Source organism: Harpia harpyja, chromosome 23 (genome assembly GCF_026419915.1).
Source record: "Harpia harpyja isolate bHarHar1 chromosome 23, bHarHar1 primary haplotype, whole genome shotgun sequence".
Lineage (NCBI taxonomy): Eukaryota > Metazoa > Chordata > Aves > Accipitriformes > Accipitridae > Harpia > Harpia harpyja.
Window position 1 is genome coordinate 7,626,534 of NC_068962.1, and position 288,358 is coordinate 7,914,891.

The 288,358-nt window shown below is 37.5% G+C and overlaps 1 protein-coding gene and 1 pseudogene across 1 annotated transcript; one reads left to right on the plus strand and one right to left on the minus strand.

The window, feature by feature from the left end:
- Window positions 1-381: 381 nt before the first annotated feature.
- Window positions 382-9,494, minus strand: LOC128135366 (uncharacterized protein C12orf29 homolog). Its single transcript, XM_052774195.1, has 6 exons — window positions 9,381-9,494; window positions 7,391-7,508; window positions 6,660-6,755; window positions 3,240-3,356; window positions 2,766-2,960; window positions 382-413 (listed from the first exon to the last, which is right to left on the minus strand). The coding sequence occupies exons 1-6, from the start codon at window positions 9,468-9,470 to the stop codon at window positions 382-384; spliced, it is 648 nt and encodes a 215-aa protein (XP_052630155.1). The 5' UTR covers window positions 9,471-9,494.
- A 3,469-nt stretch (window positions 9,495-12,963) lies between these two features.
- LOC128135367 (uncharacterized protein C12orf50-like) lies at window positions 12,964-189,865 on the plus strand (annotated as a pseudogene).
- The last annotated feature ends 98,493 nt before the right edge of the window (window positions 189,866-288,358 follow it).

Genomic DNA, 288,358 nt, shown 5'->3' on the forward strand with positions numbered 1-288,358 from the left:
AGCACTGCACAAAGGACAGCAGAGACTACAGGAGTGTGATCTATTTGTCTTGCTGGTTGACTGCTCGCGAAGCATCTGCAATCGCTGAACGACGATCAGCCGAGGTCCAAATTCATAAAAGGACTCGGGCTACCAAACGTTCACAAGACACCCTAAGGACCATTAATACATTTTACAGCTGTCTTGAAAGCAGAGATTAGAACCCGTATCTCGTGTTCCTCAGATGAATGGCCAAACCTTTAGTCTGCAGTCCGTGCTTCAGTGTGACATTTCCTTATCTCCAGTCTCTCTGTGTCACCCACGGACCTAACAGGTTGTTTGCTCTGCGGTTGCACAGTTCGAAATGTGAACTAGCAGAGCATCCTCATAGTTCTGGCAAGCTTAGCCTTCTAGCTTGCTATGAAAGTGCTTCCCTGAAAGGGCAAAGAGATAAGTTTGAACCCTGTTGAGCACTGCCTTTTCTTGGATGAATGCTTTTACTGCTACTTTATTTTATAGAAGATTGTCAGTAACACTTTTTCCAAGTGGTCTTGTTGGTTTTTGGAGAGTATGAGTCTGCTCCAGGAGACTAGTCCAAAGCGGGTGGCTCAGAAAAGTGCAACTTTGTAATTTTGTGTTTCAAAGCTCTCCAGATGGCCCAGTTGTCAGTATTCCTATGAGTTTACCCAGGGCACTTCCAAACACAGCATTAGGCCATTTTGATTCCAGTCTGAGATGCAAATTCTGTTGAGGCACCACATAGATGAAAAGCACCTAAAACCACCTTCTGTAATCCCTCACCAGGCTTGCTACCATATTTGGTTTCTTTGTGCAAGTACCACATGGTTCTCAAACATCTGCTTGGGAAGGTTTTAGAGGGAAAATACTTGAACAGAACATTTTGAAACATGGGTGAATTATATTAGGATGAAATATTTTTATTTCTGTTGCTTCTAGAAGTGTTGAAAGTTTACTTCTTAAAATGTTTCTGAAAGAGCAGATAGTTTTACTCTAATAAATTATGCACAAAATGTTCTTCATATTTCTTTTGACAACAGAGCCAAGAAGACATAGACGTGAATAGAAGAGGAGAACGGTATATAGACAGAAGAAAGAGAGGAAGCAAGTAATTCAATTATTTCAATTTAAATTTTATTGGTAAAGGATATTATCAACTGGAAAATCTAAAGATGATAAAATTACAAATTCCAAAAATAAGGTGCAGCAAGTACACAGTAACATTTCAAAACTGATAAAAATGGAAATTAAAAAAGTGTGCTCTTGTGGTGGGTTGACCCTGGCTGGACGCCAGGTGCCCACCAAAGCCGCTGTATCACTCCCCTCTCAGCTAGACAGGGAAGAGAAGATATAACAAAAAGCTTCTGGGTCGAGATAAGGACAAGGAGACACCACTCAACCAATTACCGTCATGGGCAAAACAGACTTGATTTAGGGAAAATTAATTTAATTTATTGACAATCAAACCAGGGTAGGGTAATGAGAAATTAAACTAAAACTGAAAACACCTTCCCTCCACCCCTCCCTTCTTCCCAGGCATAACTCCACTCCTGAATTCTCTACCTATCCACCCCAGTGGTGCAGGGGGACAGGGAATGGGGGTTATGATCAGTTCAGCACATGTTGTCTCTGCCGCTCCTTCCTCCTCTGGGGGAAGGCTCCTCACACTCTTCCCTGCGCCAGCGTGGGGTCCCTCCCACGGGAGATGGTCCTCCACAAACTTCTCCAATGTGGGTCCTTCCCACAGGCTGCAGTCCTTCAGGAGCACACTGCTCCAGTGTGGGGGGTCACAAGTCCTGCCAGCAAACCTGCTCCAGCGTGGGCTCTCCACGGGGTCACAGCCTCCTTCGGGCGTCCCCCTGCTCCGGCATGAGGTCCTCCACAGGCTGCAGGTGGAGATCTGCTCCACCGTGGACCTCCAGGGGCTGCGTGAGGAGGACAGCCTGCCTCACCGTGGTCTTCCCCACGGGCTGCAGGAGAATCTCTGCTCCGGCGCCTGGAGCACCTCCTCCCCCTCCTTCTGCACTGACCTGCGGGTCTGCACGCTTGTTTCGTCTAAGAATACAGCTATTAGATTTTTTTTTATGCAGTTCCTTTACATTCTGTGAAAATGCTTAGACCTGGAACTACTATTTTTCCTATCCATCCTTGCAAGTTATCCTAACAGCAAAGCTCAGAAGCTAGAACTCACTTGTGCTCACACCTCATTTTTCTTTTGTTGTAAGGCTTTTAAAGGGAGAAGCCATAACCAAAATTTAGCTTAAATTACATTTCCTTAAAAAATATACATAATATTTAATAATTTAAAAACTGCACCTTATGACTAACTCCAATGATGCAAAAAAAGAAAAAAAGACTGAATAAAATTTTCTACTTTAATGTACTAAACAGCATCAGAAGAGCAAATAAAAAAAAGTCAAGAAAAGGTACCAACAGTCAATCTTAAAAAATATTTTAACAGTAGTATTTGAAACAACTTTTCCAGTCAAAATATTTTTTGAAAGACTAAAGCAAAGCATTTTTATAGTAACTGGTAAAGAACAGGTGCAAAGAGGTTTAATAGACATAAACACTCTCATGACAGCTCGGCTTTCTGAGGTGAGTATTTTTGGTAAGTGTTTTTTGAGCTAGCCCTTTCTCTCCTTTCTAAAAGGTTACATTGCTACCTTAGAACTTTTTTTTCAAACTTATACAAAGAAAATGCATCATTTTCACTCAAAAGTATCACTAAATAAAAAAGTATTTAAGAACAGATCATACAAACTTACCATATGGATTTGCATTAATATTAGTCCCAATAAGCTCCAATGTTTGTTCTAAAATTTCCGATAACGGCACTGGACTGATTTCCAGAAGCCCTGGGTCAGCATGGTGTTTCAATAGCAGCGCTATTTCAGCCTCGTAATTTACAACAGATGAGTGCCAGCAATACTGCTTACTATTTTTCTCCACAGGCACCCAACCTATGAGAAAACATTGCATTTACCAAAGTAAATTTCTGAAGTTATCAAATGTGTACTAGAACTGTACATGCATTAAAAAAACCCACAGTTAACTACAAACAGAAAGAGTAACAAGAAAAACCGTGTCGTACCTCAGAGGAATGCAAGTGTGACAACTATGCCTTCAGTTGAAGCCCTTTAAGTAGATTAACTACTACTTTTAACATTGGAACTAATTCTATTTCACTTCAAAAATTGAAGCGCCCCCCCCCCATTTTACCTGTGCTGCATCATAGGTACCTGGCATATGTCCATTCTCATCGGGCAAAGGATCGCCATTACAGAACTCTATGTCCTTTGCTGGAATCCAGGTATCTGGAACAGGCTTGAAATCCTCTTCAACATTCCAAACAAATTCTAGACATATAAATGTAACATTAAGTTTTTGGCAAACTGTTAGCCAATTTTATGTTTTGATCATCTTTCAATGCAAGTATTAAAATACCATTGATCTAAACCTTGTTTTACAGACAGTAGTCCCAGTTACTTTGTACAAGCACCAAGATCTGGCACACTCAAGCACTCTACAGTTAGGGGGTTTAAAGAAGCATAGTAGCCTTTGAGTAGTTTAAAAGTTCAAAAGTAACTACGCTCAAAACATAGCTACCTAAATAGCTAACCTTATATTTAAACCAGAGCCAGAGAAGTAGAATAGAATAGACTATTTCAGTTGGAAGGGACCTACAACAATCACCTAGTCCAACTCCCTGACCAATTTAGGACTGACCAAAAGTTAAAGCATGTTCTTAAGGGCATTGTCCAAATGCCTCTTAAACACTGTCAGGCTTCTTTCTCTGTAAAGAAATGCTTCCTAATGCCTAGTCTAAACCTCCCCTGGCGCAGGTTTGAACCATTCCCATGTGTCCCATCCCTGGACCCCAGGGAGAAGAGCTCAGCACCTCCCTCCCCATGTCCCCTCCTCGGGAAGCTGCAGAGAGCAAGGAGGTCGCCCCTCAGCCTCCTTCTCTCCAAACTAGACAAACCCAACGTCCTCAGCCGCTCCTCACAGGACATGCCTTCCAGCCCTGCCACCAGCTTTCTTGCCCTCCTCTGGACGCATTCAAGGACCTGACCATCCTTCTTAAACTGTGGGACCCAGAACTGCACACAGTACTCAGGGTGAGACCGCACCGACGCTGAATACAGCGGCTGGTCATGCTGTGTTTGATGCACCCCAGGATGGGGTCTGCCCTCTCGGCTGCCAGGGCACACTGCTGGCTCCTGTTGTGCCTGCTGTCGACCAGCACCCAGATCCCTTTCTGCAGGGCTGCTCTTCAGCCTCTCCTCTCCCAATTTATACTTGTGCCTAGCCTTACTCTGTCCCAGGTGCAGAATCCAGCATTCGGACTTGTTAAATTCCATCCCATTAATCATAGCCCAATGCTCCAATCTATCTAGATCCCTCTGCAAGGCCTCCTGTCCCTCAAGAGAGTCAACAGCACCTCCCAGTTTGGTATCATCATCACACTTGCCAATGCATTCAACTACTGCACCCAGATCGTTGATAAATGTAGCGAACAGAACTGGCCCTAGAACTGAACCCTGAGGAACACCGCTGGTGACCAGTCACCAGCCAGACGTAGGCCCACGTACTACAACCCTTTGAGCTCTGCCCTTCAGCCAGTTCTTCACTCAGTGCACCATGAACCCCCTTATCCCACAGCTGGACAACTTGTCCAGAAGGATGCTGTGAGGGGACAGTATCAAAAGCCTTACTAAAATCCAGAAAAACTACATCCACCACCTTCCCTTCATCCATGAGGTGGGTGACCTCATCACAGAAGGATATCAAATTGGTTAAAACAGGACTTTCCCTTTGTGAACCCATGCTGACTGTGCCTGATGATTGCATTAATCTTAAATGCCTTTCAATAGTACCCAGTATTATCCTCTGCATATATTTTCCAGGAACTGAGGTTAGACTAACAGGTCTGTAGTTCCCTGGGTCCTCTCTCACGCCCTTTTTGTAGACTGGCGCAACACCGGCTAGCTTCCAGTCAGCAGGGACCTCCCCAGACTCCCAAGACCTTTGGTAGATGATGAGAGGGGTCCTGCCGTAACATCCGATGACTCCTTCAGTGCTCTGGGATGAATCCCATCAGGCCCCATGGACCTGTGAACATGCAGCTGAAACAGCTGGTCCCTTAGAATTTCAGCACCCACAAATGGAAAGTCACTGTTCCCACACTCGTGGTCTTCCAACTCAGGGGGTATCAGTATTATTAAAGACTGAGGCAAAAAAAGCACTGAATGCCTCCGCTTTTTCTTCGTCCCTTTTAGTCAGATGACCATCTTCAACAAGTATCGGTCCAATGTTTCCTTTAGACCTCCTCTTGCTGTTATAAAAGGGCCTAAAAAAGCCCTTGTTATCTGAAACAACACTGGCCAGTTTCAACTCTAACTGAGCTTTGCCCTTTCATGTCTTCTCCCTGCATATACGAATCACAGCTCTGTAATCATCCTGCGAAGCTTGACCTTGCTTCCAGAGATCATACAGTTTCTTTTTCCTCTTGAGCTCCGCGAGGAGTTCCCTGTTCAGCCAAAGTGGTGTTCTGCCCTGCTTACTTGATTTACAACACAGTGGAATTGCCTGCTCCTGTGCTTCTAAAAGGTGGTTCTTAAAGACTGACCAGCACCCGGGGACTCCTAAGCCCTCAAAAGCAGATTCCCAGGGTACTCTGCTAAACAGCTCCCTGAAGAGCTTAAAGTTTGCTCTCCTGAAGTCCAGGGCAGCAACTCTACTGTCCTTTTTTCTTATTACACTGAAAATTTTAAACTCAACCATTTCACGATCACTGTGACCAAGGCAGCCACCTCCCATCACACCCCTCCCCGAGTCCTTCTCTATTCACAAACAGCAAGTCTAGGAGGGCATCTTTCCTAGTTGGCTCACTGACTACCTGTGTCAAGAAGTTATCTCCTACAAACTTCAAGAATTTCCAAGATCTGCTCGTCACAGCCATATGATATTACCAGTTGATGTCTGGGAAGTTGAAATCTCCCGTAAGGACAAGGGCTACTGATCCAGAAATTTATCCTAAGTGCCTATAGAGTAACTCATCAGCGCTTACCTCCCAGCTGGGCGATTGGTAGTAGATACTGACTACACCATCTCCTTTGTTTTCCATTCCCCTAATCCTCAACCACACCATCGCTAACTCTAAGGGCTGTACAACCAAACCTCTCCCTTACGCATAGTGCAAGGCCTCCACCTTGCCTGCCCTGCTTATCCCTCCTGAACAGCCTGTAGCCCTCCAACCACAGGACTCAATCCACCAAGTCTCACTAATACCAATGATATTGTAGCTCTGGGAGGTGACCAATGCTTCCAGTTCATCCTGTTTTTTTCTCATACTGCGTGTGGTGGTGCACAAGCATTTCAGATATGCTCCGGAGCCCTCAATGCTCCCCGGAGGGTTGCAAATGTTCCCACTAGCACCACCACCCTCCAGTGATGCCATGCCAACCCTTACCTACTGCAGTGCTGTTGGTATCCCCTTCCCCAACTGATTCTAGTTTAAAGCTCTCTTGAAGTAAAGTTAAGACTGACATTAAGAAAAATTGAAGCAGGATCACTGACATTTCCTGTGTTAGACTATAGGTGTTTTTCCAACTGGATAACTTACATTGACAAAAAGAAGGAAAGAAATCTTCACTAACCTTTGCAATCTTCCAATGAATACAAGAATCGTTTAAACCTTTTTTCAGCTTGCTTGTTGGGTTTTCGATCCATCCTGGCCCATAGATAGGGTTGCCCTAGAGTTTCCAGAGGGATAAAAACCAGCAGTTTACTGAGGCAACCACACCCTGCAGAGTACCGAAATCAACCATGTAAAAGGCACGATAGGCCTTCTCATTTGCCACTACAGAAATCTTATATCCAAAGACACTACTTAAATTCATAAGTTAACTGCCGTATATGAATCTAAAAATCTATTCGTAGAATCGTGGCTAGTGTAATACAAAGCTTCCTTACAATTGCAGGTAAAGGCATGAACCCCAGTGATGCAACGAACCACCACAGTCTTCTCCTTTCCTCCCCACTTTCATACTTCTTTTCATCCTCCCCAAGGAAATTAGACACCCCTTATTATACAAGTTCTAGTGCGCAAGGAAGATTTTACCAATAGGAAATTTTAGAACTGGAATAGGTCCCCGATTGGCATGTTCGCTGCAACCAGACTTCCATGTATTTTAGAGAGTAAAATCTGTAACAACTTTATAAAACACCTCCTACGTTTATGGTAAGTCTTACTTTGTGGTCAAGGTGGTTAATGACACAGGAATTCACAACAGCTGTGATCCAATGGATCATACAATAAAAGTGAAAACAAAGTAAAACAAGGCTTCTAGCCAACATAAGAAATCTGCATACGGATCTTCTTTATTACCTGTATAGGTAGTTACGTAACAGCAGGTTCCGTCCACCTTTTCAGTAGGGATTGCATTGTATATATCTGCCTCTAACGCCTTCCCGGTTATAGCTTCAGTTGCCAAAACTTTAAAGGGCTGAAAAGAAGACAGGTATTTTAAACCCTCATCATGGCTGTTTCTCACATGGATCCTTGCTCCTCACAGCCGGCCTCTGTAAGTCCAGTACTACACATTATGTTGCTGATTTCTAATGCCATTGAAATACACCATTGTTTCTTCAAGACACGACAGCCTGGGAAATGCTCTAAGACAAAAGAACAAAGGCAATCTGTTTGCAAACTCTCTCCCTCTTCTCCGTTCTCAATTAGTATTTACAGATGACTTTGCCTTCCGCTGCAAATAGTGCACATAAACTAGAAGGGTCCCAGTCCAACGCTACGAAAGTTTGAGACGTGCCTTCCTCTGTTACGATGGCAATAGCGATTCACCGTGACTAGCTGCTCCAAGCTTGCAGTTTGGAGCTGAAAGTCAATAGCACCATGTTAGTGCAATACACAGACCCGTGCGATGCAAGGTGGCAAAAGCATCCTGGCATTAAATACGTAGTATCGGTGCTGCCAACTAAACACGCTTCCGCTTAAGAAGAGCAAGGAAAGAAGTGATCCAGGGGTCCGAGACAAATATCCAGCCACAACTAGCCCCCATTTCCAGGAGGGCTTCTCTAACAGTTTCCCTGCAAACATGGAATCAGTTGCGGCTGGATTCCAGTGTTTTCCTGGATAATCAGCACCCCTCCCTCCTCTCTTCCCAGCCAGCTTTGACTTGTGAGCTGGGCACTGTCTCTTTCTGCTAGCAAAACACAAAGCAGGTCCTTGTCTGAGGCAAAAAAGCCTCAAAACAGAATTCAGAAGTCACAAAGTGGGAACCTTCTACGTGCTGTCGTTGCGTTACAGGGCTGTTTTCTATTTCAGTAATCAGATGCGGCATACGTGAAGATTTTAGGAAGATTACACGAAAAAGAAAACGTTCAGGGGGGAGAGAAAACGTTCCTGTTGCTTTTCCCACCACCACCACCACCGTTGCCACCGCCGCCCCCCTTCTTCCCTAGCAGTCATCGCCCCCTGTATTACCCTTGCCTGCCCTTGAAAACCACAGAAAATAGCGTAGGCCACTTCCAGACCTAACCCCCTGTCGGCTTTTTCTGTGTGAAGGAACAACAGGGTAGGGAAGGTACCCTTACGTGACCATTACCGAGATGCTGTTGGTACCGGCGGTCAAACAATTAAGTTACCGACGTTTTGGCAACCGTTTCAGCTCTGCCACCCAGAGGGCAAACACCAGCGAGACAAAGTCACCCAGATGCAGCCGACAGACAGCATTAGGAGCCACTACTCAAACCGGGAAAGGCAAGCTGGAGGTCTACAGCTAGGCAGGGGAACGGCACCCCAGCCTGTCCCAACACTGCCTTCTGCATCTCGGGAAGAAACAGCTCTGACTGGGCTCCGCTGCTTTCACCTCGGCACGCACTCCACGTCTCGCAGCCTCCAACCAGTCCTTCCCTCAGAAGCCGGAGGTGCCAAAACAGCAGCAAAAAAAAAAAAAAAAAAAAAGAGAGGCGCGCTTGGCTTCGCCCCACGAGGCTCACAGGCCCGCGGGGACGGCAGGGCGGTTTCACACCAGCTCCCAGGGCGGTCCCCTCGCAGCGGCCTCACCCCTCGCCGTGCGTGACCGCTGCCGACACTCGGGAAAAGCACACGCCGCACCGGGCTCAGCACCCCGGACGCCCCTTGCCAGCAGAAGAGCGGGACGGAGCCGAAATGGCTCCCACGCGGCCTCTCCTTCCCGCGCGGAAGGCGGGGAGCTCTGCCGTGCATGTCGCTCAGACGCGGCCCAGCGACTCCCCCCCCCGAGCCCGAGCCCGAGCCCGAGCCCTGGCCCTGGCCCTGGCCCTGGCCCTGGCCCGGCCCAGCGACTCCCCCCGCCCGGCCCCGTGCCGCCCCGGGCCACCTGGCGCTCCCGCTTGGCCGACGGCTCCTCCTTCACCTCGGTCACGAACAGACACGGCACCTTCCGCTGCACCGCGCCCCGCCGCCTCATCGCCCCGGCCGCCCGCCCGCCACAGCGCCCAGCCGCGACTGCGCCTGCGCCTGCGCTCGCGGGGCGCGGCGGGAAATGGAGTCCGTCCCCGCCCGCCCGCGACGCATGTGTGCGCCGGGGCGCGGCGCGGCGTCGGCCGCCTCTCTCCGGCAGCCTCCGGCCAGGCCGTGGCTCCGTCGCTCCCCGTCGCTCCCCGCCGCTCCCCGCCGCTCCCCGCCGTCCAGCCCGAGCCCGAACGCGACCCCGAGCCCGAGCCCGGGCCCGGGCCCGGGCCCGGGACAGCTCCGCTCTCGGCAGCGGCGGCTCCCGCCGTGGCGCGGCCGCGCCGCGCCAGCTGTGCTCTGAGGCGCCGGCCTGAGGCGGCAGCTCGCTCCCGCGCCGCGGCCGTTGGCCGTCGTCGACCTTTGGCCGTCGACCCTCGGCCGTTCCCCGGGCCGGGCAGCCCAAGTTCCCCGGGGCTGTCTTCTCTGCTTCCCGGGGTGCCACACGCCCAGGCCGGGCACAGGGATGCCCTGTCCCCAGGGCGCCGGCACCTCTCCGGCTTCGCCTGTGCCTCCCCCGGTTCCCCAGTACACCTCGGTGTCTGTGGTGGCTTGACCCGGCGGGACGCCAGGCGCCTGCTCGCTCGCTCGCTCCCCTCCTGGGCTGGGCAGCTCCTCAGAGGGCTCCTGGGCCGAGATCCCTCGCCCGCCACCGGCACGGGCAGAGCAGACTCCGCTCGCTCGGGGACGGCCGTTCCGTTTATTGCCGATGGAAGCCCGGCAGGGCAATGAGAAGGCCAAACGCAGTCTGAAAACGCCTTCCCCCGAGCCCCGTCTGCTTCCCGGGCTCGGATTTGCTCCCGACTTCTCTCCCTCCTCCCCCCGAGCGGCGCAGGGGAATGGGGGTTGCCGTCAGCTCCTCACGCGTTGTCCGGGCCGCTCCTTCCTCCTCACGCTCTTCCCCTGCACCAGCGTAGGGTCCCTGCCACGGGAGACGGTCCTCCTGCCACGGGAGACGGTCCTCCTGCCACGGGAGACGGTCCTCCACGAACCCCTCCAGCATGGGGTCCTTCCTGCGGGCTGCAGTTCTTCGCAAGCTGCTCCAGCGTGGGTCCCTTCCATGGGCTGCAGTCCTTCAGGCACAGACTGCTCCAGCGTGGGGGGTCACAAGTCCTGCCAGCAAACCTGCTCCAGCGTGGGCTCCTCTCTCCACGGGGCCGCAGGTCCTGCCAGGAGCCTGCTCCAGCGTGGGCTCTCCACGGGGTCACAGCCTCCTTCAGGGTACATCCACCTGCTCCAGTCCTCCACAGGCTGCAGGTGGAGATCTGCTCCACCGTGGACCTCCGTGGGCTGCGTGAGGAGGACAGCCTGCCTCACCGTGGTCTTCCCCACGGGCTGCAGGAGAATCTCTGCTCCGGCGCCTGGAGCACCTCCTCCCCCTCCTTCTGCACTGACCTGCGGGTCTGCACGCTTGTTTCTCTCCCATACCCTCACTCTGCTCTCCGGCCGCAGTTTCTGAGTCCCGGCAACTTTTTTTCCCTTCTTAAACATGTTATCAAAGAGGTGCCGCGACCGTTGCTGACGGGCTCGGCCTTGGCCAGCGGCGGGTCCGTCCTGGAGCTGGCTGGCATGGGCTGCGTCGGACGTGGGGAAGCTTCTAGCGGCTTCTCTCAGAAGCCACCCCTGTGGCCCCCCACCGCGCTACCGAAACCTTGCCACGCAAACCCAATAGAGAATTAATTCTTCCTGACCGTACCTTCTTCTGTGCCTCCTTCAGGCAGGGCCATGCAGCTACAAAGAGCCCCTGTTTGGATAGCTCTTGGCAGTGTTAACACTGCCTGCCGATGGCTGCTCCTGCCCCCAACAGTGCATTATTCATGGCCCTCATCTGCTCTCCTGAATTTTCCTTCCCCTACGCCCCCCAGTCAGTTGCAGGGGTTACAGAACTGTGGGAGCCTTTTCACATCGCTTCTCCGCTCGCAGGTCTCGCCAGTACTCCCCACCTCCATCCCAGTCAGCAGTTTCATTCGGTACTGTGGTGACGTCATTCCTGTCGAAATCCCCTTCTTCCAGTGACAAAGTCCCGGTGGCCAGGCATGCGGTATTTCCCTTCGCAGTTAGTCTTCAAGGGGCCACCCGCTGATACTCGAGTTACAAACAAGTTGATAGGCTCCTTAGAGAGACGAGGAGGCTTCCAGTCGTCTCAACGGCTTCGTACTTCTTCCCCAGCTTGGCTGAGCCAGCCTTGTACCGCTTGTGCCCACGGGGTCACTGGCGCCCGCTTCTCACGTACGCATCGGTCACCATGCCCACCGGCAGACCAATGGCGTACAGTACAGGTGTGCTCCGGGGATGAGTCCGTCCAGTCCAGTGGTGCTGGTTTTTCCCAAGGAACCACCAGTCACGTGCACTTCTGGCGGTGCTAGGAACCACTACTCCTCTTTCTTGAATTCTGCCTTGTGTCTACCTCCCTTCTCTTTGGCTTCATCTGTATCCTGATGATCTTCAAGCGATGGCATCCTTCTCTCCTGAGCTTGCGGCTCCTTATCCTTTCTGCGCTGCCTTTGATGTTTCACTTGAAACGTTCCCAGGCTTTGATCTAACAGTGCTCTGAAGCGTTCACCTGCGAGTCACTGGTGTCTCTCAGTGTTGCAAATCTGACCCCCTGTCCTGGGGATGACCGTATGCCTTACCATTTGCCGGGACTGAAACTTTCTTTCCCCCGCGAGGTATTTTTTGGTCAGAGGCAGCCTAGGACCTGCGTGGGAACAGAGGTGTTAATTAGGGACACAAGTGTACGCTGCTCTTTCTGCTTTAGCCGTGGCAGTGGCCATCGTGGAAGCAAGAAAAAGCAATGAACCCCAACAGTGGAAGCAGTTAACAGCCAACAGTGTACTGGCAGGAAGGAGCAAGCTCCTCCGTCCAACAGTAAGAAAAAACACATTGGGCACCAGGATTTTGGTTTAAAAAGTAGTCAAAGAGTAAGATTTGTCTTTGTGGTATCAAAGATTTGTTTCCAAGACCACAGTTCCTGCGGCAAGGAGTTGGGCATTATTTAAACCCTGACAGATGGCTTTGCTCCGTTTTACATTAAAGAGGCACCGGGAGACTCTTTGAAAGGGTCCAATCTTCCCTATTTTACTCTGAAGCAATGGAGATAAACGAAGATGTTCAAGCCGGACAGGTCCCAGAGCACCACCATGCTGATGTCATGAGCTGGAGGAGCCCTTGGCAACAGCGGAACGCTAACATTCTATACCGGACAACAACTGCCTTCGTAGGTTCCACAAGCCAGGAGAAGGCAGCAGCTCCTTCGTTCAAGTGTCTTTTGGCGTCTGGTGGAGTTTTGTTTCAAAGAAGCAGCTCGGCTAAGGTTCTGAAGGCCCAGATTTCGAAAGAAAACTACCGCTTTCAGGCTAAGATTACGATTTGCCTGGATGTTGACAGCTTTAACGGTTTGACGTATGTTCCGCCAGTACTAAGAGAGTGGAGGAGAAGCACCAGAGGTGAAAATGGCTGCAGTTGGGAATGACCGTTATTCCCATTTTCACTCCCCCTATGCACAGGTAAATGCTGTAGATTTTAGAGTGGTTTGTGTCCTTGATTTTCTCGATATACCCATGCTGAAAGGGAGGCTCATTATGTAATATTTGCGTCCATTACTGCATCCATTTCAGCACCGGGGATTTAGGTGTCAGTGCCTGGGAGGTGGGCTTTGGCTCCAGACCCCAGCGTGTCTCAGGGGATGGCCCACTTGTACTGACTCCAGTCCAAAAGTGGCACGCTTTGGAGATGCTGCTCCTAGACCCAGCTGTTAATGTCTGGAACTGGGTGAAACTTACCTTCAAGTATTCAAATAGTTCCCAGCGTGACTTTGTTTTCCTTTAAAAGACCGCACACAAACTCCTGCGGAAATGACCAGCAACCTGGCATTTCCAGCTCTCGGCTGGGATGGAGTTCATATCCAGGACATAAACCTGAGTTCACATGTTCAGGGTAATGGCCATGAGCACTTGCCTCTTTGGGATTATGAGTTTATCATGTGCTTGAGGAAGATACCTCAGGTTATAAGGAGAAGTGAATTCCATAGTCGGAGATGACGCTAATATCTGTAAACTTCAATAAGGCAGAGATACAGAAAAATAATTTTAAGTATGACTAACGAAAGTGACTCTCATTGTGAAAGTGCTTTCTCTCCAATATTGTGCAGACTTTTTAGCTGGCCACATATTGAGCGATAGAGGGAGAGCAGCAGTGGGAGTGTATCTATGAGGAAAGCAGCAATAATTAAACAAATAATTAAACAAATCCTGTAGATATTCTTTTGCTGCCATGAGGCTTCTGTTTGTCTTGTATAAAAACAGCTGGGAGATGCTGTGAGCAGAGAGTAATGACAGTTGTCTCACAACATCAAATCCTGAGTATTTGCAGTAACTTGCAAATGCTTGTCACCGTAGTACCGTTACATGTGGACTACTGCATCATCTCCCCCATGAATCAAAACCAAAATGTTTCAAAAGAGGAGATTCACGTTTAAGGCAACCGCTAGGTTATGGGAATCTCGTGTGACTTACCCACAAAGTCATTTTCCTCATGAGGGTTCCAGGTGCAGGTTCTGCCACTGTGAAAAACCTCTTGGCTGTGATTCTGAGGGCTCCTTACGGAGACAGGGGAGATGTTCACATCTGTTTGGCAGATTGAGAGATATTGAAATAAAGGTAGAAAGGAGCAAGTCTCTTCAAGCACGGTTTTTAAGTCTGAAAACAAAAGTGACTTTCTTCTGCCGAGTTGACGTTCCCAATGGGAACTGGAACAAAAGATTTTCTCCCGTGTTTTGAAATCCAAGTCTGACAAGTCTGTACGAGGCTTGCAAGTTCCCAACTTTTTAGTTTTTCAGGTTTTGTTGGGAATCTTTCTGGGTTTTGTTTCTTACTCTTTATTTTCCCAAGGACCCGGGTCCTTTAACGGCAGGAGAGCACTAGTGTTAAGATTGGCACTTGTACAGCAGATTTCATCTTGAGATTGACCTGATTATCCCATTGTGCAGGAAAGGAAACTCCGCCACGTGTCCATTAAGTGACTAATAGATTTTTTTTCTTCCCAGCATCTCAGGAAAAGTCTGCGGTGCAGTAAGCACACTGCTTTACTCCTGTTCTTGTCTGGGAACAGTTGTACCTCATGAAAGCTCCACTGACCTAACTCAAGACAGCTTTATAGCTACCTGGAGCTTAAGATAACTTTAGAGATAACTTTAGATCTTCTAAAATGTCAGAACGTGGTCCCACAAAATCATAGTCAGGTGTTCACAGCGGTACACCATGTACGAAGCCATTTAGTCCATTTTTATTGTTATATTTACAGTATCTGAAAACTGTTTTCTCCTGCAGCGAACGTACAGCAACGTCCCCTGCTTCTGGGAAACACAACCCGTAGGCTGTGTGAGGTTCAACTGTGCCTTCCATCATAGCAAGCCTCGTAATATAAATGGACTTTTTTTGCCACCTACCAACAGTGAGTAAAAATATTTTCTCAACAATTTGTGCATTAGAGCAAGTAAATACACAAAAATGTCCTTCCGGTGCTTACGTAATATATATTAAGGCCCAGAAATGTACCGTGGCAAATCAATCAGGTACGACCTGCTCTCCCAGCAAGTTGAAGGCCAAGAAAGGAATTGTATTGGCATTTGAATAGGGTTGCCACGTGAATTTTTTTAGCTCTCATGTTGCGGATCTTCGGAACTATCAGGGACGTAAAAGATGAAGTCACAAGTGGCAATTTAGGTTGCTGAGACCCGTGGAGTAAAAATATTGCTTTCCTTGGGTATTTGCTAGATGAAATCCCTCTAGCAGTGAAAACGGTTAGTAGGCAGGTAATCATTTAAGAGAAATGAAAAGTAGTGTGTGTGGTGGGGGGAGGAGGTTGGTAGGGCCACTAGCAGCAACATCTGTTGATAGAGCACAACATGTTACATGGATGAGACACCCGTTCTATAGATAACATAAGATTACAGTGCCGTGTGCGCAGATGTATTTCCAGTTCATCGTTCTGAATAAGCCTTTCGGGCTTGAACACTGGGTGCAGGCTACTGAAGTACGGTAATAGTGTGTAACGCAGCACAACTCTTTAGGGAAAAACCCGCCATTTGAAGTTGTTTTTTTTCCTCAGTCCTTTCAAAAAGGAGCTCTTGTCTGCCAGGAGTCCTGGTAGACAGCTGGAGCCTGGAACAGGGTAAGAGTCCAGGGCAGGGAACCAAGACAGCTGTCAGAAATCAGGCGGAAAGAGGAGTGAGAGCAAGGCAGCATGACTTGTCATGGATGCACGAACAAGTGGACTAAACCAGAGTTGTTCGTGGGCCTTATCTCCAGAGCTGGAGACAGGTGTCATAAGAGAAGTCCACAAAGACCTCTAGTCAGAAGCAAACACCTTCTGTTCCTGAAAATCGCCCAGGAAAAGGTAGCCTGTCATACCTGGGCATGTGGAGCCTAACTAACCACACAGGACCAAGGCAAGAACTTGAGTGCTGTTTCTATGAGTGCCCTTATGGCTTTTAGTAGAGTTCCCACAGCCACAGCATCAGTCCCTGGCACCTAGTGCTGTCGTAAACATCACATAGGCACGCTTTTGGGTGCGGTGTGAGTCAGAGACCGTGCCCAAGAGGCACTGTGGACGAGGGTATCCTGCATAAGAGCAACATTCAACAATCCGAACGAGAAAATGGACCCAAGCCTTTTACTTTGTACTGCAGTACGTATAAATTCAAAGTCCGTGTGCTGCACAATAACATTGCAAACATTAAAACTGCATTTATTCGTTTCAATACTTACAAATCTTGTTAAACTAATTCAAGCCTGATTTGGCTTACCCTCCCCAGAGCTAATAATATCCTGTTCTGGACAGTGAAAAAGGCTCTATCAGGTTAAAATGTTGTATCTTACTTTCTCTTGCAGGAGATAGGACAAATCTGATCTGCAGTAGCGTTATTAAAACGGGTCTAATACGATATGCATGCTGCTCATAGGCAAGCAAGAGATGCACAAGAATAACAACAACTGGACTAAAAGAAAATGCCCATGCTTCATCTTTTTCTTTAAAAGTGGAAAAAATACCCAACTTCAATCCTGATTGTATTTATAGTTGCAAACTGGTCGGCTTGAACAGTACAAACAGGCTCACCATTTTTCATCATTTTTATTTTCAGTCTGTTGCATTTCCTGGCTCTCCCAAAATGCTATCCCAGTACTGAAATACTTTTGTGGCAAACATTATGGGTAAATTCCTAAGGAAAAGAGTATCTCTCCCGATTGTCTTCTAATTAAGTGTACATTATTTTCATGAACTTCATATTCCTTCTCAAAATCTACATTTTGGACTGAGTAAGAAAGAGAGCTGTCATTCAGAAAATTCTGATAGAAAAAAAATGTCTACAAGCCAAAAATAGGTAATCCCGTGCTTAGCGCTGCTAAATTCCTCACAATTGATGCCATGGGGAGGGATACAGGCCTGCCTATTACTCGGCATGTTTAAAATATTTTCACAGGTGGGGTCCTAAACTGCCTTACTCACTTCAGCCCAGGTATTACTAATCGCATGTTTCCCCATGCTGTAAATATCTACCTGTTTTTTCACACCTTCTGTAGTGGGAAGATGCTCTTTTGCCAGCCTCTGCAGAAGATTTTTCCTAAAAGGCACAATCTGTCTATTTAACGACTCCTCCAGCATGATAATGATTTCAAAACTATACCTGCTGGTCTGAGCCTGGATTTGATATTCTAGTTCCCCGCCTAACAAAATAAATATAATGCTCTTTTCTGCAGGTGCCCCACTGCAACAGGGTGTCCAAGGAGGGATTCTGCATCCAGCGCATCGTCAAGAATTACTCAGAACTCAAAAGAATATTGTACTACCAATTCATCCTCCAGTGATTATAAACATCAACGACGATGACGATGATGAAGAGGACGATGAAGAGGAAGAGAATTGTAAGCGGGTTTTTTCTTCCTTTGACACAATTGAGACGACCATCAAATACTCTTCAAATTTCTCAAAATTCAGGGGCCAAATTACAGGTTTAGGAGGCACTGCTTTTCTGGGAAACAAAAGCAGGGGCTGTACACACTCGTCACTGAAGGTGAAGTCACAGGTTTGTTTACAAAAGACAGTTGCGTGACTTCAACTTAAGTAATTTGTTCGACTGACTTCCTAAACCCTGTAGGCAGTCTCATTTTACTACAGGAAGTTTGTCTTAAAACTAGCAAAGAGAACCCATACAAAACTCTTCACTAGTTTAACTGAATGTGAATGTGTATATATTTATTTTCTTTTCTTTTTCCATTTTTTTTCCATGTCATTAAACCGTTGCCTGAGAGACCAGAGATGCATAGGGAAGGAATGAATTGCACATTCCCAGAGACTGAAAGTGAGAGACGAACCTACTCTCACGCGTGCACGCTGCACATTACTGTGCTAGTTCTCAGGCAGCCCCAAGCTGCTTTTCACTTTCCCCCTGCCCTTCAGGTTGGCTGGCAGGGCTGCCCGTTAGTGCTTCCTAACTCGGCTTCAGTCTGAGTAAGCCACGTCAACTTAAATGGTATCAAAAGCAGGGCTCTGCTAGCCTTAGGAGCCTTCACTGAGACAGGTAAGGAGTGCTCGCTTCAGCAGCTCCGCCGGCAGACATTACACAGCAGTAACTTTGGGCAGAGGTTTTGCGACAAGCACTCCCTGGTGACATGTTTAATCGGAAGATTTCCTTTTGGGTGTAAATGAAGGATCATTTTCCAAATGAGCACTAAAGGTGGTTTGGAATCCTTTTAAATCAACAAACATTAGCTTCTTAGTATGGGTTGTAACTGCAGTTCCATTGCACTTGGAAATACCCAGTATTAAGGAATCATTTTTCTGTCCAGAAGCAGAGGTCACAGTCAGAAAAAAACCCAACCGTGACCAAAATGAAAGTCACTATGGTCCTTGATTATCAAGAATTGTTGAAGGTCTTTGTAAAGCTACCTGGTAATCTTTTAAAAATATTTCCTACAGGTGTTCCTGAGTGGGTGCCTAGGACTGCTGCAGATCTTGAAGAGGAAAGAGCAATAAAGGAAATATGCTATAAGTCTGGTAAATATGAAACTAGTCACTCTTTCCTAAACAGCAATGCTGCCAATATAGTAAACTTTGGGTTTTTTTTTTTCCCCTCTTGGGGTATGTTTAGGAGAGTATTACGGGATTCAGTACCCCCACAAACACCAATCAACAAAAACTGTGTCTGCACCTCGGGAAAATGAGCTATTGCCCTTGGAAGCTACTGAGCAACACTTGCAGAAAGGCAAGTACTTTTCATCTTCTTGGACAATGTTTACCACTTTTAAAATTACTGTCACAGGGAGAAACTATTACATAGCTTGCCCCTCCTCCTCGCTTCTTTAATTTAGTGACAATAAAAGACAGCCTATTACAAAGAGGATAAAAAAACTTACTTAATTTTCCCCCATACAGATATACATAAATAGTGTCACACATGTGGTGACTACCTGCATCGACTGTAGATGGAAAAGGTAGAAATGGGCTATTAACCCTATGTGTACTTTCCTGAGATACACAACATAGGTCTTTCATGTAATTTTTCTTCACGGTCAAGATTTATGTAGTCTAACTTTAACCACCCTAAGGCGAGGTGTGTAGCTGAAATGTCTCATCCGGGATCTCTGTTGTTAAATGGAGAGACAGGCACTCTTACGGGGCTGTTTATTGCATCGTAAGATAGTGCCACAGGAAGGTGAGATGAGTCACTTGCCCAGAGGTGTTCGCGCTCTCTGCGGGCTGTCTTGGGTGTCTAGATGATGAAATGTAGTGACACCGCAAACTTTTCTATAACTAAATTGAGATTAAGTAAATACCCCCTTTAAGTGTCTTCTAAAAGACAGTAACAAGAGAGTTCCATTTTGTTTTGACTGTTGGGCTTGATCCAACATAATTAAGGTCAAAGGAATACAAATTAATACATATTCACCCCCTTCATTAGGTTTCGCCTTCGTTCTTGAGCAAGTGACAGGACTGAAAGAAATCTGTATTCGTTTTTTTTACTGAATAAGTAATATATGACGCCATATTAGGAGAGAGTTATGTTCTTAAGGTAACAAGACACCAGAGCAATCAGTAGATCAGTCATCAAAAATCGCTGGGCAGAAATAAGACCTGCTACTTTTAATCAAAAAAATAATAGTTGTTGTGTATTTCGTGTAAATTTCAGGGATAAAATCTTGATAATACTGTTTTATGTAAAACAGATTTGAATAGGATGATGTGCTAATACAAAAAAGGGAATGGAAAAATTGTCTCCATGTCATGCACTTTTAACTGACGCTTTTTCCAGCCTAAATTGCTCAATAGAACTGGGCAGAATTATTTCTTTCTTACTTCTACACCTAAAATGTTTCATATTAAAATAGCTTTGATAAGCTATTTCTGAAAAAGTATTTAGATATATTTAGACTACGGATGAGGGATCAGTAACAAATACATGAATACACCTTGTAATATATGTCTTTATTTATCATTAGCTACATTCAGGAAAAAGCAGAGAGTACAGTATTCATGAAGATTTTCTAATTCATAATGAGAAGAATTCTGAGCCAGCACTGGTCAAAGCCATTGTACGAGTTCAAAGTAGCATTAGTCTTTGTGTTTACAGTCACTTTTTGACTTTGCTTTCAAGATTTTGTGACCATGAACTCTGTGAGAGGAAATATATCATTGCATTTTTTGATATGAAAATTTTGCGTGCTTTTTAAAGCAGTAAATACGTGCTATTTTAATCCCGCAGAAACCAACCACACTGAGCTGGTAAAAAGCCATCACTATCAAGAAGTACAGGAAGAGAAAGGGATATCTGAGGAGCCAAGAAATTCACCTAATACAGGAACAGGCAAAGGTATTTTGAGAAAATAGTTGCCTTCCTCATTGTTGCTTTTTAAACTGTTAGATGATTTAGCACTACCTACTAAATTTCTGTTCTTGGTGTCCAATATGGACAATCCATATTTCAACTGGACTATCTCATCTTCCAGCCCCCAGTCTCCTGCAATAGGTCAAATCTGGAGTAGTAGCACAACATTATTGCTTAAGTTTGTTCTTTCACTTTTAGGAATTCGCACTTCAGACCCCAAAGCCAAACCAAGGTACCGACCAAGGGGTCAAAGGAAGGATGATCAAACTGCTTCTTCTTATATTCCTTATGAGAGAGAAACTGGAAGAAAGACTGACTTTAATTCTTCAGAACCTCGAAGATCAGCATATGTAGTCTACCGTACTGTCACCCGCCACCCAAGAACCAAAGTTCAGTGGATCTACAGGTGGGTTCCTGCTCACAGAGGAGTCTTAAAATGCCTCAGACGTACCTGTCTGTATCACACTGCTTTTGATTTTGTTCCTGCAGGTGAATATGAACTGATTTATGGCTAAAAATGGGCAAGAGTAAATTTGATCCAGCATAATTTTCATAAATAGATTGCAGCACTATCCACAGACAGAAATGTAAAGCTTCATAAAGCTTTACAATTAGTCCGACAGAATATTCACAAACAATAATAGAGCCACCTTCATAGCAGGAATTCACTTCTCTGCCCAGCAAAGAGGGATGAATGCAACGATGTGCCGACGGGCACAAATACACTGATCCCCACTTTTTACAGCATCTTTTATGTGCTTTATTCTTTGGAAATATTTAAGAAGCCTCACAATAGTCCACCTTTAACTTCTCAGCCTACTGCAAATATTGATAGTAGTAGCAGTAATTGTGCAGTAGAATTTCAGTTTCCTTTCAAGAAGGGCTTCTCGTTCAACTTTTTTCCTCCCAGCAGGGGATGAAAGAACGGTCTTGCTTTGCATGGTATTTTTCCACACCTGGGATTTCACTGGAGTTTGGATTGGGCTGGATTTATGATTGTTTGGGCTTTAAACCAGCCCCCAAACTGAAGCAGAAGTACAGAATTTCTGCTGCATTCTGGCCTGAACTGAGGGGAACCAAAAGCGCTTATTTACATTAGCAGGAGAAAGGGAAGAACAGGCAAAGCCACGTCTTCCTGCAGAGTAGCAGGGGCCAGGTGAAGAGCACTGTGGTTGCTTCATACTGCAGCTCCCCTTGTGAAGTTCTGTTTGTAGTTTGAAGCGGGCTTACCTGCGCGACCAAGGCTCTTCCAAGTTTAGCCGCATCATTTGTAGTATTTTGTTACGTTCACAAACCGCCCGTGTCCAGGATGCACCTAGATGCTACAGACAGAAGAGGTAATTCGTCGTTCAGCCAGAAGGTGTCCTTCGGAGTGCATTGGTCTCCATGGGCTCAACCGTGGATGTTGCAGGGGTCCATGTACCACCTATGCAGTGCAGAGAAAGGATGTATATGGGCAGGTAGTCAGCACTCAGAGGACAGTAGTGCATGAGGGGATTGTGTTCAGGGCTGCATTTAAGACAGTCTGAAAAGACAGATACATTCAGAGATGTTTCCCCAAAGCATTGCCTCAGCTGAGTTCTCAGAGGCTTTAGGTACTATGATGACATGCATCTTGAAAACACCATAAACTCAATTGGATAGGGCTCATAAATATCATTCATGAAAAGTGAGGGACTAAAGAATGAGCAGGTAATTTGTAGCTGGCTCTTTACTTTGCACCCACAGTCTTCTTCAACCTGTGCATTATGGTATTTTCTTAGAAAGCGTGAGAGTTAAGCGTCAGGTGCTCAGTTACAAAACTGCACTGAACCAATCGCTAGCTCGTCGAGGTGGGGGGAAAGAGAATGGCAGTGCCATTCCGTGTGCTGCTTACACACAAGCAGCTAAAACCTTCTTTCTGTTGCCTTTCCAGGTGATGGTAATGCAATTCCTACAAAATTGAATAATACAAAGAGAGAAGGACAGACTATAGGAAGGAGAGGACCAACAGAGAGTATTCCCAGAACAGATTGCAGATCCTCTGAAAACGGAGGTAATATACTTTAGCATCAGCTTCTCATTGCTGAACATCACATGGTCGATAAAATAACTGATTGTATTTGGATTTGGCTGTCCACAAAGACCATTTTTTGAATCTTGTCTTCCAACCTCCTGCAATAGGTCAAATTTTGAGTAGTAGCACAACATTATTGCTTAAGTTTGTTCTTTCACTTTCAGGAATTCGCACTTCAGACCCCAAAGCCAAACCAAGGTACCAACCAAGGGGTCAAAGGAAGGATGATCAAACTGCTTCTTCTTATATTCCTTATGAGAGAGAAACTGGAAGAAAGACTGACTTTAATTCTTCAGAACCTCGAAGATCAGCATATGTAGTCTACCGTACTGTCACCGCCACCCAAGAACCAAAGTTCAACGGGTCTACAGGTGGGTTCCTGCTCACAGAGGAGTCTTAAAATGCCTCAAATACACCTGTCTGTATCGCGCTGCTTTCCATTTGTCCCTGCATGTGAATATGAACTGATTTATGGCTAAATATGGGCAAGAGTAAATTTGATCCAGTCTAATTTGATCCAATCTAGGTAGACTGCAGCACTATCCACAGACAGACATGTAAAGCTTTATAAAGCTTTACAGTTGGTCAGACAGAATATTCACAAACAATAATTTAGGTACCTTCATAGCAGGAATTCACTTCTCTGCCCAACAAAGAGGGATGCATGCAACGTTTTTCCGATGGGCACAAATATACCAATACTCTCACCTCTGGATGATTGGGGTTTATTTTCATCTGTCACTTCATCAAAAAATTTAGTGGTAAATAATTTCAGTGATCATAAGTTAAGAAATTGATTTCACCTTGCCAGTTTCCGTCATCTCCCTTGAGCTGGGTTGAATCTCCACCTTGAGGTGCCTCCCTGTCTTAATTTCCAATAAAAGGAACCTCCTTCACACAGAGTAACTCCTACTTTCAGATGAACAAAGGTAAGCGAAATGAGTCCCAACATCACTGCTTCGTCTTGGGCAGGAATGGTTGCGGTTTTTTTCTTTTAATGGTTGCTTTGATTAAATGTGGACAGATTGGCATAGAGGTTACAGAGAGAACATTCTTAATGCGAACAATACATCTTACCACATTTCCAGGTTAAAAAAAAGCATAGAGCATTTAAAAAAAAAAAAGATGACCAGCATTTTTGTCATAAGAACAGCTGTTACCATTTTCGCTACCTTTCTTTCCAGCAGTACCTGAGCCACGTGGTTGGAAAGGCTCCAAGCAAAAGAATCAGTTTGACACTAATAGAAGATTTTGGACCCAAATGGAAAACTATGGTAATACTTACTTGTTCGGCATGAACTGAAAATTTTAGGATTATTGTGGAATTAATAATTTGAATGAATGGAATTAAGCTGGAATTAACAGAAACCCAGAGCATTAATAACATTATTTTTTAATCAAATTTTACAGAAAATGGTTAGTCATTAGGCAGCTTACTCTCCTGCACAATCAGCTGTCTAGCACAAAAAACATAATATTGCCTTGCATCTAGGGCTTTCCCAAGCAGGGATAAAACAGGAGATTAGTTTACAGATTAGTTTAATGTAAAAGCAACTGATGCCTTTGGGAAGATTTTCAACACAGGACCATTCACTTTGTTAAAGTCAAGGGTGTCCGTGGCAGAATCGCCTCATTTGGAAGATCCTGTGAGCCTCACGCAAATGCCGCAAGGTGACAAATGATCTCTAAAGTACTAGAGAGAGAGTCCGTATTTAATACTAGCTGGTATTTCAGCGGTGAATACAATTCACCCGATGCATTCATTGATACTTCAGCTAATGTAATATTTAATTCACATACTGGACCAAGAGAGTCTTTCCTGAGATCGTAGCTGAAATTAAGAAACGACGTCTATGTTTTTTCTACAGACAAATATACTTCAGGATCTTACAATGCACCAACTCAAAGGAAAAGAAATCCACATGCAAAAACGTTCTCTAAGTCTAAAACAACCATTCAGGTAACTGTTTGATAGAAATTGTTACAGTTCAGTCTTTTTAGCAAAAGGGACGTGTCTCTCCCCGCCTAGAACATGTAAAAGTGCTCTTAAAACTTCCCCAACCAAAACCCGCAAGAGTCTAAGCAATGCTGAGTAGTCTGAAAGAGCAGTTAATGGTTTCGTTTGTTTGCAGACATGTACTTTTGCCCGGTTAACTAAACTGTGGTTTCTCATTTTTTACAATATTACTGACGAGAAAGCAAAATAGGTACCTGCCGTTAAAGCGAGGAACTACAAGAAGTGGGTTTTGGCCTGTAGCACTGCACAAAGGACAGCAGAGACTACAGGAGTGTGATCTATTTGTCTTGCTGGTTGACTGCTCGCGAAGCATCTGCAATCGCTGAACGACGATCAGCCGAGGTCCAAATTCATAAAAGGACTCGGGCTACCAAACGTTCACAAGACACCCTAAGGACCATTAATACATTTTACAGCTGTCTTGAAAGCAGAGATTAGAACCCGTATCTCGTGTTCCTCAGATGAATGGCCAAACCTTTAGTCTGCAGTCCGTGCTTCAGTGTGACATTTCCTTATCTCCAGTCTCTCTGTGTCACCCACGGACCTAACAGGTTGTTTGCTCTGCGGTTGCACAGTTCGAAATGTGAACTAGCAGAGCATCCTCATAGTTCTGGCAAGCTTAGCCTTCTAGCTTGCTATGAAAGTGCTTCCCTGAAAGGGCAAAGAGATAAGTTTGAACCCTGTTGAGCACTGCCTTTTCTTGGATGAATGCTTTTACTGCTACTTTATTTTATAGAAGATTGTCAGTAACACTTTTTCCAAGTGGTCTTGTTGGTTTTTGGAGAGTATGAGTCTGCTCCAGGAGACTAGTCCAAAGCGGGTGGCTCAGAAAAGTGCAACTTTGTAATTTTGTGTTTCAAAGCTCTCCAGATGGCCCAGTTGTCAGTATTCCTATGAGTTTACCCAGGGCACTTCCAAACACAGCATTAGGCCATTTTGATTCCAGTCTGAGATGCAAATTCTGTTGAGGCACCACATAGATGAAAAGCACCTAAAACCACCTTCTGTAATCCCTCACCAGGCTTGCTACCATATTTGGTTTCTTTGTGCAAGTACCACATGGTTCTCAAACATCTGCTTGGGAAGGTTTTAGAGGGAAAATACTTGAACAGAACATTTTGAAACATGGGTGAATTATATTAGGATGAAATATTTTTATTTCTGTTGCTTCTAGAAGTGTTGAAAGTTTACTTCTTAAAATGTTTCTGAAAGAGCAGATAGTTTTACTCTAATAAATTATGCACAAAATGTTCTTCATATTTCTTTTGACAACAGAGCCAAGAAGACATAGACGTGAATAGAAGAGGAGAACGGTATATAGACAGAAGAAAGAGAGGAAGCAAGTAATTCAATTATTTCAATTTAAATTTTATTGGTAAAGGATATTATCAACTGGAAAATCTAAAGATGATAAAATTACAAATTCCAAAAATAAGGTGCAGCAAGTACACAGTAACATTTCAAAACTGATAAAAATGGAAATTAAAAAAGTGTGCTCTTGTGGTGGGTTGACCCTGGCTGGACGCCAGGTGCCCACCAAAGCCGCTGTATCACTCCCCTCTCAGCTAGACAGGGAAGAGAAGATATAACAAAAAGCTTCTGGGTCGAGATAAGGACAAGGAGACACCACTCAACCAATTACCGTCATGGGCAAAACAGACTTGATTTAGGGAAAATTAATTTAGTTTATTGACAATCAAACCAGGGTAGGGTAATGAGAAATTAAACTAAAACTGAAAACACCTTCCCTCCACCCCTCCCTTCTTCCCAGGCATAACTCCACTCCTGAATTCTCTACCTATCCACCCCAGTGGTGCAGGGGGACAGGGAATGGGGGTTATGATCAGTTCAGCACATGTTGTCTCTGCCGCTCCTTCCTCCTCTGGGGGAAGGCTCCTCACACTCTTCCCTGCGCCAGCGTGGGGTCCCTCCCACGGGAGATGGTCCTCCACAAACTTCTCCAATGTGGGTCCTTCCCACAGGCTGCAGTCCTTCAGGAGCACACTGCTCCAGTGTGGGGGGTCACAAGTCCTGCCAGCAAACCTGCTCCAGCGTGGGCTCTCCACGGGGTCACAGCCTCCTTCGGGCGTCCCCCTGCTCCGGCATGAGGTCCTCCACAGGCTGCAGGTGGAGATCTGCTCCACCGTGGACCTCCAGGGGCTGCGTGAGGAGGACAGCCTGCCTCACCGTGGTCTTCCCCACGGGCTGCAGGAGAATCTCTGCTCCGGCGCCTGGAGCACCTCCTCCCCCTCCTTCTGCACTGACCTGCGGGTCTGCAGGGCTGTTCCTCTCCCATACCCTCACTCTGCTCTCCGGCTGCAGTTTCTGAGTCCCGGCAACTTTTTTTCCCTTCTTAAATATGTTATCAAAGGGGTGCCACGACCGTTGCTGACGGGCTCGGCCTTGGCCAGCGGCGGGTCCGTCCTGGAGCTGGCTGGCATGGGCTCTGTCGGACATGGGGAAGCTTCTAGCGGCTTCTCTCAGAAGCCACCCCTGTGCTCCCCCACCGCGCTACCGAAACCTTGCCATGCAAACCCAATACAGCTCTGTATGGTCACATATAAAGGTCTTCAGTATATTCACTAAGTTTAATCTGCTACTAAAATTTGAGAGTTGAAATTATTTTTACAGGCTGTTTTAAGGCATAATTCCTAGTATGAATAAATACTATTCATTTTACTTAGCAGTTTCAGAGGACTTTTAATGTAAACAGCAATACTAATGCATTCTAAAAAGTTGATGGGTTTTTGTGAAAGCCAGATTCTTAGATGGTTCAGCTGTTTGCCAGATGTTTGGGGTCTCAGTCTGAGTTTGATCTTGAGATTTTGACATTTTAGCAGGGCAGCAGAACTCTGTTATTAACTAAATGAACTTCACAACAAAACTCTCAGAATTAACTATGTTTTTACATACATTTTAAACTAAAGTATAGAAGATTCGGTAAAGACTGAGCGGAAGACTGATGAGAAGGATATTTTAATATTGCTTTCTGAAGAAACAAACCTTATACTAAATTGTTACATATATGTGACTTTATACCTTTGTCTCAGACATTCTTCCATTTTTGCATTTACCTGACGTTTGGTCATTCTTAGAACATAATCAGTTTTGGAGGAGAGTCCTTCAAACTTCTTTCTGTAACACTGGGATCCAGTAATTATCTTGGTGGCACCCGTAACTGTGAATATAAAACTGTTTTGCTTCCTTGGAGCCTTTTCTTCATTGTGACTGTTTAGAATGTAAGGATGGATCAGGTACCTTCCAGGGTGCCTTCTAGGTGAAATGATGCTATCATTCTATGAGAAATATAGTCATACATTTCTCTATCCTTTTTTATTGAGAATATCTTGCATAAACCTTGGGTGGTAATGGTGTAATTTTCACTCTGTTTTGAAATTTAATTTTTAATAATTTAAACTTTGTTGTGGTTTAACCCCAGCCGGCAACTCAGCCCCACACAGCCGCTTGCTCCCCCCCCCCCCCCCCCCCCCCGAGGGATGGGTGAGAGAATCGGAAGGGTAGAAGTAAGAAAACTCGTGGGTTGAGATAAAGACAGTTCAACAGGGAAAGCAAAAGCCATGCACGCAAGCAAAGCAAAACAAGGAATCCATTCCCCACCTCCCATGGGCAGGCAGGTGTTCAGCCATCTCCAGGACAGCAGGGCTCCATCACGCAAAGCGGTCACTTGGGAAGACAAACACCATCACTCCCAGCGTCCCCCCCCCCAGCCTGCTTGCTGGTGGGGTGGGGTGAGAAGCAGAAAAGGCCTCGACGCTGTGTGAGCGCTGCTCAGCAATAACTAAAACATCCCTGGGTTATCATCAGCACTGTTTTCAGCACAAAGCCAAAGCAGAGCCCCGTACCAGCTACCGTGGAGAAAATAACTCTATCCCAGCAAAAAACCAGCACAGACTTAAAAACCACTGTGGTGATTGTAAACATGCATGCAGTTAGGCATCACTGCCCTTAACTGAGAGAAAAATAGAAAAATCTAGAGTATCTGGTATAGCTGAGAGTTAGAAAATGTAAAAAAAAAGACAAGAAATATCTTTTTAAAATAAGGACTATGTAGATTCAAAATGTTCCTCCCCCCTCTAATTAGACATTGGAGTTTCAAATTGTAGCACATGATGCCTTGCGGCAACATTTTATATGTTGTCTGCCTGAGGTAATTTAAAATCTTAATTCAGAGGGATATTGTGTCCAGTTATATAAGGCTTCCTGCCTGGGCTCACCTTTAAATAACAGTGCAGCGAGAAGTTCTCATGGGAACATCCTTTATTTTGACCATAGAAATGAGGAATAGAGCTGGCTTATTTGGGAAAATCCTGTAAGAGCTCAAATGATCAAAATGGGGTAACTTCTTCATGGACAGGATCTGCAGGGTGTGCTGGGCTGTGGTCAGACACCCATTCAATGCTGCAGAACTTGGGGCTCCCAGCATCTGGAGGGTATGATTATCTATACTATCCTCCTTTTCAGTGTGATCTCAAAAAACCTGCATCTTAAGAGGTGATTTATAGAATCTGAGTGCCTTTCTGACTGGGATCATAAAGAACTAGCATGTCCTGGGGCAATTTAACCCACCTCCCCACTCTGAAAAGCCAACCCAACAAGGCAAAGCCAGAAGAAAATTGTTTTCTAGCATCTTAACATGCCAATATTCCCGGCAGAGGACTGGGCTAAGTGTCAGGCCCAGCTCAAGGGAAAGACAAAGGAATGCAGGAGAAGGACGTGGCCATGCCAGCAATACCTGTCTGATCCCGGACTGTTGTGGAGCCACAGCCTCTGCACATTACCTCTTCCCTTTTCACTGGAGTTCCTGCAGAGACATTACAAATACTGTTCTCTTAGTCATCATTTGCTCAACCTAGCAAGTCACAGATACTAAGAAATACCTCATGTAAAATAAATACAAGGCTCAACGAGATATTAACAGTTCCTGTGAGGTGTTAACTACTCCTGACTGAAATCAGAGGAACAGAAAGGCATCAGTGCTCCGTGTGATCAAATCCTTATTAAATAAGATTTCCCTTTCACAGCTTCAAAGGCACCAACATCCACTAAAATCATAAACACACATGTGTGTTTCCCAGGTGCATCCCCCATTACATCACTTCACCCCTTCCACCTGGTTGTCTCTGTCTTCAGGGCCCCAAAGAGGGGTCAAAGGAAATGGAGGATACTCAGCATTTCATGCAGTGAGGCCCTAAAAACTGCATTTCTGTGTTTTCACATACTCGCTGCATGACAGATCCCCCACCCTGGTTTAAACTAACACTATGTGAAAATAAGTCCTGAGATAACAAGCCAAAGATCAGAGGCAGAGGGGTACTGAAGGAGACTTAAACTTGCCCTGGTATTATGTATGCGTGTACATAATCTGCTGCTGAATTGAAAGGCCCAGGGGAAAGAAATGATGTGTTGTTTTCACTTTATACATGTTAAAATATGCTAATGTTTTTCCAGATGGTACTTCTAAAAGCACATCAGACATCTAGTGTAGGTGAATCATATTAGACAGTAAACAAATTAACAGTGGTATCACCTGTATTTTATTAAAAGTTTGCAAAGCTTCCAGCCTGAGATCCTGCATTCCTGAACAAACTTATATGGCTAAATTAAAACCACTATCTCCCAGCATCTTAGCAGCACTGGTATTTTAAATAAGCTGGTTTTTAATTAAGGTAGCAAAGTCCATCTCAAGTCAACACCTGAATGAGAAAAAAATTGGTTGTTATAAAATGAAAACTGAATGAAACTTCCCTGGGAATTGTAAAGATTGCTTAAAAAAGAAGCATTTTGACAATTTGCTCCTAATGAAGACATTTTCTGATAAAAGCTCCCTTGTATAGCAATACTTTATGTAAGTATATATATTTATCTAAAAAAAAAAAAAGTCTGCAAATTATTTACCTGGCTCTGCAGTCACTAGGGGTCAGTGCAGCCACAGGAATGGGCTCGAACAACGCCCAGAGTGAACTTTCATTGGAATGTGCTTGACTCCAGCTCTCTAGAGCTAAAGCTTCTCTGCAGCGTTCTGCAATGACTTTAAATTAAGAGAAAAGGGCCCAATAGGCTTGTTATGCTTCCTAACGGCCAACTCGGGAACGAGGTACAACAACCTATATTCAAAATCGCTAAATAGCTATTTTTTTGTCTCTTAAAACACAGTGATGATGTAACCCTACGTCTCCCTCATTCTACGCGCTTTCCAAAAGGCATTTCTGTTATCCCCTGATCTGGACAGCCCTCGCCACCAGGTTCTTCTCAGGGAAACCGTCTGTGAAAAGAGGTGTTTCCAGGCTGAGAATCTCCGTTAACCTTTCCAGTCTGGAAACCTTTTACATAATTTTAAATGTCTTTGCTTTTCATATTCTGTTTTTTTTAACAGGTGAAAATAATGATAGAAACATGCTACTGTGGTATGTAATATTTGAGGCACCTGAGAGTACAACTATTATGCTTAAAATACAAGGGAAGTCCTGCTGCTTCTTTCCTCTTTTTATTTCCTAAGAAAAAGGCAGTTAGGCAGAACTAAATATTAAAATTTACAGGACCTTTTGAGAAGGTAATGTGAACACACAAGACTCTTTACTTGGTTTAAGAACTCATATACAAAGGACACTTTTGGGGTTTTTTATGACACATTTTGCTTCCCCTGGACAAAAGCAATGTCTTTCAAATGTTGGTATCCTTGTTGTTGCTGTTCATGCATGATGAAGGCTTATTAATGAATTTCCACTGTAAGGATAGAATGTTCTTCTTACATCTTCACAACAAATTCTGTCCCCCAGGAGAATTTTCAGAGCAGATTTTGAAGATTACACTGCCTTGTAGGAACGTGCACTAAACACAACATACTCTGACATGACCCATGGTAATTCTATTGACTTCAACACAATTATTCATATTCTTAAATTCAAGTGTATTTTGACTGGTCACAGCAGAGTGTCTTCCAAGGTTTTCATTGCAGTATGCATTGCAGCCTGCCAAATTGACATTGTTCTTGGAGATGAATGAGGATGTAAAATCCAGCAAAACTTGAACTTCTGAAGCGAAATCTGCAAACTGGGCAAATATAGTAGAGAATTGTACGAGGAACAATAAATTATGGAAACATGACAATCAATTGCAAGTTAGATCAAATGTGCCTCGTACCAGCTGTTTCAGTTGGCCAGTGCCAATCAAAACCTTTCTTCTGTTTGCATAGGGAATACATGATGGTGAAGGGGAGACAGAAGTCTTGAATAGCTTGTGCTAAGTACCAGACCATTAACATTCAGAAATGAAATATTTGTTTTGGGAGATTATTTGGTTTATGCCATTATGTTTACATTTGTAGGTCTTTCTCATAGGCCAAAGCACACATCAGCAGGAATAGTGCCATTACAGCTTGGACGGGTGGATTGCTGAAGTAGACACTGATATGACTTCTCATGTCACTGCCAGCTGTCAAGAGAAGTCTTGAGGCTGTTAAAGAACTCAAACTGAATAGTTTGTGGCTGTAATTTTGTGGCCAGTATAAGGAATTGAAAAATATGATAACCAAAATATTTTGCAAATTAAAATTGGATCTTTGGGAGAGGGAGTTGTTCAGTGTTTTGTGAAGTAACAGTCATGTATTCCTTACTGAAAATGCCACATGACAGTAGCACTGAGATTCCTGGTACACTAACAGTAAAATTTCCTTCAGGTAAGGCAGCTGCAATGTTTCAAGTCTGGAAACTGGCAGATGTTTAGCATTTCTTACCTTGAGGCCACAGATACCTGCTGTTTGATTTAAGGCATTAGAAAAACTATCAGCATGGCTTGAACTGAAGTTGCTGTAGAATAAATAGCCGCAACAGTTGAACTCTCCTGATTTCCTATTGTTTTATTTGCCCTAGACTGCACAGCACTATTTTAAAGTGACACACCTCAGCGATTCACAGCAGACTCTCCTCCCCTTATTCCAGCATGACTGATCCAACATTTGGTTTGCTAGAAAAAGCGGTTTTAAAAGCTATTATTTTAAATTCTCTAGGATGGTACACACTAATGTTATTTAAAAGCCAAGGAATAGCACTGCATAAGATCTACTCTAATAGACTAGCAACCACTTTTTATTTGGGTACATAATGGAAATAGGTTTTAGCTTGCCAGATCGTATCATTCATCTCTCAAGAATTTGAAACATGACTCTCATCAGAGCTGCTCTAGAGAAAACCAATCTCTTAATTCCCACGTAAACTCCAGGTGAAGAGTAGCAAAGAGCTAACGTCCTGAAAAGAAGGTTTCCTGATTTTTTTATATATATATATATACTTTTTAAAAAAAAAATGTACACTATTTTACTGTTGCTAACAGTACTATTTTCCATGTTACATGGGTTATTTCAGTGACCTCCTTATACTCTAAATTCATAACTTGTACCTCCTTTTTCTTAGAATCTACAAGTTGCAATGCCTGCAATTTGTAGTCCCTGCATGCATAGGTTATCTGTGCTGACTGAAACTCTAAAGGATAATAAACTATGATTTCTTCAGGCAGAGTACCAATCCAGATATCCCAATAATCCGTTTCCAAGAGTGACCAAAGGAGGGTGCTTCAGGGAAACTGCAGGCATTTTCAAAGCAGGGAAATAATCAGCAGTACATGCATTGGAAAGTTTCTTTGTTTAGTAGTGATCTTATGGCTTGAAGTGAGAGATTTTTATTTTCTTTCCAAATTTATTTTCCTCCTGCCTAATTGTCACAGTTTAACCCCAGCCGGCAACTAAGCACCACGCAGCCACTCACTCACTTCCCCCCCACCCAGTGGGATGGGGGAGAGAATCGGAAAAAAAAAGTAAAACTCGTGGGTTGAGATAAGAACAGTTTAATAGAACAGAAAAGAAGAAACTAATAATGATAATGATAACACTAATAAAATGACAATAGTAAGAATAAAAGGATTGGAATATACAAAACAAGCAATGCACAATGCAATTGCTCACCACCCGCCGATCGACGCCCAGTTAGTACCCAAGCAGCGATTCCCCCACCCCCACTCCCCCCAGTTTATATACTGGGCATGACGTCACATGGTATGGAATATCCCTTTGGCCAGTTTGGGTCAGCTGTCCTGGCTGTGTCCCCTCCCAACTTCTTGTGCCCCTCCAGTCTTCTTGCTGGCTGGGCATGAGAAGCTGAAAAATCCTTGACTTTAGACTAAACATTACTTAGCAACAACTGAAAACATCAGTGTGTTATCAACATTCTTCTCATACCTAACTCAAAAACACAGCACCGTACCAGATACTAGGAAGACAATTAACTCTATCCCAGCTGAAACCAGGACACTAATATAATTGGAATGGTGGGTTCCACAGCTTTTTTTTTTGTGTTGTACTAAATAAATTCTTTTTTAAAATCAAGTTTCAACTTCTTGACTTTCCTCTCCATTAAATGACGTGCCCCTTTTCTATAAACAAGTAACTACACTGAAGAAAGACAATTGGTATTTTTATTCTGTTAAAAATTCTGACATTTCAAAAATGTTATAATTCAATATTTCATTTTGTACAAGTTGTGTGCCCCTTCCCCTTTGTCATTTTTGTGAAATGAGAGCAGTTCGCTATCTCAGTTCTCAGGAATTTTATGATGCCACTATGCCTGTGTTCCCCTGAATCCTGCAAGGATAGCTTTCCACAGGCTGTTGTCAGAGAACTGGGAAATTGTAAAAATTTCTTGGATTTAAGGATAAAGTAGGGAGTTCCCCAGATTAGGGGTAGAAAGTCATAATTGTGCATACTAAAATGCTCTGGGGAAAAGATGCATTCCCGAGCACTCCGAAAGGAAATTTTTTCCTACAAACTTTTGCCATCAGGACAGTGGGCCTCATGAGGGTACGCTACTGTGTCTTTTCGCCCGCCCCACAGAGATGATGACTGCACATCCCCGTCCCTATGACCACCACCCCCAATGAAGTGTGACTCCTGTTCCTCCTCCTCCATTTCCAGCTTTCTTATACATGACATTGCAGTGCCTGCTGCCTGAATCGCTGCTGACCCCTGCAAAGGCCCACTGAAGGGTGAGGGAATGGACAGGCTTACTGACCCAGCCGCAGCATACCTCTGAGAGGACACCTTGATGGCCTGTTCCCAACCCTCAGATCGGGAAGATGGGTTAATAACATCCTCAGAGTCTCTGCAGTTGCTCTGCCCCTTGTTGGTCAGAGATTGCGTCTAGACATGAGGCAACTTCCAGCTTGTAGGGCAACATTGTCCCCAGGACAGGGGATGACCAGCAATGGATGCAGGAAGACCTTTGGATGTGGAGGGGCACAGTGGAGACCTTCTGCCAAGAACCAGCGCCATGACTTTGTCATTGCTCAGCAGCGTTTCAGGAGCGACAGTTCAAGATGGTGGCTGTCACCCTGCATAGCCTTATTACACCCAACGTGGCTACTCAGCAACTCACCATTTTGAGGTAGCTAAATGCAAATGAAGACAGCAAAAGCTATCATCAAGGTAGCCATTCTCCAACCCTATTCTTATGGATAGCGTTAATGGGAAACGTGAATGAGGTCATCCATACCTTTTCTCACTGGGAATGCCCGAACTATTTGGATTCTGCAGATATCATGCACTCCCAGTCCAGCACCTAAGCCACAGGAGCAGACCTAAACTGAGGTCTACCACTAAGTTGCTCTTTGGGCTTTGGAGGACTATCAGTGCAGATTCACTGTTGTCTTAGAAGGCTTCTTGGGAAAGACACAGTGCCTGCAACATTTGGTTCACCGTGGATTCGGGTCTGTGTGTGCCTACTCATTTCCTTTATGAAGAGGAGTATGCTAAATGAACAGCAAAGAATGGTATGTGCTCAAGCCATACTCGTGAAATCCTGAGAGACCCAGCTTGGGGGGATTTAAGATTTCCTGCCTTTCTATGAGCACAGTGCTATTGGATCCAAAGCTCCCAGAGCACTGGAAATTTTGAGTTTCAAATTCTTGGTTGTCCCTAGAGTGGCTTTGCCCTGGAGTTTTGAACCTAAATAATTTCTTGTCCTATGTCTGAGGAGGCCCATGACACAGATCTGCCACAGCAAGCTGGAATCCCAGATAGATAGCCTGCTCGGAGGAAATAAGGCATGTTTCAATGGGAGAAAAGTCCTTGACAGGTAGAAGCCTTGGCTGCAATTCCTTTGAAATCATTTTTTTTAAATGATACGTTCCCACAAAATACATCTGTTTTGACAAATTCACATTTTCTACTGGAGCTAGGCAGTTAGAAAATTCCCAGCTCTCCCTAAGTTCCATTTAGTGAATGTATTATTCATGCAACCCTAAACAGTACCTCTCAAAGCTGAACTGTCCCAGTCATTTCATTCTCCACATAATCGATGTTTTCCCAAGCCTCTCTTCATTTTTGTTGTCTGTCTGTAAACCTTCTGCCACGTCCTTTTTTGATGAAGTGATCAGCGCAGAGCAGTGGTTCACAGGAAGTTCTCTCATTGATTTATATGACGGTGTTCGCTTTCAATATCGTTTTCAACATCGCGCCGTTTGCATCCTAACATTGTTTGCTCTTTTGATCGATGCTGTGTATTGAACAGAGACTGTTATTGAGTTTTTCACAGAAGTATCCGAGTCCTTTTTTTCCCCTCTGTGGTTGCAGGTAATTTAGAGCCCTGTAAGGTGCATTAGTAGGTCAGATTATTCTTCCCAGTGTCTATCATTATCTTTTCTTTCTGAGCCCTGCGAGGCAGGCAGGCAGTGGTACCGCAATCAGGCTTCCCCCGAAGGAGCACAGCTTGAAATTTGGTCTGGGACTCTGTGAGCACACTGCACCAGCAGCCGTCCGGGAGAGGCACAGAAGTAATGTCTTCCCCACAGAGACCTGTCCTCTTCGTCGTCAGCGTGACCCCCCTTGCTCTCACAATTACACACTCCAGCTGCAAGGTACCAGAGGAGCAAATACTAAGGAGAAGGTGACACGTCCTTAGGTTTTCCAAAGAACTGTGCCTCAGAAGCCTAGGTTTTACTGCAGACTGTATGATGTATGAAGAAATTATTTCCTAGTATTACCCCAAAAATCATCTGATACATAACTGGTCAGCGCTATGGCTTAGAACAAGAACTGGCAATATAATTTCCTTCATTTAAATTGCTAATCCCAGTCCTATAAAACTGACTGTGGCCTTTGCTTAAATGTTCCGTTTTTAAGGGACCTGAAGGCTTCCTGAAAAACTAACCTCTTGGCTGCTGTGGAAATGCTCAATGTTTTGGGCTTTTGTTATATTTTTATTATGCGCTTTTAATTAGTCTTTCTACCACCTGTCTGCAGACTATGCTGTGAGTTGAGCACACCAACAAAACAACACAGGCTCTCTCCTACACGCAAATACAAAGAGCAAATAACACACAGGGGAAAAAATTACAAAATACATTGTAACATGGGAAATTCTTTTTTAAAGTTTTTTACCACAAAAAAAAAGTTTAATATTAGAGTGGTTAGCATGGAAAGACATTTAAATGGATAAATGATCTAGATTTCATGGATGAAGATTTTCGACATCTGTAGGCAACTGCTGCGAGATCGTTTAGCCTCTTGGGCTTTTGCAGCATAACAGTTTGCTGCTTGTAAAACAAATAACGTGGATTAAACTAGATTCATTTTTCTGGCAGATTAAGCAGCTGTCTTCTGTCAGGTTCCCTGCTCAATCCTTCTTGCCAGTGCTCACTCATAAAAGAAATTTGTCAGCTACTAAAGCATTGAAGTAGGAATGATTCTTTGCATACATTTATAGCTCAATAGCAACACAAGTTATATTTCCAATTTACCTTTCAATTACTTCCTGGAGGAGTACTGTCCAGGAGAGAGCCTGCTCATCGTAACTTGCTCAGTCGTGTCCTGGAAGTATGATTAAAAGCAAGTGTCAGAAGGAACTCTTCCTCCTAAAGGAGGGGCATTACACATCCTACTGAATATTGCTCTTGCAAAGGGATGTAAATACAGCATAACTGTGTGTTACCTCTGAATAATCTCCTAATATTAACAGTCAACCCACTAAACCCCCCCCCCAGTCTTATGAGCTGCTAACGCTAAAATCTCAACAAGGCCTCCAGAAATACAAAATTTTTGGTTTTATTTTTCTTTCCCAAGGAACCATCAATATTGAAAATAAGGAGGAATCAAATTAACTTCTCTATGACTCCTGTGCAATCTCCACTCTTCTGATTAATTTATTAGTAGTGCGCTGGCAAACGCAGGGCCTGCAGTCAGGATTGCTGAGGTATAGCTTAGCAGAGTTTAACAGATAAGCTTGTTAATGAAGCATGAGAAGTGGCAGCATCCTGCTCAGCCTCTCTGCTGTGTTGGCAGGGGAGTGCATAAGCATTGCTTATTTTGCAGAGGTTTTTTCTGTAGCTGAATGGAATTTAACTGCAGAAGTGTGAAAGCGACCAGGTAAATGGTGCCTTTCCTGTAAGGTGACATTTCTGTTATCATTAGGTGAGACAGTGCTTTTCTGCTCTCTGGTTTCTCCCTTCTCACCTGCCCCCAGGATTTTCACTTACAAATGTAGAACAGCTACACCATTCCCGGGGACATCAGGGAGGGCAGTTTTGGTCCGGGTCTTAAGAGGAGAGTTTTCTTTGCAGTGTGAGCCGTAAATTAGACAAAGAGAAAACTCTGGGCAGGGTAAGCGGCTGCAGCAGTTTACAGTCGCTCTCCGAGGCACCACCTGGGGCCCGGGGTGTGGAGGTACCGACACGACCGTTTAGGCTGATGGGAAAGAAGTTGTCACGGAGACACGCGCAATCAAATCAAACAGGTGTTAAAACCAGATTTTATTCTTCAATAAAAGGGTCGGTTACAACTCACATAACATTAGTGAACCGCAGGCTTAATGATATAAGGGGAAGTTAGTACTACACAGCCCACTTAAGAATTCTTAAGGCGTAGAAACGATGACTCCAAACGCCCATACCACTCCCCTAAAAGTCGAGGGCTCTCAACCTCGAGGACTTACCTACAGCGGCGTCCCGACCCAAGGGGAGAGCCCCCGACTGCAGACCCGTTGCTCCGAGGAGGACTGGCTCAAAACGGCCTCCGGCGGGGCCCCATTTACACCCTCGCCCAACCTGACCCGTGGTCGTAGATGGTCATGGTCATTCCCACTGACCGAGCGTCAGCCGTTCCGTGTTCCTGACGCGCGTCCCCGCTGACCGTACCGCTGCACCGCTGCGCGGCCTGGGCAGCTCAGCTTCCGACCAGCGGCCCCTTGGGTTATTTCTCTCTTCCACGGCCAGAGAAGTTTCAATTTCTGTCAGGGCGGGTGTACCTGCCACAGAGGTGAGGTCTCAGTGTAAGCTCCCACCAACCATGAGGAGTGAGAAGAGATGAAGATTTAGCCTCATTTCTGGAATAAAAAACCAAGGTAGCCACGTTAATCGAAGTGTAACCAAGATAACCGAAGTGCTAGGTGCGGGCCAGGTAGAGACAAAGCATGAATCACAGAAGTTATTCGGGAGATGTTGGAGGCCAAATAGCTGAGGAAGATTCGTCTTGGGGGAAAAAATCCACTGGATAACTCGAATGATGTACTGCCTGACCCTTTGGCAACTTCTGCTTTATGCAGTCCCCAAGCATAAATAGACACCTGGGCTGCCGGGTAGATACAGTGAAAATGCATCAGGGAGAGTCCTCAGGAGAAGCCAGATGGGAAGCTGGTCAGACATGAAATGTGAGAAAAGCAGCAGAGCTTCTGTACTATTACAGAAGGTGGAGGTACGTCTTCTTTCTTAGTACTCTGGAATGCCTTTTGTATTTAGCTTTCTGTTTGTAAAGGATGGGAGCATCCTTCCTTCTCCGTCCTTCCTTATTGCATGGTACATTGCAGGTGCTCATTCTAATGGTAACTTCTGTGATTATCAACCCAAATCCAGTCCTGCCTACCTAGTGTGTGTCACCTGTTTGCACCCAGGGGTTTATTAACCCATTTAGATTATGTTCCTACTGCTCTTGTTAAAATAATATTTAAGACTTGCTGCTTTAATAGAGTTTATGAAACTGTAAGTGTTTGGTTAAACAGACAGGCAGAAAAACATTGCAAATGGATGGAGGGAAAAGTCTAAAATAAGATCAAGAAACAAATAAATGAAAATATGTGCATGATTGAGATGTACAAGACAAGTACTAACAGGTGAAGGAGTTGTAGGAGAACAAGTCAAGGGGAGGAGGAAAAAGTGTTACGAATTTGATGCAAATAGGTGTTATTTTATGGCCATTGAGTTTGGACTAGATGCTTACAACTGCAGCATCTAGCCTACAAGTGGCTTTTATATGTTAGAAAGTTAAAAGTTAGCAAAAGAAAAGGAGGAACAACTTGAGGTTTTTAAAGAGATTTTTCTGGAAATGCATCCTGACATTGAGGACTTCTGTGGTTCTTTGACACTTAATAATAACTGAGTACTTATTGTGACTTGGGAAGGAGAGGCAGAATTAGGCAAAGGAAGTTTGGTTTTGTTGTTTTCCCCTTGTAGTTGGCTGCCTACTTTTTCATAGCATTTATGGGAACTTTGATATTTTGTTATACTTTTGTTCTTCTTTTGTTCTACAAGTTTCTTGGCACTCAAAACATTATTTTGCACAAAATAATTGAACCAAGAATACAAAAATATGAAGCTTATGTGGCCATTTCTTTTGGGAGCTGGTTTCTTTCTGAAAGAAGATTAAAAACTAGAACAAATCATAAAGTGTAGCTATAAAATAAAACAGAAGGTAACTGTTTATTTACACTTCTGGGTCTTTGAATTAAAATAAATCCTGCTATCATAATCACTTCATTTGAGCTGCTAAGTAGTGATCAAAGTCTTATTCTTTCTCAGTATCCTCTGCCCTTGATACTCTGTACTGACGTAGAGAAAAAAGCGCTATTGTACTTTACCCAGCTTTTCATAAATGTCTGCTGTCACCATTGTGTCAGTACTTAATAAATAAGAAATCATTTTCATTTTGCCAAAAGAAAACAGTTTAACAACAATCAAGCCATTTCTTTTGTGGCCAGTCTTCTCTGGCCTTGCCTGATCTTTTCCTGTGAGACTCTGCTATATCTTTTATGAGGTTAAACTCTCAGGTCTTGCAAGGTTCTGCCTTTTGAGGTCTCACAGGCAATCATTGTAATTATATTACTTTCTGTCCAACCTTCGCTCTACGAATGAATCACTCATGAGCTGAATGCCGTTATATAACCTCAACTTCAGAGTTTAAGAAGATTAAGACTTTAATTTTCATTGCATGATATCCACTGTGGGCAAAAGGATGTGCTGGAAATGGAAGTGTTAGCATTGGTGAATTATGGAGAAAAAAAAAAAGTAGGATGCTTGTATTTGAGCTGTTGTAAAATACAGATTGAGAGAAAATAGAAGTGTAAATCTGTCAGAATGAGGAAAATGAAAACTATTTAGTGAAGAGGTAATCAACACAATACAGCCTCTTTGGGGAAGTACAGACAGATACAGCATAGGATTTAGTTCATGTTATACCAGGTAGGCACAACCCACATATTCCTGTAAACCAGGGAGTAACTCTACAACAGAGTGATCTTTCTTCACCAAGAAATAGTAGCTGCGTGGGGGCTCCAGCAGGAATTCCACTGGCAAGTGCTGCCTCTTAAATGCATTGATGTACTGGACCTCTTAGTTTGCTCTTTTCTCTTTCATTGGTGTCGATGATGTTCCAGGGTGGGCCACAGACTGTGGCTCTTCTGAATAATCAGTTAGAACCATCCTATATTACTGCTGCAGTTACAACCAGGATTGATTTTTTTTTCTGTCCAATTGCTTTAGTCTAGTTCTATTTTTATTTCTTCTTCTTTCTCCTAATAAATATCCAGAACGAATCTTTGCCTATACTAGAGTTAATTGCATTCACTTCTTAACTAAAAAGGGTGGACTACAGCATAAGATCTAAATTATACATGTCTATTTATTAACACTGTGCAATTTTTGCATGAAGAAATGTAGATAAATTCCAAATATTAGGTGCAAATTCAAACAAGTGAGGTGTAATGGAATGTGGGAGAGAGAAATGCTTTTGCTTTCTCCTCTTGCAAGCAAAGAAGCAACATATAATTGCATACCTTTGTGACAAGGTATGCTTTGACAATAAAGAGATTTTGGCAACTGAATAAAGTGACAAATAGACTCAACTGTTGAGGTTAGAATAAATGCCCAGACTTCTGTATCTCTGCATCTCAGTGCAGGATCATGGACTTGTTACCAGCCCCCTTCTGTTCCCCCAGCTATTTTAATCCTTTTGGTTACTGACTGTGGTACTGATTGGAGGTGTTCATAGGTTGGGATGAATATACTACGCAGTTTCTGAGAGATTCTTTACTGCATGCTGAGTATGTCTGATGAGTCAGGTTTGCTAAGTATGCACAGATCAAAGGTAAACTTAACACTGAACTTACTACCATGTATGATTTATCTGAGGAATACCTGCCTTTTCAGAAGCCTGATAGCTTATGCCGTTGGATGTCTGAAAAAAATGCAAGTACCACAAAAACACAAGGAAAGTTATACCCTTGTGTTTTGTTTTACTTGAGCTGGAACACAGGATTTTGATGTCTTCTGTGGGGTAGCTGATGATAATGCCTTTGACTGATGGACTTTGGGGAGGAGAGGAGGGAGAGGAAAACCAGAGAGAAAGAGGCCTTTCCAAATATGTTATCATAGAAATGCAGTTTTGTTTCCTAAACTGAAAGAAGAATGGGAGGAGAGAGTGACAAATACAGCTTTCAAATTAAGGTCATTGTAGCCTACTCTTTGTCTGAATAGCTGTATTTAAATATCTTTGGTTTGGGTGAAGATGACCTTAGAGAAATCCTTTCCAAAACTCTCTCTTGCTCTCCCTGGCAAATTCCTGTGGCAGTTGACTTACTGATTGGTATTTCAGTATGGTGTTTCAGTAGCAGTTAGGCTCTTATTTACCAAGATTAGACAAAAATCTGTGTAACTTCGCTCAAGGCCAGTAAAATGGATGGTTAAAATATAAAAGTGCCAATGTTTTAGTGTGTGCGCATGATAGAAAAGAAGAGTTTGCAAAGTTCTTCAGATTAATCTTAGAAGGAATATAGTGCATAAATTTAGGAGAGGAAATAACATGAGTTGTTTGTAACACCTCCTAGGTTCTGCAACCTGGTGCTGCAGAAGTCTCAATTGTAAGGCTTGCAAAAGAAGCTGGGTTTTGGGTACCTTCCACTCTTTAGAAATAGATCCTCTTACTCCTCTTGTTTATTTGCATTGTAATACTTGTGAGCAGAATGCAACATGCACAAGTCGTAGTTAACAGTATATGGATATATTCCAGTTGTATCAACACACACACACAAATATTTGACTTCAAAAAATAGCTTTTTTCCCCTCAACCAGAAGTATAATTTTTTTAAAAAGAAAAAATGCTTAATATGAATAGTCTTGATATGAAAGGATACAAGCATATAACTAAACAGGGTTTAATTAAGTGTGAAGGCGAATACTGAGTATAGTATTGCCAGTGAGGATGGATTCATTAGTGAATAAACTATTAGTTTCTGGGGGATTAGCAGCTGTTAGAGATGAGCTGAACAGATCCTTCCTTAAATAATTATAAGGCTGCTGAAAATGATGCAGGATTTATGATGTTAGATAGCAGGGATATGGTGAAGTGGATAAGGTATTTATTCAGGAACGCAAATGCACAATGGATTTGTTTCTCCCCCATATATTCTTCAGAACTCCCTCTTCTCTCTTCACCTTTTAAACAGTCCTAGCCTGCCAGCCTTACTAAAACATTCTATTTTTAAAATTTTAGATTTAACAGTATTAACCATTTAAGATGTTAATAACATCTGTTGCCCAATAAACACTGCAAGTATTTTAGTGGAATTTGTTCTTTCATGTTAAGATAGGAAAGCCCTGTTTTAAAGGGTCTTTAATTGATAACATAAATGGTGTCAAGTGCTTTTTTCAGTTCAGCTCTGGGTTTAGCCTGGCTAACATTATGAACCTCTGTATTTGTGCTTGGGTTCCAAGAGTTGGAATTAACTGTGTTCATGTTACTGACAAACACTCACAGAGTAGTAAATGGAAAGAGGAGGAAATTTCAGATGCACAGGTTTAAGATGATAGAAATACATGAACGTATGTTCAAGCACAGTCTATAAACATAAAGACATTGGGATTATGTAATTATTAACTTCCATTAAATATAAACTGGCAATCTCCTAGTTAAAAAAAAAAAAAAGCCAACACACACAAATGAAAAATGATTGTTTAATTAAACTATGCTGACTTTTACTGTGGTTATTGTACTGACACTATTTTTGTAGAATGAAGTAGAGGGATGATAGATTTGTCGCTATTCTCTCCTTCAAGGAATCCTTCACCGTCTTTTAGTATCTTGGTCTTGCCTTAGTTGTTCAGCATCTGTTTGTCCTCTGGTTTTTGTGCAAATCAATGTATATTATAGATTCCTGCTTTTACAGCTTCACAGGATTTTTTTTCTTATCTATATTATACAAGAAATAGCATAGTAGACAATGAACTGTTTAGTTATTTGCAATTTATTGTCTGTCCTCTACCAATGGGAGAGTAATGGGACTTACATCTGCTTATGTTTAATAAAACCACTGAAGCTTGGACAAGATTTTCTACTCTAAATTTTTTTTGTTGTGTTTTTCTTTATGAAAATATTGGTTTCAAGAACCATTCCAGAAAATTTCATGGCATTTATACAGCAATTGAATGAATTAAGAGGAAAAGTCCAACTTTTTGCATACAGTTAAAAAGACTCTTCATGGTTATCCTGCCCTTGCAGGACAACTGTCAGAACTAGGTTTTAAGTAATATTGTCTAATTTAAAGGCGCTTCTTATGCTTTTTTTCGTAACTAGTAATGGTCAACATTGATGCTCCAGTTGAAACAATTTGTTTTTCTTTAAGAATACATGGTGAGGTCTTTATTTTTGGGGCTTTTTTCAGTCTCTGGGGTGGGGGAAGGTGGTTTTTTTTACATTTGAACTTAGTTCTCTAGAGTTTTACTCATTTGCTCTCATGAAATGGTACTTCAGAAGCCTTTAATGTGTTTTTTATAAGATTCAAAAGTAAGTTTACTTTCTAACGGCAACTGCTAGCTCACTTACATGAACTGTGTATCATCGATACTGTGACCTTTCTATATGCCTGGTTCTGGATCATTAAAGCTGTGAAAAGCTTTGCTGTTAACTGCAGTGAGCATCAGAAGATCCATGCTACATCATGCTTATAGTATTAATCTCCTTCATAACAAGGCAGTATAGGATCAAAACATATTTGATTCATCTTTTATAAATTTTATAGTTCTCAACTTCTTAGCTTGTTTCCACCTCCCACAGTGTTTAAAGCCTTCATGACTTGTGCTGATCTGGATTTGTAAAGTAATTATTAAAAGCCTTTGATATTTATAAGAGATCTGAAACATTTCTACTAATTAATTATTGATTCCCCAAGTGATTCAATCCTACCAATTTGTAATAAATATTAAAGATTTCCGTGGAATAAAGAGGGTTGTTTTGTTGGTTGTTTTGGTTTGTTTTTTTTTTTTTTAATTTTGCCTTCATGGTTTTGAAGTGTGAAACAAGAGGACTTTTAATAAGACTCAACGTGGTTTTATCTATGTGGATTTTAATGTGTGCTGTCTATATTTGTGTTGGTGTTGATGGCTTGTCCTTGAAACAAATCAGTTGTTCTATTTCCAAAAATATGCATTAGGCCAGACTCCAATCCTGCAACAGCTTGCTTGTGTCCATAATTTCACACACTCAAAATCCTAAACTGGAGGTGAATGGTCTCAGAGAGGATTATGAAGGCTGATGAGGATCTTTATACAGTGTGTTGGGAGAACTAGAACTTCAGAAAGTGAATAAAAAACCATCCCAATCTTGGTTGGAGGCCACCTAGAGCTGGTGGGAAAGAGTAAGTACAACATCTAATCTCTGTGGAGCTTTGGTGCTGAAGTCAGACCGTTCTTCAGCAAAAGACGTGATTCTGCTTGAAATTCAGAAAGCAGAATCTTATCCTGAGAGTAGTCCCCTAACTTTTTCAGCACTCTCTGAAAGGACTGGTAAGACCTAATCACTGAATTCTCAAAGCATGACTGCTGTAGAGGGAGAAGGTAGTGACAGTGTGGTAGTGCCTTCCTCTTAGATTATTTCCTGACAGTTAAAATAATAAGACGTGGAAAATATGGCTTTTTTATCTATCATCTCATCTTCTTTTAAATAACTCAGGGTTAACTTAGCTGGAGAGAAAATAAGATATAGCCAGAACACCAGCACACTCTGCTGAGAGCTCTCTTTCCACCCACTTTGGGCCACTTTGGGATCTTTTACCAGTCACAGAGCAGCTCTGCAGCAATTGCTTATTGGTGACTGCACACAATAGATAGCTAAGATTAATTAGCTAGGAGGCTAAGTATTAATATACTCACCAGGTCCAGTGAAAGGACTGTCTGACAACCCAACAGTTGCCCATCAAGTGGGGAGGTATTAGCCTCTGTTGCTCTTTAGTATAGGCTAATCCTTCATGCTGTTGAGTTGCTGTCTTATTCTTTGCTTTTCTTCCCTGCATCCCCCTTGAAGCTTCTTACCCTATTATGTTAGTATTTTTACTCTTAAATCATTGAGTTCCTTACTGTCCCAACAATATTTGCACTTCTGAAAATGCCTTCATATGACATTTTGTCTAGCTCACTTCTAAGTCACTTTTTGAATTCAAAGGTTTGAGACTTGTGATTTGTACGTTGCTCATTTGCACTTTCAAAGCTTCTTGATGCAATCAAATATGTCAACAAGGAAGGTTTTTTGGCCAAAATATGAAATATTTTGCCCTCTTTGATCCTTCCATGTGGGGGCCACCTAAGCATTGGCTAGGCTGTTATCTTTGTGGGCTGAATCTGCTGGCATGGTCTTTCTGCTTTTGGAAAATAATATACAGGCATATTTTAAACATGACTAAAAAAATCCTCTTTATTTCAAACATTCAAGGCATTATACAGTGTAATTTTCTTTCATACCACTGTCAAGCACAATCATGTATTGTCATGGCAGCTATTCACAAAGCTATTCTGGGTCCTCTGCTTACAAGGTCCTTGCCAGCCTGGGCAAGACGCTGCTGTTAGCATTGAAGCATTCTAATGTTATTACTGCTTCTCTTTAAAAATCAAAGCTATATTTTCCTTGAGAGAGACTTAAATTCATGAAGCTAAGCTCAAAAAAGATGTCTAAATCTTGTAGTCTTACCTCCTCAGTATGACAGGCTATCAAATTTTACACTGCTGGCTTACATCAAACCCAAAGACTTGTTAAGGCTTGAAGTCCTACCTACACTGCTTGCGGTAGGATGTTATCTGTAATCCAGCTCACTAGGTCACTTCTGTTTGAGTCTTTTACTATGCACAATGAAAACAGGATATACACAGCTTGAGAGCTTTATATCCTTTCATGTCAGTACTTTTCCTCCTGAATCCTTGAGCTACTCACTATCTCAATAACTACGCTCTGTTTTTACTTTTATTATCTGGAGTGGCTTTAGCTTACTAACTTATTTTGAGCTTGGCAACAATGTTCTTAGCAGATCTGAGCCTTGGCCACGTAGCTGTGCTGTATCAGCTGAAGCCCTGTGCAGAGAGTTGCAGTATCAGTGTCCCTGTAGGAGGAACTGATTATGTGAGACATGGTAGACAATCCAAGTAGTGTCTGATGTTGCAGAAAGATGACTTCATTTCTCACATAAACTCAATATTCCTGTTTTAGATGTTTTAAGGTTATTGCGACCTCTTTTAGAAGATGTTTTGAAGACTCGTGAGGCAATTACAAGATTGTTGAAACACTTCTTAGTCAATAGACTTGCATCCTAAGGATGTAACCTGCACCTGAGTTCTTGGACACAGGTCTCTGGTATTTGACTGTATTGTAACAAACATTGTAGCACTGTCATCATTTATTCAATGATTCATGTTCCTGTTTAACAGTATCTTTCTAATTATTTACTGTTCTTTTGTGAGGTTCCAATGTGATTTACATCTGTTTCTGGGACAGTATTGAATACATTTGCTGTATAATTATTTGTATATACCCTCTTTTGATCCATACTTTCCATAAAGACACATCCATAATTAATGTCACAGGTCTGTATTTATTTCCAGAGATAAAGAAAGTATTAATTCCCATAGCTCATTTGGACCTGCAGGGGAATAGCAATTCTTAGACCTAAATAAGCTATTCAGCATTCCCCTTTGGTATTAATATATTTTTTTTTTCAGAGCAACTACTTGAATGTGTACCAAATGAACATATTTAGCACTAAAATTAACTACATTCAGATAACTCATCTGTTTAAAAAAACCCTGAGAAACACATGCACATAGATCTTTGCAACTCTGAATGTAAGCAAAAACAAGGGAAATACAATCACTGAGTATAATATTGTAATAAAACATCAAAACACATGAAAACCTCAGTCACTAAGGTATTGGCTTCGTATGGACTCATAATTAATTCATAGTCTGCTTCAACTGCGGCTGGGGGAAAAGACATAAACAAGGAATCTGGGGTTATGTTGTTTTCCCCTCTGTGACTTCTTTTCTGCTGGATTCCAAATGAAATGAAACCAAAGCTGGCACTACACAAAATTTGATTCAGATGAAACTTCAGACACTAAAGCCATTAAGCATACATTTCCTAAATAAAAAATGAGTTGTCTGCAAGATGCCTTGACGTGGTCTGCAAAGTCTAGTACATAAAAAACCAGCCCAGTGAATCGTCAAATGTAACAGAAGTAAATAAAAAGAAAACAAACCTCCTCTGCCTCCTCCTCCTTTATTCTCTTACAATTTCTGTGTGGATATAATACTCCAGATAAAATAGACAGTTATAAGCCTGAATGCAGAAGCAGAATGATTTTCTGTATCACCAAGTCATTGCAATACAATTTGAAAAAATGAGATGTAATCATTCACTATTTAAAAAAGTGTTTACACTTTTTTACATTTCAACTTTTCATCCAGCAAATGAAGAACTAGGACTCTTGCCTCTTCCCTGCAGATGTTAGCTGTAGTCATACTTCCTTAGAGGTTAAGTCTCTTTAGCGTATCCTAGATGTCCAAACTATGGTACTGAGAAAGTGACAATGAGTTTTTTGGATGTCTTCCTGTCTAGGCACTAGTAGTGCTTTCTAACTGGTATCACAGACCATGTTCAAAGATATAATGGGCAACTTATAGAGCAAAGCAACTGTTAATTGGTTTCAATTTGCTATACTTAAGCCTGCATGACCACTGAAAATAATTAGACGTCTATAAATCAAAGCTCTTGGGAACTACTGGTATGACTGTTAACTACTGCTACTATGACTCTGCTCATCTTGATGGAGTCAGCCAGTGAATTTCATCTGTTCTCAATCAGCTGTAGTTTTATGCTCACATCCCACAGTGTGTATGTGGGGCTAGTGATTAAAATAAACATCTAGTTATTATCGTGTTGTAACCTGAGCTCAGCTGACTCACTGCAGCTGTGTAAATTCCTACAAATTTGTTTAACTGATACTGTCATGAGACCCATTGCAGTGGCTGACAATAGTTGCAATAAGGTCCATGATTCTGTCTGACAATTTCCTCATCTATAAATAACCCACAAAGAACGTTAGTAAAACAAATGGCGAGTGAAGAGACCTTCCCCTCTTAAAAAGCTTTCACTGGCACAAATGACACAGTTATGATATCACTTCTGTCTCAAAAGAAGATGACGTGCACCAGAAATCAATCAAACAGCTTGAATGAAGTAAAATATAATATAAAAATAAAAAAGAAATAAATGTCTTTACATAAGAAGAAGACAAATCCAACCATTTCTGTGGATCTTTAGGGAAGTGCTATTATTGTTACGTAGAAGAAGTTTGGATCATGAGAAGATAAGCTACAGAATGATACCTTGAGTAGCAAAGAATACAAGATGTGCTATACTATGATATCTATTTTTATTTTCAACTACTTGTGCTTTTATACTGTACAGTTAAAAACTTTTCAAAGACAGGCTTCTCAATATGGAAGTGGTGAAAAGTCTTTAAATGGAACTTTAGTAAGGAAGAGTCTTTAAAAAGTGTTAATGTTCTTACAATCTTATAATTTTGATCTTGTACATTTAAAGGGAGAATCTTTTATCTGTATTTTATGTTTCATATGAGAGTTCTGTGTACTATGCGTAACACATAAGGAATTCGCATGTCAGACCAAGAATTAGAAAAAATAGAAATGTAATCCAATCTTAAAATGAAATTTTAGTTCCTCTCATGTTTTTAGTCTCAACTTGAAGCTTTTTTCCAAATGTTTGCATGTTCTTTTTTTTTACTTTTATGTGATATGATGTCTCTCATTTGTACAACCTGAGAACAAACCATAAAACAAACTGAGATCAGCAGTGGCTAAAGAGGAAATCTAACAGAGGACTGTTTTATAAGACATAAGTCATATGACAGTGAAGGATTCTGAATTAAAGCCTAACCGTGAAAAATTCAATAAGTTATAAGAAAAGGTTGGTTATCAGTTCCTTCTTTAATGATAAACTATATGAATGAAGAATGTACTAAGATAAAGTGTCTGTAACTCCTTGCATAAGTTATGAACCTTACTGTATCTTGTGTTCTTTCTTTTTTTTGCTGAGTGAAGGAATCTTGCCAAAAATGTGTTTAAGTGGGTAAATGGGATATTATTAAAACGCCGGGGTTTTTTTCTGGAAATCAGCACACTAGTTATTTTGTTACTCACAAATGCCATGTGAGTTACATGAAATCAACTTTTTAAAGAAAGCTAACATATATCTGAAATATAAGGCAGAAACTAACTTTCTTAGATCCATAGTTTACTGCAAAAGCAAGGACAAAAATCTCTGTGTTTGGTTTTCTGTTTGTTTTGTAAATAACTAAGGAGGCTGCAGCTTTAGGTCTGAGACAGAATGATTAGCCTGCTGAATTTACTCACAAAGGCATTGTTTAATCCTACTGGTATTGCTAATAGTAGTATTCTTAGATCATCGTCAGTGTTAGAGAAATTATCTTTTGTTTCCCAGCTACTTCTTTGATTTACATAAGGTCTTCTGGAAATGTTTTATGGGGGAGAAACGAAGTGAAGCATAGACTTAACCAGCTTCAGAATTGGAAAGATCAATGTTGGAGAGAAGCAGCATATTTAAATATGTAAGAAGAGGAAGTTTACACACACACACTGAAATGTATATTCTGCGTAGACACAGAAAATCTTGGATATTGAAAAGGTTTATCAAAGTCAATGAGAAAAGCCAAATGTTGTAACTGTAAACATGTGCATAAATCTTTGCAGGATCCAGGCCTTTGTTAATAAGACTTGTGACAGTTTTGTTTCATGATGAAATGATATTTTTGAACAAAATAAAACATGTCACTTTGAGAATTTCTTTATTTCAAAATGAGTTGAAAACAAAAACCACCCTAATCTGTTGATATACCCATACTTTTCTTTGAAAATGTAATATTTACTGGAAAAAAATCACCACTTATTTTTCCTCAGCTCCTGCCTCCCTCTTCACCTAAATTAGTGTAAAAAGTATCCTTAATAAGACACCTTTTTTTCTAAGGCACTTTTAAGTTAAGGTTATGTGTTCCTCTTTTAACATCTATGAATAATATAATTCCATTTAGACCTTATAGGTTTCACACAATGGCATAAATTCTAATATTGCATGCACATATACAAGTTTAACCATACCATTTTGAATAGTTCTCAGTACTACAGTTAGGAAAACATGTAGGGGTGCAGTTAAATGTCAGAAAATTAAAGACCTAGTGGTTAACATTTTACCTTTACTCTCTTGTAACAGATCATTTCCCAACCTGTACCTTTTCAGTGAGGCGGGAAAGTTTAATGGCAGATTTAGTTAAGAGAAATCCTCACATTAATTTTATAAAATGTGTCCTGGGAACATGTCAGCTAGTTTCAAATTTAGGTAACTCTTGTCCTTTTGTCTTCATCTGCAACCCAGTAACTATCCCTCTGGGTGTCTAAGTTTTTGACAGAAACACATTATAAGCAAGAAATTGGAAGTATGTTCTTCCTCTGTCAGACACATACACACCTTTTTCATGACTGCAGACTTTTCTCCTCTGGATATGAATATGTGCTTTGGCCAACCTGATACTTCTAATCCTCTTTTGGTAAAACATGTCTGTGGCCATTTCATAATCTTCCCTTGGTCTGCATTTACAGAAAACTTTCTTGGGATAGCATCTTTTGTTAGGAGTTTTTTTTTTTTTCTGGTCCCAGGTTGCACTGTTGACAGTAGTTTTCTGTGATTTTACCTATCCTCCCACAATGTGCTTAAATCAAAGGGATCTTAGATCACATTCCCTACTTCTTCCCTGAAATAATACTTTTCAATTTTTGCACATTTGCTTTCTGCATCTTAGATCCTGGCCTTTTCCATGCATGCACAGTGCCAGAAGGAAAAGGTGCTATAAGGAGAAGACAATGTGGTACGCAGGCACATAGACTTATAGGCTGGTGGACTTCGGATATTTGCTGAATAGAAAAGGTCTGTGTTGGTGGGAGAAGGGAAACAAAAGAAAGTCTGAAGGCTTGCCCCTGGTTGACATCAACCCTGAGGAAACTCTCAACACTTATTTTAAAATCGCATAGACAACCCCTGCAGCGTCAACTGTGTTAGTCTGAAAGACATTTCAGAATGGGGCAGGCTGTTTGTGGGCGATGCTTAACTCAGCCCAGAAAGGAAAGTATGGAAGCTGAAATGTCAGCTCTTCTTCTGGCTGTAGATTGCTTGTATCTCTGTTAATTATGTTAACTGTTAAATGATAATTAATTTAAATGGGAGAACTGTGATCATTTTTTGGCAGATGTTTAGGTAAGATGAGTGATAGCTGGAACTAGGCTCCCCTGTCTCTGAGTTAATGAACCCTCTAAGGGGAAATATAAAGCTTGTTCAGGCAATGATAAAAAGCAGTGGCTGAGTGATGATGAGACCACAGCTAAGAGGGCAGTCTGCACAGCAGCTTTGCTCAGGAAGGACTCAAGTAAGAACTCCTTGGAGGGAGGGGAAGCTCAGGGAGTGTTTAGCTCCTGGGAGCAGAGGATGTTTCTTTGGTAGCAGTTGGCAAGTTTGCTAGAGGCAAATAGCTGAAGGCTTGCTGTGTGCCTACCTCTCAAGGCTATGTGAAAAGGGTGTGAACAGGCTTAGAAAGACCCTTTTAAAGGGATGAAGATTTACCATGCCCAGGTGAGGATAAAGGCCAGTAGCTTAATGACATGCAGGCAACCAAAAGGGCAGTTTGCACTGTGAGTATGTATTGACGAAGGTGCAGAGCACCTCAGGTCAACCTATTCCTGTTGTCTTGATACGCTTGGATATTTCTCATGTATTGGTAGCTAGCCTAATAAGTGTACAGCTGGGTAAGAGAAGAGCAATGCTAAGCATTGCTTCAAAAGAGAAATTAAATTAATATAAACTTCCAAAACCCAATAAATTTTTAGCTCAATATGCAGGTAGAAGTCCCCCAGCAGAATGAATGCTGCTGGATTTATTGCACAAGGTGCAATAGATACTGTGTTGGGCAGCCAAATGCCATGCCAGTGGCAAGGGCTTCAAGTAGAATGTTATAGAAGCGAGACAAAAAGTGGCAACTGAGTTTCAGTTTTGACTAGTTTAAGGCAAGGCATATAAGGCAGGCATCCAGGTTGACACAATGTTAAATTTAGAATTGGTGTTTACAATTCAGGAAAGAGATCTTAGAGTTATTTTTGACAGTCCTCTGAAATCAGTGCCTTAATGTGCAGCAGCAACCAATATAGTGAACAAGGTGTTGGACATCATCAAGAAGGACATGAAGACCAAGACAGAATTTAAGTGCTGTAAGGAGACAAGAAGAGTTAGAAAAAGGCAACTGGAACCATCAGTGGGGTAGAACAGCTGCCTAATGAGGAAAGACTGGGACCTCTCGGCTTAGAGAAGGCTGAGGAGGAAGTTGTCTTTGGAACTGTTATTCACTAAGTCCCATAATACAAGAATTAGAGGGCACTTGAAATTAGAAAAGGTTGAATTGAACAGGTAGAAGAAAGTAATTCTTTATACATTAGGCAGAGAAGCTCTGAATGTTGCTACCACAGGTTGTAGAAGCAGAGGGTATCATCAGGTTCAAAAAAGAATTAAGCAGATTCATAGAAAAGAGTTCTGCTAATGGAAAATAAGAGAATAGGCAAGGATGCACCCTCTAGTATCACAAATATAGTAGTTGCAGGTGCTGGGAAAGTAGAGGGGAAGCAGATGTAAAAAAACCATTCAGGCTTGTCTCCTGAAGTAGCATCTCCTGTTGGCACTGTCTGAGGCAGAGTACTGTGCTAGGTGGACAAGTTGCCTGACCCTGGAGGGTATTTATTGTGTACTGATATGGGTGATCTTAAGCTGGAGTTTCTGGATGGACAATAAATACAGACGAGTATTCATGAGAGAAAACTGTGAAGTTCTAACATCTGTTTGAGGCCATTTTAGGGCTTGACCTGATCCACGTGTGAATGAATGCACCAGAATAGCTCCTCAGTGCTGAAAACAAGTCTTAATAGGACTCCTTCTTGCTCTGTGGTCTTCATAAATCATGGTATCCTACTTCTGGATGATGAAAGTCAACTTTGCCTTGTATGCTTTCTGTACTGCAATGATAAGACCATAGCATGTGTATAATACAGAGGGTATACAGGAGATATGTCACTTAAACAGAGAAAAGATATCTAGATATGGGCAAGGAAGGATGAAAAGGTAACAATGACAAAATACTCCTTAGCAATACTGGAAAGAGGTCCTGCAGATACATTTGAAATTTCTGTAGTATGTCACTAAATTTTCTAAGTTTGTTCATCTGTTTTATACTTCTCATTTCCTGTGATTTTCCACACTTGTGCCTCATTGTAGATAGAAATGATCCTTCCCTTTTCTGTTGGCATTGTGAAAAGATATCACCTCTGATGCAAATAATCTGGGAAAAAGTTAATTCCAATACTTAAATTGTACAGCAAGTATTTTTCAGGTCACTTTGACAATAGTACTATCTTTTCAGCACTACAATAGTGGTACAATAAAACCAGTTTAATTGCCACAGATGAGGCAATGCAGTGTCTTTATACATATGAACTAAAGTAAAATCTTCGCACAAATATTTGTATTTTGTACATTTATGGCTGTCCCTCTCTGGCTGAGCATATCTTAGTTATTTCATCCATGCATGGAAATTATTGCCTTCCAGCTGTATAAGCAGTGAAAATCAGGTTGACTAATTGACTAATCTCTTCCTGTGTTTGTTTATGTTAATAGGTTTACTCAATTATGCTATCCTAATGTGGGCTGGAAAAGACTGACTTTGTGATTTCAAGCAATCTTGAGGGTAGTTAGTTTTTCTAGAAATGTCCTAGATAAAGCTGCAAGACCACACCAGAGATTCAGAGGGCAGTTCACTCCTTATTGTTTTATAGCTACACCATAATGCTTCATTATAATTGTGAGAGATGGTTTTGATAGAATAATTTGGACAAAAGAATCAATGATTTCTATACATAGATAAATGATGCTAGCTCTTTAATGAGAAGGCTTCTCTGATAAAGCTTAAGAGACACATGTGAAAACGTGCAGTTCTACAGAGAGAGAAACTTAGGATGCAACAACATAGTTGCACAAAATTTCTGTATCCTGACATAAAGGTGAACAAGTGATTTCTATCTGCTCTCTGTAATGAGTTCAGTGAACTTTCTATGTAGCTGATGATGAGATACAGCTGATAAGAGTTAGTCAAAATGACGTTGGTGACTGAGCACATGAGGTAATTGAGGAGAGTAGGATCAGTGTTCCTTCTTGCTTGTGAGGAGAAGGTTGAGTGGTCAGAGCTCTGTAGCTGCTGGGAGGTGGTTACTGGGTTCTCGGGAGGCCTCTGGCTTTTGAAAGTGGACTCTGGAGGTGTTAGTACAGGATCATATGATAGGTATGTGTTTGTTTTTAGACTGTAAGTTTATCTTGTCTTTTCTGTTCCTAAGAATGATAAAACTGTGCTGTATTCGCATAGAAAAATCTGCTTTTTTGGTTTGTGTGGGGTTTTTTTTGTTTGTTTGTTTTTCCCTCTGATTACCTAGGCAGCAAGAATACTGCTTCATCACAGGGGAATACCAAAAGCAGTTTATGCTGAAAATCCATTTTTTTTATTGTTATAGCCAAGGTGTTCAATTTTAGGAAACTTTTGCAAATGAAAAACTTTTCTCCTGACCTTTGTAGCTATTGCATATATTATGTTGCACAGCTTGGGATGAAGGAGAGGAAACTGTTTTCCAGATGGTCTCCGCCTCACTATATCTAGGCATAGCTTTGATATAATTGGCAACGTGTCCCTGCATGGTCCCTCTGTGATGGAGGCAAGGAAAAAGAGATGGTGGTGACTAGTCAACAACCCCACCACTGTGGAAGAGTGCTCAGAGGAGGTGAGCGCAGGAAACTGGCTCACGTAGCTCAGGGAAGAAAGCAAAGAATGACCGCAGCTATTGCAAAGCAAGCTGATTTTAGGTCAACACAAAGGGGACCGGAGGGTGGGCTTTGTTTTAGATCAGCTGGCTGGTGAGTGGATCAACTTGTTGTGTACTTGACATTTTTTATTTTATTTTTTTTTCTTCCCAAGTTAATCAAGAGTGTGAATGTTTTCCTGAGCTAGCCAGACCAGCATGGAGGACATATATAAGTTGTTCAATATAGTACAAAACCTGAATAGCCAACAGAATGAACTTTGAAGATAGCAGTGGGCTTGAGCTGGATTCAACTTAAGTGTTCCCTCCTGGTGACTGGGGATACCCAGTGCCATGATAGTGAACATATAAAAAGCAGTCATAGAAATCATATTTGTATTGTGATCCAACTGTATGTTGAATCGTTGTGTTCAGCTTGTATTGTAATTTTGCTACATTGTCATATCCCTCTGCTAAATCAAAATCCAGTGTAACATGAAATATCTTCAAGTAAGTTTAGTATCAAACATCAAACCCTTCTCATGTGGAATGTCTCAAAGAAGCTGCTCAGAGAGTCATGGGCCCTGACAGGGCATATGGGATAAAAAGGGGGTTTATTTTGAAGGCTATTTTTCAGCTCCCGTAGACACATGTCGGTCTGGGGAGGGGGGAGAGGAGGGGGCAGTTAGTGGAATTGCCAGTGTGTTATGTTCAGTTGTTATTTCTTGTTGCTTTCTGTTGAAATTCATCTTGCACAGATGAGTGTTTGTTATGCAAGTAAGAGAATAGTTCTCTGAAAGTGGAAGAATACAGATTTCTGATGATTGACAATCAGCTACTTTATACATAAACATGTTTAGTTTGCCACTAGGTGCCCCCACAACCATAGGAATGTTAATTTTAAAAGACTGATACAACAAAATGTTTTGAAGAAAGTGTAGGCAGTTAGAAATTTTTCTGACAAGTATTATTTACGCTATAGCCTATATCGAAGATCCAATAATGCCATAAAATTGTTGGGTTTTACAAGTTATGTAGCTTTAAAGTGCTTTCTAAATGCAGTTAAACTAAGTGTTCTTTTTTTTTCCTTCATCTTGAAATAGTCCATTATCACCATATTTTTTTTTTTTAAATGAAAACTGAGTAGTGTGTATAAATGGTTCTGCGATTAGGTTGGTATGTCAGTCATAGCTCTGTATGGGATCAATTACCAAGAAGAATCATTCTTCCAAAACAGAAACTTCTATCTGAATACTAATTCAAGGTCATATATATGTAATTTTTTGGCTGGGACAGGATAGCTGAAGACCTGGGATATGCAAGTTTTGGCTCCTATGCAGCCAGCTGTACTTACGACAGCTTAGAAGGGTTCAAATCGCTACTGAATGTATTTTTAGAGGTCTAAATAAAATGACATGTTGGCTCATTAGAAACACTTGTTACTTATTATATTTGGCTGAGTGTAGGACTACATTAAAGCGTAGCAGAAAAAGGTTTTGGAGAGGGAAATATAATTTGGATTTGTCCCTGTGTTTATGCTTTGACATGCCTCTTATTAAATGGATATGACCAGTTAAAACTGCATTGATTCTTTTACGGGGATGTTCATGTGTTAGCTAGGGCTCTGTTCTTTCTGTCAATTTTAAACCTTATGTTTGATAGTGACACTAAAAACAATAAACTATTGAGGAGAGCCCTATGTGAAATCTCTAAAGCTGTGGTAAGCACTGAACACTTACATATGAATACTTACATTATTTGGGAGTAATCTTTATTATTTATCTTGCATCTTGCTATGTATAATTAATTTAATCAATATTTTGCCATTATCTTGCCTTAACATGGCAGAGAATAATAAAGATTTACAGAATCATAAGATGAGAAATTTGAGGGGAAGAAAAGGACACATTTGATTTGGGGCAAGTGTTACTCTAAGTCTTCGGCTGTGAGGGCTAGAAACCACATTTCTACTTCCAGATACAGAGAATAGGCTGTTAATCCATGTAGTCCATCAATCAAGAGCACAGCTCAAGAAAACAGCTACTTAACTATTCTTTGTGTTTGAAAATGAGAATGGTTAAGATGGTGGCTGCACTTTGATTTGTATGCCTTAGCTTTTCACTTCACTTGGTGCTCTATACAAGCAGTGTATATCAACTAAGGAATTAATTTGACAACAGCGAACCTGGAATATGACCTCTTTAATACTTTCTTGTGTGATTAGTATATCTCTCTCCAGAGTGAAGTGGTTCCTGACCTTCTCACAATTGTACTTTGATCTTTCATTCTCCTTGTCTCCAATCCCACTAAGCAGCTGCATCCTTCTTCCTTGAGATCCTGCTGTAGTCATCTCTCTCTGGCCCCTCCGAGGCGGGGGACTAAGCAGGGGAATGGTGTTGGGTGGTGGGGTGGAGTGGTGGTAGGAGGAAGGGCTGTGGATGGAGCCAGTGGCAGGGAAGGAGGTGGACTGTAGAAGACAGTGGTGGTGTGGGGCTTGCAAGCTTGGTCATACAGCGTTACTCAGACTAGCTGAACTGTTCCTGTCTTCTCCCTCCAGCCACCCATTTTGTTACCATCTTCAAAGAATGGAAAATGACCACAGGTTGGGAGGTCCAGGAGATGTAACCTGGCTGGCTGTATGGAATAGCCAGAGTGGGCATGGGTATGGCGTTATTCCGCTACCTTTGTGCCCTTTAGGTACGTGTGTGTGTGCCGGGTGCCTGTCTTGAAGTGGCAGGGGAAGTAGCGAGTGGAGCTGCTGGAGTTGAGCTCAACCCCCTCACTAATGCAGGCAGAATTGTGTTGAAACCTCTCACCTCAGTTCGCTGTTCAACTCCTTTCTCCCTTCTACTTTGTAATGCTATTTTTTCTTTTTTTTTTTTTAAAGTAGAAAATTAAAAATAGTTAACCTAGTTCCAAGGAAACTGGATGTTCTTTTCCTACCTCAAGAAACATTCCTGTAGACCTTATCTTGACTAGTCAATGTTGCTTCTCCTTCCACAAGCACCGGAAAATTGGAAGGCACTATTAAGAAGTAAACTTTTAAACTAAATAACTATTATTTTAAACTTGTTCTCACTGAATATGAATTTATATATTTAGGACTAAAAGTGAAAACTAATGTAATTTCCCCAAGCCTACTTGTGCATTCTTTAAAGATTTTTTTTTTTCCCCCTCCTGAAATGAAAATAACAACTTGTGTTAGGACTGTGACAGTCAGAGAGCTTGGAGATCACCTTTCAGAAAATTATTCCTCTTTCAGGAGATTCAGAAATGCAGATTATCTTAGTATATGAATTTAATGACTTCTATCCTCTAACTCATAATGTATAAAAGAAGTGAAAATATCAGTGGGGGAAAGGCAAAGTGTGCCTTGTCACGTGTGGGTCATGTAACCTTCATATGTGTGGGGTGAAGAGGTGGAAGGCATCTATTGTTGACTTTGTATTTCCTTTCTAATGGCATGGAAATGCCACAAATGAAATATTTAACAGCTGGGTAGTAGGTTCACAAAATAATATTGAGGACTATAAATAATTACCTAAGTTTCAAAAATTTATGCAAATTAGCTGATATTAGCAGATCTTAGTGGAAAAACCAGACAGTTGGATAATTGGAACAGACAGATGATCATCTGCAGTGTCATTACAGTTTGAATTTTCTGTGTAATATTTGTTGTAATGCAACTCTAGTTTGTGGTTGTCTTCTGTGACTTATATTTCCTCGCTGTGAGGGTTATGGAAGATTTTGCGATGAGAAGATTGATAAGACAGGTCACCTCTGTGAAATTTTTCATTCATATCCTAAAATCACATCTGTTATATATTTATAAAGAATTAATGAACTAAGTGTTACCATTTCAATTTTTCATGCTGCTTAGAAACGGACTGTGTGCGTTCAGACATGGCTTGAAATATTTAATCCAGCTGTAGTGCAACTACAGTCTAATGTGGTGAAATCTCTAGAATAGTTTTTTTTATTTGTATCTCAAGGGCAGAGATTGCTTGTTTACTTTGTGACATCTAAAATTACCCCCTTTAGACTGACTGGTGAGAGGCTTTATAGGGCAAGAATACCTAATTCCAGAATCTTTAAAAATGTAGCTATTGCTTGTACTTATCTCCCACCTCTCCCACACCTAGCTTTCTATGAAGGAAGGCGCTGACTCCTGCATCTGTACTCGTATCTCTTTCCTACCAGGTAATTGTTTAAACTGGAAATCACTGAAAGCATGGAATATACTTTTCTAAATGTTTGTATTGGAAACATAATAAAGGAATCTGATCTTTAAGGCTGTACTGCTATAATGATTTCTAGATAAATAGTATTTGTCTGCGCCCAGTAGAGAGGGAAGTAAAACTGGGATAAACATCAAAACAAACAACAGGTGAACTGCTCTGTTACTTAATATTGCTTTTCTTGTAAAATGTTCTGTATTTTGCCCAAAAGGCTTATTGGCCACTTCAGCTGGGGTGGGTACTAAAATTGAATGAGAATGTCTCAGTGTGTATCAAGCTGGCATACGACAATATCCATACAGGTAGATATTGTATCTCATGATACTTTGTAGTGTGGAAACGTCAGCATATATTAAGCAGAATAAAATCATTGCATTAGTAGTCAGACCAAAATATTTATTTATATGAAATCCATTCAATTTCCCTAAACTATACAGTAAATGGCAAAAGAGAAAATTTTAAAATCCTCATCCTGCAAGAGCCTTTTCTGGACAAGAGAGTCCTCTCCTGAAGAGTTTCTGTTGTGTTTCAGGCTTTGGTTCAATAACTTATCTCCCTGGCTATATCAAAATGATGACTATTTTAGAACTGAAAGCCTTTTCTTTATTCCCTTTGCTTATTTAATTTCAGTTTTTGTAGGCTTTGTTCTTTGAGTCACTGCTGACCTACATGTTAGGACTTTTAAAGAAAGCTGCATCTTACCTTGGGACCACGAGTGAACTAATTTTCCACCTAATGTTAAAGTAATATAAATTACCTTTTACTAAGTATTCCCTGTTGTTTTGATTTCCGTGAAACATCATGGGGAAATCATGAATACAATTTCTTGTGTAACAGGTCTGATACCCTTAATCAATACAGAAAATATATGGAATAAAAAGGAGCCAGAGTCCATCAGATCGTTTTATACTAAATATCACTAAAGAGTATATATGTTGAGAGGCTGATAGCAATTTCCTGTGAGCTGTTCTTCATTCTTTGCCCAACATCCTATAATTTAGACCTAAAGAGCTAAATTAAATTAGCTTACAGAAGATCTGCCTGTTGCACAAAACAGCAACATCAGTTCAAAGGGAATTTTTTTCTACTCTCATCAGACTATCAATGGACTGTGGTACTGCAGGATCTTGCATGTTTAAGAACAGGAAAATAAGGGAGGAGAAGCAGGTGAGGTTTTTTGCAGCAATTTCAACTGTCTCAGAACCTGCAACTGAGAGGAGCCCAGGGGAGCAGTGCCAGCCCTTCCAGCACAACTTCTCTGGCTACCATGGGACTTTGTAAACAGGCACTTCTCCTGACTCTGCCTCGTAGCTGACTCATGTTCCTCCACACAGTGAGCACCTGCAGATCTGAGTAGTTGCTCTGAGACTGTTCTTCCAACGGGGAAAAGTATGTAACAAATTCATAAGCACTGCAGAAACAATCCAGTGGTGAAAAAAGCACTTAGCATCCTTCTAAGGGCATAATATCTGCCCTGTGAAGGGAGAAGAAGAAATCATTGCTTTCTATTTCAGTTCTTGATTATTTCCATTCTTATTTCAATTTAGAGTTTGCCCTGTTAGTATCTGTCCTGGTTTCAGCTGGGATAGAGTTAACTGTCTTCCTAGTAGCTGGTACAGTGCTATGTTTTGAGTTCAGAGCGAAGAATGTTGATAACACTGATGTTTTCAGTTGTTGCTCAGTAGTGTTTAGACTAATGTCAAGGATTTTTCAGCTTCTCATGCCCAGCCAGTGAGAAAGCTGGAGGGGCACAAGAAGTTGGCACAGGACACAGCCAGGGCACCTGACCCAAACTGGCCAACGGTGTATTCCATACCATGGGACGTCCCATCCAGTACAGAAACGGGGAAGTGGGGGGCAGGGATTCGCCGCTCGGGGGACTGGCTGGGTGTCGGTCGGCGGGTGGTGAGCAATTGCACTGCGTATCATTTGTACATTCCAATCCTTTCATTATTGCTGTTGTCATTTTATTAGTGTTATCATGATCATTATTAGTTTCTTCTTTTCTGTTCTATTAAACCGTTCTTATCTCAACCCACGGGTTTTGCTTCTTTTCCCGATTTTCTCCCCCATCCCACTGGGTGGGGGGGAGTGAGTGAGCGGCTGCGTGGTGTTTAGTTGCTGGCTGGGGTTAAACCACGACATATCTCTTACTACCTGTGTCTGATTTCTGGGTATTCGTACCAGCCTGATTTGAATTCCAAGTGGGGGCTGTTTTATTGGAACGTGCATTAAGGGAAGCTAAACCAGTAACTCTGGTTTCTGTGGAGCTGGAATGGAAAAGAAATCTAGCTTTGATAGCTGAACAGAAACGTCTCAGTCTTAAAAGTGGCTAGTCTCTCTAATGTTTGCCTGACCTAAGGATGTGTTATTGTTCATAAGGGATAGCAAATGATAAAACCTAAACATACTGCATGTTACAGCTCTCTTGGATTTAGGAAAACGAGCAGTCTGAATCATCCAGTGAAGTGTAAACAGAAATATTGTAAATGGCAAGTTTACAGGAAACTACATGAATTTTCTGATTTTCCTGTGAATTAATTCTGTTTCATCTAGAATTGGTCTTAATAAGTCATCATATTTTATCATGAAAAGTGTATTTATAAGAAGTTAAAGCACCTCTGTTCAATTAACACACTCCTCTTCATGGTGCATTATGTGGTTTTTGTTTGAGTCTAATAATAGTGAAAAGAGTTATTCAAATCCTGGATCTAGCTATTACTTTTCCTAGGTGCAAAACTTTATCTGTGGTAGTGTCTTTAGTATTTTGTAGGAAAGTAGTAATTAAAGAAAACTTCTGTTATGTATTTGAGAGGGAAACTTTGAGAAAGTTCAGACAAGATGGTCAAACAGGAGCCCTCATGTGTGAAGACAAGATCAAAGAGGAAACTAAGGTTTCAAGTCCTGAAGATCCACTAATAGAGCATATCTTCTAGTATGGCTTCAGACAGAAAGACTACTGTGTGTATTCTTCGATGTACAATGCAAACTGATGTGTTGCGGGTAGTGATGACTGGGAGACCCCCTTCAAAAGCTCACTCCTAATCTGAGCTAACCACTCAAGTTTGGGCACCTGTTGTTTGTCATCTGGGTAAGATACTGAAGGAGATGAGCTCCAGCACCAGTTCTTGGTGTCTTCAAATTAAGTTTCAAAGCTTTTGGCTAAAATGTTCCTTCCAAAAAGGCAAAAAACAAAAAGGTTAATAGAGGGGAATGTAAGGTGAAACTTGATTACTTAATGAACATATAGGAGACCAGATCTTTGAAGCAGAGTTGGAATAGTCAGGGCAAAGCAAAATAGATATTGTAATTCTAATGGCTGAAGAATTTGGATGCCAGGGAGGTGATGTTGACATGTTGTGGGAGAAAACCTGATTGCTGGTAATGGTGACCCAGTTCAATGGAAATCTTTAAACTTTCATTTAATAGAGTTGCAGTCTGGGCAGCTTGTTGAGACAGCGTTGTTATCTTCAATTGCAGTAGCTACAATGGTATGGTAGTAACATGTGAAAAGAATTGCAGCCCCAATTCTTATAAGCACAGGTTACAAAACTGTTATTTTTTTTTTTCCATCTTTTCTTGACCGGCTTTTGCCATTATATATGGAAGATGGAAGTGAGAGCACATGGCTGCAGCTATGGCTCTAACAAAAAAGGGGCCAGCACTGAAAGCTTTTGGCAGCCCTTTTGCAGCCCCACAAACACTGGGACTCTGTGCTTTCTCTCTCCAAACCCTAACTGTAACCCTAGACAGAGCCCTGGTCCAACACAGACCTCCATCTATGGCTCCTACACAAAAGGGGCCAGGACTGAAAGCTTTTGACAGCCCTCACCTTCCCTTGGCAGGCCCTTTGCAGCCCTACAACCACTCGGGGTCTGTGCTTTTTCTCTTGCCAAACCCTTACACTAACCCTGAAGGCATACATGCTCTTCTATGTCATGTGGGCTCTCAAGGACAGGCAGGATTGTTAAACTTTACTTTGGAAACATGTCATGTTGCTGTTTGTCCACCCCAAGAACATACATTGCTAGCAAATCCTTTTTCCAGAGGGGAGATTTAGGTTGGAAGTACTGAGCACTCTCCCTGTGGCTTCTTACTTCAATAACAGCTAGGCTCTGACTGGAGCTTGTCAGGTTTTGTGGCTTCTAAAATTTGTCTGATTTGTCTCTTTCTCTCCTAATATGATTCTTGCAGTTTCTGCTCCTATTTTGCTGGTTGAGAACATGCTAGTCTATGCTTCATCTTGAAAATTAAGTTCACGCTTCCAAATAAACCTCTTTTCTTTTTCAGTATTACCCATTGTTAGATCTTTATCTGTTTAATGAATCCTATGTGGAACTTCCAACTGACTATACAAGTATTTAAAAAATAAATTCTCTTTCTGTTGAACTTAAACGTTCATGACTTTGCCAGATGAGTTTATTTGTGGGCTGATGACGGCTGATGGTATTGTTTTCCCCTCCTTCCCAAGAGCGATTAAGTTCCAGAACCTTACAAGTCGGTGCCAGAATCAAGCTGCCTACTTAGTTACAGCTGAAAACATGCCTCTGCTCAGTATCAGAGGCACAGAACAAGGTAAACACTTGCATAGGTATGCCGAGCTATACATGTGACTTATTAAAATTGCATTCGCTTACATTTCATAGCTTTGATCATTTTTTTGTAATTATTCACAGTGATTTTTGTAACATCTCTTGTTACTATATTATGCTTTGCTGTTTTATCTTACCATTTTGCTTCATTTTGTAAGTAAATGTGTTGTAATATAACAAGATTTGCTACACACAAATCTGTTAATTTGGCAACTTTTTAATTGCTTATAAGCCAGTCATAGACATGTTGCTAATAGATGTATCCAGATGGATTTCTAAGGAAGCAACAGAAAAGGTATGGAAAGGAAATAAACCAAAAAAGCTTAGACTGTGTCTCATGGTGCATCCTCACTGTACAAAACTGCTTGATGAAAGAAACATTTATTAAGGAGCTGCCACTTCTCATTTCTTGATATAGGTTTATAAAAATTCTTGACAGTGCCCTTCAGACTATTAGAATTTGTCTTAATTTTCTGGGGGAAATTTCAAGTTTGATTAATTTGTTTAACATTTATTTGTCCCAGTGCTCAATCTTCTGTGAACTGGAAAGTTTCTTACTGTTTTTTGTTGCAGTCCATTTAGATTTAGTGTGTTTTACGAAGGAATAGAATTTGGTGCTTCATGTCTAGCATGATTCTGTGGTTTAGTTATATTTTTTTAATACCTTCTAGCTCAATATGACTTCTAAGGACTACTCAGAGCAAGCATGTAAAAAATCCTGAGATGAAGTCATGTAGTTACAATTCTTTTTCTGTTCATTATAAAGAAATACATAAGTGTAGCTGAAGCAACATGTAGATGGGTTTTTCTTTCTGTCAAATTCCTCAGCATTTCTTTAACAAATTGTTATTTTGCCTTCTGCTGTAACTTAAGCCTCAGAGGGATCTAAGTTTTGCTTGTTCTCTTGTTTACCTCATCAGATGTTTACAAAATGTTAGTTGGGGAATCTTTAATTTTGGAGCTGATGGAAGCCTGCTCCCCTTCTGGAAGTAGGCTTACTATCCATGATTCATTTGGCTTTACATCAGCATTTTACTAGATAGGCAGATCTAGTTCCTCTTTGATGTGTGAAGGGTGTTTGTTCCCTCATGGTTTCATCTGAATTTAGAGGCAAGCAGGCAAAGAAGCAGCAAGAAACAGTGGCCATAAGTTTGTAATACTCTGTAGCAACTTTTTTTTTTCCTTCCCTTTAGCTCTTCATTTTCAGTAGCTAATAAAGAAAATAATCTGGAAAACTTGCTTTTACTTACTAGGAGAACTAATTATTCCTTCCATGTCTTCTGTTGGATACCTGTAGTGGTTGTGAAATAGTAAGCAGATCCATCTTGCAGTTGACTGAGAAACTTTGTTAGTCCCTAGATCCTACAGTGTTGAAGAGCAGTAGGTGTGAAGCTGGAGTTGATTGAATCCTTACAGATAGTTTGAGAGTCTGTAGTGGGGACGGATTGTTTGTTTGGGTTTTTATGAGGATCAACATAAGCAATTGCCCCTTTATGGGCATTTTAAGGTAGAAAAGAATATTTCTGGTTGAAGTACAAGCTTTCTGGCAACTGTCATTTCTGTAGAAGCTATAGAAACTAACACAAGATGTGGGGTAACAGCACAGGATATGGAAAAGGGATGTTTGTTCAGAAAGGGAGGGGAAAAAAGTAATCCAAAACCAGACTCTATCTTCTGAAAGTCAGGAGATGGGGATTAATAAAGGTCTTCATCTCTGGGTTGTTTGAAAACACCTGAAAAAATTTTGGTTTTTTTTTTTACATAACTATTTACAGGCAGTTAAGTATTTCAAGGGAGAGTTAATGTTAGATCTAAAACATCTTGAAAGCTCCAGGGGAGGGGTCATAAACCATCTTGGCTGTGGAGCCAGTTGAACTGGACAATAGGACACTTGGAGGCACCTTAAGAGAGAGCCTTGAAGGAATGTGGGAGCAGGCTATGGACAGGTTGAGGGGTATATTTGTGATTTCAAAGGGATTACTTTAGATTTTCTGGTTTTGGACTGACTAAAAAAAGACTGAGGAGATTTTTGAACCCTTTGACAATTACATGGCGTTCTTGACTGTCCAGTAGGCTAAAATTATTTTCTGTCTTCAGTGAACAGGAAGACTAACATCATGAGAGAGGTTCTGAAGTGATCTCAGATCTGAAGGATAAGTCATGTTGTCAGTGTTTTGACTCTTCTTTGGCATTCTGCTTGCCTTCTCTGAAAATTATTGATCTTTAATAATAGCTAAGAGAGAAAAGATGAACAGTATGCTATAAAGTACACATAACTAACTTTCCATTTATATACCAATTCACACACTGAATAATAGAGTGCTGAAGAAGAACAGAAGATTAATGTGGATCCATAGAAAACTATGGGATATGACTGGTTTTTAGACATGCTTTCCAAAAAAATTATTGCTGCATCCAGTAGCAAAGCTTTAGTTTGCTTTTCTGTAGAGTGTTTTTATTACCATTTAGAAAAAGCCTAATTACAGTTTTTCCCACATAGTTACAGCTATAACTATTAATTCTGACCTTTTACAGAATAATTCAAAATTCCAACTGTTCTCAGGGGTTACAAACACAGGTCATGTAGTAAATAATATTTTTTTTTCTGGCTAGAATGTCTTGTGAATTCTAAGTACTGAACAAAACAACATACTTATGGTCTGTGTATGCATGCGTATTATACCTTTCCAAGCAATCGTTTTAAAACGCTGCTCCACAATATTTCATAATACAGAGACAATATTGCTCATAAGTATCAGTTTAAAGACTTCAATTCTGTGAAGGCTTTCAAAAGCAATATGGCAAGTTTGAGGAGGATGTAGTTCAGGCAGTCTTCGCTTAAATACTTGGTGCATGCCATTGTCTTTGGACAAAACCTGACTATACACCTTCAGTAACAAGTTCTGGTATCCAAGACCCCTCGCAGGGCACAGCTGAGTCCCTTGGCTAAGATGGTGGTGCCCCTGGGAAAACGCGTTTAAGAAAGAGCAAAAACACTGGACAGAGAGGGAGGAGTGAGGAAAAAAATGCCTGAACATAGTTCCAGTGTTTCCCTTTGGTATTTTACTTCAAATATAGGTCTCTGATTTTGCTGCCTGAGATCCCAAACCGACCTTTTTTAATATTCCACTAGCTACAGAACATCAGATTGATGGAAATTTCAGCTTACCCATTACTGACCATATAATTTGCTAAGGTTAAGTTTTTGAACCTCTGTGTTTTGCAAAAGGAGCACATTAAATGAACAATGATATAAAACCATGTTTCAGCTCTATGGGAGAAACAACATGCTTCTGAATTTTCCACTGTTTTCCTCTCTCCTATTGCATCTCTGTAATATTTTCTGACAAAATAGCATCTCCAACTAATGTTTCTTATCATCATGTGTCTTTAAAAAGAGCGTTTCTTTTTAAATCCATCCTTTGTTCTTATTCTGTACTGAGATTTGTTCAGTTTCTGACAGGTGGTGCTGGCAGAGGTTCGTTATCTGCTGCCCAGAGCTTGCCCCACTGAACTGGTAAGAAAAGGTTCGTCAGAATTTGACCACCCCCTCAGCTGGGCAGAAATCTCGGACAGCAGCTCCTGGCCCTTGTTTTCACTAACATAGCAGGGGAATCTGTTATCCCTGTATGCAGCAGAACAGTTGAGGTGAAAAGGCTAAATTGATGTCCTACTTTTGATCTTCTGAGAAAAGACAAACTTTCCAGTTTGTCACACACTTGTGGAAACCAGCAGGTTTGTCAACTGGGTAACATGAAATGTTTATTTTAAAACATTTGATGCAGCAGATGTATGGGTGATAAAGCAGTGTCACAAATTCAGGTCATTCATTATTAACTGGATGTGAACAATTAAAGATAGATCAAGCTAGTTAGCTGCATATTGTTTTTTATTTACTATTGTTACTGTAATATTGTGTCTAATCTTGCATAAATTTGAATTTTACTGGCAGCTGTGTTTGATCATAAAAAACCCCAAACCAAAACAAAAACCTGCTATACATCAAAGTCTTGTGCAAGTTTAAAATACATATCTGTTTGGCGAGAAAGAGCAATAAAATGCGTGACGCTGACCAAAGAGAGCTTAGTCAATAAAGTACAACTTTCTTGTTCATAAAGAATTTGACTTTATGTCTGTGAATTAAGTTTCAGCTTACACATTTAAGGATATGTCTTTTCTTTTAGACTACTTTCACTTTGCTATACATATTTTAAAAACAATTTTGTCTACGTCAAGACCTTGATGAATGCCATTTGCAATTTTTTACAAATGTGAACTGTAGAGGTTGTGCACTTTAAAAGCAAGGAAGTAACTTTGGAAAGAAAACCTTGGAAATAGTGCCCTCAACAGTGAGGATGCTGAAAATGGAAAGGAACCAGTAAAGGATGGGCCATAAATTAATTTTATTGAACAAGGTATTTTGATTCCCCATCTTTGTTAAATCTAATGCTCTCTGGGATACTCTGAGTGAGTTTCAGGACAGTAGCAAGTATATATGGTTATGCTGGCCCTTTTTGTTAAACTCTGGCAATTCCTTCTCTGCACAGGACAAATCTTACTCTAAGTATTTCCTTCTGTTAGCTGTGTGGGTTTTTTCCTCAAGGATGACTGATGGTACTTAAGGTGTTTAACGAGTAATGACCTGGCTGAGATTTACAGCTTCAGAGTATATATCTTAGGTTGTTCTCTTCAGGGAGAAATTGGAGCACATCGTTTCATCATATCCACGAGAGGGGTTAGAATTATCTCACAACCACCACATGCACCATGGAGTAATTATCTGTTCCTGGTCTAGTCATTGCAATAGCATAAACCACCAAATTAGTTCGTGCATTTTAAAGAAGCTGAAAATTAGCATGTTTGAGCAACAGACAAATCTGACTACAAGGAGAGGCCTCCCCTCGTGTTGCCTCAATTGCCTTTTTTTTTAAAGACATTAAGCTCCCTTTTTAACAAATAGTTTGTTGTGCCTTCTTACTTTTTTTAGCAACTTCATACTTAGACTTGCTAACAGTTTAAGGGGCACAGTAATTATGTCTACCAAAGACAGGATCGTCCTGCTACGCTCTCTGTTTGAAACCAAGCCCTAAAGAGGTGGGGATGGGGGAGAGGAAGTTGATTGAGTCTCTTTAGAAAGGATGCTGTTATTGTCCTAACATCTATAGTAATTGCTTTGTAATTGCCTTACTTATTGGGTATGTTGTTGGGTGCTGTTGTCTGTATATGTTATTCCTGTGAAGTCCTCACCAAATGCTTAAGGACTTCATTTCTTTTTCCACTCTGAAGAGCACTGATCTTGTGCTGACACTAAGCAGCGATGTCCAGTCGGACTCTGTTCAATACACTTGAGCCTTCTAGAAAGTGAAAACTCTAGAACAGTTTCAGAAATTACTCCTAATGTAAGGGTCATTTTCTATCAGAGTTTATTCTAGTATTCAAGTCCAGCTTTACTAATTGCATTGTTGATTTTGGCAGAGGTAATTGCTTAAAGAAATGATCCATCCAGAGTGCAATACCTTCCAAAGTGAATGACTTGGCCTTTCAGATGGGATGTACTGGTGTTTTCAGGGAAATGAAATTCTTTTTCTCTTTTTTTACTGAGCACAGCTTGTTCCCTTTATGATCACAAGATAACTTCAAGTATAAATCTGTTCCCTTTGCCTTTACTTGAGAAAACTTGAGGAAAATAAAGCAAAGGTCAGCAAGTCGATCCTATTCTGTAAAGAGGTACAAATAGGAAGAAGTCTCCTTGTTCCCTGGTTTAAAGACTGCCCTAATTTATCTGGGCTCTTGTTTTTTAACAGTTCCCTTGGCACCAGCAATTAACTGCATGGGACGAGGGTGTGTATGTGTGGCTGCAGTCCCAGTGCTGCCTGAGGCTTGTGTGCCTGTTGCTGAAGCATACGTAGTCTTCTTTCAGTCATCTGTCTCTTGGGCTGCCTTTCTCTGCCTCTCTGTTGCCCCTCTGCCTCCATCTCTCTGTCTCTAACTTGTTCTCTTACTATGTCTCTGTCATTCTCTGTTGCTCTGCTTCTTTCTCTCTTTTTAATAGCACCTCAAAAATATTTAATCAAATTCGACCTAGAGATTTATACGTGAAGCAGTTTTGATCTGGGAAACTGTATTTTTTGTTCCTTGTGAATACTATATGCATGCTGTGTATGAACAGATACCTTGAATATGTTCCCCTGATGCATCTGAGCTCAAAGGAGAGCTTGGGGACCTGAGGTAACTATACATTTGCTCTGTGACTGTGGCACAGCTGAGATGTGGTCTCTGTTTTATAAGCTGTGCAAACAATTGGTTGCAGGTTTGTATGTGTGCATGGCTATTTTTTTTAAGTGCTGAAGTAATTAGAAATCTGGAAGATTTGCTTGTAACTTTTTAGACTCAAATAAATAAGTTAACTCTCATTTCCAAAGTCTGTTTCAGTATGAACTTTAGTTTTGTTTCCATGCTTGCTGATTGTAATCTGAACTGGGGAGACATTAAATGTTCTTTATAAATGTACTTTATCTCTCTCTAGCTCCCTCTTTCTCTGTCTCCATCCTTCCCTTCATTTGCATTATGTAGTAGTGAAATGTCTGTAAACTAAGAGTCAGTTACCTATGGGTTTGAATTTCAGATATGACAGACTTGTTCCAGTTCCCCAGTTTCTTAGAATGTGCAGAGCCGAGCAGTAGTTGCTGTCTTGTGGAAGAGCTGTGAGCTGGGAATTGAAGGTGGTTAGCAGCATGAAGGAGGCAGAAATGTTTGAGCAGCTTGTTGTTAACATTAGTTATTCTCCTAAGGACTACTTGTTAAGGACCATGAGTCAATAGCCTTATGAATTACTATAGTGTCCAGAAAAAGTATAGATCTGAATTGTGTCCAAACACTCTTAATATTAATCTGTAAGATCAGGGAGTGTAATCTGTGTAACAGCTTGAGCTGTGTGAAGTAGACACCAAAGCGAAATAATATATATATATTTTCTTCTACATGTACATCACCTTCCCAGCCATGCACTGCAGTCTTTCCTCTTTGAGAAGATCATACGTAGGTGAGCTCTCAATAGTAGAGTTCATTGCATATTGCATATTTGACAAATGTAGCTGTACCTTCATTTTAGAGATACTGTCATTGTAAGATACTGAATGATTAGAAAAATTTTTAATCTAATTTTTTTTTTACTATCTAGTCTAGCATCAGTGCATCAGAAATACAGATTTTTTAAAAATTTTTTTTTTTTACTTTTTAAGGGCCTGAATAAGATGGCTTATATTTATCGTTGCAGTTGCTTTAATGGTGTGTATGATTTGGTGATCAGTACTTCTGAATATCAACTAATTATTAATTAAACTGGGTATGTCACGAATTATATTAGACTGTTTCTGATTCTAAATTAATTGAACTTAAAGAACTATGAATTCTGGATAATAGACTTTCTATATGAACATACAAAAGATAGCTATGCATCTATTAATTTACCTGAATAGCTATTCAAAGAGCTCTGTAGTGAAGGATGAACTCAACAGCTAACTATTTTTTTTTTTGATTGAATATTCACAAATATCTTGGAGTAGTAGTCAAAATAAGTGATGTTTTTTTTGAAGAAAATAACCAGATGTGTTGCTGCTGCTTGTCTGCAAGTTCTGTTTAAATCAAAGAGCCAAAGAGGGTAAATAAAATATATTTGCAATTTTCAGAAACATGGATTCTGTGACTAGAGTTTCAGTAAGCAAAAACATCATTCTATCAAATACACAGTATCAAAAAGCACTAAAAAAATTACTTGGAAAAGGGACAGAAGAAATTCAAGTAGTTGAAAGTGGTTTTGTGTCAATTCTGGAGTTTTAGAAAGCAAGTGAATAAATAACACCTCACCCATGGTCCATTAACTTGGGTCCATTAAGGGAAAAACTGAAAAAGATCAGATACTGAGAATATTGAACTGTAGTCTTGATTTTAAGATATGATCCTAGACGAAGTTAAATATTTAATTGCCTGTTGCTAAGATCCTAATATAAAATACAGGCTTACTAATTGAAGCACTGGAAAAGATGTGTTCACTTGATTGACTGCTGCGTGATCCAAAGGATTTGGAACATGTAGAAGCTGAATAATTATGGAAAACTGATAGCAAAAAAAAATTTCAAGGATTTTCTTGATGGACGTGATCCTTGGAGTATTGGTAGCACAGAGGGACTGATCATTCTCAGTATTTCTGGTGAGCCCTGTAAGAATTATGTGTGTATATATATATTTTTTTTTTAAACCAAGTCTTAGATGAACTGAATATGCTAAAGGTCAGGATTTAAAAAATGATTTATTACTTATTCTTCTGTATTGCTTTCTAATTAGCTCCCTAAACACTATTTGTATATATATTATCACTGTTAAAAAATATTTTAAAGCATGAGATTTTTTTCTTAGGGATATACAACTCATACATAAACTTTCTTGTTATAAATCAAAATAACAACTTGTAATTATTTGAACTAAAAAAAAATCTACATATCTTCCAGTGTCTTTCCTATGATTTAATATTTAATTTCTAATATTTTACCTGCTTTAAATATTTTTATTATTTATTCATCACTAATGCTTCTTCTCTGACATTCTCTGAAATCAATGAAGTTCACTGAGTTTTGCAGATGTTTGATTCAGGTCTCCAAATGCTATAGGACATACAGGGTTATACCTGGTGAAATTTGAAATCTAGTTTTAAGTTTGCAGTAAGTTTCAGGAAAAAAATAGAGGAAAAGCTTACATTTTATGTGAAATTTATCCTAGCCCTGAAGTGGTGAAGTATATATATTAAAAAGCAATTGTAAGACAATAAATTTGGGTGATGTCTATACTTCCTTTTTTTCTTGAGACTTCACATACATACTTAGAATGGTTCATCCTAGTACTCAGAAAAATGCACATATGTATATTGGGAAGCTAGCCTGGCTGAACAGGAAGCTCACGACCAAGCTCCAACACATAAAGGTCATATACTGGAGATTCAAATGAGGACAGGCTGCAAAGGGGGAACTTAGAAACATTGCCTGGGCCTGCAGGGATGGCATCAGAAAAGCCAGAGCTTAGTTAGAATTGAAACGGCAAGGGATGTTGCAGGCAGTAAGAAGACCTCTTACTGCTACCTGAGCAATAAAAGAATAAATGAAAATGTGGGTCCCTGATGAAATGGGCCAGTCATTTAGTGATGTAGAGAATGCAGATAAGGTAGAGACATTTGCTGCCTTCCTTGCCTCTATATTCACTATAAATTCTCCCAAAGTTTTGTGCCTAGACACAGACCTCAAACAGAGGAACAACCAGCAGTGGCAGTTGTTCAAGTCAGAGATTTCTGTAACTTTTAAAATGCTGTACAGACTAAGGGAATTCCGAAAGGCTGCAAAAAACCAAATGTTGGACTCATTTTTTCAAAAAGGAAAATGATGGAGGGAACTACAAGCCAGTCAGCTTCACTCTTTGTCCATGAAAGGGCCTTAAAAATTACTTAAGGGAAGCTTAAAGTTCTTTGTAAGAAAAGTGGTATATATCTATGTGTATGTTTTGTTAGTGCAATGTTAGTACAGTTTCTTTGCATCTTTAAATAAGTCTTGATGTCTTGTACTTTAACACCCTAGTTTGAAATATTTGAGAATAGTGGATAGAAGTAGCTTTGATAAGACTTTTTTAAAGCAAATGGCTTTATCAACTTGGAGATTTCCACACTTGCCTCATCATAAACTGAATGTCAAGCTATTTGTAGAATATGCCATAAGTTAATTTTTTCTTTAATGTGTCTGAAAAATGTAATATGGGAGAAGAAAGTTGGGCAAGAATTACTTTAATTTTTCTCGTGGGTAGAGAAGAGTCGCAGTTTAACCCCAGCCGGCAACTCAGCCCCACGCAGCCGCTTGCTCACTGCCCCCCCCCCCCCCCCCCAAGGGATGGGGGAGAGAATCGGAAGGGTAAAAGTAAGAAAACTGGTGGGCTGAGATAAAGACAGTTCAACAGGGAAAGCAAAAACCGCGCGCAGAAGCAAAGCAAAACCAGGAATCCATCCACCCCTTCCCACAGGCAGGCGGGTGTTCAGCCATCTCCAGGACAGCAGGGCTCCATCACGCAAAGCGGTCACTTGGGAAGACAAACGCCATCACTCCCAGCGTCCCCCCTTCCTTCGTCTTCCCCCATGACGTCCTGTGGGCTGGAATATCCCTTGGGGCAGCTGGGGGCAGCTGTCCCGGCTCTGTCCCCTCCCGACTCCTCGTGCCCCCCTCGCTGGTGGGGGGAGAAGCAGAAAAGGCCTCGGCTCTGCGTGAGCACTGCTCAGCAGGAATGAAAACATCCCTGGGTTATCAGCACTGCTTCAGCACAAATCCAGAACACAGCCCCATACCAGCTACTGTGAAGAAAATTAACTCTATCCCACCCAAAGTCAGCACAAGAAAATATTTTAATAGAATCTGTGGAATCTGCTAATTGCATCATTTCAGAGCTGCTCAAACTCTTGTGAAATAGGATCAAAGATCATATTAATTGTGAAATGCAGTACATTATATCCATTTAGAGCAGCCGACGTGTATTCCATGCAGAAAACTATTGTTGTCCCTTGCCAGGAATTTGCAGATTAGAACAGGGAGGAAATAAAACATAAAAGTAGATATGTAAAGGCTGCGAACTGTATCTTCAGAAAGGTCCTATAACGTTTCTGAACTTGCTCATGTCAGCATTGCATTCTATTCAAAAGAAATAATTAACCCAGAGGACATTCTTATGCATTGTGAGTCCTCTGGGGGAAATAAGTGAGAAAGGGCAGGCATGTCCCTGAATGTGAGACTTGTGCTTGACTTCTAATGCTTCTGTGGTACTGTAAAAACGTGTCTCGTAGTCCTTCAATCTGCAAAATGATATTGCTTATGATACCAGTTGTTGGATCACATCTGGAGTACTGCATCCAGTTCTGGGCCACCCAATATGGGGAAAATATTGATAAACTGAGGAAAGCTCCAGCTAAGTATAAGGTGGGTGGTTGTAAACTTTTGAATTCCGAGTTCCCTTAGATAGACTCCTGGAACTGGTCCCCAACTTGTGTGGACAGATACACTTTTCTCTCACTTATGTACATTAAAGTAGCCTGATAGCAGGTTTTACTTGAGAAACATGAGAGATCCGCAGTAGGAGTATAAGTTTCTTTGAATAGACCTTAGTTGTCAGGCATTAAAGATTATATTTACAGAGAAATGATAACCAGTGTTAATAGAAAAATAGAGATGTAATAGCTAATTAATACAAAGCTGATAACAATTTCCAAGTGTTTAGTAAGTCAAGTCTTTTCAGGTATGATCTTCCTTCATATCCTTCATATCAATGAATTGTTGGCTGACTTATTATTTTTTACATAATAAATTAATAAATGGGTAGATACTGAGACAAGGCAAGAAGAATGACTCATGGTATAAGAACAGCAAATGTAACTTGGCTATTGCAGAGGAAAGGCTTCAGAGTAACTGTATATTCTGGTGAATAGCATATCTCATAACAGTACTTCATTTCTTTCCCTCTACAAACCTTATTTTACTTTGTTGTTGTTTTTTCCTTCTCTGAGAATTACTGTTTTTCACTATCCTAGGCGACCAGTTTTTTTTTCCACCCTACTCTGATGTTTTTACCTTCAACCTAAATTAGCTGCAATAAATCAAGTAACTCAATGTGACTCCTAATGTTGGATGAGATGAGCAAGCCTCCATAGGGACTACAAAAAGGTGTTGTGGGGGTGTGCTTTAACAGATCTGTTGACAGACTTTTTTTAATATCCATTTAAATATCTGATATCTTCAAAAAAAGCTTACCTAGTTGACATCTGCGTATACTAAGAAACTACTGTTTATTTGTTTCAATCAGATGTTTAAACTTTTAATCAGAAAAATGGTCAGGCTGTTTCTGGCATTTCCATGCCGTGTATAACAAGGAACAAAAAGCAAAAGGACAACTTCTGTTGTAACAACCTCAAGAAAGAATGCGCTTCTGAAATGATCAGATTTCAGAAATTAAATAGGACAGCTAGATATACTTAACAGACTGATACTAGTAATGTGATGTAACATTGCAGTCACATGGAAGTCATTTCCAGAAATTAGAAAAAGAAGTGAGTGGGAACAGGCCAGTATGGATTTACCAAGAATAAATCAAACCTGACCAATTTGATTGCTTTCTGTGACAAGATGTCTAGGTCTGTGGAAACAAGGGTGAGCAGTGAATGCATGATAGCATCAATTATTTCAACGATATGCAAAAGTCAGTGTTTTATTTGTCTCTATATGAATTTCTAAATCCATGGTCTTTATCTCTCTCCTCACCTACATCACAGTTACTCTTACGATTTCTACTTTTCAAAGATTTCATAGTACAAAAAAGCGTGTGTATTTACACACATGAGTATAAATTCACATGGCAGTGAATAATGGGTGATTGTATTTTCTGTGCAGTTTATTGTGCTCTCTGTAATGTCAGTCATTATTCTATCTGACATGGATAGCATTTTCAGATTGATGTGTTTAAAATTAATGAGGCATTTCTTTTCTCAGTGAAGAAGCTAATAAAGAACATTTTTTCCTATGAGTTATGTAGATGAATTAATACAAATCAACTTAATTTTCAAAGTTTTGTGATTTTTCTTTTTTTTTTTCTTTTTTTTCTAGCAATGCATCCTAACATTTAGAGGTTGAAAGAGCTGCAGTGACTGGAATACTAAATTTCCATGAAAAAAGTTTTTTATAAAAATAAATGAAATGGTGTCATTCTTCAAGGAAGAAAAAGGAAGAGCTTAATGAGATGCATCAGCTTTTCAGTGTAGAAAAGCAAGTTTAAAGTTACAGAGATTTTTTTAACAGGGAAGAATTTAGGAGTTCAGTTATCCACAGAATTGAACCTGGCTTTGAAAGCTAACAATGTTTGGGTGGGTTTGGATTTCTTTTTTTTTTTTTTAATTTTTCTTTTTCTTTTATTTTTATAAGATTACTGGTATAGTGAGAGGTATTTTTGGTAGGTGGAGGACATAACCTTGTACGTCAGAACTGTGGTGCATTGTCCAATCATATGTATTTTTCTTATCTTCATATGTGTGTGTTGGATAAAGAGGCATATGTATGACAGCTGCTGATTGCAGAGAATCACATAAAACATGAATATGACTGAGAACTTACAGGTTCTGGAATAATGTGAGATGAAACTTGGTATTCACCCTGAACTGTAAATTGTTTCAAGTGCAGCTCTCGTTAAAAAGATCACAAGAGAAGAGGGGAAGAATTGGAGACAGAAAAGCCTTGAATACAAAAAGGTACAGGCTATTATGTATCTTTTTGTTTGCAAATAATTTTACCGACTTGCTGCTCATTATAGTAACATTTTGAGATAAAAAGGGGAAAGAGTCTTCAAATCCTGTCTCTAAATATCAATCTTGGAACTAAAAACTCACCCTACTATCTCCTAGTGAGGTCTATGTATGTAATAGATATACTAGAATATTGTAAATTTGTAAAGTCTTTACATATAAACAGAATGTTTTAATGCAATGATGCTTAGCAGTTTTAAGCTTTTTTTTTTAGTTTATTTTTCCTAACAAAATTATTCTCTGAACAGATGAGAACTGATTTACTCCATTATATTTGCACTTGGGAAAATCTATTATTTTCCAACTTTTGGTTTTTTTATCTGGTGACGCTTTTAATGAAGAATGTGTGTCGCTCTCCCAGTTTCTTGATTTCAGTAAAGCATGGCTGTTCACACCAGATTAACCTGTGGGTATTCTTTGGTATTTTGGGGAGATTAGGTTCAATTATATGCCAGTGTGTGGCACTGGTTTTGAGCGTAGCATCTTCCCTCTTCAAGAGTGTCTACAAAATTATTTCCAGGAAATAAAACAAGCTCAGTCTGACCATGCTGCAAATTAGCCTGCTCTTAACTGCAAGGACTCAGTGGGCTCGTTAGCTTGGATACAGTACTATGTTAGATACAGCTTGAGGTCTCTGGCTAGGTGCTGGCTTACAGCAATAGTGTGCCCAACAGGTATGTCTGTATTTAATCACATAAATATTCTTATGCTTACAGTCTTTATAAAAATAGTTGGTTTAAAATAGTTCCAGTCTTGTAAAATATTTCATTCACTATACACATGTCTATGTGTATCTAGATACACTTGCAAGCATTTATTTGAATGTTCTGATCTGGATGATAAGGTTTTGTTTTTAATGATTTATGCAATAATGTCACTGCTCTGAAGTGAAAGGGTGAACTGTTTAGCCAATACTATATTTGCATGTTAAATTATTTGCACATGTAATGCCACAGTATAGACTGGAACACATACTAGTCTATGAAAAGGCAAGTAAATAATGTGTTTTTTGACACACAAATTCCAGAAGATATGTGTAGGGTAACTAACACTTGGTTGAATGTTTTACACACGTGGGTAACTCGGTCTTGCTAGTGATAAAGCAAGCTAAATTACTTCAGTTCTCATCTTCTTCCATCACCTTCCAAAGTGTCCAGAAATACTGACAAGTTATTTCACAGTTTATTGGGAAGGAACTGGAATAATTCATGCAAAAAGAATCATAGGGTATGTTTCTAGAAGACTCTGCAACAGCAAAGTGCAGTATTTGTGAGGAAATGGTTGCGCTCAGATATGGCTTTTCATTTTGATGGCCTACACTAAGTAACCTTGAGCACTCTAATCCTCTGAGCTGACTTTGTGATTAATTAACATCCAAAAAGGATTACACGTGTAACTCCCATCAGGTGTCTGACTGAATTTCTTTGCAAACTTGTAAACTTCAGAAAGCAACATTATAAAAGTCTTTATAAAAGTTAGCTGCTTTTAGATCATCCCCTGAATTACTTAAGGATTTTGAACCCTTACACTACTTAGGACCTACATACCATCTTTTGTTTTCTCATCTTTTTTTGTTCCTTAAAGCCTGCCATTCCTTTCTAAATGTCATCTTGTACAGCTGCCAGCTATACAAGCATAAATGCAGAATAACTCCTATAACTGTTGCCTATTACATTTACACTGAATTTAGATGATCCTGTCATCGAAACAACATCTGGGCTACTACATTCCTATTTAGTTCTGCCAAACAGTTTAGAGCAACGGTGTGAATAGAGAATACTTTTCTGCTAGATATGCAGTAATTTATCTTTGTTGCTCTGCATGTGTAGTTATGCAAATATCACCTTTGGAAACTTATTACATTGATTATGGAAGAGAATACAGGTGATACAATGCTCTCACTAACTTAAATATACAAAAGACAACTGTGGAAGTGAGAGTAGAATTTATGATGATAATTTTCCTACATATCTCTAATCTTCCTAGGAATATACCAAATAAGCAAAACATAACAAAATCAGCTGGAAGCATCCTCTGCTTTTATTATAAGCTTCATCATTCCCTTCCACCTTTTTTCTGTCTTTTAGCATTCTTTAACCATTTTGAGTTCAAATTATGAACAGTTTGAAAGAGGGGGCTGTCTCCTCCAGATTAGAAAATCTTCCTGTTTAGGATCTCCTAAAGCTTCTTAAGAAGTATAATTTATTATACAGCATTAAAAATTTCAGCTCCAGTACTTTAATCAATCTGTTATAGAAATTAGAATATTTAGGAGTACTGCCCTCATCTCAGAAAGTAGCAGAGAAGCAGCTTCTAGAAATCTATTCAATATTAAGCTACTCAAATCACACTTTTAAATTTGCAGAACAGTTGGCGTCGATAAGAATTTGGCCTCTTGTACAACAAGATGCAGCAAGCTGGATTACACTTCCAATGACATTATGATCTCAGCTGCAACACTGGTGTAAATCTTCAGTGTTTGCAGTAATTAACAAAAGACAATGTAGAGGACACCATTTTCTAAAATGTAGACTGTTAGAGGACTAAGAGCAAATTTAGATGACTGTTTAGTTTTAGAAACAGATGTTTATTGGCTCTGCTCCGTATATGTAAGAATCATGGAATCTTAATTTGAATTGGAAGGGTTTAGAGCATACTTTTGCTCTAAACAGGTCTATTTAGACCAGGTTGTTCAGGGCTGTGTCTAATGCCTCTCCTCCTATTGCTGTGCACTCCCAAGAAGGGTCTGGCTCTGCCTTCACTGTATGCTCCAATTACGTAGTTGTAGACAGAAGTGAGCCCTCTCATTGCCTGAGCCTTCTCTTGTTCAGGATGAAAAGGCAGAACTGTCTCAATATTTCTTCATAGGTCATGTTCTCCCCGGTTGGCTATGCTCTTGCCAATACAGCCCAGGATGCTTTCGGGCTTCTTTGCTGTGAAGGCACACTGCTGCTTTGCGTTCAGATTGTCTTCTGCTACGACCTCCAGATCCTTTTCTGCAGAGTTGCTTTCTACACAGTCAGACCCCAGCCTTTGAGTCTGGAAGTCCAGCAAATTTTCTGTTCACTTCATTGCTTATCAAGCCTGTAGCTCATGGATGTGGTGATAAGAAGACTATGGGAGACTCTCAGAGGCCTTGCTAAAATCAAGTTGGAAAACATCCACTGTCCTCCCCTCGCTCACAGCACCAGTCGCTTCATCACAGAAGACAATGAAGTTGATCCGGCATGACTTGCCCATGATAAACGCATGCTGGCTGCTCTCAGTCACCTTGTCTTTCACGTGTTAAAAAACATCTTAGAAGAGGATTTGCTCCATAGCCTTCCCAGAGACCGAGGTAAGGCTCCTTCTTGCTTTTCTTGAAGATGGGTGTGGCCTTTGAGTCTTTCCAGTCAACAGGAACCTCCCCAACTGCTGTCACCTTTCAAAGATAGTAGAGGGTAGACTTGCAATGACATCAGCCAGCTGTTTCAGCACCCTTGGATGTATCCCATCTGGTACCTGGGACTTGTGCGTGTCCAGGTGGGTTAAGTGATACTGAACTCTCTTCTTCTACTACACCCTCCTTACCTTTCCTTTTGCTACTGATGCACGCACCCCTCATTTTGCTTTTCTCGTTTTCTCTTGGTGATTTCAGTTCCAGCTGACCTTTGGCTTTCCTGACTCTGTTCCTACACATGCAGGCAATGTCTTTGTGCTGCTGCTTCCACCTGATGTCCCACCCACTGTTCTCCATCTGAGCTCAGACAGGAGCTCCATGTTCACCCACGCTGGCCTTCTGCCATGCTTGCTTGTCTTCCTGCATGTTGGAAAGGACCGTTCCTCTGCTCTGAGGAGACTGTCCTTGAAAATCAGCCAGATCTCCTGCACCCCTTTGCTCCCTGAGGCAGTTTCCCATGGGATGCTGCCAAACAGGTCCACGAAGAGGCTAAAGCTTGCTTTTCTGAAGTGCAGGATTATAATTTTGCTGTCAGCCTTGGTCACTTCCCTTAAACTCCGCAGTCTCAGGGTCACTGCAGGTCATATTCTAAGGATATTGTGAGTGGAAATACCCATAATAAGATTAGCTGTTGCTGAGAGCTATAGCTGTGAAAGTATTGCAGATAATGTAAATTAGTTTACTAGAGAAATATCTCCTATAAAAATATTGAGAAAGATGACCTCCAGATGGCACAAGAAGGAAAGCTGTAATGATTGTCTTAGTCTACATATTATATCGGTTTAATGTACAGTGCTAATTTTACTCCCCTGAAATTGCGTGAGCAAGCCAAATAACTAGAAACTGGGTTTAATTGATGGCAAAATGGTCTCTGCTTCCAGAAATGAGAAAGCAAGAAGTACTTAGGTTAAATTATTTTAAGGGAGACAGATCACACACTAGGAGCTTATAAGGGTGAGTAAGTGTGCTACAAAGATATAGTCTTTCCCATGCTAGAAGATTAATTTTAGTTCCAAGTTTTAGAAATGAGTGTCTAGAATGGTGTAGGATAGTTGATCCAGGTTTGGACTATGGAGATGAAATACTCTATTTTTTTAAAAAATGTTCTTATGATTAATGACTTGGCTTTCCCCTCCAACCCCCCTTTTTCTAGCACACAATAGAAATGATTAGATCTTCCTGGTTTTATCCACTCTTTCAGTTGTGGAATATATTAATGCATTTATCAGGATTACTATTTTTTTAAAATGTACATTCAAAACACCTTTCTCATTGTTATGTATTTTGTGCTATTTTCTTCTTGTGTCCCTATGCCTACCTTACCAATTTTCTTCAATTTGTAGTTTTTGATTTGCATTCATTAACATTGTTATCCTTTCTGACATTCATTGTAAGCTTTTAATTTGGCTGCACTTTTAATCCAGTGTGATTTTTTTTTTTTTCCTAATCCAGTGTGATCTCTTCTTTGCATATCTTGTAAAAAAAAAAAAAAAATCTAAGTGATTTCTATGTATCAGAGCATGTTTCTTTCAGATGATGCTGAATTTGTGAAAGCACTAGTTCTTAAAGCACCATGTCTGTGTATTTCAGCAAGAGACTTTTTTTTGTTTCTTGACTGAGTTTAAATTATGATCGCTTGTTTCTGAAATCTCACAAATTATCCTAAGGGATGGAGTTTCTCCAAACTCTGTGAAAATAGAAAAGGCAGTTTTCAGTGTTTTACCTCTTGCTGAATGTCAGATGTGAGAGAGATACTGCAAACATTTCAGCTATGAAAAAGTTCAGTCGGATCTTGCATCATTTTATATGCTAGAGAACTCGCCATGAGACATAAATCCATAGAAAAACACAGTTTTGGTCCTGCCACTCCCAGATTCACTTGTCAGCGCTGTGATGAATTCCTATTCTTAGTAAAGAAAGGTCTGGGATGTAGAATGCTACATTGAACAAGAGGGAAATTTGAGATGAGAGGATCTGTCTCTGTCAGAGTTCTGAGAATTTTATTCCAGAACTAACATTAACATCGATTAAGAAGAGTTAGCAAATCACTATTGATCATACTGAAGTTCCTTGTGACGGCATACGCACTTTTTACTCGTTACAGATAAATGTTAAAGCACAGTGTATTTCCTGACTTCCATCCTGCCCTGGTAGCTGCAAAGGACACCAGCAATTCTGAATTGCACTAACTTTATAATGGCACTGCAAGGTAAAATGGCATATGGGGTGAGGGAATCCGCTTGCCAAAGAGCTGATACCTGCAGAGTTGATGAGACAGGTGAAGTCAAGTTTAAATTGATCCTAAATGTTACAGCAGAAGGAAGTTTCCTTCCCTGCCATATTTCAGATGCTGACTGCTCAGGCCTGAAGTTTTGATTCAAGCACAGATGTGGGCTGACAATTACTGTCTGTAGGAGGCCTGTCTTTAGGAGGAGGAGTATTATGTCTTCAATGGGTACTGGTTATCCTTAGGATAAATTGCCAGAATTGCTTTCAAACCACTAGTTGAGGCCTAAGCTCTTTCTGAATTTTCTAAAGAATGTTAATGTTTATAAACAAACTAAAATATTTCTCATATATACTTCTTCCCATTTTTTTCCCCACACTTTCATTCTCAAACTGTGATAAAATGTGTATTTTGTCAGTATAATATATATGGAATTTTATGTGCAAGTTTGCATAATTTATAGTAAATGTAGAAATTGAATTTTATGAAATGCAAGACACATTGGAATGTACATTATCTCTTCCCTACCTTTGGAACTTTTAATGTCATCTATTGTGCTGTCAAACCTCAAGGTAAATGCTTCAGTACCTTTTCTCATAACCCAAAGAATTACTGTTGCAGCTGACTTACGTATTCCTTCAATACTGAGTCTTAAAGGGAAGGAAAAAGTTATCTTTTTCTTTTTGATATTTGCATACTATTTTCAATGGTTTCCCTACTCAGCAATGGCAGATAACACAAACTTGAATAAAATTATGCTGAATAAACCCTCCTTCTACAAAAAGTGGTGTGAAATAATAATAATTAAATATGAAGTTTGCATGTAAAATGAGCTTAAGAAAAATAGAAAAAATATCTAAATTTTTTTTCCCCAGTGTGGAGTGAGGTGTAACTGCTTTTAATTGTTATTTAAGCATGTGTTTAATATAATCTGTTTCATAGTATGTTTTATTTTTGTACCTATCCAGTCGTAAGTTTAGTAACATATTAAATATTACATAAGAAAGACCTTTGTCTTTTAACTTCACTGTTTTTTCCTCGTATTCTTTCCTTTTTGTTGTCATCTCCTTCTTATATGGAATAACACAGATTCAAGCTAGAATTATTATTATTTTTTAAATTATAATTCTGTGAGACATAAGAAGAATGCTTTTGGTAGAAAACTTTCTCTTTCCCCCTCATTCCCTTTGAAGAAGGTATGGGGGTTTCTATTGATTTGTACCAATGTAATTATTGAGAAAGAAATTTGTTTAACCACTACCAAGTCGCCTAAAGATAACAGTTGTAGTGCAGACAGGGATGAAGTACTGTCTGTTTTTCAGCTGGTTATGCAATTACTTTGGTTCTTTCAGACTGATTTTGAAAATAGTTATGAAGTAGAAATCCACCATTTAAAGTATGTAGTCTGGTCTATTAAAAAAACATAACTAATATTTATATTCTGTCATTGATTCTTGACACAAATATGCCTAGAGGGGTAAAATGTAAAACATCTATTTTGATTTTGTTAATGCTTTCAGTATACCTTCATAAGTGATTGTGTTGCATTACTGTTTTCTAGAAAGATTAACACACCAAATCCTTTTTTGCCCCCTTATTTTCCAGAACAAGATTGAGAACATAAACCAAAAAAAAAGTGCATTTTTTTGCTAGGTAGGGCAGATTTTTGACCTGGAAGAATTCTCACTGATAACTGCTACTTTTTGCTGATGACTAATATCATGACCTTTGTATTTCCTTTAGAGAACAAGTCTTCTAAATGCATAGAATTGAGAAAGCTCAAGAAAAATATCACAGTAGAAAGAGTTGCTAATCTGGGAAGACTTATTATTTTTGTTATTCCAAAAATAATACTAATAAACTCCATAAGGAGAAAAAAAGAGGAGCAAGGTATTATAACCTTTTTCATAAGGCTTTGGTTTAATACCTGTGTATATAATAACAATACTGAATGTCTCCAGAATGAGTATTCCACATGAAAAAAAAGATCCCAGAGATGGGCTGAATGAATTCTCTCCGAGTTTAGACGTGATCATGTGCTTCATAAAAGAGAGGTTGTTATCAGCATAATGTTCAAAAGAGAGCATTGTCTTGTTCACATAATACTTTTAATCCTGGACAACAAAACATTAAAAGACTAAATAAGGATTTCTTGTCCCAGGTGAGATGAAAGAATGAAAAATGTTATAAGAATCCAGAATATTTATGATTTTTGACTTGAGAAGATCTCTTAAGGTTCTTGCAGTAACACATCCTCTGGAAATCTATGCGGTTGCAGTAGCTTATTCAGTATTGGTTTTTGTGGGTAGAAAGTCAGAGGAGTATGTTCATTGCTTAAAGCTGTGCATCTCATGCAAGCTGAACTGGCATATAATTTTTAATAGCTAGTGAGTATATGTCTTTCCTTCTTTTGTGTAGATAGTGTGAAGAAACTGATAGACCTCTGGGTGAGAAGATTTGGCTGGCCCGTAATTACAGAGATGAATGAAGGATGTGTATCTTTGTACTGTACTACACACACTCTCCAGCCGCTTTGATTTTATTGCTGTAGACATAAAGACAAAGACTCAGATCCATGCTCTTCACCAGATTCTAACATCTTTATGGATATTGAGCAGGAAAGTCAATTCTGCACATGCAAGCACATTGCTTATCATTCTGAATGGTAATTTGAAGTGAGGAAAAAAAATAGTGGGCTCAGTCATCAATCATCATTGTGAGGACTCACCACCTTTTGGTGATTTAAGTGATCATAGTAAGTAATACCCATGTACTAAGAAATCTAGAGAAACAGAAAAGGTGGAGAAATATGTACTTCATTTTCGGTCTTAGAAAATGCTCAACTGATGAAGTTACAGCAGGGTGCAGGCCATAACTTGAAATCTAAAAAGCATTGCCTGAAGAAGAGAAAATCTGCCCCACATCTCTGATTTCAAGTTGCCTGCTGCACTAGTAGTAACATGGAGCCATATAACTTTTGTGTTCAACTTTGACAAATATCAAGAAGTAATGCATAATACAGAGTTTATACTGTAGTGACAGTTTTATGAAACTAAGTGGCAACCTTGGATTTTATGCGTCAGCAGGACATTGACTGATACATGTTGCAGGTCTCTGAAAATAAATTTGCACTAACTTTATTTCCATTTATATGTATGTCACCAGTGGTAGTGTAGGACTGCAGCAAAAAACATGAGAGTTTTTTACTTCCCCACCTTATTTTCCATAATTTCAGAGTCTTTAAAAGGGTAAAATAAACCCTTGACAGTTCTGCTACCTCAGCTAGCTTTTATGTTAACTTCCAGGCTTACAAATTGTGGCAACTGTGTGGCTAGATATCATGACCACAGAATGAGGGAAAATTACAACACCATCTGCTGATGGACTTTCCTAAATGATATGCAAGTGTGCAAATGCCTCAGGCTAGTCTCTTGCTCTACAGCATGTTAGTAGTGCTCTACATGATATTGAAAGGGGATTGTTTTTGCACTATTTACTATGTTGTGACACCTCTGCCAGAAGGAATCTGTATGTTTCTCCACCTGAAAATAGGCTGCTACCTCTTTGTCTTATAAAAATTTGCAAAGGCGAATGCCATGCTGTATAATTCTGGATACTTTCAGTTGTGGTCTTTCGGGAACATTCTTCTCCATTTCCAAACTTATTATGAAATCAGTGCAAACAAAATATTTGATAAAAGGCAAAACATATTTCTGTAGAAATAGGTATTTCTACATATATAATAGATTCCTATAGATATAACAGGTTATAACGAGTATTAAGTAAAAAACATATTTTGAGGGTGACTTTTCTCATGGTGCTAACGATGGTGCTTCTTTGTGTTCTTCAAGGAAAAATTGTGTAATAGCCTGGGGTTTTTGTTTGTATGGTGGTTTTTGGTTGTGTTTTTTTTTTTTAAGATCTATTAGACATGAGTTCTGAATTTTTTCTGACTGGTTGCTGAACAGGTTCAACAGCGATAGATTATTTGGTAGTGGGAACCCCAGATGGTATTAGGAGGTCTTTGTGCTATAGGACTTATGAAATAGATCTAAGGTTGTTTATTGCCTGATGGTGTCAGGCACCTATGTCTTGCAAATATGGAGGGACATCTGATTAGTAGATCTGAAAATGTCTGTATACTAGCTCACATAACTTATCTATAGGCCATAAGTGGGACTGTTCTTTACATTATCTTTAGCATCTTGTGCATCTCTAGATCACTTTGAAGGGGAAAAAAAAAAAATATAAACCTCCAGAAATACTGCTAGATGTTCTTTCTCACCTTTATAGAGTTATGCAAAAAACCTCATGAGAGATAACAGGATGGAACACAAAAAACCTAGTGTCTTTTCTCTTGAATTTTGCATCAATATAATAGCAATTTGGTTTTGGTTCACAAGAAAAATACAGAAACAGAGTTTTAATTACATGTACTAGTGGTGTACAACTAAATGGTGTGCAGCTTTTTTTCTAGTGTTTTGAAAATCCTACTGTCCCAATAAACTTTGCTGAATATCTGCAGATTAAAGATATACTTTTTTAGATTTATAATTGTAATTTTCAGAGGGCTTTTGATTATTAAATGGTGTACTTTTTATCTTGTGTGCTTTCTTCCTCTCCTAGTTTATAATTTGGGTTATTAATCCTATTCTCTGTGTAGTCCTCTTAATTAACACTGAAATTTGTAGCAACTTGGACAACTTCTGTTCATGTCGAGGCAAATATTTTCCTCAGTGTGTTAGGCTACTGCTCCTGTCTTCTGAGGTTTTCTTCCTTGAGAATTACCATTAATCCTTTCTGCATAACTTTTCTTTTACCTTAAATATAATGTAAGCTAAAAACCCATAAATGCTACTCTACATAGCTGGTCTGCGGCCACAAATGATAGTTGGATAAAATTCCAGTTTTTTCTACTTGGCGCCTTGAAAAATTAGAAAATAAAGCACAAAAATAGTATAAGATATCGGGTTTCTTCTGGCCCCTTTGGACCAAATCTGATAGATCTGATTGATAGATTTTTAAGAACCCCTCATTCTCTAGAATTCTTTACCAGGTATATGATTACAAGCTGCTATGATATCTCTTCCATAGGGATCTAAAGCAAAAATACAGATCATTTGACTATCTGAATACAATGGCCAGAGAACCATCTGACACCTGGTATTTGAAGGAAGAGACAAATTAACATAATCTTGAAGCCACATGAGCATGCGAGACTTTGGGCTGATTGCTGTCAAGGATGCCATTGCACTATTTCTACACAAAACATGAAAAAAAGAAGTACAAATATCAAAACACTGCAAAAAATCATATTTAGAAATACATAATAGGACATGTGGAAGAAAAGCATGTGTTTAAAGGAATTCTGTTTATGGGGGCTTGGGTGCTTTACTGTTAGCAGTCCAGAATATTCCTGTGACAGTGCTTGCCAATGCCATTATTTCAAAGAAATTGCTAGAACTATCTTCTTTTAACACTGTGGTAACAGAATATGTGGATTGTACACTTTTTTCATAAAACATCTTCTGGTCAGAGTGCTTTCCAGAAAAATAAGAAATGTGATTTCAGTCACCTCCTCTGCTGAACAGACTCAAACACCCAGTTCTGACTTTCCAAGACTACTCGGAAAGCCAGAAGCTAAGCAATAAGTATGTGTCCCACTGTCCCTACCGATAGTGTGAGACTGGGCAGAAAGACTTCTGTAAAGGTGTGAGAGAGACTCCAGCTAGGCTTTAGAGTATTCGGTGTGGAGAGGGAGTCTTGGTTCCAGTTCGGACCCAAAAGGCAGGAGCTGACAGGTATTTATATCATGGCGTTTAGCTTGGAGGTACTAGAGCTATTTGCTTTTTGAGTTTCAGGTGCTGCTAAAGTCTCTGGAGGTGGTGGTGAATGTACCTGATCCTCTGTATATTTTTTTTTTACTGCTGGAGAAACAGCTGAGCTCTGTGCTATGGAGAGTAAGAGACCATGCTCTTATGCGACTGCTGCTCAGTTTGACGTCCGAGCTCTGCTTGGATTTAGGTGGAGCGAATTTGCAAGAGCCCAGGTTGCCATAAACAAACTTAGATATTTGTCTTATGGATGAAAAATTGTTCTCTGGATTTCTGAGTAGAACTATGCTCTTGCTGATATTGGCTCCTGCTATAATAATGCAGAAAGAAACAATTGATCTTTGTTTTCTATTGTCAAGTTGATTAAGAAATGCAAGCCTTGACTCTGCATTTTTAGGTACTAATATGTTTGCTAGCATGTTATGAACAATATGTTACAAACATAACAGGTAGTAGAACTACAGATGTTAATGTTATTAATTAATAGTAACAAGTTGTTAATCATAATTTTAAATGCTAGGTCATTTTTCATTGTGGTGAGGAACACTGGCAGTTTTCCCACGGCAGGCTGTTCCGAAGAAATGACAGTTTTGTAATCATTCTTGTTTCCAAATATTGAAGACAATTGCGACTGTTCCAAAAATATGCTAGAGAAACTACCTCAGGCAATATTTCATGTTTAACATTTAAAAGTCATTGGAACAATGGAAACTTGTTATGTATCTCAATACATATCTGTTCCTGTTAGAAAGACAGACAGATGTAATTGATCTTGAAATTTTGCCTGTTGTTAACATTAAAATGGAGGTACGCACTGGACAATGCTGTTACGTCTGTTATTTCAGAACATGGAACTGACAGCAGTTGTCAGGAAAGACTGAACGGCTGTCACAGGATGCTCACAAAACCTGCTAGCAGGCTAACCTGAAAGTCCACTTCAGCAATGGACTTAAAACATGTGCTGAACTTTAAATGTCACTGAAATTAATAGGCTTTAAAGATGAGTTTAACCCGAAGCAAATAGTTAATTACTATACTGAATCATTTCCTATGTAGGTGTTATTTCATTGAGTGGAAAAAATTAGCTAGGAAGACTGATTCTGTAAGTATTCCTGTAAACTCAACCCCCAAACTTTTCTGGGTGGCATATCAATGGATATCAGTGGTGGTGGATATCAATGACACTTACCCCTGTTTTTCTCCTTCCTGTTGACTGTAGCTAACGATAATGAAAGTTTGAAAACAGGCATGATTACAGAAATTTAAGGGTGAGAACGGTGACAGTGGTATGATTTCTGTAACAGGAATTTGTAGTCCAGCTTTTCCATTCTGTTTATTTTTAGATAGCAGGAAAAAAAAAATCTTTAAAATTTGAATGAAGGCATTTCCAGTCAATGTCATTCAGTTTGACTGCACTTAAGAGAATCTGTGCTGCAAGTGTATAAATGCTATCTGGTGTTGGTGATTTAACTCAGTAGCCCTTGTTATTGTTTAAGTGCTACCACCTTAGTATTTTCTCTTATTGGCTTCCTAGAACAAACTTTTCTTTCTGTATGTTCAGGTTTTTGTTTTGCTCAGCAATTTTTCATCTAAAATAAATCAAATTTCACAAACAGGTTTTCAGTCATACTAAAGACTAACTTCTTTTTGGAAAAATCTTTTGGAACTCCAGAACAGATGTGTATGTTTACTAAAATACAAACTGTTCCACAAGTATTGAAGGTGCCAGTCATGTAGAGAGCATTGCTTGTATTATATCATCTAAGAATATCTCTCAATTTGGAAATGGAAAGAATGATTTCAAATAATTAACCTGAGAACACGGTAAATGAAGTTTTCAAGAATTAAATACCTCTAAGCAACTTCATCACAGTAATTTTTGTTAATATTACTTGCATTAATTCTAATACTAAGAAATACATATTGACAAGTGTAAGGAGATGGCTGTTTACATTTTATTTATTATAAACATTATAACATAGGAAATTATATGGTTGTTCTTTTGTCATCAGTCTTAAAGACAAATATTTGCTCATTCTTTCTTGTTTTGCTGTAGCTTGCTGTTGCTAGTGACTCATGTTCAAATCATCTCAATAATTTCTTAGCTGAATACCTAATTTTACTTAAATACAATTTCGGTTTATATCATTGACATTTGAATCTTTGTGCATTCATTAAGCCTGCACATTGTTTAAACAATGATGTGATTTGAATATTAATAAAAGAAGCTTTCAGGGTTCAGTATCTCAGTACATATATTTGGGGGTATGTTTGTTCATTATATACTTTATATTTCAGAAGTCAAAATTGTCATGTTACTGGTATTCCTATGTAAGTGATCAATTTTCAAAGAGAGCAAGTGGATTGGTGGGAAATCCACAGTTATAAGGGCAGAAATGGAAAACCATCACTATGGTGATGGGGATGAGTCGTCATATGTCTCATTTTCAGATGATCTGGTACTGGCATGGATTCTAATGTAAGTAGCTCTATAGTGAGCAAGTATTTGATAGTAACAACCTTCGGCTTAACTGAATGGTTCCTGAACCATCCACTGGGGGTAGGAAAAGAGACCATCCTGCAGCTGGCCAGCCTTGTCAAATGTGACTGAGAATGTTAGAGCAAAATGCTGGTGGATAGAGACTACTTATTTTTTTCAGACTGAGGAGAACTAGCTGGGGAGGGAATTGATGTAGGAAATTCTTTTAAAGTGTCACAGAAACATCCTATAGACAGCTAGAACTCAGTCAGTCTTTACTGGTAGATCTTCACTTATCACTTCACCCTCACTGAAAGCTTTCAAATTCAAACCTTTTTGCAAAACATCATGAGTTTTCTGTGCTATGACTAGGGTAAGCTTTATCTGGTAGTTATTTTATGAGGTTCCTAGTAACAGAAAAAATCATGATTGAAATTAGTTTAATCACCCTGTGCTTCATGTACATTCAAAACTTTAAAAGCATAGTCAGGCTTTGGCATTAGATGCAAAGCTGGTGCTCTTGAAAATAAATTCTAACCTGTGTGAACTAGAAGATCCTCTGTGGTTGCACATAAGTAACAGCGCAATTTTGGTTCTTATTCAGTATAATATTTTGTAATACTGGAGAAATACTGAACGTTAAGATGACACTCGGGCCAGGATAATTGGCCTGTCATGCATTCTTATTTTGGCATTCACACTTACCTAATATGCCAGTGTAACAGGGCGTGACGTGCTGTCAAGATGATTTGACAAGCCTGGGAAATTTCAAAGACAGTATCTTACTGCATAAGGTGTTTTTTTTGTTTGTTTGTTTTTTTATTAATACATGTCCAAGGAATTGTTTAAATATGCTCACTACCCTGTTTGCATAGTCCCTTGGAGTTAGTGAGCACAGCAGCATCGCAATGTTTGTTTCCAGCAGCTCGGAGCTGGCAGCATACAGGGAACTACTGGGAGCAAATAACACAGGATCTGTGACTGATTTCCTGTTACTTCCTTGACTCTGTATTTTTAGTTTGCATAATAATGCCTCATGGCCTTGATCTTGATTAGATCATCTGACTGTTACGAAAATATGAATACTAATTGTGGAGAACTTTTTTTTAATTTGAAACTTGCGTTTTTTCAAACTTTGATGAAGAACTGGGAGACAGCTCCTATGTTTTCCTCAAGATAAATTGCTGAATGCTTAATCTGAAAGGACAAATACTTTTCTTTGCTGCTGAATGGCCTCCCTGCAAGATTAAATGCCAGTGAGAAATACAAGTAAACTTATTCCTCTAACCCTTGACAGACAAGACTAAAAAAATCCCACCAATCTTTTTTAATAATATATAATTATAGATCATGATGGAAGGGTAGTGCAAGTTCTCATGTTATTAGCCAAACTCAAATGTATTATACAGTTCCCACAATTTGTGCTGAAGCAATCTGTATGTTACCATTGAACAAGGAATTACTATGAATAGGGAATTATAGGAATATAATTATATCTAATCTCAGACCTTCCAAATCTATTGATGCATGAGTAGGGTTCCATATATTGATTAAGGAACTCCTAGATGACAATAACATGCTGTTTATCATGTGTGAAGGAGTCTGATGTTTTCTTGAAGCATCAGACTTACCCTGTATCCACATTGACTGTATAGCACAGATTATGGCCATTACATCCAGCATTTTCAGAAAATGCCAGACATACCTTTGATATCCTACAACTACAGTGTGTGTCTGTCAGATGTTTCTGGATGAATGGCAGCCACTGGTGAAGATTTGATGCTATTAGCTATGTAATAAAAATCATATGGGTAACTTGCACATCTGGAAATCCAAGGCAAACATAGGAGGTCCTCAAATTTTGCACAGAAAGATTTCCAGATGGAAACCAAACACAAGTGAGGTAAAGCAATGCTGTGCAAGTGAAGAAAATGCTAGGCAGACCGTGTGTTACAAATAGGAATGGCCTTGCTTTCTTCACCAGGAGAACCAACCGGTTAAGGATGTTCTAGCAATTAAAGTGTTGGTTTGTATTTTTTTAAGTATAAAGACATAAGAAGTAAATGATAAATGTACGCAGGGAGAATAGTACTCTATTTAAATGCAAAGCCAAACCCTCCTTCCCCTTTTACTCTGCATGCCTCTTAACAATAAATGACCATTGTATAAGCTTTGGAAAGCTAGAAAGAACATTTTACTTGCTGAATAGATGTCATATTTGCGCTTTGGTTGGCAATAGGAAATTGCATTTGCCTATGAATAGGAATACAGAGTAAATGTACTCTTTTTTACAAATGTCTTATAAATAGTCAGTGAATTCAGATAAAAAGGAGAGAGTGGCTGTAGCCATTCCTCTGTAATAGTTCTGTGCATGCAATGTGAGGAGAGAGCTCTTTAGGGGATGCTACTTTGTTAGATTCCACTAACACTAGAGTTGTCCTCACCAGAAGTTAGGTGGAACTGCAATAGCTTAAACATCACCTACAGCAAAACCTCCATGATGCTGTGGCTGGATATAGAAGTATACCATGTTTTTTAAACTTATCTCTTACCTAGGATAATTGAATAGTCACAGTTCTTGAGTTCTATCAAACAGGAAAAGTGCAAGATACTTAAGTAACTTTTTCTCAGATAAAGCTTGCAAACTGAGGGACATCATTTTGTGCAGGAGATAGGAAGGCTCTAAATCACATGGCATTTATGGCTTGTGTTTTTAGAGTTGCATTAGTGCATTGCATACTCACAAATAAAATGTTGTTCATGTTGTATTTATGGGCTATATTATATTTTTTTGTGCATCTTTATTTTTTTTGATATTGCTATTAATCTGTGTTTTCAGAGGTTTCTTACAACATTTACCAGCCCTTAGCTCGTTTAGTCACAATTTATGAACAAACAAACAAAAGACAACAAGAGAACAAGACAACTTGTTTTGTGATCCTCCAGGATTTGTAATAGCAACTTCTTTCTTCTAGCTTTCTTGCGGGATCTAAAAGATCTTTGAATCCGATGTTGCCTGGAAAGATGCAAATTTTTTTTGATATCTGACTGTAAGGTCTCTGGAAGAGCAGCCAGGTAGCACTGAAATACATGAAATTATGCACATATGGTTACAACAGGCAGACACAGTTTGATGTTGGTTCAGTAGCTGATCTGTGTAAGCATGAGTAGAATCATAGAGTATCTCATGTTGGAAGGGACCCATAAGAATCATTGAGTCCAACTCCCTGATCCTCACAGGACTACCTAAAACTAAACCATATGACTAAGAGTGTTGTCCAGATGCTCGTTGAACTCTGGCAGGCTTGGTGCCATGAGTACTTTGCGGGGAGCCTTTTCCGGTGATCGACCACCCTCTCAATGAAGAACCTTTTCCTAATGTCCAATCTGAACTGCCCCTGACGCAGCTTCATTCCGCTTCCACGTGTCCTATCACTGGTCACCAGAGAGAGGAGATCAACGCCTGCCCCTCCACTGCTCTCCTTGAAGAAGTTGTAGCCTGCGATGACATCACATGTCAGCCTTCTCTTCTCCAAGCAGAAAAAAATGAAGTAGACTTATATTGTTGGATTTCAGTATGTGTATATGGTATGTTATTATAGTGGTCATTTGCAACTTCTCCCAAGTTGGCAGTTGGTGCTTGGAGGCTTGTGCTACATCACATGGAGCCATGTCACGTATCCATTTAGCTTAAATGACCAAGTTCTGGCAAGTAAGAAAATGCACGGATGTTATTTAATTGATATTGTTGGCTGCATACAAGCTGAGATGAGCTGATCGCAGCATTGCACTTACAACAGAGCTGATCTGAGGATAGCTTTGTCAGAAGTCCTGCCTTCTCCTGTAGCTTGGAAGTTTTCCCTGAGCTGGGCAGGCAACTAGAGGTCTGCACATGTCAGAAGATGATTGTCCAAGACCCTAAATTACAATTAAAGACAAAATTCTCATCCTTAAACATCTCTAAGCTTTTCTGGCAGAGTAGTGATAGACTGTGCTTGGTGGGGTAAGATTACAAATTTGTATGTTACTAGTTTTGGATAATTGCATGCTGCATTTTGAACTCACTTTAAATTCACTTCACGCCAGTGTAACTGTGCAAAATGCAACAGAGTGGAACCAATATGTCCTAGCTATTACTAGATCTCTAGATGAGTATCTGTGTTTTTAGGCTTCTTCTAGGATTACATCAATAGTTATTATCTTTTCGTTTACCAATGTAATAGTTTATATAACTTTTCATAATCTGTTGCTCTTGATTCTATGAGTCTAAAGTAAGAGAGAGAGGTACCTGTTAATAGGGGAAAAAAAGCTTCTTTGTAATTAAAAAAAGTAAAGATATTTAAAAATTCAGAAAATGAATCATTATCATGGTGGCTTTGTTGTTCGTTTGGCAAAACATTGAAGCACTCAGAACTTTTTTGGTTTTTTTTTCCAGGAACTTTGTCTTTCTAATACAATATAGTACCTGTCAATGCAGAATCAGATAAGTTGCTATGTTTCTTAGCAAATGATACCAGAAGAAGCTCAGCAAGTAATGAAAATATTTTGTTTTGTTAGATATTTTTCCTGAATCATTATTTTCAATTTCCTTTCATATCTTTGCTAAATAGACATTTGTCTTTAATAACATTAGATATCAGCTACTTCTGATATTATAAATCTCCATAGCAAATGGTGATAATCATATTCACAGTGGTTCTTAAATACATTAGGACATATTAGTTTTAATTCTAATCAAAAATCCTCTGGAATTATTGCAAGGTTTGGGTTTTTTTTCTGTTGGTTTCAATGGAGTTTGGGTTTGAGCCTAATGATCTGAACTGCTTAGGTCATTTCAGTTGTGTTGTAGGGAGTGTGTAAAATTATAATCCTTATTCCCAATTTTTAATTCTCTTTGAGATTTTTTTTTTATCAGTCTCTTTTAAAACTTTGTATCCCTCATGACTGAAAACTGGCAAGGATAACAGAAGTTTCTGATTACTTCATGTTATTTGCCAAAAATAAACCAAAAGCCACAGAATCGTGTTGTGTTGATATATATCTTTGATATCAGTAGTAGCTTAAACTAATTAGGAAATTATGTTTCTAGAAAAAACAGGGTTTTTTTCCATTGCATTATTCTGGTTGTACTGTGGTAAAAGCATATTACACTATTAAATTTTGAATTTGGCCCCTTTGCTCTAGCTGATACTATATCTATCACTTCATTACTTTTATTGTAAATTTCATTAATGAGGCCAAGAAAGAGTCTTATGTTATTGTTTGAGTGTCTTTTTTATGAATTAATTTTGCCAGGAATCAATTCTAATCATTTTTGCTATTGCTTGTGTGAGTATTTTGCAGACTGCATTAATTAAGAAAATTGGCCTATAATTACTGCAGTTACCCATATCCTACCAGGTTTCAAAATTACAGAAATAATTATGATCCTAAGAGAGTCAGGCAACTTTTCAAATGCTGCATTATACATGCTACACTAAATGCCATGAAAGACTTGACTAAAATATTAATGCATCTCAGCTGGAAAACCTAATGTGTCTTTCTGCAAAGAGCTTTGCTCATAGACAGAATTATTTTGGTTGGATTTTCAGAAAAGGCTTCTGTTTTGAAGGTCGGTGTGTTCTGTTTTTCAGCTGCTGAAGTGATACTCACAGAATACTGTTCTTCATAATAAACACCTAATATCAACTTCATTTGTGTTTGCTTCTGTATAAACTTCAAATGCTGGACCGAAATGTCTGCGGAGACATTTAAGTCAGGGAGAAGAGGAGAAAAGAACCTCTTCTTAGAAAATGGCATTTCTCAGCACAGTAATTTCTTCAGCAATGGTGAAGAGTTAGAGGATTTTAAACAGCCTGTATTTTACTATATGTACTATTTTAATATTTTTCTCTTAATTTTGTTTCTTTCAGTACAATGTCTATATATATAAAAAAGCAAATAACATATGACAAAATTATATAAAGACTCCTGAACGACCCCTATATTTGCTATGACTGTGTTGGAGCTTTCGGATGCTAGTGGTGACTTGTGTGGTGCAATCCACTCTTACTGCATTGCTGGTCCAGTCTCAGGTCCTGCAGTACCAGCTTGCTGAGGGAAGGGGACTGGTGGAGCAGAGCAGTAAGACTGGCTTCTGTCCTGCTTCTGAGGGAGTAAAGAAGAGAGGGACACTGAAAGGAAAGCAGCTACAGAAAGTACATATTCAGCCCCAAGGCAGTATGGTGCTACAGGCTGTTAGACTTCGGCCTTTTGTGCGGTTACCAAAGTCGGACGTTATATAGAGCCTAGAAGTTCCTCTGCTGCAATGATTTTTGTCTGTAAAACACAAAAGTGATCCTGGCACTTGATTCCTAATTAAGTTGTCTTGCCTCAGTGGTTGAAAAAGTAGTCAACAGGGCCATGAGCTCTGTGCTCTCTCTGTGGATCTCTTCCATCTTATGGAAAGTCTACTTGTCATTTTTCTCCCCATTTCTTCCCTTGCCAGTTGAACTTTATGCATTTTCAAAAAGATCTGTTTATCCCTGGATCTCTTTTTTCAGAGCTGGCACAAACCCTCTATACTTATTTAACCTTAATCCCTGCCTTCCTAAGGAACATAATTTGTTTTTTGCTACAACTATGCTGTTTTTGTGTTCACATGCTATTTTATATTTGTGTTTCAGCTTTACCTGTTCCATTTTCTGAGACTTTGTAATAGTCTCTGTTTGCCACCTGGCTCCTGACCAGGGCGGTCACCCATAGTCCCTTTGACGGCCTGGTGTCTCAATGCATTTCAGGGGGAAAAAAAAAACTAGACAGGCTGAAAATAGTTTTTACCCTACTACATTATGGCAAATTTGTACATCGATGGTTCAGAAAGGAGGTGATGGAGGTTCTAGTGCCAGTTGGAGGTGACCAAGGGTCAAACTCTGCTCTCTTAAAGCAAGCTGAACCTTCCTTGTGTCTGTCTGACACAGCCCTACCTGGGGTTATTGGGGTAACTGGGGTTACTGCTGAACTTGACAACGTGTGGCAAGTAGTCAGAATTTCCTTATGCTCCGCGAACACCTTTTTTTCAGAATCTCTGGAGGCAAGGATCAAGTATCTCTCCAGACAATAGATGCAAAAAAACCCCCCAAAAAACAAAACCCCCAAAAAACCCCAAACAAAAACCCCACGAAACAGCTGACTAAAATACTGAGAGCAATTCAAGGAGGAAGGATGTAGAGAGGTCCCATCTTCAGAAACTCTGTTCCTTAACTTACTTGATATTGCAAAGAGAAAGACTGAATGTATAATTTGTCCCTTGTGCTCTTGGATGGGTTTACAAGGAGAATGGCTCTTTGGCCTATGTAATTTTACATTATTAGTTGATGTGAGGTGCCCAAAGACCAATCTTATTTTCTCCTCTAAGAACCAATGAGATAGCATAATAAACTTTTCTTTTTCCTTTTCCATCCATGTGATGTCTCCTAGAATTGTGAGTAATCATTGTTTTTTCTAATAATAAAAAGCATACATATTTGACATGAGACAATTTCCAGACATGATATAGTTCTGTATATGCCCTGATCCCAAGAATTTGGCATTTTTCTGGTACAATCTTAACTCAATGGGATGGGTTATGTTATAATCTGTATTGAAATTTTGAAGAATATACGAAATCTGGATTCAACTTCCATATTGCTGAAAACCCAGGGGTCCTAATTTCAGATACTCAAAAACTTTTAGAATACTAGAAAACACTGCCAGCAACACCATCACTTTTGTTTTAACAGAGAGTGGCTGCATCTATTTCTTTTCAGGAACCCTGTCCTGTGGCTTGGTATTAGGAATACTTGCAGTGTGTCTACCATACTGGTTTCCTCAAACTCTTTTAAGCATTTTTCCACCTAGTTTTGGGTCCCATTTAGGTTTAGACATGAAGCTCCTCAGTTACAGACAATTCTGAATTTAAAAAAAATATACCAAGCTTTTACAATACTCTAAGGTTAGATAAGAAAGAATACTCATCCTCTTTGTCCTTTTCTGATGCTTTTGCTGGATGGCTTCATAAGACTTTCCTTAGTTTTAAAATCATCTTACTAACAGGCTTAGTGGAGAATCACTTTACAGAAACTTTGTATTCTGTGAGAATGCACTAAAATTGCTACGTAGAACTTCTGTGTGGTACATGTCATCTTTTAGAAAATCGCCCCATTCTGAAGTTGCTTATCTATTCTCATCCACTTTTTTTCTTATCTTTTCACATTTTTACTGTGTTTGTGGTTTATGACTGCTTACTTCTTTCTTAATCCATGTTTACTAAGAAGTGATGGCTCCCCCCCCGCTTTTTTTTTTTGACCAGCATTTGAAAATTTTGAAGCGTGCCCCACAATTTGTTCATGAGTGGGAGTTTTATTACTCTCACTGAACAGTTCCAGCACACTCACAGGTTTACTATTCCTGTCAGGAGCTGCTGATGTAAAAGAGCTGTAAGGTCTTAATGACAGTGTTTGCATTATAAAAAGGGAGTTACAATGCATAAGCAATGGAAAGCATCATATTGCATGAAATGTGCTGAATTTAAAGTATGGAAATGTTAAATGAAGTATTTTTAATCACTGAAAAGGAAAACAAGTAGGAACTCTTAAACCTCAGAGATTAAGCACTAAGGAAATTAATCAGGGTGGAAAAAAACCCCCACGTGTTTGCAGTTCCTGTTTTGTGTAGCTAATGACTTGAGTAACCTAAATAATGCTGGCATTATCAAGCTGGATTAGCAAATGTATATGCTAGCCTGACTGTTCAGCATGTCTGCACTGATGAATATAAACATCTTGTGGGAAAAGGCTGAATTTGCAAAGGCTTCAACCTGCATTGTATAACAGGACATAACTTTTTAATATTTCTGATCGCCTAAGATGAATTCTAATGAACACATTTTTATAACCTAGATCATTAGATGGACATAACATTTTCCTGTGGTAAGTGTTTGTGGAAAGGATTCTTAATAAATGAATCACTAAACCTTTGAGAGCTTCTTCATGCATTCATTTACATGCATTTATAATAAAAGCAGGCATGGTTTGCTGGAATATAAACATGAAACCTAGAATTCAAACAAATTAAGGAATATTTTCTCCTTTTACTTACTACTTAAGTAAAGCATCACTTGGATCACTTTCTTCAAGGCATGAGAAGACTGTCTCTAGAACTGACTGGAGGAAAAAATGAGGAAGAATTGTATCTTTCATATGTCTGCTTCCTACAGAAATGTCCCTAAGGTGATATTTCTGGACCCAAATGAGAGTAAACTGTAGCCTGTTGGATGCGGCACCCACTAAGAGCTGGAAAGCTATATGATCCTCATATGCTTGATTCAAAGCAGCAGGAGGAGCAAATATCTTTACCATCTGAAACAAATGACCTACATAGCAGGATATAGAATTAGTATCTGTTGAGCCAGAGGAGAATAGATGATTTATGTCAGGTAGAACAACCATAAAAAGGTATTACTATATTCATTAGGGCACTCTTTGAATAAACAGATTTGAATCCTTAGCTCCAACATCTGAATCTGACTATCTCTCGTAGTGCTTGAATCTCATGCGTCTAAGGTTCCTGAGAGTGCGGAGGCTTGTATCCCCAAAATGCAAACCAGCTGAAACCAGCTAATAAAACATTGACTAGGTTCGAAATTTATAAGAAACTTTTTGGGAAAACATTGCTAAACCCTCTTTTCACCATGGTTTATTGGTGATGAAGGAAGGGGTTTCTGCAAGTGTAAAATGATTAATTTTTTATAAGTTAACTGTTAGGTGATTGAGGAATAGCAAACTTCCTTTGAACTAGAGATTTATGTTAAATTTATATTCTACGCTATGAAAGAATTTGTATCAGTCATGATTCAGTTTTTATTTTTTACTTAGGAAAATCATTATACGAATGCATAGTATTGACAATACAGAAAAAATAGTAATAAGGATAACTGAGTGGCTTAATGGTACAGAAAAGAACTTGAATCAGCCTTGACCTTGGTAAGTTCTTCTCTCAGATCTTCTCTGTGTTTTCTCATTGTGATTTTTAGGCACCACCACACTTCTATACTGAAGATATTTGCAATATTTCATGTTAATAAAATGATTTGCTTATATATGTTCTTTCCTGAATCATGTATTGAACTACATTCATTGTCTGTCAAATTTCCTGAGAATTTAATTAAGGAGAAAGCCATTTAGACATTCCCCTAAACTGTTTGCCAAGAGTGAAAACAGATGCAGTTTCTACTGAGAAACTCAAAATCAAACTTTGAAATCTTAGTATTTGACTATGTAGATCTTGCACTCTAAAACCAATTCACACTGTGACACACAGCTCCTGTGTTTTCTCCCTAAAGCATTCCTAACAATGACATGTACAATGTAGTGATGTGGTGTTTTGCACATATATTTGCCAAGCATTGTAAATTAATGAAACCATCGACTTCGCACTATTCAGTAGGGCAGTCCTTCCATATACAGTGCACCCGGATTCTAAGTGCTCATCTTCTTGGTGTACCTCTACAGAATCTCTACAATATAATACATTGAAATATTTTGTCTTCCCTATTTCCATCTGTGTTTTCATAATAACTAGAGATCACGATGACTGGATGGCTTTGCATTACACCTTCTAATTTCTTCTCTGGTTTGGATTCCTGTGTGTTTGTGGAATTTCTAGTATAACAAACAACAAAAAAACCCCACAACAAACTGATATAGGACCTGTGTTTCTGTGCTCTCCCATATTATGGAATAAACATATAGAGGTATCTATCCCAGGCAGGTGAGACAAGGACCAAGAGCTAGGGCTGGCTGATAACAGAAAATATATACTGCTTAAGGTGAGGCAGACTGAAACTGGGAAACTGAGAAGATACCAAACTGAATTTCTTGAAAAGAAATGTGGTAAAATGCTGAGCCAAATGGCTAGGTTGAGAGCCTGGCCAAAATCTAGGCTGAAGCTCAACATCTGTATTGTAAGGCAGAGAAAGAGGACCGAAGGGAAGGGCTGAGGCTGATTTGGAGATGGTAACGAACAGATGGGAGGCTGGACTAAGGTGAACTTAGGCCAGTCAGAGCAGGAAACAAAATAACAGAGCAAGTTCCTGGAGTGCCTCTGCAGCTGAATGACAGGTTTCATGGATTGCAGCTGCTTGGATTGTGTCATGTATCTGATGGGGAGAAACTCTGGGTGTGGGTGAAAGATCAATTTGAAACTCTCAAATAGACCCAGCATGTAAAATTTCTCTGATTGTAAAGATATGGCAGTGAACTCTGCAATAGAGAGACGTCCAGCACAGATCAATGCATCTCCTGGAAGGGTGGTTACTGAACGTTGCATTTTTCTTTCCATCATTTTCATCACTAGGATCTTTTCCTCACTATGTTTGAAATAAATGTTCTTCTTTTCTTTCATATTTTTAGTTTAAAATCCATCCCTAATCTTATCTTTACCATGATCAAATTTTGGTTAGACTGTGCCTCAGATTTCTTTCCAAGATACACTGGAATCTGGATAAATTCAAAATACTTCAGCTGAAACTAGAGGTGCTAAGCTTTTTTTCTTTCTTTTTTTTTTTTTTCTTTTAGGGAGTACTGTAATGTAAATCCAATATTTCTACTTGTGTTGGATCAGAGGTAAGCAGTTATACTTTTTTTTTTCTTTCTGTAGAAAATGAATGGCCCTACTGTGGCTGTTTGTGAAGAGGATCACATTCTGAGTATCAGAAAGCATTGTGTTATATCTACATTGATTTTTGTCATCTATGTGAATGTTACTTGTTTGCTCTTAAAAATAAGCATGATGATATATAATAATTGACCTACAAAACTAAGCTAAAGCTTTTTCAGCCATCCTTTTCTCTCTTTCCAAGTTGTGTGTTCCTTTGATATGCTGAGTCCTGAAGACTTCCAGTAAAATAAAGGACTTCAACACAATCAAATCCCATGTCCGCCTTGTGAGAAAAGGCTCGTTAGTTCTTTTTGCTTTGTTGTTTTATGCAGAGCATTGTGCTAGATACTGATTATTCTGCTGTCAATAATTCAAATATTATACCTCTGTTTCTCTATTCTCCAACATATTGCTCAACAGTCAATAAAAAAGCGAGGCTGTTTGTCAGCCTGTTGGGCCCATACAGCACTTCAGCTGCTGCGCTCCTCCGGTCACCCTCCAACATGAATGAGAGTTCTTGCCAAGTGTGGTGTAATCTGAAGAGTGCTGCTGCCTTGTGATGCTCCGTATTTATTAATGCACGCTGAATTCCCCAGCAAACCTACCCAGGGAATCTTTCCAATGCTCACCATTACAAACCCTGTTTTGGTTATGGTGGTCAGACATGTTATTGAGGTCTCTTCATTAAATTAGTAGCTTCTTGGTTATTTTTTTTTTTTTTTAATTCCAACTCTTTATACCAGTCCAAAGAGTATTTTGCTAGTGTCTTGGCAATATTAATATTTGGCTGCGTATGGAATTTTGGAGTGTTACGGTTCTATATGTGTAAGAGTAGAAGTGAGAACTAAATGTGCTGTAGAATATTCTTTTATGTGAATTTTTATAAAATAATTATAAACTAAGATAATGCTTTTTCTCAGAGCTCCATAAATAAACTTCAATTTGCATATGTCTGTTTTTGTGTTTTTCTAATGACCCATGGTATATTGGAACATATATTCATAACTAAATAAGCTTCTTAAGCTTCAGTGGTGTAAATCACTGATATTGAATGATTTTAAAATGCTTTTAGTTCAACAAATCTGATATTAAAAATAATTTAAATTAGCACATAGATGCTATTTGAGAATATTTTTGTTAACCTTAACCACAGTTCTTTTTTACTGCAGACTTATATTGTATCATTCTGAACTTTTCAAAAGTACCAAAATTTTACCACTCCCCTCAACTTTAACATGACACCATCCTTGACAAATGTTCCTCTTTATTATGAGCTCTAATTTATTAAAAAAACCCCAAGTTTATTCAATGATATGAACCTGGAAAGTATGAACAGTGGCCTATTTTATTCTTTTTTTTTTGGGGGGGGGGAAGTGGGGGAGCTAAGGAGAAGGAATGGTGGGATAAAGAGAAGTAAATTAAGAGTTACTTTTCACTTGTAGACACCTAGGGAAACCTTGGACTAAGAAAAATCTATTATAATGCTAACCGTAGAAACAGCAGGTGATGACAGCATGAGTCCATTTTTCCCCTTTAATGAGTAATATCCTTAGCAAAATTTTGCTTGAAGATATTAATAAATCTATTCTATGAAAAATGTCATGATACAATACCTTACCTTACCAAGAAAAAGTTCTTATTTTTTCCTTCCCTCATTCATTACTCATATAGGCTTTAACCTTTCCAACATCCCCTGAGTTAACTTGCAGCACAGGCTTTTCTACAATGATTTATGTATCACATTATGAAATATTCATAATAAAGTACACTTTTACTCAAGTATCCCCCTAAGTCATTTTGATTTGCCCTTTTGTATAGGTTTTTTTTTTTTAAAGTAGTTGATGCCGTTTTATTCACTGATGAAACAAAGCCACTTCTGAAGCGCATAATTTTATTAATACCTCTTTTATAAGTAAGTTACTGATCTTAGCTGACAACTATGCATAAGTAAAAAGTTGGTAAGCTTAGAAATAAAGTAATATACTATTTTCTCATCACCACACGATTTATTATTATTGGTATCAAGAAATAATAACACCTTTTTAGCCACCACCCACCAGCTTTCTGAACCGAGACACATATGACCAAGGTGGTGGTAGCTTGTGCCTGGAGGCTGGAGGACTTTGGCTGCGCTGGGGCCTGGGAGATCTGGGTCTCCTTTCTGCCAGCTGGTGTATAATTTCATCTCTGCTTCTGTCTGCTTTCACGCTGTGAGTCTATTTTCTTTATTTTGCCAGAAAGCCTTGTACCCAAATTGAAGTGAAATGGAAAATCAGTCATTTTAAATACAGACTATCTATCTAGTGCATGCTAGTTTACTCTCAGGGACCTACTGTTACTGTGTTAGAGCCGATCAGAAAACTTCTGTTGAAATGTTTTGCCACAGTCAGATTCTTGGCCAGAAATAAAATTGATTTTGGTGAGGTCACTGATAAAAATGAAATAAAAATGTGGAATGGAAAGAGTTTGTAGCATCTTTTCATTTATTTTTAGACTATCTTACTATGCCAGCAGCAATGTAAAATATGATGAGTTGTAATTTCCATTGGAAATGATGTTTGCTTTAATTTCATCCATTTGCAAAATGCTTTTCTCATGTGTATGCCACAGAAGATATTGAAAACTTTGAAATGTTGAAATTTTCCATAAAATTGATATTTTCAGTTTTTTGACATGATCAGTAATAACAAGACCACTCGCATTTAGCACCAAGATAGGATACTAAAAGGCAAAATAGAAATTAATGGAATTGTAATTAGATGAATTATTTCCAGATTGTCAATTACCAAACCATAAGAAAAAATTATTAATAAAATTAATATATACCTGTAATAATAGATTACTTCTAATATCTTGAGGGTTTTAATTTTTAAATCAATATTCTATCCATTGGAACAAAATATTTACCTACTGAGAGGTTTAGTTTCTTGTCTTAAGTCACCAGAAGAAACCTCTATAAATAAAATGGGAGATGAGTTCATCTAGAGAGAAAATTCACTAGAAAAATGTGAGAAAGAACTGATGAAACTGCAACTTTCCTAAACTGTAGTTTGCGATACAGATTGCTGTAAATCTGGAACAAAACATTTAGAGTACATAGAAATATTTATCTTCAATTAGAAAAACATGTAAATGAGACAAGTAGATGTACCCAAATTATATTTTATCTCAAACATTTTTTTCATACAATGATGTCAACATTGTCTTGATTAAAGGGAACATCAATGTCAAAGCATAGCAAACAATCCTGGAGGCAGAAAATCTAGGGGTTTTTTTAATCTTCAGACTACTAGAGATATTTAGAAGCTTGACAATCAGCTAAAGATACTTTTAACGGTCATGTCTTATCTCACTGCTAGAGGTCTATTATCCTTGCAGCTAACTTAATCTAACTGTTCTAGTCAGAATTCTTATGATTTTGAAGACAGAATAGACCTCTTGTTTATCTTTTCATTAGCGAAGAAACTATATGTGGTATCAATGCTTAGCATAAAATAGTAGGTTCCATTAGAAACTAGAATGTTAAGGAATTGGGTGTAACTCTTCAGTGATGTAAAGCATATTATTATAACTTAATTACGGTTATGAGCCTAGAAGAACTATGCTGGCTTACTGCAGTTAGGGGTTTGAAATAAGTTGTGGATTTCTAGGTTTTTAATCCAACAGTATTGCTGTCTGCTGTTTTATTTGCCATAATAGAAGAATGGCAGGACTGTCATCAATTTGTGTTATGTTTTCTGGTGTTTGTTGTTTATTTTTTTGTGTGGTGGTTGGGGTTTTTTTCCCCCACCTGAAATATTTTGACTGATGAATGGGAGAGACTTGATGCTGCTATATGCCTTAGTTATTTCTCCAGTGTAGAATCCCCCTCTGAGACCTTTTAAAATACTCTGTTTTCATCCTTTCCACCAGTGACAAAAGCAGAATTCAACGAGAGTTAATTTTTTAAAATTTCATTACAGAGCAAGACAACAGACTTAAATGCATACCTCAATAACATAATATTTCTGGAAAAGGTGCACTTAAAACACTTCACTATTTTTAACATATTGAATAATATGATGCCGTTGTTGTTACTGTTATGTTGTTACTAAGATGCATCCAAACAAGTGAGGGCAAAAGTGTCTGACTGTCTTTACATCTGTGGATGGTTTGATGATATTTAATGTAAACAATAACAAGATATGATCTCGCATGTTGTGTATTTTTCTTCAGTAGAATTTTTTTTTTTAATGTTTTGTTGAATTGCTAACATTTGGCCTGGAGCTGATGCTACTTCCCTGGCAGGCAGAAGAAGTATATTTTATGGAGAGCATATTTCTGGGGAATTTTAATGATGATAGTGTAATGAGCTTTAAGGTGGGATTCATATTTACTTTGTTTTCTGGTCCAATGTAACCGCATAGCTTCTTCCCATGTGGAGTGGAGAGATGCTCTCTAAAGAGCAAGGATGCATTACCATTTGGAAGGCAGGAGGGAGGCATCCAAGGTCCAGTTTCTATTCAGTAATCACCACTGAAAAGGGCATTATCCCCTTAAGCTTTTCTTTTGGGGGTAAGGGTACATGTTTATGTGCTTACTCCCTCCAGCCCATACGTGCAAATCTATGTTAGACACTCCTGTTCTTCCTCTTCATATAAAATTTCTTTTCTGTGATGCTTTTGCCAACATATCCAATATAAATACAAATTTGAGCTCTTTAAAGTATGTTGAAAACTTACACCTTTCATATACACATATAAAGCAAAATCCTAAGAAAACAGCTTGCTAAATACTGGTAGTTCTCTAGGCAAGTCTGTTATTAACAGTCAGTGACTCTGGAGTTAAGAACCAGACCATAAACACAAATTCAGCACGTTTTATTGTGTATCATTACATTCTCCTCATAGTGAAAGAAAAACATAAAAAAGAATATATTATGATTCTGCATCACACTAACATGCAGAATCAGATGGGGGTATAACCTTCATATTCTGAGTATGTGTTTTGCTTGAAGCATGCTCTTCTCTGTTTCTCCTTTTTCATGTATACAATATAATCTGCATTTTCTCTTTTTTTTTTTTTTTAACCTTTGTACTTGAATTAGCCTTCAGAAACTCCTTCAGAATTCATAAGACAAAGCTGAAACCTTTGGTTTTTTACAGGCTTCTATCTTGTTTTCAACTAGGCTTTTGGGAGAAAGAATATTTCAAAATGTGTTTCTGGAAATGTACTAATTTCTGTAGTGCCAGTAAAAGCATCACAATTATATTTATTAAGCCCTCTAATATAGGTTCTAAAATACTGCAATTCCTGTGGAAAGCTCTATTAAGCTTTTATAACTAAATAAGTAGAAGGATGAATGCATGGCTGCATAGGGCAAATTAATCATTGAGTCCCTCACTACTAGAACAGTTCTGATCCTCCTTCTGTTTGAGCCAGGAAAATGCTGCTTCAGGATGAGAACACTAGTGATCATAAAACATATTTTACATATTTGAAACTGCTGAACTGACTGTAGAAGCTTTAAAAGACATGGAAATGTTTTCTAAAATGTGCTTACACTTTCAATATAACTATTACTCATCCCTATCCTGATTTCTATAGCATAGGTTTTTCTCCAGTGGATGATTTTATAGCAAAGATTTGTTCAGTAGAAGATTTTCATATAGAAGGATGTTTTAATCCAATAAATGGCTGTTTCCTTGGAGTTTGTTTTGGGGATTTATTTTAACGTTTCTGTTGAAAATGTCTTTGGTTTGGTTGTTTGAACTATTGCTTTAGCCCCTATGCCAGACCACTTAAAATGTAACCTGTAGCAATGCATTTGAAAATGAAGATATTTCATTAATGTTCTTATTCATGTATGCTTTCATGTTTCTTCACGTGTAGAGATGTCAATCATTGTAATATGAATTACTATCTGCCACATAAGAGCATAGCTTTGGGTAGGAATGAGCAGAGAAATTCATGAATCTACAAATAATAGAAGTTCCAGCTTAGATAAAATTCAAAAGTTTATTTGAAGCAAATCTTATTTTCCTTAGTTCTTATTCTTCTTATTCTGTTCAAGAATAAGCTACCTATATTTAGATGTCCAAATACGAGCAGTAGGTGCAAGAGAACTATTCAGCTTACACCACAGGGCACTCACTCGGGACAGGGTTCAGTTGCTTTAACATCAGTGTCAAATGCTGTTTTAAATGTCCTTGACTGATGCCTCCCCTTTCCAGCAGTTTTTACAGAAGGATGTAAGTCTCTTGAAGATCCTGTGTGATGGAAGTTGTACCTAGAGGTAGCTTCCAGAAAGTTGTTTTGCTGACTGGTCAGTAGAGGTAGCCTTTAGTTGTCTAAGTATCAGATGCCTTTTGAGAGACACTCAGTACACATGACCGCAAGACATGACATGGACAGTTCTGCGGAGTTCTCACAGGTTTGTATCTATAGCTAGAGACTGAGCCCTCTTTCATACTTTGACATGATTTTTCTCCTTTTTGGAATTATCTTCTTGGGGAAATAGTCTGCTAACTTCTGTTTAGCCTAAGTATAAATATTTATTCTTAGTTTTCTGTGTATCTATTGCTTTTTGTTTTTCACTGATGGGATAGATTTTTGTTTGCTTGTTTCTGACTTGCTGTTGTGATTTCTCCATAAATCCCTACCTAGGAGGCTATCATGATGCAGTACTATGGGATTCATTTATCCTGGAGATTGGCAGTAAGGGGCGAGATTCTGGAAGCAGAAAATGTATCGAAAAGTCTACGTTGACTGTGTTATGCTCAACATCTTGTTTATGGGGAAAGGGGTAGCACACCTTATAAAAAGTCAAGAATAGATTGTTAGTAGAACTCTAATCTTTACAGCCTAATCCAAGAATCATTATTGGTCCAGATCGGATTATTACAGAAAAAAGAAAGAATATGTTTCTATGCAGAAAACCCCTTGATAATAGCAATAATACAGTTAAAATTGTTACACACATGTTCAGTTTCTATCCCTTTTCCTAGCAATTCACCTATTCCCTGTTCTTCCAAGTACTAAGGTCAATAGCCTTGTTTCAGTGTTTGTGGTGGGGGTGTTATGATGAGTTGACAGCACTTAGAGGTCTTCACTTAGTTCATGTTGATGTTTTCTTCTTTCTCACTCTAGGATCCACTTGGGGTCACTTATGTTTTCTACCACGCTTTTATACCTTTGCTCCTTTTTTCATTGGCCTGCAGCTCCACTTTACATCTGAACTTACCATGTATAGTGCCTTCTACGTATGTCACTAACTATTTCATTGTTCTTTTTATTATTCCTCAAATCAGTTTTGTCCAGCTTAAGGTTTGCATGTCATTAACTGACCGTGGGTCAGTTGTTTACAGCCACAATGTCTCCAGTGCCAACCTGTGCCTCCTCTTATCAACTAGTGCCTGTGCATCTCTGCACCACATCCCATGTCTCCACTTCCCAAGGTCTCAACTGCAACACCAGGCCTATATTTCTCAATACAGCATCATTGTGTTAGTCATAAAACCACTGTGGTATTGCCATCTAAAGATAAACAAAATTAAACAGATTAACCACGGCCACCTGGCCAATGATTTTAAAAATGGTGTTTACTGCTAAATCAGGCAGCTCAACAAAAGTTTAGAAGGAAAAAGCCAGTCAAACCTCAGCCCTAGGGCTTGAAAACTCCATATGAAGCTTGCAACATTTTTATTAACAGTGTCAATACTGTATTATGGGGCTGTAGGGTTATGACTGGAGAGAGGCTTGAGTACCCAGAAGCTCATCTTTTCCACAGAAAAATGTGTATAATTTAAACTGATGAAAGATGATTTCTTACAAACCTTGCCCTCCTAGGTATTCTGCAGGCAAATGCAATAGATGTAGCATCCAGGCTGACTCAACAAAAGTCATCCGGGAGTACATTGGATAATGCAGGAGGTTGAGAACACTAGACAATATTTACTAATGAAGGATGACGTGTTTGTGCTGGGAAACAACACCCTCTGCTTCAAACTTGTTAAAAAAATTCTGATCCAATATTTCATGCTCCAAAAGCGTATAGTTGAATAGAAGAAAGGTTTCAGTGCATCTGTGAGTAGCAAGGTGATTTATAGAGGAAATATTTCTTACAGTGGTACTTCAACTTCTGTTTCAGTGCTTTGTATTCCTCCTTCTCTCTGAGCAGACAGAATTAACTGCTTTTCGGGAATAATTTAGCAGTTACCTTACTCTGCCTTATATGTCTTTTCCGTTTAGGAAACAGCTGTGATCTTCATTGTTCAATTGCAAAGCTATTGAGGAGTGTTTTAAAGTGCTGAAAAAGCAGTTCCTTATTAATTAGCAGAATCGAGACCTTTTCTCAAGCATGTGAAACATCTTTTGCAGAAGGATACTGTGTAGGAAGATACTCCTTGTTGCCATTAACTCCTTAGAAGTCAGAAATGCTATGACTAAGAAGGGTTTTCAGGAAAAAAATTACATAGGTTTTGTTTGGAAATCATGATTATCCTATAAAGTACTTCTTGCTGGACTTTTATTATCCCCAAGACTGTTGTCTAACTCCAATGCATTCACAGTTAGATACTTCCATATGTGGGAATCTGCTTTATTTACCCATAGCTTTGTGTTTCTGTTTGTCTCTTTCCATTACTTCGGCGTCTTCAGGAATGATTCTTGGCAAGTGCAATGATACGTCTGAGAATGAACGTAATTACCTGTTAATACAGTTGTCATTATAGTGTCTTTCCTACCTCAAGCAGACTTTGGTTTTTAATCTTTACTTGATGTGGACTGTAAATACTTAGGCTTGGTAATTGCTGGAAGGGAAATATATATTCAAAGAGCGAAAATGATTACTTTTATTATAAATGAGATAGATATGCCTACACTTCTGGGTCTCCTGCTCCCTGTACACCCTGGCACGTGTGCATAGACACATTCTGAACCTGACTTCCATGATTTGGGTGCAAAGGAACCAAGAGGGGTCTGAAGGAGCCCGTCCTCTTTAGTTCCTTAGTGGAATCAGGTGCTCACGCTGCTGCCCAAAGGCTTCCAGTCTGAATGCTCTATGTAAGCATAATAAACACAGACATCTACATTGACACAAAGAAAATAAAACATGTTTTCTACAAGGAAATAATTCCTAGGAAATTAATTGGAAAGCATACCGAAGACAGATCTTACTGAATTCTTCCCAGAGACAGGATTATCTTCGGGGATTTTGTAGAGTGAAGTTTTCAGGAAGGGCAACCAAGGCTGAAACAAAAATTTTCTCCGAGATAATTCATTGTAAAAAGTTATTAACCTTTCCACAGGTTTTTCTTTCACTTGAACATCATTCAGAAACACAGACTAAAATGCTGCTGAAGCTTTTAGGTCCAAGTAAAACAGATAACCTGGGAATCTGAACAGTGATTTTTGATACCTTTCCCATTTACGTGTTTAAAGTATAAGGCTCTACCACTTTTTAAAACCTTGCAAACAAAATACTATACAGATGATATTAAGAAGCACTTGATGCTTCTGTGAAGCCGTATACTTCACATACATAAACATGATGGACATCTTGTGACTATTATTACTAGGCAGTTTTAGTGCTGTCATTTTAAATGAGTGCAGCTTTTGTTGAGATGCCATTACTTTTTATTTAATTAATACCTTGGTTTTAAAGATTAGGATCATGTTGAAGCCACATTATTATTCTATGCAGCAGCTTACTTCAGGCTCATTTATTTTCATGTCTGCATTCTTTGAGAACGTCAGATTTGTTTATTCAGAGTAGATAAATCTGCCATGTGGTAAATGATAAAAGGGAGATGGTCAAGTATGCTATGTTTCTAACCCTCTGAGTCCTGTCAAAATTATTGTAAAAATGTGTGATATATTTTGAAAGAAAAAGAATAATGTGTTGTGTTATTCTGTGGAACACTTATGAATTCCATATAGAATACTATTAGTCTAGAAATTGGATATGCCAGTGTACTATAGAGAAATGAGTTTTGGAATAGAATATTCTGCATAAAATGAAGAATGCTATTTATCATAATATTTGGCATTTAAATAGAGCTTTTCTGAGTCTCTAAGCATTTTATTAACATTCATTAAGCAAGGCACATGACACATTCTTTGAGGTAAGCAATCCTACTTGCACTGAATTAAGAAAAAAAGATAACAGCATAAGGATTTGTGATCAGTCAGAACCATTATCATCTGCCTTTTCTAGGCTTCCTGCTTTGGTTTTAAGACCACATTCCCTCATTTCTTGAAGATGAATAGCATGTGCTAACAAGCCAAAGTTAAGATTAAGTTTATATTGGGTCACTTCAATAAGTAAAACGTTAGGGAACGCTTTGTTTCTTGGTTTATATTCTTTTTTTTGTTCTAATATATGAAATAAAATGCTCTATTAACTCTTGACAGTCTGGTGGATGATGATCTTTTAAACTTGTGCTAATAATAACAAGGAACCATTCAAAAGTAGTCATCTTTTAGTTGAAGACGTTTCTTAGGGTAAGAAATATAGGGCCCCATCGTATTTATACATGCTTTCATTTAGAATAATACATATTTAGTTAAACGCATTCTTTTACTAAACAGCTTAATGACTCCTATAATTCCAGGTACAGATTTTCAGAAATTAGTTGCAATTATCCTACTAATTTGTTGGATATCAAGGATATGTTATGACAAAACTTTAAAAACAGGAAGGAGACTATTGTGGTATCTTCATCTCTTGAGACTGGATTTATCTTTGACCTCTTAAATACTTCTGAGTGCCAGATGCCAGTGTGTCCATGTTATTTAAAAAATGCAGATTTACTAACGGAAATGTGAATCAATTTTCTGCTGATGTAAAGTATGTCATATCCCAAACGGTTTTGGAACTGCCTTAATGTTTGTAAGAGTAGTAAGTAGCTGTATCTCCCTAGTTTGCTCTGAAGGTCTAATTGGTAATGTGGGTTTAAGAGCCTTCAGGTCCCTCAAGGAGAGAAGCAAAATGAAGCCACTACATTTTATATTGAGGGAAGGAAAAAATCCAGATGAATTAGTAAAAGTGTCTCATAAAATTGGTGCCTGCCCAGAAAACAGATTTTTCAACTGACTGGATAAAAAAAAAAAGTTTTATCTAGTATTTAAAATGTATGATAAGAACAATAAGCAGCTAAGGATTTCTTATGCTAATAAAACTACTAATTCCTACTAAGCCTTATATTTAGATGCACAGAATTACAGATTAAAGCTTCAGAAATAAATTGAACCATGTGCTTCCATTTTCAAAAAGTATTGCAGAGCAATAGACATTATGGAATATTTCTGCATACAAATGTTATCTAAGTATGAACTGAGAAATGGATGGTGTCTTTCCATGAAAACACCTATGAGAGAGATTTTTAATAGGAACAATTTAGTTATCTGCCTTGCTCCTTTTCATTTGTAGTGCCATGTAAGGCAGAATACTCTCTGCATTGAATTTGCCTTGTGAATATTGAGATTTGATAGTCTGTGGAGAAAGGATAACTTAGAACATCAGAACATGCCTCCTAGTGGAAATATGGTTCAGGCTACTCTTCTCAAAGTACACGTGAATAGTTTAGGTTCTCTTATAAAACTTGTAATGAGTAGAAAATCCAACATGGTATTCTTTGCTAGTCCTTTTCGGGTTTACCTACCTCTCCTGGGGTTTTCTGCTTGGGGTTTGGGGTTTTTTTTTGTCTTGCTTTGGTTTGGACCTTAAGAATCCTCTTTCATTTTTCTTGTAACGAGCCATAATGTCAAAGAGTTGGAGGATTTTCTTTTCTTTTTTCTTTTTTTTTTTTTTTGGTTTGGTTTGGGTTTTTTGTTGTTGTTCTGGTTGGAACCTGGAAGAGATTTCTGCGATGTTTGGCTCATACTGAGCAGATTTTTTAAAAAAAACAAACCTAAAAGCTTGATGCACAGTCACCTAGGCTAGACAGGGTGACACACTTTGTTAAAAAAGAAAGAAATAAAAAAAATTGATTGTAATCCACAAAAAAAGTAGCTTGACCACTGCTTATTCTTTGCCCATTCCTATATTGCAGTTTTATGCTAAAAACCTGAAAACATCTCAAAATAGCAATCCAGTTCTATTCAGAATCACAGCTATTTTCATACAGTTACTGTTTACTATGTTACACTCTTCTTACCTCTGCATGTCCATAATCTTATTAATTACTTAGTTATTCTTTAACTAAGGGTAGTTTGACCACTGTATTTCATACTTTTTATCAGTTGACTATTGCTTCATTATCCATACGAAGCCTTTCTAAACATGATCTCATTGTACACTGGTTTTACTGAGATTGTGCTTGATAACTTTTGCTGTGATTTTCCATGAGACAGAAGTCTAGTGGCCCTCCTGAAGCACATTCTTAGTCTTGGTCAGAAGAAATAGGGGAAAAACATTTTTAAACCCAAATGAACACGTCTTTGAAATAAATTATTTTAACCAGCGCGTATGCAATCTCACAATATGCATTTTACAAAGTCACTTTAAAAAGTAGAAAGATATTTTATTCTTTTGAGGTGTTTTTCCTTTTTGAAGAATAAAAAAGAAAATTCAGCTACATACGTGATTTGACTTTCCCTCATTTCTTTAAACGAAGAGTGATGAATGTGCCTAGCATACTATATATAAGATAGGTCTTTCAACCTATCGTTGAACCAACATCGTGGACCATGAAGGACTAAGATGACTTTATCTGGAATCTCCAATGCAATAGAATTAACTAGAACATACCTGAAAGGGGCAATAACAAATCTTATCCACTTCAAAAAAAGTCTTTATTTTTCTTTAGTATTACTTTTATAAAGGTGATGAACAAAACTGATTTAAAAAAAAAATTTTTAAAATGAGATAATTTTGTTTGTATTGTCATGCAAGGTGTTTTTTTTTTTTTAAAAAAAAGCTCTATAAAACTATCCTGACAAAATAGACAAATATTTTCTCCTCTTTTCATGACAGTGTGTTCTTAGTATTATTATTCTTTGTTTAATAACAAAATATTATGACTGAATTAATTTATTTTGAATCATATTTTTTAAAATGAACTGATAAAAACTGCTAAGCATTTAAAAAATGTCTTTAACTCCAAATGCAAGTGATTTTTAGAAAACCTTTTGCCTTCATGAAAACTCTGGAGTGCTTCTTGTTTGTTAAACGAAGATACTCTGGACAATCAGAGTTTCTCATTTTGGGATAAGCATTATACAAACAAATTTATTTTCATCCTCCTTTACATGATCACTTTTTTTTTACATACTAGAGTTTGCAAAGGAAAAATCTCCTCTTAAGACCTCGGATGAGTCAGCATCTGAGGGGCTAAAACTACTTGATTATTGACTGCATCACTTTACCTTGAGTCTTTTACCAGCCTTGTTCACCTTCCAAAGCACATTTACACCTCAATCAGGCAGTCGCAAGCATTCAAGTTATTTCACTTCCACTGCTGATGTCAGAACCCACCCTATGTGGGTTGCCCCACCACATTTATTTCGGTGGTTTAAATGGACTAGTTTTAGTTTGTAATTGGCTGGCTATTCATGTGTAATCGATAATATTGTCCCATTTGAAGGAAACTATACTAATTTTTATTTTTGCATTGCTCAAATATGTCCTTAAATTTAAGTGATTTTGTGTGAATGTTTCAAGCAAACAGAATACATCAGGAGCATATCGCTGTGCAGGTGATGATATGAAACGTACTGGTCCTCCAGAGGGCATTTTGTTTGAAACACAAATTACACTTTCAGCAGCCATTATAACAATTTAGATCAGACATAGGCTCCTGATCTTCCATTCTTTCAAGGCATAAATAAAAGTCTTGTATAGATCTTGGACAGCCTAGTTTTGCCATTTGAAATGGAGGGGACAACATGTCATGTTTCATAATTTGTCTGGTACTGCTAGTTCACCTCTACCATGTTTTTGGGGTAAGTCCATAACTTTAGTCTTGCTGAATATTGGAAAGGCTGTAGTGAATAAGGCTTTGGGGAGGAATATGTCTGAGTGTGCTTTCCCTAGTAAATAGGTGGCAGTCTTATTTTACGAAGCCTAATGTTTACTGCTCTGGTAACTCATTGGTGGTGGAGTAAATACTCTTCCTTTGTTGTTCAGTCTCAAGGGAGATCAGAATCACAGAACAGTTGAGTTTGGAAGGGACATCTGGAGGTCATATAACTGTTTTCTCTTTCTTGTATTCCATGTTAAAAAATCAGAAACATAATGGTCTGAAGAAATTAGCAAAAAAAGTCATAAATACCAGCAGAAGGCATAAGGATTAGAACAAAGAAGATTAGAAGCCAGAAAGTGAAAGAGGAGAAAAAGGTTGGGCTGTGGAGAGTTTTTTGTTTCATTTTTACATAATGCTGCACCAGTGGAGGTCAAGACTGGACATTTGGAAGCATTTCTTGGTCAAACACTGGAACAGGCTTCCTAAAGAGGTGGTCGATGCCCCAAGCCTGTCAGTGTTTAAGAGGCATTTGCACAATGCCCTTAACAACATGCTTTAACGTTTGGTCAGCCCTGCATTGGTCCAGCAGTTAGACTAGATGATTGTTGTAGATCCCTTCCAACTGAAATATTCTATTCTGTTCTATTCAACTGGACACAGTACTCCAGGTATGGCCTCCCCACTGCTGAATAAAGGGGAAGGATAACCTCCCTTGACCTACTGGTAATACTGTGCCTAATGCAGCCTGGGATACCATTAGCTTTCTGTGACACAAGGGCACATTACTGGCTCATGTTCAACTTGGTATCCACCAAGACCCTCAGGTCCTTTTCTGCCAAACTTTTTTCCAGCCAGTCAGCTCCCAGCACATACTAGTGCCTGGGGTTGTTCTGCTCCAGGGGCAGGACTTCGTCCTTCCCTTTGCTGAACTTCATGAGGTTCCCGTCAGCCGTTTCTCCAGTCTGTCGAGGTCTCTCTGGATGGCAGCACAACCCTCCCGTGTATCAGCCACCTCTCCCAGTCTGGTGTCATCCACCCGCTCTGGCATGGTCTCCACGGGCTGCAGGGGAATCTCTGCTCCTGCGCCTGGAGCACCTCCTCCTGCCTCTACTTCTTTCACTTTGGTGTTCACATTTTTCTCACTCTTCTCTCTTACAGCTGCTGTGCTGTCCAGATACACCCAATACAAAGTTTGTCTCAAATATGTTTTAAAAATTACACTTGTATCTTCAGAAAGATTATTTGCTGATATGTTGTGTCATATTACAGCAGTCAGGAAATTAAAGAGGAGTAGATACAAGTTTCCATTCTAGCTCCTAGAGTTGTTCCCTCTGTTAGAATTAAAATAAAATACACATTAAGTGGTTGGCTTTATTTAATAAACTGTGGATTTCTATTTTTAAGAGTCTCTACTATTGAAAGGGATTAGCAATTCTCTAAGGCTAAATTAAATCCTGTGGTAATTCTATAGAATTTAGCCAACTGGACTGCTGCTACCACTTTTTTTCTTTTTTTAAATTTTTTTTATTGTTCTGAGTAGTACATTCAATATGCCTAGTTTTCACAGCTACAATAGAAAACATGTCTTTCTGAGAGAATAGAAAGGATTAACTTGTCCACTGGAGATTTTCAAGTGTTTATTTTCATAAAAGCAATTCTTTTTTTCTTTGCCCCTGTTGAAAAAATCTCATCTAGAATCTCTAATCTCAGTACTGCAGGTTTGCTTGGCCTCTCTGTTGCCAAAATGTTGTGCTGATCATGGTTAATGTTTTACTTTTGTAAAGGCAGTTTTTGTCTATGTTGGAGAGTAATATCCACCATAAAGGTCACGACTTGTGAAGATACATGAAGTGAAGTGAGTGGCACAAAACAGTAGGTAGCAAAGCATTGTACAATTCAGTGAACAACAGGGTCAATTACTTCATATCTACTTGTAGTTCAGCACAGCTGGACTGAAAAAAATCGTAATGCCTGACTGACATTCTGCAGCAAGTTTAATGCAGAATAATAATGGAGTTTAAATCGCCAGTTTACCAAAAAGTGTCATTCTGAGTGGGCAAGCATAGAAATGAGAACCAAGCTATCTGTCAGAAAAGTATTATGAAAAGAACCGAAAAGTATTAGTAGAACAAAATAGAAAGAAAAGAGCAGACAGCACATTGCTTGTTAAACTATGGGTCTGACATCGTAGTTTTTCATACAATTTTTTAATCTTAAAACTAACTGGTCAGACTATTACAGGAATTCTTTACTATTAAAACACTGCTGGTAGCTTTTTATAAAGTGAAATTACCTCAGTAAAGAATTCCCAAATAATCAGCATCTGAGTTCAAAAGTTCAGTTGCACCAGTAAAATCCTTTAAAATAAATGAGTGTTGTGATTATGTACATTACTTCAAGTACTGCACTTCACTGGAAAATAATTGGAAATGGTAAAGATTAACTCCCTAAATGCATAAGAAACATGAGGCAGTACTTTAATAAGGAGAAAGATAACTAGAAAGGAATAGAGGAAAGTCAAAGAGAAATTTGGCATACATTGATAACTATGCAGAGAGAAGATCATAATATGTCTTTAAGATCATTATAATAAGATGAACCTGTCAGGTAAAGGCATATATATCCTTTCACAGACTTCGTAATTTTAAAAAGTTGACAGGAACTTTTACAGAAGTACAATGCATTTGAGATGTTCTTCCCAAATTTTGTATCAAGTCCACTGCTACAGCCATTTTAATGCTTGTATGCAAATTCATAAAGTGATTTTAGAACTTGAACAGTACTTTTATAAGAATATTTTTGGCATTACATGAAATAGATTAACTGAGTTGGGATATTCTCATTAGTATAAAAAAAGTTACTGTAATTTAATGGTTATTAGGTGTTCGTAAACAGTTTAGGATGCATCCTCAGTTTTATTTTGGCCAGAAAATAGGCGATAAAATTGTTAATCTTTTTCATGATATCATTTTTATTGTGTAGGTTAAACGTGTTTTTAGTGGTGACTCAGAAACATAGATGTAGTGATAGGATTTGGAAAACAATTTTTCCTTTCAATATATTTATTTCCCTGTCCAATTGTATAGGGCTGCAAAACTGTAAGAAAAAACTTGATTATGAAATTTACACTTTCTCTATATGATTTCTAATTTTCTCCGGCTAAGACATCCCTTACAACATCCTCTCTGGATTGTCTTTCCATTGGAGTTTCCAGTCATCCCATATAATATGGGATTTTTGTGTTGCAAGTTCAAACCCTGGGTTCCTTATTAAAAGCCATACAGCATAGTACTTCCTCAGTTTTTCTGAACCCACAGACTTCTGGGTGGGTTTTCTTTTGATGTTGCAGGTGAAGTTACTACATGGAACAGAGTCTTGTCACCCATATTTCTGTCATACTCTTCACATCATTGTCAGCTGTTTCACTATATCAGCTGGGAAGCAGAAGCAGGGATGCCAGAAGCAGGCGATGGGAAGGATAGAGATGGAATTTAAAAGCATCTGATGGTAGAAAGCTTTTGTTGCTAACTGCTTATCTTCGATTATACTGGCAGCAGTGACTGCACAGATCAGAGGCCAGTGTTCTGGCTATTTTCAATAAGAAATCTGGCAACCAGATATCCATTTTATGCCTAACCTAGAAGAACACATGTTTTCCCTCAAACATATATAATATGAAGTTTCTTTGCTCAGGGGAATAAATTCTATGCATTGTAGGGAATTCTTTCTTACAAACCTTTTCAAATCTAACTGGTGTAATTTCACATGGTTGCTTTCTGTGAGTTATAGGATATGGAGAGCGTGGTAGATGCCAGTTCATCTGCCTCAGAAATTAGATTAGTAACTAAGGATTAGCACAGCTTTTACTTTCATACTTTCAAATGATGAAATTTGTTTTGGCTGATTGTTAGGTCAAACACTAATTATAAGTTAGTTTTCCTTGATGAAGAACCACAGAGTTTGTGCCAAAGATATTAAAATCTCATTCTTTTAGACAGAGGGTAGTCATTGTACTGGTAATGAAAGAATTGTTTCTCATGCGAATGTAATAATTCACACTTGGCTTTTTGCAGCATGAGAACATTCTTTACAACAGCCATTACCAATTGCTAGAAGCGTGCTGCCAGATTAAATGGATAAATGGTCTAATCTAGTGTGGCAGCATTCCTAAATTGACTAAAACAAAATTAACTTTAGTACTGTTATCAGTGTACTTGGCTGTTGTGTATATGACAATGCCCTGGGAAAATTATGATTGACTGCTCTCAAGGCAGCAGTTCCAATACAAAGTGTAATAGACACAGGAAAATAAGACAAAAGTGAACAAAATTATGTGTTCTTGTAGTTGCTGAGATGGCAATGTCAGCAAGTTCTGACCCTCTCATTCAGTCTTGCAACATACATAAGGTTTTTGACAAGCTGTCAAACTGTAAGTTTGACTGACTCTAGCTACGTCGTCTTTCTCAGGTAACGCCTTTTTTTACCTAGGTATTGCCCTTTTTTTCTTTGTCATCAGAATAAGAAAACATCTTTTTCCAATCAAAATTTATAGATCAGGAAAGAAGCAATCATAATTACATTCTGTTTGGTCATACTAGGAGTTCTGGGAGAAAGGTGACTGTAAGAAGTTTTCTCTAGGCACAGTATAGTGACATAAATGTCACAAGATAAAGCCAGACAACTACAAGTGGGCTTTCATCTGAGCTTCAAATCAACAGTTTTATCTTGTTACCTGTGGTAGAGATTATGAAGTACGTAAACTTTAATTCTACCAATTAGTTCTGGTTTTTCTTTTCCCACGTCACTAAGTAACAGATCATTTAAAAAGCAAGTATGAAATAAGTCCTCAATTTTCTAAACTTTCTTTCCCACATAGGAGATTTAAAAAAAAAAAAAAGTGTAATCTAACTACTTTTTTGTCCTTCAATTTCTTCAAAATTGCTGGATAGTTGTGGAGCATTGTTGGAGACCACAGCCTACTTTCCAATATTAAACTCTAAAGAGGGTTGGGAAAAGAGCAGTTACTAGGTAATCACATTAATTTACTTTTCAACAGTATGATTATCTAAGATCTCAAATACCAGAAGAATTTCTGTAAAAATGATATATTAGTTAGCCTCCTCTGAAGCAAGGTCAAGAAACTCGCTATCAAATGAGTGAACCGATCTTTTAGTAATAGAAGAGGAGTAATGCAAATTTCAAGGGTTGCAGTGGTCAGTCTATGCACTGAAGGACACTAGCATTTAGAAGCACCTCAGAGGTTTTTCACTGCAATTGCAATTCTGAAGTGGTTCAATCATTTACAGCGTTGTTGAGGATACACGAAAAAGCTCCTCTTTTTTTCCTCTAGGCATGTCTTTTCCTAAAACCAAGATGAGTCATTTGCTTTAGAACTTATTTATTAAATTAATTGAAGTAAGTTTTTAGATACCGTTTTGTATAATTTTCATTAAATTTATTTTAAGAGATTAAAAATAAGAATAACCCACAACATTCTCAGGTATAACCTGAGGGAAATATGTATTGCAGATTATCTTTGATAGACAACAGACATCACACACAACAGTCTGCACCCATTAAATAACCTGCTAGAGATAAGACACTACATAATGACAGCTTAATGAAGAGTGACATAGAAGCTCTTAAATACACTGAACCTGCATCTGCTGCCAATGGTACATCATTCCATATGTAGTCGCACTGAAACCAATTGTGAGCAGAATTATTTTGCTAAATTTGGAAGAACTGCATCTAAAATATTTATGCTTGGACGTATATATTTATCTTGTATTGAATTTTAGTATGGGAGTGTTAAATGACCATGTCAAAGTTGATATGAGTTTTAAATGAGGAAAGACTAGAGAATCTAATCACCTTAATGTAAATTTTCAGTGACTATCTGAGAGAAATCAACTGAAATAACTAGAGCGAGATGAGGAGGAAAAAGTGACAATTAACTGTCTGTCCTTCTGCAAGTAAGCAAATAGCTCCAGCAACCTGCTGTTAAATTATTACACAAACCCTCAGGTTATAAAATGAAGGTACAGCCATTCCACATTACTTTTTCATGTCCTTTTGCGAGGTCGAAATACCACTAAGTTAGAGTGATGGATCCGCTGGGAATCTTTCCAAAGCATATTGCCCTCTTGCACGTATACTGCTGGCGTTTTCACAGATGTATGGGAAATTATAGCATAGCAGCAGTAGCAGGTTTATAGGTGAGATCAAGGGACTCTGAAAGTCTCTGAACAGTGAGGGAACACCTGGGTTTTGTGGAAAACTAGCAGTTGGTGCTTGAATTTGTTAGTTGTAACCTCTCCACAAAGGAGTGGTCTCTGTGGTCTACTTAAGAGTGTTAGTATAGTAAATATATGTAACTACTCTTCAAATTGTTAGATGACCAAGGTTTTCAGCATTTTGAAAGAATCTGAGAACATATTACGGACTTTTGCTTTGATTTTGCTTTCTGAGACACAATAGAACTGGAGAGGAGTGACAACAGGAAGACCAGAGGATTCAGTAAAGAGCCTACATGAATCTTCCTGGTTTTAGATGCACGTAATGACCTGCAATATGCTAACATCATTTTGTGAAAAATACTGTCTGCTGGGGCCCTGCAGATCCTTACAGATTTGGTGCCACAGTCTGTGGCTTAATGGCTGACCTGAGTGGAGGGCAAACCAAAGCCGTATTGTTTGGAAGATCGGGGGAAAGCCTGCGGTAAAGGCACCTTCCCTATCAGAGTGCAGGAAAGGTGCTGTTAGCTCCATTATTCTTTCTAACGACTGCCTGCTACCTTTCCCCATAAGCCTCCTCTGGGGCATTGTAAACCACAGCAGGCACATTGGCTGAGCAAGAATCCCTTCCCCTTTCGAAGCACAAAGTTTGTAACTGGACCTAAGGGTCTGCCTGAGAACCCTCAAGAAAATGGACTTCCATTAACTTTTTTTCTAGTCTATGCTTTATCGTGACTGGTTGTTTAATAGTCATTGTAATTCTATATTTGCAGGTAACGTGGCACTTGGTTTCACTGTAGTCTGTATTTGAATACAAAATTTTGCACGCTATAGCTTTCATACATGAGAATTTACATCCATAAAATGTGTTTAGACTATAGACTTTTTCTTCAATGGAATGCATATGCATGATGAAGTATAATTCTTTTTTTAATTTGGTTTCTTAATTTTTTTTCTCTTCTTTCCATCACAACTTTAAAAAGCTTGTTTTTCTGTGAATATAAGGGGCAATTTTCAATGAAAATGAAAGGAAAGGAGATAAGAATGTTTTATAGCTGACTTTCCTTATCATAAAGTAAATACATGCATCTCTTCTAAAGGATAATTGCTGTTCAGTATCCTTTACGTGCAGCAATCATCTTCATTAAATTTTCAAATGATCTCCTGAGCAGAGACTTAGAAGATGTTAAAGTTAATGCTGTAATAAACACAGATAATTGTGTAATAAATACATAAATACACCTAGGTATGAATTAACTACTTGAGTTAAATAATTTTAAGTTATACTTTCAGAGATAGGAGGTGCATGTTTGGAAAAAGTGCATGTTTAGAAAAAAAAATGCATTTAGCAGCCCAAATACACTTGATGTGGACATGTGCTAATCTCAGCAGGAGTGGATGACATGACAAAATTCATTTCTTACCTCCTCCATACACATCCTGTCTTGGTACTCCTTCCACAGGAAGCATTGCAGAAAATTATATTTGTGACTTCAGCACTCTATGCTATATCAGTACTGCATCATCAGAAAAGAAGAATAAAATCTATTTTAGATGTTATCTTGGGCAGGGGGAGTGTGTGGTTTAAACAAGTAAACAAAAACCCAGGCCTTTGTTCAAATCCAGGCGTCAGAAGACATTTTTATATATACATAAATTTAAACTAGCACAGAGTGATCTCTAGGTATTCTGTTCTTAAAACTGGAAGACTCTTGTCTGACAGGTGGCATATTTCTATACACTCTGCTCATAATTTTTTTCCCTAAACATTGCCATATCGATAAGAGGTCATTTTTTCTATGGTATAGAGTGTTTATGGAATATCTGCATGCAATAACTGGTTATCTCTGCAGAACAGGTATCCAATAGTTCTTCTGCTTGGATAAGAAAGAAGCACAAGGTCTGTCAAAATAACAAGTACACGCAAATTGTAGCAGATCCTTCAGCTAATTCAACATGTGGGTCTAACTGTAAATGGAAAAAGCCAGTTTTAAATCCCATAGTGAAAGCAGTATTTATTGGGGTGATTATGGCCCAATATAGTGAAAGGTTTTCTTACCTCCTTGAAGAGTTCAGCTATATTGCATTGCAATGGTAGCATATAATCTCTTATTAATACCTTAATTAAAATGTCTCATATTTTGGGGCTTGTGACTTTAAGTATCTTTGCCACTCAATACAAAAAAAAAATCTTCATTTTTGAACAAGTCAGTGGACAGATGCCCTTATTTGAGCAAACACGCCGTTGACCATAGACAGGCTAGAACACAATCCCAACCTCCCTGATTCCTCAGTAGCTAATATCAGAGAAAAATTGAAACCTTTTAATCTCCTTCCCACCAATAAAAGCTTCACTTAAGCCTAAGCTGCTGATTTGAGCAGTCCTTTTGGGGGTGACGGTGGAAGTTGGGGATCTTCTCTGTAGAGGGCTGTGGGCATAAATATCTTGCAGCAAGGAGCCATCTGCATTCAAGGCAACAGCATCCACATCTGCTAGATATTTTTAAAGGAGAGCATAATTCAAATACAGATCAAAGTGTCTGTATTATTGCACATTGAAAAAAAACTATTTTCATAAACATAAGGAGAATTCCTGTCTGTGCTGTGAGTGTCATCTACACAAATGATGTGGATGCTGATGTGTTGCATATGTATATACATTGCAACAAAAACATCTAAATCAGTGATGAGAAGTGTTAATGACAAGATTATATGTTCCTCTTGTTTGCTAGGAATAAAAAAATCCGCTAAAATGTAAAAATCTAAAGATACGGTCTGGTGTACGTGACATACAACATAAACAAGTTTAAAGGATTCATTTTTAGTGCTTACTTATGGCTTGCAGCCATTGCACTTTCTTATCGAACGTTTCATCTCCCCTAATTTGCTCTAAAAAACAAATAGGGCATCATGACTCCATATGCAGATGTTACTTTATACATTTAGGTCAAATGGAAGATTTTCTTGAAGTCAGTAGCCATGTTGTATGTATACCTGTGCACTTCTATATGAGATTTTCCCTCTTACTCCTCTTTGTCTACAACAAGATTTACAGGGGCAGAAATTCAATTTGCACATTCATTTTCTGCCATGAAGGACACAGGCAACCTAAACTGACTCTAGGAATCTGAAGATATGAGATTTTAAAAGTGTTTGACACTAATAATGCCGAATTTCCTTCTTAATTAAGATATCCTAATTTCACTCAAGAGGAGCAAAATTCAGTGAATCTCTTATGCTAATTGAGGGTCCATCAAGCTGACAAACAGCATGTTATTAATTTAAAGACAGTCAAAATGATCATGCATCTCAGAAATTATAATAGACAGTTACTGACATTGGTGGCACAACACATTTCATTAGTAAGCCTTCTGTCACATGCTGGTAGCTATTCTGCCTTTAAAATAAAAAAAATCCCTCAGTAATGGAATTAGACTTATGTTGTCAGTCAGAACAGCCAATAAATCAACTCTCGCTATATTCATGACTCAAGTCTAATTTTATTGCTGGAATATGCAGGCCACTTAAAAAAAAATAAAAATAAAAAAAAAAATCCCTGAGGCCCAATTTTGTATTACATGTCAGCTATAAGCCCCGCTGTCTCTTTTTTTTCTTGTGTATTAAAAAACCACTTTTTGGCTGATTCAGAGGAAGCATTATATTTAAAATTTTGAAGCACCAACTTATTAAATATTTTATGAGTTAATTACCTCAAATATAGTGCCGACCAAAAGCAGATTCCCTCTCCATAGTTCATTCATACCTTGGTATCTCACATCTCTATATAAGTGGAATTCCATATCTTGATGCCTCAAGTATGGGTAACATATGATTTATATTGGTTTTGCACCTGACATTTATTTGTTTCTTTTCTCTGACAAGATGAGAAAATAATGTGTCTTGTCGTGTCTCAACACATGCAACTCAAAATCCAGCTTACAAAACTGCAGAAACATGCTTCTTTTTGTCATATACGTGATTCACGTACAATCAGTTTAGATATTTGTGAACGAGATTATACCCGCTATCTTGTTTGGTATACACTGTGCTTTCTCTTTCACCCAAAGCCTTTAAAGTGTACAGAATAGATGTTGAATGCAGTAGTTATTTTTGTTCCTTCAGATTTTGTAATAGTATCTTGCTTTTGGCAGTTCATATACAAGCTGTGACAATTCAGCCAGGTATTACCACTATTGACTTCACACATCTTATGTTCTTTGTGAGCTAGCAAGTATCTCGACCACTGTTGAGGAGACCTTTTTCATGCATCTAGCCAGGAAACAGTAGAACACATTTCAGAACGGTCAATGAAATTTAAGTTAGACTGGCAGAGATTAGCAGTGAAATTCTTTTGAAGATTTCAGCAGTAGCACAGAGAAAAGAACAGGATGAGTTTAGATGGTAATAAAGACAAACACAATTATATACGCAGAATATGCAGCAATGTTGGAATTATACTTTCTTGGCTGCATCCAAACAGGATTCAGCAACTATGGTGAAAGTCAGTGATTCGGAGTGTCAAAAGTCAGAATTGCTGTCTGTGGTATCATCTGTCTCACTGAAGAAGACAACATAGGGCCCAGTTAACTCACGTTATCTTTAGTCAGTCGGGAGATCTCTCAGGCGGAAATCACATAGCTTTCGCGTGGAGGCCGGATTGCTAAACTCAAATCAGTTGTTCACCTTGTTCATCAGCATGCCCTGGCAGGAGTAGGGTATTACGAGGACTAGAAACAGCAGTCTTGGGAAAGATTTCGGAGAACCATCCTCCGTGGGGTTTGCATGGCAAGGTTTTGGTGTCGGCTGAGGGTCCGCAGGGCCGGCTCCTGTGAGAAGCTGCTGGAAGCTTCCCCGGCTCCAGGCCGGACCCGCCGCTGGCCCAGGCCGAGCCCCTCAGCGACGGCGGCAGCGCCTCTGGGAGAGCGGATTTCAGAAGGGGAAAAAAAGAGAAAACCCACCTGCTGGAAAACCTGCCGCGGAGAGAGGAGTGGGAGGTGAGAGAAACCCCTCTGCAGACACCGATGGCAGTGAAGAGGAGTGGGGGGGGAAGGTGTTTTAAGATTTGGGTTTACTTCTCATTATCCTTGGTTTGATTTGATTGGTAGTAAATTAAATTGTTTTTGTTTTTTCCCCAAGTTGAGTCTGTCTTTTGCCCGTGATGGTAAGTGGTGAGTGATCCCTCCCTGTCCTTGTCTTGACCCACCAGCATTTCTTGATGTTTTCTCCCCTCATCCCACCAGGGCCAGGGTGGGAGGAGTGAGCGAGTGGCTTCATGGTGCTTTGTTGCCGGCTGGGCTTAAACCGTGACACATCCCTTTAAATATATCTTTTACGTTTTATTTATATATTTGCAAAATGCCTCAGGTGTATCAGTTAATATGTTAAGATGTTCACTGCTGAAAAATTTAATATATGCAAACTATTTTATTATGGTAATTTAAATTAGAATTGTGTTATTAATTGGCCTAAACATTCTAATTTCTTTTTCCATCACTAACCTGTGGCCTTTCAGAAAAACAGGGTCGCTATTCTCTGTCAATGTTCCTAAAATATTATTAACAAAGGCCAAAACTGGCAACCGTTCTTCTGGCCAAGACTTCACCATACTGGTCTAAGCTAACCTTCATTTACATTTTTCCTCAAACTCAAAAGTCAATAGCTGAAATAGATTGAAACTGCAGGAAGAGCTCTGGCCACAAGAATTGTGAGATGGAGAACAAAAATGGGGCCCTGTTGCTCCAGATCAGAAGAGGAAAGGAGAGATTTTTCTGACTGCTTTTTGGCAGAAGAGGGAAGAACACCGGATGGGCTCGGTCTTCCCTCCTGTCTCAATACGTGTGGTCTCCAATGTAGTAATGTTCTACTTGAAATCTGTTTGGAAAAAATGCCAAATGGACATAGGCTGTTAAAGTGAATAATTGGCAATGTCTTTGTGATTGATACAGTCTATTGGTAAGACTTGCAATTCACATCTTTCTAGTGGTTTTCAGTCATTTTCATAGCCATCTGGTTTAGGTTACGTTTTTAAATACTCTTACTCCAAGTTAATCCAAGAAAGACAGTTTTCGGTAATCCAAGCAAGCAGTTTTCATACTGCTCTGAAGAAGAGAGAGAAAAACAGTCTAAATGGTAGCTAAAATGCAGTCGATATTTTATATGCTTATACTTCAAATGCAATTGAAGTTTTGTGTAAGCTCAGAGTGGTAATATTTAATTTTACCATATTATATCATGCTACATAGCTTTATATGACAGCTTAGCATATTTTGGAACAAAATTACCTTGAAATTCAATACTTCAAATACTTTTGAAGCAATAAACTGATATATAGCCTGAAAATTGATTTGAAGTTCTTCTTGAACCCTGTGTAGCCACTGAATTAGTATTTTATACGCCAAACATTTACCCATGTAGTCAAATGGAAGTTATATTCAGAAAGCATCACAAAAGAAAATACACCAATAACATGTAGATCCTATCTGTCTTTTTCCTAGCAAAAACTTAAAAAGACTTTACAACTTAACTTAAAAGGCAGGTCTACATGTGCTGCAGTTGCTCAAAGCAGTCTTGCTTATTTTACATATTTCCTACGTAAAAAATAATTTTTGCTACTGAAGTTCAGTGTAAAATAAAATTTTTTCAGATGGTCCAGTTAGCGACGTTTTTATTAATATTGCTCTACACTTTTAATTATAAGGTTAAGGTTATAAATATTTACTAAATTGTAACTATTTGAGATAAAATATTATAGACCAAGAATATTATTAATAATAATCTGGATGATTATTTTGTTATGTTCAGCTGACTGTTTTCTCAGGACAAGTTTAAGCAAAATACACCACATTTTTTGGAAGAAACACAAAATAGAAGTAAGACATTACCTTTCCATCTAGAAGTTTTCTACTGAAACCCTGAAAAATCTGCTTCAATTTGGCACATTTGGGAAGAACACTGTGGTTTGAGCATACTCAGTAGAAACCTGTATGTATGTCAGAGGAGATATCTCTTCCAGGTGTCCTGGGAGTATTCTATCCTTGGACAATAGAAACCAAAAATGACTTTTGCTATGACTGTGCCTCACAGCTGTCAGGGTTTGCTGTGTACACAGGGTCCAGCATAGGAACTGAAAGTGGAATTATTATCTCTTTTATAAAGAATAATAATTTTGTTTCACAAATAAAAGTTACATCTTTTCACACACACAGAAAAAAAATCTTGATTTTTCTGTTGCACTGAAAAGTAGTCTGCTTCTTTATAGAGCTGCAAAACATCGTGTTCATGCCTGTTACCATGGAAAATTGATTCATGTGCTTGAATATCCCTCAGGTAGATGCTGGTAGCACACATGAGAACTAATGAGAAAAATCAAAATAATTATGGGAAGCAAATTCAAGTTTAAGGCAATATTGTGATTAAAAAACTTTTTTCAGACCTCTAAGCATGGCTCGAGATATTTTCTTTCTAATTCAAATTTACCATAGCAGTGTATCAGTAAAATGCTAGTAGTTATTCTAAAATATTTGAATAGATTTTTTTAAAAAATGAAATTATTTAGAACAAGGTAAAGAAGAAAGAAAAAATATTTACAAAGAGCACCAATAAATAATTTTGAATTGATATGGAAGATGCTACAAAATAATGCAGAAATATTTTACAAAGATACCTGTCATTACAAAGTTAAATTCAAAATGAGTAGAAATATTAGAAAAATAAATTTTAACATTCTCTCCAGAAATGTGCGTACTTGCGGAATTCTATAAAAAAATCCTTGATTTCTAAGCAAAGAACCATCTGGCTGACCGACTGGGTTTAGGTTAAATGTAGGATTTTTGAACTTACAAATTGCAGTAGTTGTTTATAGACTTGCCATTCTGCATAACTCATTTTTCATCCAGAGGAAAGTGACTTCTTTTCTATTAACCCAATTGTAACATCTTTTTTTCCTAACTGGTTGGGATTTGATGAAATACTTTCTAACATATTATCAGGCATTTATAGAAAGCTAAAGAAATTAAGGAAAGTTCCTCTAAAGCAATAAATGAGGAGAACAACAGTAAATTACATAAGCAGGAAATGTTTGGTGTTCCTCTTTTTGAGTTCAAGTAAATAATAGATGACGTTTTATTTATATGGTTTATAAGCAATGCTTATACAACACACTTTCCAATTTACAGAGTGATTCCCTGAGCCAAAGAGGTTTCACACCATTTGGGACACCAGGGAGAGCTGGTGTCCCTACTGTCCCCTTGCCACCTTTCTGGTCCTGTGCAAGGGATATTGTGCCCACTGGAAGTTTCATACCTGAAGGGGGTACACACGGGAAGGAGGCTGCACATTGGCATCATGGACTTAGGACTGGTCTAACTAAAAAGAACTGTGGAAGACCCCTACAAAAACTGTACTTGAGTTACATGAAAAATCAGAAAATGCCAGATCTAGTAGCAGGTGAAAGGAAAACATGAGCAAAAGAGCTGAGCTGGATTAAGACTGTGAGGAGGGTTTGATTTGATATTCAGGAATTATTAAAAGGATTGTATCCAGACCTCATGATCCTCCAGTGTTTCATGGGTCACACAGATCTTCAAAGGGCATTTCAGGACACCTAAATTAGACTCCTGATCTGAATTCTTCTTTGAAAAAGCCTCTCCTTCTTCTTCTGATTGTACAAAAAGCCCTCTGGGTACCATCTCCCTTGGCTCAAGTTATCCTTTGCAGATATTGCCATTTAGTCAATTTAATCTAAAAGATAATAATAATGGCAAGTTGCATCTAGTAGCACCTCTTTATTCATTGAATAAAGGTATTGGTGCCAAAATTTTCAGGAGTATTTGAGTGCAAATGGCAGTGTTTCTTTGGAAGTGATTTATTTATTAAATATTGCATTGGTTTTGTAGCCAATAGTTTGATGATGATGCTTTTTTCTCCCATTTGCTTTAAATATGAGTGCAATTGAACCTGGCCAATCAGCGCATGGCTAATAATATTCTGGCTGAGTGGAAGTGATAGATACTTCTGTGGGGTACTGTTAGCTTGATTGAGTGGTACACTTTTTAGTTAAGAATAGGTAAAGGATTTTTTCAAATTGCTTAGGTAATCTGAACAAGTTAAGATTTAAAAAGCTTGGACAGTCATTTTTGTAGGAAGGGGATAAAGGATACAGTTGAACTGTACTACTTTGAACACCTCTTCATCTTTGTGTCTGTGTTTAAAGTTAGGTCCCTGATATGAAAATAGGAAGGTATGCTAATCACAAAACGTATAAGAATATGGGATAATGCAGAAATATTTATTCACGTGTCTGTCAACTGAATATGAGAGCAAAGAACTGGAAGAGTCATTCAGTCCAACCACTACTACACTGGGTAGCTCATTCATGGGATCTTTCATAAACTTATGAATCCCCATGATACTACTAGAAAAACTATTAGTGGGCAGCGCTGCTGGAAAGCAAATAAAAAACTTCATCTTCTGCTGGATAGAAATCTTCTGATTTGCAGCTTGAACGTATGCATGGTGAGTTTCTACTCACTTGCTCTTGTGCCAACAGTGCCCTTCAGCTTAAATAACTCTTATTCCTTTCTAATGCTTACCCCTCAGTGTGTTTAGAGATAGCAGGCATATTCCCTCTCACTGTTTGTTTTGTTAGGCAAAACAAGTCTTTTTCATTTATTCTCCACTTATAAGATAGACTGTCATTCTCCTGCTGAGAGACAGGGTATGATTAGCTCAAGAGCAGTGCTACTGCAGCTGCACAGCTTCTGACTGACACTTGGGTTCAGTCTGCCTGGCTGGAAGCATGTGAATATATATGTCCACCTATGTGGGCTAACCCTTCTTAGCCTTTTCTGTATCTTGATTTGAATTAAACTTTAATGAAGATATGTGGCCAGAATTGGAGACCGTAGGTGTGAAAGAAGGGGTGTGGGAAGGACGAATGGACCATGTGAGCAGGGACTGAATTAAGTCTACTGAAAGAATGGGCTGTCACAGTATTTGCCTAGTTTAAATAAGCACTTAGAAACATTTTCTTTCCGAGTGGAATTTTGAATTTGTTAAGAATCAGCAAAAACTTGCTTTCATCTGAAAATTTATGCAATGGATTACATCAAGCAAGAAAAATATACTTCTGAATTCAATTTTACTATAATCTGAGGCTGCAATCTGATCCAAGCTCTTCCCTCTGCAGGAGGAAGGACTGCAGGATTTTTAATGTGTAACATAGTGCTACATATGTCAAAAAATCAAAGTGAAAGTATTTAGAAACAAGAGACAATACTTTCAGCTGGCCATAGTATGCTTTCATTAACAGGGTATATAGAGCTCATGGCTTGATGTTGAATAATTTGCTTTATGTGGAGATGGAAGTGTTGGGTTTTGTGTGGTTGGGGGTTTTTTCCTCCTCTTTTTTTTTTTTCCTTTTATGGCCACTTGTTTTCCTAAAATTGTAATCTCTATATGGGAACCCATATTTAGAAGGTATCAGTTCCAAGTCTTTCCTTCCAAATTGCAAAACATTTTATTCACCTCACTCTTAGACAGCCAAAGTGACTACACCTTTTCTATTTCCCTTCTAAAACAAAACCAAGGTTGCCCCAATTTTGCTGAAATGTTGTCTATGTGAGAGAATTACAGAATGGAATGAATGCTAGTTATGAAAGTTTGGCTACAATTTGATTTCATTTCATTTCAAGATGATTTGAAGTAGAAAGGACCCAAATAATATACTTTCCCTTCCCATACCTGAATGCTCAGCAACGTCAAGCTAGGAATAGTAATCTATTATCTGTTTAACCTCAGTTTCAGAAAATGTGTCCTGTTAATGTTTTGTGTTAACCTGTTTCTGATATAGTGGATAAAGTAAGCCACAATAAAGAAATGCTTGAAGGATCAGGAGGGTTAATGGGACTCTGACATTCACATTTTATGTATAGTGGACTTTTAGAAGAAAAGAAATCATTCTCTTGAACCAGACTGATCACATTTCTGGGCAGGTGGTTAAAAACCAACATTGCCACCTTGGAGAAAATTGTCTGTGCTTCCACTAGAGATTATATCACATATTCATAGTTTTTGACACAGCTGATGGGAGAGTTAAGGAAGTAGTGAATGGGATGCCCCTACCAAAGAAAAAACATGCTTGGAAATGTTACTCCAGTGAGGACCCTCCTTTTCTGTGTGTTCCAGTGTCACTAAACTTGTTTTAGAGACTGATCTCTGCATTTCCGTGCTAGAGTTTTACAAGCACTGTCATGGGTGCATATGTAGTCACTTGGGAAAGTTTGAAAGATAACAGTACATAATTTCTGTTGTGCCCCTAAATCACATCTAGTAAATAACTCAAACCAGAGATTTTTTTTTTATTATTATTATTTTTTTTTTTTTGGTGATTGTGAGACAGTAATCTGTGAAGTCTTGATTTGTTATACTTACATACTGCTAGAACTCCCTGGAAGCAACATTTCTAAAAACATCTCTGTTAATTGGGAGCCATTGATTTAATCTAAATGTGCATATGTGGAGGAAGGGTAGAGAAGAAAGAAGAACAGTAAGGATTGAACAATATTACGAGAGTTTAACATCTTTCTCTATTAAAGGCAACTGTATATTCACTGCTCCCTCAGAAGTGGTCTGTGACACATAGGGTTATTCCTGTGCAAATTACCATTCAGTTAGCAGAGACTGTTGCTTTATGACAAGATGTTCTAATAGCAGTGCATTGTCATAATGTCATTGCAAAACTTAGAGATGGATTTGGCAGGTGCAATTTCTTTTTGGAGACATATGATAATAAGAACAACCTACGTGTTATGTAGTGTAAAAAATCACAGTAACCAAGGTCTTCAGCTGACTCAGTGACACTGACAGAAATATAGTATAGATTTGTATAGGGATAGTAAAAGGAAAAAAGCTTGCTAGGGTAAACCTGTGAATGAATTTGCTGGGCAAGCCAAGGTGATTTTTATTTCATTTTTTTATATTGTGCCTTAATATCTAATATGTTAGAATTCAAGGTATCTGGCAAACTACTCAAAGTTGTGACAGAAATTGTAATCACTGGCAAATGAGCAAAAGACTTCTGTAAGTCTACAGCAACAAAGTATACAAAATGGCACCTAGATTTCCAGAGTCTATTACAGGATTGAAACTACAGAAACAAGCAGGTGATTCTTCAATTTCTTTATGTTGAAAGTAAGATACCCATCTAACAAACAAGTATTTTCCTTTTGGCTTAGAGAAAATACCATGTTATTAAAAATAGGGAACAAATGGAGGAGTTTTTCTAGGAGGTGGATATGAGGAATTCATAGTTTTCAGTAGCAGCATACCATGAGTCAAAAGGGAGAAAAGAAAGTAGTGTTTGGAGAATTCATTTAAATTAAATAGTTTTATAAGAACAAGTTAACTATTTTTTCTGATTTGTCTGTGAATCTATGTTGGTGTTACAAGTCTTAATAATGAAAAGCTATTTTTAAATGCACATAACTACTTTTTCTTTCAACAATAACACATAAGCAGTGGCGAAACTCTTTATAGAAATTACAACAAACCATTACGTCAAAGACAGAATGACTTTGGACAACTTATTTGTATGGTAAAGAGATTATAATGCATGGACTACCTACATTTTAAGTGTGAATTGAGCTCTGTGTCAAAGAAATAGTTTGAGGTTACTCTGTATTATTTAATAAGTTTTTTATATACATATCCTAATTAATTTTAGTTTCTCGGCTTCTATTATGAAGAACTAACCTTTTGTTTGGCAGACAGGTCTTTGTGGACATTTTCAAATAGCGTATTTGTCTGTCTGAGACAGAGAGATCTTTATCATTATATTCTTGGCTGCTGAATATAGTATCGTTTTGCAATGTTTTCCTGTTAATTCACTAAGAGTAATTACATCTGGATTTTTTGAAGGTACAGCTTGTTTGTTTTCAAGAGGGAGACACAAGAGAGATTTTAACATTGTTCATCCTGCTTCATTCTCTGGGGAATTAAAAGAGGATCAGTTGAAATAACTGGGAAAAGGTGGAAAAAAATGTCAAGAGATTTTTTACTGATGTGGAAAAACGACACTTCTGACTGAAAAGCCAAACTTGTTGAAAGATTTAACATTGCTTTCTTGATTCACATCAGTGCTAGGATTGTTTTGAGTAAAAATTCCAGGACTTTTAAAGAAGAAAAGAATTTTTATTACCTCACCTTAGGAAAATGTTAAAATACATAAATAAATGTTAAAAGACATAAATAAAACTGTGTACTGAAGTAGATAACTATTGTGGGAAATTCCAGTTCAAATCCTGGAATTCTGGCAAAGTATAAGCACTTGGAAATATAATCTTACACTGGGAAGATCCTGGGTAATTTTTAATCATAGTGATGCTACCAGCCTCAAGCATTCTGTGCCATATTTATTATAGTGCTTTACATGTTTTAGGTTTAAAAAATCTCTAAACAGAAATTGGTAAAGTATGGTTGGTTCTAATGGAACAGAATTAATTTTTTTATATTCATTTTGCAGATTTTAAACTACAGTTCTGAAAATTATAGTTTGAATTGTGAGTGCCTTTGTCTCTGAAATTCAAATAGCTCTCTTGTATGGTGACTTGTATGAGAGTAGGATCATGGTAAGCAATCTATGTGATCCAAAGAACAATACAGAATTCTTCAAATAATCGTAGACTAGCATAGCAGTGATGGTTGATGAAAATGATTTAAATGTGAACAACTTGCAATCACATTTCTTTAGCAATGGTGTCTTCGTGTAATCATACGTTAAAAGAGGATATTCCATAAAAATGCTGTGATTTAATGAACAGAAAATCAGATTTAAACTATTACATTGATTTGCTGGAAGTGGTTTTGATGAGTCACTTTTATAGAGTGGCAACTTGTGTGTACTTAAATAATTTACCAAATATTTTATGGTTATATGTATAATCATTGTTCCATACATATTATGTAAAGTTAAGTTCATTTAAATGTTTGTGAGTCAGGGACATAGTTGACGTAAGTAAATGCTATGCAATGTTTATATGAATTTTTTTTTTAATCTGTAGTGTGAATTCAAGTAATATCTTAGAACTCAGTATGCCAATTGTCATATTTAAAGGGAGGAATTAACTTCTCTTAACTCTATCACCTGTTTTTTCTTAAAGGTATCATATTAATGAAAAGCAAAATTATATTAATACTTTGGGTGGAATTCAGTTCCAGACAGACACCTTAGCTACTCAGTTGAGCAGAAAGTACATATCTATTCAGATTGAGCTTACCACTAATTATAATGGAAATTTACACACCTAGCTTTTATGTTAACACCAACATTTATTTGCCTTCATCTTGAATGGAATCCCCACCCATTTAGAAAATTTCTGTTTTAAACAGAAACCCAGGTTTTCTTCATAGATTGCTTTCTGACCTGAATAATGTACTTTTTAGCAATTTAGTAGTATTTTTTGCAAATTCCTAAAAATGTCAAGAAAAACTTTTGTGGGTTTACATAATAATTTTTATAAAGACAAGAAAAACACAAACAAATCCCCTCTTCACTAGCATCATTTAATTTGATACAGCTTTCCTCATTTGATCAACTCCAAAAGTTTTTTTTTTTTTTTTTTTAAAATGAGTCCAGCAGATAAACCACAGCTGCGTATCTACTAGATGTAAAGCCTCTTGGATCTTCTCAGCTGGGATTTTTGCCTTTGGGAAGCTGTGCTGGTAAAAATAAATTGTCAATAGACTGGCTACATTGATGCCATCTGTTATGATCGTTTTCTGCCTGCTAATAGGTTGTTCAGACCTGTTCTGAAATGCTCAGGTGCTAAGTAATAATTGGTTTGCTGTAATTGGGCAATGAACAAAATAATGAAAGTGATATCTTTTCTTTCTCAGTGTCTTTCTTTGTGCTACCAGTGAGGCCTGGTAGACAGGCCTCCTTTCTCTGGATGACACTTCTTGAAAGTGATGTGCCAAAAATGAAGATTTGAACACACTCTGTACTTTTGATTGCCAATAACACAGGTTGCATTACATCAGCTGGCTGAGAAATCAATGACCTAAAGATTATTTAAAGTGTTAAAATTCATGGGCAGTATGCACACTGGGAAAATAAATGAAAAGCTAAGCCATGAATGCAAAGCTTTTGTAACACATCGTATATGTATGCACAAATGAAAGTTTTTGTTAAAAACCTAGCTGTCTCTTCTAGTTTTAACAGAATTTCTTTAGTGATGTTTCAAAGCAGGAGGTAGAGGGAATTGTTGAGAGACAAATTACCAACTTATTGTAAGTCCTTAATCTATTCAAAGTTAGCTTCCTCATCAGGTTAAAAAACTTGGTCAAATTCTACTTTCAGCATAAAAATGAGATTAAATGTGTGTGTTTGTTTTGGACTGCGTTTGGCTAATTTTGGACATATTCAGGGGAGTCAGTTGTTAGCTCTTTATGAAGAAACCTTACAATTTGTGCTCTTCTTTCTATGGTTAGAAGTTTCCAGTGAATAGTTTGAATCCCAAATATTTCCAATTAATCTTTAGCAGTTCTCACACTGCTTTCTGTTTTTGACTGGATTCTGTTAATGTATCCAAAGGTACTTAGAGAAATGTCAGCATTTATAAATAAGAACTAACTCTTCCACTGACTGCATTCTTTTGAATTATGTTGTTGGTTTGACTGACGGATACTGTTGGGAGTCACGCAGACTGAAAAAATGCTGAACCAGTAGTATGTAGCAGAAACCTGTTTTTTTCACAGCTGGAAATGATCAAGTATATGCACCGGTGTCTATGTCTTTTTTTTCCTATTAAGAGCAAAATTGAAAGGAAATACCCCGCTAGATGGCCAGAAGTACTCAGAGTTTGTAGCTATGTCAAGGGTGTCAGCACTGATCTGCATTCCTTATTTGAAGCTAAAAGTTGTAGGAAAGGAAAATATACCAGAAACGTGTCTTTTTCTGACTCATACAATATTCTTTCTACAATATTGTATTTGTTTTCAAAAGTTCTGCCTGACTGCTGATTTGAAGTTACTGTGCTGTCAACTTTCCCTCTTGTTGAGCCACCAGACAATTTACTGCCCGTTTTTCCTTACATGGGCTTTCACTGTGAATGGTGTTCTGTTCAGAAAGGACTAATGTTTAGACTGAGTCAGACTGTGCAGAGGGTGTTAGTGGGGTCTGCAGTACATATGAAATTTACCTTAAAAATGTGGTGTGCTTAGAATAGCAAGAAAAATTGGGGAATTTGGGAGACAAAACCAGAAATTAATCTTTTATTATTCAAACATCCTGGATCTTGTGAAATTTATCTAATTTGGTCAACACCATGACAATGTATCTGTTTTTATTTTTTCCTCTCTATGATCATCATTGCATAGTAGCCATAGTTCTTTCTTCTTCTTTTTGTTTTTATGACTGAGGTATCATTTTGAACCTGCTTGAAATATTACAAAATGCCTAATTCAGCCTGGCTTCCAACAGTTCTTACCTATTCCTTCAGTTTCTATTTTTAAAAAAATTATTTTCTTTTACTAAATTTCCAATATGTTTGTGGTAGTAATCAAACTGTAACCTATACATGAACCATGAATACCTATATGTCTTTCTCACTGTGTTGTGTCATCTAGAATATTTTAAAATTTTAGCTCACTAACTGTATATGAAAAAGCTCAGGGATTTAATGAATTTTATGTGCAACACATTTAATAATAACAGAAGATTTCATCACTTCCCTGTGTTACAGTCACAATGTTCTATTTATAAAGCATATAAAATAGAAAATGTAAGCATGTGGGAAAATGATATGTTTCGGTAATACAAAATGTGTCATACCCAAGAGATTTGTATACTAAACGAATTTTGTCATTTGCTTAAACTTTTGCCTTGAAAATCACATTGTTGGCCACAAGCTAAGAGCTTAAGTTTAGGCATTCTAACAGCTTAAAGTATTCTCAGCACAAGTCCCCTGGTGGGCTTTCTTAATCCTAGACTACTCTCTGGAACAGCAGTGAAGTTAGACTACATGATTTCTATAACACTTCAAAATACCAGTGTTTTTTGAATTCCTAAAGCATATAAAATAGCATCAAGTGTTAACTTGCTCTGTCACCTTGCTTTTAATATTATTTACTTATAGACCAAAATAAGTTTCTAACAAAAGCAATGGCATCATAAACCTCTGAAATAAACCAAATACTCTGAGTCTCTTAACGATATGTAAATTCAGGATTATAAAAGTTATTCCTTCTTTACTGTTCTCCTTTGATAATTTAATTTATCTCTAACCCTTGGCTTCTCTCTATGACAATTCTTGGTTGTATACATCTCTGTGAGACTCAAAGTTTTATAATTATTTAAATACATTATTAGGAAGGTAAAAATGTCTCATGTACTAATCAAAAAATGCAAGTATGAATATCCAGCAGCCAAGTAAGCAGTACTTTCAGTTTTTCTCTGTGTGGAAATTACTGATATTTATAAATAAATAAATTAAATTTATTTTTCAAATATATTAAATTTAAGTATACCTTATAGCTTCTATTATATACTAATACTGAAAAAGTGACTTTTAAAATGTACTGTAGTGCGAAAACTAGAATAATATTCTTCCAAAATCAACATATGTTACTTGATGCACTTGAATTTTTGAAAACCTGCTGCAAACTCTGATATCTTTCTTAGAAATGAAATGTGGTTTAGTCAGATTTGACAGTTAGAGAACAGTTAATTTTCAAGCCTGTTTTTCTGGTCATAGTAATTAATTTTTGCCAACTGCCAACCTGAATAAAAAATTTACAAGTTTGATGCCACATATGTTCCAATTGCAATCATTTCAACAAGGTAATGATTCAGTGCTGACACGTAGATATTGTTGTTTAAACATATGATAATAAGTGATTCTCACTTTAAAGATCCGTAAAGGTCTAGTAGGGAATTTCACAAAAACTTGCCTTCTATGTATGTTGCAGATTATGAGGCAAAAAATACAATAGCTATTGGAGGACAGATACTGCTAAACCAGAGCAGTCCTTTTAAGTATCATATTAAAATGAACTTCTATAACCATTTCTGGTGTTAAGTCATTAGTTTGAGCTTTTAAGATCCAAAATAGTTCTGGAAAAAAGAAAAAATCAAGAAAAGATTCTTGCCATTTCCTGGTAGTAATAACAGATCCTTATTACCTGTTACCTGTATCAGTAAAATGTACAAATCTTCAAGACATACAGTGGCTGTTATTTCTGTCCAGGCAATATGGTAAAATAAATTCTGATAAAGTAAAACTTCTGGTTTAACTAAATGTCTGGCTTATCTTTTAGAATAAGGAAACTCTGCTCTTCCCTGGGCTTCTGTTTCTCTGAAGGCTTCAAATGCATCCAGGTCTGTCTTGATCATTGAAATTCTTCTGTGTACAAAATCATACTCATTCTTACTGCCACAAATGACATTTGTATTTGTTTAAAGGAATTACATATTAGCAACTATCACATTACTAATTTAGTATCCTACATTCTTCTTTCAAAAGAAATCTAACTTTTAGCAAGAACAAATGGAGGAAAGCTGGGGAAAGGAGAGATTGGAATTAGTATGTTGTAGAGGTAAATTATTTGGAGGTTTTATTTTATGATTGTGTAACATTGCACAGTCTACCTCCAGGAAAATACAATCTGATTTCATATTTCATACTGTCTTTCCACGTGTACATCCTGACTTCCTTGCCTTTCGGTTGGATGACAGTACTAATTAAAAAGAAGATAAGCTATGTCAAGATATAATAGATTTCTTTCTTATTCAAACATGAGGAATTAGTTAAAAAAGCATTAAATGACACATGGAATCTAGCCCAACTATTTCCAAGCTGCTTTTCTTTTCTTTTTACATTTGCTTTGGAATAAAGCAGAGAATTAATAGTACCACAAAGCTCGATACTAGAATTATTTGGAGTTGTATTAATACATGAAAGTCAGCATCATACTAGATGTTGCAAATCACCAGATAACGATGATTGTACCTGTCAATAAATTTGTTGTTGTGCTCACCTCAATGGGATTGGAATCACCTGTTGAAAAGTGTAAAACTCAGTCATGTGTTTATATCTTAGGTCTCTGTAGATAATTTATAAATTGCAGCTGTTCAGTTTCCTGTAGATCAGATCATTTTAGGGACTTAGATGGATGTACTGGTTTTGGCTGGGATAGAGTTAGTTTTCCTTATAGTAGCTAGTATGGGGCTATGTTTTGGATTTGTGTTGAAAACAGTGCTGATAACACAGGGATGGTTCAGTTATTACTGAGCAGGGCTCACGCAGAGTCAAGGCCTTTTTTGTTCCCCACCCCACCAGCGAGCAGGCTGGAGGTGGGCAAAAAGTCGGGAGGGGACAGAGCCGGGACAGCTGCCCCCAGCTGCCCCAAGGGATATTCCAGCCCACAGGACGTCATGGGGGAAGACGAAGGAAGGGGGGATGCTGGGAGTGATGGCGTTTGTCTTCCCAAGTGACCGCTTTGCGTGATGGAGCCCTGCTGTCCTGGAGATGGCTGAACACCTGCCTGCCCGTGGGAAGGGGTGGATGGATTCCTGGTTTTGCTTTGCTTCTGCACGCGGTTTTTGCTTTCCCTGTTGAACTGTCTTTATCTCAACCCACAATTTTTCTCATTTTTTACCCTTCCAATTCTCTCCCCCACCCAGCAGTGGAGCAGTGAGTGAGTGGCTGTGTGGGGATTAGCTGCCTGCTGGGTTTTAAACCACAACAATGGAGTATTGCATCTACGAAAATGAAAAACTGCACGTGAATGGGTTTGAGAGCATAGATTTTCGATGTTTGTTGCTCTAATTTTAAAGGCCAGTGGGTTGACCTGCTTAAGACTACTGGATAGCAGTCAGGTATTATAAACAGTTCACCAGCTGATGATAAAACTGTGGTGTCAGTTTTACCAGATTTGTTTCTGAACTGAATCCAGCTCTTTACAAGATCGAACTATCTATCCCTCTATGAAGGGAAATGGGATATAATAAGGAGCAACTTAGTCTGTAAAAATTTAACATCTCTATCACTTACAGGTTCATCTAAGTTAAGCGGTTCCTCTTAGGGCCTATATTTACCATGGATGGTTGACCCTTTAAGAGTCTTAGCATGTCTGAACACTGACACGTTAAGTTGAACTTTTGTGTACTTTATTTCTTCCCTTTTTCAATCTATTTCCTAATGATACTATAAACTTTACTTTTTTCTGATGTGGTCTTTGGGGTTCTGAATATAACTGTCTAACTAACTTGCAACCATTGTGACATATCTTTGTTCTTGCTGTTCCTCTGCAACATGTTGTGCTGTTTGTTTAGAAAGGGAAGAGCTGAGTAGCAGCAATGATGGCTGTTTTCATGCTCCTGTCTCCTAGAGGCATGAGGTTGATCCTTAAAGTTGTGATCAATTGATTATATTATTTGATATTCATTTTGCTAAACTTGTATAAAGATTTAAAGTATTTGCCACTTCCAGTTATGGAAAGGCTGGTATAAGATGTAGAAGTACATATCTGATGACTATACCACCTAACAGGCACATTAGCACTATCAAGAAAAATGGTTATGTGGTCCAGAAAGGCTAGAATAAATGAAATGCCAAGAATGCTGGAATCAGTAGGCTTCTCTGAATCGTCAAATAGGTGGGCAAAGGAGACGCATTTTTTGCTTACTACACCACTTATTCTCTAAGTTTCTAGAATGCTATATATTGTAAGAGTATAGAAAGACAGAAGGATAACGTGAAAGACCATCTGAATTCTAAAAATATCACAGTGGTTTTATGGTTTTGATTAAAGTGCAGATCTGGGTTCATCACGTACTTATTCCATTGCCTTCATATATTATTTTCTGCTTTAATTACCCTATAAAAGAAATTAGCAAGTGTTTTGTGGGTTTTTGTTTGGTTTTTTGTTCTAGCTTTCTTTTAATCCACCATATGTTTATGTGCATATGTAAATAAAGGAAATTCTGGGAAATATATAAAATATCAGTATTTAAATCTGTGTGTGTAGGGACAGCATTTACGTAATTATGCTTGTTATTATGTTTCCCAAAGTTGGACACAATTTTGAATGGAATATCTGAGACTTATTGGAGGCTCTTGCACAGCTGTAATCTGCCCAACATCATCTGGGACATGCATTGTTTCACATAGTCAGGAACAACAGCCACTGATTCTTCATCACTATGGTGATAAAGATTCAGGGTGACTGATCTCACCCTGCATCTTAGCATAAAGGTGTAAGAATGTACAACACAGTGCAGATTCCTTACTATCCCTTAGTATGAATGGAAAAGCACAAAAGACACATGGACTTGTGTATTTATACCACTAGAATACAAATGGTAATTGTCACTGCCTTTTTGTTAATTGTCATGTTTATTAAATCAACTAATTCTTCCCAGCTCCCTCTAGACTGACTGTTGGTTTGAACGTTTCTATGGAGAGATGGCAAAGTAAGTAGATAACATGTTTTAAACCAGATACAGTGTTTTGTACAAGCAGATTTCTTTCATTCTGTGGTGAGATAGATTTGTAAAATGATCATTCAAGGGAAAATATCTTTATTTGGACTGCAAACCCCAAAGTCTTCAAGGTTTTCCCCTTCTTGTTCAATAGTCACACCAAGTACTTTACTCATAAGTCTTCCACAGAAAACACACTGCAAATAATAATAATACAAATATTATTCAGGCTTTGTAACTTCAGGTTGTCCTGAGCTGAACAGCTTCTTTTAGTACGTTAACTTTTTTTCAGTATTTGTGGATTGTCATTCTTTCTCTTGTCCTTTAGAATGAAACTGGCCAGATAGAAACCTCTGTCTTTTTGATTTCTCCTCTGTTTCTTCCACAGTGAATATTGCTGACTGGATAGATTTTTTCAATGCATTTCAAACTATTTCAACAGTTATGGATTTAATTTTATTTTTGTACTATAGCTATTTCATATCACTGACAGATGAATCTACCTTTTAAAAGTCAAAAAAGAAACTGCATAATGCAACTCAGCTCTTCTAACATATATGCACAATTTTATTTTCTTATTTCTAATTATGATTAACATTAAAGAATTTAATTAAGAAAATAGAAACAAAACCCACTATGCACCAAAGATTATTTTTGGATTACTCACACACTAATAATCATTGAACACGGTCAGAATATTTTACGAAACCAGAACAGCATTTATCAAATGGGTTTATTTGCCTTGTAGGGTTTTACTGAATAACTATATCCAGCTTTTCTAGTGCTAATATCTATATCTTTACAAAAAAAAAAAATCTCTGTTGAAGAAAGTCTATGTTATCCTCATTTTAAAGCTAGGGAGAGTATTAGGGTATGTGAAGGTATTTACTTACGGTCAGCCACCTGCTGTCCACAGCAATTTCTCTTTCTCTTCTTCATTCCACAGACATCTTGGATGAAAGAAGTTAGGTTTAAAATTAATGGGATAACAGAAGTTTTGCAGTTCAGGCTTTGCCATATATAGACAAATTTTCATAACTGATGCAACAGTGCATCTGCCTATGCAGCCTTTATTAAGCATATTTAAGGACTGTCATCCCTTTGCAATCTTATTTTTTTCCTTTAAGAAGTAAAAAAAAAAAAACAAACAGAAACCAACATACCACACTTTCCATTTGACAAACTCTACTAAGTAAAATGTCCTTGCAAGCATGATGTCAAGTCACAGTGTTCAGAATCTCAAACCTCTGACACTATGGGCTTGTTTTCTTACTGTTTATTATTATCACTGTTCACTTCAGTGATGTGTTTAAGCACAATAAAAATTATTACATTCCTAAGGCTCCTGCTCCAACTTGTGCTTGATTGATGAGTTTGAATATACTGTATTGGTAAAAATTGATAAAAATTAATGTAAACCTCATCTCTGGAGGATGCCAACATTAAAGTGGCTCAGCTGTTTCAGTGTGAAGTGAGAGGGAAGTGTCCTGGGGTTCTCAGCATCTTACAGTAGATTATCATAACTACAAAATAATACTTTTGTATACATGTGTCTCAGAAGAAGCTCAGAGATTCTTATTTTCTTTTAGGAGAGAGCATTTCAGATATGATTGCAGGCAAATTTCAGTTCATTCCTGGAAAAGAAAAGAAAGCTATACACATTTTCATAACTGCTGAGTATCTTTTCCTGAATATTAAATATCTTAGTGGCTTGTCAAGTATGGCTTCCATATTATTTTTCATCCTTCAATATTTAGGCATTTTAAGCAAGAAAGATGCTGCAAAGTATTTTAAAATGTGAATAGCAATAACCAATTGGAATTGAATTGTAAAATATAGATGTAAGCTGTATCTTATAAGAAGTCACAGACTTTGTTGGTCTTGTTCTAGTAAAACCTGTCATTGTTTCTTTGGATTAAACTTTTTTGTTTGCTTCTTTATAGAGAGTTGTAGTTATTTTAACGTCCTTCAAAATACAGCTTTAAGTCTGAATCAAAGAAAAAGACCAGCATTTTGTCTTAACATGCAGGTCAGTATGCTCTCTCAGAGACAAACTATGGCATTTCTGGGCATTTTTACAGCAGACCCTAAATCATTTCTTGCCATAATTGCTAAGTGAGACAAAATCTTTTCCAGTATTTGTTCTCAGGCTAAGTAATAAAATGGAAAAAAAAAAAAAAAAAAAAAAAAGAGTTAGTATAGCATATATAGTCTGCTGCCAATTATTATCAATTATCTGTTTTACAAAACTTTGGTGAAATCTACTTTCATATTTAGATGTATAGTTCATTTGGAATTTGAAAAATTAAAGAAGTTTGACCTGATATAATTTTTGCTGTAATCCCGGTGGCACTATGGCAGTGCAACATTATGTGTAGACTTACATGATGTTTTAGGCAATAACATCTAAAACATAGGTCCTCAGAATCCTTGTCTGGTGTGAAAGAAGGTCAATTCCTTGGACATGCAAATTTCTCCTAGCAAAATCCTATAGATATCTAATTTTCCACTGCAGGGCATGAACAGATAGTTGAAATTCTGACAACACTAATCTCTTTGGAAGCTATCTCCTGCCTAAACTGCAGTGGGAGTCATAAATTACAGGTTTCTGTACCTGTCTCTGTACAGAACCCAATCCTGAAGGCATGGTAAGCAGAAAATAAAATGGTAACTTTCAGTTTTCATTTTGTAGCAGCTGCCTGTAACATTTTAATAAATATAGAATGAAAAAATTGTGACAGGATACAGTTTTACGCATGACACGGTATATGTAGCATGCTACTGAGATACATAAAGTGATTTAACAATAATAATAGAAAACAAAAACTTCATAAACTTTTCAGTTATCTCTGTGTTGCCCACCTATTCTCTCCTGTTTCATGTATGTCATGTATTCTTTTGAAAGCCTTCCAAAAAGACATTTAATCCTATATATCACATAGGAAAATATGACTCTGTATCTGGCTACGGTAAGGGCTCCAGTACAGAGTGGTAGCAGAGTCTACTAGGTAAAAAAACCAACTTGAAATAAAATGAACAACCAAAAAAAAATTCCCTTCTTCCTAAATACCCTTACTAGAAAATTGTATTCCAGTTGTCTCTGAAATACACAGTATACAAAGTCTGATTTTCTTTTCCCTCAAAATTTCTTAGAGAAAATTATTTTCTGTCCAATGCAATCTCCTTCCACATGAGTGGCTAAACAGGTTACGTACAGCATATTTTTCCAGGAAAATACTTAAATTTTAACAATGATGTTAAAAATACTAGCATGGAATTTTTCATGACTTCTGATGTTCTTTTCTGATTTTTGGTTCTCTGAGACTCTGATTTCCGATTACATCCTGTAATTCTATGTCCATTTCTGTGGCGAACAATTCCAAAACTTTCCTTCTGGGTTATGAATTAAGGAAGCACTATGTAACAAAACTTGAACAGCATTTTCAATATGGAAGGGTGCATAGGAAGTGGTGTGATTACACAGAGGAAAACAACAGATTGGTAGCATCTTGCTGTAATATATTTTCTTTAACCTTTCAAGTAGTAACATAATGATTTGTCTTAACAAATGGATGATAAAGCTCTTATGAGTAATACACAATGAGCAGTCAGTCTTTATTCACCCTTCTTGTGCTTTTTGTGATTTCTAAACTTCTATCACGTCCCCTGTAAGTCATCTCTTTTCCAAGCTAAAAAGTCCTTGAACACCAACCTTTTCAATATATGGAGGCTGTTCCATACCTTTGATAGTCTTTGTTGCCCTTCTTTGAACAATTAATGTTTAGCCATGCTATATGCTTTCTGTAGATGAGGGAGAATAACTGCACTCAGTGTTCAAAGTGGGAGCAACTCATGGATGTGTACAGTGGAATAATGAAGTTTTCCTTTGCCTCATTGTTCTTTTCTAATAAAAAAGCAAATGAAATGCTAGCAATGGGTCTCTACTACTGAGCTGGTGATTTCATGGAACTGGCTGTCACCAGCACCACTTCCTCACACCCCTCCCCACCAAGATCATTTGCTTGGTTAATAACAGTCATTTCAGCATCTCTTGTGAAGATAATATGTGAAGCTGTGATTATTCCATATAAGTCACTTTATGTTTGTCTACCTTAAGCTTCATATGACATTTTATTGCTGAGCCAGTCAATCTTACAAGATGCTTCTACAAGTCTTCAAAGTCTGCCTTTATCTTTAATGTGAGATAGACTCACCGGCAGACTTCACTCCTCGGTCTGTTTTGCTACGCATGGCTATACGGATTAGTACAGATCCCAGCTCAGACCTCGGCAGAGCTCTTCTGGTGACATTTCTTTGCTGACTGTGGGGAGACTCAAAATGTACTCCTACCACCTGCTTCCTGCCTTTAAGCACATTATTTAGGTCTGCAAGGATCTTCACACTTCTGATGTGCTATGCTCTTATGCTGGGGCTGATTAGTTTCCTTAGTCAAAAGTATTTTGGTAATCTATGGAAATTATATAATCCAGTTTGCCTTTATTCTTGTGTGATTAAGAATTATACCTGCATGATAGAATTAGGTAAATAACCCAGAGCACAATTGTCTGTAAATAAACACACAGAAATTGCATGGTTTCAAACAAATTAATATAAGAGCTAGCATGGATAGCACAATGTGCTGAATTTAGTTGGTGTGGAGCCTTGTCTGAAGACTTGTCACTACTTCACTTCTTTATTCTCTGTATTTGCTTGCAAGGAGGTGATATCAAAGGCTGCAAAGGAAGGTCAGGAAGAAGAGGAAACAATGAATGTCAGGGAAGTATTTCAGGAACAGATTTTTTTTTTTAGGATATGAAGATACTGTAAATGCTTTCCTGAAGAGTTTGCAGCAATGAATCAGCTGTCATAAATGTAGAAGTGCTGAATTTTTATTCAGCTGTTAATATCTTGAGCACTTCATCTCAGTGACAAGAATTTTACAATTATATTATTCTGTCGTTGCAAACTGGACTTACAGAACAAAGTGATAGCATGTCTGGTTTCTGTTCTGGGAATCCGGAATAGCTAACGAAATGCAGAAACATGACAGCAATTGGTTTGTTTTGCTTTTTCTCACTTCAATAATGACTGAAATACAACTGAATTCAATCAATATGCAATCTCTTCAGCACTGCATCCTTTGAAAACATCTTCTGTTGAAAGAGAAAACTGTAGGAGGGATGGGGGAGGAAGAAGACTCAAAATGACCTATAAAACTTAGGTAATCACTTTTCACTGAAATAAGAACTGATTTCTAACTGTCATTTATTCCTTGACTATCACAACATAAATTTCAAGGAAGTGTAAAACAAACCCTAATACAAATGAAAAAAAACCCAAAACTCCTCTCAGAAATAATTTTAAAATCTTTGTATTTTGTTTTTTTAATCAACATGGGCTAAATCTTTATGTTATTGCACTGAAATATAATTAAAGTATCAGCTCTGCATGGATTCCTTTAACCTCTCCCTTGTGAGGCATGGCAGAAATACACATCAAAACTGAGAGATCAGTCCTTTGAATTAGCAAGGATTATACAACTTGAAATGACCTATACCATTGCTGTGTGACTCCTGTATCTCAGGCAACTTAAATGGAGAAATCGTTACTGAATGGGTAGATACACTGCTTCGTTGCTTTTGTCAGCAAGTATTGTGTCTTACAGAGGTCAACTATTTTTATGAAATAAAAATCTGGATTTTTAAAGTACATAGTCTGGGGAGAACCTGTGTATGCAGCACCTATAAACTAAAAGCCAGCTAATAGGATAAGTATTGGTTAAAATCAAGACTGTGGGGAAAAACCCCCCACCTTTTACCATGTGCTCACTAAAGTATTAATGACTAAGGGAAAAATAAGGACTTATTAACAAAATAGTTGTTTATAGCATTTTTCCATTTACAAACAATAGATCATATATAGGTACAACACAGAATATTTTTAAACACACATAATTATCAGATACCTAGGAAATTTATTTAATTTTGAAGATTCTTAGATGTCTTGGTCTTGAAGCCGTGTAAGTGAAATTTCTGTTTCAAAGCTTTACCTACAAAAGAAATAAAGAGGAAATTATGTTTGGAATTCAGGGCTTGGTCCAGAAGAAATTCAAATAATATTTTAGTTACGTGAGCATCATATAATGGAATGAATGCTCTAGCAACAGCTTTGATAGTTCTGTAGTCAGGGGTCTGTGACCAGGCTGATCTTGGCAGAGTTTATTAGCATGAGTGTGACCTTATGCTGATTCAGTGATACTGCTCTTAAGACCTATACTAGGTTCTTTTCTCTGTGATACAAAGATGTCCTGCACTACTTTGTGCACAGACCTTCTGCTTGGTTATCCCTTTGTGTTGTGCAACATTTTCTATATAAAAGAGTCCCTTAGAATCTAAACCGCCTTTGAAGGCAGTGAGCAAAACCTCATAAATTGGTGTACTGTTGTTTTCTGGCTATTTATTCTCCCAATGAAAAGAGGAAGATTTTCACCTGTTTCAGATGAGATAGCTTTTTTCCACTGTATTACCAGTCTTTTTCAGAAACTTCTGTAGTAACTGAGAAAGAAACAACAGCTTCACAAAAGGACATCTTTTCTTATTTCATTTCCTGCTGCACATAGGCTATTTTTACTCTCCAGACTGTCAATTTGACTGTTGTACTGAAAATTGCAACTATTCTGTATTTCCCGGCTCCCTTAGACCTCCACTTGCTTTTTTTTTTTTTTTTTTATAAAACCTAGAAAGAAATGGAATGGAATGCTGAAATGGACTGTCAAGTAATAGATGCTGAAAACAATTCAGAAAGGTCATTCTGTCTAATTTTAAGGTCTTCTTCATCCACTTTTTCCAGCAGGATGTCATCACTTTAGTATTTATACCAGTTACAGGTATAAATCTCTTCTGCCTTTACTTTCTGAAAGGTAGAAATAGCCTCTCAGTTTTGTGGAATAGAGTTTTTTCTTATTTTCTTATCTTACCTTTCTCTCCAATTCCCCCCCCCAAATCAGGAGCTCACATCAAATACTAAGTTTTAGAGGTAGATCATTTTACATTATCTCAAGTTTCAAAAAAGATATTCTGTAATCAGCAATTTCACATCTATATCTTCAGATTACATCTTCAGCTGATAGAAAACCACTTCTATCCATCCTCTCATATTTTAAAAACATGCCATTAGTGAGGGAAAAAATGTTTAGGAAAAGTCACAGAGAAAGGTAAGAAAGTGTCTGTGACAATTGGGTCATATTCCGTTTGCTTCATTTGCTAGCCCTGCCTGCACTGTCTGCTGAATAAAGTCCTTTTATTGCCCCACTGTTTGCTACATAGATATGAATTTATAAAGACCTTGTGAAGTCTTCAACTTTGAACCATTGGAAACATAATTGGAAGACAAGGGAATGTCTTTCTTTTTACTGGTACGAAAAGTAGTGAAAGGCAAGCACTTCTCTGTTCAAATGCAGGCTCAGCTTTGAGATCTCACAGTGAAGTTATTGTCATTTCCAGAGGATGCAGCAGTGAATCTGGCTTGTTTGGCCTTTTTAGCTGACGTAAAAGGTCAGCCTGCCTCATTATGATAGACAGCACCACCACAATGGTCTAAGTGATCAAGCAAGGAGATGTCAAACCTATCTTACTATGTTGAAAAGCAATTACCCAATGAAACATTAAACTCCAGATAACAATTTTTGTCATTCATTTAACAGGTATTTTTTAAAAGCTGGCAGACATTTGCATAGGTTTTTTCCCCACCACTAATGGTCTACCCTATCCTTATCATCAGGTCAAACTTTGATTAGTAGGGAATTCTTCAGACACACTTATTTACAATTCTACAGAAACATTAATGCAAAATCTCTCTTCTGAGAAGACGTAGGATCCACACGTTCTGACAGATATCTTTCCAGTTCTGGGGACAAGATGTGTTATGTTTATCTTTCCATTGCTGTCCTCATAAAAGCACAGGATGATTTAGGCTGGAAGGAACCTCAGGATGTTGAAAACCTCTAAGGATGGAGACTGCATAAGCTCTCCAGGCAGCCTATTGGGGCACTAGGAAATAAATGCCTTATGGTGGTGCAGAACAATCTGTTGCAAAAACAAGAAAGATTTGGGCGTAATCTATCTTGAATAAAAAATCTTTCTGGCAAAGACGATCTTATGTTTTCATTTAAATCAGTCTTAAGGCCTATATTTTCCTCTCTCCAAAACGTTTCAAGGGTGAGATCCCAATTTTTTATTTGTGCAGAGACGTTTAAAGAATATTTCTTATACTTCTCATTTCTCTCTCTGAAAGAATTTTATTTTCAACTCAGTTTCCAAGTAAGGTGTTTGATTATGACTAAGCATAGCATTACAGTGTTTGGCAAGTAAAACGCCTGTAATGAAAATGGTCCACATGTACTCAGTATGTCTTTAAGTTGCCATTCATGTAAGTGACTTTCCATCTTGAGTATTAACCCAGTGTACTATTGCTAGTTGCTTGAGATATTGAGCTGCAGTTATACTTCCTTTAGTTACTTCCTTGAAAAATAAAGACAATATGCATGAGGCTAGTAACAGTGTGTGACATGCTAAGCATTGAAGCACCTTCAAGGAAAAATATGAACAACTTAACAAATACCTCTCCCTAATTATTAGCATAATAAGAAGGATTAGCTTAATTCTAAGCAATTAGAATGGTCCAGTTAAAATATTGAATGATTCATCTGTCTCTTTATAATTGCTAAATATAGAATTGCAAATTCTAGTGGGACCCAGGTAAGCAGTAGCAATTATGTTTTAAAAGATTTTGGCTTAAAATAAATTATTTTTTCATGCTGTTCATATATTGTAATAAAACCTGCAAAGGCACTTTTAACAAGTGTTTTCCACAGCAAGTCACAAATATAAAACTGAATGCAGTTACACCACCAAGCAAGATCAGTCTTTGCAACAGTTTAAATTCCATTTCTCCATTTCTAGCTTTGTCTGAATGGGAGGTGTCTCTTAAATTGATTTATATTTCTTTGGTGAAGTCCAGTTAGAAAAAAGGCTCCAGTTAAAGTTTAAAATTTTCCTGGTTCTTTTTTGACACACTTAAGATGAGACTTAAAAATGATGTTGTATATGATCATATGGTTAAAAAGATATTTATGATCCCTTAAAATAGTTTTAGAGGGACATTGTGTAAACATTCCTCAAGTCTTCTTTGAATGGTGATTGCTGATTCTGCAGGACGCAGTGTCCTGCTTCTGTAGGATTAACCACAAACAACACTTCACTTGGGCTCATTGCTTAGAAGGTGGACTGAGAAAGATCAGCGTTTTATCCATTAAGCCATCAAGGTTTTTCTTCTTAAATAGTAGATAAGAAGCTTTAACTTGAATCACAAATGTAAAGTTCAGCAGACTTTGTTGCAGTACATATTGGTATTCAGTGTTCTAAATGTCAGTACACAATGACAGAGTATCAAATGTGTTGAATCATATCACTGGAAGCCAGAAGACAGGGCAATTTTCAGCTTTCTAAGCCCAATTTATGTTTATAAATGGAAAGCTCAGTTTGAGCCCTACTTAACTGAACAGACAATGCTAGCATGAGGTTAGATTTTTATATGAGCCTGCTTGTTTATCTCTAATTATATGCTAATCAATTTGACTTCTCATTTAAACTCAAACTAGGTTGTTTCCATGTAATAATCAACCTCACATTGAAGCAACAAAGCAGCTTTATATTTACCACATCAGTAGGGTTTAATTGCACATTTGGACAATGAAAATGAAGATGGATTCAGTTTCATTGTCCTTACAATGTAGCAGTATACAATGCAGTTTTAGTTTGAGCTGACACATTTATGGTGGAGATATTAAACTGTAACATCCAAACATTTGCTAACATATTGCCAAGCTATTTTGTTCATATCGTTTTCTAAATGATGCACATTGGCTGCGCTGAGTTATATTTTCCACCATTTAAAAATATTGACATTAATTGTATTACTTTGGTATGGCATAGGTCAAAAGAATAAAATTAGGAAAAGGTCTCTTTCCAAAAAAAGAAAGAGAAATAGTCCAAATAAATATGAGGAGCACAGAGTTATTTCCTCCTGCAAGTCCCAAAATAAGTCCTGCTATGAAAAGCATGCTATACTGCTAAACCTATGGGTAAATGCCAGCTAGAAATCCAATTCTTTTGTGGGCACTGCAGGAAAAAAAATTGGAGAGGTGGAAGTACCTTTTTTACTGCTCTTACAGATACACTATCATGATGATTGAGAGCATGCTTGAATCAGTGCAGTTAAAAGTTTTATTTCTTAATCAAGGCTTTTAATTATGCAAACCTTCAAGTAGTCTCTACATCCATGACTGTGAATATACCCAAGTGCTTTACTGAGTCCGGTATAAGACAAAGCCAACATCCAAATATTTTGAGTTGCTCTTTTAGAATGCTCAAATGAATATCTTCAAGAAATATGTCTACTTAATCTGATTTACTTGTGAACCTTTTGACACCGAACATGCTGAAATTATCTTCTTATGAAACCTTTATCACAGCAGAAAATATAACAAAATATAATGCTGGATAAATCAGGTTACTGAAAAGACAAAAATAAAATCTACTATGATTCTTATAGCTAGATTCTTTAGTTGGATGTTAATCATTAATATAATAAGATTATAAAAGGAATATTGCATTCATTGTACTGAACTTTATTGAAAACCTTGAAAATTTTGGATACATGAAAATTCATTGTCACACCTAGTATAAAGAATTCCATAGAGCGTTTGTGGGATACTGTGCAGTTCTTTATTGCATTCTTGAGGTGCATTGACTGGGATGCCAAATCCATTATTGTACAATTGCTGTTCAGCGTGCCAAGCCAAAAATACTTTTATTTTATTTATAGTAGTATCCCTACATGCTAGACATTTTGAAAACACTCAAAAAAGTTGGTCTGTGATCCAAGGCAATCACTTTGTGGGAAAAATAAAAATATTGATCTTCTAAGTAAATTTTAAATGTGAGGAAATGTTTTATATTGTTCTGGAGTTGAATGTTAGCTTTAGAGTGTTTAGATTTGCACTCACATTGTGACTGAACTGTAATATGTAAACATCATAATCCATTGTTTGTTTTTCAGCTGGAACATAGTAAAAATCCACTTCATTCACCATTTTTTCAAGAAGACCCCATAAAACCATTTCATCTCCTCTCATCTGTTTGGCAACTTGAGCAGTCTTAACTTATAAATAGCTTTTTCCTGTAATTTCTTCAGAGGAGTCTATTAACTTTTTCAGAGGATAATTTGTTGTGCTATTCCCGTTCTATGTTCTCAGAGGAGAGGCTGTCTCCTGCTGCGTGAATTGAAGTGTGTGGGGCTTCAGTCTCTCCACTCACTTGCAAAACTGTGTATGGTAGAAAATTGGCCTTATCAGATGACTGCCATAACCAATGCTTCTGCCATTAAGAAGAAAAACAGTTAGACAATAAGAAGTGTATCTGTACAACTTTTGTGTGGCTTATCAAACAGGGTTGTGAATGAACATAACAAAACATCTTCTTTAGGTTAACAAGCTGGTGGAGCTCGTGTTGGGCCAATATGAAGAACTTTAGGCTAGTAAAGGCAACCTGAGGAGACAGAAATGGGGAGGACCTGCTTTGGACAGATTCTTAGTCCTTCTTATCAATGAGAACAAGAATAATTGTTGTCCTTCCTCACCTCTGGCTCAGGAAACTCAGGAAAATTGGTTACATCTAACCAAATTGGTAGTCATATTGGCACCCATACTCTCACTCATCCTTCAAATGCAGAGGAAAAACATCAAAAGGTGTGCCTGTCTTTTTAACTTAAGGGTACTGGTGATCCTCAAGAGATGACACTTTTCTGAATATAGAGGTGAAGTCCATTCAAGTCTTCCTGGAGGAGGTCCTGTCAGTACATAGAGCATCTACAGCATTATATTTAGCAAGAAGAGATTGAGAGGGAGGCATCTCTGGGCCTTTCTTATCTAAAGAGCTTTCAGTGATGACACAAGACTATCTCCCTCAATAGCTGACTGTATCTTGATCTTTTGTAAGATTTATCAGATTCTATATGGATCTTTCTTTATAAAGAGAAAACCTTATTTGGGCTAGGGCGCATTCCACTATGAGTCTGTCAATTTTGTGACTTCTCTGTAGAATATTTGCTAATAATAATATGGCAAACTCAAATACCTGAAGCTTTGTTCACACTTTCTGCTGAGCCTCACAGTGGTACTGAAACCTCCAGTTTTTTGAGAAGGCTGTCCTTGAGTCTTCTTAAGCTTGAGCTTTTCTGCAGGATGTGTGGTGATACTCAGGGTTTTGATATACAAATAAACCACTTGTAATTGTTCTTCTTTAAGGTGTATCACCTATATGCACATTCATAATCCAATCTCTTTTCCTCTACTGCAGAGTTCTTAGCAGTTTTCAGTTAAGAGGGATTAAGAAAAAAGGCATGCTCTACTGCTTCAACAGAGAGAATATCTGATCCTTATAGCTGAAATAGAGAAAAATCTACAACTACTGTGACTGCATAAATGTATAACCACAGAGTGACTATGTACATAGAAAGTGCTTTTCAGAGTACAATGTCAGGTAAAGAATCTATCTTTTTTGTGTTCTAGAGGCTATTTAAACATTACTTATCATTTAAAGCAGGTGGCAGAGTCTTATGGTATGAAATGGAACTTTTATTTATGCAGACTTTTAAAAAATGTCCAAAGAGTGATTGGTGAAATTCAGAAATGTTTTTCTGCTTTCTCTTTCCCAACACTGTTAAAACTAAGATAGAATTTCTGTTAAATGATTCAGCTGAAGTATAAAACAATTTCCACCACACTAGAAAGGTCTTTATGGGAGTTAATCACTCTGTCAAGTGAAAAAGATTTAGCAGCTGGGCAACAAAACTTCCAGTTATCTGTCTTTTACTGAGCTACCAGCCACACTGAAGTATCTTTCATTAGTACAGAACCTTTGCCTTTTATTGAACTGTATGAGTTCACCAAGAAACAGTATCAGCTTCTCACTACTACTTTTTAAGGTTACTCCATGATTTCATTATTGAAGGTGGTTAAACTCCCCAAAAAGCCTTCTGAGAAAGATCTGCCATTGAAAATCTCTCCCCTTTTGGATCTGTTGTATTGAAAAGGTTAGCACAATTATCTTTTGAGCTATGTGCTATAGAATTTGTTTGTAATTTTTTTCCAACCAAATAGCCTTTCTTGTAGTAGCTACACCTGCCAGAAGGGAAGCATTGATGGCAAAGCATTTTCAAATACACGATACCCCGAGACATCATCATCTCTAATTGCAAACTACAGGTAGATCACACACCCACTTATGTTTTCCCCCCAGATAAAACCTGAACAGAAAGATGGATAATTTTAAAACTGTTGACCTGCCTTCTCTTTATAATCTGAGGCTGAAAAGGTGTTCAGGAAGTATGTCCCAAAGCAATTACATGCTTCAGAAAAGGCAAGTTTAAAAGAAATTTGTTGGAAATCTTGAATGAAAAATGCAGCAAATTATACTAATACTATCCAAATGGTGCATAAGACAAATCATTTATGCAGTTACAGTTTATACCTACAGGTTGAAAGTTCAGATTTAATAGAAGGTCACATGAGAGAAATATGGTTCCAAGGTCAAGACCGTATTTTATTATAGATATAAATATTAGTCTGTAATAATTCAAATATGGCAATCTTAGCAAGTTGTTATTCTGCAACCATGATACATTTGACTCTTGTAATTTGTCCAAGATTTTACTGTCCCTCTGTATTTCTTGCTACTGAGTTTTCTTAGGTATTGCCACTTCCTTTGCTTATGTTTCCCTTCGCACTATTACTTGGCATAACTTATGTTAACTTGTTCTATGAAATATTGTGAAATATTTTAGATGGCTTCAGTTGATCTCTCTGTATGCAGGAAAAAAATAATTTTTACAGCTTGTGTATGGATGATTTAGCTACTTTAAAAGGGAGGCTACCAGTTTAGTTTTCTGTTAGCCCATATGGGTGCTGTCATTAGGATTTTCCATTTGTGGATGCGAGCAAGCTCTCAGCCAATTCCAAATGAAAAACTATGCCACTGTACTAATGTGGTACTGAGTTAGTAAACCCAGTGCTGCAGTACAACAGCATACTGAAATGACTAAATCCCCTTTTTGTTTGACATTCTGCCACCTAAGAGAGAGGACAGAACTTTCACATGCCTTGTAGAAACTAAGTGAAAACAGAATCATTGTAAGTTTCAGTTGTTGAAAACTTCATCTAATTGTCCCTATTATAGCACGTTGATGATAGTGCTAATTTTAATGAGCTGTCAAAACAGACCAGGTCAATCATCCTTTATTTCAACTGGACAGATTACATCAAATACACTGAATGTGATGGTGGTAATGTTTTGCAAAATATGATGGTGATACTATTTAGCAAAATATGCAGCAGTCAGGCTTCCACTTAGTCTTCCTAAAGGTATAAAAACTCTGCATCATGTACTGGAAATGAAGAAATGAGCTTTTAGTAATTCTTCTTGTTAAATGCTAAATTCACTGTAGCTCTTAGAAGGGACACTAAAATAAACCCCTCTTGATTTCGTCTTGGGAAAAAATGTCTTTAGTCTCATCAGCTTCAGTTCCTTTGCCCAACCACCTTACTTCATTCCCAGCAGCTTCAGTTCTGTTCTGTTTCAGTTGATGCAAAGCCATTTGGTGCTACTTCATCCTTGAGCAAATCTGCTGCATTTTATCTTCTCTGCTTGTCTGAACACATTCTTCTTCTCTATTAGTTCAGGCAGCAGTAGGATCTCACCCATCAGGACCTTCCCTTGTGGATTCTGTTTTGTGTTATATCCCCTGCTCAGCACAGGAATGGCTTGTTTGACTCCTATCTTGGTAAGAAAACAGAGAGACCATGTAAAGTGTGTGTGATAAAAAATTCAGCTGAGCAGAACCCTGGGGAAATAGTGTGGAAAATAGGTAAGAAGAATGGAAGTATCAGTTGAACAAGAGAAATGTCATATGAGCAGAGAAGGCTGAGCAGAGCATCTCTATTTACAGTTTGATAACATTGGATAAGAGACTATCATATGATTGCTCTGTAAGGGTATAACTGAGGAAAGAAAAGTGAACAGTAAGGTGTTCTTAGGTGAAACGAGTATATATGTAAGTATTCAGCAAAAAAATGAAGATTTAAGAATCCTGTGGATAATAGAAAAATATATATTGCGAACTGTTTCAACATGTTGTATAGAAAAGGAGATGAAGTGACCTGGAAATTATAATGCTACTCTTTCATTTATTTTATGTAGGTTATTAAGCCGAACAAGTGCCAAGAACCAATTAAAGTTCATGTCTAAAAAGCATTTAGGGACTATCAAAAAGAGCTATGATTCCACTTTCTAAAAATAAAATGTCATATTTCAGATGAACAAACATCTAGTTCAGCTCCTTCTCTCTTTCTGAAAAGTATCTGAGAACATGAAGGAAAAGAAATAACCTGAAACAATTTTGTAGTGAAAAAAGTGAGCAATAAACTGACTAACAGAAAGGGAAAGAGAGAAGGATGAAAGAGCAGAGTACATAAAGAGCCGAAAAGAATGTGTGAGAGAGTTGTTTATCTCTCTATAATTTACAAAGGACATTCATAAGTGTTTTAGTGTTGTTAAATAGTAATGTGGATACTACCCAACAGGAATTCTACAGATAAACAGTAAAACTACAGGGGTCTGGTTTGTATTTTTTTATGACTCCTAATAAAGTGTTCAGAACAATTGGCAAGATTATTTCCGGTGTATTACCTCACATGTTGTACTTGAGATTTGCCAGGATATATTATTGATGTAGGTCTCATTAAGATCTATAAGGTATATGATCCTGTTATCATACAGGATTTAGGAATGTTTTCTGAGTTCCATCAGCAAGCCATTTTTATAAACAATGTTTGAATAAATCTAGTTCTTAGATGGTGGAAAAAAGCAAAAGAGGAAAGCAGAAAAGGTACTAGCTGTTATTTAAACTAGGTGCAAGTTTCCAAAGAATCACAGAATGGTTGAGGTTGGAAGGCACCTGTGGCACCCGCCCCTCCTCAAGCAAGGTCACCCAGAGCCAGTTGCCCAGAATTGTGTCTAGATGGCTTTTGAATATATCCAAGGATGGACACTCCACAACTGCTCTGGGCAACCTGTGCCAAAGTGTTTCCTGATGTTCAGAGGGACCCTCCAGTGCTTCATTTTGTGCCCATTGCCTCTTGTCCTGACAGTGGGCACCACTGAAAAGAGCCAAGTTCTGTCTTCTGTACACCCTCCCTTCGGGTATTTGTACAGATTGATGAGATCCCTGAGCTTTCTCTACTCTGGACTGGACAATATCAGCTCTCTCAGCCTCTCCTTACGGGAGAGATGCTCTAGTCTTTTAAACATCTTCACCGTCTTTTGCTGGATTCTCTACAGTATGTCCATGTCTCTCTTGTACTGGGGAGCCCAGAACTGGACCCAGCACTCCAAATATGACCTAAGCAGTTCTGAGTAGAGGGAAAGGATCCCCTCCCTTGACCTGCTGGCAATACTTTGCCTAATGCAGCCCAGGTTACTGTTAGCTGTTTACTAACATCCTGATTATGTTTGCTTAGGGGACAAGTCTAAGCTTACTGTTGGCTTTCATCTAAGCTTAGACCTACAGAGACATTCCAGTACTTCATGCTGCAGTATTGAATGTAGGCTTATAGGCCCTGACTTTGAATAAAACCTGTGTTTATCTCAGCTGATATATACCTTTGGAATCACATGTTTTCCACACAGAAATATTAGTTCAGAAACCAATATAGCTTTGTTAGTATTGCACAATGGCAAATAGCTCAAGGAAAAAAAAATCCTGGATCCCTGACACTCTGAAAAAAATGGATCATTGGGTTAGAAGGTGATGAAACTTTTTCTCATGAGCTTAATTTTTACTTCTACACAATTATACAGTTTTACCCAGTAAAAATGGATCATGTCCTGTAAACTCAGACTAGCCTGTAGCCAAATGTTATGAAACTTTTTTGAGGAAAAGGAGTTGGAAAGCCTTAGTCTGAGAAAAAATTTAATTCCAGGACTCGGGGAATCTCTGACAACTTGCTGGATTGGCAAGGAATGCCTAGTGTGTAGGTGAGGAGAGGTTTTGTTTGCTCATCTGTGACCAGATAACCGTATTATTATGCGCAGTAATGGAACTCTAAAGGGCTAGGAATCTTTATTGGTAAAAACTCTGTTTTCAACATTTCTCTCTCAGACTTGGGTAGCTTCATGCAACCTAAGATGATTTGTGGACTTAACACTTACTTTTAGGAATATTCCTTTCTACTTTAAATAGTTTCACTGAAGACAAGAACAGGAAAAAAAAAAAAAAAAAGAATAGAAAGAACATAGTGGAATATGTGGAAGAAGCCTGGGAAGAATGGATAGCATCATATGGTCTTTCAGTCACCTAACTGTTCATGTGATTTGATTGGTACAAAAATTATTTGTCTGATACATGCAGGTTCTAGCAGGATCTTAATGACAGCAGTATTTTATTTCAAAGTATGATAAGGTTAGGTTTATGCATAAGTCTATTGTAAAGAATCATGAGATAGTGTCGTGGTTTAACCCCAGCCAGCAACTAAGCACCATGCAGCCGCTCCCCCCCCCCCACCCCCGCAGTGGGATGGGGGAGAAAATCGGGAAAAGAAGTAAAACTCATGGGTTGAGATAAGAATGGTTTAATAGAACAGAAAAGAAGAAACTAATAATGATAATGATAACACTAATAAAATGACAACAGCAATAATAAAATGATTGGAATGTACAAATGATGTGCAGTGCAATTGCTCACCATCTGCCGACCGACACCCAGCTAGTCCCCGAGTGGCGATCCCCCCACCCCCACTCCCCCCAGTTCCTATACTGGACGTGACATCACATGGTATGGAATACACCGTTGGCCAGTTTGGGTCAGGTGCCCTGGCTGTGTCCTGTGCCAACTTCTTGTGCCCCTCCAGCCTTCTTGCTGGCTGGGCATGAGAAGCTGAAAAATCCTTGACTTTAGACTAAACACTACTTAGCAACAACTGAAAACATCAGTGTTATCAACATTCTTCTCATACTGAACTCAAAACATAGCACTGTACCAGCTACTAGGAAGACAATTAACTCTATCCCAGCTGAAACCAGGACAGATAGCTTAGCCTTTTAAAGGAGATGTTTTCAAGGGTTGAATTTGAAACTGTCATAATACTGGATTCCCAAGATTTTTGTGCATAAAATAACTGTAGTATATGGCCTCATTGTTTTTTCTGAAATGTATTTGGTTTGTCACTTCTGCAGTTCTGAGGACTGATGATGTTTAAACTCCAGCATCTTTTTAGAGCATCAAGCATTCCCATGACCTCCTACTAATTTATTCCTTTGTGATGACAATTGTTCTTTTCCATTTAGAAAGTGAACTAAAAACTTCCAGCTCAGCAAAAATATGTTTTGCAATTCTGTAGTCTTGAAACATGTTTCTTTCATTGATGAGGAGGATTTTATTTGTCATTCAATATTGGGAATATGTTGTACCTTAGATGTTTAGCCTTTGACATCTAGAAGATCGCTCATCTCAGTATGGGACACAGAACTGAGTAGAGGAGTAAGATTCTTGAAGTTTCAAAGGAACTCTTAGGAAAATAAAATTTCACAGAAGGTCTGTTTTGATGTTGACTTCAATTTCCTTCACCAACCTTTTGATCCTCAGAAGATAAGTGACAACCAGAGATTTCTTTCTGATAAATGACAAAAACTAAAAAGCAACACTTGCCTGAAACCAGTGCAATGGAGTAAGTTAATGTTCATCTGCACCTTTGTTAGCCTGTGATATTGCAGAGAAAAAAGACAAGAAAAGTCAGAAATCAGAATTTCTTTTATATTTTGTCATACTTTAAGCTTTTTTTCTACTTTTAATAAACAAGAAAATACATTTTTGAAGACAGTTGGAACATAGCTAACAAGATGTTTTTGAAAGTAAAGCCTTCCTATTTTCTAATGATAACAATTTCATGCTGTATGTCTAGAACATTGTCTTCAAGAGAAATCCCTAAGCACTCCCTGTAAAACAGTTTCATTTAGAACTCATTCTGTTTACTCAGACATGGCCTTGGGATATAATGAGTTTGGTATTTGAACAGTAGAAAGCAGCAATATGTTACATTTAGGGAAGAAGGGAGGAGTGACTTTTCCCCATGAAATTTCTAAGATCATTTAAGTGGACAGAATGTAATTAATTACTAAACTGGAATTCAACCAAAGGACTGGAACTAACTATTTCTTGCTTGCCAAAACAAACAAAAAAGATAAACAGAACCTCCATGGTGTCTTTCACGACAACTGGTCAGAATTTGAAATTTAAATCACGTTCAATTGATTTAGTGGCCAGAATTTAAAATGCTAATCCTTACTACTTGTTACTTTGGTTTTGGTTTTTTTTAATTCTAAATATAATGGAAACCAGTTGCTTTCATGACTGTAACAACCACAAATGCAATTGATCTCAGCTGCCTGAGACAGCATCTTTGTCAACAGTCAGGGCTGCTATATTTCTGTTTAATATTTTTCTATGTTGTGCAGAGAACCACTCTATGGCCTAGAAATCTGGGCTCAGTAATAGCAACAAAACTCTATCTCAAAAAATCCCTGTGCCAATCTGGTTTTGTAACTGGCCATCAATTATTTGGCAAGTCCCTCCCTTCCCTTTTTAATAGTGAATTGCTCTGATATGTTCCTAGGTTATTTGTTTCTTTTAAAAAGATTTTCAAGTCCTTTCCTCTGTAGTTCTAATCATTGCTTTTCTGAGAATCTCACTGCCTTTTTAGCCAATACTAATGATTAATTCACAGCATTATAGTCTTTGGTGGTTTTAAGAATTATTTTGAGCATTTTGTTTATATGAACTACGATGCTTTCCCATCTGAAATTGCAATGCTTTCCTCTATCAGAAATATAATAGAGTGTTAGAGACTTGAAAATAGTGCCTTTAAGATCTGGAAATCCAATTAAACTTGTCCTGGAATTGTCAGTGCGTGGGATAGGAAAAACTTTTGGGAAGGAGGTTAGATAGTGAAAGGTTATGTTGGGTATTAGCAGAAAAGAAGCTTTGGGTGAAGATGACGAAAAGAATACAGAAAGTTTCTTGACTGGCAAAAAATGGTAACATTTCTTTGAAGCAATGTAAAATACTAAAAATATTCAGGAAATAGTCATTATGTGAAGATTACAGTTTAAGAAAATTGTTCACTCATTCACCTTCATTTACTGTGAGGGTGACTGAGCACTGGAACAGGTTGCCAAGAGCGGTTGTGAAGTCTCCCTCCTTGGAAATACTCAAAAGCTGTCTGGACACAGTCCTGAGCAACCGTCTCTTGGTGGCCCTGCTTGAGCAGGGAGGTTGGACCAGATGACCTCCAGAGGTCCCTTCCAACCTCAAGCATTCTGTGATTCTGTGATTCCTAGTTCTGGTGATTCTAAGAATGACATTAATCACTTGTCTTCTGGAAAGTGTAGATTGCATAAATATGCACCTACTCTTCAGCTTAGGGTTCCTGATAATTTTTGGTCTTTCATTGACTTCCAAGTGATGAAATAGAGGGGGGGAGAAGGAAGAAATCTAAGGAATGAGCAGTCTTTGACTAAATACAGCTCACATGTGGAAGTTAATTAACTAGCCCTTTATTCTGTCCCTGCCATTGATCTTCTGTGATCACAACCAAATCCTTCAAATCCAAACACGCTTCACTTTCCCAAACTGTGAAATGGTTCAAGAGCCATGGAGTAATAATCTTATCCATTCCTATAATTTCAGATCAAGTTAGGAATTTTAATTCCCAGTTAGGGGTAAACAATGTCATTTAACTGCTAATGGAAATTGCAGTGAAAGAACGAATCCTTTTCTCTGAAGGTTGTTTGCTGAAGAACTGTACTATGTGCATTAACTTTTGAGAATATTTTGGGGGAGAGGTTTCTCTATGGATAGAAATCCACCATGGGCATTACTTATAAAAGTCAATAAATAACTAACAGCAGCAGACTAAATTGTGAATTGAAATGTTAAAGAACTATGGAAATTAGGATATACAAGAATAGTGGTGTATTTTGTAATGATGTAATCAAGTAATGCTTTGGTGAACTTTCGAAGTTACAACATACTCTTGTAAATTAGGCTAAGTATGCTGAAGAAGGTTTAATATATATTTAGTAGCCAATATCATAGAATCATAGAGTTACAGAATAACACTATGCTTGAGGTCAGAAGTGACCTCTGGAGGTATCTGGTCCAAACTCCCCTGCTCAGGCAAGGTCACCCAGAGCCAGTTGCCCAGAACTGTGTCCAGACGGCTTTTGAATACCTTCAAGGAGGGAGACTCCACAACCGCTCTGGGCAGCTTGTGCCAGTGTTCAGTCACCTTCACAGTAAAAAAGTGTTTCCTGATGCTCAGATGGAACCTCCTGTGTTTCAGTTTATGCCCATTGCCTCTGGTCCTGTCACTGGGCACCACTGAAATGAACCTGGCTCCGTCCTCAATGCATCTTCCCTTCAGCTGTTTACATACATTAATAAGATCCCCTGGAGCCTTCTCTTCTCCAGGCTGAACAGTCCCAAATCTCTTAGCTTTTCCTCATAGGAGAGATGCTTCAGTCTCTTAATCATCTTCATGGTCCTTTGCTGGACTATCTCTGGTAGCTCCATGTCTCCAACATGAGGTATTTAATTAGTATATTGTTTCCGAGTATACTAATCCTTATGCCAAGTATATTAGCCCTTCACTCCTAATTGCCTATGTCAGTAATTTTCAAGATCATTTTGAATTAAGCAATGAATCCATATGACCCTAAAACATAAAGACATTATTGAAACAGGTGGTGTGGGTTTATCTACTACCTACCATGTCAACCAACCTAATATTCTTTTTGAAAGGATAACTGGTCTCCTGGAAACTGAAAAGCGTCAGACAGTAAGAACGAATTTCAGTAGCTTTCCTGTACTATCAAAGTTACACTGATCAAGATAATATTCTCTGAGCCCTCTTTTTTCTTATGGAGCATCTGGTGACCCTCCAGCTCTTTGGAGTCCTCCAGGCTTTGTTTATACAGGCATTCTCTGTAAATAATCCAGCATGATAGGCCAGGAAATCCCTCATAAGAGTGGTGGGTACCACAAAGACTCTGTTTGAAATGTCAGCTCTTACTTAAACAAATTTCTTCTTTTGTCTGAGAATGGTGATAAAATTCGCCATAGAAGCCCTACCAAAGCTTTTGTGAGGCTGTATATATAGCCCTGGGGAAAACTTATAGGAGGTATGTATATAATTGCAATTACTGATTTTTTAACAATGTATGTGATTACAGAAGAGTGCAATGAAACTTTAAGTAAGTTTATAATAAATTGCAGTGTTTCAAAGCAATACGTTGTATCTCAGAAGCAGAGGGAAGTATCAGGCACCACATTTATATACAGCAGGCAGCAAAAGGAAGACACCAGGTAAGTATATCAACAAGCCTGCTTATTTGCCTAGCTAGATTTATATAACTTTTGCTAAAACTAGACCAAAAAGAAACATCATTGTGATTTTACCTTTAGCTGATGGAGTCTCCTGAACTCCTGGCTTCAGAAAATGTGGTCAGTTCACAGTCACTTTTTGTTAATCACAAATATTCACAAATGTAAGAGTCCTACTTGGCTTTCCTTAAACTTCAGTTACTTTTATAGCAGTAAATTAGTAGCTATTTTGAATTTTGTATTTTGATCAGTATAATTTCTCCTGTGGTACAATCATACTTTTCTGCAGTCAAACTAGTGAAATATATTTATTTGCATATGACTTCCATTATAAAAGCTGCTGACATAGTAGTGTCTGTCTGATGAAGTAAATACAGACCTTTGATTTCAGTTGCCTACTCTACTCCTGTGCTATAGAGGCAGGTTTTAAAAGGCAATGCATACCTTCAGTTCATCACCTTGTTTGTTTTCGTTTATCAAATTATCTGTCCTACTGTTTATAGAAACAGTTAGAGGAGGATATTTTCAACAAAATTTTGTGTATAGTGATAATGTCTCTTTTCTTTTTATATTTTACTCATGTTAACATAACTTTTTGTCTTACCTGCAGCTGTATACCGCTTCTAGTTTCAGGGGTTTTTTTTGCACTAAGTACTGCAGGTTTTGTCTCTTTTTAGTCTGCTGGCAGACCGCTCCATTTAATACATACCCTCTGGATGGTTTCCCAGAAAAGCACTATCTAAAATTATTGTTACAAACAACAATTCTGCTGTAAACTTCCTGGCTCTTTCTTGTGACTAATAATGATGATGTTTCCTTATGCTATATTGAACCCAAACTATTTAATTTATTTCATACTATACTTTTTTACAGTGCACATTTCTGAAGCCAGCAAATTAGCTCTGTTCCCTTCTCACAAACCTCCTGCATTTCATATCCAGCAACATGGAGATTATTCTAGATATTTAGCATTTTTCTAGCTTTGTATTTTTTATTCTTATGTTTCTTAAAGTACTTGGCTCATTTCCAGTCTTCAGTCAGGATCTTGTGTGAAAACTACTTCATGGTTAAACTGCCTAAGGTAATAATACTGTTCTGAAAGTACTTTGTCAGTGCCATATCACTGAGGAAGAGAAAAGGAGTAATATGGTAATCTAAAACTTTGATTCTGTATTTGGTATTATTCTTTGCAGTTTTCCTGTCTGAATTTTATGGAAGCAAATATAATGCATTTGATAAATCTCTGTGTTATTCTTTAAATCTGGTTATAAAACGTACAACAGCATAAAAAAAATTCCCTTTTCCTATTTCCTTAATTTCCAATACTTTATGCTTAATTTATACAGCATTCCCCTCTGTGATGTTTCCTTTAGTTGTCATCCACATCTTAACTTTTTATCTGTTCCTTTCTGAGGTACTCTACCTAGAGAATCAGTTTCAGTTTTGTATATAGCATTTCTGTTGTTTTATTTATTCTATATTCACAAATCAACACATTTTGCTTAATATAGATCCTTTACTGGATGCAAGAACATTATCTACAGACTGTGCCCTGAACAGCAATTTAGAACACCAAAATTTCTTCATCAGTTATGCTATTGATTTACTGACTGATCTGTAATGTGAAAATAATTTACATAACAAAATTGTCTAAAATATCTACATTATAATAATCAGGAAGAAAAAAAAAAGACAACCGTAGTGCTCTTTATAGCTTTTATACTATGCGAGTTATGAAATACTGAATCAATAACAGTGTCAATGAACTAATAATTTTGAATTTTTAAACTTTTCATGATTTATAAACACTTAATTAAAATTATTTTTGTAGTTTATCTACCAGAATAGGCTTCAGTAGTTTTGAGAGTTTGTATAGAAACAGGTGACAAGATAAAACCCAGGACGTTATTTTTGTAACAAATTTCTTAATATTCCCACATCTATTCCAAAAGTCTTTTTATAAAAGGGTTTTTAATTTTGGATTAGGGCTCAAAATTTTGAAGGAGGTAGCTGTAATTGCATCTGAAATGATTGTGCTTCATTCAGGAGGTGAACCATTGTTTTCTTGTATGACAATAATGACTCCTGATATTGTAGATTCACCTTCAGTGGTTTAGAACTCTATGCAAAGACAGATTCTGAAAAGTAAAGAATCGATGCCTGTGATTTTAAGTTGGATTTATTGTTACAGTCATTCCCTGGAAAGCATAAAAATGCACTAAGTGAAAACATACTGTTAAACTCATAAGGCTAGTTACTCAATGCATATTAATCTTTTGAGGAGTGGATTAATAAAATGTATGTTTTCCATCAGGACCACTGTCAGATCTCATGAACGTGTCTTGATAATGGTCATCTTTCCTGTTTTACCTGAAACAAATTCATGTCTCAAGGAAGCTGAGCAGCAGCTGTTCTTGAAACCCACCAAACGGAGCTTCCATAAACCCCAAACACTTTAATACAGTTTGTTTGCAAATTTGCTGTCACTAAGGGGTTTATGGGATCTTTGGCTCCATGGCTTAGGTCTCTTCTTACCTTACACATTGTCAGTTACCTACATTGCCCACGTTAGAAGTGGTGTACCCTCACTGTAGCCTGTATCATCTTCCCTTCCTTTTTCTTTGCACACAGATTTATTCTTACTATCAATGTTCCTTTTCCCTTTAATACATGAACCAGAGGTGACAACTGACTTATATATTCCTCTGAAGCTAAAAATGTTAGAGGCCTTTCATAGTCCTGTCAGGCAACCTCGCTCCAAATACACGCAGTACCCTACAGAACTTCATCTTCCTCTGCTGAAGCAGTATTACTAAATCTGAGTGAGAACTGTTTTCCTTTTGAATAAAAAGACAATAATAATCATGATAAGCTCATACTTTACTCCCTTCATTGCAGGAGAGAGGACTTCTAGGGGAAAGAGTTTCTTGTTTTCCCGTGCCATTTACAATTTCACTGTTGTTAGAAAGGATTTTTGCAGGCTATGCTGAAGGGTAAACTCTGTGGGTTACTCACGGAGCATTCAATCTGGTGATGTCAGACACAGACGGCCTAGGTTGCTCAAGTTACTGCATAATCGGGCTGTGACATATTGGACCATAGTTTTTTTTTCTTTTCCTCAAAGATGTCAAATACTTAATTCACAGCTGTGAGACACTGAAGGAGTTAATGTCTCAAACACTGTGGTGGGGCAAGTTCTACTTCAGGACGAACTCCGCATAACAAGGAGCTCTGCCTCAGGAGGAACCTCCGGTGAACAGCAGCCCATCAGCGCCCACCAGCCGCAAGGCGGGAAGGCCGTGCTGGGGGGTGTACAGCTCCCTGTCGCGATAATGCTGACCTGACATGGCGAGCAGGGCAATTCACCATGCCGTTGATACAGGGTGTTCTGATAACGCTGTTCTGATGCGCTAAGCAGGGCAGCTCACCGCGCCTGGCGAAAGATCACGTCTGCAGGGAAGGGGAAGTTACTGCCCAAACGACCCCCAAAGGCTCACAAACTGCTCATGGCACCTAATTAGCCTAATGAGTTCCAGTGCCCGCCCAAAGGAGGGGCCAGGAGGTGATAAAAGGACACAAACGGGAGCCTCACACGTGCGCGCCCGACGGAACTGCATCCCTCGGCTGACTGACTGACGGCTGACTGACTGACTGGATCGACTGACTGACTGACTGGATCGACTGACTGACTGGATCCCTCGGCTGACTGGACCCACGCCGGACCCACACCGGTACATCCTTCTCTTTTCTTTTCCTCCGTCTCCCTCTCCTTTCCGTAATCCCTACACCTCATCCCTTTAGACATAAACCGTTGACCCAGTCTGGGACTAGGAGCGGATCCAGCCCGGCTCCTCTCTGAGAGGGAGTCCAGAAGGCAAGGCGGGCCGCTCTGAACCTCCGGACCCAGCGGGGGGGCTCACCTTGCTGTCTTCCCTGAACTGATCCCCAGTAAGCAAGGCCTGTGGTATACGTTTGGTGATGGATGGTTAGCAGATGTTACACAGTTTGCTGATGTGGTTTCATGCCAATTCTTGTTGTGAGCCAATAAAAGTTGAGTTTTGTGAGTTCCAAGGATCCCTGGTGTCGTTTCACCCCAATCCTGACCTGGGAATCGGCAAACCTGAGTCGTCGTCCTGAGAAATTGGGACGTGACAACGGTTTAGAAGTCCAGGGTGTAGAAAATTAATACATGTTTAAATGTGAAATGCTGAGCCCATATGTGACATGAAAGAGGGGTTTTTTTAGTTGTCGGGGCCCTTTAAGACTTGAGGAAATACACTCGCTGTATGAGTTTTGGATATCCGCAAGTAGCACTGAGATGGGAAAGATGACTGTATATCCTGTTCAGGATGAGTCTTTTTTTCACCACTTTTTCTTTATTCTCCTAGATCTTCATGAACCCTGCTTCTCAAATAAGCTGTCTTTCATAAATTGTTTATACAGACACTGAAACCACTTTTTTGTGTGTGTAAAAATCGATTTAACTCCCTAAAGAGCTTTGGCTATGAGGATGCTTATGTCTTAATACTTAGTTAAAGAAAGAGTATGGAAAGTGGTAAAAGACATGTAATACGCAAATAAATGAAGGCTACATTGGCAGCCATAGTAAAAAAAAAAAGTGTTAAATCCTTAGGCTTATTCACACATATCCTTTGCAATGGTTCATGTTGGATTTTTATTTTAACAAACAGTATTGTTATTGTTATTTATATCTATTACCTTCTCTAGAATTGAGTCATGAGCAGTTACGGTAAAACTGTTGCATTAGCATTTGATAATTCCCTCGTTATCTTAGACCATCAGTATTTTACAGATTGTGAGTCACCATAAGTTATCTTTTGGCAGATGTGGTACGCCTTTGAGTTTTCCAAGAGGCTTGTGATTTTAGTAGTTATTGCTGCTAACCTAGGAGCAGTATATGACTGTAGAGATTTTCTTGAAAGCCCTTGTTCTTAGCGTGCTGTAAATGTTGAGACAAAGCTTGAGACAGCAGGATATGTTATAAACATCCATCTTAGTGTGGCTGCAGTGGTCTGGAAAACTATGCTTTTTTTCCTCCTTGAGCCTGTTGTAACTTAGGCAGTCAAGAAGAGGAGTCAAGCATACTGTTGTGAAAAAAAGCTATGAAAAAGCAGACTGTGCTTAGCTGTGAGCATTGTGCTTAGCAGGTCTGTGCTTGGTAGCAGCAATGTGGTTGCTGTGAGGCGCTGGCCCAGCAGTGGTGCAGAATCTAGGCGTTAGACAATTAATTAGAGGAATGGACAAGATGTGTATCAAAAGGGGAGGTATGTGGGCACTTTGACTGTGTTTGGGAAGAGGAGAATAAGTGTGAAGGTATGGAAGTTTGCATGAGAAACTAGAAAGTACGTAGGAACTGAGGACCAGGGAAGGGGAGGCGTATATTGAGGAAGTTGAGGAGCTATGTAAGAGGGTATTGGACACAAACTCAGGAGGGCATTTTGAATCTGTCAGAGAACATACTAGTTTGAGAATGAATAGGACCAATGAATGGTATATATGAAAAGTCACAAGACAATAAAATTATCTATTAATTTAAATGGAAATACATATTCCATAAGGATCAATTATTGAGCAATTACTATAGGCACCAGCAGTAGTCAGTCTCTTTCTTTGGCTAGATGGAGATTTAATTTTTTTACAGAGAGTGAAACAAATTTGAAGAAGAGATTCAGGATAAAACTATATCCCATTTATGAATCTGGTAGATTATGAATATCAAAGTTTTACTCCCTGCTCTGTCTTCTCTTCTGATCACGACCCCTTTTCTTGTTCTGGGGAACTTCTGACCCTTCACTAAATGATGTTTGCTGAAGTGATCAAAAAGTAACTGGACAAAGGCTGGTTTTTTCCTAGCCTGGTGGGTTGGATCAGATCAATACAAGGCCTGATGAGTGCCAGAGTCACTTCAAAGAAAGGTTCAGGGGTATGCAAATGCAAAAATGATGTAGGAAGGAAGGAGAACAAGCAGCAGCAAATGGTGAACTGTTAGATTAGCTGAGACATAAAATAGAATTTTACTCTGGGAGAAACTATAGAATTGTTTATAGTTCAGTGTTGTAATCCATTGACAGATAGCTTTATAATCAGATTTTGATTAAAAACCATGCTCTGGACCACAGGAAAAGAAGAAAGGGTTGCATTTCATTTTCCTTCATCCTTGATAAATCTTAACCACCAGACAACTTAACAATGTTCACTTTGTATTTAATATAGAACTAAGTTAAAACACTGAAATAAACCAATTTTGCCAATAATATTTATCAACCCTCTTCTTGCCTTTGCCCCAATACTAGACATATAAAGATTGCCCTTGTGCTTTCACCGACTTCCCAGAACATGAATTTTTTTTGATGCATAAATGAGGTGTAGTTTATAGATGCTAGCATCTACTTTGCTTCCACAATTGAATGCTCTTGTTATTCCCAATGGAGGCTTCATGTGAGCAGTAATGCAGACCAGCCCTTTAAGTGCTCTGGTCAGCAGGAGAAATCTATTTGTGGTTTCTCACAAAATAAAGCTGACACTGAAGGGTCATGTAACATATCACAGGGTAAGGCAGATTGTCTAGCTCTGTGATTGTCCAAGAAATCTTACTGCTAGTCCTCCTTCATACTGCGGTCTTGTTGCTAATATTGGAATATTTACTGCAGGTGTGTGGTGACATTATTAGTAGCCTCTCGAAGAAAAGATGTTGCAGAAAGAGGGGAAGGAGAGTTAAATATGGAGCAAAACAATAATATTCCATGCTAAGCCTGGAAGCTGGCTTGCTTTCCATAGCAGTTTGGAGGAACTGTGACCACTTAGGCTTGTTTCTCCTGGACTTTTTTTGTATAGTGTGCTTTTTTCAACTTGTAATGGTCCAAAATGGTCAAAATGGTCCTATTTTAGTGGTCCAAAACAATTGCAAGGGTACTGAAGTCAACAACGTTTTTTGGACTTCTTTCTATCATAGACTCAGTTTTAGAAAAGATTAAAGGGGTAGTTTCTAGTGCTGTGTAATACCTGCAAAAGGCCTTCACTGATACCTTACCTGTGATATGAGACAAAATCTGTGTTACCTAAATGTTGTGTCTCCTTGATCTACTTTAAAAAAAACTTCAGGAACCATACGGGCTGGCTCAGATGGAAATGTGGAAAAGAAAGAGTTATTTACGAACAGCTTGTATATCATTCTAACAGGGTGGCTTGGAAGGCTTAATATAATTGCTGATTATTTTCATCTATAAACAAAAGTGGATTAGTATATTACATGCAGTCAAAATAGATGAAACAGTGGGACACTTTTCAATTAGTAGCTTTTTTATGTCAAAATATGTGAGTTTTTCTTTGATTCTTGCAATTCCTGCTGAGACAAAGATAATATCAAATTTTGGAATAGTCTTTAATAACAGTCCTTCATTTTCTTTCTTTGCACATAAATGAAAAGTAAATAGGAAATATATCTTGTTTATACAGAGGTAATTTAAAATTGTCTCCTAATTGAGCTTCTCATATTGTACTTTGAGTTTTCATTTATACCTGTGGTGGTTCTAGCAAAATCATTCATGTTTGAATGAAAATGTAACTTTTAAGAGAGGATGTAAGAAAGACAATATAAAAAAATTTCCTTAAGAGTCCTTGACATTTGTAAATTCAAGTTAACACAGTTGCATCACATAAAAAAATAAAAATCTTCTTTTCAGTTTTTAATTAAAGGGCGATTCCTGACTGTGTTCAGGATTTGTGATTTTATGATACAAACCAAGTATATAAAACTATTTTTAATAACTTTGTGTATTAAGTGACATAAAAGGTACCATTATTATATTTTTTTCATGCATTGTTAAATACATTTACTCTACCCTTACCTTTATTTAACTGAAACTTATTCAAAGTATAATCCCCAGGAGGAAAAAAAAGGAAGTAAGATAATGAATGGTCATACCTCCCATCCTTCAGTGTTATTTTGATCTTCTTGGCTTTGTCTTCATGGATCAATATGTGATTTATAGATTAAAAAATTAATGCAAATAATTTCTTTCCTATTACATTGTGTGATTAGAATTGTTTCTGAATCACCCCTGTATAATGGATACAAAATAAGTTCTATCAGTGCTTAAATTGTCAAACATTTTTTACTTCTTTAATTCGGTCATTAGAGACCTGTACTTTTAGTAAATTTTAAAGATCTTTTTTGGAAAGTATTTTTAGAATTCTAATGTGTTCTTAGGATTCTCTTTCCACTTCTGCACTCAGTAGAATTTTTCCATTAACTTTGACTAGCCAAATGCTAAAACAGAATAAGCTTGTATATAAAAGGTTTTTCTTAATGAAATCACGCTTTATATGAAAAAATCTTGGCTTGTTTTATCAATTTTTCTTACAGTAGGGCAACAAAAAGGGAAAGAGAGGGATGTCTTCATATAAAAATATTTAAAGATGAAATTATACAGGTAGAGGCATATTTACCTGTGTGAGCTGCATAAGTACACATCAGTCTACAGTAATGGAAGCCCTGTGCTAAATAAGAATCTATTTCCTATATCTTTTGAGTGACACATGGTCAGTTACTTAATAGTCAATATCACCTCATTAACCTAAGTTTGACAAGAGCTCTTGGTTCTTTCAAAACAAAGAATACTTCTTTCTATAAAAAAACCCAGAGTGGAATTCCAAATAAATTTTATTTCCTCAATTTCCATTATGCCTAGTGCTATGGTAACTCTTGTCACCAAAGTACAAATTGAAAATTAATTAATTTAAAAATATTTGTTTATTAAACTTTCAAAATATTATTTGCTTATAGTTAAGATGGAAAGAAACTAAGGACAGATTTTTTTAAAGTCTTCCTTCGCTTTCCTTTTCGCTTGCACTTTGATGGTTGTTATGAGCACAGATTAATGCTTAGCTCAGAGGTAGGATTTGTTCCCATAAGAAATGGTCGGGGTCATAAAAAGATACCAATTTTTGCTTTACTCTAACTAAAGTAGCGCTTTAGAAACACTCAGCATCAAATCTATTCTCTTGAATGCTGTGTGTAAGGATATGTATCAATGTTATGCATATAACCGTTAAACCTTAGCTTTCCTTTAGGGCCTGATTCCAATACTTTATTAATGTAGAGTTTTAAGTAACTAGCTCAACATTTGTTTCAGTATTATAAGGAACAGATTACACTTTAGCCTACTACTAATTTTTTTTTTTAATAAAAAAGCTAACAGAAATATTTTGTTTGTAATGGACACTGATAATGTCCAAGCTGGTATGAAAACACAGAAATACTGAGTCAAAAAATGAGGGAGAAGTTGAATGAAAAAAAAAAAAGTCCCCATGCAATTATTTTAAGGTACATATACATATATATGTGTGTGTAAGTGAAAGTATGATGGTTGTTTACTACTCAAAAATAACAAATATACTGTAGCCATTCAGCAGTAGTAGAAATAAAATGCAGCCATTTCCATATATTTCCCAAAGCATGGTAAATCAACAATGTGGAATATTTTGTAGGAAAGCAGGATGCCAAATGTATAATTCAAGGACTAGGACCTAAAATGCAGCATTACAAAATGTAATTTCTGTATAACCCACCATGATTAGTGCTGTATAGCAATGATGCAACTGCAATGTTTTCATTAAGCCTTCTTTCTGCACATGACCAGAAGCATTTAGAATTAAAACTCCCACATATTTACCCAGAAAAATTATTCTGAACTTCCCAACATGCAATACTCCTGTTTGCCTGTGCTCATAGCCTTCAGAGATTTACCACCTAGTATCTTGCAGAAACCTGCCTAGCACAGGTATTTTCTTCTTCTTACAAGCTGTATCTCAGCATCAGTCACCTTGGCCTTTTGCACTGGAGTCCCTCATTGCTCTTCCCTGCAAGAAATCCTCTTGGTCCTTTGAGGGACAGGGATTCCTTCTCTCTCCCCACCTTTCTGTTTGGCCTGTACTTTCCTATCCGCTTCCAGCTTTGGTAGGATGGTAGTACATACCAGTAAAGCTTTCATGATGACTGTCCAAGTCCTTCTGTCTCATAGAAGCCAGCAGGCAGTTTCATGATGTTGGCCTTTCCAAAACCTTTCAGTTCCTTCTGGCTAATGTGTTTGATGGGGAATATGTATCTGACCTTTCTGTCCATCTTTCTCATTTCAGCATCCTCTAAGTAAGTGTTTCCCATACATAAATGCCCTAAGAAAAATAAAAGTTTGAGTTCTACTTAGGAAGACTTCTCCCCAGCTCCCATTTCAAGGAACTTGTGCAGATGCCTCAGTCCCTTTCTGCTTCCTTTCTTCCTTTACAGGTATCAGATGCTTACTTGGTTCTTCATCTCTTCAGTTAGGGTGTACCTGGTCTGTTATTGGGTAATTTAACCTCAGATTGGCTAGATTGCCATCATAAAAAAGTAGAAAATGTTTCCCTGAGCTGCCTTTATACTAGTTATTATGGGCACCAGTGGCTTGGCAGCAGAGTATTGGCTATTTCACCCTGCCAAGGAGATACAACATTAAAATGTGAACGGCACTAGAATGTGCAGGGATAATTTCTGCAGCAGTCAAGAGGAGACAAACTGTCCAAAACCAGAGTATTTTGTATCTAAATAATATTTAAAGCCAAAAAAAGTCCTCAGAGTATCTCTAAAAGCCAATCAGCTTTGTGTCTACCTGGATTTTCACATTATGCAGCTGGATCAATAAAATATTCAATTGGATCAGTGAATTGTGTAACTCAATCAGTAAAATATGTAAGTTCTCAAATATTAAAATAAGCAACTCACAAAAGTGTACAGGTTGATTAGTAAAATATGCAGCTTGATCAGTAAATCATATAATATAATTATATCACTAAACATATATTAGAATCAGGAAGAAAAACGGATTCATTTGTAAAGTATCCTTGATATTTAAGGAAATACAAACATAAAATTGTCATTTCAAAAGCTTTGATGAATTGTTTTGTAATAATTTCAAAGGCTGTTTGTAATATCACAGGCACGTTAAGATTGAAGTGAATTGAGCTGTTGATCTAAAAAGACTATGTAGTAAACAGAAAAGGCTATGAAATAGCAGTAAAAATGAATTTTTTTTCTGTTAATAAAAAAAAAATTAGTCTTTTTTATCCTATTTCTGTATACAAGATTTTCAACATCCAATGAAATCAAAAGTGCAGTGGACTAAGGAAATAATTTAACAAAATTGGCAGAAATTGTCCTGTTTTCCAGGAAGGTCTTCTAAAGTCAAACTATCACTTTAATTTATCTCTGCCTTTTTTTTTTTTTTTCTTTCTTCAGACATTGTTTCCTTATTTTTGAGAAACATGTTTTTATGCACAAGGGGTTTGGCTTTGTACCTTCTGTTTCCTTGATCTAGTCAAATTTACTGTAATGAAGTTAATATTTCTTTACTTTTGCAATGCCTGTGAAGGTCATGAAATGGAATTTGATAGTGTAGAGATACAAGAACAAAAGCTTATATAGCACATAATATTACAAAAAAAAAGAATGTCTGAATACATTCTTTTTCTCAGTTCTGCTTTTCCTTTCAACCTTGGCAACAGAAAATAGTCTCTGCTGAAAAGCACATGCATTTTAAATAGATAATAGGGCACTAAAAAGCATGTTATCTGTCCGGTATCATGTATCAGGTCATGAACACAGCTGGGAATGAAACTCTGCTCCTCTGCACTTAGTTTTGAGGAGCATCATACCACCTATTAGGGGATATGATAATGGAAACAAAGTATGTTTTTGTGGGGAATTTGAATTTGGTTAGATGAGATAAGAATTCATTTTTGGTTAAAACCAGGTAAAGGCAGGTCTGAAGCAGGTTTAGTGGAGGGGAAAGAAGGCTCAAAGAGATTTTCAGGGACGCTAGAGGGAGAAGTTCAGCATAGGAGAGACTGATGGGGTTGTGATGGGGAAGATAAGTAAGGCTTGTGAAGCTTCCTGGACCTGTGGGTTCTCTCCTGTTAGTCTCTGTTTTTGCCTCTTTACTTGGATATCCTACCCCTCCGTTGCTGCTCTATGCAGCTTCCATGGTAATCCTTACCCCAAAATGCTCAGTCTCTTTTGGCAGTGTTTCCTATCTGCTTCAAACCCCTTTTACAAGAAGTAAGCCTTCTTTCTGCACGTTGATGCTGTTCAGCTCCTTGCATTTCATGGCCTGCTGAGAAGGGAAAGGGAGAACAGTCTGGACTGTGACTTCTTTCTGCTTCTGAAGGAGTTATAGATGGTAGCAACTGTCAGCTTTCCCTGGGATGGAAAGGGGAGGAGCAGTGGTCACTACTTTTCAAAGAGATTAATTAAAGTTGCGAGAGAAAAAGTGTTACATTTCATAGTCTTGGCCTTTTTCTTTTTCTGACACTAGTGTTAATTATGGATTTACTATCTTGTCTCTGTAGTCTCACTAATGTAGGATTCCCCTCCCATACATTTTTCTAGACATGAGACTCCTGAAAAGTTTAACAGACTTAGAAACTTCAGTACTAGAAAAAAACCTTTCAAAAAACTTTGAAGCACAACATTTGCGTTTCAAAATACTTTCAAAAGAAACACAGTTCAAGGTGCTTTCCAAAATACATAAATATTTTATAGCAGTCTTTGAACTTATGAACAAGGAAAACTTCTTTTAATAATGTGAGAGTGGCTATGGCCCTATAATGGCACATGTATCTCTTACTGAGGGATAACTTTGTAGCCTGATTTGCCCATTGTCAAATTTGCTTAAATAACAGAAGCATTTTTCTAGGTTGGAATACTGACTGTCACCCAACAGAAACTCACCTTGGCAGTCTGCCATCTCCTTTTCGCCCCCTTGCTGTAGTGACACACAATTTCTTTGAAGTAAACAGGCCTCATGCAGTTATGTGTCAATATCACTAGCTCTAATTATTTGTCTTTTTTACATCTATCCCTATGCAACACTAAATTGCTGTCCTCATTGCAAGAAGGAATTTGTTAGGTATAACCTTTACATCTTTTTCAGTAAACAGAAAGAATGATCTAAGAATAATTCAGAGCTATATTGTTAATGAGCTGGAAATGTCTTGCTTAAGAAATAAAAATAAATCATGCTCTTTGATTTTCAACTAAATTGCATAATATATAGTTTCAAAGGTCCTTTGTAGGTGTAAAAAAAAATTATACTCTTCCAGAAAGAAGCTGAAAAATCACCATTCTTCTCTTTATTCCATGATACCACACAATAGTGCTAATGATTATTATGGATGTTTAACAGTAACTACTGTTTATAAACATGTCACCCATGTATTAATGTTGTTAGTATTTATTTTGTAGGCACTTTGAATTTGTAAGCAAGAATTTTTCAAAACAGTCAACCAGTGTAAACCAGCAATACTTTGTTTTCTATTCTAAACAATTCCATTGTTTTAAATAAATAATAATGAGTTACATTTACTGAGTATTTCCCCAAGGGAAAAAAAAAAGTGGAAAATAAATCTGTAACATATAACAGTCTTACTTTGATATCTAAACAGATGCAAAATGCTCTGAACTAAGCCATTAGTTAGCATGTACATGTCAACTTACAATAGGTTTTCACTATCTGTATATGTTCATAAATTTCATAACATACTTCCTCCAGTCAGCTGAAATGATTTCTGGTCTGTGCTGCTTCTCTTTATCCAATGTTTCCTATCCTATCCATGGACGATACAAAGAAGTCAAGTAAGATTTGGCTTACTTGGTTTGAAATACATGAAGATTTCAAGAAGTAAATGTTCCTAAAATAGTGCTTTTCAGCCTTTCTAGTGCCAGACTTTTAACTCTGTAAGAGAGCAACTGGCTCCTGCTACAGGTGGTGATTTTTGCTACATTCATGGTTCCTAGTGCCATGCCCCAGAGGTGCTTCTCCTAGATTGAGGAGGTCAGTTCAGAAGGTTAATTTCACTTTTCAGTTTACCATTGTTCTCAGTAAGGCTAGTCACTATGCTGTCTGCTTTCATGGAAGACTTGAGTTCTGCAGTTCTAGTACAGCCTAAATGGTTTGTTCTTGTTTATGGACGTTTATTCTTCATAATATAATTATTCTTTTGCTGGAGGCATTAGCTAGAAAGCTTTTGATCACTGAAGGAAGGTTTTAATCTCTGCAAGAAGACCTCAGAACTCTTTACTTACCCTTCCACGATGCACTTAAATAACAGACTGTTGGTTTTCTTTGTCCAGCTACTTTGACCAGCTACTACATGTTGGTCTAAGCTATCAAGCTGGTCTCAGTGCTCACCAACTCTCCAAAAGCCATTCAGGATGACCATGGCAGTCTGCTGCATTTTATGACTCTCAATTTCTCTGATAAATCCTAAAAAATGTAGGACAGACACTCCAGTCCAGCACTTGTTACCTTGCATGTCAATGCGAGGCACTAAAACCAGCAGAAGGTGCCCCAGCTTCAAAACCCCTGTTCCACAATGGAACACAAAAGGACTAATTCACTGAAGTGAGTTATAAAGAGAAAGCTTGACACAATCTGATCTTGCCTACTTTTTTTTTTTTTAAGAAAGCAGAAGCAGGATGAAACTGATAGTCTCTTTTCTTTTTCCCAGTTATAGTAAAAACTTTTATTAAAGTTTTAGTCTTTGGTCCACTCAGCTGTATTTTTGATCCAAAATAATCTATTCCAGGTACTGGTTGAAAGTCTATTAAAATACTTGCCTTAGCATGAACACAATATCAGTTTTAAACCTTTTTTTTCTTGAGATGAGGAGGAAATGAGAATTCTACCTCCGTTATTTCTGATTTCCTTGTGACAGCATAAAGTCTGAAGTGTTCAGTTGACCTTGAAAAGGGATAACATATTAGGCATTTATTTTTGCCTTGTGAGTATCACCTGTTGCGCTTTCTAAATGCTACCAAATACTTAATTATCAACCTTTTACTTAACTGGGATATCTTTGTATATTCAATTTATATGTTTTCAAAAATATGACTTAATATCTACCACTTTTGCTGCTACTTGCTAGTGCTAAGTGTTTTCCTTTCCTTGCAGAGAGAGAGAACAATAATACTAGATGCAATGAAATATACTTGCTATCCTCTGCTCTTGTGCATCCAAGTATCGAAGTGCACTATGGTAGAAAATCAATTTGAATAGTTTGAGATATGTTAAGTACTTTATTTCTTTATTTCAGTTCTTTTTTTTTTTCTTTTTTTCCTGAATTCTATCATATCTCTCATGCTGGCAAGGTGGTGTTAGTTCCTCAAATAAATTTAGACAATAATATGATATTCAGCAGCATTTGTCTTTCTATTAGTTCCAGAAAGATTCTTGTATTTCATGTACTATCAATAATTGCCAATGATACAGACTTTTTCTACTATTTCAACATAGTTTACAGATATTAATTTCCCTTTACAATGAATTTGCAAGATGCTGTACATCAATATTTGAATAACTTACTAAGCAAATACAAGAGAGAGACTTCTACATCTTCTGACTTTCTTATTTCAATTCCAGCTATATGCATTTTGCTTTATCAGGTAGTTTGTCATCCAGTTTTACCAAGGTTACTTAGGAAATCATTGGTGGAATTGTTTTAAATGTAAATTTAAATTTAACAACGAGTTGATACTTTCTCTTGGAATCAAGATTTTGGTTTTTAATAGAATCAATGGTTTGATTTTATTTTAGTAGCAAAATTAATTCTGGTTAGATAACTTGTCAAATTCCTTCAGATGAATGGAGACAAAATACTGAAATAGTCTCTGTCTGACTTTGGAAAGTATATTTAGCATCTTGATTAAGGCAAATTTAATTACTTGAGAGTATAATGAATAAAATGATGGAGAACTGGAAATTTTCACATACTACTATTGAAGTGACATTTTACAGAGGTTGTTAAGGGGTGAGGATGAATACAACATGGTGTTCTTAGTACTCACAATTACTACAAGTCCCTGAATTTTAGAAAGCATGTTCCAGAAGATACAAATATGGTTAGGAGTTATGCTTACTAAATTAAGAATTGTTGTTATGTAGATAGACATTACTGTCACTTAAAAATTCAATCTTACTCTACTTTCTGCAATTTTTAGGTATAAATGTATGTATTATGTGGGTTTTACAAGAAAAAATTAAGACAATTACTTTAAAATTGTTAATCTGAAGAAGAGCTTTCAGTTCTGTATGTTCAGACGCTTTCCTGAAACCTGTGGGCTTACTGATGGAGAAAAAAGCATCCTCTGTCAGTTTATATCTACTGGAACTTTGGAAAAGTAAGTTTTCCTTTAAATGCCGACATCTTTTATTATCTTTTGAACTCATATAATCCTTCTGGAATTTCATGTTTCCTACTTCATATTCTGATTTGTCCACTTTCTTGTTTGCGTGGCTATAAGACCTGTTTTATGGTAATTACTTTCACTGTCAGAAAGTGGTAGTTATGTTATTGTCATACAAGTTGTCTGTGAGATAGGCAAGTATTTTATGGCTTCTTTTATATCTTTGGCTTTCTTTTATCTCTTATCCTGAATGAGCCATTTTTGTATGAAGGAAACAGTTTCAAAGTCTTTAATATTCCTGTTTTGTTTAATATGAAAGTATCTCTAGGCTACGTAGTGTCCAACACATGCTTATTTATGTTTTAAGATATATATATATTTATAAATTAATATATATTATACATTTTCACTTGTAAAAAAACTTAGTTACTGGATTTGGTAAGAAAGTGGAAACTATGAAGACTTTCACTGAGCAAGGGAATGGAAATAAAGTTACCAGGTGGCATGCAAAATAATATCTGTTGTAAAGGAAAAATATAAACTAACATTACCTTTAGCATGGGTTTACAGTGGCTATACTAATACAAGACAGTGATCTAGATGCCACTGGGGAGAGCTCAGATAACGTCTCTTCTGCTGAAAAGAAAACAGAGTATTAGTCTGCATAGAAACAAGGAGGAAAACAATGTGGACAATATTAAAAATACAAGTAAATGAACAGTATAGTTTCATAGGAAATAATATATGCTGTACTGATTTGCACTGTAAATTTATATTTACAATACTTTATCATTACATAGAATTCAGGGAATTGTAACAAACATGGCCAATGGTATTGAAAAACTCTCACAAGAAGACGACAAAGGATTTAACCTGGAAAAGTGAAGACTGAAAACAGAACTATGTGAAATAACTGCAGAAAAGATGAACTTAGATAACTTGTTTTTCTTAAAATATGAACACAAAAGGATGTTCAATTAAAATAGAGGGTGATAAATTTGAAAGTGATGGAAATAAATACTTTGTCAGTTCATGATTGCAGTATTTAAGCTGCTTGGCACAAGAATGTGAAAACTATTAACTACCATATTTCAAGATTTAAACTAAACTTAATTTACTGGAAATGAGCAGGGAAGATTTTTTTCCCACATTTTCCTCTGGCTTGCCCTGCCCCCCCCCCCCCCCCCCCCAATTTGTTATACTTTGACTACTGAACTGGAGGAACCTCCTGCCTGATTTAGTGTGGCTGTACTTGTTTTCCTATTATTTCTTATTTTCATTCTTCATAATATAGTTCTTCTTTTACTGGAGATATTAGCTGGTGAGGATTTTATAACTGATTCCTGAGCCAAGTATTTTGGTTTTGTTTGAAACTTTCTGCATAAGAGTTCAATGGCAGTTTATCTTATTAGTTCAGTATAGTAAAATGTTTGTGTGAGAATTTTTAGTAATGTTCATCAGTGTAAAAAGCATCCTATCTTTCTTTATGAGGCTGGCTTTCTTTATGAGGTTTTCCTTGCATCGCAATGCAAATCGTATAGAATGCCGTCTGAGAACATAAAATTATTCAGACCCCTTAAACAGTTTTAGCATCTACTGTTTAGTGGAGCTGATATCTAGGATTTGATAACTTAGGTGTTTTCATGTAAGTATTTCTGTGTGTTGTCTAAACTTCAGCTGTAATCAATGAAAGTCTAATCACTGCAACTGGGGAGACAGAGAGAGATTCAGCTCACCTTGAAGTGCATGCACAAAGAGTTATTCAGATGCCAGAGATGTCACAGGGGATCTTGCCTTGCCAAAAAGGAAAGGAACAGATATTTCATAAGTCTTGTGTCATATCTATCAATCCCATGTGGATGCATCAAATACTGCAGGGCCCTAAAGGCATGGTTATACAAGAGAACAGCTCTCCAAGGTTCACTGATGACATTGATGGGTCTCCATAGAAGGTAAGATATCTAGCACTGTATTGGGTTTTCTTGGCAAGGTTTTGGTAGTGGGGAGGCTACAGGGGTGGGTTCTGAGAGAAGCTGCTAGAAGCTTCCCCATGTCTGACCGAGCCCATGCCAGCCGTCTCCAAGCCAGACCTGCCGCTGGCTGAGGCCAAGCTCACCAGTGACGGTGGTAGTGCCTCTGGGATAACGTATTTAAGAAGGGGAAAAACCGCTGGGCAACAGCAGCCGGAGAGCAGACTGAGAATATGGGAGAGACACAACCCTGCAGACCTGTCAGTGCAGAAGGAGGGGGTGGAGGTGCTCCAGGTGCCGGAGCAGAGATTCCCCTGAAGCCCTTGGGGAAGACCACGGTGAGGCAGGCTGTCCCTCTGTAGCCCATGGAGGTCCATGGTGGAGCAGATCTCCACCTGCAGCCCAGGGAGGACCCCACGCTGGAGCAGGGGGACGCCTGAAGGAGGCTGTGACCCCTTGGGAAGCTCGTGCTGGAGCAGGCTCCTGGCAGGACCTGTGGCCCCGTGGAGGGAGGAGCCCACGCTGGGGCAGGTTTGCTGGCAGGACTTGGGACCCCATGGGGGACCCACACTCTAGCAGTCCATGAAAAACTGCAGCCCATGGGAAGGACCCATGCCAGAGAAGTTTATGGAGGACTGTCTCCCGTGGGAGGGACCCCAAGTTGGCACAGGGGAAGAGTGTGAGGAGTCCTGCCCCTGAGGAGGAAGGAGCAGCAGAGACAATGTGTGATGAACTGCTGGCAACCCCCATCCCCAGGTCCCCTTTGCTGCTCAGGGGCAAGAGGTAGAGAAAATCAGGAGTGGAGTTGAGCCCAGGAAGAAGGGAGGGGTGGGGGGAAGGTGTTTTAAGATTTAATTTTTATTTCTCATTATGCTACTCTGATTTTGTTGGTAATAAATTAAATTCATTTTCCCCAAGTTGAGTCTGTTTTGCTCATGACAGTAATGGGTGAGGGATCTCTGCTTGTCCTTATCTTGACCCATGAGCCTTTCATTATGTTTTCTCGCCCCTGCCCAGCTGAGGAGGGGAGTGACAGAGTGGCTTTGGTGGGCACCTGCCATCCAGCCAGGGTCAACCCACCACAAGCACACATGTAGCCACTTACGTGTAGGAGTGCAAAGCTGAACCTGAATTCCACCTAACTTTTACTTTGGATGCCATACCCTGTGGACATGATACTAGACCTGGCAGGACAAAAGGGGTGAAGGGTGAAAAAGTGGGTTGGGACAAAAAGCTTTTGCAGCCATTGGAAACATGGAGGTCCTATTTCTACTATTTTGGGTACTGCTTTTACTTGTCCAGGATAGTAAAGAATGGAGACAACAGAGTTGTGTTTAATTGGTACAGGTAACATATCTCCTCTAGGGAAACAAAACCAAAATAAAAGCCCCAAAACACCTCTTGAGCAATGGAAATGTAGGACAAAAAAACGCTACAGACACAGGGTAGATTCTACTCTGTATTGCAGTTTAAGTAAGCATTCTGATACAGAGGTCTTCTGTGAAACGTGCTGATTTTTTTTTTTTTGTTCAGAATAAATTAACAGCCATTCTTTTGTGTATTTCTCAAAAGGCTTCTGTTATGAAGAAAAGACTCTATCTGGACTTTCCCAGGAATAGGGCCTGGGGGTACGGGCATATCAAAGAACTTAGTAATATTCCAGAAATGTGCAACTGCTTTCTATAAACTTTCATAATTGTGAAATCAGAAAGATATATTGCATACAGAAGTTGCCCTGAAGTACCATTATGAATTTATTTATTCACTTCTCAGAAATCTAATAGATTTCATTTTCTACTTTATGATAAATGCATATCTATGTGAAATGCTGAAAACAGTACAAAGGCACTTGTCTAAAATAGTCAGATATAATTGTAAGTGCCTTCATAACTGATACTAATAATTGCTGATAGTCAGTTTTATCAAGTGTTTCATAAAACAGAAATTGAAATTTGTAAATGTTACACTTCAATATCTCAGTTTTCTCTAGCTGGAAAACAGTGTAGGTACAGATGAAATCTAAGTTATTTAATTAACATGATTAAATAGTTAATTTGGAAGAAACAAACTGAATTTCAAGTATCCCTTGGCAGAAAGTCATCTTTTTCTGTGGACAGTTTGAATAAGATATAAAACAAGTTTTAAGACTTGGACAAGTTTCACACCACAAAAATGTCTCGGTCAAAGATTCCTGGAGCAAGTGGAATTCAGTGTTGTGGGGTTGCTGTGGGCTGAAGAACAGCAGGTGCCAATTGCTACCACAACAGTCCATTGGCAGCAATACCGCACCAGTTGAGACTTCCTGGTTCCCATCCATGAGCTGGTTCATCAGTTGAAGAGCCAAGGAGTGATCATCAAGACTCTCTCACCCTTTAATAGCCCTATATGTTCAGTACGAAAGTCTGATGGAGGGTGGAGGTTAACAGTGGAGCACTGTGATCTGAACAAAGTCATGCCACCACTGAGAGCTGCTGTACCAGACATGCTAGAATTCCACTATGAACTGGAGTCCAGGGCAGCCAAGTGGTTTGCCATGACTGGTATTGCTAATGTATTTTTCTCAATTCCTTTGGCAACAAAATGCAGGCCACAGTTTGCTTCCACGTGGAGGGGTATCTAATACACTTGGAATGTCTACCTCAGGGGTGGAAGCACAGTCCTAGCATTTGCCATGGACTGATTCAGGCTGCACTGTAACAGAGTTACGCCCCTGAACATCTGCAACACATCAGTGACATAATTGTGTGGGACAACAAAGTAGAATAAATGTTTGAGAAGGGAAAAAGAATAGTTCAGATTATTCTAAAAGCAAGGTCAAAGGAACTACCTAGAGATCCAGTTCTTGGGAGTCAAATGGCAGCTTGTGAGTTTGCTCTGTCGACAGACTGGAGAGAACTACTTTTGAGTACCGCCCTGAGCAACAGCAAGACTTTGAGCAGATCAAACAGAAGATAGCTTGAGTGGTAGCACTTGGACCCATCTGTACAGGACCAGTTATGCAAAATATGCTCTACACTGCAGCTGGGGACCATGACCTTACCTAGAGCCTCTGGCATACCAGGAGAAACCTGAGGTTGACCTCTAGAGTTCTGGAGCCAGGAGTATTGAAGCCCACTACACCCCAACTGAAAAAGAGATACTAACAGAACATGAGGTTGTTCAAGCCACTTCAGAAGTTGTTGGTACAGAAGCACAGCTCCTCTTGGCACCACAATTTCCTGTGCTGGACTGGATGTTCAAAGGAAGTGTCCCCTCTACACATTACGCAACCAACGTTATGTGGAGTAGGTAGGTAACATTGATCATGCCATGGGCTTGAATGGAAACCTCAACCGCCCAGGAATCCTGGAAGAGATCATGAACTTGCTAGAAGGCAAAGATTTTGGAGCATTGCCTGAGGAGGTGATTCATACCCAAGAGGCACCACCATATAATGAGTTTTCAGAAGATGAAAGACATTATACTCTGTTTACTGACAGATCCTGTCATATTATAGGAAACCATTGGAAGTGGAAAGCTGCTGTGTGGAGTTCCACAGGACAAGTCGTTGATGCTGTTGAAGGAGAAGGTTAGTCAAGTCAGTTTGCAGAAGTGAAAGCCATCTAACTGGGTCTGGAGACTGCTGAATGAGAAAAGTGGCCAGTACTCTATCCCTATATTGACTCATGGGTAGTGGCAAACACCCGGGGGGGTGGGGGGGGCTACAGCAGTTGAAGCAAATCATCCAGCAGCACAGAGGTTAACCCATCTGGGTTGCCACTTTGTGGCAAGAGATTGCTGCCTGTATAGAAAACATTGCTTTAAACGTGTCACATAGACACTCACCATGCCCCCAGAACACACCAACATCGAAACAACAGGGAGACCATGCTGTCAAAGTCAAAGTGACTCAGATGGACCTGAACTGGGAGTGTTGGGCACTGGGGCATGGAAGCACAGGGATATAAATTTAGCAGCACGCGGTTGATTAACACCGTAGGATTTGCTAGCCATCCTGTCCGTGCCCAGACAAAGTCCCTACATACTGTGGGAGGAGATAAGATCCCTGTAGTGCACACAGGGAAGTGGCTAGGGAAGGCAGTGTGGGTTGCTCCTCCCTTGAGAAAAGGCATACTCATTAATGGGATTATCTTCTCTTGAGAATCCAGGTGCTCTTGGTGGATAATGTGGAAGGGTGGGGAGATCTGGTGTGTACCTCAATGAGATTTAACCTTGGGGGAAAATAATCCACGGTGTAAGTTGTATGTTGTATGAAGTAATGCAGAAAGAACTACCTGAACAAAAAAAGATTGAGCTTCGAAAGGAACTGGGTGAGTGCACCAATGATCAAAGCAACCTGATATTGGTGCCCAACCATCCGACATGCTGCTTATCCTGTCCTGAGTGACCACCTTGACAGATGGGGCCCAGGTCATTGCCTGTTCTTATGGACATTTTGGGGAGTGGCAGAGGCCTATGAAGTGGGGAAATTATATCTATCTGTCTGTTAAGGGACAGGGGATAATGGTTAATGGGAATGTATAAATCTGTATGTTGGATGTAAAGATGGTTTTAGTATGTATTATAAGTTTTAATAGTTGGTTAGAGGGGATTTCAGGAATGAGACATAGATACAATGGGATGTCAGAAGATATGTAGATGTATCAAATCATGTGGGACTTGAGCGTGGTGCAAATGGTGTGGAATAAGGGATGGAGATTGTACTAGGTCTGGCTGGAATGGATTTCACTTTCTTCATAGCAGCCCATATAGTTCTTGTACGTTGCACTTGTGGCGAGAATGGTGTTGATAATGCACCAATGTTTTGCCTGTTACTAGGCAGTGCTTGCACAGCATCGAGGCTCTCTCGCAACCCTCCCCCTGCAAAGCCTGGTAGGCTGGTGGTGGGCAAGAGGTTGAGTGAGGACTTACTGGGACAGCTGACCCAAACTGATGAAAGGGTTGTTCCATACCATATGGTGTCATGCTCAGCAATAAAAGCTAAAAGAAAGGAGGAGGAGGGGGAACGTTCATTATTAAGATGTTTGTCTTCCAAAGTAACCACTATGCGTACTGAGGTCCTATTTCCCTGGAACTGGCTGGACATTTCCTGCTGATGGGAAGTAGAGAATAAATCTCCTTTGGGTTTGCTTTGGTTCAGCCTTTGGTGGTTTTTTTTTTTAATTATTATTTTTTATTTATTATTTTTTTAATTAAACTGCCTTTATCTTGACCCACCTATAGGTTTTCTTCATCTTATTTTCTCCTCCTGTCCTGCTGAGGAGGCGTGTGAGAGCAGCTTGGTGGGGACCTGGCAGCCAGCCAGGTTAATCTAGGTTAATCTACTACAGTAACTTTTGAATAAAATGAAGGACAGATGGCAGTCCTTGTCTAGGGACTTGTAGCCTCTGGTAGACTGCTCAGATAAATCTTGGAGAAGTCCCAGTCCTTCATAGCTCTGTGGTAAAAGCAATCTTTTCAAAAAAGAAAGCTGCCTTGCAAAGACCACATTATTTTGCTGCAAATCCTTTTAATATTTACCACAAAGAAAATATTTACCAAAAAGATTTCTTTCCATTTTCTTTTTTCTACACCACATACTCATATAATGCTATGAATCTTTTATCAAATCTCATATCCTATATATCAGGGTTTCTAAAATATCATACTAGTGACAGTGCTGAAATGCAAACCATTTCAGTATGGTAGCACCTTCCCTTTGCCTGTGTTCAGGCTATCACCTGCGTGAAAGGTTAGCTGTCTTCATGTGATCAGTTGCCTTTAATGTGTGAATAATAATACTGCGATCACTGACCTATATTTGTCATCTTAACACAGCCAGTTACTAATTATGTGTTTAGTAGTAAGTAACCAATGCATACAAAAGTAACTTCAGACTTCAGATTAATTGGCTTGCAGAAATGTGGCTGAGGAACCTCAGCTAACATTGAGACATGCTGTTCCTGTCCCATTGACATGATCAAGGCCAAGACATGGGTGTAATGGGTACTGTGGTGGGTTGAGATGGGTGGGGTGTGAGACTGGGTCCTAATTTGCAATGGTGAGGAAAGCAGGTTGGACAATGGCAGGAGAGCAAGGGAGTAATGAAACTGAAAATGCACTGTTGAGGGGATGGGAGGCTGAGGCAAGAATGAGAGGAGGGAAGGAACAAGTGCCACCTCCAGCATGCACGTGGGTAACTGGGCGCAAAGCAGGGAACTGCTCAATCGTCTTTGCCATTCTTGATGACGCATTTGCAAACCAATACTTACAGCTCCTGCTGGCACTCCTGGAACTTCAGCACTACAAAAGCCAATGAACTTGGAAACCTTGTTCTAGCTTTCTGCTTTTCATTGAAAAATATGAACATCTTTGTTCTGAAGTTATTTTTGAATGTAAGGTGGTGGTGATTTAGTCTGACTAGTAACTCCAAATGAGGGGATAGAAAGAAACTTTCTAACCTTTCCATCTGCCATATCTGCTTGGAAACTCCTCAACCATTGTAAATACTTTGGTTGACTTAGTATGTGTGTTATTCACAAAGAGGCAAAATAAATGCAGGTATTAATTTGAGTGACTGGCATTTTTCTTTGTTGACTGTACTGCAGTGTAACATAGACAATGCTTCTATTATAGCAACAATGTGATTATCTGCCAACAGTTTTATCTTCAACAGTAACTTTTTAATATATACATCATGGTATCTTTTAAACAGATTAATTGATATAAGTAAATGGATATAAATTAATTAATTTTTTAATTTCTAACAATAATCTTTACCAAATTTAAAGAAAAAATAAGGAAAGAAATAAAATGTGGGTGATAACAATGTTCAATTTAGCTGTTTCTAAACTCCTTTGGATGGTTTAAAAGATCATTTGTAAAAAAGAATGACAAGCTCAGGTAAAGGCTAAGACATTGTGCTAAGTGTAGGAAGCTCTGTATTAAAACTCATTACATTCAAACACTGTTGTAAATACTCTTATTTTAAAATCAAATGATTTTGCTTCTTCATTTTTCATCTCTTTGGCCATATGTGCGGTAAACTTGTTGAGTAATTCATCCATCACTTGGCAAGTTTAATGAACCTGTGTTTGCAAAATGTAGATTGCAAGGCAAAGACGTCAGCTGGGAGAAAAACATAGTTTTTAACTAAACAGTGTATCTTAATTATGCATTTAGTCATAATTGTTTTTCTTTACTGGCTTGTTTTTAATTTTAATTGTGTTAAAAGATTTCCACTGGGAAAAATCAAGCATGGCATGATGATTTGATAAACGTTCTGTGTTGAAGCTTAAAACATGTGTTTAGCAATATTGTAAAAACCTGAATCTGTTTTTGACAACAAACTCTGTGTCCTGATGATGCCAATCTTTTGGAATAACTGAAAATACAAGATGGCAACAGTCCTTTTTTTGACACATTTTGTTAAATAATCAAAAGTACTTAGAAGCTGTGTATTATGAAAAGAAGTTTTGAGGATAGTGGCCACCATGTCCCTTCTTCAAGAGAAAAAAATATTTAAAGACTATGTTGCTTTTATTCACTTCATTCAAATTACTTTTAATTTTAAAGAATAAGTCAGCAAGAGCTCTCTGATTTTGATGATGGTATCCACTCAAAATTCTCCAGGGTCTATAGAAACAAACAATGACCATGGTATTAAACATTTCTAGTCATCCTAACAAAAGATCTGTAACATTGTTTTGTCAAGATTTCTGCATTACGCTGGAGGAGAAGCAAAAAGCGTGGTCCTCTGACCTACTGAATTGGATGTAGATATTTGTAAGAAATGCAAAAAATAATAATGCTGTTTTAATAGAAATTAATACATGCATGGGGCAGGACATAAGTGGGACGTTCTACACACAGCAGAGCAGAGGATCTTTTTTTTTTTTTTTTCCAGAAGTACCAATAGGTATACCTTTGGAGAACTTAATAGTTGTATTGTACTGCTAAAAATATATATATGTATGTGTTAGTTTGTAGGCACGTATATGTATATATATATGAGTGATTTCAGATGCTTGTCTTTGTTAGGAACTTAGAGGTTCATTCCTAAATGTAAGTTTAGGTTTGGGGGGGGTGTTGGTTTTTTTCTTTTTTAGAGCAAAGCAGAAAAGATCCCTATTTACTGGTGTCCCTCAGGTATGAATATGGTGGTTGATGTATGTGTTGCTGTAATATTGTAAAATGCCTTTGATCAGTCAAATTAGAGCTAAATACCTATGAAAAATCTTACTGTATGACTTTCTTCAGAGAGCTCTTATGGCGAGGTCAGTTGCATAGAAATGGAGTCAGGACCCTGAGATATCAAAAAGTGATATGCTAATGATAAGTGGGTACTGTGTTTCAAGAGTTTAGCTAGAGACATGAATGGTTCTGCCCTTGACCTACTTAACTAGCGGAGTAGCTGTTTATGTGCATTTCAGCACCTTTTTACAGTGATTCTGAACTCTTTGTTCATTAATATGGAGAAAAATACATCGTTTTGATTTAGCAGTGTGCTCTAGAAGGAAGTGAAAATTATTTTAAATTATTATTTAATTGTTACCTTCTGCTAAGGCCAAAGCAGTTACTCCTTTCTTGTTCTTGAGCAAAATGGCTACACAGTTGTTAAACTTAGCAAGAAGTCTTTGTGATCTTCTTTATGGTTCTTTAAAATATAAAATTTATTCTATGAATATTTCCTGTGCTTACTAATTATAACAATATGCCAATATCTCCCTCATGGTTGGTAAGCTCTAGCTTAATAAGTCCAGTTCAGACCTCAGTTTTTCTGACAAAGTGGAAATAAAACAGTTCAGTTCACAAATTTAAAAATTTTTTTTTTACTCTTTAACTTCACTGATTATTGTAAAAACAATGCTACTACTTATTTGTAGCAGGATTTCCCTCACCTTCTGTAGAGAAGAAAACTTCTTGTTAATTTGCCATTCACCACATTTTATTATTGCAGATTTATCAGTAAAATGAAAAGTGTTATCTTTTACTATTAAGTAAATTAGGGTTAAATTATTTGTGGGTTAAGTAAATTAGAATTTAAAGACTGTGTCTGTGTGTGTACTCTGCTCCAAACTCCCTCACAGCAAGATGATTGATACCAAGGCACAAAGTAAAGAGTAAGCCAGGATGCATCAGAGATGTACTTCTTCTGCTCGGGTGACAGCTAACTAATCCTCAAGTATATTTTGCACAAATTTGAAGTCACATTTCCAACCTAAGCAAAATCTTTTAGCTCTAAATGATGAAATACTTCAAATCTCACTTCTGTGCGTCATTCTTCTTCAGTACAACAAATAAATTGTGTGGATACTTGATTAAAGTTCTGGAAGTATAATCCATGTTATTTCTCTAATGTGGAGATGGAATATAGTTTGATCTGTGTTTGACCTTTTTGAAGCATCTAGTAGTGGTGAAAAGAAAAATAAATTACAGACGATCCATGGTATTCTGTCACATACACATAAATAACTAACTTCAGAAAGTATCAGTCTGAAGTAAGGGTTCTCTCTACACGTTAATGTATTTAGTTTGAGAACTTCTATTTGGGTTTGATAGTAGATTACTCTTGGGACCATTATGCTGTTTACTCTCCCTGAGACCACTCAAGTAAGAAAAGAACCATCAAAACAAGGCTGTGCAACTAATTGATTTTTTGGTTCATTGGCTGAATGAAACAATTGTGGAAACAATCAGGTCAAGCTAAAGTTAAGTGTTTTTGGTTTTCATGCTGAAACAAAAGGAAAAGTTTTAAATGTGTTAAATATTTTGATTTTCTTGAAATAAGTACTGTATACTTCAGTTGGAGCCTAAAATTTGGTATTTTGGTTAACAAGTAGTCCTTCTATGACCCTAGTGCAGATATTTGTTCCTCACACTTTTTATTGCAGTAGCAATATTAAGGTCATCACTGCTATTACTACGGCTTTTCAAAAGTATGTGATTCGGCTCTATTTCCATAAAACGTATTTTCTATATATTTCTATTATTGCGAAACGTTTGATGATGCAGTACCCTTATCATACCACTGTCATAGTAATGATGAACAAAATTCTTTTCTCTTATAGAGCTTTTTTTCCTTTATTAAAATGCAACTCTATTAATCATAACTTTGACAGTTTAATGCTTGGATTGCAGCATTAAGATGTAATTCATTAAAATTTGTTCCAGGCAGCGTGAGTCACACAGTAAAATATTTATTACTGTTTTCAGCACTTATGGCAGAAAACTGAATTAAAGAAATAAAGAATTATCATATATACCTTATATATTGATGATATTAGCCTGTAAAAAAAAGTTACAGGAATGTGTGATACACTCTGTAACATGGTAGTCTTGTTCCACCATGCTTGCATGTCTTCAACATCAAGATTTTACCAGAATCATCTAGCCAAAGTATTTACCCCTCTTTTCATCAGCTGGAAGGTACTGACTGAGGTCTAAAACCATATCATCAGTCAATGTTAAAATTCTCATTTCAGCCAAAGGTGCCTATCAGTGTTGTTTTCAGCCAGAGGGACGACACAGCAGGGCATGAGCAATTCGGGAAGTTTTACGAGTGCATTGATGGTAGCTTCCTGCCCCAGGTGACTGAGGAACCAACAAAGAAACAGACTTTACTGGATCTCATACTTGCAAACAAGGAAGGATTGTTTGGCTTGTGAGGACCAGGGCAGCCTTGGTTGCAGTGACCATGACACGAGTGCAGGATCCTGAATGGAAGGAGCAGGACTAAAGTCAGAATCACAGCCATGGACTTCAGAAGAGCAGCCTTTAGTCTTTCAGTGATCTGCTTGAAAGAACATCATGGGAGACTGTCCTGGAGACAAGAGAGGCCCAAGACAACTCATTAATATTCAAGGATCACATCCTCCAAGCTCAAGAATTTGAGCATCCGGATGAGCAGGAAATCAAACTAAGGCAGCATGGATGAGCAAGGATCTCCCAGTTAAACATAAAAAGGAAGCGTACAAGAGATGGAAGCACAGGTAGGTGACTCAGGAGTAATGCAGAGATGCTGTCCAATTGTGCAGGAATGGGATTAGGAAAGCCAGGGCCCACGTGGAGTTAAATCTGTCAGGGAACATGAAAGGCAATAAGAAAGGATCACACAAGCACATAAACAGCAAAAAGAAAGGAAAACATGGGCCTTCTGCTGAATGGGGAAGGGGACACAGTGACAGAGGACACAGAAAAGGCTGAGGTACTCAATGCGTTCTTTGCCTCAGTCTTTACCAGTCAGGGCAGCCTTAAGCAATCCCTGCCTGCTGAGACTGGAGGGTGTTAGTTTGGAGGAAAGAAGACTTCCCCTTGGTGGAAAAGTATCACGTTAGAAAACATATAAACAAACCAGGTACCCGCAAGTGCACAGGACACGATAGGATGACCATGAGTGCTGAGGGAGCTGACTGATGCCATTGTGAGGCCACTCTTGATTGTCTTTGAAAGGTTACAGGCACGAGGTTCCTCAGCAGTGGAAGAAAGCAAATGTCACTCCTACCTTCAAGAAGGAGGGTCTGGGGAACTACATACAGCTCAGCCTTACTGTGATCCCTGGAAGGTGATGGAGAAATGAATCCTAGAAACCATTTCCAAATACATGAAGGACAAGAACTTGTTTGGGAGTAGTTGGCATGGATTCACAAAAGGCAAATAATGCTCAAGCAATCTCATAGTCTTCTACAGTGACATGACAGACGGTGGATGAGAGGAGGGCAGTGGATGTTGATTATCTTGACACTGTCTCCCATAGCATTCTCATAGACAAGCTGATTAAGCAGGGACTGGGAGGTGGACAGGCAAGTGGACTGAAAACTGCCTGAACATCTAGGCCCAGAGGATTGTGATCAGTAGCAGCTGATCCAGCTGGAGGACAGTTCCAAGTAGTGTACCCCAGGGGTTGATACCGAGTCTTACACTGCTTAACATCATCATTAATGATCTGGATGATGAGACAGAGTGAACCCTCAGTAAGTTTGCTTATGACACAAAACTGGGAGCAGTAACTGCTACACCAGGAGGTTGTGCTGCCATTCAGAGGGACCTGGACAAGCTGGAGAAAAGGGCCAACAGGAACCTAATGCAGCTTAACAAAGGGATGTGCAAAGTCCAGCACTTGGGGAGGAATAATGTACCGCTGGATGCTGACAGGCTGCGAAGCAGCTTTGCAAAGGCAGCCCTACTGGTGCTGGTGGGCATCAAATTGACCATGAGCCAGCAATGTGCGTTTTTGGCAAAGGCGGCCAGCAGTCTTTGGGGCTGCACTAGGCCGGGCACTGCCAGCAGGTCAAGGGAGGTGATCCTTCCCCTCCACTCAGCCCTGATGAGGCTGCATCTGCAGTGCCGGGTCTGGCTCTGGACTGCCCAGCACAAGAAAGGCATGGACATACTGGAGTGAGTTCTGTGAAGAGCCATGAAGATGATGAAGGGACTAGAACATCTCTAATATGAGAAGCTAAGAGAAGTGGGGCTGTTTAGCCTAGAGAAGAGAATGCTCAGGGGTTATCTTATCAATGTATATAAATACCAGATGGGAGCAGTAAAGAAGATAGGCTCTTTTCAGTGGTGCCCAGTGACAGGACAAGAGGCAATGGGCACAGACTGAAACACAGGAAATTCCATCTGAACATAACAAAACATCTTTTCATGGTGTGGGTGATCAAATCCTAGACCAGATTCCTGAGAGCCTCCACGTAAGAAAATAGAGACCCAGCTGGACAGAGCCCTGAGCTTTTGGTGACCCTGTTTTGACCAGGGGCATTGGACTAGATGATCCCCAGCTGTCCCTTCCAACCTCTATGATTGTGTGATTCTGTATACTACTTCTGATTTGGTGCCTCTTCCTATGAAGAAAATATACACTTTTAAGTGATATAGATGTAATAGACATTTTAAGGGCTGTATTTGAAAATTCAGAAAAGTTTATGCTGTTTAACTGGAGGTTGATCCAATGTTCAATGCCTTTCCCTTCAAATCAGTAATATAAAATGTGAAATTAATTACAACACATTTCACTATCACAGTAAGCAGCAACTTGTTCTTAATTTTTGCAGCATTTTAACTAGCTTAGTTAAAATTACTTCCAACACAGGTCGAATCAGTCTGAGCTGCTTCCTACTTTCCCTTCCCATTGCAATTCCAATTCCAGCTGCAGGTGCCTTCTCCCTTTTTTTGTGCTAGTACTGGTGCTTCTTTATCTGTTAGTAAACTGATTCAAAATGCCAAACTGGAAAAAATCTAATCCAGCAGAAAAAAAAGAATATTGTTTTATGTCAAGAAACAGAAGTGGATGACTTCTGCATGGAAGACAAGGCTTTATATTATAATTTTGTATTTATAAGGCACTGACTTCTAAGTCCAGAGCTGATGTTTCTATGAATACAGAACATACTGTCCCAAATTGCTTGAATTTTTAAGTCCTCTCCAGGATTAGCAGGAAATGTAGGGAACAATGGTATTTCCTCCTTCCTGCCTGCCCCCACCTACAAAATAACTTAAGTCCATTACCCCTTCAGAAATTTATACCCCCCCCGCCCTGATCCAATAAGTCTGCTAGCGTCTCTAATGTCTGACATCACTGACTTCTAGTCAAGCCTTACTCTCAAAAACTGTCCATGTTTCTTGTCTTAATGTTTGCCACTTAACCTGACTCAATCTTCTAAATTGAATGAATAAAGGAAAGTAAAAGTGTTTTCAACAGCGTGCACTGTTGTCTTGGTGGTAAGTCAAGTCTTTTTCTCTAGATGAAATATTTTACTCACTTGTAGATTTGGTAATCTGTCTTCACAAAAATTAGAAGATTGTCTAGATAAACAGAACACCAGTCTTATTGTCTCTTAAAATATTTTTCTTGAGAGAAGTGAATTTTAAAGGACAGTAAAGCATCAGTTCTAGTGATCCATTTAAAATTATGACACTGTAGAGAATTATTTGTCAGAAGGAAAGGGAGGAATGCTGTTATTGCTTTTTGCATGGAGTGACTCTTGCTCTGTGAAACATAATTTACAGTTCCAGAGATAAATCAACTGGGCTATGCTCTTGCAGACAGCTTTCTCTTTCAAACAATATACTACTAGGTTATTGTAGTAGTGAGATATCGCTTCTGATGTGTTGCATGTTTTCACATAATTCATGCTCTTTAGATATTAGAACAAAGTACCTAATAATTATGAAATAATGAATACAGTATGTTTATTAATTTTTGGCAATGTTAAAAGAGGTTACGTACGTAAGGATTATATACATATCATATTAACTTTATAATCATATTTTTGTTCAAAAATGTTTAAATACAAATTATTTTTTTTCTATTTTATTTTATGACACTCAAGATATAGAAAGGCAGTTAATTAAAGTTGGGAATATTTCACTTTGGCAATGAAAATAAATCTAGTATTGAAGGCTAATCCCTCTCCTCAGTGTATACTGTGGATAGATTTTGAAATCTGAGAGATCCATATTAAATCATTATTATCCTGTTAGTGCTTTGCTCCTGTGTGATTGGATACTACTATTTGTGCAAAAGTCTTTTTTATTTCTTGAGAAAATAAGAAAGAAAAAAAAAGAGGAAAAAAAAAGAAATTAAAAAAAAGCTGTACTTGATATTTGGAATTTATTCTCAGTGTTTTCTCCCTGAACTAATTTTGTTTTTTTGTATTAAATTATGCATTTTCCCTTGATTATCTCTCTTCCCAAAAGTGGTCCATCTTCAGATGAATTTTTGTTTCTGATTCTGACTTAACAGAGACTGTGACACAATTACACAAATCTGAATGAGAAAAGTTTCAATTCACTGAAAAGACAGACCAGAAAATGTATATCCTACTTCTTCTGCAATATGGAATTAATTATGTTAGTTGTCATGAAGAGTACATTAGCAAATCTATGTATATGTGAGGAAGTTCTAGCCTAAACATTCTTCCAAAACTGAAACTGGTTTGGATTTTGGAGACACAAAGAATATTGATAACGTATTTGTACCTCTCGGTTTGTATCCAACCCAAATCTCGGATCACTGAAGCAACAGAAAAATCTTGGCATTACCTGTATTATTTTGTGTGTGTGTGTGCTTAGAGATGCAGAATTTGTTCTAAAGGTGCTGTATACTATTCAAATACATAAAAAATGATGTTTTCTCAGAGAGCTTATGATCTAAATTTAAAATAAGAAAACAATTGTTCATAAACTCATCAAATCATGTACACTGGGTTATCTAAATTTTAAAAAAGAAACCAATTGCTTACAAATTCATCAAAGCATGTATGCTGGGTTATCTGACTGGGGAGGAGAATAGCAACATCATGGTGTAGAAGATAATACAATCTTACGTAGCAGTTAGTTAGCGCGCTTGTCTTCTACCTGTGCTTCTTTACATGTAAGGCTCTGTAGGGCAATGCATTCCCTAGCCAGACAGTCACACTGCTGTCTTCCCTGTCTACTGAAATATATCAAGTCTAAGAAGAAGATAGCGTAAACCAAGATGGGCTGTAAGAATCTGAATGTATTAGCCTTGATAGAGAGATAGATCTGTGTATTTATGAGGTCTGTTGCAAAGATGTGACTTGCATTATCAGACACATGATAGTTTTTAATGTCATTTAGCAACTTCACATCATTCAAGTGTTTGGTAGATTAAAGGTCTGCTAATTAAACTTTACTAAATCACTGTGCCTCCAATGATGAGGGTTTTCAGATTTACAGAGGAAAAGAATGTAACATATGCAAGTGTATTGCTACATGATATGTACTGTAGCCACTTTAATTTATATGCTTTCCTTCATTATACACTTTATTTTTAAAATTCCAGTATATAACTTGCCCATCACATCTAGACAATAACTAAGCATAAACCTGTGAAAGGATCTGAATCACTTTAAACTTATTTAAATGTCTTCTCCTCAGGTAATATGGTAAGGCATACCTATAATGGTTTATTATATATCAAGGTATTGTAACAGAAATTCAGAGAGACCCTGAACTACTGAAGAGTTGAACTTGTATTATAATGTCAAGAAAATTATGGACCAATGTTTTTGCATTGGAAAGAAAAGATGAGTGCACACATAGTTTGGTTTCACATTTATAACAGAAGGGGGGTGATAAGTTGATAGGAAAACAAGTGTGACTGTATGATAGTGGCAGGAATAATTGTTTGAAAAAGTCTTCTGTTTCAAGCAGAAGGGCTTTTATAGGTACATGATATTTTAAAATGTAAGACCTTTGGTTCTGGATATTTCTTTCTTCTGATGTCTCCAAAGACTGTTTGTTGACCTTTAGAAGACCATGTGAAGCCTCCTGGTTCTTTCCATCTTTACCGTTAAGTATCACTGGCTGATTTAGACTTGTGTGGAAAGTGAATAGGAATAAACTTTTTTTTTTTTTGTAAAGATAAAGGAGGAAAAGCAATAATAACTTTATAGAAGTGGATTCATTTGCATTTCTGTAAATCATTTCATGAAATGTAAATTAATGCAGAATTCTATATTCAGTATGTACCCATTGAATTCAAACGTGTTATAAAAATTCTTGCAGTGAGACTCATTTACAGATCTCAGTTCAGTGCATTTCTAACTGTTCACGTAATAGAATGTGTTACACATTGCTGTCAGATGTAATGGTACTAACACTGAGCACAGATTATAGCTCTACTGGGTAATGTCTGATAGTACAAGAAAGAAAATGACGAGATGCACTCTGGCCAGTTCTGCATTGTTGAAATTAAAGTAAATAATGCTATTGACTTTACTAGAAATATGACTAGATTCGGGTGTACGATAGTCCTACAGGTAGAAAAATAGGATGTTTTAATGTGAACAAGGAAAGTCTGAACTGTACAGTACATATCAGGTTATAGCATTTACCCAGATAGACAAGTCATGCCATAGTTTTAGACTGGCTAAGCTTTTGAATCAACAAAACCCCCCTCCCCTCTGAATCTTTTATCACTAAAAATTACCTGAAAACTAGGTAATTAGTTTGTGATCAACTACTTTAAAAGGCAAAGCATAAATTAAGGACTATGTGTATATAAATGTATCTGCACGCATTTAAAATATCTTCCATAGTTTCTTACCAGTCGATGAAGAAGTCATGTCTTTTTTGAAACAGTACTTGTTAAGAAAAAAACGTAAATTTTTTGTTAGCTTTATGCTAAAATTGCTATAATATTCCAATTCAAAAATTGTAAGAGAACAGGTATTATCTTCAGTAATTTGGAAACAACTTGGTGCAGGATTTAGTCCTCACTTGCATCTGGTTTTCTACTTACGTAAGAACTAAGATATAAGCTCAGATAAGGTTATTGCAGATATTGTAGTGTTTAGTTGATTTATAAAATTTGATAAATAAAGCAAGAAAATAAGCAATTGAAAGCCAAACCAAGTCTGTGAGTTATAGTTTCCAGACTCTCTGGAAAAGGAAAACTATGTGAGCAAAATACTTGTTCCTAATATACAAAAAGAAGATTTTCACATTGATATATAACTTGTTTTACATGTTACAAGGATTTAGCGCTCTGATAAATGTCTGAGAGAAATATACAGAGGACTGTTGAAGTTCATCATTGGTACTACTCATGCTTAAAATCAGACATCTCAGTTACTCGATCGTGAGGGTGCATTTATGATCATTCACTTATAAAAAATTTCTGCATGATGTAAAAAGTGCCTTATCATTATTTTTCTTGTTTTAAAATGTGTTTATTGAGAATATTGTTGACATTGGAACAAAGCTATTGCTATCCTAAATACCACTACTCTGTTTAGAAGGTTCTGTAACAGAATATTTCTTTAAAAGCTTTAACAATCCATGTCAAACCTGAGACTGCTTTTTCAGAGACTGAATAAAAGAGCATTGGACAGCTAGTCATCTAGTTTATTGTGTTCACTAATGTTTCTACTGTTTCTGAAAATAATAATTTTTTTTGCTCTCAATGTATTAGAGTCAAATTTTTCATCTTTTCTTGAAGAGCAGTACCATCTACTGCAAAATTTCAAGCCTTCCCCCATAAAATGCCATGTCTTCTTATTTTGTTCTCGGGGGCACAAAGAACAATGAAGTCAATCCTTCCAGTTCTCCTGACTGAGGTTTATTATCCTGTAAACAGGACTAGGGGATAAAATAGGTTTTGCTTAGTTGTACAGTTCTACAGTTCAGCTTTTTGTATATTTTTGTGGATTTACATTATTTCTAAGTGCTCTTGATGACTGTTTTCATATTGGCAGATGAATAATGATTTACATAATTCAAATATATTTTCCCAAGGAAAATGAAAAGAAATTAGATTAGGTAAAATATTGAAAAAGTGATGATAACTTCTACAGGGAGCTAAGAATATTAAAGAGCAACTGAAGGTTTCATGTGGAGGAACCCATATCATCTTTTCCTCAAGGAGTTTTGCTTTGGAAAAAGAAAGTGATATTCTTGCATTTTTTTGGGCTATAGCTAAATAGGTCAGTTTTAACTCAGCGTCTCATCCTATGGCTTTGGGCAGAAGTGAGCATGTGCACAGCATACATAATTTCTTTGTAACAGAAATACTTTCTTTTCAGAATTCTGCCATTTATGTTTCTGTTCAGAAACCCCTGCTTTTATTTACAGAAAACAACACACTATTAACCAACTCAATTTTCAGGTTTTATTCTTAATTTAAAAAACAGCATCAGACTGGAATCGCCTTTGCAAATGATTTTACGCCAATTCTCTAAGAGTATATTTCATGCAGTCTCATAAATTAAGCTGAAAACAATTAATAGTCTACACTAGCAGCATAAATAAAGCATAACAGAGACAGACAACTGTATACGTGACAATCATTACTATAACAAATACGTGTTAGAACACAGCATTGTCTAAAAGTATAAAAGCAAATTAATGTTGTGAAGCAAGAAAGTTTATTAAGAAGAACTTTTAAACTACTGTTCAAGTTGTGCAGGAACAAATTACTGGAGGCCTGAAAATCCATTGTGTGAAGCGATACTGTCATTCTTTATATACAAAATGTCTCTATATGTAACGTGACATCCTGTACTGGGGCGGGGGGTACGCATGCATATGCATGGCACCTTCTTGATTCCTTGGCTGGAGACTCATCCTACAACTTCAGTAAAATCCTACTGAGCTCTGATAGGACATTTGGTAGTGTACAACTTCATGCTGCCTGAGGTCAGGCTCTGAAATTTATAGTCACGGCTTCAGATGGTGTTCTTTCTGGGAAGCCACTCTTTCAGTTCAAAAATCTGAATTTCCTTTGAGTGCTGCATTTCTTACCAGCCTTTTTTTCTGTTTCCTTCTAGTGATCTCCTACACTCAGACTAATTCACTTTGTCAGTAGGATACCCACACCGAGGGCCTGATGGATGAAAATTATTGGTCCCCAGAAAGGCTCAGGCTTCCTGTCCGTATTCAACAGCTTATGGTAGGTACTGTGTAGTAACAGCAAAACCTCCAGGTACACTATGTGGCTACATATATCCATTAGAGATTGTATCTGTCAGAGTGTAGACATACAGAACTCGAACATTAACCTTCAGAACCATCTGTAAAAAAACTCATCTCCTGGATCCCTTGATCCTGACAGTCAGGATGGTTGTTAAGTCTTACTTCGAGCCTCTACCAATCTACATATATTTGTGCTCATCTAAGAAAGTGTTGTTCTTGCCTTAAATAATTTCTGGCAAGAAAGGAGGTTAGATACTTATGAAGGTTTCCAAACTCCATCTAAAACAAGAGAGCTTTTTTTTCCCCCAAAAGTATAATCTAGTCCCTAAGGTACATTTATGTGCCTGCACTCTGCAACCCCAATGCAAGGAGCCCCTTTTGTTTTAGGAGTGGTTCTGAACAGTCTCAAACTCATGGTTTTGATGTTTAATATCCATAGCATAAATTTCTCCATGCAAAGGCTCTTGAACTGCATGCTGGGCTGTGTTAGCACTTTTGATGAGGCAGTAGAACTTCCCCATCTCAGGGTATTGGGTATGAAACAACTTGCACTACTTCAGTGGCCTCTTGTCTGCTTAACAGTCCCTTGAAATTCTAACCACAGTTAGAGGGAACAAAACTATCAAAAAGTTTGACTACACTGCACAAAGGCATTTGCGCATACATATTTTGAAAAACTTGTCTTCTGTTGTTTTCTTTTTTTTTTTTTAATGAAGATCTTTGAGATCTACATTCAGCAAATCATGAATGCTATGGGGTTACTGCTTGTAATGTATGTATCACCTGAACAGAGAAAGATTTCTTCAGTATCTGTAGGTCTTTAAGGTCTAAATATACACACAGAAAAATTTCTACTTTTTTTTTTTGTTTTCACGGAATCCTTAAAGCATGTGGCAGCACAGCAGTTCTCCGAGTCACATCTGAGAGGCCACATGTATGTTCTGCCCTACATAGCTCTATCAAACGCAAGAAAGGATGTTTAAAAATGTAAAAAGTCTCTAGTCTTGAATGCCTAGGTATATATATATACTCACTGTGAGAATGTACATCTGGGCTATATATTGAATACAATATACTGGTTGATTAGCTCTTTTTCATTTTTATTTCCAGACGGTTTGGTTTGTGGTCTGTGTACTCGAGTCCAAAACATTCAAGTATATCCTAGACATTAGTCTTGGACTAAGATAGTTACTGCTTCCTGTCATAGCTCAAAGGGTGGACTATACATCAGTCAGTTTGGATTTTTGTCCGAAAAAATGACACAAAATTAAATCTCTTTAGAAGATAAATAAAAAAACAACAAAAATCTGTCTTCCTGGCAATTAACAATCACTCATTTTTCTCTATCTTTTATTTTGAAGGTATGATGCCTAATAGGATTCACTTGTCGTACCAGATACATTCTTAGAGGCATTTCAAAACAAAGATTTTAATTATATTTGTCATCTCTGAGTTCCTTTCTGGCAACGACCGTTTTTTGTAAATGCAGCATCCTTTGTGACAGCTAGCCCACAGTAAATCTCTCTAAATCTTCTTTCTGTTCTACTTTGATATTAAGCATTTCTTACGTATGTATTTGTAGTGTAGCAACATATATATGTATCAGTTGAGAAATCAGAGATCACTGTGATGGGACTGTTTAGGAGACTGACAAACCAGATCAGTTTTGAACTATAAAACTAAGTTGATTCACTAACAGCACGCTACTTGTAAATGGTCAATCCTTTTGATGAATTCAATCAGTTCTTATTATCAGTTCAATGCATCATCATTACTATATGTACAGAACTGTTAGCTTTTAGCGTTTGCATTCTAATTTAACTGTGAGTATACAACGCTATGGACCTGAAGCTGTATAGTTAGCAGTGATTTCTACTGTCCCTGTTGGTGTTAGCAATTTAACAAGAGAAGTCGTAACAGAAGTAGGCTTGTCTTTTTTTCTTCTCTGATATTCCTCATTTATGCCTGATATTTTCATGGTATTTCCCTCCCCTGCTCCCTCCTCCTCCCAAAAAGCTGGAGGAGTCTTTTCTGCTCTCAGTACTGCTTCTCTTCTTTTTTTTTTTTTTTTTTGGTCCTCTTTGGTCTTCCCAGTCATCCTTGCTGTCCATTTGGAAAGCGTCCTGCATATTTGCTTATCTTGTCTTCTGGAAACCCTGTGTTTCTTGGATCCTGCTTGCAACTGTGCTCATCTCTGTGTACCCCTTTGGTGAATACATTGTTCACATACCTTAATGAAATTTTGTGTGGCTATGCTATGCTATCATGGTTTTGCAAAACAGATATATAACATTGTTAATTACAGTATTTTAGTAGGCTTATATTCAGGTTCCAGGCAAGCTAATACTTATTACATACTTATTAGTATATTTATAATTTATAAGTGTCACAAGTTTATGTTTTGGCTACAGTAGTAAGACTATGGCTTTCATAAACGAAGTCATGATTAGTACAGTATATTCAGCACACCCTAAACAGTCATCTGGAGGCAGAGAAAGGGATTGTATGATGGATGCAGATCACTCATTTTGATGCATAAAATAGGTTTGCAGTGCCTACATCCAAGTGATGTAGTGATTTGGAAATTTCCAACCTAACCTTGGAGGGGTGGATATTCAGTTGATCTCCAGTTAGAACCAAACATCCTATGCAGTGACCGAACTGTGGTGTTCAGTAGTGTACAATGTTGTACAGAAGTGCATCACTGTGAGAAGCTAGTAGTATAACTTTTGCTCAAACTTCATTGCATTTCAGATATATGCTGAGGAGACACCCAACATCTTAGAAAGGCCCAGTGTTTTTGTTCACAGAAGTAGTGACTAGATAGTGAAGTATTTGGTATACAGGGAGATATTTCCAAGCATTTGCTTTTTATTCAGTGTTTGATCCAACGTAAAAAGCAAAGCAGAACTCGTGTGGGGACCAGAAAACGAAAGCTTTCTTCTCCATGCTTAATGCTTCACCTAAAAGGTTGAAGAGTTGGCTATACATTTGGCTTCTGGGTACTTGATTCTTGTTTTCTTGCCTATGCAGCAGTCGAACTTCCACAAGAATTGTGGACGGTGTTTCTAGCTCTGGCTATGTTATAATCTAGAGGATAAGACATTTACTTGGGAAGTGGGTAAGGTAAACTGACTTCCTCTCAGATTTAGGAAGGAGATGATCCCTGAATACTCACTTCCTCGATGTGTTCTCTATCTTAGTGGCTGTTATTATGCAAAAGTGGATACTGTGGCCATAAGCATTTTAAAAAGAGTGATAGCTGCCCAGTTATATATCTATCCACAATAGAGGACGCAGTGCTCTGAGTTCAGAGTAGATGCACTCGATAGCAACCTTTTATCAGGTGTCTAAACTCAGGAGGGAGAACTTCCTCCTCCATCAGTATGTCTGACTGGCAAACTCGAGGAGGCTCAGTGCTTAAAATTCAGGGACACTCTTTGGAGACATATAGCTTTCACTAGAGATGGTAATGGTTGTGCTCCTGAGGGAGGTGCCTGAACTACCCATCCAAACTTAAGGAGGGTGAGCAAAATAGATGCTCTGGTTCTGGACATGTGACTCTGTGACACAGTGAGAACATTTGGCAGTGGATTCTATTTATTTTGTAGTGCAATGCGTAATTCCTCCAATTGCAGCCAAATACCAGAAAGGACAGGGCTCCAAACTAGGCTCTTCTGCAGTCTCAGTATCCCTCATCTTTGCTAATGCTAAACCTTAATCCCAGGTCCTTTTGATCAGAGAATAAAAACACTTAGGCTCTGTTGTCCTTGTGTGCAAGTATTCACAGACCCTCCTTGTGCCCACCTTTCACGCCCAGCCAAAGCATTTGCTCAAGAATAACCCATAAGCTTTTCCTAAGCACCTCATTTAAATATTTATTGTAGTGATACTCAGCATTTACATAACTATTATGCATTGTACAGCACTTCAGTAAGAATGACCTGTGGGGTCAGCATTTCTTGACAGTTAATGACTATCCAGAGGAGTTTGCCCCTAAAGCAAGGTAGTCATTAACTGTGAGAAAATATTAATCCCAGAGGCCATTATTTATAAACCATGTAAAATTAAGAATATATAAAGTACCATTTTCCTACATCTGCTGCATCTCATGGTCTCTATGTGATGCTGTTTAAGTAATTTTCTAGCAGTTAATGACTGATATTGTAACAATAGGAAATCATGGCTTCGTTTTTAACATCCCATTACCCTTATAATAAACTTTGAAGTTCATCTTCCTTCCCCCTTTCTTCCTTTAACAAAATCTTTGTCAGTTACTGATTGAAAAGCCCAAATAATTGGCATTTTAGGTGCCATCTTAACATTGTATCTTTAGTTTCTTTGTTAAAGTTAAGATGGGTGAATAGGCAAGACTTGTTTTTTCCTTTTCTTTTTTAAAAGGTTGCTTAAAAAAAAAAAAAATACCCAGTTTCCATGTAAGATATCTTAGTTCAATTCCATAACTCTAGCTCCAATTCAGTCTGTGCAAAATGCCTTGCTTAGATATCTTTGGTATCACTTATGTACCAAATTGGCTTTTTTTTCTTTTTCTGATATTTTTGTAATTCGATGCTTAAGTACTGTACTGTTCTTATGGTGATTCCTTCAGGATGAATTTCAGCTTACATATTGGAGGGTACTAAATCAAAGTGTAGTTTAGCTGTGTGCTACTTGAATTCTTTAATCTCTTCCTTTTTCCATTAGAAATATTTTAAATATTTCAGATTTCCTTAAATTATGTGTTATAAATTTCTCCTACTAACCAGATGCATTCTGAATTTTGTCCTTGACAAAGTTAACTACTCCTGGACAAAGCCATTGCACAGACAGCTTTAATATATCGTACCACTGAAGCAACATTTTTGCTATTCCAAATTTTGATGTTTCTTGACAGTATTCTTAGAACTGTATCTAACTGTGAAGTTTTTGTTACACAGAAACTTCAGGGATTTACATTTCATAGGCTGATACAAACCATTTTATTTCTTCAGTAATTGATGGAATGTCTCTATCTGGATATTTTAGTAACTGAAGATACTGTTATTTATTATTCTGAGGAGTGTTTTGAAGATGGAGATCTGTCAATATAGATCTGCAAATATTCTCAGTGCATTATTCAGTTATTTTTGTAACTTGCCTAAAGTCTTGTGTTTAGTATTCCAATACAACAGTGTAGTAAAACTAGTCCAAACTCGTTTCAGTGCATTGGAGCAGCGAGCACAATTCAGTATACCTTTTTTAATAGATCTGTTCCATTTCATTCCTCCTTATTCAGTGATTTATTTGATGTGTATATTTGCAGGCTATTACCAACTAGAAAAAAACATAGGTAGTTAAAAATAATCCATTGCATAGTGACAGGAAGATGGATTTTACTCATTCTCAGCATTCTTGCAGTCATGTCCTTTTTTTCTCCAAGGAAATGTACTTCCCTTTTGATAATCTGAATTGAAATATGTTAACATTCCTGAGAAAAAAATTAGGATGGCTGGTACTGAAGCATCCATTACAAAAGAAAGATTTATAATTTTTTCTTATTTTAAGTATTTATTATTGAAAATAGCTACTTATCTGAACTAATTTAAACACAGTGGAGATTTAAACTTGTAGAAAAAAGTTATCACAAGCTTAACATTAACAGCATTATATGTGTGCGGGATGAATGGTAACGGAGATGCTCTGAGCATGAGATAAAATGTAATAATGTTGAATGGATCATGACAACAAATAAATATAAAATTAAATCACATAGAAAAAAAAGAGAATAAAATGAGATCTGATTCAGAGATGAATTGTAGCCAGGTGATTTCACAATTTCAGGATTTTGAAAATATGCGAAGGGAGCTTAATGATGAGGGCAGTTAGTTCCCTCTCATTCCATTCATGTACCACGTTGCTGAAAAAGGGCCAGGAAAATCAGAAACCTGTTATCCTTAGAAATTATCTGGAGTACCTGCTAAAGGAATATTACCGTCTTTGGTATTTAAACATGACTTCTTCATGAAGTTGAAGAACTCAACATTAAAATCATCTAACGCAGGCATCAAGGTATAAGAGGCAAGAATTCACTGAGGATGTACTTGAAAAAGTATCTTGAGGATTAATAGGTTGAGGTTATTTGGGTGAGATTTTTAGACTATGCTAAGAAGATGTAGGGCACCTATGTTGTTGCCTTAATTTATGATAAATTTAAGGGATTACCCTTTGAGCATGCTTGTGAATGGAGAGAAAGCCTGGGAACAGTGGATAGTACACCCATGAAAATACAGTGGATATCTATTAATGAATTCAAAGCAAGAATATATTACTTTTTGAAAACATGTCTAAACAAACACAATGCAAGGCAAAATTTAATGACCCACTTGTACAAAGATTAAGATCATGCAACCTAATAGCACTTTCTGGCTAATAGTGAGTGAAGTTACCAAAATCTTGTAATCAAAACCCTTTTTATGTAATAGCTAGACTATTATATTTCATATTATTTCTATTGGTGCTAAAACCTCAGGGAAATTACTCTTTGCTTATTGGCTGTCTGTAAAGACAGTATATTAAGAGGTAGAATACTTCACATAAAAATCAACTTGTGTACAGATAGGATGTTGTGAAAACATCCCTAAAGAACCAATCAATTTGTAAATATATTCTTTGCTTTTCCTGAAGATAGGTCTTTTCCCAATGTGATATTGTTCCTGCTTAAAAAAAGAAAAAAAAAAAAAAAGAAAAAAAATAGTGGCTCCTTGTTTGACCTAATGCAGTTGTAACAGAATGAATGCTTGGGAGCAGTAATCTTCAAACTTTTAACTGATTACAGATCACTTTTAAGTATCAAAGTTTATCATTACTATTGTGAGTTCCTGTCACAGTGTTTATTTGAAAACATTTTGAAAGTGATTGTATTCTGCAGATTAGCTAGAGGCTTCAAGCTATGGATTGCAGTCCATTGAATGAAAGCTACAAATATTGAAAGTCATTGTTCCGTGCAGGAAAGGAACCAGAGGAATCTTTAGGGGGGGGAAAATAAATCAGCCTATTAAGTAAATCCAAGTCTCAGAAAATGTTGCAAGTGAATATTACTATCTGAATTCTGCTTATCAAATAGATTGGGAGAAGATTTGCTTAGAAAGGCGTTCAAAACACATGCAAAGCAAATTAGTCCTGAACTAAAAGTTCAGAATAAACTGATGTTTGCTTCATTAAGCACTTAATGTATTGAAACTTGGATAGTAAACTGATAACATAGTTAACATACGTTGTTACAACCAAGGAAAGGCCAGATGTGAAGCAATACATTTTGTTTTACTGGTGTCTCATTTTCAACTGTACAGGAAGTTTGATATAAGCAGGAGCATCCGTTTAAGTCATGTTAAATTGCAGTGCTGTTCTGTCTCTCAGCAACTGGTTAATCTAATCTGAACACATAGATTTTTCATCAGTCTTTAATTGGCTTAATTTCAATGCGTTGTTGTCTCAGAAATTTTCCCATCTTTCAGCTCTGTGACTATAGCATTGATGCCTTGTGCTATTCTTTCTCTGTCATTTCCATTTCAATATAGATTTTATAGTTCATTACCTGTCAATCAGTTTTAAATGGTGCAGTGTTCATTTTATCATGTTCGGTAAAAGCTGCATGCTTTTTTCAATGTCTTACATTTATTTTGGTTTGAGCTCTATTTGTTTCTCTAAGCACTGCAGCTATCTATAGCTATATTCATTTTAATGTGTATTTATTTTAGCAAATGCAATATTTTGTTTCACATTCCATTCATCTGGCATGTTTATTCAAGCAAGTGAATTCTGACTCAAAAGCACTCTGAAAACTTCCTTATCTGTAACAAACAATTTTTTCCATAATATTTTTATTTGTCATAGAACTTGAAGGGTTACATTTTCGGTCTTCGTCATAGTTTTCCTGAAACAAAAATAGCAAATTAACACAGAAATAAATATTTCTGTATGAGAAATTTCTGCTTTTGAATCTTCTGAACATGTGGGGCATGTCTTACTTCACAAAAGAGCCTCTGCACTTCCCTGGCCAGATAAAGTGACTTCAGTTATTTAGTAGAAGATTCCCTAGATGGCATTTTCTGCTCACATTAGGTGACTCACTTTGGTCTCCACAGTATGCCATTATGTTTTAGAGTGTTACTGAGAAATTGTGTAAACAGAGACAAAAAGGCTTCTTATGCCTACTGATGCATGAAAATCTGAAGAAGTTGAAAGGTTTCATGTTTGTTACTTGTATTGCTAGTAACTTTCTAAATTCTGTGAGAGTTTTACAAGATAAGATTGTAGAAAATACAAATAGTATTCAAATTAGAAGAATCATGAAATTATTTTGCATTAGTTCATGTCAATAACTATTGTCAATAGTTAAGAATATTTATTTAGTCTAGGTCAACTAGACTGCTCAATGCCAGCAGTGTGACCTAAAACTGTTGTATACTTTGTGGTGATGACAAGATGTTGTTTTATTTCTGTCCTAGGTCCAGCATGACATCTTTGTTGTCCAGCGGTGGAGTTAATATTTTTCAAAACTTGCTTTTTTGGAAGGATTTTTTCTCTTGAGGCTCTAAGGCAAGGACAAAAGTGATTGTGAATGCTTGGAGAAGGGGATGGCATGGACAGTTTCTGGGGAAGTTAGAAGTTATCAGCTGTTGGGGGGATGTATCCGTTCTCCTCCACTCAATTACACAGATCAGGTAGAAATGGAAGCTTGAATATATATTTTTAATGAACAGTCATTCAGAAACAGGATTAGCTGTTGTCACCTTCATAATGCACTGCAGCATAACAACGATTAAAACAATAGTTCTAATATTGTTACTTGCACTAGTGAGTTAATACAGCTGTATTTCCTTACTTTCATCTATATATGTACACTAGCAGTAAACAAATGTCTTCAGCCTTGACAAAGTACATTAATGATTTTTTAAAAAATATTCATTATTCATACCACTTTTTTAAAAAAAAGTTTGTTGTAGTGAAACTGTATTAAGCTAGCATTTTTCTGTTTTATGATCATAAGACTAGGGTTTTTTCATTCAGTGTTGCTACAGCACATCCCTTGTTGCCAAGTCCTGGAAACTGTCACATCTATCCTGATTCTCAAAATGTAGACTCTGATCTAATGTATTACTGAAGTACTTGTTTAGCTTTAAGCATGGGAAGACTTATAGAATGCAGTGCTCTATTTGTAAACTGAGCGCTTGTAATTTTTGTTGGACTATGCCTATAATTCATGATCTCCATTTAAGAAATCAAATAATTAAACAGCTTCTAATTCAACAGGATTGTATCAAAGCTAAGAGTTTGTACTAACATTTTCTCTGCTTCAAGGAATTCATATAGGCTACTAATGCTGTCAAATTTGTTTTTTCATTATAGGATGAGGAAACAACATTACTGATTTTTTTTCTCTGATGAATAGAAAAGATAAATGATGGGGTTTACATTAGCAGGAAGTGCTATGCAATGGGAAGGGCTCTAGAGTGAAGCAGCTGGCATGGAAAATGGAGTATTCTACACTATGTGCGTTTCAAGGTGTTAGCATTCAGTCCTGTGGACTGAACAGCTGTAGTGGTTGTAGCACACTGAGGTTTATTACAGTCATGCACCTCTCAGTTTATTTTCATTTAGAAGGAATCAAGCTTGTGCATTCCAAGATCATTTCTAGTGAGAAGTACATTATGTTAAGTGGGAACAATTCAGAAATTTTTATTGCAAGCATGCTACTGATCTGACATGTAGACTCACTCAAAGTGCAGCTGTTGAAACCATCCTACTCTGCAGAAAGAAAGAAAAATGAAGTTACTGTTGTGTTTCCTGTTCCACCATGCAGTGAGAGAAAGATGGCATGATATCTATTTCTTCTGATTATAGTTATTAATAGAGAGAAGCACATCATAAAAAAGGGTAATAAGTTACTTTGTTAGGCCTTAAGCTTGTTTCAATTCACAGTGAGGAATAAAAGCACAAATGAAAATTCAGAAACTATGATTGTGTGTTGTAATCCGGAAAGCTACTAGCTGAAAATGTGAGTAAACTTAATCTATGAATTTATTCCCATGCAGAATACCTAGAAGATATAAATAATACATCAAAATCAACTCAAGGAATTTTGAGTAATCTGTTTTGGTGAATTCCTTGTCCAAAAATAAAAGATTACATACTATTTTAGGAATAAGAAGGAGGTATATTTTTGGACACTGTGGCTTTCTAACTTTTATAACAACATAAATTTTAGTACTATTATATTTATTACTGTTGGGAATGAATTTTAAGAGATGCAGAGCACCATCCCAACAGTCTTTTGCAAAAGGCTAGGAAGAATAGAGTTTTTCATACTAGCATAAACATAATCACATTATATTTTAGAATAGTTTTGAAAAAGAAAAAAAAAGGGGGAAAAATACTCAGACTGTAAATATACGTTTGATTCATGTCAAAAAACAGGAGAGCTGTTATGAAAAAGGAAAAGGGGACTAAAGGTTTTAAAATTTAATATGCTATCCCCTTTCTCCTTAGTTGCTGTTATGCAACATTCTAGACTTTCAGCGTCATCAAAGTATACTACAAATATATTGACTCTTTTTCTGAATGAAAATGTCTTTCATCACTCCTGATTCTGGATCAGCAATTATTATTGCTGCTGCTAAATAGTGCATGCTACTATTACAAGTTCTTTTCAGGTTTAATCTCAAGAAATTAAGAATGCTTTTGATCCTATCCTAGTTGAAAATTTGTCTGTAGGATAATGCTGCTTTGGATATCACGGCTAAGTCCTGAAAAAGCACTCATGGCTGTGGACACAGATATCTCTAAGGAATTGCAGTTCCAAGGGCAACAGTCCTGTTTAGTGCATACACTCATATGAATTACATTCCATAAATATTTGATGGCCATCTTGAGATCTTGGAGTTTGCTCCAGTCTTAATTCAAGAAGCCAATATACGTGTACACACAGTCCCTGTTTCTTTTACACACTAAATCTCTTCCAGGTAAATAGTGAAAACACAGTGGCACAGCCATGCCCTGAGCTACAAACAGGCCTGTATTTGCATAAACCATCTTGGAGACAAGGTTGATGGAATTATGACAATATTTTGAAGGTATGCTAAAGAGCTATGCATAATTGTTGCCTCCCTTAGAGTCACTATCAAATTCCTCATCCTTTCCTTATCCCCTTTTCTGGGACTAAGTATCAGTTTTACATTAAACATCCCAGTTTATAGTTTCTGGCTAGTGAGGTTTGGATATCATAGCCAAGGATTCTACTATCCTTTTTTTTTTTTTTTGAAGATACCACCCTGGCCTTGTCCTTCTCAAAAGGTCTTTCTTATGAGAAAAAGGAAATTTAGTTTGTCTCAGAGTAAACTGCTGTATGGCTTTGAGTTAGAGCATATCTGTTCCCTAGGGAAGAACAGTCTTATAAACAGTAGAAGGAATTCTGGTAGCTCTACCTACCAAATTAAATAGTTGCATTTGTATATTGGTACTCTCATAAGTCATGTTTCCCAGCCTCAGCAATTTTTCCAGTTCTTAGCTATGTCTCAAAACTAAAGATGTGTGGCCTGTAATTTTCTCCTGTCACAGCCAATTTAGCAGTCATTGTGGCTTTATGTCCTCAGGTAGAAGATTAATCAGCAGTCTCACTCCCCAGGAGAAATTTTTGAAGGGTATAATAGGTTTTACCTACAGTTAAAGACCTGCTTTCCAGTACAGTATCGATAGGGTCTTTCAGTTCAAAAGTGCAGGCTCTACTGACCTTAAATGATATGATCTCTTCCTCATTTATCTGTCAGAAACCTTTTCAGTGGCTATCATTTCTACAGGAAGGCATAGCTGAGATACAGGGTCTTATGGCTGATTCCCCTTGTGTCGTTTCCATAAGGAAAAAGCAACCCTTAGCAGACTTTCCAAGGTTTTACCAGAAGAGTTTTCTGACTGCCATTGTCTCTCCTAAGCCCCATTATTCCTCAGTAAATGCAACTCTCTACATATTAGAGTATAAATACTCATTGTCCTTTTACACTGACAGAAGAGCCTCCAAGTCCTTGTGTCAAGGCTGAAAGACCTCAGGGAGTGTCAGTGTCCTCACAGAGAATACCATCCTGGCTATCGTAACATGTAAATGAATGCTATCAAGCTGCTGGCAGAGAAACTATCTTACTTATAAGGGCTCATTTGACCATTTCAAGCAGTGACAGTGGCTTCTCTGTGGAACATTTCACACTTGACATTTGCAGAGAGGCTACCTGGAGCTCCGTTCATACTTTTGCTAAGCATTATGCACTTGCCGAAGCATCCAATGATCATGCTGCCTTTGGGAGTTATCCTTCAATCTTTGTTTAATTAAGAACTCTAAGGGTCCTCCTCCAGGTAATTGTTAGTTGCTACTCTCTTCAGTCACCCACAGTGTGAGTGAACATATAGACAATTACTTCAAAGACATTTACAGTACTCCCTCCTATCTCTCTCTCAAAGTCTTACCTAATGTGTTGTATTCTTTAAGAGGAACTGAAAAGAAGGGACAAGCTATGCCCCTTTTTTATGGCTAACATTCAAGGAGGGGAGCATCAGGGAGGACAAACTGACAGTTGCTGCTAATATAGATGTTTTCTAGTAGTACTAACTGGTGACTGTTACATAGATAACACATCCAAAGAAGAAAAGTTATTAGTGTGTAGGCAAGCATTCTAGTCACAAGAAAACCGGTATCTTAATTTTGTGGAAAAAAAAGATGTCTTCTAACTTCAGAGAGCTTTTAAAATTCCTGTACAAATAATTGAGGTGAATTCCTGTTGACACTGTTTCCCTAAACACATCTTCAGACAAATTTTTGCTTTTATGAATGCTGGTGCAAACTAGGATCACAAATATTCTTATAAATTTACAGATAATCAGACCAGTATAGCAAGTACATTTGCTTCACTTGTACATATCTAACGAGAACATTTGCTTCTCATTCATGTAGTAGCTGCTTTTTAAGTGACAAACACAAAAGCCTAAATACAGGAAAGCATTCTTGCTAAGATAAACAATAAACCTTGAAATCCATGGGATCAGTTAAATGATGTCTAAAGTAGGGTCAAAAAGTGATTGACAGAAAAAAAGGAAACTCTCTATGTATTTTATAACTGTGACACATTTGAAATTAACATATATATATATTTGCAAATACCTGGGTTTTAGGAATATAGTACAAAGAATTGAAAGGAAACATCTGGAACAGAGCTTAGTGCCTACAGTCAATTATGTCATACAATCGTAAGTCTGTTTCACAGGTAACTAAATTCAGTTTAGCTATGGTTTTTCCTCTGCTGTTGAGTGAAGGGTTGCTGTACAGCCTCTTCTCTTTTAGAGTTACAAATCTTCTTCTTACTTCTGATCAACATTATTCACAGACAACTTAAATCCATTTGTTATTGTGACAACTTTGTCCTTGAACCTCAATAGCAATTCTTCCTCCCTGATATTCAAGTTCTTGAGTATTTATTGAGAGCAATCATATGTTTTGTCAGTCTTAATTTTGGTTGGCTAAAAAAGCTAAATGTTTTAAGCCTTTATTGTGGGATCCATTTCCAGCTTCTTTATTGTTTAAAAATGAAGACTCTCTGACTTCCCAATTTAAGTTCACTAAATTATTTGACCTATTTCCATATATGTATTCTCATTAACTTTCACACAGTTCCAGTTATATTCCACTATGCTCAGGATAAAATCTGAGTCAAAGAATTCAATTAATATTCAGTTGTGTCTGGATTGTTTTAAATGTAACCTTACTTTCACTGCAAAACTGTTGTATGTCTGTTTCTTTCTCTTTTATTTGTGTTAGTTATAGAATCCTTTCCTTTGAATTTCTCTTCTTTTTTCCTTTTTTAAATCTAAATCAGCACATTTTTGTAAATTGTTCAGAATGGCAAGCACAGTGAGGATCCCAAAGTGAGGTGTAGGTAGGTCTGTGAGTCTTAAACACAAATTCTCAAAATTTTTATATAACTATGACTTCCTAAAGTCACTGAGTCACTGGTTATGAACCAACCAGTCTTGCCTATATTAAGTAGATTACATCAACCTCCCCAAATTTACACATTTCCATCTTTCTTGACTAAAAGGCTGAAGGCAGCAAGTAGTCTTAGAGAGTGCGCAAAACAAGCAGCAGCTTCTGCTTTCCATCAAACCTTGGCTGAAGATGAAGGTCTGTTACCCTTCACTTGTGAAGCAGAATCACTTTTAAAGGAATCGTGCATGAGACTTGGTTTCCAGACCCTGCTTTAAGGATTGTCTTTAAAGCTTATCTGATGACTATTTCAAGCAACTTCATCCATTTCAGCTTAGTGCATAGCTAAAATCATAGGCACTGCCTCTGGTTTGGAACCCCATCTTTTGTGGCTTTTTATTTAAAGTTCAAAGTGCCTGAAATAATGTGAGGACTGTGGCATAGGTGGTCAGAATGGTCATTTCATAGTGTAACACCAAGGCTATTTGTTGCATGTCATGAGATTTTTTTTTTATAAAGGATGTTGGTGTACTGGGATATCATTGTAGGTTTGTGCAAATTAGAAAGAACTATATACCTGGTGCCATCTTGTTGATACTACCTGTACAGAGAAATCCTAGTGTGAACTAAAGAGGATATCAGCAAGCTTTTTGTCTCAGCAGGAACTATTTGTTTTCACTTCCAAGAAAGCCTGGGAATTAATAACATATGTGCAGTATAGATGATGGTAGGGACAGATAGCCATAAAACAGGAAGAAAAGGATTTGTCAATGTAGGCATAACCACAATCACCGTCCTGCCCTCTCCCTGCAAAGAGTATCATGAAATATTACATGCAAACTGGAATAACTAAACAGGAAGACATTCATGCTGTCTCTTTAGTAATATTAAAATTTAACTTTATCTGTATCCTAACATGGGCACCTACAGCAGATCCCTACGTTAAAGCAATAAAATCTCTTTTATAGTCTTTCCTCTGAATAATTCAAGTCAAGGCTAACTATGCTACTTCAAGGTTTCCATCATTAGACCATCTTTTTCATTTTTCCTTAGCACAAGTGCTTTCCAACTACTTTTAGCATATTTTAGTTTTTTTGGAATGGTTTATACCCTAACATAACATTCCAGTTATGAAGTTTCTTCTATTCTTACAGCATTTGTTCTCATGCATTGCAATGAATGAACTAGTTTCTCCATTTTGTTATTCCATCAACTTGCATTAGTTGTTTATTTCAGATCTCAGCTAATGTTCTTGCTGAATTAGCTGTGCTGTATGTTGTCTGTTAATCACATTAATATTGAACCTTACTCTGTACTTATTTGCATAACCATACCTGCAAATAGTCCTGTACCCTTTACTGTATCCTCATTTACCTGATTTTCTATATGCCCTATAGCCAGGAATGGAAGTTGTAGTTGCCTTTATCAGTGTTTTCTCTTGTTTCCCATTTTAAAGCTCTTGTAAGTCTTGCCACGCTTGAACCCAAAAGACCATACTCCAAAAATAGTTGAAATCTATCTAACAAGAAAATTTTCTTTCCACAGATACTGCCACTAGTCAAACGTCTTCAGAATTTCATCACAACCCCTACTCTGAGGCCATCTGCTGAGCTTTACTGATTTGCTGCACCATTCGATGCATTCATGTAAGACAGAAAAAACATGACTTGTGCCTAAAATTCTTGAAAGTCTTTTCCAGCCAGGTGACTCAAGGAGAGTAATACCAAATGTATCAGATCCATCTTTTATGTTCCCTCTGGAGAGACAGAACTCCTTTCTGCTTCTTGTATTATACCCAGTACAATTTTTGTGGGATAAAGGAACACAGCTGACGTGCAGAGACAACAAATCTTTATTGTTAGATAATCAAAAGGATTTTTAAAAAAAACAACCCCCCAAAAATATCCCAAGGAGATACTATTAGTTCACTTACAGTGATATGAGCACTTAAGGTTCAGTTATCCAATTGCAGCTCATTATAAAAACAAACAAACAGGTAAAACTGTTATACACTGCCCTTTTATCCCTTTCTCTAACTTTGTGCTTCTTTCCAATGTGTTGTTACAGTGAGTTGTCAGTGTTACAAATTCATTGTTGGAAGAAGTATGACATCAATAGAAGAGGTTCTTCCCCCTCACTTGTGGGTTTAACTGAAGTTAATTTTGTAAGTTTGCTGACATGGTCTGCTTTACTGTTCTTTTTTTATTTACTCACAATGCTGATTTTTTTTATACATGGTATTTTATATGAATGAAATAATTGTTCTTTGTTTTCTTTGTTATCCCTAAAACAAGTTTTACCCAGCTCACAAGGCTGCTTTTCTGCAGTGACCACTAACTTCTGTTTATAGCCCTAGGGCCTCTCATATGATGCGGTGTTTGTACTTTCAAGGACACTGTTATCGTGCTGTACTTTTATATATCACCTTTTTTTCCTAGGATCATAGGTACCTCACTGCACAAAACAACTCTGTAGTTACTATCTACTAGTTACAAAAATATGTAGACATTATTATAACAATAGCTGTTCAACCACATAATTGCACAAAGCTAAGCAAAAGCTAATACAAGTTAGATAGCTGTGACTTGGTTGTTAAAAATCTGTGGTTGTCTGGAAATCCTGACAAAGTCTAACAAGTCCTGAGGCCTTGCACTGTTGAGCTAATACAAAGTTTCTGGGCCTGTTTCTAGAGACTGCAATATCTTATTTACAGGGCTATGTGCTCTATAAATTGAACAATTTCAGAGTCCTCATTCCTATTTTTTTTCTATCATCGTTGCTGTGATTCTCTAATTTTCTACCACCTATTCTTTTTTCTGCATTATTTTCTTGCCCAACATTGATATAGCATTCTTTTCTTTTCCTAGATCCTGATTATTAGCTCCTTTCTTTATTATTGTCTTTCCTCTGCTGGCAGGGCCTCCCATTTTTTGTTTTCTTCTCCATTTTTAATCATAATATATTTAATTACTAATGAACTCTGAGTACTAATTGGAAACATTTATTGCTTAAAAAAAATTACAATAAATTATTACTTCAGCCTGCAGTGTTTTGGTTTGTTGTTGTTGTTGTTTTTAATATATTCCCGTCAGGAAAACATGAATCTACATTAGTAATCATCTAACACTATATTGCACTTATTATAAATAACAGTTATTAAAATGTACTGAACCATGACATGAATTTCTATTTATAAAACTATAGCTATTGCTGGTTTTAGAACTTTAAAAAGGCTGTAAATACCTGACACTTTTTATCTTTTTTAATCTCAATTTGCAGGTGATGGTGAAGTTTGAAGCATGGAACAAAAATTACTAACAAAAATCTTTCCATATTCCTTGGTCATTTTCAGGAGAAAAATAAAAAAATATTAGATAAGAATGTTTACAGAACTGGAATCACTGATTTACTAACACCACAATATCATTCTTGGAAATACAAGTCGAAATGCTTCAGCTTTGAAGATTAATGTATAGCTTGGAGCACCACAGCAATTCAGATAGCAGTTGTTATGAAGCCCTCTTTATTGTGTCAATAGGGTAGAAAAGATTAAAACAATAAAAAAAGTGATGATTCTGGATTCTTCCATTCTTCTTATAGCTCAGTTAATACAGCTTAGTTACCTTTGAAGTTTTTAATATTCCAAAATCATCCTTAGTTATGCTTTATTATAAACAGGAAGAAAAGGGTTGTGAAGGGGACCCTATGAAATATTGCCACTATCTTGAGGCAATTGCAGACAACAGACAATAACAAGTAAGAGTCTGTGTCTTTGTTAGAACTCATAGCAAGAAGTATTATCAGTGTTTTTGTGACTAGCTTTCTATATAATGGCTTTGCAGCTTCAAGTACCTGTAGCCTATTGCTATAAATAATGATGGGCCATCAAACAAATGCAACCAAGTAGCTTGACCAAGGTATAATGTCTTTGGGCTATTTTAGCTATTTGAGTTTATTTTTGGAAAAAAAAAAAAAAAGTATGACTGAGAAAGGGAAAGGGAATTAGGATTTGGTGTGTCTGCTGAAGACTTACAGAGAAGTTTTATTGTTCAGGCTGTGAATTAGTCCCCGATCGTAAAACCCAGGTCATATAACATTGCTGTATATGAGAGTGCCTTTTGATGCTATTTGTTTACCTATGGACATTTTTATGGTACTAGCTAACTAGGTATCTGAGCATTTAACACGAAGCGATGTGAAATAAAGTTCTGTTTGTGTTTCTATTCTACATAGCAAAAACTGAGCAATGAAAAATAATAAAGATACTTATTTTTCATTTTTAAAGTTGCCCCCCACTAAAAAAGAATTGCTGTTTGCCCAGTTTGCCACCATGGTCTTAATTCACTGACACTCTAAACCATCAGATGAAGGTAATGTTTATCATACTCACTCATCCTCCCAGGTAACTGGGCTAACTGTGAATGTGGGATAAGCATGATGGCGTGGAGTGGCATAGTGGGTTTCTAGAATTGCACGGTTAACCATCATTCCTTACCAATTTCTGTATCATGAGTATGCCAGGAAGTGTGAGGGCATAATGTGGCCTTTCAGGGCAAACTAAGTGTCTCAGTTTTTAGAGAGGATGTGAAGGAGACAACCCAGAATACTTTAGTATTACTCTTGCCATATGTTCCATCTCCCTTTTTCATCGTATTTTTGTTTTTAATTTCTTTTCCAAAATTTATTTCACTTCTCCCTATTATTTCCTCCTCACACTTTTCTTTTGTCACTATTGGTAAAATACATCCCAAATTGGCTAGGTTTTGAGGTAGATCTTCCAGAATGTTTTCTGTTAAGTGAGCATCTGCAAAACAGCAGGAGAGCATGGAACTTATAAAGCTAGGTTTTCTTAAAATATAAACTAAAGCAGGTAATTTTCTAAATATAAAAACTCAGATCTGCTGGCTAAGACAGACTGGAGTTAGGAAGATTTGGATACAATCTCTACTTTTTCTACTCTGTCTTTACAGGATGAGTAAAGGATCTTTACAGGATGCTCCGTTCTTTTTGTCCTTTACAGCATTACAAGACAACAGTTGCATGTCATCAGACTTCACTTGGTGCCCTCTGAATCCCTGTTCTCCATGGTACCTTAGGCACTTGGCTGGTCACCTCCACCCTGCTCTTTTCAGCAGTTTCCCAGCCTCTGTTTGCCCATGATATCTTCTGGCCGTCCCACTCTCTCATTTTCTACATGCATTTTAGAAGACCCACCCTGAAAAGTTTAGACATTTGCAGGGAAAGCAAAATTTCATCTTTCCAGAAGTTTCTATCTGACTGAAATTACAGCAGCCAGGAAAGACAAATAAGCAGCTTTCTCAGTTTGCTGCACAACCACTGCTTTTTAAAGAAATACAGTATAACATGGTAAGCAAAAAAACAGTCATGGTCATCTTTCATCTGACCTTTTTGAAACATTCTTATTCTACTATATTCAGTGATTTAGATGATTTAAAATTTGGCAAGAAGGAGAAGGCAAACTAGGGCAACAGTCGACTCCAGTGGTCACTTTTATCTATCATTTACAGCTTCTTCCTAGCACAGATCCTAAAGCATAATCATCTAAGAAAAAGACTGTGTGTTCTTTCAGATTCTCACATCAGCAGAAATCAAGGTTTTACTCAGAACATCTTTTCCTCACTTTAAGTTCCTTGCTCTGCTGCAGTGAACTGAGAAAAAATGGGAAGATATGCTCTCTTTTTCTCCTGAAAGGGCAATCTTATCAGCATGTTCTCAGCTGCTCTTTAAGCAGGGTGCAAAGGATCCTAGAAATGGCATGATTTTTAAATTTTTATTCCTAGGATAAGTTGAAGCAATTGAGGAGCAGAGAGAAGCTATGATACATTGCTGGATTTGCTTTGATCAGAACCTTCTGTCTGTATGTTGTAATAGAACCTACCGCAGGTGTCCGATGGTAAACAGAGTGTCTGGATGATCTGGCTATCAGTAGCCACAGTTGCACTGCAGATTTTGGTTTAACGCGTTTGTACTGAGCCCGAATAAAAAAGTTTTGAATTGTTTACATTTTTGTCTCAACCTGCAATCAAGCATAAGTCATTATTTTCAAGTTTGGTGTAGCTTACACTGTGGCTGAACTAGATAACTTCAGCTACAGGTGAACCTGAACAAGAAGTGGACCAAAAATTTGGAGGCCACATTGTAATTTAAAATATTTATTCATTAAAATATTTTTATGCAGTCATCAGGAGGAGCATGGTGCTGGTGGAAGGGGTTTTTCTCCTCACTTGTGGATCCACTTGGGTTTGTTCTTTTCCTTTGTACAAGCTTTTTTAACACAGTACTCATGTTCTTCATTAATTCACATTTCCATGTTACATTCAAGTTTTACTATAGACGTGTTATTTTACATGTGCTGGATATCTGATCTTTGTGATCCCTAAGACCAGTTTTACCCAGCTCAGAAAGTTACAATCTTTCAATGACCAGTAAATAACCATTTGTGATCATGCATATAGCCTTGTGACCTCTGTATTGTCCTGTGCTTTTATTTTGAAGAACTCTGCTAACATCCTGTGCTTGTACCTTTGGGAACCTTGTTACAATCTCCTATTTTCCTTTTAACACTTAACAGCCTGCAAGTTTTTATGTTTGGTTGGTTGCTTTGGGTTGTTTTTTTTTTTTTGATAAGACAACAAATATTTTATTAGCACAGGCTAGTCATGCATATGTCCTTGTTCTGGGGTCTTTAACAGGCTTAACAGAAATAATGCACTATTAGACACAGAGGTCTGGTATCTACTTGCTGCAAGGACCTACTGGTATGGTTTCAAACTTGTTCTGCTACAGGCTTTTATTCATGGGACTAGACTACAGCACTTTGGTGGAAGGCTGTGATGTTCGGTTTTGCTTTTTTGGGGGGGTGGGGGGCTCAAAACCTGAAGAGAAAAACAAAGACTATGTGCTTTGGTCAACAGTGTTGCTTGGCTTGTAGAGAAGTATGTTCTATGACACTATGTTTATTGTTTCTTCATCTAGTGCCCTAAAGAAAGTCCCTAGCACCAAAATCAATCTTTCCTTTCCACAAAAATAAGTGGTTTTATTTCTTCCCTGCTAAATACCTGTCTTGTCCTTGAGTTCATCTCTTCTTCTAACTGAACCCAAAGAAATGCCAAAAAACTTTCAGTATCTAATGCTATGTTTTATTACATTTTGAACCAGAATGAAGTGACACTGCCTACAGAGAAAACTGAGATCTTTTGTATATGACAAAAAGAAATAATGAAGTCTGAAAACTTCTTTATGTTCTGCCATTTTATTATTGCAGAATGGATCCTTTCCTCCAGCAATTTTCAATGTTATTTCAGCTTTCACCAACTGCACATTTTCTTTTCTAAGAAAAAATTGTTTTTCATTCACCTCCAAAGATTTTTTTCTACATTAACATTTTAGTTTGAATCAGGACTATATTTTCAGAGCAGCTCTCCCCATTGCCACTATTTATTGTGCTTTGGTTTATTCACAAAGTGGTCTCAGAAAGTACACAAACTAGATTTTTTTTCAGATGACATTAAATTAGAAGATACATTTCAGAAACACATGCTCCTACTGCTAAATATACTTTTAGTCCATGAACCAGACTAAATTTAACCTGAAATAAATCCTGCTGAAGTATGTGTACTGCGGACACCAGGACTTCAGCACCAGTGTGCTCCACAGGTCTACTGTTACTGGGCCATACCAGCTGCTACTGAAGGCACAGCCTGGGGTGTTTGTCCTGAGAAACAGGAGTTTCTCAGAAGTGAGAGTTTCAGGAGTCCTGAGAAACTGAGTTTGTTGCTTTCTTGGTACTGGAGGCTTCTTACTGGTTTCTCTCATTCTGAGCCTTCAGTCCAGGAGCTTATCGCAGCGAACCATGCTTGATTACTGTTGGGGAACAGGCCATCACCTCCTCCCACCAGCTGCTGAAACAGTCAGCAGTCAGAAAGAGTCAACTTACCCAAACTTAGCCTTTTGATCTAAAACATAACATGCTAAAAATAACATACAGTAAATAATTAACAAAGAAAGAGAAGAGATACTATCTGCCACAGGTGAAGTATTTGTTGGAAATTAAAGTGTGAACATTATGATTTGCTTGATTGAATTATTGGAAATGTTAGTGAAAGTGACTTAAAAGTCCTATTGTCACTTAGGGGTTTTGGATGAGTTGCATATTTTAAATCAATTGTCAACAGCTGGCATGCTGTTGACAATTATGTATGTTACTACGTATGTTTATATACACAGATTAAAATTTCAAATCATATATATAACTCTATATAAACTGAAAGCACATGTAAAGTGTGTATATATGCTTTTAATTTAATGCACAACTCATAAGCTACCAAAACATTTGTATCAAAACCATAAAAACTGTTTCAAACCTCTTGTGAACATTTTGTGTTTAACATAGGCTTTCATTTTCACCAGTCTTCCTATGCAAGGGGAAATGAATGTGGAATGCCAGTGTCCTCATTTAATGCATTTGATATATAGCAGTCTCTATGCATACATTCCTTATAATATACCAACATTTAGAGAAAAAATGTTATCATTACATGAAAATGAAGTTTGTTTGCAATATTACTGCTATTACCTCCATAAGTACTGTAGCAAAACATATTTGGACTTATCTCACAATGTTCTTATTTTTTGGGTGATTCAGATTTGGGCATTGCCTTCTTATAACAGATGGCTGAATGGTGATTCAGGATGATAATTAGTCTTTTGCATTTTCCAGCTAACCTTAGGTAGACACATTCCTCTGAGAGATGATTACACTATGCAGTTTTAAAAACTAGCAGATATTCTCTAAAAGACTTTTGTAATGAACCCTTTATAAACAATAAAATCGTGATTAACTCTGGTATAGTAAACACATGATACCAGCAAGACAGTAATTAACAGCACTGTGGCATTTTAAAGGAGTGATTTACATGTTTTAGCATTCTCTTACTGTGAGGGCTCTTCAAATGGAAGTAGGAAATGCTTGCCGAAGTTCAGGGAAAGCTGCTAGTATGATGGACCTGTGGAATTTGCTTTGGGAATTGGTCATTTATCAAGAGGTGAAGTAGAAGGGAGAAAATGTGGCAAAAAAGCTAATCATTGTAAATAAAACATAAACAGAGGGCAATGGGAACAAAGGCTCAGAAATGTATGTTTGATAAGAGCTGTGACTACATCTGTGTGCAAATGTACATTTCTCTTCATACAAAAAGGAAATTATTGAAATGAAGAAACAATATTTGTTTAAATGAGACATTAGTCCAAAAATCTGATTTGCATCTATACCTCATTAAATAAACATATTTTGGAATCATGTCAGAAATAATTAAATGTCAAAGCACAGTGAAGCATCAAAGTGCCCTGACTTAATACACCTTATTTGTGAGGCAATATATATTCCTATTCACACAGAAGTGAGGCTGAAAAAGCTGTAGGGGAAAAAGATATTCTACTTCTGGAATCCATATGTTTTTTAGCTATATCAAGTACTGACATTGATAAAACCTCTGCTATATACTTGTTACTTTTGTATGATGAGAAAGTGCCAGGACAAGTACCACACTATACACAAACTTCACATTACCAAAACCAAATGACTGCCGGTTTTCTGTAAGTGATTCATTATATTCTATATGCTCCAGTTTTCTGTGACTTTGTGTAACAAAGCTTATAAATTCTTACTCACACACTTACTTGTGGTCAGGGCTGACTCTTACCTGGGTGACCACGAGGTCCATCCCCAGCAGAGCTTTGTAATTCTCTGTAAAATCTTCCTGAGTCTTGTATTTCTCTTTCACTAAACGCAGATGATGCACATGCTAGCGTGAAGCTTGGCACTCTAACACAGCAGAATTGGACATATACATCAAAAGAAGTAGCACACAGTGGAAGAGGAGGTATACGATGTCTGTATGCTAGCCCTCAGTGGAGATTTCCCTGGTTATCCCGAAAATTGTAGAGACAAGTATGTGGCAATTTGGGCTGAGCATGAAAAGTAAGACAGAGGAGAAAGTTACAAGGTCCTTCACAAGGTAATGAACATTTTTTACTGTTTTCCAATGTATACCAGTTAAATATTCTCATCTTGTATTATCTTGATAATGAATAACCTCTGTTGTTGGTTTGTAGAACGTTTGTTCTCTTAAACTTGTGTTGTGTCGAACATGCACAGATGCCTACTGGAAAAGATTCTCTTGTGATCCCAAAGAACTATAAAGCATTAGGGCCGCCACTGTTTGTACTTATTTGATCCTGTTCTGCCTAATAGAAAAAACAAAACTATTATACTGTGTTTGAGCAAATGAACCAAGTGCAATATCACTTAGTCAAATTAAATGAGTGAAACCAAACTCACTGAACCTGCTTTTGGAAACTGAAGGCAGAACTGATTAGGTAGTTTCAAATGCCAAAATTCAAATACCTTAAACTGCCCTGCATTTGAAACCTGTACAGTTTTTCTCCCCCCAGAATATTGTTAATTCTGGGCAGGCGGTATTTTTTTACATCCGTTAAACTTTGAAATTTAAGAAATGCTCCTTTTCTTTGGAAGAGTGAAACTAGAATTTTTCAGAAAAAAAATCATTAGAAATTGGTAAGAAAAAATTCAAGTAAGTGACTCAAAACTGAACGTCTCTACTACCTCTTTCACCTCCTGTTGGTGATGGTCATTCATTAAACTACAAAAAAGGATGGTTCTGTGATCTAGCAATGTTAAAGAGATAAGATTCAAACTGAATCATGTTTAAAATATAGTTTACACAAAAGGGATGATACCAAGAGCAGATACCATGAAAAAACCCTACCTCAGTATAGTCACATGTCCAATAATTGGGACATTCACTTGGTTTGTGGGATAATTGCTAATCAAGGACCTTGATATTTTATAGAAGAAAAGAATTCATGCCTCTCATCTCACTTTTTTTTCCTCCTGTTTTGATAAGAAATTTCAGCCTGGATTCAGAGACTCTTTTTCCAGTAAATCAGCTTTCATAACTGATATATTTTTACGGTGAAGTTTAGTCTTGATGAATCAACATTTTCTGACTACCACTATTCCCTCTTAAAAAAAAAGTTGTCAAATGCTGAAATATTAGAACAGTTCTAACAGCAGTTCTAAGAATGTCTAACCAATTCTACCTATTTAATCAGAGTCAGTTTTTTGTTTAGGCTGCAGCAGATCTGTGATATTGGTATGTAGACAATTATTGCCCAAGAAAAGGGAAGAAAGTTGTAAGAATCTTGATACTCATAACTTTACTGCAGCTATTCATGATTTTCTGTACTGATAAACTCAGATAGGAATGATTCAGTCTGAGAAGGTAAATAGTAATACTCATGTTTTAAGTAACCTTGATATTTGTGAACATCAAAAATGCTCTTCTTTTTCTACCATTTCCTATCATACCAGAAAACATTTCTTAAACAGAATATTGGATGTTGGGAACCTGGTCTAAAATGCATATTTGAGATGAACTCACATTTGGGTTAAGCATACTGGTCAAATGTTATTTTTCAAAGAAAATGAGCATGGGGAGAACTGGTTCTGAGAGGTTAAAGAGGCTGAGCTGGAGGGAATGTATAAATTGGAGATTGATACAGAGCAAAGTGTGATTTGAATCTTTGCTTTATCCTTTCAGCGCTGCAGCGAGAGTCAGATAATTGACAATTTCATGGATGGCTTCTAATCTTTGTAATTTTAGCAATTAAATGTCATGTTTATTATTTGCTTATTAAATATAAATATTGTGGCTTGTGACTACAGTCAGTAAAATACTTATTTCCTGGCGTGCTTGGACACATTCTGAGGTTATTTCAGCATGAGACTTCTTATATACATTGTTCACCAGAGGAAGTAATTTTTTAAGGGTAAGAGTCAGAGGTAGTAGCTAATAGGAAAGCATCTGTATGAAAGGAAGGTTATTTCTCTGCAAGAACTATTTTCAGTTTTGTTCTCATCCTGTCTCTTGTATTTCACAGTATTTATTACATTTCAAGAGATATCTGGCAAATATTTTAAGCCAACTTATGAATACCTTATCATTCTGTACATAGGCCAGAGTCACAAACCCAGATATTTAAAACTGAGCTTATAAATCCATATTTAAGCATCACTCTTGCAATAGCCTCATTTTTAAAGGTGCTGAAATCAGCCAGAATTTGTCTTTTTGTTTTGAAACAGAGCAGCAACTGTTCATCTGGGTAATTCAGAGGAGGTCACTTTATTTTGTGCTTCTGTAAGTGCATGCAGGACATCTGAAAAGTGAAGCAATGCTGTTATAGAGTACTGTATTGCACCAGTATCTAGGTCTATTTTAATTAATTCCAGAGCAGAAGACTATAGAGAGCATCTATGGGTTGGTTTGCTTTTTCCTGAAATGCTCAGAAATTGAAAAAACTCTTTGCAATTTAGAAGTTCACAAAGATCATTCCTTTCTAACTTAACTGTTTAGTCAGGACTGCAATTATTAATGAATTACGGACATAGCATAACCTTAGTAATAGTTGCTTTTGTTAAATATGTAGTTGCAGTACATAAGATGTAAAAAAAAAGGATAATCATGTCACAGTTTGGCCAAATTACACTAATTCAACACTAGTCTTTTGTTCTAGCCACTGAATTTCACATGATCCAACTGATATGGACTTTATGCTAAATTTTGGGACTTGAACTCAAACACATTGATGTTTTTCCATGATGGGAATCATTCTATCTAATTCTTGGTGGGTTTAGTATGGACATCTAGATCTTAATTAATTATCCTAAAGTCTGCTTCTCTAAAGGATTTGAATTTTTTTTCACAGATCTACTTTAGACTCAGGAAATTCACAGTGTAGAAGTGACTGTTTCTTTTCACTGGCTATGGAAGATGTCAAATGACTACTTTAAGTGATAATCTTTTATTAGAGTGATCATATTTCTCATCTAGATATGTTTCCTTTTCTAGATTTTTCCCAGGATTTCTGGGTATCTGGCTATCATATGACCAGAAATCTCATCCTGTGTCTGTAAAGCACGTTTAGCACATGTTTATGTATAGCACAAGACCAATTGCACTTATCTCCTCTCTCCTAATATTCTATAAGCCTGAAGACTGCCAGATTGCTTGACGCAGAGCAGATATCACAGGCAGAAACCTGATATAGCTGTTAGCATGATGAATTTTTTTCTAAAACTATAACTACAATGCACTGGACTGGAAGGGACTTTACAGATCATTTAATCTAATCCCTTCTTTGAAAGGCATCTATATAGCAATAACACATAATTCCTGGAAAGATCTGGCAATAAAAACCAAAATGAGACACAGAGACAGAATAAAATATTTACAGTTTGACAAACATCATCAATCAGTCAGTAACAGCAATGTACAATAAGAGAAGGACAAATACCAAATGCAGAATGGTAACAGAGAATATCTGTCTACCTCAGATGAAGCACTGTATGTATGAGGCATTGCTGGTCAAAAATTTTGGTTCCTGATACCACTGTAAAATGGTCTGCAGTTGCTCTGATATTAGCCAATGAACATCCATAAAATATTACTGTTAGTCATCTATATTCAAATGTAATAGGAGAAAGGAAGTACTCCAAAAGAACGACAATGAAAATAAAATTTTGATATCTATTTACAGTAGGGAAATAATCAGTTGTTTCTTCAACTATATTATCTTGGCTTTCCAAAATGATAATGACAATTTTTTAAGTCTAGTTAGTGTCTTGGGTTTGTGTGGCAAGGTTTCAGTAGCGGGGGGGCTACAGGGGTGGGTTCTGAGAGAAGCTGCTAGAAGCTTCTTCTATGTCCGACAGAGCCCATGCCAGCCCGCTCCAAGACGGACCCGCTTCTGGCTGAGGCCAAGCCCATCAGCGATGGTGGTAGCACCTCTTTGATAACATATTTAAGAAGGGAAAAAAAGTTGCTGGGACTCAAACTGCAGCTGGAGAGCAGAGTGAGGATATGGGAGAGGAACAGTCCTGCAGACCCGCAAGTCAGTGCAGAAGGAGGGGGAGGAGGTGCTCCAGGCGCCGGAGCAGAGATTCCCCTGCAGCCCGTGGGGAAGACCATGGTGAGGCAGGCTGTCCCCCTGCAGCCCGTGGAGGTCCACGGTGGAGCAGATCTCCACCTGCAGCCCGGGGAGGACCCCACGCTGGAGCAGGGGGACGCCCGAAGGAGGCTGTGACCCCGTGGGAAGCTCGTGCTGGAGCAGGCTCCTGGCAGGACCTGTGGCTCCATGGAGAGGAGCCCATGCTGGAGCAGGTTTGCTGGCAGGACTTGTGGCCCTCCACTCTGGAGCAGTCTGCTCCTGAAGGACTGCAGCCCGTGGGAGAGACCCATGCTGGCGCAGGGGAAGAGTGTGAGGAGCAAGAGCAGAACAGACAAAGCATTAGGAACTGACCACAACCCCCATTCCTCGTCCCACTCTGGGAGGAGCTAGAGAAGTTGGGAGTGAAATTGAACTTGGGAAGAAAGGAGGAGTGGGGGGAAGGTGTTTTTTAGGTTTGTTCTTATTTCTTATTATCCTGCTCTGTTTAATTGGCAATAAATAAATTTCCCCAAGTCTGTTATTTTATTTTTAAAGAGTAGATCCATAAACATTCTTGAATGTTCATGAAACAAATAGGATTTCATTTTTTTTCAGGAATCTCTGGAAATAAAAGGACCCATCATATACCTATTAGCATCAAAAGGGCTTTGGATCAGGGCAAAGGCATAGGAAGTATACAGTGAATAATATTTGATTTTTTTTTTTTCTCTAGGCAAAGATATATATATTGTTGTTACTGTGAATGTGTACCACTAAAGAAATTCAAAGAACAGCCTTTTTGAAGTTGATTAAAATATATTCTGCTTGCCTGTGTCTTTTTATACTATGAACTATATCCATTAGGCTAGCACTAGAAGCTTTAATCAAGATCAGTGCCCTCTGATGTGTGTAGTGAGAAACTATTCTTATGCTGAAGAACTAACAGTCCAAACAGAGAAATGGAATGGGAAATATAGTGTTATTACTCTCAGCATATTGATGGAAAACCAGAACCTAAGCATAAAGGGTGATATTCTGGCTTCCTTGATGTTAATAGCAAATTCCCTTTGACTTCACTGAGACAAAATTTTAGTTGGTCTGTTTGCTCTGAAGTCACTAAGAACAGCTGTGGCAGAGCCAGAAATTCTTCAATTCCCATACACTTTTTTAGCAGAAAGATCAGTCAATCTCAGATCTTGGCATTTCATAGAGCATTTTTATAAGCATTCTAGATTTCCTTGTCACAATGTATTATTCACTTTCTAGTTCTTGAAACTCCTCACAGACTTACAATAGTATTGCCAAATAGTCTCTCAAATCTTTTAAGAAGAAGGAATAAAGGAGATGGGTTTTCACACACCTATATGAATGATTGGTCACAGGCACAACTTCCAGGACCAAAGTGAAAATTATGTAGAGAGAATAAAAGAAAGCAGCTAAATGGGCATCTGTCACAGAATGGTAATAGAAAAAGATTATTATAGTTTACTAAAAATGCTGCCAGCATATATAATTAATATATATCTTTAAACAATCTAAACTAGCATAGTGACTTTTCATATAATCACAGACAACTCATTTGAATCCTTTTTACGTTAGTTAGGCTGTCTTCAGAAGGTTTGTTGGAATACAGTTGCCAAGGACATTTGCAAAGACTTTCACATCCAGGTTGGAACTGCAGTGCTATGATTTCTCTGTGTTATTCTTTCCAAGGGTACAGCTGAAACAGGCAAGTTTACATTTTAAGAGACCAATTTATCTGGTGAAGAGCACAAGCGTCGAGACAACAGCACTATTTGTGTGAAATGTAACCATTAATCCTGTGCATTCAGATTTCTAGTTGGTGGGCTGTTTTGGTGCAGTGTACATTTTGATATTCATTGGCATAATCTAAGTAAATACAGAAAAAATTGCACCTCTTTCCCTTACCATTTCTAGGTATTGATTGTTTCCAAACTACTGACATACCTAAGTGCTGCAATATTGCTGCAGATAGATCAAGTAATGTAGTTTGGAGTATAAATGCATATTCTTAAGAAACAATCTTCCATCTTCTAGTAACATTATAGCACACATAGTGTAGGTTTACATACTTAAGTTGATCAGACTATCTGGAGAAAGAATAATGCAGCTGTCCATTTTATCTGATGAATAATAGGAGTTAAATTTTCTTTAGGCCTTAACTTTTGCCTGTGAATAAAATATAAATTTTGTTATTACCTTTAATGAAGATAGACTAGGTCTGTAGCTCTCACATACATGATTCATGGGATGCAGAGATTAGTACAAACTGCTTTTGCACAGAATATGTTCTGGAATTGTTTTCTTTTTTTCTGATTTGTTTGTTTGTTTTTTCTTCTATTGAGTCTGTATACAAATTGGTAAGAATGTATAACTTTTAATACAGAATTTATTATTGTTATGATGTAAAGACAAGATAAATTTACCCAAAGTAGACTGCTGTTAGAATGGTGTTAAGAGAATAGTGTTAGTTGAATAATTTAAGCAAAACAGGAAAAGACGACTATTTCTTAAGGGTAACAAGAAAGGTTCTACAGGAATCAAAATTTATAACAAACATGAATGGATACTGTGTTTGACAATTGTCATGGTCTAACCCCAGCTGGCAACTCAGCCCCACGCAGCCGCTCGTTCACTCCCCCCTGGTGGGATGGGGGAGAGAATCGGAAGGGTAAAAGTGAGAAAACTTCTGGGTTGAGATAAAAACAGTTTAATAGGGAAAGCAAAAACCTTGAGTGCAAGGAAAGCAAAACCAGGAATCCATCCACCCCTTCCCCCGGGCAGGCAGGTGTTCAGCCATCTCCAGGACAGCAGGGCTCCATCACGCAAAGCGGTCACTTGGGAAGACAAACGCCATCACTCCCAGCGTCCCCCCTTCCTTCGTCTTCCCCCATGACGTCCTGTGGGCTGGAATATCCCTTGGGGCAGCTGGGGGCAGCTGTCCCGGCTCTGTCCCCTCCTGAATCCTTGTGCCCCCCAGCCTGCTCGCTGCTGGGGTGGGGGGAGAAGAGAAAAGGCCTCGGCTCTGTGTGAGCACTGCTCAGCAGGAACGAAAACATCCCTGGGTTATCAGCACTGCTTCCAGCACAAATCCAAAACACAGCCCCATACCAGCTACCGTGGAGAAAATTAACTCTATCCCAGCCAAAAGCAGCACAACAGTTTAAGGATAAAACCATCCTATTTATAATGTGAAAAGATCAATGACAGCCTTAAAACTTTTTTTTTTCTGCATAGGGGATTAAACTAGGTTTAACTTAGCCTAAAATAGCTGCAGATCATTGTGTGATCTCTTTTAGTAGTTTTATTTGTATTATGTTGGATTTTAAAACTTTTGATATAGTCATACTTTCCAGTGAATTAGAACAGCATTGTACTGTTCAAGCCCCTTTCCGTCCTCTACTCACTGCGCTTCTGTGATGTGTCAACAATTAAACTAACTGCTAAATTAAACAATTAAACTAACTGCTAATTAAACAACTGCTAAAGCATGGGCTGGCAAGTTTTGGAAACAAGGTAGTAACTCCAGGCGTTTTCTCACAGAAGTATCTACTGCAATTGATATAATTAATTTCTGAATCAAGAGGATCAGGAGAATGGGTTTTATGTACAAGCATTCTACAATAATACAGTAAAGAAAACCATATAGAATTAATAATTAAAGTCAAATTAATTTACAAAGGATTTAGTTTTGTCCTGAGTGCATCATTTTCTGGTATACCCTAAATCAAATAGTTGACATGAGATATATCCTGCATAGCGATCAGAGTCAGAAGACATCAATGAACAGGCCACACCCAAAACACAAGCTTCTGAATTTACCTTTATTGCTCACTGTTTGGCTTGAATTCAGTATCTGGGTATTATTAATGGGGGGGCTGGGAACTGGGGAGGGTTAACATATCCACAGTCTTTAGTTATAATAAAGTTATGATAAGTTGACTTGGATCTTAGCATTCGTGTCTCTCCTTTAATATCAAATTCTGCAGCCATTTTGTCCAGAAGATGAGTGTTTTGATTGCCACAATGTGAGGAATACCTGTCACAGTCACTTTAATTTTGACAGCTTTGCGATCGTTAACACTCTGACTCCTGAAGCAATTTGTTCAGTGGAAATGCAGAGGTGACTAATATATACCACTACCACTGAATTTCTTCAAATGAGTCTAGATATACTGCTTTGGTGTTTTACTGGAAATGTGAGGCTACTTGGTCCTGAGAGAGAACTTGTGGAAGGGGGAATAGAATAACATGTTCTCTACATCCAGGGATGGCTGATTAACTCTCAGTACTTGTAAAGTTCAAACTAGCTGTGCTTTGTGCCAGCTTTCCATTTGCTGTATTTTCATTATGTATGACATTTAGATTTGTTACAGACTATTAGCTTACAGCTGTGGGCTGATAAGAAGGAATTTCATCAAAATATAAACCTCAAAAATGAAAATCTGAAAATCTGAAATGACAAGATTGTCGCAGTAACTTTACCTTAATTACAGCTCGAAGAGCAGTGGTGGCAGCAACTGATTGCAAAGCACTGAAATGAAATCAATGGTGAGTGCCCAGTGGTAGTGCTCGACATTATAGAAATTACAAAAATGATCTTCCTTTCTCATTATAATTTTCAAAGCCCTGCTGCTTTTCTTAAATTGCTGTCAAGTATGTTCTAAATGAGGTAAGAATGAAAATTTGTCTACTTGGTGTATACTGCAGTCCTGACTGTCTGCAGCAGAACATGACCAGAACTGCTCAGACATAATGCTCTGAACAAAAAGTGGCAATGGATTAGAACTGCATTAATTTATTGAGTTCATTTCACCTTTGATAGTTTAATTCAAAATAGAAGGTTGCTATATTTATCAGTGGTTGCCTACAAATATTACTGAACACATGGTTTTTAGAAGCTGGGATTTTTATTTATGAAGTCTATTTACATGTATGTATCAAATTAATAATAATAAATAAATAAATGTATTGTTAGGTATTTTAATCCATTACTTCATTTTTCAAGAGGCTGTCATCATCTTTCTACTCACTCCAGGCAGGGAAAGCTCAGCCACTGCCAGTTAGTTGTGTTCTTGTGGTGTCTTATTACTGAAGATACTGTAGCTGAAACAATGCTTGTACCTAGTAACAAGCACAGAGTTACATCCAAAATGGAATCAGCTAATTACTGAGAGCACTATATCTAAAATTGAAGGACAAATTAGTGAACTGCTGAGAAAACACAGGTTGCACATGAGAGTCATTAAAATGTAGATGCTGTCCTTGAGTAGGGCAGATTTGCAAGACTGAGGGCTGTGGAGTTTTCTGGTACAACCTTTGAGAAATAGTCTCAAATCCAAGGGGAGGAGAACTTTTTTCTGATAGTGTTATATGTTATTATTAAATCACTTTGTGAACACTCTGACACTTTCTCTTTGAAGGTAATTTTCTTAAATCTTTGGATTTGTTGCCTAATCTTGCTGCAGTATCTCATAGGTAGCTATACCTCACTAAGACTGATGCCATTTTCATCACAAATTGAAATAGATAAGAGGATTACTATTTGTAAACCTATTTTGAAATGATTTCCTGTTTGTTTCCCCTCATATATCTGGTCTCTCTTTCAGCTGACAAATAGGACTGTACATGAAAATTGACTGAAAAGTTTTTGGACTAATATTTTTGGAAGCAAATTTTGGAATCAGATGCTTTCTCCCTGGCAATACTCTGGATAGTACTTTTTCTTCTGAATGCCAGGCCAAAACCACTGCTGCTGATGACTGTCTTTGACTTGTATGAGGTAAGTGGGAGTATCTCAGATGCTATTTGACATCCAACAGATCAGAAAAAAAGTTTACATTCATACCACTCATTGTAGATCCCAAAGCAGCAATAATTGCTTTGACATTGAAGGGATTCTTAGGTTGTTAAAATTCTGAATCTGTTTAATTTTCCAGACCGAGTAAAAATTACAGCCCTGCAGATAACCTTGCACTAATCTGTTCTGAAGCTACAAATGCATGGACCATGGTAGGGGTTAAACTGAAAAATATTATAAGCTATATATGTGTGTTATGGTAAATTGCACACAATTGCATCTACCTTTCAATCTACTACCAAGTCAGTAAAAATGGAGAGCGTTTGCTGTGCTTGAAGCCATAAGGTGGAGTTTCATGAAGACAGTAGAAAGCTTAAAGCAAACAATCAATCAGGCTTACTAGACTGTATTGATAAACTGTATTGCTGACAGTGAAGAATTCTGCATGGATTTACAAGTAATTTTGGAAAGGTTGTTAATCTGAATGCTAGTACATACAAGTATATGTCTAATATTGTACATTTCTTTGGTTTTAGGATGAATTTTTGTACTTTGACCATACAGGGGAAAAAAAGAAGGAAAAAAAGAAAAAAGAGGGGGTGATTATTTTTTTCTGAATATTTCCTATTATCTGCTGTGTGTAAGGACTACATCAAGAGACATTGTTACCATATAAAATTTAGGATAGACCCATACCGGGACAACTGTTTTGCTTTCTGTGAAAACAAATATCCACAAGAAAACTTCAGCTAATTTACCAACAATGCAGAGTCATCTGATTATGTTCCCCAAAAGTCCACATATCTTGGCTCGAGACCTGATGGGTATCTACTGCCCTTCAAGTCATTTGTGCCTAAATGTTTTACTATAGCAAAAGCATTGATCTCTTGTGTGTGTTAGCACAAAGTATTTCCTTATTTCATATCACAGCATATATTCAGTCAGCCTTTTTTTGGCAATAGTGGAGTTATTGGTAAGACAAGTCATTTAGAGACTCTTTTCTAGCAGCATCTGAGTATTATGTATAGGAAGACCTAATGGGAAATATTAGCAGCTTGAAAATATTCAGGCCTTCAAATAGCACTCCAAGAACAGTCTTGGATTTCTTCTTTGTGTGAAATTCTGAGTACACACCATCCCATGGGATGACACGTCTGGGTAACAGCCTGTTGTTGTTAAAATTGGTGTGAATTCTGTTATTGACATCCCAAAGATTTAATGATTTATAAATAAATGCAATTATGGTTTTAAATTAGCACATTTCAGAACAACTCAGGGATAAAACCTTTGTATCCTTTATAAAGTGAGGGACAGTGAGGGCAAAAGTGGTTTAAATAATAAGTGAACGAACTTATTTATTTAAATAGGTCATGTACAGACACTTAGATTTTGTGCTCTCAGCCATCACATTGACTCTCTGGTGGTGTGATTTTTGACCCTTCTGGTGCTTTCTATTTCTATCACCTATTGCACTGTCACATGATAACTGTGTTATTTGATTATTTTGATCTCTTTATATTATTTATATATCTCCAACTTCATGCACCTCTGTGTCCTGGTTTCAGCTGGGATAGAGTTAACTGTCTTCCTAGTAGCTGGTACAGTGCTATGTTTTGAGTTCAGAGCGAAGAATGTTGATAACACTGATGTTTTCAGTTGTTGCTCAGTAGTGTTTAGACTAATGTCAAGGATTTTTCAGCTTCTCATGCCCAGCCAGTGAGAAAGCTGGAGGGGCACAAGAAGTTGGCACAGGACACAGCCAGGGCACCTGACCCAAACTGGCCAACGGTGTATTCCATACCATGTGACGTCCCATCCAGTACAGAAACGGGGAAGTGGGGGGCAGGGATTCGCCGCTCGGGGGACTGGCTGGGTGTCGGTCGGCGGGTGGTGAGCAATTGCACTGCGCATCATTTGTACATTCCAATCCTTTCATTATTGCTGTTGTCATTTTATTAGTGTTATCATTATCATTATTAGTTTCTTCTTTTCTGTTCTATTAAACCGTTCTTATCTCAACCCACGGGTTTTGCTTCTTTTCCCGATTTTCTCCCCCATCCCACTGGGTGGGGGGGAGTGAGTGAGCGGCTGCGTGGTGTTTAGTTGCTGGCTGGGGTTAAACCACGACACTCTGTTACTTGTTCTTCAGAGCAAAGACTGAAGAAATCCGATGGTATGCTAAACTTGATTATTTATAACTGTTCAGAACTGTTCACTATTTTTTATGACAATGCAGGGATAAAAAAAATCCCAAACCTTGACCCCTTCTCTGAAACTGTAAGTAGACTACCAGACTAGCTTGATTCAAGTCATCCAAAAAGTGAACTGTATAATGCATGCAGTTCTGAAAGTACCCTTGGGATACGAATTCAATATAGTGTTTTACTTCCTACTTACCACTGTTTTATCATCCTGGTACAGAAATTAGAGTGGGTGAATTGGGCTGAAATAAATTCTCTGTGAAGCCAGATGTATTCTTTAGCTATAAAATGTTCTTGATGCAGTGTTGATAAAAGCTGCTGTTAGATTTTGTAAAGAGAAAATACTCTCTGATATGCCTAATTTTGATGCTTGTAATTCAAATAGTTCTAGATGAAATAAAATATGATTCAGTCCATGGAATACAGAACGTGAACTTGTTCAGATATTGATGACCGATTAAACAAAAAATATTTTGAAAGGACTTGCAACCAGGTTTTTAAAGCAAGAATACTCTGGAAATATCAGGTACCAAGAGTCACTAAACACAGAAGTAAAAGCTTATAAGCCTACAAGTACTGGAAGTATCACAAGTATGATGACTTTTCCTGCCAAATTGTTGTGTTTTGTTGTGGCTTTTTTTTTAATATTCTCTTCCTGTTTTAGATAGGTGGGAAGAGGAAAGGCAATTTAGGTTGTAGACAGTACTTCAGCCTTAACTTTGGTCTTAAATAGAGCCTTTGAGAGATAGTTAACTGCTGATTGCATAGGAGGTACCATAGTTTATTGGACAAAAAGCACATATTTATAAAGTTGTGTCATTTTGCTTGTCCTTCTTTAAAGTGAGATGGTAGCTGTTCAGGTCAACTTTCTAGAAAACTTGCAAGGTCTACAGGGTACATTGACGTTCCAAAGTCCTTTACAACTTGAAATGAGGGAGTCTGGTTTGGGGGAGGGGGGGGTGTTGTTTTTTATTATTATTTTATTTTTGTTGTTTAGGGTTTTTTTCTGGTGATGGTGATGGGTTTTATTTGGGTTTATGTTATGTTAGGGTTAAGTTAGGGTTGAGGAACTGTTCAGTGTTTCTGATGTTAAAGAGTAAGAGTTTTAAGCTGTTCTGTATAAGGTGATTTTAAGATGGAATGGTGTGAAGAAAAAAAATTGCCAAACTTCTGATAACATTATGGGAGTCCTAGTACTGTGTAATGTGCCTCTGTTATTTTATATATTGTCTCTGTTTCAACCTGAATAAGAATATTTTGAGGAGAGCAAATAGTGAAAAGTACTTAAAATTCAGTACATGTTCTTGAACAAAATTGTAAAGTTTTTTTACTTGGATTTGATACTAAAATAATGAGCCTTATTCTTCTGTTCAGTGGTATTTCTCTCCTGATATTCGCTTTGGCAAGGCACATAGGGACATCAGTCTTGCATTTAGCAGTGTGTCACAGCTTTCTTTATGCAGCACAGTTCAGTATGAATGTTATCTCCCTCATACCAGATACCAAGACCCAAGTGACTGCACCTCTGCAACCACATATTTACAAGTGGAGAAAGAGCAAAGTAACTGTTTATTCAGAAAATGTATTTTTATCATCATCTGTCCTAATAGCTTCTACTTCTGTTGACTGATTATGAAAGTTATCATCCATATCTTGTAAACTATGCAGTACATCTTCTAAATTCAGCTCCTGCTGATGCTAAGAAAGGCAGACAATGACATTTTTACAGGTTTAATTATGATAGACATAGATGAGAATAAAAAGCCTTGGCCTTTCCTCAGTATGCATTTGGAGACCAAGATGCTTAATACTGAAGGAAAGGAAAAAAAGAGGGAGTCACAGTATACTATATAGTATACAAAATTTAGTAAAGCAGAGGCACCTAAATCCCCACTGGCTTGTGTACTTTTTTCCCCCTCTTTGCAAGGGTAGCATTGCCTTAATTAAGAAAGACAATAGCAACTAATTTCCACTCATATTTGGAAAATATATAATTCATGGACTTCATTTCTGCCCTTTGCTTATGGCTTAATTTCAGCTGTAGTGAGTAAATAGCCTTTAAGTTTCTCCAAAATAGTGTAACATCAGGGACAATCCTGTGGTCTGTTGGGACCGGGCTTCATTGAAAAATTAACGGTGTCATAGATAATGATTAGCCTGCTGTTGCTTATAAACCTGAGTCTTTTTGTGGTGAACTAACATCAATATTAATAATTCTAGCTATTGCAAGGACAAAACTGTGTTACCAAAGGAAATATTTACTACAAGTGTATGTCTGAAATCTGAGCATTGCGTACTGTTATCTACCAATTGATCTTGAATAGTATGGGACATACATTAATGTATTTTACAATACTTTCCCATAGCTTGTTATATTTTTTTTTGATGCAGAGCACAGTTTTTTAAGGATAGAGCTTTAGAATGTAAGAAATTACATTTTTTTTTTTCTTAGAAGACTATTTTGAAATATGTAGTATTTAAGAGATATGTGGAAACATATTGGAATGCTGAGCATTGATTTTACATAAAAGAAAGCTACAGAAGTTACCTGCTTTTATCATTTATGATAAGCAGTAGTTTCTTTGCTACAAGCAAAATTGCATAGTCATCTTCAGCAAAAATACTCTCATTCTGAGAATGTTCTTGAAAATCTTGGAGACATTGGAAAGTTCTGTGCACATAGGTAGCACAATTGTGTCTGTCTGCACTTATTTGGCAAGTCTATTGTCTCAAACATTGTTAAGTATTGGCAGAATCAGTTGATTTATGAGCTATATAAGGCACCTGTCAGTGACATGAAACTGGACACCATTATGCTTTGAGACCCTGAAACGCTGCTTTACTAAATTGCCTTCATGAGTTGGTGCAATTGGTAGGCAAATCTGACAGAATAAGAAGTGGTAAACTTTGATGGGATTATCAATAAGAACATCATTAAAGGTCATATCTAAGAAAGCACTTACAAACCTGAAAATTACATATCAGAATTCTTAAATGACTGAAAATGTACTAATGTACTTGTAAGGCTGATTGCTAGGGATGTATCTCCAAGCTGTGAGTTAGGCAGAAGCTATGCATCCATGCATAGCTATGCCTCAACCCAGTCCGATATGCCTAACCCCAAGCAAGAAAAAGTACTTCAGGCATATATGTCATTTTATTATTTCTTATCGCTGGCTTAGTTGGGTATCTCAGTGGTCAGACAGCTGAGTTTTGTGACCCTTGAGTACAGTGTGTAACCTCTTATGTTCAGTGGCACAATATTGATACTGTGAATTCCTTTCTTGGAGCTGAAGACTTACTTTTATCTGTTATTAAGTCTGCTAAATTTCCCAGTGTCATTCTGGTCACTTGCATAAAAAAGGTTTAGACAGGGAAGGTTTGATTTAACCCAGAGTAGACTTATGTTCTTTAGCCTTTCATGTGTTTGTCTCTTTCAAAATGTGTTTCCAAGACCCTGGAAATAAATATCAAGTCATTTTCATTTTCAAATGATAATGAATTCAGTTTTAATGAATCTAAGGGGAGTATTGACCAGGAAAAAAATATTCACCAGCCACTGTCAAGGGCTTCCAAGGTAGCACTACAAGCAGCATAGGAAGATCTGCAAAATTGATTGATGCTCACTTAGCAAATGCCATGACTATATTTCTTGCTTTTCAATGGCCTATTAAAATGTTCTAAAATAATACTATAGAACTGGAAAATGTGACTGTTGAAGAAGGTTTATGAGCAACAGACATGTTACATTCACTGGCTTCACCATGATCAGCAAGACAAGATCAGCAATGAGATTGTTAGTAACAGAATAACCTAATTCAGCATTATTTCTGTTCCATCAATTATTTTGATGTTTTCCTGTTGTTAGAATAGTAGATCAGAGTCTATGAAGCATGTCTGCCTACCAAGAAATTAGACATCAGGTTGGCAAACCTGTGATGTCATGATGTTTGAGTGGTGCCATGAAGCTGACAGTGAATACATAAATTGTAAATCAGCTAGATGATCTTCAGGTTGAGGGACGAGTGTAGGTGGCATTCAGTCTTCGAAAAGGCTAGATCCAGGTTGTTTCTTTGAAAATAACAATAGTGACAGATAATTACATTACCATGTTTTCACTTGATTCTCATTATGATCTTTATGCACTTCTTTAAAGGAAAGCCAAATTTCCCCTAATATTTTCTACACTTGTTTTTTTCTTAATGGGTCCTGCTCCTATAAAACATACTTTTCAAATTTTGAGCAAGATGTTTATTTCCTTATTAATTTACATTAAGATTTAAGAAAAAATATATTTCACTATTTTTCCCTGTGTTTCTGAAATTGTCAGAAATGTAAAAAACACCAAATAAAAAAGAAAACACCTGTTTTCTCTCCCTTTTCTACTTTTGTATTTACATCAAGTAATTACTTCTTTCAAATTTTGTTGCCTGAATTTTACTCTTAAATCTTTTAACAATTCAACTTTTTTGAATGAAATAATTATGATCTGGCTTTTTATCTAATAGGTTTAATATTTGTAAAGTATAATGTATGCTTTGTATTTTAAATGCAAGATTATATGTTTTCCTCCAAACAGAAACAACCCAGTTTACTCTTCATTGTTTATTGTTTAGTAAGCTATTGTAATGGATATCTACAGTACTTTCACATTTAAAGTCTAGTGTGGTCTCTACTGACCAAAGTTAAACATTTATTATGGACAAAATTGGTATTTATCATTTTCTGATTACTTTGAGGACACTAGTAGAGGAATAGATCTGTGCAGATTTTTGGCCAGGATTTGTGCTGTGTGGTGATGTCCTTTAATTAGGTGAGCAGACTGCTCTATTGTCAGCTATTTTCTCTGAAACTTTATTTTAGAAATGTACCAAACTTAAAAAAAAACCAAACAAAAACAAACACTAAGGCAAAGGAAGGCTATAGAAAAGATGTGTGCTCTCAAGCCTTTAAAAAAAGATTAATTTTTGTTTTATGCAATGTACCCTGCCATAACTTTTTTAGTACATCCTTTCATACCATAATTTTAAGAACATAACACTATCAAGCATGTTTTAATGAAATGCTATTTAAACCACATCCAGTTTTACATATGAGGTAAAGAGTTTACATCTGTTTTTGTCAGAAGATAAATCAGAACGTGAACTTTCTTGGAAAAACATGTTCTTTGTACTGTGAAAGATGACATAGCAGAAACCACAGGTATATAACTGAACTTGTTAAGAATTCATACTGAAATTACATTAATATTACCCAACAAGCAACAAAACGACAAAGATTTTTAATATGAATTGGACAAAATAATTCTGAAATATTGCATCTTGATTAGATGGTTTCACATAATCTTCAACTAGATTTAACTCATTCAGTTTAAATGTACAGAAGAAGAAGAATAATTCTGTGTTTCCATTGCCCTCTAACAAAGTTTACACAGAAAATTATGTAGAATGAAAATTTCTGGATTTGTTTCTGGTGAGTTTGAAAGCCAGATGGTATTATGGAGTCTATAAGGATCTAAATTTAATTTTTTGTGATCTGTGGGTTTGAGGGTTTTTTGTTGGTTTTTTTTTTTTCATTTTATTATAATGTCAGAACATGGATGACTTCATCATGTTTATTAACAGGAGAACCTCTTGGGAAAATATCACATTGGGTATCTCATTACAGACTATGGAAAAGATCTGAAAGATATTGAAACATTTGAAAATTTTAGAGACTACATCAAGTTAAATATACTTCCCATTATAACCTTTTTTTGCTTTTCCTACACTTCACTGTAATATTATTGAGCATCTTCATATTAGATGGTTCTACCACACCTATTTAACCAAATATATAGGCTTGTAGGTCCAAAAATATCTTTTGCTGTTATGCTGTTACACCTTTCAGAAATTGCTTGTATTGTTATTTTTCTTGTCGCTTATGTCAGTATTTCTTGAGAGGATCAATACTGTAATGTGAAAAGCTGCTGCCTAAGGACTATAGTAGCCATCATGAGAAACACCACAACCATAATATCAATTTATGCACATTTGTTTTTATTGGGTCCTAGAAGAATATTTAACAATTGTGAAACTTTCATAATAATTGCAATACCTTAAAACATACTGCTTGTTGTACTGTCTGACTGGTCCCATCATGTTCACCTGGGACAAATCCTTCAGAATTAGTTGCCTTGTAAGGAAACTAAGTAGAAACTAATGCCTTTACTTTCAAAAAGCTGAAAGATTAAATGAGGGTGCTTGTTCTGCAATGGGCAGTACCTGAGCAGAGACATCAGTGTAATGCCCTTAATACTACATAAGTGTGTAGTCCTGACTGAATTTTTTTGCTGCAGCAGAATATCTTTTAAATTGATAACTGTAAGATGTTAAAGAAGCATTTACAAAAAAATAATAAAAGGGAATTAATACTTAAGGCTTTTAGTGAATACTGTAATTTAACACACTTGAAAAAAAAAATTTCCTCATGTCTATGCTCTATATTATATTTTCTAGACTCTGAACAGAAACTCTACCTGCTTCTTTCAAAATCAGAAAAATGAAAAGGGTTGAGTTACTACAGAAATGAAACAATTGTTCCCACATCTAAACATTTTAAAAGGATAGTGTAATATTCCTTTTGAGGAAAAAAGTCTTTGTGATATAAAATTCATCTTTTCCTATTACTATGCTAAGATTGTGCTACGCAAATGCTGTATAGCTTATGCTGTGTGGTACAAAGCAAAATTCCTAATTTCTTCTTATCCAGCTTTGTCATTGCCAAGAAAATGCTAATTAGACAGTTAATGACAGCTTTTTATTGAAGACAGTGTTCAGGAATGGAGGATTCAAGCATGGATCTTTCTCAGTCAGCTTATTGTTCCAGCCTTAAATTTGTTTAGGCAGATTTTGGAGCTGCCTGAATTTATGTTTTAGTGTCCTAGATTTTCATGACTGACAGTAACCACTAAATAATCAGGGTTTAGGAACATAGCTTTCTTGCGCTTGAACTCTAGAAACAGTGAGAATGAAATCTTCTACTGTTCTCTCATTGAAATTGTCTGAATTTTGCATTTCCTCGTAGCAGTATGATAATACTTTGTTTGTAAGAATAAAAAAAAAATAAAACAGAACCTCAGTTTGAAAACTGCGAGTTTCCAACCTTAGAGTTGGAAAAATATTGTAGTAGAGAACCCAGAAGCATAGAAGCCATGAGCATCTGGTCAAAAATTTCTTTTCTTGATTTTAAGTGGTATTCAACAGTAAACAGACAAGAAATTTTGGATTCTTTTTCAGAATATTAATTTCAGATGAATATGTATTTTCGTTAGACACTGTAAAACATTGGCCTAATTATAGCCTGAACTCTGAACTCCTATATCAAACACAAGCTCCTAGCTCAGAAAATTTTCACATACAAACCAGTTATATGGAACTTCACCTGGGGAATGTAGAGCATTTCAAAGAATGCAGGCTAAATCACATTTTCTTTCAGTTGTGCCACAAATTATTCTCAGGGGGAAAAAAAATCAGATTCAAATATATTGCCTGAAGCTGGATGGAGGAGTGCAGAAGAGTCTGAAACTATTACAATTTATAATACAGCATAACAAGATGAGAAGAAAAGATATGGTTAGATGTCTCAGTGCAAAGTTCTGATCTGTTCCTTTTGGCAATGGGGTATCTTATTACAACTTTCTTAAAAAACCCAAACGCCATCCAGGATACATTACAGTTTTCTAATGGGAAGTAAAAATAATCAGAAAATAATTTTCTGGTTTCTCCTTTCTTTGTCTCTTTTTAAAGCCTGTAGAAGGGTTCAAAGATATGAACTCTCAAACTGTAGAAGAAACAAAAGCCCCACAACATATATTTCAATTAGACCTCAGTTCCAAAAAGCCTATTTAAAAAAAAAATAAATAGACACCTGAGGTTCCTAATTCCCTTTGGATGTTTTTGAAAAGCTGCTCTTAAACATTGATTAGACTGTGGGGTGCTAGTTGCCTCATTAGTAATGGAAGCTTTTGTTTTCTGGTAAGGAGCACCAACTGACAAAGACGACTCATAGTCTCTTGTTTGGGTCTACTGGCAATCCTCACTGTGCTGTCTTATCCTTGGTTGGCAAACTTGATCCTACATAGTTAATTTCTTTCTCATGATTTTATTGGTTAACTGTTTAAGGCTCCCTGTCCTGTACAAAGCTTCCACGCAATGTGTTTCCTCTAACCAAATTAATGAAAACACCTAAAGACAACATTCTCTCCTGATGTACAGAGGATCTGGAAGATTCACTTAATCTCTGTTGACTCTGCCCATGCTACAATTATTATGGGACAATGCTAAGAACTATTTTTGTACCCCTTCCATGCTAGGCAGGTGTCTTAAATATGTGGAGCCAATGGGAGCAAACTATAACAAAACAGGGAAAGATTAAAAAAAAAAAAAGAGTTATAATCAAGAAAATTAATCACTCTGTATGGAGTAGTGGGATTCTTTTTTACCTGTGTCACAAATTCACAAAGGAATGCTGTCAAAGTCCTGCAGATTCTATGTCACACTTTATATTGCAAATAGTACTATCTCTTCCTATCCCTTTTTTCTTTCTTGTGAGTTTAGATACAGTATTTGAGTTTTCAACATATTCACTTACTAAGCTCAGAATAAATGCATTTACTCAAAACTCATGACAAAATGTATCCTTGCTTTCTTTTCATTAGTAATCAACAATAACAAGGATTGTTTTATAATAGGTGAATTTCTTTTAAGGAGTTACCAGGAGCGATAGCTGGGAAGTGTTTTCTATTCATGACATATTTCATAGACAAATTTTCCACCAAATACTCTGAGTATTAAGCCTGAATGCATGTATTTTGTAAATAGCAGCAATAACACAACAGCAGGTGGTGAGCTTGCACATTCCTTTGTCTACATATCGTCATACTCTGATGAGTTCTTGTGTGGGTGGTGGGCTCCCCTGTAGAAGAGGCTGTAACCACAAGCCTTATTTCTGCTTCTTGGAGCAATTCCAGTTTGGGTAGGATAAGTACCTCTACCTTGTCAGGTCCTGCAGCGGTTACTGGAATTCCATTAGGTAAGCCTTCATTCCCAAAGACTTTCATTTCAGTACACTATGTTTCATTTTCAGTACATTTTTCCTGATGGTGCTTGAGCATAGTTCATTTTGCAATTGTCGACTGTGCTCTATGGGATTATTTTATTTTTATAAAGATGGATTTAACTCATGTACATGAATAATTAGAAATACAGATTTTCATATTGTATCCTGCATATGATTGTTCATTCACTTCTGAAATGTATTTTTCCCTTCAATGCTTTAAAATAGATGCAAACCATTTATAAAAAAGAAAGCATCAGATCTTCATGTAAATAAGCAGTCACTTGGATTTGCATAAAATCATACTTCAAATCTGTTGAAAAGTGAGAAACTTTATACTGATATATGCGTTGATCTTGAGTAGGAAAATTCCTATAAATAGGACTTTCATTCCTTTTATTTAATTGAATTATGTAGCAGGCTGAAGGCCTGGTGGGGTAAATGCAATATGTTTTCCACAACCACTGATTTCAGAGCTCTGAATGAAGATGCAGGTTCAGCTCTGATAACTTATGAGGGTAAATGCTCTATACTAAGTCTTGCCAAGCAGTGGTAGGGGGCAAAATCACCTTTTTCGCAGTTGCAGTTATAGATGCAGATTACTACTAACAACTAAAATGGAAGAAGAGAGAGAGAAAGGGGAAAAAAGGGGGAAAAAAGCTGCTATGTTTTGTGTAGCTGGGAGATAGAGATGAAAATTCAGTCTTATGTGTGCTTCTGTAAACTCTTTACATATTAAGATAAACTCATTATTCCTTCTCTGTGTGAATTTGTGGGATTTTCAGAAGAATAATCCTTTACTGCCATTCTAATGGTGTAGTAGAGAACAAATAACAAATTTCCTTTATTTGCTTTCTCCTTTCAAGAGTCTGCATCTGCAGAAGCACGTAGAAGAATGTCCTGAACACCACCTCTCACCACAGCTCTGTCTATTAAACAATATGTACAGTAACCAGCAGAGTGGAAAATAGAGCTCATCTTTCATTCTAAAGATAGTATTTCCATAAGGCAGAAAAGACACTGTAAAACATCACAGCAATTAAAAAGGATCTGACTTTCTTTGTCTTCCTTTTCAGTGAAGAAGCTTTACTGGTACTTCTCCTTTAATATACTTACTACCCTATTGCAACATCAACATCAGTACATAAATTCCACTTTATATAGAAAGAATCCTTAAGAAGTATTTTAAACAGTTCTGCCTTCAGGGTGTATCCAAGTTGCTATGGTTCTTTTATTGATGTGAACAATAATACTTTACAGTTCAAAATGCAGGGAGGAGAAAATCATTCTTCAGAACTTTTCCTTCACATTTAATATCACCAACAAAATATAAAAAAAGATACAGCACAAGAATTTCTGCTCTCAGAAGGATCAAACTGGAGAAGAAAACTACAGAAGGTGCCTAATTCTCCATTCAGTGTGTTAATTTTACATGGATACCATGCTTTTTGTTTACAATCAACTCTTCCTTGCGCATTCTGCTGATACTATGAGCATCGTGAATGTTTTGTTTATATAGAAGACCTTGTTTTCTTTAAAAGTGGCGTGAGTGTGAAAACTGAATTTTTTTAAAATGGTTTGGTTCTCATTAGTAATAGATTCAGAAAACTATCTTTTATGTAATTGTTTTTCAATAAAGGAATGGTAAGACTATATTAGAAATTTTTATTTTCCAAATTGCAAAGGATAATGTACTAACAAAAATCCAGATTTCTTCTCTGTCTCACCAGAGACCTGTTTAAGGGTGATTAGATAACTTTCATTTCAGTGAATTCCAATTAGAGATGCACAAAGGCATTTAGCAGAGAAACAAGATTCTGGTAAATAAAAGTATCCTGGTTGTCTAAAACAATGTCTCTGGGCTATTTGTCCCCTTCTCAGAACTGTAGAGGCTAGGCAGGAATATAAAATTATTTTCCTGAAACTGCTGTTATTTTGGAAGGTTTTTTCAAAATCAATTTTGATATCTTTGTCTAAATAGTAAGCTGTTATTTTCTATTTCTGTGCTAGCAAGGGACCTAGAGTTAGAATGGTAAGAAGGGGCAAAATGTATGAGTTGTATTACATGGCTTTAAGTTTCGTAAGCCATGTCTGCACTGCAAAGCTTTCTAGACCTCTGTGTGAATGTTGGGAGTGTAGGAAAAAAACATAATTCCTAAGTGTAGGAAAAGCTGTAATTATCTATATGAGATAATTATCTCATATAGAGCTAACTTATACTGAAAAAAGGAGATAGCTGTCATGTGGGGACAGATTAATTTTTTAAATTTTATTTCTATTTTTGACACTTTAAACTGTGTCTCTGCTGAGGACTTCATGCGGTTACTGGCAATGCCAGTATTGGTCTGTAAGACTGAAAGAGGTTGGTGTCTTGTAAGACTGGAAAAACTACAGCAAAAATTATGCTCTTGGAAGGTCTTCCTAGAAGTTATAAGCTGGAAAAAGCTTTCATGAATTTAAATTAGTGATGGGGAGATACTCATCCAGCAATAACATGTTAGTAAAACTGATATTTGTATGGTGATAGAACATGTAGCATTAATTAAACAAAAAGTTTCTGAAATGAGAGAAGTTTCAAGGTTCCCGACAATAAACGCAGTTGCACAGAGCTCTGTGAGAAAGTGGCAACTACTTTAATAACAGAGTTCTTGAGGACATTGTGTCTGGCTCAGTGCTTGCTTACCCTCAGTGCTAAAGCATGAACCCCTTCATAGTTTCAGCTTTATCTTTCGTATTCTGTATTCTCTAAAACCAAAGTAATGTGCAGATACTAGATAAGTGTTTTAATTACTTTTTAATTTAAAATCAGAGACATAAATCCCTGTAGCAATAAGGTTATAGAAATAATTTAAAGTCAATTAAATGAATGCAAGCTTTGAACTCCTGTATAATACCGTTTTTACTGCTTGTAATTAGACTTACTTTTGTTCTTCTGTTAATCAAAATTAATTTGTAAGTCCTTAAGGGTATTGATATATCCCATTCCAGAAAAAAAATTAGTACATTTGACTGCCAAATGAGTTATTTGAACACACTAATATTATTTTAGTAACAGAGGTTAAAGTATAGATATTTCAGAAAAGTTTCATTACAGTATTCTTTTTGTAAGCATGTACAACTGTAATAGATACAAAATAATTCACGTGATGTGACTGTTTTCAGTGGATCACCATAGATTAAAATCTTCCAGACTTAAATATTTCTGTCTGTACAGATGACATTTTAGCCATAAGATGTAGGTACAGCAGTCTCCAGCTCATGCTGATTAGCAGAGAGTTGTAGATAATATTTCTATTGTCCAAGGTAGAGTTTAACACAGAACAGTCCTTCAGCTTCATAAATTGCAGACACCAGCTCGGACAGTACTTCAACAGCCAATTTGGCGTAAGAGGCATTGGCAGGGTAGCATCTGTGAACCAAAACTATCGGGATGACTTGGGCAGTTTTCACAGCAACTGCAGTATGCAGTTCAGTGAGTGTGATAAATAGTTTATCCTGAGCTCAGCAAAAAGGATTTTTTTTTTCTTTTATAATTGTCTTGGGATTGCTCATTTCACATGTCACATATAAGAAATGACATTTCGACTAATCTAGAAAATAATTAGTTGTTAAAGGAATTACATGTATTCAAGTGCCTGTTTTAGTAAATACAGAAATTCTCACATAAAGTGTGGCAGTGGTCCAGAATAGGGAGTTTAGGCTATACATCATCTCCTTTATCCATCTAAACTGCAAGCACTAGAAATAAACTCTCACATACAAGTGTCACTGGGACTTTTTCCAGGAAGACATACAGAAGCTCTTGCTGATACTCAAAAACTGCAAGAAAAAAAATCCATCAGCTATAGTAATTATAGAAGTTGTTGTAAACTTTCAGGTGCCATGGATCTACAGATTCAGCTCTTTCAGCTCTTTTCAATATCACATTGCTGTTTCCTAGCCCCAACATGTTTATCATTGTTTAATTGTATGGCAAAATTGGCACCAAATCTTTCTTTCCAATCTCACGCTAAATCAGCACTCTGAGAAGTATTAAGTGCTTTTCTATCTTTTCCTGTTAACTGCAGATGTTCTTCTGAAGTTATTTAAAAAGAAAAGAAAGAACTGAGTGTGATGAAAAGTGGATGACATCTGGATGAAGATTACAATCTTCAGCAAAATGAAGCTAAATTATGGAAAATAATTTAGTCAAACATTATTTTTTTATAAAAAAATCTACAACAGTATAATAAAATATACTTTGCTATATATTTGTGTGTGTGATTCTGTGTGTGTTTCAACAGCTGCTCTGCTGCTGAAATTTAGATCATGAGGCACTGAACAGCGTAAAGACTACAGAGAGATCAATCTTATTCTAGAAAGTATTTAGAGATTACTAGTGATTTTACAGGCAATTTTTTTTTTTTATTGAACATTTTCCAAGAAGGCTGCATCTTGATGATTTTTTTTTTCACCTTGGAAGCCCAGTTTTACTGTAGGTGTTTACCTATTTTTGTATATTCTCTTTAGATGGCCTTTTGTTCAGATCAGATCATGAATTTGGGAGCTGTATACTACTTGCACATTACATTGTTTTAAATGCTTATGCTCAGTACAAAAGGCAAGTCTTAAACATTAGTGACCTTTTTTTTGCCTATCCTGTTAAAAAAAAGTTATACACAATTGTCTGCTACAGAGTTTGCAAGCCACATCATTAGCTGAATGGCCTCGTAGATAAAGCCAAGCAGTTATTGCCATCACAGGATTTAATCCACCTGACTAAAGGAGATGTCTAAAGGTAGGCTGCATCTCTCTACCAAAGTAAGGTTCCTGCATTTAATAATGACTCATCTGCCCCTGAACAAAAGTCTAATTATTGTACAAAATTGGAAGACAGCGTAGACATCTGAGCCCTTGGCCAGAGCAGTTCCAACTATTTAGCTTTTCACGTGGTTGTCTGCTCTCCTCTTTTCCTCCTACATGAAAAATATCAGAAGGAAGTTGCAAGTCAGTGCAGTACAATAAACAACTTCCCCCTCTCCTCCTCCTGGTGTTTCCCTCTGCACTTCTGTTCCTCCTTTATAATTGCCAAAAAAATCTCTTTTCTGTAAGATGCCGACACTCATATTTCTTCCTGTCCAGCAAGGTCTTCACGCAGCACAAGCCCCAGCAGACAGGAAGCTCTTCATAGGAAGAAGGAACCAGCACCTACTAAATGTTGCTAAAATCAGGGGCAAAACTTTTCCACTTTCACAGCCATATTCCCCAGGCTGCTACCCAGCCTATTGGAGGCTCCACAAGGTTATTGCGTTTCCCTCAAATGCCAGCTGCATTCCCAGCTGCTGCCAAGAGGAAATTCTCTTCAGCCAGCATTCCTCGCAGAGCAGCAGCAGCTGAAACTGCTTTCAGAGTTGGGTCTCTCAACTGTATGGTGAGTTACATGCACAGGGGCTTAACTGGAAAGAGGCACCAGTGTGCCTGTGGGAGGGTGGCAGAAGGCAAAGTTCAGATAACATCCTTCCTGAACAGCAAACGTCAAGTGCATCACACAACCCACAGCTGGGAAAAGCTGTGGATTTTTTTTTTTTTCACTTGCACCATCCTGACCCCTTGTCTACCTCAGCTCTTCCACTAACAGTTAAAGAAAAGCCCCAGTGGAAAGCAATATGCAACATCACTCACCGGACAGGGCAGCAGTGTAGCACATACCAGAGGACTTTGAAAGGTCTTATACTACAGGATATTGAAAGCATGTTGGCTTTTGAGGGTCATAATGAGAAAAAATCAAAGCTGATGCTAAGACACTTCTATACTGGTACAGAAATTTTAAGCTATGCATGTGAAAACCCTCATTAAAGTGAAACCTTCAGATGCATGCCAAGTTAGCTACATTTATGAAACAGAGACATAAGCGAGAAGACCTAGTTTATATAAATATAGAACACAGGATTTGTGGAAGCAAATGTAATGCCATTTTTAAGTACTCATCACTGAACCTCTTAAACCATACCCACAAAAAAATCCTGTTCTCTTCACTTGTACTACCTCTAATGCAAGGGCTAAAGTTGACATTTTTGTGTGTACGTACACCAGAGAGGTAATGTACCGGTGTTTCTACATACTGCCAACTGAGGCAGGCACTCAAAAGATGCAGATGTCTGAATACGGTGGGCTAATAGAGGTAAATGGTGGTTTCTGTGCGGGGAATGTAGACAGCATGAATCACCGACAGTGAAAAGTCTAAACAACTCTGGATGTCTCCTTTTCTTCAGCAGACTCACATTTCAAGTGGTCTAAACCAACAAAGAGCACAAAGCTCAGGATGTCTGAATCCTCTGTATGCTGAACGCCTCCTGTGTGTGCTGAAACCTGTACATACTGCAGAGTTATGGATCCTCACTTTTGGTATGTAGATACAAAGCCTGAAAGATCATTAAATACATTACTTAGAGTAGTTTGTGTAGAATTCATAAAAATTCATCTGAGCAATCAGGTCTTTCCTTTAGTTTTCATATATATATGAATAGAGAATTAAAGCTTTTTGACTTACGTTACAGACAACTCTAAATTATGCATTTAAACTTTCAGAAACCAGCATGAATCGTTAAGGATTCAAAGAATCCCTTTCTAAACATTTGAATCCCCTTATTAATATTATCACCAAATAATTGTACCAATCATCATGCCCATTAAGGATTTCAAGTATACTCATTTCAAACTCTGTTTTCTTGTAGACTTCTGTGTACCATGCAAAACTAACAGCTCAATTATACCTCTTTTCAGGCAGAGTAATTAAGAAGTGCACCAAAGGAATGTGTGATCTGCAGACACTCTTACGCCTTTATCTTTTGCAATGTTCTTTGTGCAACGCGAACTGAAATAACTCTTCAAAAGTGTAATTAGTATACTTTTCAAGGGTCTCCTGTTGGTGCACAAAACAGGAGCGTACAGTTCTTTTCAGATACTTTCTGTCTAAAGTCATAAACTTCAGTAACAGTGCCAGTCAATGTGTACCTTCAGTTCAGGATCTTTATGTCACAGTTGTCTTTCATACATTTTAAAGATAGAGTGTGCCTGTTCTGGTGCCCTAACTTCGGAACAGAAGCTCCTACCTTTGCCCAAGGAAGTAATGACATAGCATAAGTTATCAAAACAAATTAATCAAAAAATTGAATGAAGACTCATTATAATAATCTTGAAATTCTAGTAGTTCTAGAAAATTTTAATCTTATTACTCAGTAGCTTAATATTAAACTACATATAGACATGTGACAGAAATAGAAATAAAATGTACTTAACTCTATAATTTTTTTTTTTTTTTACCACAGCGTGGAGTAAAAAGGAATGTAAATTTTGGGCCTGACTACTGAAAAATGTACCGCCTAAGAGAGGCCCTCTAAAAAATTAGGAGAAGCGATAGATTCCATAATACAGGATTAATTACAGCCAACATAATAAACAGTCACTTTCAAGTGTCAGTCAGCAGGAAATGTTGCAGAGAGGACCTGGCCTTTTCTTTAACTAAAGCATTTTCTTCTACATGGAATTCAGAACTCCAGTATCCATCACCACCCTAAAGGTAATCTCTGCTTTCAACTATCAAACAACGGCCAGTGATGTGAAGTACGGGCTTTCTTCTTATCTCACAGTTCAGGGGATCCTGCAGTCGCACAACATGCAATTTTCCCACTGAATTTTTTTAAACTGATATAAACCTTCATCTTTTAGCCACTGGGATGGAAGATCCTGCTAGGACTTTTACCACCAGGTCCTCAGTGTCCCTAGTTGGGCACACACTCCAGCTAAAGATATTCTATCTGTGTATGTAATTATAGATTTGTTTTTAAGAGGGAAAGAAAGCATGAGAGAGAGAAGGCATATGGCATGAGAGAAACAAAATAACTTGTGCTACAATTCTGTTTCAATTTTTATTTTGTTTTCCTGAACAGTTACTAGTTAATATGAAAACTGAAACATTAATTGGCTCAGGTACTAGAACAGCCTGGGTGAGCATCCTAATCAGCAGGATGGAGAGCCATGATAATTTACATGCTCTTTTTGGTTCTGTTAGTCTTTATTTATGCAATGTGAGAAGAGTCTGAAATTTTTACTGCTAGCCCCTGCTCCTAGCGATATCTTCCTGTAGAGCACATCATCCTGGAGTGTTAAGGGAGTTACCAGGGAAGAGTGGGCAGCCTGCATCATTTCAGGCAAAGAAAATAATTGAGCCCTCATTTGTTACCTCTAAAAATCCTTGCGGTTTGTTTTAACAGAAAACCTGATCTTCTACATCTGTTCAGAACACACCAGATTGCCTCAAGCAACTCTGGTTGACGAACAACTATTTTATTCATTTTAACTGGATTTATAGAACAGACAGGTGCAAAACTGTGAACACTGTGGGATATCTGGACATGCTGAGAATAACAATATCTTAGGAGTCTGGGAATCTCTGGATATTACATGTGACCTTAAGGAGATAAAATAGCATGCAGATTGAGAAGGCATTCATTTCACGCAGTGCAAAGTCCTCTGAATATTTGCAGACCAGCTACTCTGCATTTGTACAGTAGGAAAGACCCAGGACCCAGGACCCAGGACCGGCTTTTAGCAGCTGGCTGCCTGAGCCCCTTTCATTCCTGATCCTCCGAAGCGCAGCCACAGGGGCCATGCATGAAGAGGTGGATCTGGTGCTGAAGCAGAACCGTAACGGCCCCAGAAACTTCAGTACAAAGCCTTACATTGTGCACTTCTGACGTGCTTCCCAGATAAGGGCACTTAGAGCTCTCAGGAATGTTAGGCACACAAAATTAGCTAGGTAGGGCTTCTTTGCCTTTTATTCTGGGAGGCTAAATTACCTTTTAATGAAACAGTGGGTGTAAGTCAGTCCGAAATTAGTGTAATAACTGGTTATATGCAGTGAATGACTGTGCACTGATTAAACATTAATGTCAATGATTCAAACTCGCACGTCTGGATTAGAACTTTCTACAGAATTATTTTGTGTTGTAGATTTACCAGACTCCTTGTTAGACTGGACATAGATCATATAATATGACAGAAGTAATTATAAAAATATGGATAGAAGTGAAATAGAATCAGGTGGTTCGGTTTTTTTCTAGTGCAGCCAGAATTTAGTACAAATACTTTGAAAAGGCTATCAAAGACTCTTCTAGCATTCTTTGCAGCTGGTGCAGAAATCTTTAAAGGGTAACAATGTTTTGTAGAAGTATTTGGTGCCTGTGATTCTCTAAAGATAAGTGATGGTGATGTTTTGGGGGGGAAATAATATTTCCTAGTTTTATTAGCCCCATTGATGTAGTTGGTAGCCCCCACCCCTCCAATTTTCTTACAGGGTTTATGGAACATGATGCTTAGCTTAATTCAAAATCAAAGAAGCTATGATCTGTTCCCAGTTAGTTTTCACTAATGAAAGCATTTCAGTAACAGGATCTAGAAACTGTTGAGGGATTTCTATATCCAACTTAATGGCTTACTTCTTCCAAGCAGTTATTTTTTTTTCCCCTATGATATTGCAAAGCATATATAATTAAATGATTCATTCTTGCTAGGTGTCTAATATCAAAGAAGATGGTTGGAGTTTGTTAATGCATGTTATGTTAATTACTGCACTTTGATATATATCAGAGCCAGCAGATAAACTCAATTAATTTATGTGTTTTTACTTTGGTCTACACTGTGAAGAAATTTGTTTCTTAAATTTTCCACTCCCAAAGTAAATGCTTTCAACTGTTTTGTTGTTGTTGTTGTTGTTGTTTGGTTGTTCTTAAATGTCTTAAATAATCTTAATATATTTAAATATTATAGAATTATTATTCCGTTTTCGAAAAGGCTAGTGAGCAGCTGAATGGCATGATTAGAACTAGTAGTTGTACTTATATAGCATTTGAAATTTTTTAATAGAAATACAAATATTAATGAGTTCTAAGTAATACGTAAATATTAAGAACACCAGTTTGATTAGATTGGCAATTACTATCCATAAGTGAGTAAACCCAGCAGGAATCATAGGGATAAAAAAGAGTTGGGAGAAAAATAGAAAATACAGTAATCATATATTTGAAACTTTTCTATACTAAGTGAATTAAGGATTTAGTGCTCACATGTCTTAAAGTATATTGTCTGTATCCTCACTCAGGCCATGTAAACAAGAGATTTAGAGACTAAACATTTTCTTGAGCAAAATTCATAATGCCTAAAGTGATATCTGTTCTCCCAAGGATGTCACATATGACCAGGAAGTAATTGCCTTGAAAATAAAGTTTACTTGAATTCCAAGACTTTGTCAATTAGCTTTTGAAGAAATGAAACATTTTTCAGAGAAAAAGAAACACTTTTCCTGTAAAATTGTTAAATTATTATTTGATGAAAAGTGCTCAGATATTTTTAGATATTGTAGCTACGGATACACCTACTACATAATTAATGTTGTTGTTAAACTGATTTAGTTATTAAGTGACTTAATTAACTAAATGCAGGAAGGAATCTAATGTTCACTCCTACAATTTACTACATTGTTCCCAAATACTAAAGGAATGAGCACAACTGAGAACTTCTAATGCACAGTACTTCAAGGAGTTTTTGGAGGGAATTAGCAGATCAAGAATAATGACCCTATATGTAATCTGTGAGTAACCATGCAAAAACCATGATGTATTTTTGAAGGGGAAAGCTTGGCTCTACCTGTAGTTTGTAAGGTGATCTGGATTTTATTGTGTAATTCTAGTTCCTTTCCAGACTGTGACTGAACTATTTTTTTGAGGTTGATTGGATGAAAATGGACACTTTTAGGTCATTGATATCAAAGTCAGTTGGCTGAGTTGATGGAAAGATTATGTTTGAAGAAATAAAAATTATAGGAAGGAAGAGCGTTACAGATGTTCTTTTGTGTTTATTACACTTCAATGATATGACGTGTACCAAGTCATACATATGTTTTCACCATACACAGCATAATGGGGCCAGGATCTACACTTGGATATTAATGCAAAATATACTGATTGTTTGAAATGTATCTCACTGTATCAGAAGGGTTTATGAAAATTCTTTGCATTAAAATGTGAATGTATTCCCTGTGTGTGAATATTCCCAGTAATCCCAAATGTGTCAACAGGTCAGAAGAAATTTCTCCCTTCACTGTAGTCTTTTATGTTTCCTTCAGCCAGCAAGTTCCCAAAACTCTGATCTGGAGAGACTGAATTAATTAACCAATTCTTCTTGTAAATTTTACTATTTTAAATTGGGGATAAGCTTTTAACTGTTCTTAATTTACGTGTTATCCAACACAATCAAAATACATTGTTAACAATTGACAGCTATTCACACCATAGGTAAAAGGATAAATATTTATGCATGAGGAGTTATTTCAAAAAGGTATGCAGAGACAGTAGGAATAAGTTTATCTGAAGTGGAGTTGTTATATAAAAGGAAAATAGGAGTTATTTATATTCTTTCTTAGAAAATAAACTCTTTCTCTCTTTTTTCTTTTTCTTTTCTTCTTTGGATAGAATGACTTATTAGATAGTCTTCTCTGCTATTTGACTTTTTTTTTTTTTTTGACCTTTACATATAGCTTGCTTTGTTGAAGTCCAGTGATCCTAGAACCTGTTTTCTTGAGGTTTGGTCTGCCCTGTAATTTGTATGTATCGTGTCTTATATTTTGGTTACTCATAAAAGCGTCTTTGGAAGCTGTTATATTGTCTCTGATGTCTCAAACTTAATATTGTGAATGAATCACTGTATTGAAAAAAACCTTTAGAACATGGTTACTAAATTTAGAAATTAATAGATTGTGTGTTTTATGTAAATTTTTGCATATGTGTGATCAAAATGTTTTATTTTTATCGTGAGATCTATGAATTCAAGGTGACCCATATATATGATGGTACACAATTTTTACCAGTCACTATTGATACTCTACATTTGTATTTTATCTCTTCAAGTGACAAATTCATTTGGTCATTTTAAATGTATCAAAAATGTATATTGAAAGTGTCTGAAAAAAATAATAATAAATCAGAAAAAAGCCACAGAACTACCTGTAATTCAACTTAGAAAAAATAGATTTTTTTTTTTTAATTCTTCTTAAGTATCTAATTAAAGTAATATGTAGCTAGTGAACATATTTAATTAGCGTGACTTTTTTTTTTCTGGGTACAATCCAGTTCTACTATATTTTTTCCAATGCCTTCTGGCTAATTTTTAAGTGGTACAAATTAGAAGTTCTTGTCAGTTTACTAAAAATGCAACCAGCGTGATATTGCATGCAAAAATTAGTATTTTTTATGCATCATAAAATGTATTTTTCTTATTTAAAGTTCTCACAAAGAACATGTAAGTTTCATTCTCAAAACAACTGTACTACTGGGACAAATGTAGCAAATAAAGGTTTTTTTAAAAGAAAAAGAGCCCTTTAATTTCCAGTCATACACTATCAAGTAGATAGTAGAGATATGTGGATGTTGGTGGTCTAATCAACTTCTGATAAGCAGTGTGAAGCAATTAATTTTTAGCAATTTTGGTGAAAGTTATGTTCTCCCATGATTTGAATTCCTGAATCCTTTCCTGAAAGGCAGTGTCTGATCTTTCTTTCCAAAGCAGAGCAAAGTTTAACTGCTTTTTGGGAAAGGAATTTGTATTTCTATGTTTAGAGCGTAAGAGCAGGATGTGGGCACTTTGAAGGAATAATCTGGAGATTTTGTTCTTCCTTTTAATTTCTTCCACTAGTGAATGTACGTTAGGTTGGAGCAAAGCTAAGTGTCAAATCTAGTGACTGGGACATTACACAGGAAGAGATCATTCTGAATTCCAGTTTCTACCAGGATGGAGTAATAATTTAAAATACTACAGCAGTTATTGGAACAGAAGATGAAGATCAGGACTCTGCCTCTCGTATGAATGTTTTAACAAGTGGTGGAAAAGCAATTCTTATTCTTGAACTTTGGCTCAATAAATGTGTAATTATTTTCTACCTAATGAAATGGTTTCAACAAGCCAGGGTGAGAGTGCCCTGCACATAGACAGCTCAGTTACTGTGCTAGAAAGCTTGAAATGTGGGTTTAATTCATCTCAGGTCAAACAGGGGAACTGAACTCGATAATCACATATCCTGAGCCATTGGGTAAATGTGGCTGCTCAGTGATATAGGGAGGGGGGCTTTCTCTGTGAAATTTAAGAATAGTGCTAAATAGTCACAGGCTTGAACAGGATGCTTGCACCTTCTCACACTGAGGACTAAATGCTTACAAGGATTTTCAAAGGCAGAATTTTAAGCTGCAGGGAAACTTTAATGCCAAGAATTTGGTCAAGCGTAAAAGGTGAGATTTAGGATCGGCATTAAGAAAGTATTTCGTTAAGACATGAGCAGACAGGACAAAGACACCGACATCTTTTGATGACCTCAGTACCTGATAATACCGGAACAAATTTGGTTTGATTTGTTTTAGGGTTTTTTGTTCCTCTTTATAAAGGAGAATCTGTGTCACCTTTTGGGGCTGGATGCCTCTATTAACTCTTATTAGCATATTGAGATTAGTTACAGCTGTGTTTTAAATAGCTGGTTTACCAACAGAGGAGAATGGATACAGGATGGGCTGTAAGAATTGCAAATAGTCAAACAGAGGTATCCTGGGATGGTCTGTCTTTTATACTATTTCTCCTTTTCCTTTGCTTATTCTTTTATTATTTTTCTAACGTAATAGGTTTGTTTGGGGGAAATTACCACAAGTGGTAGGATTTTAAGGAGAAGTCATTTAAAAAAATACAAGAGGATTATAACAGGGATGACTGACTGTTACCAAGCCATCATTTATGTGCAGAATGGACACTGCTCTATTAAGGATTCAAAATACATGTTTAGCCATACTACACAAGCATATCTTACCATTGTAAAGTGGCTTGTTAAAGTTCTTATGCTGAGCAAATGGCCATTTTGTTGAAAATAACTTGGGACATGAAAGTGAGGATAGGAGGTGAAAGTTTCAAGGTGACTGCAGCATTTAAGAGTCTAAGGCCAGAGAGCTATCATTTCTGGTTAAATGCCTTATCTAAGTCTGATTGTCTCTTTATGTTCGGGTCATATACATCCCTCAAGCAGAGTCACTGAAGCAGTAGATGAACTTGATTCTTCCATCCTCATCCTGTTGACCCTGCTGGGCAACCCTATTTTTTAAGACATTCTTTTGATGTAAACTGATTTCATTTTGGCAGAAGGTATTAAATAAAGCTAAATTATTCCTATAAAAAGTAGTTGTAGTATAAATATGAAATAAAACATGCTGAAAATCCTACTGTTGAAATATAGATGGTCCTGCCTCACAGATTTCCATGTTTAATTCACCGTGATTAGATAATTTTGCTTTACTCTCTAAAGCTTGTTTTGCTCTGTAAAGCTCATGTAAATGCTGTTTCCTCAGTTTCTACAGCACTATATACTTTCATATAACAATCAATATTAGAATAACATTAGGAGTATGTACTTGATTCTGAAACATGCAGTTGTAGCAAATCACAAGAATGGATGCAAGTACACTATTCTATAACACAAGAATGTGGAATGTCAAAGAAAAAATGATCAAATTTACTTTCAGTAGTGTATAATTACTTAAAAAATTGATAGAAGATTATACTCAGAAAGCACAGAAATCAGTAGGAAGCCGGTATTAAATACTTCAATCTAATATTTCAATAAGTAATTGGCAAAATAAGATTTTTCATTTTTATGGTTTCTTGCACCTGCTGCTTTCTCTTGAATGCTAGTGATGCTATGAGTGGTTACTAAGGAAACAGAGACTCTTGGATTTAATTAGGACTTGTCAGGTAAAGCTTTTTAGGTTATTTGACTGTTTTTTTGGAAGAAAAAACCCCCAACTTCCAAAATAATGTAGCTGAAAATCAGCCTGCACATATCTTGTTACTGATAAAAGCTCCCAAACAGATTTAAAATAGCCTGTAGCACTTCTGTCTCATTCATTTACTTAAAAACAAACAAACAAAAGAAACCCCTAAACACATACATACAATTAAGAGGAAGAATGAGGGTGAAAATAACAATGAAAATGGCCACTTCTAATTTATCCCTTATTCTGCAATGTTGTTTTAGAATGAAATCAAAATATATATAAAGTAGTATTTGAGGTCCGTTTAAAGTCCTTGTGTGTTATAACCTCTATCACAGTAGGAAATAATATCTGCTTATAGCTCACTTTGATATCAGTATTTCACGTTTCACTGATAGCTCAAGTTCCAAGATTTCATGTTGAATGAGCTTGTCGTATTGAATAAACTTTCCAAGGGGACAATTATATGGCAGCAAAATTCTCATCTGTCAGAGGTATCCATTTCCTCCTCTCCATGGTAGGAATATGTTTGTGTGATGAAATAAATGTGGCCTGAGTCAGTTCTCAGTCACTGTGGAGCTATTGAAAATTGTTTAGGCTCTGTAAAGTTGGCTGAAAAATCACAGGCATGGAATTTTAGGCAGGTACCAGTCCTACAGGGAACAGTTAATAACATACTGAAAAACGTGAGAGGAACAATGTTCTTAAAGGGAAGATTTTGAAATGAATTAAGGTTTTTCATTTAGGTTCTACGTGCAATATGCATGTCTTAGATGTGCATCATCAGACAAGTTGGAAAAGGAGTCAATTTTCATGTTATTTCTTTTTGACACCATTCTTCTTAGTTGCTGAAATTCTTTCCAGAAATACCCCAAAGTAATCAGAAAAAGGAAGGAGGTTTTTTTTTTTCCCTTCTATTTTCTTTGTTTTCTTCCCTGGTGGTTTCTTCCTGATTTTCTTCCTTTGTCACACCCTCCTCAGTTAGTTCTGATCCCAAGGTTATACAGACAATGTTCTCTCCAGTTAACAGGATTTTTTAATGCTAATCTAACATTTCTTTCACCAGATGCTAACTTTTCAATGTCTCTCGACTCCCTCATTTTCTACCTTCTTTTGCTTTTACTCCTCTTCCTGCAAAGCTAACTTTGACCTCAACCTTCTCTTCACCCTGATGTCTTAATTTTATACTAGGTGATAATTAGGCACTGATTATAGGCATTAATATCCTAGGAAACCCCAGGAGTTCAGCAACATCACGAGTAGTTCTTCTATCCAAGGAACAGGTAGGGAATCTGCAGTAGTGCTATGCTCAGCATCAGCATAGTCCTATGTTTAGAAATAAACAAGCCAGAAATGCAAATGGAAGAGTTTTCCTGGGTGGAAAGAGAACACAGTAATACTGTTAATACAGCTCACCATTTTGTTCAGATTAAACTGGAATTGGATCATTTATTTGCATCATCCATGCATCTATGTATTCTACCATGGCTGTATAATTTAATGCAATTTAGCTTGTTATTTGCTTTCATGAACTGCTAGAGTTAGCCTGTGTGTGATCTCATAAACTTATATAGATATCGCTTCCAATGAAGTGCATTCCCATTTCTCAAGGAATTTTTAAACAGTTGTTTTAAGATTTGATGCCGTCAGTATATGACAATATACTGCTCAGAATGCAAGGAATATTACACCAGTTCAGAATAAATATGAGCTTAATTAAGACAGGATATGGGCAAGTAAACAGAATATAGATATGTAAATTATTGTAGCTGAAGTGCAGCATGATTTATGCCTTTAATTTTACCAGAGGATTTAATTTTACATGAGGATTCTAATGGTAAGTGCAAATGGTTAAGTTTAGCTAGGCATCAACTTATAGATAGCACTCCTGCCACATACTAGTTGCATGCGCTGATTTTATTTGTTAGTGAATTGATAACACCAGTAAAAACAGTGGGCCTTCTAGAATGCTGATCCAGTACTAACGTTGAGGAATAAGTTGTCCACAGTAGTCACCATTAAAATTATTTTGTGCAAAAAATAAATAATTTCTGACTATATCCTGTCCAAGGTCCATCAAGAACATTCCTAATTAACATTTAAATAGTGCCTTAACTTTATAAAACTTGCAATAAGAACGTGTCATTAGTTAGACATATTGACATGCCTGGTGGTACAACAGTCCTGAAAATATATAATAATTTTGAATAGCAAAGACAATTTTGTAATTGAGTTTAACCAGATAGTGGTTAGAAACACAGATATATTTTTTTGGAGGCTAACTGCATTGTATAATACTGATACTTTTAAAACTGTAATTCTGCTAGAAATTGTAATACAGCTTCACCTGTGTAATATTCTTATTTAAAAAGAAAAAAAAAACCCCAAACCAAAAAGAACAAAACTATAAATTCACAAAATGTATTATTGTAATTTTCTATGGACATAAGTGGAAATAGATACATTTTCTGAAACTTCTATGGTATTACTAAAACAAATACTTGTCTAGCACTCTAATTTGTAAGTAATCAAATATCATCTGAAGTTCTGCTAGGCTTGTTGGTTGGTGGGTTTTTTTCATTTTTAAGGTACTTTTAGCTTTTAATCTCAAAATTGCTATATAAGTGTTCATTATTATTACAGTGATGGCAAAATGGTCTCAGATTTGGTTTTTTTGTCACAACAAATTATTTACAATTTAAAATGGTTGATGGACTAAATAGTCAACAAGCATATTAAGGTAAAATAGTTTACTATTGTTGGGGTTTTTTATCTGTAACTTCAGTTAAATTGGAAAAAAAAATTCAAAATTTTGTACAGATCCTAAGAAGTTTAGGCAGCCTAAATGCTTTTGAAATTATACCTAGGCATTTGGAAATATTTGGGAATTTGTTGAACAAAATTAATAACTGAGAGGATAAGAATTCTGGGCTAGAAGTATTAGCCAAATTGCTGTGCTTTCACTGTGTATACTTTGAATAATGGTCATCAACAGCTCACTAGGTTACAGAAAGGACAATGTAGCGTCTCATGAGTGAGCCACTCAACAAGCATGTGAGTTAGTATGAACACAGCCGAAGGGTCCCGATCCAGAGATGAATTAGACAGGTTCTTGCTTGAGGTTCCTGGCCAAAGGTGCTTCTTCCCATCTCCCTCCCAATGGTCAACCCAGATGTCAATTTGCAACTTGTTATTTTGACCGATTAATAAAGCAACTGAATGAGATGCTTATCACGTTACTCCTTAGTGTCCCCTTAAGACAGACACTGTATAGTTTTTCCTGTTAGATTTGGCTGGAGCTTTGAATGCTTGGGTTTGTAGCTCATTAATAGAGTGGATATTTCATCAAAATAATAAATCTGTGGATACCTAATATTATGACCACAGAGCATAATCTTTTGGTATAAAATATGCTCTATATCTGCATCTTGTTTCTGTGATAAATGAATGATTATGTGAATTTTGCGACAGCAGGACCTGTCATCTGCAGAAGTATCAGAGCGACTGATATGTCAAAATGCTCCTAAATCCTTTCTTACTGGTGAGGTGGATACATCAAAATTGCTCCTAGAAATCTGGCATATTTTCATTAAATTATTAGAGCTTTTGTTAATGATTCAGGAATATGATTTGGTTTGTGTGTATGCTTTTTCAGCTGATGGATGGATACTTCAGTGATGCCAAATACATAAGCATAAAACCAGAAAGACACATCCTTAAATTTAAACTTTGTTTAAATTACTTTTGTTTATAACACAGTGCTATTCCCTTTCTCTTCATATACTACTCTCAAAAATGTTTCCCAAACCACCAGAAATTTGATTCACTTTTACAAGTTTTCTTGAAGGCAATTAAGATCACGTGTAATTTAAATACTCCTCCCTGCCCTTTGAACAGCAAAAGGCTAAATATAAAAAAACCCCCAGAGTTTAAAATAAGTTGCACTGCTTTGATTATAAGTTGAAAGATAAAATCAGCTGCCTCATGCATCTATAGGATTGGCATAATGAAATATAATGCTTCTTATATAGCATAGTTTTACAAAGATTTGTACGATTTTTAAATGCTGCTCAAATGTTGTCAGTGTATAATTTGTATTCTGTTTAACGTTTGTGCTGCAATGCAAGTGGAAAGAAATATTATCTGCACATTATATGTAACAGCTTGTCCAGGGATCAGGGATCAGGATGCATGTAGATATTTCAATCCCAGCTACTCTTTATCAAAGATGGACTGCTCCATATATCTTTCAGAAGGGAAGTTTATGAGGTTCTTTAATAACTTCTCCAGTAGTGCAAGACCTTATCATGTAAATTATCCTGTAACACTTCATTCTAGATGCACAGTGTAATTCAGTTTGCTGAGTGGTGGAAGAGTGTGCAAGATACAGGAGGAATAATCTAATTCTTGCTCTCTTACTTGTAAGTAAGTGAAGTAATTACCTGGGTTGTAACCTTGACCCTTGCTATTTGTTGGTCCTTGAAAATGACTGTGACTGAGTGGCATTCCTCTTGCAATTAAATGTAACCTACAGCTTAATAATGTTTCCTGTTGTCAAGCAACAAATACTCTGGCAGTTTTTAATGATCTACAAGTCAAATGAATAGAACTGATCTAAACTATTCCAGTAAATAAAATGCATTATGATTTTTCTTCCTCTACATTCAAACTCAGATAATCTCATAATAATACAGTTTTAAAATACAATTAAAATCCTCATTTTTTTGTATGTACAGTTAATATTTTAGGAATATAAATCACATCTTTATGCTATTGTATTGTATTAATATATATATACACAATGACAGCTTATTTTCCTATGTGTCAGATAGTAAAGTAGATCACACTGTCATGCATTTATCTTAGACTGTTTAAATCAGTCAGCACAGTCATAACTATAAGTATATACATTATTTATGTGGAAGGGTAAGATTATAAATAAAGAATACTAAACAGCCTGTAGGAGAACTGTTGTTTTTACATTTTTCATTCTCTCTCATAAAAATGAATTCTCAGACAGTCAACTTTTGTTTGTACTGACATAATATACTACTGGCCTTAGTAGATATATGTGATCAATGACTTGGAACTCACGTTTAAAAAGGGGGAAAATAATAAAATAGGAAGTGAGGCAGGCAAGCTGGGAAAGGCAGAATTATACTGATATGTGGGACCACCACTGAACACAATTTGAAAATGAATGTCAAATATTGTTTCCTCACTTTGCACAAGTACTGCATCATTGTAAAATTACAAAAGACTCGGAGTCATAATTTCCCACATAAACTTGAATAAATCAATCAGTAATTAGAATGAAATCTACATTGCTCAACACAAACATCTGGTTTAAAGAAATAGAAACAGTCACAATGTTTTAAGAAATATATTTGATAGGGAATTATCCCATATGATTGGTGTTCATTTGATAGGTCTGAATGATCACTATCAAAACTATTCATGGGACTATACAAGTTTCAATAAGATTTTAATCAGTAAAAGGCTTTTATATCAGCAGAGTTCATCTCAATCAAGAAAGAACTCAATGCATTTGATTTGCATGAGAATTGGGGCACGTGAAACATTATTGAGTATCCTACTCTATATTAAACAAAAATGAACTTAGTGCATAGGAAACCTGAGTTTCATCCTTTACTCAGCTTGAATTGGAGTGGGTATCTGAAAATTATTATTGACTTACTTCCTTTTTTATGAGAACCTTTGAAAAGTTTTTTCTTGTTGGTGCAAAACAGGTCTGCTTGCAAAAATTGAAAACTAAGTAGTATGAAAAAAACCCCTATTCCCTTCCCACTCTTATTTAGGAATACTTCTGAAAAATTACAGACTCTCTCTTAGCCATAGAAGAGGCATCCATCTAGGGACAGTGGAAATGGTATATATTATTTATGTTCAAATACCATACTCCTATCATAGTTTTGAAGGTGAAGGTGTTACTTACATCTGCAAATTTGTAAGGGAAAAAACCCCAACATTTAGTCAGGTCCTTTATTACTTTGCTTTTGCCAATTTTTTTTACTTCCATAACAAGATAAGTCATCAGGTGGTCTAGTACATATTTTTCATCTGGAAGGAAATACATTGAAACTTTAATAGGTATATTATTGCATGGATTTAAGTACTTTTGTACTGGTAAAGGCCTTCCATTCCTGTTTTTAGTCTGCCTTTCCACTTGAAACCTGTCACCTCCACATCCTGGTGCTGTTCTGGGGCAGCTGAGATACCTTGGCCAGGTATTTCAAGTGCTCTTATCCTTGCCACCTCGTGGCCTTGCGCTGCTGCAGTTTGAATCATTGTTGTGAGTAACCCGAGAAAAGGAAAGTTTTCTATGTCTAAGTCATCCTATCTATCCACTGTCTTCTTACTGCATTGCTTTATAGTTTTGGTTTGTCATAATGCTCCTATCTCCTCCTCCCTAAGTCTACCTGTCGGCTTCTAGGTTGTTGACTCCATACTACAATAAGCACAATAGATAATAAGCAAATAATCATAATTTTAATATCCAATAAATATTACCCAATAATAGATGTGCTTAAGATCTAGCAGTCAGGTAGTGCACAGCAATTGTACCTAGTTAAGCATCAGTGCCTGTAGTGTCATGAAACAAAGACAGATAGAAAACTTGAGTGAGTGTCAACAGAAGATATTATTGTACGGGGGGAAAAATGCTAGGGTGTTTCTTGTTTGTTTGTTTTGTTTCTGATGCGACTGTGACCTCTCGCTGCAGAGGAGAGGAACCCCAGGAGAGGACTCTTACTGCTACTTCCCACATAACCTCTTCCCTATCCCTGTTTTTTTTGCAAGATGACCTTGAAGTGGATATATAACATCAGCAGAAGACTGTGGGAATAAAGCTTTGTGCATATCAATTTACCTCCACTTTCCTTAATCTACAAGATTATTTATTGAACTATAAAACGGAAAAATGAAGTTAACTTATTAAGCAGAAATATAAAAACTGTCTCACTTCTGTTGCTTCTGCAAAGGCTTGTGGAACAGAAATAACAGAACTGGTTATTCTCTTATTTTGAAAATAACATTTACTGTTTCGTAAATGAGCTCAGAAGACTGTGTTATTTAAATTTATATCAAAGAAAACATGGTACTCAGGTTTCTAACTATGATTTTCAGTAAAGTGAAATGAACAGTCAAATTGATATTGCTCTGAGAATATATGTTCTAAGCAGTATATTTTGAATATCTTTTAGGTGAATAACATTTGTTGCTGTATGAATAAACAATTTTTTACTAGATAAATATGTTACTAAAAACCATTATGTTTGATATATTTCATGTTAATGTAGGAGATAATTATAGCACTGTCTGTATAAACAATTATATAAAACATGTTATCTCCACAGAGATTTGCAAAGCCAGGACTATTTCTATCATAATACTTACATTGTGTGTGCATCTTGTTCTTACTTAAAAGCCTGAATGTGGTTTTAAGCCACAGAATCCATGCACAGACATCCAGCATTCAGTTTTTGTGTGATTCTGGTGCATGAATGAATTTTGTAGAGATGGTTTGGCATTTTATTTATGCAGCTCTCATAAGAGTAAGACTTTTCTTTTGTTCTCAAAACCGTGGTGTCAGAAAGTTTCCAGACTTGAAGAGTAAACATCACGCATTTCATCTCTGAAGTGCTTTCCTAACATCTAACCAGCCCTTTCGAGTTTTCTTTCTTTGTAAAATTTTTATCAGGATTAAATTGCTGTTTCTTACATGATTTTAGATACATGCACACCAACACAGACTTGTGTATAGACTTCACCTCTATGCTCAAAATAAGCTGCATTGTATTTTTTATTTGAGGGTTTAGAAGCTTGAATATGTTAATTTCATTTTAAATAGTAGGTGTTCCCTATCTAGACCTAATCTTAGTCAGGTTCCTCAGCTTCTTCCTTTTATTTGCTATTAAAATCATTGATGAGACTGTACATAAAGAGGAGTCTTGAGAGTGATCATGAGTGTGCTGGATACATGTATCAGTTTCCTGTCCATTTGTATCTAGTCTACTTAGCCTTTCATGTGAAAGTTGTACAAAGATCTTCCAATTTCTTTCATCCATAACATTTGAAGATACTGCCTTTATTCACATAGACAGCTAAAATTCTGTCAAAGGCCTTGTCTGCTACTTTTCCTTTTGTAAACTGGAGGATATATTTTTTTCTTCAGAGATCTGTTTATGACTAAAACTGGCTATTGAATCTATGCTAAGGTTAAACTTGGCCTCTGAGTACAGCAGCCCTCATAATTATTGCTTCCTCCAAATTTACATTTTGATTTGCAAAAAAGCATCAATCCGATTAAGCAGCTGCTCACTCTGCTGTAGTCTCTGTCGATGTCGTGTCCAAAAGTCATGGAGCAACTTGGGACAATTTGTGACACAATCTGTGAAATGGATCCATGTGAAGAGAAGAACTAGTTGTGAGTTTCGTTACATCCTTACTGAGCGTGTCATGGTATCCACTTTTAATGTTGTCTATACAAGGCTTCTGCTCAAGAAAACACATCATTTGGAAGCTGGTTGTATGAGCAGCGATCTCCATAGCATATACGTTCTGGCAAGATCACTGAGAATTACATAGCAAAAGAACTCTTTTGGTGTTAAAATGCCTCGGGTTTAGCTCTGTGTCTTTGGTCCTGGTTCAGCTTTGCCTCAGCCTCAGACATACTGAGTAAGATTAAAAGAGCTGAAATTTTCTGGTAAAATTTGGAATTTTGCTTTTTATGCACAGATATTTTTAGGTGGAGTCCTGATGTTTCATCCTTTTAACTTTGTTCAGAAGAAGAGATGTGATTGTCTATGCATGAAAAATAACTCAGCTCTACGTCCCTGATTTTTATAAAGTTTACAAATGTTTTTTAAAAAGTCTTCATTTTGCATATCTTATTTCTAGCAATATATGTATATGTATTTTTTTCATGCAAATTCCATTAATGCTCTTGTTTTCTTCATGCAGTCATATACCCAGAGTTTGGACTAATAATGCTTCTGTATGTAGATAATGTTTAAATAATATATCAACCATCTGAACAGAAAAAATTTCTGAAGAGTTAAAAAAAAAAATACAACTACACTATGCTTTTTCTTGTTGATGAAGTGAACAAGGTTGAAACAAAACATTGAAACATTTTTTAATACTGTTTTCTGTAACATGGAGAAAATGCATTTTAAAGAAAAAAACCCCAAGATCAATCTTATATTGAGTTTTCAAAAGAGAGCTATGTGGACTAATTTTTTTTTTTTTTTTCCTTAGCCAACACATTCCATCGGGAATAGAAATTGCATTAAAGGTTGTTTTGTAAAATATCTCCATTTCCTTCTACTTTGCAAATCGAATTTGTGAGTTCAAAGTCATTACTAGAAATGATGAATGCAACATACAAAACATTCCTTTCTCTCTAAAAAATACTCAGTGTAATTTAATATTTTCTACATTAGTATGTTTTTTTTTTCCTAATGTAGACACTGCAAAACAGCCATTAGTTGAAGAGACCGTGAAAATTTTGTCTTGGGTTTGGAAATTTTCCACTGGAATAAAATCTGTGACAGTCACGATCATGTCTATGCCACCTCTTGCTCTCTTCAGGAATAAAATGAAGGAGAAAGTGTTTCACCTGAAGAGATGGATTCAAATTTAAGGACTCAAAGTAAAGCCATCTATTCTTTCTTAGGTTAAGAGAGTTCAAATTTGAACTCTGTGCAGCAGAGCTGTGGATACTGTGTATTGAAGAGGGGAAAGGGGAGAGAGGTAAACACCAGATGGCTATGTCTTGCTGAATGTTTAATTTTAAATTACTATATATCAAGCTGGGATCTTTTTGGTGTGTTAAGCGAGGCAAATCTACTGTAGGAGTGCAAAACCACAAATGTCCAATCATTTGTCACATCCATAGAGCTCTTAATCAAAGCAGCAATGACCTCAGATGCCTACTGACTATGAGGAGTTGATTATAAGGGTAACCTATTGTCTATCTCTTGCTGTTATCCTAAAAGAGCATAGAAAAATTCTGTTACAGTGATACAGGGACTAGGGGAAGAGTTACACTTTAAGTCCATTTTGAATTGAAATTTTTGCTTAAGAAATTTATAATCTCATTGTTTGTTTTACGTAGAGAATATCATGTCCTTTGGACTAAGTTATTTCACTATTAATGTGTTCGCTGCTTGATGGTGAAAACACTGACATTACATATTTATAAAACTGAGTTACCGCTACTTTTTTTTTTTTTTTTTAAATCTCAGAAGCATTGTATCACTTGGGATAAGATACCTCTGCTAACTTCAGAGGGATTCTGTTAAATACAACTAACATGACTGCACGTATAAAGCCCACAACAGATAAAAGTTGTATCTGAAGCTTGAGCTAAAGCCTGTTTTTTGTGCTGATTTTTTGTCACAGGAACAAACAGGTAAGGGTTATAACTTCTCCCAAAGACATCTCCCTTGGTTTGGCTGAAGCTTTTTTTCATCCTGCAGTTCAAATGTAGAGTCATGAGGTTTGTTTTAAACTAGCAAACATGGGCAATTATTTTGTGTAACCATTTCTGAACAGAACTAAGTGCAAACAAAATGTCCTAGCATATAGGTTAAACTTTTTAGCCCACACTAGCACTTACATCATCATAGATATGCTATTATTAGTACCTCGGATAAGTCAGATATGTCTACAAAGGTAGTAATCAGAGAACTGAATTGTTAGATAAACATGCCATTAGTCACATTGACCTGTAATAGGTATGATTATTGCTAAGCTCAAAACATGATCAGTTTATGAATATACTTTTCTTGGTACATGGAATTCAGAAAAGTATAATATAGCTTATATAAATGCAAGGCATACTGTATGTATGTGTAAACATAAAGTTACTTGATGAATTTCTGAAGGAACCAAAATTAATATAGTGTGGGCTGAAAATGAATGACGAAATTGCTAAATGATAATAAAACCAAAGCTGTTGCTGTGTATAGATAGCATTTGTGAATGCCTTGCAGTAGTGATGAGCACAGTTTATAACTGATGATTGGTTTGGTTCAGATAAAGAATGAACTATGATGGTACTATTCATTAACGTTTTGATGTGTTGCAATATGGAACTTGTACTAGAAATGCATAAATCAGAGCAGAACATGCGGGAATCAGCACTCCTCCCAGTGTCTTCAACAGTAGTGAAGAGCTACGCAAATAACAAGAGGTATGCAAATAGCCGAGCAGGTTAAACTTGTTAAAAAGTGAAAAATAGTGCATTCACAGTTTTTGGAAATTATAGGAAAGACTGCTTCTCAGGATTGCTTCTCTCAAGACTTTTTATGTTTTCCCTGAACATGGCTAAACAGTAGCTTTTATTTCTAGTACTAAGGTAAATCAAAGCATAAGGGTGGAGGAATTGTGACTATTTGTTATATGATTAAAGAGTCACAAACCACAGTCATGGTCAAACTGGAAATAAGAACAAGTGCTCCAGTTTCTCTGCTCAGTTTTAGATGGTACTCTCTCCCAATAACTTTCATTTCTTTCAAAGGCAGAATCAGAAGTATGATCCTTGTGTGACAAACTCAAGCTGGTGTTTAGAGGCTGTATAAAAAAGTGCCAGTCAATTACTAGCCAATTTGTGATATACTGTCTGCAATACTGCTGCAGTGTATTTAATTAATGAGTTTGCATTTCATTGGCATTTGAGTGTTTCACTGATTTATCTAATGGAGGTATCTGACCCTTCCACATCTCCCGAGTCAATGGGAATTTCACTGTGGCTTGAAAGGAACAAAGATTTTACACTTCAGCTTCAGCTTTATAATCACTAAATTTTTTCAGCTATCCTGTTGCAGTTGTCATGTATAGGTCTTCAAAAATAGTGGTAGCCTTTTCATATTTCTGTAAGAAACAAAAAGAGCAGCTGTGTTCTGAGTTGTTCTGTTATGCCATGGTGCTTCTAACAGTAGAGGAAAAAGGCATTTAAATGTTTAAAGCAACAATTTCCTTTCCCTCCCGACTTCCACTCTTTCTCTTTCCCTTCCCTTTCCCTCAGTAAAATTCAATACTGTCATTCATGGCCCATTTAGCCAGAGGTTACAGGCTATGTTTTAGCCATAGGTGAAATATGACTCAGAGCAAACCTTCCAGTCCAGGTTTACATCCTTTCATGACTATCAGTCCTGATGAATGGTGCTAGATTAATTTGTTTGGAAATGTAGACATGATTGTACTGAGTTCATATTATTTTCAATTGCTGTGAAAATCTTTGGTATGGTTAGAGGTTTATGACATTTCACATTCTTTGCAATAACTGTCAAAAGTATATAGTCCTCGAAATATAATAGTAAACAGAATTACTTTTGATTTTGTTAGCTTTTTGAAATTTTATTTGCTAGTGACAATTTTTCATGATTACAACTTTAGTCATCTGTAAGCAAATAGAGCAACAATGAGGCAACAAAATGCAGAATATTGAAAAGGCTAAAGTAGTACAGGTAGGCTGCAGATACTGTAGTCTCCCTTGAATTTTAAAATCTAAGGCTAAATTCTCATGACTAAGGCTACACTCCTGTGAATGCTCTATCTGTGCCTAACATCATGCATCAAGATACCTTATCTGAGAAAAATATGATTATTCTTGTGTCTTGGTGCTCTTTTTCTTTGCTTTCTTTCCCAAGCAAATGGCATTTTGAGAAGCAACAGTAGATGATAAATTCATGCTCTGGTTATAGAGCCATTCAACAGAGCCAGAGGGGACTTAATGAATTCCTTTTAGGCCTTTTGCATTGAACATATACTCATGTATGAGTGATAATCTCAATTTGCCAGGGCTGCAATACAGAAAACTGTGTGGCTCCATTACTGTAAAGGATATTTATGACTTCTGTGAACTGTTAGGATATGACTGAGTATAGTCCAATATCAAAGGAAAACTGAATCTTTATACTAATTCTGTTGGAGCCAAGAAAGTCCTTGTTTGGAATATCAAATCACTGACGTTTCTTGTCTTTTTTTTTCCTTTTTTTTATAATTCAAGATTTTTCTCTGTTCTGTTGCAAGGGCTAGGGATATATTCAGAAGTTTTCTGGAATTTTAAGTGGCTATGTATATGATTAATGCAATTATAGCCAACTAAGTTGATATCAGCCATAATTTTTAGTGCTTCTGTAGCATCAGTCCTTCGTGCATGATACTTGCCGGCACCGTGTTTGACAACAGGGAGCCAGGGAATTCAGAACAGAATTTAGCATATCACTTATCATTCTTAAAGTGAGATTATAGCTAGCAGTGTGGTATGAGGGCTGCTTTAGCAAATGGCAGCAATGTTCTGCTGAAGACATAATTAATGCCCGTGCTAGAATCCCTATGGTATAAGTATCACTGTCTTGGTACTATATGCTAGCTTGTTCACGATATTTATTGGTCTTTTGTCTTTCATTTGCTTTTGGTAACTAGGACTTCTACTCTGCAGCTGCAAGATACTTTGGATAGTTGTTGATTTACCTTGGTCTTCTGTAACAGAAATTTATTGTGAGCTGTTTTATGGCTTTTGCTTGTTCAAGTGGAATACATATAATGCAATCTCGTAAAGCACTTGGTTTCAATTGCTAATCTTTAACATAAGTCACTAGAACTGTGAGGGTTTGTGTTTTGTTTTGGGTTTTTTTTAAGGATTTGTTCAGCCTTCTATATTACAAGTGTAATGTCATCCAAATATATAATTCTGATGATGGAGCTGATGAATGGGAAAGGCTTAATGGGAAAGAGGCAAGAAGAAAAAAGGATTTGAGTGTAGAAGCTTGAAAGTCCGTTGTTTGTCATGTCACTGGTTTGGTTGCCAAGGTAAATTTTCCATTTTCTACTGCTGAGTGTTTTAATGATCAAAGTAAAAGTAGATAACAGTGATTTCAAACACAGATGAGAGATCAACAAATATACTTGTTATCTTTTTACTTCTCTTTGTCTGTAGGTGATCAGTGTTGGCATTTGATCACACCAGCTGCAACTAGATTTAAATCAAGTTGTACTGGTCATCATTCTGAAAGACTGATTCAAGTCCCTTGGGGGAAAAAAAAAAAAAAAAAAAAGAAAAGAGACTTCCCAGACTGTAATTTGAATCTGCAAAGTCAATGTTCCCTCTAAGGTTTTGCCTGGTCAAGCCTAGGGATGTTAATGAAGAACTTGCTATGCTGTCTATTAAAATAATACTGCATTTTCCATTGACCAACAGTGTGAACATTTCCCTAAAATGTCAGTAGGTATTGCATTCAGTTACTCTCTGCTGTGTTTTCCAAAAGGTTAACAAGCTGCCTATAGTTGGAAGAGATAGGACTCAGACTTCTGTTTTAATGATATTCCTAATGATGTTCAGATATCAGATTTTTTACTAAACCTGTGTAAACTGATGTGCATTATGAAAGGTCAACGCTGACAGCAAAGAAGTTGTTATCTTCCACTCTTGATACTTTGAGTGGTAGCCCAGTTTTATCCTGCAATGCAAAGTAGCCATGAGGCATATGGTCCTGCATACCAAAGTAAGTATTCATTGCTGGTTAGCATCATAAAATGAATATTAATTCATACCTACAATTAAGCATGCTCCTAAATATTTCCAGAATTTGAATTTAAAATTGTGTTTAGGATGTGGAACAGCTTCATAATCCACTTTTCAGCTGGGGTAAGTCTTCATGGCTTCATAGCTTCATTGGTGCTGTGTTGGATAATCTGATGATCATCTACTTTAGTAAGAAACTTACCGTGTCTTATCACAAATCCTTCTGAGAGGCTGTCAGTAGGCCTGTGACTTACATTCCTTACAAGACTGAGTCTTAAGAATTGAAAAAATAATTTTGTTAGGGAGACTATCTCTGTGTTGGATGTCACCACCTTGCTCTTGATGCTCATAAAATTGCAAGAAAAGCATCTTGAATCACTACAGTTATCATTTACCTGTGTGCAAAAAAAGATGGAAGCATAACAATTACTTTATTAAGGTCCTGTTTACCAGAGCTGGTAAACAGACGTTTAACTCAAAGCAGCTGGGTAGTTCTACTGATGCAACTGGGCTTCCTTACATACTCAGGTGCTTAACTATTTACTTAGGTGAAGGATTCGGTTATGTCATGTCTTTTATGCACTGTTATGTCTTTTATGTTTTTCTCTTGTCCAATTTCTGCTTTGGAATGAGAGTGTAATTAGGATGAAAGTCAGTCACATTCTTGTCCATTAAAAGTTCAAATGAGTTAGAATCATAAGAATGCAGAAAGCAGTCCTTGATACACCAGCTATTTTTGTGTTTAAATAGGAGCTGTATTTCATTCAGTGTTACAGAAGTTAGGTCATTTAATACAGTGATGAGGAACATGTATTTTTAATTACTCTTATGCATCACCAGCCTTACTGAAAAGCACAAATTAAAAGTTAATTCAATTTTGTTGAGATGGCCTCTAGGTTAAAAGCAAAACCAAACCCCCCAAAAAACCTGAACTACAAAATCCTACACAGTGACAGACTGCCATGTTGATAAATGTTTACACCACTACATTAAGTGCAAATTACCTGATTTTGTAGGAGGTCACAGCCTTTGTTTACAGTGATTGAATGAATAAAATTCCCCTGGATCTACTCTGCATAACTTGGGGCAGTGACACAAATTGAAAAGCAGGTTATAAATCTTTATCACTGACTGCAAAGATTATTGTTTGGTTTCATTTTGGTGACATTTCTGATCATGATTTAGTTAGAGGATGGAATGCTTTGATGATGGTTACCTGGGGAGAACCAGAGGCACTTTTACATCAGTGCATGTGAGTTGTTTCATAGCTTTATCATTTTGCATAGTTTTAACACTTAATATAATTGTATCATTTTTCAAGATAATTTGAATAATAATAAAAATAACTTTCCTTTCTAAGTCTTCTAAATTAATATCCCAGTCCCATTTGCATGGAATCCCTCTGCAAAGTCATAATTAGTTCTCATATGGTTTTATAGGTCTATCTTATTCAATAGTTGTGAATACTAATATTGTCTAAGTACACAGTTATTCAGATTTTAATTTTATCCATTTCAATGAAATTCTATGGGAAATAATGAATCAAAATACAGTTATTAACTATTAATGTCCATGGATTTATTTCAGGCTGATTTTACAGTTTGGTTTTTTTTTCTTAGAGTTGCTGACTTGTGGGGTCTGAAAGTGGGGAAGTTAACATTCACAAAAGCTAATGTTAATGTGGGAACACTAGGCTCTTTCTACAGCCAGGAAAAGAATCCCTCCAGGAAAGGACAGACTACCTACATTCGATTCCAGGTTTGCAATATAATTCAAAAGAACTCCCCTCTGCCTATATCAGGAATCCAGCTAGATTAATCTCACTAGGTTAAATCACTGCTGCTGAATATCTCACTCACATCAGCTTATTGATGTTGTCTATTTTCTTACCCAGATATGAAGAAGAGGCTTATTCCCATTATACATTAATCAATAGCTTGTGATTCTTTCATGGGACCAAAAGTAAAAATATATATGCATAAATTAAACAGTATCACAATACAAAGAAACACTGCAGTACTTTTAACCCTTTTGGAGAAGAGATCAAAAACTGGGTTTGGCTTGATTGTGGCTGAGGACTGTGACCTCTGTGTTCTCACAACGTCCTTTTCCTCCGGAGACTCGACCGCACGGAGGAGGTTGCAGGGTGCACTACAAGGGACTCTGTAACTCCCAGTGGTCTCCTGCTCCTCTGAGACATGGAACAGCCCCCCTTACCCCCACTGACTACCCCCAGTACCTGCTGCTGCTAGGAGTCTCTTCTGTACTTGGCCAAAAAGGAGAGAGAGGTAGGAGTACTACCAGCAAGGGGAGTTCAAGGAGCAAGCAGCCTGCCCCACCGCTTTCCCGTCCCACGGCTCCCTGAGCCCGGCGGTCTGGTCACGTTGCACCGGTTTGGGATTGCGGTGCACAGGGGAGGGAAGCAGGAGAAATGCGGTGCTGCAATGCCAAGCTGAAATAGCAGCAGTAACATAGAAAAGGCCATAACCGATAAGAAATGTGGAAATACATTGATATAAAAATTGTTTTTTTTTTTTCCCCAGCTGCTCAGAATTAGTGAGAGAAGATGTAAGCACTGCGTTCTGTACACCCATGCAAAACAGCAAAAGCAAAGAATATATTTTGGACTATGCCTTAACTAGTTAGTATACCTGAAGTTTCAGCAACGTCCTTTCTGATTTATAGATACCTTAACAAAACAGTATAAGTTCTGAAAATAAATCATGAGAGTGAAAAATGTACAGAAATCTTTTACATAATATTTAGCTTTTAGACATTTGCATACTTTCAGTGCTGTCTATAAGAAGTTATTGGAAGACAAATGGGAATAAAAACAAGTGGCCTTTGGTTTTTCAGCCATTCCTTTGAAGTGTCATTGTTGATTATTAACTACTGCAATTATTAATTGCAGTGCTCCTTATTGTCTCTCAGGTATGCAAGTGTTTAATTGTTTCAATAAAATTTATAAATTACCTATTAGAAATTTTTTCCAGGATTCACCCCTCTTTCTGCAGATGCTTGTCTGGCATGCCTCTGATGACACAGTTGTTTTCTTTGAACTGTTTTTGCTCCCAATGAACTGAAATTATTTTTCTTTTATTAAAAGTCAATGGTAAAAAGATTAAAATAATAATGCTAATAAGAATTTCACTCTCCATTTGTATACCCTTCACTGTACCCAGAATCCTGCCTTAATGCACAGTTCTTTGAAAAAATTTCTTCTATGAACCATCTTTGCTCAAAGCAAGTGGTTTTGATAGCTGAAAAGTTGTTTTAATAGTGCTGAGACTGCCCTTTCCTAAGTAGTCAGTAAAATGACATGAGTTGGTGAAGTATCTCTCAGCAGCAGATTCCCTGAAATCTTCTGTTTAAATTAATCCCAGTGCAACTTTCAATGTTCTTGATCATTCTGCCTTTAAGGGCAAGTCTATTCTACAGTTAGTATAGTTCTACTAATTAATGGTGTGAATTTAAAGAGCATTGAATTCCTGTATGGAAGTGTCTTCTTTTCCCTTCCCTCAAAGAGATAAAGCAGATTAACACTACCTGTCTTTTGAATGAGATAATCAAGGACGTATTTAGTACATTTTATATTCACATCTTCAGCTTAATTTTCTTTAGAATATAAAACAATGTACTTGTAAATTCTAAACTTTTAATCACATCATGACTTTCATGACTAACCATTTTACTATTACTTTCAATTAGAAAGTGCTCCTAAACTCTATTCTTCTCTTTCATCAGTTTTGTCCCCAAGGGATATCAGGATGTTACTAGCACCCTTACTTTATGTGAGCAATGAAGAGTTCTACTCTTCCTTCCTGAATTCCTTTGCTTGTGCCTAAAATGTTTCATATCAAAAAGGACATAAAATTCAGACAGTGATGAGATTAGAGAAATGCTGATGAAGAGTGTAACAGAATGGCACAAATTAAAATTGCAGCAGACATGAAGGGTGAATGGAACCAGTATTAAAAATAAAAGGAAAGAATATTGAGGCACTTGAAATAAAAATCTGAAGCACAGACAAGGACAAGACAAAGATTATATTCAATATTACTTTTGTTACGTTACCTTTGTAATGTAGGATTTTATTATAGAATAATACATTTGGCATAGGACGTACATAATACTATTTTGGTCTGAAAGCAAACTAACGGAAAACATTATAGTGATCCTTTGAATTTTTTTAAAAAATCTTCCTTTTTTCTTTCAAAAAGTAGGGACTGTCTCTCATATTTCTCACTGGCAGGAGATTTTGTATGGATGTGTGCGCAGATCTGAAAAATACAACAAAATCAAAGAGTGAATGAAGATGCGACTGCCTTTTCCAATGGAAATGTGGGAATGGAAGTAGGCACTGAGATAGGAAAGAGAAGGAACAAAAAGAAAGGCAGAAGACCACCACTGTTTTGCTGGGGTATTTGATATTGGATAGAAAATTCTAGAGATGCGTTGCCTCATATTAGATTTGGAAATAGGTTACTTTCTATGAAAGGAATCAAATTATTTTGTGTTTAAACTGACATTTCTATGTTTCTTTCTTTTTCTTTTTTTCTTGCTTTTTTTGCTCCCTCACTCCTTTAATTCCCCAGTCTTCCATGAAATGATGGGTTTAATTTAAGTGTTGCTCTTTCAAAATATAGGTTACTGCTTTTTGTATATACTTTCAGAAGCTAAAGCAGCTTTAGGAGCAGAGATAAAATGTGATTAAAAGTGAGCCCACAGATGTACTTTTCTGGTCAGTGTCCAAAGTACGAGAAATATTTGGATTAATAAATATGTGTAAAATTCCTCAAAATAATCACATAGATGCCTTTCAAATGTGCAAGATGAGGGACAGACGTTATCAGCGTTGTTTCAGCAGTTTCCACAGCAATGGCTTTGCCTGAGAAGGTAGGACGGAGCTGTGTGGATTGTTCTCATACTGCTGTCCCTGTGGGGTTTTGTGCTCTCACTCTCCTTGTTCGTCCTTTCTGGGCCAAGCCAGCAGGCCTTTTGCTAAATTCCTGATAGGATTTTATATAATTCAGAGTTGTGCCTTTATACAGAGAACTGGGGGAATAATGCTCCTAAGAATCCCTGGCTTTCTGAATCTGATCAAGCAGGGACAATTTTAAGTTTCATTGAAATTCAAGGGGAAAGCAGAAGTAACAAGATATTACAGAATCAGTTTCCAGGAGAGAGTAGAGTTTTGTGCAACTAATAATTTACATAACCAGTCACATTTTGTGGCAACCCTATAGAAAATAATTCTAGGCAGAAATCTTTAGTTAATCTAATTCAATTGAAGCAATACAGCATTATATCTGTATAGGACCAATACCATTTGGTGAAAATAAGTTATCTACTACTTACAGCTCATTCATACATTGATGCTAAATTTAGATTGTCCTGATTGTGAAAGCTTTAAAACTGAATAGAATCAAAGAAACTAATTTTATTCCAAAACTCTTCTGTAATTGTTCAGGTTAGAACTCGGAATGAAATCTCTTCCCTTTCCTGTCTATGTATTAGTCATGAAGGGCTAAAACTGGCCCTCTGTGACCATGAATACTATTCTTTTAAAATTCTAATATAATCCTATTCTTATGTACTGAATTATGGAGCCATCAGATCAGCACCCATGGAGTGAGGAATTTCAGATGATTAGAATTCTTAATGATAAGCTCCACAGTGTAAGTTCTACATTGCCTCATTTGTATGGAAAAATTCTCCTGATGCTCAGCAGATGCCCTACTGCTGTATTTTAATAAGCTGAATTTTAACTCCATATCGTTTTAAAAAATCTGTCCCAACCCCCCTGCAGAATTTTTAATGGAAAAGGAAAAGAATGCTGATTAAAATTTCAGCATTCTTGCCTGAATCTAAGAAGAATTGCCTCAGTAAAGGGGCAAAATACTATATTAAGGCAAAGGACATATTTGACTTATTTATAGTTGGAAAAAATGATACCTTTCCAACTGTTTTAAACACTTTCATCATGACAGTTTTCTATTATAAAACACCACATTAGTGACCTGTTTTATTTAAAACCCATAGATTTTACCTAATTTTATTTTTCCGTTTTAAAAAAATACACAGTAATTCTTGATTTCCATAACAAAAAATAGCTTTTCTCTATTTATAAGTTATTTTTCCACTAAAAAAAAATCTTATATATGTCTGTGTAAAATGTACAAAATATAAAGTGATTATACACATGTGCACAAGATTTTATATGTATACGTATATAAAATATATGCAAGTAATATATATTATCTATATGAAATTTAATTTTTATATAATGTAATTATAATATATAATATATATTATACATATAGAATATATGAAGTGGTCTAAATGATATGAAAATTTTCTTCTTCTCTGGGCCACTTCAGTTTTGTACACTAATTTGAATTTTTTTCTCTAGGTTAAGGTTTGCAGTGAAAAAAAATACAGTAAACCTAAAGTAAGTTTTCCTTTAAAGAAAGGTCATTCTCTGACTGGGTCTACTTGGCCTCATTTATATCAATGCAAATCTAGAGTTAGTTGATTTGCATCAATGAATAGTGTAATTGACTAATGTAATTGAGAACAAAATTTCCTACCCTAACCTTCCTAGAAGTCAGTTTAATTTTCCAGTGTTAGCAGTTTTATGCCCCAGGTATACTTTAACAGTTAGAAATATTTAATTAACTGTATTTCAGTGACTGTGATTTTACTTCTTAGTTTCGTTCAATTATCTTTCCCTCCACAGTTTCTCTATCCCCTCCCTGTTTCAAGATTTAATCTATCCAGAAAGTACCTCTGCACCTATTGACCCACAGATCTTGCAGGCTATCAAATGTTAGGCTCATAATCAGGTTTGGTGTTCAATGCTCATAGGGGAAGCAATCATTTGCTGCTATAAATAAATGCTGAATTAGGCATTCCTTTCTGCCCATGAGACTTACGCTTTTGTCCAGCCTATACATTGTCACGGTGATCAGATCATGAAATAATACAATTGGGAGTGTGTAAAAATAAGTGCGATGCATTTTGTATAACTTGATTTTCTACTGTTCAGCACTGTATAGCAGTCATGAAGCTAAACATTCAATGGGAGGAAGTGAAATAGCAACACTTTGAAGTGAAATAGTGGAAAATTAGAACCCTCAGAAAATCAGTTGAGCCTTTGGAGTTCTTGAATTAACTGTTCCAAAACTGAATAAGGTAGGAGTTTCTAGGCAGAATGTCCATTATGACTCCTGAAAGTAAAGAATACTATAGAAAATATTGGTGTGGTTTTGTGTAGGTATTTCTATATGAACCAAGGGCTCTATTCAGTTGTTTATTGTGGTGGGTTGACCCCAGCCAGCAACTAAGCACCCACTCAGTCGCTCACTCACTTCTGCCCCAGCAGGATGGGGGACAGAATCAGAAGAGGAAAACCTGAAAACTTGTGGGTTGAGATAGAGACAGTTTAATAGGTGAAGAAGCAAAGCTGTGCATGGAAGCAAAGCAAAATAGGAATTTACTCACTACTTCCCACTGGCAGGTAGATGTTTAGCCACTACCTGGAAAGGATGGACTCAGCACGTGTCGATGGTACTTGGGAAGAAAAGTGCCATAACCACTAATGTGCACTTCATTGGGCTTTACTGAAATACCTAACTATATCTCCATTTACTGCAGCATGAGACTGAACAGCTGATTCACGCACAGATAGCTAAAATCTTGATACCCACATTTTGGATTTTTGAACTAGACATAAGTCGTCTTCCAGAAATTTAATACTTGCTTCTAGAAATGATACCAGTGAGAAATTAAACTGAACACTGAAAGAATGTGTCACAGTATGTTATAATTTGCAGAAGAAGGGAGCAGAAATAATAAAGGAGAATACAGTACTTAAACAAAGTAAAGCTATAAAAACTTTAAGCACATGAACAAAAAGACCAGACATATATCTTCCAGATTTGATTTGCAGGATGTTAAATTGGTGTCCTAAGAGTTATTGTTGTTGCTTTTCCCATTTCCTCAAATCTTTTCAAATTACTTCACCACCCCAAACACTGATCAGAACCAGAAATTTCATGAATTAGTGTTAATTTTTCAGAAAGTGCTTGTTTTTAGAGGAACCAAGA

Bases quoted from the DNA above. Each gene is read 5' to 3' on its own strand.
- LOC128135366 (XM_052774195.1), bottom strand. From the start codon at position 9,470: ATGAGGCGGCGGGGCGCGGTGCAGCGGAAGGTGCCGTGTCTGTTCGTG. The intron at 2,961-3,239 runs GTACCTATGATG...GTTTTCTCATAG, and splicing joins TGAGAATGGACATATGCCAG to GTTGGGTGCCTGTGGAGAAA. The intron at 414-2,765 runs GTAAGTTTGTAT...TTGCCCTTTCAG, and splicing joins TATTAATGCAAATCCATATG to GGAAGCACTTTCATAGCAAG.